The sequence below is a fragment of the Odocoileus virginianus genome, chromosome 18, assembly GCF_023699985.2.
Source record: "Odocoileus virginianus isolate 20LAN1187 ecotype Illinois chromosome 18, Ovbor_1.2, whole genome shotgun sequence".
Classification (NCBI taxonomy): Eukaryota; Metazoa; Chordata; class Mammalia; order Artiodactyla; family Cervidae; genus Odocoileus; species Odocoileus virginianus.
Genome location: NC_069691.1, coordinates 27,633,192 through 27,921,549, shown reverse-complemented (window position 1 = coordinate 27,921,549; position 288,358 = coordinate 27,633,192). Strand labels below are relative to the sequence as shown.

Below are 288,358 nucleotides of genomic sequence, written 5' to 3'. Positions count from 1 at the left end.
AGATTGTTCCACATATATTAATTAGTGTACTCTGAGAAAGTGAAAGTGAAGTTGCTCAGTTGTGTCCGGCTCTTTGTGACCCCGTGGACTGTAGCCTACCAGGCTCCTCCATCCACGGGATTCTCCAGGCAGGAATACTGGAGTGGGTTACCATTTCCTTCTCCAGGGGATCTACCCGACCCAGGGATCGAACCTGGGTCTTCCGCATTGGAGGCAGATGGTTTAATCTCTGAGCCACCAGGGAAGCCCATACTCTGAGAACTCCACGTGCTTATTTCTATACAGTTGTATGTTGCTCTGGGAAAAGTAGAGTTCAATTATTCTTTGAGATGTTTTCTAATGATGATTATGACTTTTTGGGGTGTACACATAATAAAACTAACTTTGTAATAGAAGTAATATGAGTTAAAATATGAAATTCAGATGAATCAGAAGGTTATAAAGTGCATAGATTCTTCCTAACATCTAAACTTCTCCCACAATCCCCAGAAGTAATCTCTATTGACCTCACCTAATGTTTTACAAAAATGTTCTTCACATAGGCATGTGTTGTCATACTATCATGGAATATTCTCTTTCATTTAGCAGTCTGTGTGTGTGTGTGTATATATATATATATATATACATATATATATATATATATATATTAGGGAAGTTTTACTTCTGTTAGGATATATTAGAAAAGAAAGTGAAGTCGCTCAGTCATATCTGACTCTTTGTGACCCTATAGACTGTAGCCCACTAGGTTCCTCAGTCCATGGGACTTTCCAAGTGAGAATACTAGTGGGTTGCCATTTCCTTCTCCAGGGGATCTTTCCAACCCAGGGATTGAACCTGGGTTTCCCGCACTGTAGGCAGATGCTTTACCATCTAAGCCACAAGGTAAGTCTTGAGCTCATATTTTAACATATATAAATAATCTTATGACACAGATATGACATTTCATATTGAATCTATATTCTACTGGTGGATATTTATGTTCTAATTTGTACAAATAATAAGCCTTTCTGCATAGCATTTTTTTTTTTTACTTCTGACTGTGTTTTATACAACCTGTGATTATACAAAATAAATTCCTAATGGAACTGCTTCATCAAAAATAATGTAAATTTACTATATAGCATAAAGGCAAATAGGCTTTAAAAATTGTAACACTTTACAAAAATATCAATAGTATTATATTCATATTATCTTGACAAATTTATTATTGGTCATTTTAATACTTTCTAATTTAATTGATAATATAAATAATCTAGTAATTATTAATATCCTTAAATATGTGTGAAGTCCAAAATATTTTCATATGTATACCCATTTCTTTATTTTTCTGTGAACTGTCAGCTAATTTGTTTTTACAGTCTTTTTCCCTCCTCTAAGTTTGTCTTTTCATTTAATTATTTTTGAGAGATAATGGAATGTATCTATTTGTTTCTTATGAATTTTACAGCTCCATATTTTTACCTGATATTATCTAATATTTCTATAGCTTTACATATCCTGAATTAATTCCAAATTGTAATGTAGAATTATCTTTATAATAGTCTTCAAATAATTTGTGTATGATATCTGCGTCACTACTTATAGTCAATTTGGCTTCTGTTTATTTATTTTTAATTTTGTGCTGTGCTACATGGAACTTTGCATCCTAGTTTCAGCAAAAACAAGTGTTGAAGAAGAGATGGTGTGAACCAGAACAAAATAAACATCTGAAACAAGGGCTCCCTTACTGTTGAATCAATATGGGTGCCATTATAAGTCTACTCTGTGACTGAGTTTTCAATGCGCTATTACAACAGGTCCTGATAATTGTACACTTTGATTGACTGATTTTCATTATCTCCCTACTTCACAATACTTTCTAGGGTTCTCCTCATTTTCTGGGTCAATTCTTTCTCTAGTTCATTGTGCTTGCCTGACTGTGATCCAGACTTCTATCCCAGAAGAGTCTGAGTCTTTGTTGTTCTTGATCTTTGACAAGTAATGGCTCCAACAAGAACACACCTAGGAGTATCATGGAGCATGAGAACACCGAGATATTTCCCAGGTAAACCAGGTTTCTAAACATGCTGACAGGTCCTTTTGTGTGACACCATACCTGGCTCATAATAAAATGAATTCATTACCCATGCCAGTAGTATAGCCCATTTCTCTTCCTTCTAATACACCAGCTTATACTGCTCAATGTGATCAGAAAAGAATTCGTTACTTCAGATTTACTGTAATCTTATTGTATTCTTTAGAGGGAGGGTTCTACCTAGAAAGAAAGGTGTCTTATCCATCAGAACTCAGAGTACTAAGTCAATGTGAGTGAGAGTATAGCCAATCCTACTTCCATTTTACCCCTAAACATACCCATTCTAGATTAAACATTATATATGTGCATTGGACCAAGTTCATTTACTACAATTCTGGGGCTATTTCTCAAAATGTTTTCCCTGAGGTGGCAACTTACCTAAAACCTTCAGTAGGCCACCCTGTCATCCTTTTGGCCCATTGGCTTCTAATAGTGTGCTATATGGAAGGAATGATGTGCCATTTATGACACTCCCTTTGTCAAAAATAAGTATCTTGTTCTGAGACAATATCATGTTACTATGTCAGTAAATATAATTTCCTATAAGACTTGCCACTACTACTGCAAATATTTAGAGTTGGATGAGTTGTCAATTCTTGTGAGAACAAATCACTTCCTTTTCCAAGGTGGAAGGGATATAATTGAATTAAACTGAAATCAAGTAACTCTGGTCACTTGGAAGAATGGTACAAATGGAGAATTTGTGGAAATCTTTAAAAATGTATCTAAAGATGCCGTATAGGACAAAACTGCTAAAAATACCTCTTGACTAAGTTTACTGAGTTACATTTTGGGTCATTCTTTAAGCAGGGAGGACAGAGATGAAACGAAGACTATATAATAGGGACCACAAAACTCTTCATCATTAAAAGAGAATTGCACTGAAGATTTCAACAATTTTTCTCAAGACACAAAGTATCACTTATGATTTATTAAGTTGGAAGAAAAGGATAGGATTCCTATCAAGTTAGGAAGCCACCATGAGGACTCTTCTACCAGTATGTGTCCATTCTAATTATGCATTAAAGTGCAAGGTAAATAAACACAAATGGGATCTGTGTACCTACTGTATCAAATGGGAGATATTTATGTCAGAATTACATGTATTATCTCAACCCAAAAGTCTCCCTCCAATAAGGAGGCTATAACAGCAATTCAGGATCAGTGCTAGTGAGACTCTGTATATAACAGATGCACAATGCCTGATATTCCTCTTTTTCCAATGGTATCTTTGAGGAAGGATTAAAGAGTATTGGGACAATGTCTTCCTCAAGAACCCCCACCTCAGTCAATGTGCTCTGAGTCTGATAATAGGATTATATCTAAAAAGTGAATAAAAATTACAAGAGTATCTATCCTTGTAGCAGCTGACTAAGCTTTCTTTTTAGCTCCTCTTTCTTTTTTGTAATCACACAAATGAATCTGCATCCTAGATGACAGCCTGTTTTCTTTAGCACTTAAGCTATTATCTCACTCTTTATCCTCCTAAATAACTCTTGATTCACTTGTCTAATTTCCAATAAAAGTTTGAGATTGAATTCTACTTTTTGTCTACTTTCTCACCTAGTCTAGCCCCAAATATTTCATCACGTAATCTTTCTTAGGTACTTCTAAAATAATTAAGGTAAAGATCCCAAATAAACAAACTGAAAAATTGTCATTGGCACCTTTTACTTGCTTCCAAATTCTTGCAGCTTTATCTTACTGTATCTTTACTATTCTGCTTGAAGATAAAGTTCATACTAAGGTTTCACAGTTATATTCCAATAGAGCATTCAACTGGGAGTCCCTGGTGGCTCAGATGGTAAAGAATCTGCCCGTAATGCAGGAGACCTGGGTTCAATCCCTGGGTCGGTACCTTCCTCTGGAGAAGGAAATGGAAACTCATTCCAATATTCTTGCCTGGAGAATTCCATGGACAGATAAGCCTGGAGGGCCATAGTCCATGGGGTCACAAATAGTTGGACATGACAGTGGCTAAGCGTGACCAGAGCATTCAACTAAAAATATATAAAATATATATGACATCAAATAATCATTTAAAGAATTTTCTTATTTTACTCTTACAGGTGACATATAGGATAATCCAACTTGGAACTGGGCAAATTTCAAGAATTTTTTTCTTAAATATATCCAACAATAAATCACTTAAAATATACAACTATGATAAATCACCATGTATATACACAATTATAATGACAAGCAGGTAATTTAAACCACTTAATTTTTAAGATTTAAATTTTTAGTGAAATATACTAATGTGTAGTATAGATATTTAAATAATTCTCTTTACATATTACTGAAGAGGTCCACATCAATTCATATTTTTGGTCTTATTGAATAATGCTTTTTTATTTCCTACTACTTTAACAAGTTCTTTTCAAATGTTTACTCTTTGTGATTAATAAAATGTCATAAAAATATAAAATCTCATTTAAATTAAGTATTTTTATATTCTAAGCTAGAAATGCATTCTATATTAGCTACAGTCACTTGAGTTTTAATGAATACTTATAGAAATATGATCCATTTATTTTATATTACCTGCTGAAAATGAAAGCCATCCCAGGAGGTCTTCGGCTACCTGAAATGGATCAAATTTCACATGTTAAGGATAATCAGTGTGTAAAATCAGTCATCATTTTCTGCAAACTAAAGAAGCCATAGAAAGCACCTCTGGATATTAAAAAAAAAAAAAAATTGCTCACTTCCGTTCATGTTGTATCAGGGCCCAAATATATTAAAAATATATTGATTGTGTTTTGTTTCAATTCCTAAAGTAATCTGTAGGATGTCTTCTGGACTTGGGCAGTGGTTGTCTGTTTTACCTTCTTGTACATTTAAATCAGAAAACTAAAAGATTCAGAGCTGAGTATATTTTTTCATATAAGATGCTTCTTAGACATATGCAATGCACAAGAAATCAGCAGTAATATTTTAACATACTTAATCTTAAGTATCAAGCTGCAGCCTACTTTTCTCTAATACACTTAAAACCATATGGTTGTTTTTGTTTTCGGTGTCAATTTGGTTGGGTGGGCAATACTTAGGCACAACATAACACAATTTCATTGATTCTTAAAAGGTCTTTATTCACACTTGAGCTAAAGCAGCTGGTGGAGGGTTAGAGAGCACTCGAGTCACCAAATCTCTGGATATTGCTTTCTGCTGCACCATCTGTGCCCTGTTAAAAATTCTTGATTTTTGCCAAGTTTGGGCCAATTTATATGTTAAATCAGTTACTGGAATCAGGATCCAGGAAGCTTTCGGGAGGAAAAAAAATGATATTAAACTGTGCAACCCTTATACATTAATCATTAGTATTGGAATGGGAAGTTCAAGTACTGCCACTCAAAAGATTGTTGTGAGAAATCAGGCTTCCTAAATATGGGAGGACTGTGAATGTGAATTATTTTTCAAAAGCATTCACCCCAGAGACATGTACCCCATCCTAATCTTTCAAGATAGTGAGTGAATTTTGTATAGGTTGCTACAGGGCAGCTGCAGATTCAATTCTGTTCACAAATGCTTTTTAATCTTCTATGCACCATAGCCTAGCAAAACCTAATACGGTGGCTAATTACTTTGGTAGTCTAACAATTTACTGTTTTGTACTTGACAACAACTTCAAGTAACACAAATTAGCCAGTATGTAACTTCTCACTTTAAGAAGTGTAACATTCTAAATTCCACATGGAACAAGCGCTCAGATTATGAACTCTACAGCTTTTAAGATACTGATTTTCAACAGTGAACAAGATTGTATTTCAAAATTCAAAGAAAATTTTAGGACATAAAAGTCAAATTGTATTACACTTTTAGATGTCTTTGACTGAATTAGATATAAAGTCTCACTGAGACTAGTGGCCAAAAATGGAAAACACTAAAAATTGACTGAAAATTTTAGGGCAAATAAAGGAAAAGAAAAAGACTAATGGATAATTAAGAAATAGCAGGATTAAAAAAGCATATAGACACAATGCCCCAAAATATTTAACAAAGCTATATACATGAAACAATAATTAATCTAATTAGAAATTTGTTTAGTGAAAGATCAACATGTTGTAATATAACTAATGAGACTCATGTTAGTTAGTTAATATTTGCCAATTATTTTCTCCATGCTCAGTACTCTGCTGCTGAAGGCATTGATTCATTTTCTCATTCAATCTACTCAAACCATATAAGTGTGTGCACTCCAAGTATACATTGAAAACTATGTAAGACTGTTCAGTGTCTTATACAAATGAGGTAGTAAAGAAATATTTATTAACATCAAAACTATATCAAATTCACTCACTGTCAAAAGTGCCTGTTAAATCATATACAAATGTCTTCAACAATTGTCTCATATTAACTGAGACAACAACCTTTGACATCCCATATTACAAAGAGCTGAAACTATACCTTATTTTTTTCTTTAAGAAAAATAGTAACATATTTTGCAAAGAGTTAGTATTCACTACATCACACCCCAAAAGAAACAAAGAGAAAAACAATGGTCCACTGCAAAAATTCAAACTGGCCAAGCATATTTTTAGAATTACTTGAAGATTTGTCAAGTTTTGATATTTACATTTAAAACAACAATATTCTTTAGGATGAAATGTTGAGTTTTGTTTGCCACAAGTAAAGCTAGGTATCACTTAGAACGTATTGGGATGTTAAAGCATTCTGTCATGATTGTCAAAGTTCAAATAATTCTACCAAGCTTTGAAGTATTTTAAGAAACAGGGAGATTGTGTTAAAAAAAACCTAAAGAGGTCAAAGAGATTGGGTTCTTTAAAATTGTTTTTAAATTCCAGAAAAAGAAACAGAGGCACTTTCTTAGAGAAGGTTAATGTAACTTCACAAAATTCAACATGATTTAAAAGTTCCTGAGAATCTACTGTAGAAAATGTTAAAATTGAGAAATTTGTCTGAGTTTAAGTAATTTCTTCAGGATAGAATACTAAATTATGATACACCTTTTAGGGAACAAGTATTCCACACATTATTTTTATATAGATGCAGAATTTTTCCAGTTTACTTTATCTCTGATAAGGAGGATGATACCTATAGAATTACCTTTTATACCAGAATTAGTCAATAGACACCATGTTCTTCAAACAGTAAAGCATGATATAAATGAATAACAATGGTACTTCATCAATAAGAATCAACCATATAAACTAAAGATTAAGATGGGGAAGTAAGAGGACAAGGAGCTTACCTCTCCCATGAAAATTCATTGACATGTGGAATAATTCTCACTGTTAAGTAATAGGAAACTGGCAGAAGGACTCTTGTATTACCAAGGCTATTACAAGCATAATTGGGTAGGATCAGAAGAAGAACAATTGTGTCAGAACCTATGCCCCTGGAAGTGAAACTCAGAAGAAAAAGGAAGTTGCATGAGTGGAAATACACCCTGAGGAATGAGCAATTTCAGTCACAGACTGGATGCTCATATCCTGGGGTCATATGTGTGAGAGATAAACCCCCTTATCTTCTTGGAGGATCGTGAGAACAGACAGAAAGGCTGTGGGAAGCCTAGATTCTGCTAATGAAGAATAAGCACATGCTGGCTACCACCCATTCAGGGGAGACAGAGATTTACCGTAGTGATGTCTGGATTTACTATGAAAGCCTTGATGCATACCTCAGCCTGATCTGAATGAAAATGCTGAGCCTGATTACTCCATATCTCAGTTCAGCAGTGGATCTAGGGCATGTTTGAGGAAAAGATTCAGTCATGAGCCACAGGTGACCAAGTCATGGGGCAGAGCCTGAATGAAGCAGTGGTAGCTACTGTTGGTTCTTACTCAAGTGGCATCTCAGAAGCATCTCCATCACATCTCACCTCCTGATACACTCTGAGAGTCTACACAGGTCTAGCCCTGCTAAGTGATTCCCCAACAGGGTAGGGGCAGTGGAGGCTGGGGTAGTTACCAGTTATGAGAGACTTGTGCTTAACTGAGGTTGGGCCTGAGCGGAGGTGTGGGCACATACACAGATAGCCCACTGAACTTCTGCTTATGTAAGAGACCCACTTGCCTCAGTACTCCCCTCCTCTGGGGTAGACTTCTCAGTGAGGAGAAAGGAAAAAAACAAACCCTTGAAAAGAGTAGATTCAGCTTGGACCTGACCCTTGAGCTTCTGCTTCAGCAATTTGAAAGCAGGTCGTCCATCCCTAGTAGGGCAGTGATGGATGCCAAATCAAGAGGTTGTACTGCCTCACACCTGTTGCCTCCAATTGCAGCGCCACTCCTGATCAAGATGTAAGTTGCCAGCACATCTTGAGGAAAGATATGACTTTCATCCACCTCAAATCCAGCTCTCTCACCAAAGGCAATGGACACATGCAATGGGCATAAGTATGCTCCCTTATCAAAATACCCTTTCAAGACCGAAACAGGTAACTCCTTCACTTAAATTCATAAAGGCACAGAAAGAACATACATGAAACATCAAGGAAACTACTTTCAAATTAGAGAGTAATGGAATACCCAGGGAAAAAATAATGACATCGAAACTAAAAATTAATCAGATAAAGAATTCAAAAGATTGGTACTTGGTAATAAAAATGTTAACTGAATTAGTGAAAGGAAACACTGTAAACAGTGACTGTTTTAACAAAAAGATAGAAAATATAAAAATGAATCAATAAAAAATGACTAATTAAAAAAAAAAGACTAATTCAATGGCTGAACTTAAAAAAAAAAATGCACATGCTGGCAGGACCCATTCAGGGGAGAGAGAGATCTGCTTTAGTGGTATCTGCATTTATTATGAAACTCTTGCTTCATTTCTTAGCAAGAAATGAATACCAGATTAAGTGATACAGAAGAATGAATAAATGAACTGGAAGATAAAATAATGGAAATAACTCAATCAGAACAGAAAAAAGAAAAGCAGATTTTAAAAATGAGAACATTTTTTAAAGATCTCTGGCACAATATTAAGTGTATGAACATACTCATCATAGGGGTCACAGAAGGAAAACAGAGAGAGAAGGGGATCAAAAATGCAGTTGAGGAAATGATGGTTGAAAACTTCCCAAACCTGAAGAAGGAAACAGATTTCCAGACATAGGAAGCATAGAAAGTTGAAAAAAAAAAAAAAAGGGGGGACTCACTCCAAGATATGATATAATTAAAATGTCAAAAAATAAAGAGAGAATCCTAAAGGCAGCAAGAGAAAAGCAGAGTCATATAGAAGATTATCCTCATAAGATTATCAGGTGATTTAACTGCAGAAACTTTGGAGGCCAGAAGAGGGTGTCATGATATATATTGAAAGTCTTGAAAGGGGAAAGCCTTTATCCTAGGACACTTTACCTTGCAAGATCATCATTTAGAATAGAAGGAGAAATACAGAACTTCTAAGACAACCAAAAACTAAATGAGTTTATTGATACTTAACCTACCCTAAAAGAAATGTTAAAGTCTTCTCTAAGTGGCAATCTATGTAATTAAATATGAAAATCTAAGTGGATTCCACAGGAAAAGGAAAACACCACTAGAAAAGGCAAATATAGACTGAGGATATACCACTTAAATGCACCACTATGAAGATTAAAAGACAAGAAAAATACAAAAAGCAATTATAAATACAATAAACAGATAAGGGATGAGCATGAAGATGTAAAAATAGGATATCAGAAACATGAAATGTGGAGATTTTATCTAGATATATTAGCATGTGTTTGAGCAAGGTTACTACTTGTTTATAAAAAATAGATATGGGGCTTACAAGGTGGTGCTAGTGGTAAAGAATTTACCTGCCAATGCAAGAGAGATAAGAGATGCAGGTTTGATCCCTGGGTCAGGAAGATCCCCTGGAAGAGGGCATGGCCACTCCAGTATTCTTGCCTGGAGAATCCCACGCACAGAGGAGCCTGGCAGGCTACAGTCCACAGGGTCTCAAAGAGTGGATACGAATCAAGCAACTTAGCATGCACACACACTCACAGTATAATTATAGGTCAATATATATGAACGCCACTGTAAGCTCAAATCAAAAATATGTAATAGATACACAAAAACTAAAAAGAAAGGAACACAAGCAAACTAATAAAGAAAATCATGAAACCACAAGGGAAGAAGCAAAAAGAAGAAATTAATAGTGAAGAACAACAAAAATAACCAGAAAACAATAAAATGACAGTAAGTACTACCTATCAAAAAGTACTTTATTAATGGACTAAATGCCAATCAAAAGATGTAGGGTGGCTGAGAGAGGAAAAAAAAAGACCCCTCAATATGCTGCCTACAAAACTCAATTCAAGGCTAAAGACACACAAGGACTGGAAATGAGATGATGAAATATATTTCCAGTGGAGAGAGGAAAGCAGGGAGGATCATGATAGGAACATGGGATTAAGAGATACAAACCACTGTGTACAATGTAGATAAGCTACGAGATATATTGTATTGCACTTGTAGTAACTTTTAATGGAGTATAATCTATAAAAATACTGAATCACTATGCTGTATAACTGGAACCTGGCAAAAATATAATATTTTAAATATTTTATACTTCAATAAAATAATATTTTTAATTTTAAAAGAACCTTAAAAAATAAATAGATAAAGAAAACAAATCAAGGTGGGTATATCAAAGCCATAATGTGGTGATTATTTTCCATAATATACTATCAATTATTAAAGATTGATGAACCATTATTTTTATAATTCACATCAAAATTCCAATATTAATAATTATATTATTTGACATTATTAAAGAATAATTAATGGAATTTCTGTAATACTTACTGATACTTCATAAATACAAAAGGACTTCATTTTTGGTTCTACTTCAGAATATAGTCAGCAATTAAATTTAATATAAAGAAACTGCCGCTAACACTTCATAAAGACCCTACATTTCTATATATTAGTTATAAAAATGCCAATAAATAACTCAAAACTTACTCCATTTTGACAAGTTGTGGTTTTCAAAATTTAGATATTGAAATCCAGCCCAATAAAGAATTTCCATTGTGCTGGGGCAAAGCCCAACCAGCTCAGAGTGTCTGCCCCATCCCTTGGGGTATGGCCTCACCCAAGATATGTCAGCAAATGCTGTCAGGCTTGGGATAAACCCTGGCTCAAACTGGGCTCCAGCCATAGACCCTCTGACTCAGGCCCTCCTTTGCATCATGCAGTGGCTACCTGTGTATTACAGGAGAAGAATTGTCATCTGCTCTCTTCGGATCCAACTCTCTTACCAAAGCCACTTGGACACATGCAAACTGCATAGGCATGCTCCCACCCAATGACATGCTTTCAAGACTAGGGTAGGTAATAATCTCATCTAATTTTTAATAGAGACAAACTGAGGAAGTCAAACAAAATGAGAAGACAAAGGCATATATTTCAAACAAAAGAAAATGACAAAACTCAAAGTGGGGAATCCTGTAAAACAGATATTTACCTGATAAAGAGTTCGAAGTAACAGTGAAAAAAAAAAATTACTGAACTCAGTAAAAGGTCAACAAAGAACTAGAAAATATGAAAAAAGAACCGTAGTTGAAAATAACAATAATTGAAATGAAAAATGCACTAGAAAGAAGTAACAGATTAGATAATAGAGAAGAATGCACAAGCAAACTGGAAGAGACAAGATGGATTACCCAGTCAGAAGAGAGAGAGAAAAAAAAAATCAAATGAGGATAGGGGACCTCTAGGACAACATCAAGAACACTAACAGTCATATTTTAAGAGTCCTAGAAAGAGAAGAGAGAAATGAGTAGAAAATGTACTTGATGAAATTATGGCTGAAAACTTCCCTAACCTGAAGAAGAAACATTTTTAAAACATTATAAGTATAATATTTTCAAGATTAATGGTCACACTGTCCCAAAAGAATATTTTGAAAGCAGGAGGTGAATTGGTGAATTCCATAACTTAATAATAATGTTGTGCATTATGAAGCATTATTTTCTAAAGAGATCATAATTATCTTTTTGAATTCACAAGAAAGAGAAAGTTAGCTCAACTCCATGGTAATTTCCATATAGGTTATATAGGTTATACATAGTGATTAAGGTGGTGAGGTGCAATGGAATATGTTCAACAGAAGATCAACAAGAAAAGAAGGCAATAGTTCAAAATAAAACTTTTGACCACTTCAAAACTGTGTTTCTTAAAAATAACTGACTTAGGAAGAACAGTAAAGTGACGCTGTCCATTCTAAATGACCTTCAAATGCATAGTCTCACTTTTCCTAAATATAAATAAACATGAGCAGGTAAAATCCTTTTCTAAACTTTTCTAAAAAAATCAAACTGTGTCTCTGCAACTAATGTTTATGAATATATAACAACAAAAAAGGAAGCTCACTTTAGGATACATATTTATGTTGTACTAAATCAGGTGCTAGAAAGAAAAATGAAAAAAAAAAAAAAAACCTCACAGATCTTTCTTCTAGATAATTAGAAGGGTAGTGTAAGTTAGGTAAAATTGAGTTTTTTGCCTAACTCTATCTGAGTTAGGTAAACCTGTATATAAGCAGTTTTTCCTGACAGAACATGAGTGTGACTATTATAAGGAAATGGAGATTTAGATTCAAAGAGTAGAATTGGTATCGGGATTTAACAGAAATCAGAGTTAGTGTCTGAAGGCAAAGCAGTGATGAGAAAAGAAATGAACTAAAAGTTTCAAAACAATGAAATTTAGCTATTTCCTTTTCTTATATTTCCTTTTTCTACATTTAAACTATGAACAGGAATAACCTACCTGCTCCAACTTATTTTACAGAAAACTAAAGACCCTAATGTTGGGAAAGATTGAAGGAAAAATGAGAAAAGGATGGCAAATGATGAGATGGTTAGATAACATCACTGACTCAATGCACATGAATTTGAGCAAACTCCAGGAGAGAGCAAAGGTCAATCTGGTGTGCTGAAGTTCATGGGGTCACAGAGAGTTGAACACGACTTAGTGACTGAACAACAAGGCAGTGAACTCAGTATCTAAAGCTCATACAGATGGGAAGAGCAAATCAGTGTTTAAGTCTCTCAGGCCTTGGCTGTTTATAACACATTGTTACACTAGGAATTGTTAAAAAGGAGGAAAAGTATCAGGGTAAAATATTGTTATTGAAATGGTTCAATAAACATTACTCAAATGAATTAAAAGAGCAAAGAAGTGATAATTTAGAGTGACTACTGTACAGACTGGATAAAAATATCCAGATTCTATTATTGTTGTTGTTTAAGTTTCTAAAATATGTCTGACCTTTTGCAATCCCATGGACTGTAGCACAACAGGCACCTCTGTCCTTCACTATCTCTCACAGTTTGCTCAAATTCATGTCGATTGAGTCGGTGATGCTATCCAACCATTTCATCTTCTGCCACCTCCTTCTTCTTTTGCCTTCAATCTTTCCCAGAGTAAGGGTCATTTCCAATGAGTTAGCTCTTCACAATAGGTGGCCAGAGTACTGGAGTCCCAGCTTTCTAGCCTCAATCCTTCCAACGAATAGTCAGAGTTGATTTCCTTTAGGATTGACTGGTTTGATATCCTTGCAGTCCAACTGACTCTCAAGAGTCTTATCCAGAGCCACAATTCAAAAATTCTTCAGTGCTCAGTCTTCTTTATGGTCCAACCTCCACATCTGTACATGACTACTGGAAACACCATAGCTTTGACTATACGGATCATTGTTGGCAAAGTGATGTCTCTACTTTTTAACACACTGCCTAGATCTGTCATAACTTTCCTACCAAGGAACAAGTGTCTTTTCATTTCATGGCTGCAGTCACAAACCACAGTGATTTTGGAGCCAGAAAATAAAATCTGTCACTGCTTCCACTTTTCCCCATCTATTTGCCATGAAATGATGGGACTGGATACCATGATCTTAGTTTTTTGAATGTTGAGTTTTAAGCCAGCTTTTTCACTCTCTTCTTTCACCCTCATCAAGTGGCTCTTTAGTTCCTCTTTGCTCTCTGCTATTAAAGTGATATCATCTGTGTATCTGAGGTTGTTGATATTTCTCCTGGCAATATTGATTCCAGCCTGTGAGTCAATCAGCTTGGCATTTTGTGTGATATATTCTGCATTTAAATTAAATAAGCAGCATGATAATATACAGTGTTGTCTTACTCCTTTCTCAATTTTGAAACAGTCAATTGTTCCAGGTCTGGTTCTGTTGCTTCTTGAACTTCATACAGGTTTCTCAGGAAGCAGGTAAGGTCATCTGATATTGGCATCTCTTTAAGAATTTTCCACATTTTGTTTCAATCCACACACTAAAAGGCTATCGTGTAGTTAATGAGCAGATGTTTTTCTGGAATTCCCATGCTTTCTCCAGAATCCAGCGAATGTTGGAAATTTGATCTCTGGTTCTTCTGACTCTTTGAAACCTAGCTTGTACATCTGGAAATTCTTAGTTCACATACTGCTGAAGCCTAGATTGTAGGATTTTAAGCATAACTTTACTACTTATGTGAAATGAGCATGAGGGTACAGTAGTTTGAAGATTCTTTGGCATTGTCCTTCTTTGGGATTGGAATGAAAAATGACCTTTTCCAGTCCTGTGGCCACTGCTGAGTTCTCCAAATTTGCTGAAATATTGAATGCAGCACTTTAACAGCATCATCTTTTGGGATTTTAAATAGCTCAGCTATGATTCCATCACCTTCACTACCTTTGTTTGTAGTGATGCTTTCTAAGGCTCACTTGACTTCATACTCTAGGATGTCTGGCTGTAGGTGAGTGATCTACCATTATGATTATCTGGGTCATTAAGCCCTCTTTTATACAGTTCTTCTGTGTGTTCTTGCTACCTCTTTAATCTGTTTTATTTCTGTTAGGTCCTTACTGTTTCTGTCCTTTATCATGTCTGTCCTTGCACAAAATGCTTCCATGATATCTCCAATTTAATTGAAGAGATCACTGATCTTTCCCATTTTATTGTTTTCCTCTATTTCTTTACATTATTCAGTTACGAAGGCCTTATCTCTCCTTGCTATTCTCTGGGACTCTGCCTTCAGTTGGGTGTATCTTTCCCTTTCTCTGCCTTCTCCTCTTCTTTTCTCAGGTATTTGGATGGCCTTCTTAGATTTGCCTTCTTGCATTTCATTTTCTTTGGGATGATTTTGGTCACCACCTTCTGTACAAGTTTACAAACCTCCATCCATAGTTCTTCAAGTGCTCTGTCTACCACACTAACCCTTGAATCTATATGTAACCTCCACTGTATAATAATAAATAATTTGATTAGGTCATACCTGAATAGCCTCATGGTTTTCCCTACTTTCTTCAATTTAAGTCTGAATTTTTCAGTAAGGAGCTCATGATCTAAGCCTCAGTCAGTTCTGGGTGTTGTTTTTGATGACTATATAGAATATGCAAAGAATTTTCTTCAAATAATATAATCAATCTGATTTCAGTATTGACTACTTGGTGATGTCCAGGCATACACTTCTATGTTGTGTTGTTGGCAAAGGGTGTTTGTTATGAATAGTGTGTTATTTTGACAAAACACTCTTAGCCTTTGCCCTGCTTCATTTTGTACTCCAGGGCCAAACTTGCCTGTTACTTCAGGTATCTTTTGACTTCTGTGCATTCCAATCCCCTAAAATGAAAAGGACATCTCTTTTTGGTGTTAGTTCTAGAATGTCTTGTTGGTCTTCATAGAACCGGCCAACTTCAGCTTCTTCAATATCAGTGATTGGAGCATAGATTTAGATTACTGTGATGTTGAATGGTTTGCCTTGAAAACAGACTGAGATCATTCTGACATTTTTGAGACTGTATCCAAGTACTGTATTTCAGACTCTTTTGTTGACTATGAAGGCTATTCCATTTCTTCTAAGGGATTCTTGCCTATAGTAGTAGATATAATGGTTCTGAATTAAATTTGCCTATTCCCATCCATTTCAGTTCACTGATTCCTAAGATGTTGATTTTCACTCTTGCCATCTCCTGCTTGGCCACATGCAATTTACCTTGATTCATGGACCTAACATTGCAGGTTCCTGTGCAGTATTGTTCTTTACAGCATCGGACTTTACTTTCACCACCAGACACACCCACGACATAGCACTGTTTCTGCTTTGGCCCAGCTGCGTTAATCTTTCTGGAGCTATTAGTAGTTGCCCTCCACTCTTTCTCAGTAGCATATTGGACACCTTCCAAACTGGGGGGCTCATCTTTTGGTGTCATATCTTTTTAACTTTTCATGTTGTTCATGGGGTTCTCACAGCAAGAATACTGGGATGGTTTGTCATTCCCTCCTCCAGGGAACCATATTTTGTCAGAACTCTCCATTATTACCCATCAGTCTTGGCTGACCCTACATAGCATGGCTCATATCTTCATTGAATTACACAAGCCCCTTCCCTGCAAGAAAGTTGTGATCCATGAAGGGGCCAGATTCTGCAAATGTTATGAATTTAGGGAGATTGGAAAGTCATCAACATATATCTGAACAGCATTTATAAATTAAAGCATATATGTGTGTGTGTTTATATATATATATATATATATATATATATATATGTTCATAAAATAAATGAAAAGCTGGTTAATATTTTGGAATGAGCAAATGGAGGTTTAATACAGCTACAGCTGATGGCTTTTTTGTCTAGTCAGATTATGACAGAAATTTTCAACCAGGTTATTACAGAACACTCGGTCTTTAAACAGCCATGGAAGATGCAAAGTCTTGTCTCCAAGTCCAGACATAAAACCCCTTTTTGAGGTTCAATATTTATCTTTACCTAAGTTATTTTGGCGAGTTCTGTAGCAGAGGAGTTTAATTTACTTATGTCCTTAGAAAGATACCTTGAAAACAAGAAATAATTTTTATTCTTTTTAGTTACTAGCTTTTTAATACAATATTGTTATTTCATAGTGTGCTAGTGATGTCAAGAACTATATGCAAGATCAGAGTTTGACACTGATGGTTTGCCTGTCTGCATAAAGTAGAAAATGTATTTGCTTCAATGTATGCTGCATCTGAAGCATTCAGGCTCCTACTCCATTTCTGTCTCCTGTGCTTTGGAAATATCAATATAAATTAGGATGTGTAGAAATGTTCTTACATGATTCACTAGCTTGACAATGGGTAATAAAAAACATGATGGAAATGTCTTATTAGGCAGTGGAAGTTGAGTAACTTAGAAGCTAAGTTAGAAGAAGAAAAGTAAGCTCCATTAACTTATTTAATATGTTGTTATTTAGTCACCCAGTTGTGTGACCCCATGGACTGCAGCAAGCCAGGTCTCCCTGTCCCTTATGATCTCCTGCTCGAAGTTTGCCCAAGTTCATGTCCATTGCATTGGTGATACCATCCAGCCATCTCATCCTCTGATGCTCTCTTCTCCTTCTGTTGTCAATCTTTCTAAGCATCAAGGACTTTTCCAATTAGTCAGCTGTTTGCATCAGATGACTAAAACACTGGAGCTTTAGCTTCAGCATCAGTTCTTCCAGTGATAATTCAGGGTTGATATCCCTTAAGATTGACTGGTTTGATCTCCTTGCTGTCCAAGGGATTTTGAGGAGTCTTCTCCAGTGCCACAGTTCAAAGGCATCAATTCTTTGGTGCTCCACCTTGTTTATGGTCCAGCTCTCACAACCTTATGTGACCACTGGGAAGATCATAGCCTTGACAATATGGACCTTTGTCAGCAGAGTGATGTCTCTGTTTTTCAACACATGTCCAGGTTTATCATAGCATCTCTGCCAAGAAGCAACTGTCTTCTGATTTCATGGCTACAGTTGCCATCCACAGTGATTTTAAAAGCCAAGAAGAGGAAATCTGTCACTATTTTCACATTTTCCTCTTCTTGTTGCCATGAAGTAATGGGGCCAGTTGCCATGATCTTAGCTTTTTAATATTTAGTATTAAGCTGGCTCTTTCACTCTCCTCCTTCACCCTCATCAAGAGCCCCTTTGTTCCTTGTCATTTTCTGCCACTAGAGTGGCATCATCAGCATATCTGAGGTTGTTGATGTTTCTCCCACCTATCTTGATTCCAGTTTGTAACTCATTCAGGTCTTCATATTTAATATATTGGTGCATATTTGCAGAATAGTGAGATGGAAAGAGAAAAAGATTGCTTTGAAGGAGCAATGAAGACACAGCTAAATTTCAACATTTGTGTAAATTCAGTGAATACAAAACAAATTTTTATTGTGCAGTCACAGTATAAAAAAAAATTCTGCAAAGACAACAAGAACAAGAGAATCAAGATATTCTAAAATAAAGAAGAAAAACCTTAAAAATTACTAACAATTAAGGGGAAAATAAGCTCTTTAGTTTTTATACATAATCAGAAGCTGAGATTAAAAAAAAAATTCAAGAAAAAAGACATTCTGAATGTATACCAAAAGACCTAGAAGTCTTATAAATGCACATAATTTAAAAACTCATAAAAGCCTTTTTTGAATTATGAGTCAGAGTCTCAATTAAGGTAATATCAAAATATGCTTTAAGAGAGGCCAAGGACTCTTAGCATAATAAAATAAAATTACTGAAAACCACAAAGATCAGCACAAAACCTGGACCTTCTCCAAAACAACTTGGCATGACAAAGTAGATCAACTTATAAGCTGCATCTACTCTGCTAGAACACCAGCCAATTAAATAATATTTTCTTGGATATACACTTTAGTTTTAGCAAAGAAAAAAATGTGAAGCATTTGTTATCAAGCTAGTTGAGAAACTTTTATTGAAAATGATTACTAAAATTGCATTTTAAGGATTTCTAATGTTTAAGATGTTGTGACTCATAGGAGTTAGATACAGTTATTCTCCTCCCCTTACTCTATAATTATCAATGTATCATGTGCATGTATGCATGTGCTCACTTGTGTCCAATTCTGTGACCTCATGGACTGTACCCTGCCAGGCTTCTTTGTCCGTGGAATTTTCCAAGCAAGAATATTGGAGTGGGCTGCCATTTCCTATTCCAGAGGATCTTCCCAGGGCTTCCATGGTAGCTCAGATGGTAAAGAATCTGCCTGCAATGCAGGAGACCCCAGTTTGATTCCTGAGTCAGAAAGATCCCCTAGAGAAGCCATAGGCTACTCACTCCAGTGTTCTTGGACTTCCCAGATGGCTCAGAGGGTAAAAATTCTGCCTGCAATGTGGGAGACCTGGGTCCAATCTCTGGGTTGGGAAGATCCCCTGGAGGAAGGCATGGCAACCCATCCCGGCCAACTCAACCCAACTTACCTGAAGAATCCCCATGGAGAGAGGAGCCTGGTGGGCTACTGTCCATGGGTTCACAAAGAGTCAGACACAACTGAGTGACTAAGCACAGATCTTCCCAACTCAGTGACTGAACCCCAGTCTCTTGCATCTCCCGCATTGGCAGGTGGTTTCTTTACCACTGCTCCACCCTTAGTTTACTCTTATTCAAATATATTTTCATATCAGCATATTGGAAATTAGCATTTTATCAAATATTAAACTTTGGTATAAAATAGTCAATTACTAACTTTGATAAAAATGAAACACATTAAGAAAAGCTCACAAACATATTAAATATAACCAAACTAAAGACAAAGATCACTTATGAAACCATTTGCTATTTCCATTCAATTTAATTATTTATTGAGGACCTTCTGTGTGTCAGGAGCAAAAAAGATTGTGATGATGAATAAGAGAATATTTACTGTATAGAAGTGAGTCGCACAATTTGTTAGCAAATGGAAGTGAAGTTTGCCCACTTTTCACTTTTTACTCTGTCCAAATTAATTCTAAGGAATTAACTTTCTTTTGAACTCTATATTTTACAGTCTTATTATGAAAATTTTTAAAGTACAGAACACATTAAAATAATACAATGATAGCATAACTAATTAATATTTTTCATATTTGATTTAATAGCTATATCTATCATTATAATCTAGTGTATCTATTTATTCATCTATCTTTGCTTTTTTTAAATTTCTTTATTGAACCTTGCAACTAAGTAACCATATTCAGATATGTTGAACAGCTCTTCACTCAAAACTCACATATCAAATCTCTTTGTATTATTTAAATGATTATTTAATTTTTTATAAGATCAGGATAGTTGCTTTACAGACTATACTGATGTCTGGACTTGACTGCTTTTCTCTTTGCTATATTATTCAAATTTTTTTCCTTCATATACTGTATTCTTAATGTACTGGAACACAGGTCTAAAGACAAATAAGACACAGGTTACACAATTTGTTTTAAAAAATATATCATAGTTGATTGGCTAGTTAACTGAATCTCACAAGGATGTACATACTGTCAAACTGTCCTGCTCATTTCAATGAATGCTTATAATCATGAATGAGCATGAATGCTCATAATTATGCTCATTTGAATCATTTCATTTCTTTGGAGACAATGAGATCCTCTCAGTGTAAAGGTACATTTTTAAACTCTGATAATAGTAACATTTATGAATGATGCCTAACCCATTAATAATGTGCACCTGAATAATTATTGTTTTGAGGTTAGATCATATAAATTTTATTAGTTCATCTTGTTTCTTATTCTTCTATTTGTTAACTGGTGTTCTTTACAAAGGACTAGAGCTAATCTCATGGATTTATATCATCAAATGTGATAAACTACAATACTTCCTTTGATAGTAAGATAGTGTGATTCTTTTTCTTTACCTTTTCTTTGGTAAGAATTTGTATGAGTCATTTATTTTCATTTTATTTCTTTATAGGCATTCATATGTACTTCAGTTCAGTTGCTCAGTTATATCCAACTCTTTGTGACCCCATGGACTGCAGCACACCAGGCCTACCTGTCCATCACCAACTCCTGGAGGTTGCTCAAATTCATGTCCATTGAGTTGGTAATGCCATCCAACTATCTTCTCCTCTATCATTCCCTTCTCCTCCTGCCTTCAATCTTTCCCAGCATCAGGATTTTTTCCAATGAGTCAGTTCTTCACATTAGGTGGCCAAAGTATTGGAGCTTCAGCTTCAGCATCAGTCCATCCAATGAATATTCAAGACTGATTTCCTTTAGGACTGACTGGTTTGATCTCCTTGCAGTCCAATGGACTCTCAAGAGTCTTCTCCAACACCACAGTTCAGCATCAATGCTTTAGCACTCAGCTTTCTCTATGGTGCAACTCTCACATCCAGACATGACTACTGGAAAAACCATAGTTTGACTTAAGTAAAGTAAGGTCTCTGCTTTTTAATATGCTGTCTAGGTTTGTCAAAGCAGTAAATTAAACAAATACAAGCAAAAGTAAATTTTATCAAAAGAGATAAAATAGAAAATAATAATACATAGTAATTAAAAGGAATGGACAATGATATTGTTTGTATGCGGGTGAGTTCAGAAGTTGATTTCCTGGACTAACAATGATGTTCTATATTTTGGACAGAATTTGTCATAGGTGTATGTATGGATTTGTTAAAACTTAATACATGTACATGAAAGGTTTATAAATGTTATTGTACTTTATGTATAAATATAAACATTTTATATATAAAGAAAATAACTAAGCAAATACCTAACTGTAGATAATAAGCATTTAGAAAGAAAAAAAAAATTAAACATTCTTTACTATAGAGCTAATTGATCTGTACTGATAAAGTGTGACCTTCTGTAGTCTCTACTAAATTTACTATGTTTTTCCCTACTAGGGCAGATTAAAATTCAAATATCACCCACCATCATAGGAGCTCTGCTAATTATTGACCTTACACCTTAGTTTTTTCCTGTTCGTTTTGCTGTTGTTGTGCATGAATATGTGTGTGTGTGTGTGTGTGTGTGCATACTCTTGAAATAGTATGTTATAGCTTTTTAATGTCTGACCTCATAAAGTCTCACCACACACAGCCAAACATTTAGACTGAAATTCACTTAAAAATGCATATTTCTGGAGTCCCTTATCTATAATTTCCTTCTCTCTGTTACTCAGCCACATAAATGTTCATTGTTCTGGTCCTCCCAAATATTAACCTCATTCTCACCAACTTAGACCAAAGGCCAGCTTGCATTTCAAAGACACCCTTCTCTAGACAGATCCAGATGGGGCATATGGGCATAAAGCCAGGGAAATCATGATTGTCTCATTCATTTCTTATCTCTAAGGGTAAAAAAGTTGTATTTTGCCTGTTGTTCAATATCTGTAACTGTTATTCTTATCTTTTGCTCAGTTTTTTTATTGTTTATTTTGCAATGTGAGTCCAATATCAGATTTTTCATAGATAATGGTGAAAATCCTTCACATTTATTTCTCATATGCTTGATAGATAATACTAGTTCAGTGAGGCACACATCTGAGTGTTTTAACAAGGATTTTATTAAATATGTAAACTAATTTAGATTGAATTGTTATCATTAAAATATTGAGGGCTCTTACGCAAAAAATAAGAGCTTTCCCTTTGTTCAAGTCTATTTTTGTGTCTTTCATCTCTGTTTTAAACTTTCCTCAAATTTGTGCAATTTTTTAAAAATTATCACTATTTTATATTTTGTTTGCTATTATAAATAATTCCAAGATTATTAATAATAGCAAACAAAAAAATTGTCTCATAATATTTGATAATTTGTTATTTGTTGAGAATATGGACTATTTGGTGCATACTAAATTCATGTCCTATATTTTAAAATTAATTTTTCATTGATTTTATCAATCATTCTTGGATTTTCCAGTTTATTATATCATTTGCAAACAGATAAGATTTTATTACTTCTTTAAAATTTGCATCCCTTCATTTATTTTCTTTCTTATTTAACTGTATTGTCTAGTAATTCCAATAAAATTTTAAAAGCACAGAAGTCCATGGTCAACTCGGCTCTTTTCCATTAGATGATGGAAATACTTCAATTTTCCCCATTAAGAAAGATGTTAGCTCAGAATAAAGTATAAGTTCTTTGTCAGAGTAATAAAGATAGCATCATTTAACATATTACCCCATGTTTTAACCAGAAATGGGTATTGAAATTTGAAGGAAGCCTTTTCAGCATTTATGAAAATAATCATATTTTTCTTTAGGTCTATTAATATGAAAATATTAATATTCAATACTTTAAATCTCTATTGCCTCTTGTAAAACACTGTAATTATGTAACTAGGTATTTCTTTAAACAAAAGCTTTTGGGGCAAAGGACAAATAAATACCCATATCACTCTTATAAATATAAATAATAAATCCTGTGTAATTAATAAACTGTGATATTTGTGTTTAAAATAAGATATATCAATTTTAACCTTATTTTTAAGTCATATGAACTTTCTGAATAAAATATCAGATCAGTTTCCATTTGTATGTAACAGATATGGAGCAAACAACATCAATTTTATATTACTAAGAAGCTATTCTCTTTTATTTAACTATTGTTCTATACTTCAGACTTCTCATTCTCAGTTCAAAAATTTCCATTTACTCCTAAAAAGTGTAAGTAAAATCAGCCAAACATATCACAGAATAATATATATCAGCTAAATATAAGACAAGCTATAAGTACAAAAATATTATAAGTATATACCTTTTACCTCAGCAAGTCTACTTGAAAAGTTATAAAAATAATACTATAAATGCACAAAAATATATGACAATAATATTCATTATAAATTGTTCTGCAAGTATCAAAAATTGGAAAGAATCAGTACGTTCATCCTGGAGGACTTATGTAAATTATAGTGTTTATATACAATGAAATATTCTTAAACTGTTAAAAAGAAAGTGAAAATGAGTATATGTTAACATGGAAGGATAAAAAAATATGGTAAAAATGAGAGCAATTTAAAACTATGTTTAATATGATCTCATCTGAAAATTAATATGTGCCCAGAGAATTTCTGAGAAAGAATATACCAAAAAAAGAAAAAAAGTGCCTTAAAAGAGAACTTATGTAATGGGAAGGTCTTTATTTACTTTGGAATATTAAAAATGTTCACATATTGCTTTTCAATAAGCAGTCTAAGCTTAAAAAGTATTGAATGTATCTAAATGCAAATTATGCATAGAAAATCCAGAAATGACTTTTTATACTCAAACTAAAATTTTGTTATTTTGCCCTAACAATTAGATTCAAGCACAATATTCCAGATTAAATAACCTTTAGAAAATTTGGCCTCAAATAGCCACTTCACTTTTTTTTTCTCTCTCTTTTGACTCTTATTCCTTAGAACCAGAGAACTCAAAGCTAAATATATTTGGTAATTTGGGATTGCACCATGTAGGGGTGAACCTATCTTTATCTTCCATTACTCTTGTTTCTGTATGAAATGAATTGTTCTAGGAGGCTAAGCAATAAATGCTAAGGAGCTCTAGATAAGGTCCTCTACATATTACAGGTACATAGTAATTGGAGATGTCATTGAAATACTACTGGGCAGAAAATTATAGATTCTGTACCCAAATAACTAGACTTTTCCAGCACATATCAGAATGATTGCTTACCAAAGAGCCAAATTAGGCTATGAGAAGCCAACCCAGAATTCAGAGGCAGCATATATGCATTTAGAAAGTGCTGAATCCCAAAATAACCGCATCACAGATCCCAAAAGAGAAATGAAGTTAAAAAAAAAAAAAAAAAAAAGTCTTCTGGCGGTTGACTTTCATTAGCTTCTCTGGCTTTCAAGCTTTTAAAAAAATGAGTCTTTTGCTCTCTCCTTTCCACCCAGTGCAGAAGTATTTAACCAAATAGTTTTCTTTTTTTTTTCCTGAAAATTAAAGCTGATCTCTTAAATGCCCTTCAGTGTTTATTGGACACACACACACACACACACACACACACACACACACACACACATATGGAATCAATTTTTATATTTTTTAGTCCAAGGTGGGTGAAACAAAAACATGTTATGTAGGTTCCAAAATGAGATGAGCCCTTGGGGAAATAAATAACCTAAATAGAGGCAAGTTTGCCTAACTGGATAGTAGTGGAGAATAAAAAATAACTTGGTTACATATCTAAGAATTAATATATCTTGGGCCTTAGTAGTGGTACATTTCAGCACCACAGTGTATCATAAAATTGTAAGCTCTTAGGAAATTGGCTTTAGAGGTCCTAGAGAGCTAAGCTAGTCCAACTTTATTTCAAAGTATCACTTATCTGTGGAACATGATGAGGAAAAATGAGAATTTATTTTGAACATGAATATTTTCAGTGAGAACTTGACCATTTATGGGATTGGCATAATGATTAGAAACACCTTCTCTAAATTCTACTTCCTTGTGTCCCTACCCAATAGTCTTTGATTTTCCCCTCAAAACAAAATAGAACCAAGTCTCCCAACTTCACAGTACAAATCATAGATGAATATTTCTACTGTAACTCCACTTCTGTACTACAGGTTAACAGTCTTCTGTACCTAAAATCACTCTCCCTTGACCATGAAAACCAAACAGTTCAATGCTTAAGTGCAGTGTATAACTGGTCTTTTAGACATCCTTTTCTTCTGTTTTTCAAACTCCTAGCCATTCTTAAGAATCAAGATAGCATATACTACTTGTTGCTCTAACAACCAGTTTAAAATAACACTTTTTTCCACTTTAGTATCACACAAATTTCAAAACATCAAGAACTCTGTATCTAATTTAAAGTTCATGCTTCATGTGAGGTTTTACTTCACTTTCAAACAAATATTCTACAACAGTTGTTCTCAGTTCAGTTTATAGACCAATGGGCTTCCCTAAGCTACTTTTCAGAGACTTGCAATTTCAAAAGTATTTTAAAAATACTGAGATGTTATTTTTTCTTCATGGCATTGATATTTGCAGTTCTAATACAAAAGTAATGGTAGATAAATATGCTGACTCCATTTAGTGAATCATGGTAGTGGTAGTAATTTTATTTTTAACACCATGCCCAAATACTGGAGTGGGTTGCCATGCCCTCCTCCAGGAGATCTTCTCAACCCAGGGATTGAACCCAGCTCTCCCCCATTACATGCAGATTCTTTATCGTCTGAGCCACCAGGAAAGCCCAAAAAGAAAAACACTGTTCACTTAATATTAGCCTTATGAATGAGCAAAAATTGTTACTTTATTAAATATAAAATCTCATTATTCTATATAGTGAAATGGAAAAAGTATATAACACAGAAATGATAAAAAAATAACAAATATGATCAATTACAAGGTGTGACCAGAGAGGAAGAGATAAAATTGAGAAAATAATAATTGAAAGTGAGTAGTTCAAGAGACTGAGAAGCCAGTGTTTGTGGATTCCAAAATGGGTGATGATATCGTTGGGGTGGTAATACCTGAGATGGAGGAGAAAAAAGTGATGCAGAATACAAAAAATACTCTTCAGGGATTAAAAAGAGTGACACAGACCTAAAAGCACTAGTAAATGACAAATTAGGAGAGCTAATTATTTTTTCAATAGTGAATGGCACAAGTTTCAAATAAGCTGACATTTTGAAGGAATAGCTTAGACAAATGATTTTCATTTTAGAGTGGAATACAGGAAAAACACATACTATCCCTGATGCCTAGTTATAAGAGGTAAAAGGGATAAAACATCTTCCACTAGAGAAGCCTACAAAGAAAATTGATTATTCAATGAGCAAGAGAAATCCAGTTCTCACTAAGAGTGGGGAGATTAAAGAAGTATCAAGAGAAGGTGTTTAGGTTAGAAAGACTTTAAAAAATCACATGTCTAAGGTGTGGAGGAAGAAAGGGGTAGGGCATTAGATCTACGAGAAGGTGAGTGGTATGGTGATGGATGTTCTCTGGATAATTGATGGCCTGAGATGAACAGGAATAAAAGGATTAAAGATATAAGCCCTCATCAATTTCCTGCTTTAAAGTAAGCAGTTTAGTCAGTTCAAACTGTGATCCTAAACATTTAGCATGGGGAGGTCTTTTCAATTTCTCCCTCTAGAAGCCACTAAAGATATGCCTGCTGAGGGCAGAAGAATGAAAGAGGTCTTTTATTGAGGGCAGAAGGAAAGCTTTGTTCTTTTCTGTATTCTGTATCTCACCTTCCGTGCTAGTGAAATACTTCAAGGTGACAACTGTTCCCATTGCTGTTCCTGATGGGTACAAGGCCTTTGATGTGATGTAACAGAGTGGCTGACAAGGAGAGAAGAGAGCAGGATTCTTGGCTCAGATCAGGATGATAAATGAACAGAGTTGGAAAAATAGGGCCCAGATGTGCTTCATTGGGGGACTGAAACTTGGTGTTACTATGCTGTGGCTTGCTTGAGAGATGTTGACTAAGAAGGATGAAGTTGAAAGCAACGAAGTGATATTTAACAACCATGGAGCATGACTCAATGAGGAGTAGAAATTGATGAAGCAGGAACAGACTCTTCTTGAAAACAAATGAGGCTAAAATGGACCAACTCCCAGCCCTTTTCAGGATCCTTTTTCTGTTTGCAACTAAGTCAGCCAAGCTGAGTTCTAGTCATATTTCTTCCTGCTCTGAATTGCCTATATTTATGTCCAGTTATGGACATGAAAAATAGCCTACTAGAAGCATAATTGCCCATCCTCCTTACTCCTCAGCCGAAATTGCTGTTTATACTGCACTAGTTCTAACTCACAATGTGCTTAAATGTCATCACTCAGTCAGCGTCCAGATTAAACCAAATGCATCATCTCATTTCTCTTTTCAGAATATTGGGTTTGGAGTAAACAAGGACATTAGAGAGGATGTTGAGCTAATGAACAGGGGTAGAATTCACACAAAAATATCAGGATCCAAAGGAAATATTCAGACCAAAAGTCATGTTGTGTTCCTAGGGACAGGTTTGCAATTGCATGAGTCTCTGAGAATAATATTTTCAGTTTGATTTAGAGTTAGGAACTATCTTTTAAAATAGTTGAAAAGCATGAGATGAGTTCACTGTTTTGTAACAAATATTCAGATAAGGATATGTGGAGAAGTTAGTGTCTTAAAAATATCTATTGAATTCATAAGAGGGCAAGGATAACTCATTCTGATTCTGGATAAAGGTAAGTTCACATTACCTCTATGGTTTTCAAGGCATTCTATGATCCACTGCCTGTTTCCTCACCAGATTTATTTATTCTCACTAAAGGCAATGGTAATATAGAGATAATGCACCCTCTCTTCTGCAACTTTTTCTAATGTTGTTCTCAACATGCAATGCAAAGTTCAAGTGCTCAGGAGCCAATGCTCAGAAAACCTTACTCTCCAAAGCCAATTATTACCTTTCTGTTTTCCAGTCCTTCCAAGATCATAAATCACTGGGGGAAAAAGCCTGAGGTATTTTTCCCCCCTCTACATTGGGTCTAGCACAGTCTTGTGAGGTAATACATATTGAGTTTGAACTTTGAGATGACATGAGATGTGGCAAAAAAAAAAAAAAAAAATTCTTGGGTTGTGGACTTTGAGACATAGATCTAATATTTAAGTCTGTTTCTACCAACTACCAACACTAACACTTCAGAAAAATGTATATTCCCTGTGTCTATAATAATGATAGAAGATAAAATTAAATATAGCATATAAAGGTGTTCAGCACAATATGACAATAAATGATTGACTAATTTTAACTCATTTTCTTTTCTGGCTTAAAATAATGTCTCAAATAAAGTAAAAGAAAAAATTCTGAATTTCAAAAGTAGATATCAAGTTTGGTCAAGCTTTGAAACAAAGTTGCAGAGATAGTGTACTTCAGAAAATACAGGTATTTCTTCAGTCAGTTCAGTTCAGTCACACAGTCGTGTCTGACTCTTTGAGACCCCATGGACTACAGCATGCCAGGTTTCCCTGTCCATCACCAACTCCCGGAGCTTCCTCAAACTCATGCCCATTGAGTCAGTGATGCCATCCAACCATCTCATCCTCTGTCGTCCCCTTCTCCTCCTGCCTTCAGTCTTTCCCAGCATCAGAGTCTTTTCAAATGAGTCAGTTCTTCACATCAAGGTGGCCAAAGTACTGAAGTTTGAGCTTCAGCATCAGTCCTTCCAATGAATACTCAGGACTGATTCCTTAGGATGGACTGGTTGGATCTCCTTCCAGTCCAAGGGACTCTCAAGAATCTTCTTTAACACCACAGTTCAAAAGCATCCACTCTTCGGTGCTCAGCTTTCTTTGTAGTCCAACTCTCACATCCATACATAACTACTGGAAAAACCATAGCTTTGACTAGATGGACTTTTATTGGCCAAGTAATGTCTCTGCTTTTTAATATGCTGTCTAGTTTGGTCATAGCTTTTCTTCCAAGGAGTAAGCATCTTTTAATTTCATGACTGCAGTCAGCATCTGCAGTGATTTTGGAGCCCAAAATAATAAAGTCTGTCACTGTTTCCATTATTTCCCCATCTGTTTGTCATGAAGTGATGGGTATTTCTCACTTTTTCCAAAATTGTTTTTCTTCTAGGATTCCAATAAGAAAAAGAAAATCTATTTTCTATTGATTTTTTAAAAAATATATAGATCTATGTTATACATACAACTTTCTGCAAAGACCTAGGCCTTAGTTTTAACTTTGCCATGGATTATTTCTTCTTTATTCATAGGTCTCCAGATCAAATAAAACCACATCTAGAAATCTAGAACCAGTTTAGGACCACTTCATAGCACCCCAACTGAAGGACTGCCATGAACTATCAGAGATTCTTAGATGTAAATAAAATGACAGGACTTGTGGATTTCTCCCTTGAAAAGGGAGTATGTTTGGGTCTTGGACAAAGAAGCTGAATATCTGGTAACTAGTAGGCCAATTGGGATTCCCTTTTGGCTCTGTGGTAAAGAATCTGCTGCAAGTGCAGGAGACTCAGCTTTGATCCCTGGGTTCGGAAGATCCCCTGGAGAAGGAAATGGCAACCCACTCCAGTATTCTTGCCTGGGAAATCCCATGGACAGAGGAACCTGGCAGGCTACAGTCCATTGGGTCTCAAGAGTCAACATGACTTAGTGACTAAACCACTACCACCTGAAGGCATATCATGGTAGTCACTTGTGTGCTTACATTACTTCCAGTTCTCCTTTGTGTTGTTTAGCATGTAATTATAATTAGCTGAAAGTATGGCATCTGCCTTGAAACAAATGAATAGAAACTGTTGTGTCAATTTCAGGTTGAAGACATTAAGAGCAATTTACCATCTTTCTTTTCTCTTATTCAGCAATTGGTGACATCTAGATGGTGGAGGTATGGTTAGGCTGTGTACCTAGAAGAGGTGAATATGGAGCAGAACCATAACTAAATTATAATACCCATATATCATATAAATAATAAGTGAACCTGGGGTTGTTTATTGCTACAATATATCTTAACCTGTTCTAACTAAATTTTGAACATTTAAAAGAACTATTTCTTTTAAGTCACTTCAAATTACTTCTGATATACAGATGATAGGGTTAAAAAAAAAAAAAAAAAGATAGACATACCCCTCCATTCACTATCTGAAAATACCAGAAATCAGAAAAGAAACTCAGGTAACATTCAATATACTTTTGCTTTAATCCTCAGTCTTCTATTCTATAATTGTAGATAAGTTGAACAAATTATTTTACACTGTCCCCTTCTTTGTAAAATAAAAAGATGTCTACCAAATTTAATCCCAAGGTTCCATGATTTTTAAATGTAAATTTAAAGAAGTTTAATGCTTTTCAATGCAACTGATTTAAATTTAGCAATAGATTGTAACTATAATTACCTATGGTATATACATATTATTTAGCATTTATTTAGAAATCGGGATAGTATACTATAAATTTTGAGGAAAATGTTATTCATAATTTTTAAGATCCCTCTTCCTTTAGCCTTCCCCACTGTCATTAGTGGGTTTCACACTCATTTTAGCTTTCCAAAACTCAGGGTCTCAGTACTGTTATCTGCCTTGAGATTACCCAGATTTTTATGACATTTGCCAAAATAAATCCCAGATTCCCAGGGCCCCTCTCATCTTCTACATTAAAATTTCAATAAGGATATATATGTTCTTATTTTATTCCAGTATCACTGTCTCTCCCAAGTCCTGAAAGTCTCTTACTTATCATTTTAGAAATCATGGTCAAAACATCAACAAACTCTTTTAAATCTGTAACTCCTTGCATTAGTCAAAGTTCTCCAGAGAAATAGAACTACTAACAGGATGGACGGATGGATAGAGAGATAAAAAAAGAGAAAAGGAGACTTATTATAGGAATTGGTTAATGTGACTATAGAAACTGGAAAGCCCCATGCTCTGTCATTCACAAATCTGCAAGCTGAAGACAGGGAAGCTGACAGTGCAATCCAACCCAAGTCAAAAGACATGACAATTGGGCGAAGAGAAGTGGTGGTTTGATAGTGTAAGTCCTGGTCCAAATTGGAAAACACAAGAATCAGGAACATTGATATCCAAGGGCAAGAAAGGATGGATGTCTCAGCTTAAGCATAGAGAGTAAATTTGCTCTTTCTTGACCTTAAGGTTCTGCTCTGGCCTTCGACAGTGACAGTGATCAGTCTACTGATACAAATGCTAATCTCTTCCAGAGACAACCTCACAGACACAACCAGAAATAATGTTTTACTGGTATCTTAGTATCACTTACCTGAGTCAAATTTACTCATAAACTCATCATACCCCTTGTTCTATATTCTCTAAATGTCTTTATCAATAATACCTTTCTAGATCTGCCCAAGGAAATAGCTTTCTCTGCATTCTCTCCAATAGTCCTTATATCACTGGTCTCAGGCGTAAAATAGGTATCAATTATCCTCACTGTGGTTCCTAGAGAAATAATTCTCATTATTTTTGGATAATACAGTTTCTGTATCTCTGTAAGTCTTTCTAAAATTCCTTGTCTTAATGTTTAACAAATTCAAATACATGTTCTGATAGAACAACAATTTAAAAGTGGTGAATTTAGACTAGATATCTTCTGATTTGTTTTTAAATGATTTCCCTCAGATAGTATATTGTCAGTTGACATTCAAAGGAGTTGTTAGGAAAAGTGACAAGTCATTAAATATCATAGTAATGATAAAATACAGAGTAGAATATTTACTATATCATATCATATAGATTTATTTTAAGGCCATGCTTTCCCAAACAACTGGTTTGCTTGGTCACACTACCTGGGGCTCTTAATTTCCCAAACAGGGATCAAACCAATGCCCTCTGCTTAACCACTGCACAACCAGGGAAGTCCCTTGAGTAATTTTTACAAAGGTTTATGATCACCTCTCTGTCTTTCTAACAAGTCCAAAGTCTATCTGGAATCTATCTTTAGCAATTATACTTTGTTACATGAAGTTTTTGTTTCAATTTATTTTTATCGCAAAGTTTTTCTTCTACTCTAGTTTATTCTTCTATTTATGTGCTTTATTTTATAGTGGTGTAGCTTTTTTCTTTGTAATGACTTTTTTGTGTGTTTCCTTTAGTTAGAGTCCTAATGTTAAGGCTTCAGAACTTATTTATAAATTCATAAGGAGATTATTCTAGAAATTAAGCGGATTTTACTCTATGTCTGTTCAGTTTCACAAGCAAGACAGCACAATGCACACGTCACATATTCCAACATGACTTCAAATGCATAATTTAATTGTATGTTCAGCAAGTCTAAGACATTTGCCATGATATATGTTGAAGACTGAGACTATTTGTATCTACAAAGCTTAATTATTGTGACTAAGAAGAAAAACTACTTCTTTCAACATTAGTTGACTATTTAATTCCAAAATTATTCCTCAGGCAGAGAAGGCTGTAAACCAACAAATAATTTCATTATTTGGTTTTGGAAAATCTTACAAATCAATTCACCCAGACAAAAATTTGCTCACATGGGCAAAAAATTTGTTTTGTAAAATGCTTTACTTATCAAGCCCCTTGGCCTCTCCTTATTGTGTCTAAGAATTCTACATTATGTTATTAAATTTGCCCAGTTAATACCCAGTAATATGATAAATTGTCTCCCCTCATAAAAAAATCACCTTAAGTTGCCTGAGTCCAGATCTGAAAGCCTACAGATAGACTTTTCTGACCCTCCCTTCCTAGGCACTACTGAAGTTTTCTTCAAGATTATATTCTTCACTTCAACTTTTTCAATGAACTTAGCTTTTCTTCAGTATCATTTTTCCTTGTGATCATTGGTGGGAGGCAGACAGCAGACAATGTAAGCCAGAAAGCATTGTATCCTTGTATATTTGCCAGAATACATTATTTGCAATTTCATGACTAAACCTGGAAAAAAAAACAGCCAGAAATGAACTGACTTTGGAATACAACCGGCTTGGTTTAAAGCCTGTATTGTCCACTAAGTACCTATCATATCATATCCATGATATATGCAACATATATAATTACTGTGTATACTGCTGACATGTAAATTCAAAAGTTTGAGTTAACTAGGAGAAAAGGTTTTAATGAGGAGAATGAAACGAAGTTAAAATTAGGCACCAAGAGGATTTTGGTTGTGACAGGCAACAAAAGTAACTGTCTAGGGAATCAAGTAGAAGAAAGAATTTAATCAAATTGACAGTAGACCTCAAAACCCACCATCAGGAAAAAGTAGTAATAGCTGTAAGTAGGATTGGTGGCAACAATCACCTAAAGCTAAGTCATTTAACTTCTTAGAAGAGGAGTTTTGTAATTGCCTTATGGAGAGATACACAGGTGATATCAAACTTGCTATAGATAACTACACATATTCTAAACAGGAGTTCGGGAACAGAAAGCCAGGTAGGTTCTTGGAAATATTCTTATAACATCTAGCTAAATATCAGACCAAATGAGTCCTCTTAGTTAGCATCATCTAATTTTACATAGATGTGGAAAAGGAAATGCGACTGAGAATGTGTATGATTTCCTTCCTTCTTTTCATTTTATCAACTTGCATGATAAGGAGGAAAGCTTTACAGCTTTTCTAGGTAATCTTTAATTCTTTTAAGAGGGGATTCCAGGTAGATTGTTTGCTTTTTTAGTTCTTGTTCAGACAAGTTAAATATTTCACATGACTTACATATCTGACAGACATTACATCAATTGAGAAGGTACTTTTCCAAAAGCATTATTGTGAATTTCCATTATACCAGCTATTATTTGAAATACAATATCTTTTCTTCCTTCAACTCAGCTGTCAAGCTTTTTACTTTTATTCCATTTCCACAAAGGTAATGGCTATCACTGACAATTTCCATTTGGAATGCTGAATATGAGACATAAGTGATTCTTCCCTGAGAAGTGTTAAGGCTGTGGAATTTATGTTTCATCTTATCACCTTTTGTCAATGTCTTGAGATAATTTTTATCTGGAGAAAGTTGTCCATTTCTCAGAAGAAACACTAACTGTAAAGCTATTCCTGCTTGTTTTATGTATGGAGAGATAAACAATGAAATTTAATTGTCAATAGTACGCTGTTATGTGAGAGAAAAGCAAAAGGGAGGAGCATCTATATCAGTTAAAATAATTCAAATTAGGCTTTCAATACATTACAGGAGATGATTTATTAAATTTTAAGTAGCAACTAGCCAGTCTGAAAAAGACTGCAGAACATAGAGAAAGTGATGGGTAGAACAAAATATTTCAGATATAAGATTCAAATTAGACAGCAGTTAGGCATGCCCTGGGACTTTTACCTCAGTTATTTTTCTCTACCAGGAGTACTAATCTCTTAGATGGACAAACAGTTGATTTTTTTACATTCTTGAAGTTTTTATGCAATTTACCTCAGTAAGTCTTTTTGGTCAGCCTAATTAAAATCACAATTTTGCAGCTCTCTCAATAACCTTTGCCCTCCTCTGTTATTAACATTTTAAAAATTCTATTTATTTATTAATTTTATGAAGTTATATATCTATGACTTACTTTTATTCATTAGACACTTTGTCACTAATTTTCATACAGTTTGTAATATAAAGTTATTTTGACTCATTTTCACTGTTAAATATGATTCCATATATACCAGTTTATTTATTTATTTTTTCATTTTACTTTCATGGATGGGTCTTTGCATTGCTTCTAGGTTTGTGCTATTACAAACAGAAATGTTACTTATCTTTGTTTTGGATCTTTTTGTGTACATGCACAAAAGTAAATTTTTCAGATTCCAGGAATACAATTGTTGAGTTATAGGGTAGAAGGAAGCACTGCCTTTTAAAAATGATGCCAAATTGTTTAACCAAGTGTGTATAACAGTTCACACATCCATCAGTTACGTATACAATCTTTATTTCTGTTCTCAGTCTTCAAGTCATTTTTTCAGCCTAAATCAAGGACATAATCTTGGAGACATGTTCGATCCAAATATATACCACTATTTCACATGTTTTGGTAGGATATTGGTGAGGCTTAACTTCTGACAGTGTCAGATTTCCTTGAACTTCTTTAATGGTCATTTATCAAATAATGTGATGTTACTGAAAAATGTATAACATTTGAGACTCGAAATTACAAGTGCTGCAATACAAATGAAAATTAAGAGAGATTATGGTCATAGTTGGCGATTCACTTTTAAGTTGGGATCAAATAAAAGTTAGAGTCTAGATCTTATTTCCAAATTAAAACCTTCAGGACTGTTAGAAAGCTGAGAAAATAAAGAATAAGGGCACAAAGATTAAACCTGATAATATGTGGTTCTGAATTTTGTTCCACTGGATTAAGGAAGAAACTACTCACATACTGGTATTCACTGGATCTGGAAATACTAGATCTAAAGGGTCTTTCATAGAAACTGTCTTTTCCTGAAAATCATCTGACACTTTCAGTTTGAGGTCTCTGGCTAGAATATTTCTAATACTCCATGAATTCCTGAAAAACATGCATGTGAGAGTCATTGTCTTAGAATTTTATTGCTGGGTTTGCTTTTATGTTGATTTTGTTCAGCTGCCCAGTCATGTCTGACTCTTTGCAACCACATGGACTGCAGCATGCCAGGTCTCCCTATTCCTCACCGTTTCTTGAAGTTTGCCCAAGTTCATGTCCATTGTTATCGGTGATGCCATCCAGCCATCTCATCCTCTCATGCCCTCTTTTTCTTCTGTCCTCAATCTTTCCCAGTATCAGAGACTTTTCCAATGAGTCGGCTGTGTGCATCAGATGACCAAAATTCTGGAGCTTCAGCTTCAGCATCAGTCCTTCCAATGTGTATTCAGGGTTGATTTCCCTTAAGATTGACTGGTTTGATCTCCTTGCTGACGAAAGGACTTTAAGAAGACTTCTCCAGCACCACAGTTTGAAGGCCTCAATTCTTTGCTGTTCTGCCTTCTTTATGGTCCAGGTCTCACAACATTATGTGCCCACTGGGAAGATCATAGCCTTAACCATAAGAACCTTTGTCAGCAGAGTGATGTCTTGGCTTTTCAACACACTGTCTAGATTTATCATAGCTTTCCTGTCAAGAAGAAATCATTTGATTTCAGAGCTGCAGTTGCCATCCATAGTGATTATTTAGAGCCCAAGAAAAGGAAATTTGTCACTACTTCCACATTTAACTCTTCTCTTTGCCATAGAATGTGGGGCCAGATGCCATGATCTTTTTTTTTTTCATTATTCATATTTATTTTTAAACTGGCTATTTTACACTCCTCCTTCATCCTCATCAAGAGGCTCTTTAGTTCTTCTTTGCTTTCTACCATAAGAGTGGTATGGCTTTCCTAGATTAAGGGTGTGGGTATATGGAAATGAAGTCCTCTTGGCTAGCACTTTGTGAGATACCAGGCATAGGCCTTAGGAAGCATCACTATGAACAAAGCTAGTGGAGGTAATGGAATACCAGCTGAGCTACTTCAAATCCTAAAAGATGATGCTGTGAAAGTGTTACACTCAATATGTCAACAAATTTAGAAAACTCAGCAGTGGCTACAGGACTGGAAAATGTCAGTTTTCATTCTAGTCCCGAAGAAGGGAAATGCCAAAGAATGTTCAAACTACCTCATAATTACACTCATTTCATATGCCAGCAATGTAATACTCAAAATTCTCCAAGCTAGGCTTCAATAGTACATGAACCAAGAACTCCCGGATGTTAAAGCTGGATTTAGGATAGGCAGAGGAATCAGAGTTCAAGTTGTCAACATCTGTTGGATCATCAAAAAAGCAAGAGAGTTCCAGAAAAAATCTAATTCTGCTTCATTGACTACACTAAAGCATTTGACTGTGTGGATCACAACAAACTGTGGAATATTCTTAAAGAGATGGGAATACCAGACCACCTGACCTGCCTCCTGGAAAACCTGTATGCAGGTCATGAAGCAACAGTTAGAACCAGACATGGAAAAACAGACTGGTTCCAAATTGGGAAAAGAGTACATCAAGGCTGTATACTGTCATCCTGCTTATTTAACTTATATGCAGAGTACTTCATGTGAAATGATGGGCTGGAGGAAGCACAAGATGGAATCAATAATGCCAGGAGAAATATCAATAACCTCAGATATTCAGATGACACGACCCTTATGGTAGAAAGTGAAGAGGAACAAAAGAGCCCCTTGATGAAGGTGAAAGAAGAGAGTGAAAAAGCTGGCTTAAAATTCAACATTCAAAAAAAAAAAAAACTCATGGCATCCAGTTCCATCACTTCATGGCAAATAGATGGGGAAACAATGAAAACAGTGACAGACTATTTTCTTGTGCTCCAAAATCACTGCAGATGGTGATTGCAGCCATGAAATTAAAAGACACTTGCTCCTTGGAAGAAAAGCTATGACAAACCTAGGCAGCATATTAAAAAGCAGAGAGATTACTCTGCCAACAAAGGTCCATATAGTCAAAAATATAGTTTTTCCAGTAATCATGTATGGATGTGAGAGTTGGACCATAAAGAAGACTGAGCACTAAAGAATTGATGTTTTTGAACTGTGGTGTTGTAGAAGACTCTTGAGGATCCCTTGGACAGAAAGGAGATCAAAGCAGTCAACCCTAAAGAAAATAAATTATGAATATTCATTGGAAGGACTGACGTTGAAGCAGAAGCTCCAATAATTTGGCCACCTGATGTGAAGAGTCGAGCTATTAGAAAAGACCCTGATACTGGGAAAGTTTGAAGGCAGGAGGAGAGGGGGACAATAGAGGGTGAGATGGTTGAATGGCATCACTGAGTCAATGGACATGAGTTTGAGCAAGCTCTACGAGATGGTGAAGGACAGGCAAGCCTAACGTGCTGCAGTGCATGGTGTTGCAAGAGTCGGGCATGACTGAGCTTTTTAACAAGAGGGCATGCCAAAGCGTCCAAAAACAATACAATAGTTACTTAAGCAAACCAAGACTACCATATTTACTACAAGTGAAAATGCCACCATTAAAGAGTCCTGTTGTGCCAAGATTATTTTCTAATATTTCTGAAAATGTATCCTCCCTTTAAAAAAATCTGTTTTCACTGCCCCTTCAAAATATTACAATCATTAATTATGACTGCATATTCAGCTGCTTCAGTCATGTCATACTCTTTGCAACCCCATGGACAAAGGCCCACCAGTCTTTTCTGCTGCTGCTGCTGCTGCTGCTGCTGCTGCTTTTTATTTACTTCAGTCGTGTCCAACGCTGTGTGATATTGTGAACTACAGCTTGCCAGTCTCCTCTGTCCATGGGATTCTCTAGGCAAGAATACTAGAGTGGGTTGCCATGACCTCATTCATGGTCTCTTCCTGACCCAGGGATTGCACCCAGGTCTCCTGCATTGCAGGCAGATTTTTTTTACTTCTGAACCACCAGGGAAGTCCAGGCACCTCTGTCCATGGGATTTTCTTGGCAAGAATACTGGAGTGGGTTGCCATGCCCTCCTCCGGGAGATCTTCCCAACCCAGGGGTTGAACCCATGTCTACTTCATCTCCTGCACTGCAGGTTGAATCTTTACCCTGAGGCCCTGGGGAAGCCCATCACTATTGCTAACATAGTAAATAATAATAAACTAACATGAATAACAGTACCAATATAGCTGTTATTAACTGATTGTCGAATATGTGTTGAGGAACATGAAAAATGTTTTATTGTATGTGGGTTTTTCTTGCATTTCTTATAAAGCCCTATGATATAAGAGTAGTACAGACAAATAACTGAGCTAGACATCAAGTTCCTAAAAACATTACACCAAAAATTGGAATTAAATAAAATTTCTGTTAGATAAAAGTCACTGTTCTAAGCACTAGGGATTTAGAAAGATAAAAATGCCTACACTTGGGCAGCTTATATTCTACTAAACAGAGACAGACAATACAAAATATAAGCAAAATATAACAGCTGGAAGGTTATAGTCAAAATGGTGAGTGATATAGTAGCAAAAAGATAAAGTGGTGAAGACAGAGGAAGTAAATATGATGATCAGTTCAGTTCAGTTCAGTCACTCAGTCATTTCTGACTCTTTGAGGCCCCATGAACTGTAGCACGCCAGGCCTCCCTGTCCATCACTAACTCCCAGAGTTCACCCAAACCCATGTTCATTGAGTCAGTGATGCCATCCAACCATCTCATCCTCTGTCGTCCCCTTCTCCTCCTGCCCTCAATCTTTCGAAGCATCAGGGTCTTTTCAAGTGAGTCAGTTCTTTGCATAAGGTGGCCAAAGTACTGGAGTTTCAGCTTCAACATCAGACCTTCCAATGAACACCCAGGGCTGATTTCCTTTAGGATGGACTGGTTGGATCTCCTTGCAGTCCAAGGGACTCTCAAGAGTCTTCTCCAACACCACAGTTCAAAAGCATCAATTCTTTGGTGCTCAGCTTTCTTTATAGTCCAACTCTCACATCCATACATGATTACTGGAAAAATCATAGCTTTGACTGGATAGACCTTTGTTGGCAAAGTACTGTCTCTGCTTTTCAATATTCTGTCTAGGTTGATCATAACTTTCCTTCCAAGGAGTAAGTGTCTTTTAATTTCATGGCTGCAATCACCATCTGCAGTGATTTTGGAGGCCAGAAAAATAAAGTCAGCCACTCTTTCCACTGTTTCCCCATCTATTGCCCATGAAGTGATGGGACTGGATGCCATGATCTTAGTTTTCTGAATGTTGAACTTAAGCCAACTCTTTCACTCTCCTCTTTCAGTTTCATCAAGAGGCTCTTTAGTTCTTCTTCACTTTCTGCCATAAGGGTGGTGTCATCTGCATATCTGAGGTTATTGATATTTCTCCTGGCACTCTTGATTCCAGCTTGCGCTTCCTCCAGCCCAGCGTTTCTCATGATGTACTCTGCATATAAGTTAAATAAGCAGGGTGACAATATACAGCCTTGCCACACCCATTTTCCTATTTCGAACCAGTCTGTTGTTCCATGTCCAGTTCTAACTGTTGCTTCCTGACTGGCATACAGGTTTCTCAAGAGGCAGGTTTGGTGGTCTGGTATCCCCATCTCTTGAAGAATTTTCCACAGTTTATTGTGATCCACACAGTGAAAGGCTTTGACAGTTAATAAAGCAGAAATAGATGTTTTTCTGGAACACTCTTGCTTTTTCAATGATCCAGCAGATATTGGCAATTTGATCTCTGGTTCCTCTGCCTTTTCTAAAACCGGCTTGAACATCTGGAAGTTCACGGTTCACATATTGCTGAAGCCTGGCTTGGAGAATTTTAAGCATTGCTTTACTAGTGTGTGAGATGAGTGCAATTGTGTGGTAGTTTGAGCATTCTTTGGGATTGCCTTTCTTTGGGATTGGAATGAAAACTGACCTCTTCCAGTCCTGTGGCCACTGCTGAGTTTTCCAAATTTGCTGGCATATTGAGGGCAGCACTTTCATAGCATCATCTTTCAGGATTTGAAATAGAGAAGGCTTATCGAGAGAGGAATCTGAGTAAAGATAGGGGTGAGCAGAAAAAGTAAGCTTTCAGAATGCTGAGAAAGTTGAACAACACATAGAAATATCCCAAGAGAGGGCATTCCTGACTCATTCCAGAAATAGCACTGAGATCAAACTAGATTTACAAGAAAGAAGACAATGAAGAAATGGGAGGTCAGATTATAAGGTTCATGGAAGTCATTTCACTTATTTACTTTTCTATTGAAACATAGTTGTTTTACAATATTATCAAATATATTAATTTTAGATTTACAGTGTAGTGATTGAATATTTTTATAGATTATAATTCATTTAAAGTTATTACAAGATGATTGATATAATTTGCTATACTATATAATAATATAGTATATAATATGCTATATATTATATACTATATAATATTATATCCTTGTTACTTATTTATGCATAGTAGTTTATACCTTTTAATCCTGTATTCCAAACTTGCCCTTCCATCCTTTATTCACCCTACAGATACCCACTAGTTTTCTCTATCTGTAAGTCTGTTTCTCTTTTGTTATGTACATTCACTTGTTTTATATTTTTAGATTCTACATATAAGTGACAATGTACATTATTTTTCTTTCTCAGTTTGAATGATTACACTAAACATAATATTCCCCTAAGTCCACCCATATTATTACAAATGGTGTAATTTTTTCCTTTTTTATGGCTGATTAATATTCCAGTGTGTATGTGTATTTATGTGTTTATCACTTCTTTATCCATTCATCTCTTCACGGACATACAGGTTGCTGACATGTCTTGGTTATAACTATTGCTGCTGTGAACATCATGGTGTAAGCATCTTTTTCAATTGGTATTTACATTTTTTTTAACAGATATGTACCTAGGAATGGAAATGCTAGATCATAATGCAGTTCTAGCTTTAGTTTTTTCAGGACACTCCATACTGTTTTTCATGGTAGTTGTACCAGTGTACTTTCCTACCAATAGTATAAAAGGCTTCCTTCTCTCTATATCCTTAGAAACATTTATTTGAAGACTGTTCATTGATAGCCATTCTGATAGATGAAAGGTGATAAATACTTTGCTGTTACCATTTGCATTTCCATTTGCATTACTTAGGCAAGAATACAAGAGTGGGTTGCCATGACCTCATTCAGGGTCTCTTCAGGATCCTGAGCCTCATTTCATGTTACTGTCAGCCATTTGTGTGAGTTCATTGTTTATTTTTTGACATTGAGTTGTATGAACTATTTATATATGCCAGAAATTAATGCCTTGTCTGTCATATCATTTGCAAATATTTTCTCCCATTAAGTCTTTTTGTTATGCTAACAGTTTCATTTGCTGTGAAATGAAACATTATGCTAAAAATTTCAATTAGGTTCTATTTGTTTATTTTTAATTTTCTTTCTTTTGTCTTAGGAGACTGATCCAAAAATGTGTTACTAAGATACATGTCTAAGAGTGTTTTATTAATATCCTCTTCTAGGAATTTTATGGTTACAGGTCTTGCATTTAGGTCTTCCCCTCACTTTTAGTTTATTTTTGTATACACCATGAGGAAATGTTCTAATTTAATTGTTTTACATGCATATTTTCATTTTTCTCCAGCACTACTTATTAAACATACTATATTTTCTCCACTGTATATTTTTGCCTACTTTGTTGTAGATTAATTGGTCATAAATGCATAGGTTTATTTCTGGAAAATCTGTTCTGTTCAATTGATCTTTGTGTCTGTTTTTGTGACAGTACTATTCTGTTTTGATTATTGTAGCTTTGTGCTACAGTCTGAAGTCAGAGAATGTCAAACCTCCATCTTTGTTCTTTTTTCTCAAGATTTCTTTTGCAACTCATGGTCTTTTGTGATTCCATTTAAATATTATAATTACTTGTTTCAGTTCTGTGAAAAATGTCATACGTCTTTTGATAAGGATTGATTAAATCTGTAGATTGGTTTGGGTAATACAAACATTTTAACAATATTAATTCTTCCACCCCAAGAACATGAGATATTTTTCCATTTTTTGTATAATCTTCATTTTCCTTTATCACTGTTTTATAGTTTTCAGAATATAGTTCTTTCACCTCTTTGGTTAATTTTATTTTCAATATTTTATTCTATTTGTTGTGATTTTAAAACAGATTTTTGCATTCTCTTTCTGACATTTCATACCAGTGTATAAAGAAATAATAGATTTTTGCATTTAAACTTAGGCCTCAGTTTTATTGAATTCATTTATTAGTTCTAATTGTTTTTGGTGAAGACTTAGAATTTTCAATATATAGTATTATGTCATCTACAGATAGTGACAGTTTTACTTCTTCCCTTCAATTTGGATGCTTTTGTTTCTTTTCCTGTCTGATTGCTATTGCTAGGATTTTCAATACTATGTTAAACAAAAGTGTTGACAGCGGGGATTCTTGTCTTGTGCCTGATTTTAGAGAAAGGTTTTCAGCTTTTAACTATTGAGTATAATGATAGCTGTGAGTTTGTCAGAAAGGCCTTTATTATGCTAACATGCATTCCCTCTATATCCACTTTGATAAGGGCTTTATCATGAATGTATGTTGAATTCTGTAAATGCATTTAAGATGAAATGTTATCTTTATTTTTTATTCTCATATCACAGTGATTGATTTTTCAATATTGAATCATCCTTGAAATTCTGGAATAAATCCAGCTTTATAGTGTATGATGCTTTTTATATGTTGTTGGGATCAGTTCACTCATTTATTGTTGAGCATTTCTGCATTTATATTCATAAAAAGTATTGGCTTGGATTTTTCTTTCTCTGGTTTTGATATCAAGGTAATGATGGCCCTCTTGAGTGAATTTGGAAGTTAGCAATGAATCGGGTTTTTTTTTTTTTAATACTTTGAGAAGAACAGATATTAGCTCCTCTTTGTTATGTACATAGAATCTCACTGTGAGGCCATTTGGTCCTAGACATTTGTTTGCTGGGAGGTTTTTTGTTTTTTATTTTTTTAGTTATAAATTCTGTTTAACTACTACTGATCAATTGTTCAAATTGTCTGTTTCTTCTTGACTTAGTCCTCACAAATTGCTTAAATTTTTCCATTTCTTCTAAGTTGTCCTAATTATAGGCAGATGACTATGTGTAGTCTTCTTGTGATTTGTGTGTGTGTGTCTGTGGTATTGCTGTTTCTCTTCTTTTATTACTTGTTTTGTTTATTTAACATCTTCTTCTTGAAGAGTCATGCTAAAATGTTGTTTATTTTGCTTGTCTCAAAAAAACAAACAAACAAAAAACAGTGCTTGGTTTCACCGATATTTTCTATTGACTTTTCAGTATCTTTTATTTCCTCTATGATTTTTATTATTTTTTTCCTTTTGCTGATGCTACTTTGTTCTTTTTTTTCTAATTCCTCTATAAGGTATACTAGGTTGTTTATTTGAGAATTTTCTTGTTACATGAGAATTTTCTTGTTACTGCTTCACTACCTACTTACCACTTGAAAGTGCTTTTGTTGCTCACATGGGTTTTGGAAAGCTGTTTTTTCTATTTTCTTTTGTCTCAAGATATTCTCTGATTTCCTCTTTGATTTCTTCATTGCCCCGTTAGTTTTTTGTAGCTTGTTGACTAGTCTCTGCGTGTTTTTTATTTTCTCCTTTTACTTTCTGTATTTGATTTCTAGTTTCATACTATTGTGGTTAGAAAAAAATGCTTGATATATTGTCTAGCCTCTAAAATTACTGAGGCTTGTTTTGTGACACAGGGTGTGGTCTCTACTGGAAAATGTTCCATGGATATTCTGCTGCTTTTGAGTGGAATGTGTTATACATATCTATCAAGATTAATTGGTCTATTGTGTCATTCAAGATTACTGTTTCTTTATAAATTTTCTTTATGGATCTTCTGTACACTGGTGGAAGTGGAGTATTAAAGCACCTTCCTATTATTATATTATAAAATTCTCCCTTTATATCTGCTAATGCTTGCTCCATATATTTTGGTGTTCTATATTAGGTGCATATGTTAACAAGTGTAACACTCTCTTCTTGTACTAATTCCTTTATCATTATATAATGTCCTTCTTTGTCTTTTGTTATAGCTTTTATATTAAAGTATAATAATGTACTTATAATGATATAAGTATCATTAGCTCTTATTTCTTGTTCTTTTTGCTTGCATGAAATATCTTTTTCCATCCTCTCACTTTCAGTTCGTGTGTGTCTTCAGTTCTGAAGTGAGTGTCTTGCAAGCATTGTATACATGGATCTTTTTATTTTATTTTTTTAGATTTTGTGTATTTTTTTTTTAAATACCATCAGATTCCTACATGTTGTCCTGTAACTGTGTACTTGCTTTAAACTGGTAGTCACTTGTAGTCCCAATGGGTTTCCAAGCAGCCAAAGGAGTTCATCTTCCTTGTGCTGGCCTCAGGACTGGAGCACCAAATATGTCTCAGACTACTCATTCTCCAGGGAGGATCTTCACACCTGTAACCTTCCTTTTCTCCTGAGTCCCTTCCCAAGGGTATAGGTCTTAACCCGATTGCTTCTTTCCTTTTTCTTCTTCATTCTATGTAAATATTTCTTAGAGCCTTGGTTGTATAGACGATTTCCTGCCAGTTTCCAGTTAATTTTCAATGAAAATTGTTCTATTTGTTGTTGTTCAGTTGCTCAGTCTTATCCAACACTTTGCAACCCCATGAACTGCAGCACGCCAGGCTTCCCTGTCCTTCACCATCTCCTGGAGCTTGCTCAAACTCATGTCCATTGAGTTGGTGATGCCATCCAACCATGTCATCCTCTGTTGTCCCCCTCTCCTCTCTCCTTCAATCTTTCCCAGCATCGGGGTCTTTTCAAATGAGTCAGTTCTTCACATTAGGTGGTCAATGTATAGGAGCTTCAGCTTCAGCATCAGTCCTTCCAATGAATATTCAGGATTTATTTCCTTTAAGGTTGACTGGTTTGATTTCCTTTCTGCCCAAGGGACTCTCAAGAGTCTTCTACAACACCACAGTTCAAATGCATCAATTCTTTAGTGCTCAGCCTTCTAAGGTCCGACATTCACATCCATACATAATTACTGGAAAAACCATACCTTTGACTAGACAGATCTTTGTCAACAAAGTAATGTCTCTGCTTTTTAATACACTGTCTAGATTTGTCCTTTTCTTCCAAGAAGCAAGTGTCTTTTAACTTCATGGCTGCAGTCAATATCTGCAGTGATTTTGGAGCCCAAGAGAATGAAGTTTATTGTTATTTACATTGTTTCCCCATGTATTTGCCATAAAGTGAGGGGCCCGGATGCCATGATCTTAGTTTTTTGAATGTTGAATCTTAGTTTTTCAATGTTGCTCTTAGTTTCTGAATGCTTTGTGTGTTTGAGGAGGAAGAGCTGAGTTCCACATCCTCCTACTTTGCCATCTCGACTAGTTTCCTAAGTCTTTTATTTTAAATACTCTCTTATCCTGAGAGACCTTGAGGGACACTAAAGGGTAGTGATATAATTGGACTTCCATTTTGATAATCTCTTTTTGGCAGCTGTCTTCAGTATCATTTATAGGAGCTCAAGAATGAAGCAAGGAGACTGTACATGAGGAGTGATGACTATTAGACTATTTTCTCTCTTCTTAAATCTATTCCACATTATCCCTTATGATCTGGAGTAGTACTCTCTAAACCTGCTAACTTCCAATTAGTTGTGTCAATAGAGATGATAGTGATTCCCTGGAAACTGAAGGAGAAAGGAATGGCTCTATCCTTCCCCTTTGTTTCTTGTCCCTTCAGTTGGACCTCAGCAGTTCACTAATAATTCCAGAGGCAGTAATCAAGCCCAGTTTGTAGTTTCTTCAAAGCTCCATTAACCAATGTTTTTCTGCCTTCTGAGTCTCAGGCCCATAAGTCTCATCCTTGAGTTTCCAATCTTTTAATTTATTTGTCTATATCACCATTTACAGCTTAAGGAGCACATATATGACACTAAAACTGTAAAGAAAAGCAAGGGAGTGACTACTATAAATGTCAGGATAGTGTTTACTCTAAAATGAACAGGGGGATCTAGAAGGAGAATGTTGGGGAGATAGAGACTTCTGTTGTGACTGAAACTATTTATCAGATGATTGTTTTGTGACAATTTATTGTATAATCATTAACTATGCTGTATATTTCTGTTTTATACACTTTCTGTGAATGTTTTATTTCACAATAAAAATCACAGATAAATTTAATGTAAAGTGTGATGTTATTCTGTCAATATGTAAACAATATCTATAAATTGCTTAATAGATCTCTAAGTTGTTGAAACAAAAGCAACCTGGAAAAAATTACCAAATTATTGAGTAAGCAAGGCTTTTTCTTCAATCCAAATTTGTATGAAATGTTTTGATAGATGTGTTTTGATTTTTTTCCAAATTTTTTTCTCTGTTATTGTGATATACATTGCTTTTTTTCCTTTTGTTGTTGTAATGAAGTATATTTATAGAACTGCAGTATTAAATACATCTTTCCTTTTTGGATTAAACATAATTTTCCATTGACTTCAGAAATTTAAATTGAAGGAAGATTTAAAAGACAAAATGTTATTTGAATGTTTACAGGATTACTCAGACAACAGCTTTTCATAATTCTGTTGGTAATTATCATTTTTTAACATTTAATTTCATTTATATTACAATGGATAATAACTGTTTATCTGTGCATTCTTTATCAATCTCAAAGTTATTTTTAGATATTATTCTGTTAAAGATAAATTTTGCCTTTGCTAATTCTTTATATCTTATAGTGTAGTTTTTCCATTCTTCCTGCTTTCATTCTGTTATTCTAAGTTACCTCTGTGCTTAAAATGTAAGCTTCTCTTTCTCTTCTACATATATATCATTCTTCAAAATACTACATTAGAAACTCATGTTTTTATATGTAATGATTTTAGTCTCCTTGCATTGCCAATCAATTATAAATTTCCAGTTTTTGGATATTCATATTTCTAAGTGTATGAAATTTTAGGTTGGTTTTTGCTTCCTTTTTAGCATAATTATATTTTATAGGCTACCTATATGTTACTGGAGAAGGAAATGGCAAACCATTCCAGTATTTCTGCCTGGAGAAAATCCCATGGACAGAGGAGCCTGGTGAGCTACAATCCATGGGGTCTGGGATCACAAAGAGTTGGACACTGGACTGAGTGACCAACACACACACACCTATATGTTACAGCTATTTGAAAGTTGTTTTTTTTTTCCAGAACCTAATGTATTATGATTTTTTTTTTTTTTGCAAATGTTTGTCAAGTGTTGTTGAAAAGAATGTGCATTGTTTGTGGCAGGATTTTATATGTGTGCTTTTTAACTGTACACTTAAAAACATATCATAACTTAACTACCTATAGTTGGGGTATTTGTCTTGACAGCTCCCACAAAGTAAATATCTGTTTTCTTTGAACTTCTCAATTTTTTAAAATATATTTGCCAAGGCTCTCTTATTACATGAAAACAAGTATAAAATTGTTCATACTTTTTGAGTGACTTAGTTCATCATTACACAGTGATTTCTACTTGATGAGAAAAAAAAAAGCTATGCTGTATTAAATTAGCATAGCTTTATTCAGATTAGCATTTTATGAGGATCTCCACCCATAAGTTGTCTTTTAGGCATTCAACGTTTGAACATTTTGGTACTTCTCTCATAAAAAAAGCTGTAGTTTGATTTTGCATTTTCATACACACTGACCATTATTATTTTTGTTTTTAATCTACCATGTTTAATTTGCATATCATAGTGTTACCAATTATTTTGCATTTAGTTATATATATATTGTGTACATCCAAATCGCCTCCATTTTTTAAACCCTTCTTTTGTCCTTTTGCCACTGTCAGTGGAGTGTATAATTTCCTTGGTTCTGTCTCATTGCAACAAAAATTTGAAGCGATGGATGTTAAAGCCCTCAGTGTGTCATAGTTCTTGGACAGATCAGTGTTACAGCTCAGTGTTACAGCTCAGTTTTATTTAGAAAATAAAGGTAAATACATCCTCGAGGCATGAGGGCATGCTGACCCAAAAGATGCAAAGTGAAAAGAGAGAGAGAGACAGAGCGAGAGAGTAAGAGAGAGACTTCCAGCCCTTTGGCTCCTCTTTATATTTTTTTTCTCCTCCCCTGGGCCTGCCCTAAGTAAATTGGGCTAGCCAGGAGTGCTGTTTGTTCTACCTGAGGTCCTCGCTCCCGTCCTCGAACCTTCTTTTGTTCTATTTTCATGGGCTTTTCCTTCCCTTTTCTTTTAGCCACCACCATTCTGGACTCCTTTTTCCTAATTACCTTTTCTAATTACCTAACATTATAAACAGATTAAAGTCCATTACATATGGACTGATTAAGGTTACCCTTTTCCATGCCACATTTCTTGCTATAATTTGGATGTATTTAACTTTAAAATAAAACTATTTTAGTTGATACTTTAATATTTTTTACCTAGAATATTTATTTTTAAATTCTAGAATACATTCACATAGTAATCTTCTCAAATAATAATAGATTTTAAAACATTTTAACACATCTCCTCATCCAAAATTACAAGATTTTAGTTCTATTTTGTCTTTTTACTGTCAATATATGTGATATATTCTGTATTCTTAAAGTTTATTGCATATTTATCACATTAACAATCAGATAAAAATTAGATATTTTAGAAATTTCCGGATATTTTGTTTAGTGTTTGATTAGAAACTATCCTAAAATTTATTTTATATTTGAAAGATAACTTCTTGTGAATTATATACCTTTTCATGGGATGCATCAATATGTTTCTCAAACCTTATTTCCCCTTAGAATTATCTTGGAGTATTTTAGATAACAGCATTCAAAGTCTTTAACTTAATGAAACCTGAGCATCTATACTTCTTATAGACAACCTCCCATCCACTTTCAGGTGATTACAATAGCAGTTATCTTTAAAACAACTGGTTCACCTGAACTGTGGGCTCTTTGAAATCTGAAAATAAAATATTTTTTGCTATTTTTTTCTATTTCTAGCACTTTACACAATACATCAGATATGGTGGTTGCATGCTAGACAAATAAGTGAATAACCATATGCCATAATGACATTCAAAGCTCATAGATATCAAAATGTGGCATGTTAACAACAAAGTAAAAAATTAAAAACAAAAGTAAACAAAACAATGTCCATTCACTTTTCTCATGAAGTGTCTTTTATGTGATTTCAACGATTTCATTTACTTTTTGAGAATTATGTGCATCACCATAATTTTCCATCTCCCTATTTTAATCCATCATTGGAAACTGTTAGTCATTGTTAGTATTTCACAATGCACTTGTTTAACTTCATTATATAAAATCAGACTTATTTTCTTATTATAACTGAAAAAGTTTAAAGTTAGCAATAGTTTTAAATGCAAGCAGCAGTTCTGACTTGTAGCTTATTCCACAAGGCAGCTGTGAACTAAAGTTTTTTAGAACTGCTAGATGTCTGGTGAGATAGGTAGGCTTAATTAATGCCAAATGATGCTCACACCAGGAAAGAGATTTCTTGCAGTGAGGGAGGAAGCAGCACATTTAACTTGTTATTACTAAAGGAAATGTGATACTGGGGCTGGATGTTGTTGAAGGCACAAAGGCCTATCTAACAATCTGTCAAATTAGGCTCATTTGCATTCAATATAAAGCTATATTTAAATAAATACCAATACAAGCTATATTTATTTTGGATTGATTTGTCTTAATTTTGGTTTCCAGCAGTTTGTTGAAAGTTAAATTCAATGTGGAGAGTTAAGGGGGAAATGGCATTCAGTCACATTTTACCATTACTATAGATTATTCTGAATCCTGACTACCAGCTTAAATAGTGATCTTTCTATTTAACCATTAATTCATATTCCTGGTTGAACATATATAATAAACACAGTGTACATATATTTGTGTTTATAATCCTCATATATGTTTTTAATTTCTCTAGACATTATTTTCTAACATATCTACCTAATTTGAAATGATGTTTACAGAAGTCTGTTAATAAGACTGAAATTGTTATCAAGGTTTCATTGTAATTTTAAACTTAAAAAACATATTTCATTGATTTGTTATTTGATACAATACATACATACAATTGTATAACTATTGTGTTTTCTCTATAAATTTTGAATTTTATCGTTACTCAATGTCATTTTATAGTCTTTAATGATTTGCATTTTAAAGTACATATTTTAATTTTAATGTGTGTGACTATTGTTATGTACTATTCCCTAGAATAAAATTTTTACAGAGAAGTTGAGGAGATACTGTTGTATACATCTTTTAGCATGTTTTATAATTGTTGTTTTGAAATTTTTGTATGATAAGTCCAAAATCAATGTCATTTCAGATGGTATTTGCTTTTGATAATTAATCCCATTTTTCTTATTTTCCATATGTTGACTTATTCTTGATTGTATCTTGGACATTGCAAGTATTCTATTGTAGAGTCTCTGTACTGTTATGTGTTTGAGGTTATTAATGCTATTGTTATGACAAACACCTGATTTTGTTGCGTTCAGACTGCAGTTCACTGAGATTTACTTCTGGTTCTGGGAGTAAATTATTTTTAAAACCTAGGAATCCTTAGGTGGAAAGGAGCTAGGTGGTCTCTATTTCTCTGAACTAGGCATGAAGAGGAAGGCTTCCTGTGGAACTTCTGTTGATGGTTTATAAAGAAAAGTTCCTTGCTGTCCAGGATCCCTACACTCTCTGAGGTAGGTAAGACTCAGTATACATAGGTAGCTTCTTTTTGCTTTTAGAATTCAGTGTGTATCTCAACTCCATGAATTAAAAAAAGGTAATTTCTACAATGATCCCTATAACCACAGATCTCTGAAAGCCAAACTCTGCTACATTATTCAAATCTATACTCTAACACACTTCTCTTGATATTTTAACAGGTAATAAGGGAGAAAGCTATGTCTTGTCTACCAGTTTTATCTGCCAGAATCATGAGTGCCCCAGTTCATTATACAATGCTGCTGTGTAGACACCAGAAAATTTTTGACTTAGAAAAGGCAAATAACTTGAGGCTGGGCATGTTAAAGATCAAATCATATTCAGATCAGCATGATTTTGTCTATATTCTTTACACTGAGACTGAATCAAATACATATTAGTATATTGTTAAGTGAGTATCTGTGATTCTATGATTTTCATGTTTTCATTTTTCTGGCACACCTTGGTTAAATGCCCTGCTTCTTTAGTTGACTAGTTTCTGCTTACACAGACCAGACTGTACCCTAGTTTTGGTGCCAACACACCAAGACTTATCCCACTGTCTGATAATTATGTTCCTTAATAAGTATAAATGAAACATTTCATTTACTTAAAATATAAAAGAATCTACCCTTCTGGTCTATTATATACAGAGAAAAACTATAAGGATTTTATAATGTAGCTGAGATGCAGATGTGGCAACACTTTTTAACTGTAAAAATTAGTAACAGATTTCAATTTTTTAAAAAGAATAATATTCATTATTCAAAGGATGTGCCTATAGCTTTTCATGTCTTCCAACAAATTATTACTCAAAAATATAGTCCACTGATCAGAGCCATTCTATGAACTAGTCTGGCACATGGTAAGTGGAGACATCAAGAGTGTTTTTAATACATTTCCATAGAAATTGTTTTGAAGAAATTCTTATCTGAGGAATGTAAAAACAATTGACATGATGTTGCATTTTATGTCTTTATTTCTCTATTGTATAGTAGTTTCCTTTTTATTATACTTTATGGTGTTATCTGTTTGCAATTGATTGGAAATCAAATATATATATATATATGTATATGTGTATATATATATATATATATATATATATGTGTATATATATATATATACATACATTTCTTTTAACCAAAAACAAAGTATCTTTATCACTGCTATAGCAACTACGGTGTGGCTGGAAGTACAAGTGTATTGATACAAGCATGCCTGTACCTGTTGGTGAATAATTTAAGAACTTCACTCAAGAAAAGCATTTGAGACTGCAGAGTTTAAGAGAATCATTGCAGTGTCAAAGTGAAGGATGCATAAAAGACAAGAAAATATACTTTAAAATTTAGTATACGATGCAGAAACTGAGGACCAGGTTCAGGAAGATAGTGGGGTAGGAAGAATAAAAATAAGACAAAGGATCTTGATAAAAATAACAGTAGGCCTCGATTCATTTTCTCATTTACTGCTAAGTGAAACCAATGATACCAGCGATTTTCCTGTGGGATGTAATGAACTTTGTAATTGTTTTGGAGTTGCAAGCAGTGAGTAAAACAAATAAAATTATATATGTATGTCTAAAGAAAAATAATCTCAAGAGTATAAAATTTTGTTCTTGTTCAGTTGTTAAGTCATGTCCAACTCTTTGTGAACACATGAAGTGCAGTACACCAGGCTTCCCAGTCTTTCACTGTCTCCCAGACTTTGCTCAAACTCATATCCATTGAGTTGATGATGCCATTAAACCAACTCATCTTCTGTTGCCTCCTTCTTCTTCTGTCCTCAATCTTTGCCAGAATCAGTCTTTCTCCTAGGAGTCAGCTGTCTGCATTAGGTGGCCAAAGTATTAGAACTCCAGCTTCATCATTAGTCCTTCCGATGACTATTTAGGGTTGATTTCCTTTAGGATTGACTGGTGTGATATCCTTGCTGTCCAAGGGACTTTTAAGAGTCTTCTCCAGTACCAGAGTTCGAAAGCATCCAATACTTTGGTGCTGTCTTCTTTATGGTCCAACTCTCACATCTCTACATGACTACTGGAGAAACTATAGCTTTGACTATACGGACCTTTGTCAGCAAAGTGATGTCTCTGCTTTTGAATACTCTGTCTAGGTTTGTAATAGCTTTTCTTAAAAGGAGCAAGCGTCTTTCATTTTGTGGCTGCAGTTAACATTTGCAGTGATTTTGGAGCCCAAGAAAATAAAATCTGTCACTGTTTCCACTTTTTCCCCATCTATTTGCCATGAAGTGATGGGACCGGATTCCATGATCTTAGTTTTTTGAATGTTGAGTTTTAAGCCAACTTTTTCACTCTCCTTTTCACTCTAATCAAGAGGTTCTTTAGCTCCTCTGTGCTTTCTGCCATTAGAGTGGTATCATCTGCATATCTGAGGTTGTTGATAATTCTCCCAGCAATCTTGATTCCAGTTTGTGAGTCATCCAGCCTGGCACTTTACAGAATGTATTCTGCATACAAGTTAAATAAGCAGGGTGACAATATACAACCTTGATGTACTTCTTTCCCAATTTTGAACCAGTCCATTGTTCCATGTCTGGATCTAATTATTGCTTCTTGTCTTGCATACAGATTTCTCAGGAGGCAGGTAAGGTGATCTGGTATTTCCACCTCTTTTAGAATTTTCCACAGTTTCTTGTGAACCACACAGTCAAAGGCTTTAGCATAATCAATGAAGCAGATGTGTGGTTCCTTTTTTTTTTTTTAATTCCCTTGCTTTCTCTATGACTCAGCAGTTGTTGGCAATTTAATCTCTGGTTCCTCTGCCTTTTCTAAATCCAGCTTGTAGATATGGAAGTTCTGGGTTCATGTACTGTTGGAGCCTAGCTTGAAGGATTTTGAGCATATTCTGTGAAATGAGTACAACTGAATGGTAATTTGAACAATCTTTGACATTGCCTTTCTCTTGGATTGGAATGAAAATGGACATTTTCAGCCCTGTGGCCACTGCTGAGTTTTCCAAATTTGCTGGCATATTGAGTTCAGCAGTTTAACAGCATCATCTTTTAGAATTTGAAATAGCTCAGTTGGAATTCCATCTCCTCCACTAACTTTGTTCATAGCAATGCTTCCTAAGGCCCACTGACTACACACTCTAGGATGTCTGGCTCTAGGTGAGCGACCACACCATAGTGGTTACCTGGGTCATTACAACCTTTTTTGTACAGTTATTCTTGCCACATCTTAATACACAGTTATTCTGTGTATTCTAGGCATCTCTTAATCTCTTTTGCTTCTGTCCCTTAACACGCCCATCTTTGCATGAAATGTTCCCTTGGTATCTCCAATTTTCTTGAAGAGATCTCTAGTTTTTCCTATTTTATTGACATACTCTATTTCTTTGCATTGTTCACTTAGGAAGGCTATCTTTTCTCCATTCTATTCTCTGGAACTCTGCATTCAGTTGGGCATATCTTTCCCTTCTGCTTCTCTTCTTTTCTCAATTGTTTGTAAGGCCTCCTCAGACAACCACTTTGAGTTTTTCGTCTTTTTCCCTCCTTGGGGGTGGTTTTAGTCACCATCTCTTGTGTATTGTTATGAACCTCTGTTCACAGTTCTTGATTAGATCTGTTTACCAGATCTAATCCCTTGAGTCTATTGGTCACCTCTACCGTATAATCAATCATAAGGGCTTTGATTTAGGTCATACCTGAATAGCCTAGCAGTTTTCCCTACTGTCTTCAATTTGAGCCTGAATTTTGCAATAAGGAGCTCATGGTCAGAGCCAAACTCAGCTTCAGGTCTTGATTTTGCTGACTGTATAGAGATTCGCCAACTTTGGCTCAAAGAGTATAATCAATGATTTTGTTATTGACCCTCTGTTGATGTCCATATGTAAAGTCATCTTATCTGTTCTTGGAAGAGGGTGTTTGTTATGACCAGTGTATTTTCTTGACAAAACTCTGTTAGCCTTTGCCCCACTTCATTTATGTACTCCAAGCGCAAACTTGTCTGTTACTCCTTGTACCTCCAGACTTCCTACTTTTGCATTCCAGTCCCCTATGGATGAAAAGGACATCTGTTTCTTTTTTATTCTTAAACTGTACATTTTTTTCATATTATGAAGTTTTCCCTGGGAAAAATTTTGAGTACATATTTAATTAGACATTTCTAGCTTAAGTATCATTTTGAGAGAAAGAACAGTAACTGAAGAAAAATATTTATGTTTAATGAAAAATTTTGTTGGAGGGAAGATTATACAAAAAAGTCAATTTCAGTCTTTACTTTCTTTTATTTCTAACAATCCACAAATAATTAAAAAAGCTATGAGACATTTTAGGAACATATTCTTATATACTTAATCAAACTGATTTTTAATGTAAAAGCAACTAAAACATTTACCAACAGTGACTGTCTTCCCCATAGTCTGTCAGTACAAGTTGAGCACTAATAAATTCCAAAGATGATAATGTTCAGAACAAATAAATATCTCAAAATCTATATTAATGCAAGTTTTCCAATATAGTAAGATAATATGAAATGATTATTCTTACAAGTAGTATTAATTAATTTATTTATTTGAGAATCTCTTCAAGTTTTTAAGATAAAAATCAGTTAAGTAAAATTTTTCAATGGATATCTTGGAAGTCAGAATAAACTGCATCATTTATTTCTTCATTTTACAAAGAATGAAAAATGAGTGGGACTTAATTAAGCTAAATAGAAATATATCATAGTGGTTTCAGACATTTACATAAATTTATTATTGAATAATTTAATTCCTACATAAAATAGTTATTTTAAGATTAAAAAGACTATTCTTAAAAAACAGATATGGAACAAATGATGACAAGAGATACATCATTTGAATTATACATATAACTCTTTGGATTCATTTTTTACAAAGGTCATTTTAATTTCTGACTTTTATATAGTCTTACATATTAACATTGATTATTTGGAATTATGCCAGATTTAATTAAATGGCTATTCTATTACCGCTTGAGTATGTGCTTGTGTTTAATATCTTTTTTTTTTTTTTTAATGCATACTGGGCATGTCAGCAAATTTCCTGGATACCTTAAACCCAGTTTGGATAACATGCTTTTAATGAATAACATAGTTAAGAGTCAGTTCTCATAATTTGACCCCTAACAAAAAATGAATAAATAAAAGAGCAAGCTTCAGTGATTCATTTAAACTCATTTCTTCTTGTAAACTAATCTATCTACATAATGTTTAAATATAGTTGGTGCCTAAATGTCTGTTCTATCAATTTTAAAGCCCCCTGCTATCTTTTACTGCCCAGTTTCTTCAGTAAACATCATTTCCATCCATTTGAAAGTTCTAGAAATACTGAGTGCCTGAAGGGAACTGGCCAGTCTTTATTCTCCCAGGAAACTCCTTACTCCTCCACTAATTTACACAAAAGTAACTGCATGGAAAGAGTTTTGAGAGAGATTATCTTTGAAAGGGTGCATACAGCTATTTGTGAAATTTTCCACCCTTAAAACAATGTATATTATGTTTCTTAAATTTGCATGACTTACAGGAGCCTGTAATTGGTTCTACTTCAAAGAAGCTGCCTGAGTGTCTAGACCTCTACATGTAAAATATATTTATAAGTTGCTGGAAATCCAAAAGAAGAGTATTTTTAGTGAATAAATGAAATATAAAACTTTAATTTCCCTCTTATCAGAACACCGAGCTACATCTTACTTTTCCACAGACTCAAATTTAGAAGAACGGGCTTAAGATTCAAATATCAATTACACACATTTCAGATTATTATTTTTGGTTTTATGTTTGATCTATCTTTTCATTCTGATGATGGAAAAAGACTCTCATCAATGAAAAGCCCTATATATTTAGGAAGGTGTATAGGGGTTGCCTAGATAGCATATTAAAAAGTAGAGACATTACCTTGCCGACAAAGGTCCATCTGGTCAAGGCTATGGTTTTTCCAGTGGTCATGTATGGATGTGAGAGTTGGACTATAAAGAAAGCTGAGTGCCAAAGAATTGATGCTTTTGAACTGTGGTGTTGGAGAAGACTCTTGAGAGTCCCTTGGACCGCAAGGAGATCCAACCAGTCTGTCCTAAAGCAGATCAGTCCTGGGTGCTCATTGGAAAGACTGATGCTGAAGCTGAAACTCCAGTACTTTGGCCACCTCATGTGAAGAGTTGACTCATTGGAAAAGACCCTGATGCTGGGGGGGATTGGGTGCAGGATGAGAAGGGGACGACAGAGGATGAGATGGCTGGATGGCATCCCGACTCCATGGGCATGGGTTTGAGTAAACTCCGGGAGTTAGTGATGGACAGGGAGGCCTGGCGTGCTGCGATTCATGGAGTCACAAAGAGTCAGACACGACTGATCGACTGAACTGAACTGAACTGAACTGATAGGGGTTGGGGACGGGGGATACGAGTAAAAGAAACCTATACAGGTAAGTTTAGATCATTCAATATATTTGACTTTAGTCTTTATACTGGTGTGATTTGCTTGTGGTAGAGCAGTTTCTGACACAGTACCTCTAAAATGATTAGGCTACTGCCAACAAGCTTCTATATTCTTTTATCTGTGTAATACCTAAGCCATTTGTGTATGCTGCTCTATAGAGGAAAGGAAGTTAACACCAATAGCATCTATTCTGTAAATAAGTCCCTGCCCAAAAATGAAAAAAAAAAAAAAAAGGCAAAAAACATTAAGGACTCATCGTGTGATATCTATATGGTCACCAAACTGCATAAAAGCAACAAAGAAGCAAACCTAAAATCACCAAAAGCAAAAAAAAGTAAACTTCTATGAGTTTTTACATTAATTGCTAACACAATAATGTTAAAGAACCACTGTCGTGGGCACAAGTAACAATGTCCTTTGTTCTCAGCATAATGTGAAATTTTGCTATTTATGCAATACTTGAATAAACAGATTGCTAGCCTTCACAAAATTACACTTGGGACAAGCTTTGAACCAAATATTTTTACTTTTCTTTTTCTTTTTTTAATAGCAACTATCCTAGCAATTTTTATATTAATTCATTTATTTGGTCCCTGTCTAGAGATATGTGTGGTTTATTTTGCTTATCTTAGCTTGGCAACCTTCTTGTTATTATGACAATTTGTCTTATTTGCCATAAACAGATAATTATTAATTTTTCCTCAGGTATTATGTTCTTCAAACATAACTTTGGGCCTTGTTTTGGTTCTATTACTTAAGACATTCACACTCTTCACAGTTGAATGTTTTGCAGTAGTGGCTGATACAATTTTTTCAGTAAAAGAAAAAACTTTCTGAACTTCTTTCTTAGTACTTGGGCATTAACAACCTCTCCAAGACCATATGGTGCAGATGGCCATCCCATTTCATCTGGCACTTTTCCAAATTCAGTTCAAATTTAACTCCCAATTATTCAAAGTCAACTTATAGAAAGAAGTTAATCTGCCTTCTCTTTAGTAACAACTGGTGTGTGGCTACAAATTTAGAAATGAGATTATTAAGTGGACTGAAATATGCCTACATTTGTTTTCTCTGAAGTAATATTTTCTGAAACTTCGTGTGTGAAAGCTATTATAATGTCAAGGTGCTTGTTCTTCCTTTTTATGAAATAACATTTATTATCAAAACTAAAACCATTGGGCTTTACATCAAATGCAGATATCTAAAATATTTAATAAAAATATATAAAATAATGTTGGATAAAGCCCACAGTAAAAAATGGCTTGTAAAATATTTTAATACTAGAAAAATACATGAAGGATGAAATGCTAAGAAAAAATAAAGCATAGTCTGTTTCCATTTAAATTTTGACAAACTGACATCAATAAATTATTAGTAAAAAATAAATACTTTTGTAGGATTAAATTCCTAAATAGTTAAAGAAATTTGAATATTTGAGAGCTATTGACTAAACAGCTAGGGTGTTCCAAGAATTACACCAGATTTGGAAACAAATGAGAGCAAAATTTTTTTTCATCTTCAATAAATACAATTTAATGAAGAACAGAGCTGAATAAATGAATACTGACAATAAAATCTGGTAGGTTGAGTATCATAACAAGAGATGTTAACAATATGTTTGAGATTTAGAGAGAAACAGCTTGTTTGTTTTCTCAGAGAGTGAGGGAATGTCTGACAATAGGAAAGATAGCTCATTTTCTTTAAATCCAAATATTCTGTCAAGAACATTAAATGGAGAGGAAAAGGTACAAAGAAAGATATGAATGCCCAGCACACACATTAACCAGACTGCAGTAGAAATAATGTTGGTAGATGTTATAAGAATTTAGCTAAGCTACTCCATGGTATTGCTACCTCCTTGACCTCCATTTTTTTGCCCAAACAGCCTGCAGAGGTACCTTAAACCTTAAACTGCAAGAGCATGATCTACATAATAGCCCTCAAAGTGGCAAGTAAATGTAAGTTCCTGATATGACTTCATCAATGGCCCTTGTGATAAAGAGTCTCCCTTGCTTCCCAGGACCTATGCCTTCCCCCATTCACATCCATTATATAAGACACTGCAGAGTTTACCAAAACCCTTTTATTTTTGGTTTTAATTGACCAATCTGGTTTTAACCTGGGAATCCCTAAGAATTCCACTGACAGAGCCCAATAAAGACATGAGTCCCAGATCCTGTGCCTCTCTCTCTCTCTGTTACTGCACCCTTCCTTGACCTTCCCTAGTAGTCTCTGTAGGTATACCTTGCATTTCATCCAGGACCTAAGAGTAACAAATTACTCCACTTCAACTCCCCTGTGGTCATTTGTAAAACCTGGGTTCATCACTCAACACCCTGAGTTCTACTTAACAGGTGTTAATTTAAATAAGTCACAACACAGAAAATGAAGATTAGGACATTTTATGAAAGAGCTTTATCTCATAGTAGAGGGTGTATGTTTTGTGTTTAAAAACATGCATCGAGTGAAGGTGCTCAAGCATAAACATGACATGATAGAACTGTATTTTCAGTAAGGAAAATTTGGCATTTCTGAGGAAGAGGGAGAGAAGTCAGAAGAGACACTTAGTAGGACAAAGTAAGATACTAGTGTAGTAGAGAAGGCTAATGAAGTAGAGAAATGATGCAAAACTGGAAACAAAGATGAAAGTGTATTCAAATGGTCCCTACCTCACCTTTATTAAAGAATACTTGATGTTTATTGCATTTGGAAAGAGAGAAATAGAAAATATCTATAACATCCACGTTGGAGGTGATTAGTGATGGAATAGATACTGAGGACATCCAGACTTTTTTTAAACACCTTACTAGGTAAATTATACTTTCTCCTACATTTTGTTCCCATTGAAATAATGGTAAGCCAAACCTTGATTTTCCATCAAACTTCTGTTGTCACTGTCAGAGAGCTAGCTTTTCAGTACCTTAGCTTCTATCATATATCTGATGAGGAGTTAACTTTCCAATTATATAAGAAACTCCTACAACTCAATAGCAAAATGACAAAAAATGTAAATAGACATTTCTTCAAAGAAGACAACAAATGGCCAAGAGGTACATGGAAAGATAAACAACATCAATAATCATCATCAGTACGTGCATGTTAAGTCACTTCAGTCATGTCCGACTCTTTGGGACCCCATGGACCATAGCCCACCAGGCTCTTCTGTCCATGGGATTCTCCAGGCAAGAATATTGGAGTGGATTGCCAAGCCTTCCTCCATGGGAATTTCCTAACCCACAGTTTGAACCTGTTGTCTCTTATGTCTCCTCCATTGGCAGATGGGTTCTTTACTACTAGCACCACCTGGGAAGCCACAATAATCACCAGGGAAAAATGCAAAGCAAAATCACACCCATTAGGATGGCTGTTATCAAAAATATTTAAAAAAAAAGATAAAACAAAAATATGGTAAATGTCAGTGACAATATGAATAAATTGGGAACTCTGGATACTTTTGGTGGAAATGTAAATAGTATTATATTTTTTACTTTTTATTATTTTTTTGGGTTGAGTTCTTTCATTATTTTAGTTGTAATGTATGAATATGGAATCTCTCTCTTCCTCTCCTCTCTCTTCCTATATTGTCCCTAATATCCAAAGATAAATCTGTTAGTACAGTGCAAATTAGTAAACAATATTGATTTGGCTTTATTTATTCTAACTATTGGCCATCACCTAAACTACTATTACATGTGGCGATAATTCTGGCATCCATCATTACCAAGAAGGAAATCCAAATAGGAGAAAATAAATCCATTTAATTTTGACTCAAATTAACTTGTCTTCTACTTTCAATTGAAATTCTGTTTGAAAGAGAAACAGAAAATAGGAAAGAAGGAGGAAGATAAGAAGACAGGGAGGGAGAGAGAGGGAGCCAGAGAAAGAGAAAGCTATAATATATATTTTCCCACACTAATGTACTATTTTTAAAAGTATTATTACTTTTATTAACTCCACACTGATTATTAATGCAGAAATGTCTTTTGTTGTTTGTTTTTCCTTCTTAAAGTCAGGAAAGCTTATTGTGAAACAAAATAACTTTTAAAGTCAGAGTAAAAATTCAATAATTTTGGTAATATAGACCTGCTGTAAAGTTTAAATGTAGAAATATTAAATGTTGTAAATAGTATTGATTTCATAAGATTACAGATGCTTACAGCAAACAACAATGATTTGGGTTTTTTTTTTTTGGTACATTTTTTAATTAAATATATATACATATATATAATACCTAGATCCCTTAGGCACCATTCCTACTCAAATAGATTTTAAAATTGAAAGTCATTTCGTGCCACAGCAGCAGTGTTACTGCATCAGAAACAGCACAACTAAGAGTTGTTCCTAAAAACAAACTTGGGGTCAATATTTATTCTCCTTGTGTAAGCACTATGTAAGTTGAATGACTCAACCTCTGTTTTCACTAATTTATATCTGACCAGATATGAAATATGCCATTGTTCATATACAGATGACAGGTTCTTTGATTCTTCTCATTATTGTGTTTTGGGGTACAAGTTTTATTTCCTCAATGGATTTTTAATTTCATTTAAATTCACTAGCATTATAACAAAATAAAGGACTTGCTTTGTAGTTTAGCCTGTAAACAATCTGCCTACAATGTAGGAGACCAGGGTTCAATCCCTGGGTTGGGAAGATTCCCTGAAGAGGGAAATGGCAACCCACTCCAGTATTCTTGCCTGGAGAGTCCCATGGACAGAGGAGTCTGGCAGGCTACAGTACATTGGATCACAAGAGTCAGACACAACTTAGCGACTAAACCACCACCATAACAAAATAAGACAACTATAAAGGCAATATCATCAATACCCAACTTGTTCAAAATAAGAAAAATCAATGAACAGTAAAAGAAAATAAATACAAACTGTATTTGTGGTTAACTCCATCTTTATACTTTAGTTTTAGCTACATCAAGTGAATATGTTATTAAGAAAGTCAGTGGTCTTTTATTTGATTTGTGCTAACTTTGAAAATTTTTTTGTTTATTCACAAAGCAAACAAACCCCAAGATAAAACATGTTCTATAAGCTATACATGAACTACCAAATAAAGCTTATTTAGCTTTACATCCTGTATATTTAAGGTGTACTATAAGAAATTAAATTATGTAAATAAATATACAAGACTATCTTTCTATTAATAGGAAGGGCAATGTTTATTTTTGTAAAAATATTTTTTTAATGGCTGGTGTTATCAAGGGTATAGCATATAGTTTTCTTTTTTTCTTACTGTCCTAGCTTGATACTCCCAAGGATTCAATTATAATCTGTATGACCTGCCTATATTATCTGTTATGTATTAAGAATATTGAGTCATGTTATAATGAAACTATATTGAGAAACCACATTTCAACCTTTCTGTGCAATGTCTGCACTTTCAGTGTGATTTATAACGTATTGTTGCTGTTGTACTTGGGCGCTCAGTTATGTCCGAATCTTCACATCCCCATCTACTGTGACCCTGCAGGCTCCTCTGTCCATGGGGATTCCCCAGGCAAGAATACTGGGATGGGTTGCCATGCCATCCTCCAGGGGATCTTGCTGACCCAGTAATTGAACTGGTGTCTCCTGCATTGCAGGCAGATTCTTAACCAGCTGAACTACCCAGGCAGTATTATTAATGCATATGTTTATACACAGACACACACACACACGTGTGTGTGTGTGTGTAAATCCCAGGGTAGATTTAATTAATTGTTGTATTAAGTTAATCTAAAATTCTAACATACATTCTTTTGGAGAACTTTTTATGTAAGGAACTTTTTACATTGATAAATGTAGTATATGAAAATTAGTGATAATAATAGTCACCATTTAATCTGAGTCAAAAGCTGTGCTACTTTCCATATGTTACTTCATTTGATTCTAAAATCTTTTAAGTACACATTTTTAAATAAATGAAGCAGGAATTTCTGCCATGGTTAGTAAATTTAACTACAAAACTAAAGCTTTTCTCTATCACATTCTGTTAGCATCCTTGGAAAGCTCAGTATTGAGAGAGTCAGGAACCCATAATAAGACTTGTCTGGCAGGGTGAAAAAATTCTGCTCTTATGGGATGAACTGTGGTTCAGGATATTTCTGAATACATGTGCTGAGAATTCTGTCTAGTAGTTCAAAGTATAACTGTGAATGATAGCCACTCAGACAAGTCCAACTCTTTGCGATTCCAGGCAATGTCACCTCCCAGGTTCTTCTATCCTTGGAATTCTCCAGGCAAGAATACTGGAGTGGGTTGCCATTCTCTTTTCTGACTTTCCCGACCTGCGATCGAACCTGGGTCTCCCGCATTGCAGCTGGAAAAGCCTTATAACTCTGTGTGTGTGTGTGTGTGTGTGTGTGTGTGTGTGTGTGTATTTATAGATTTGTTAGTGCATGTACCATGAACTGTACTCTGATTAGAGTCAGTATCGAAATCATGCAAAGTAAAGTCGCTCAGTCGTGTCCGACTCTTTGCAACCCTGTGGACTGTAGCCCGCCAGTCTCTTCCATCCATGGGATTCTCCAGGCAAGAATACTGGAGTGGGTTGCCATTTCATTAAATATGAACATTCCAAGTGGTGGGACTATATATCAGTAGGAAGGGCAATAAGAAATTCAGAGAATATTCAAACCATGAGTACTCAGGAAGTCTTTCAGTAAGTAACATCAGTTCAGTTCAGTTCAGTTCAGTCACTCAGTTGTGTCCAACTCTTTGTAAACCCATGGACTGCAGCAAGCCAGGCCGACTTGTCCATCACCAACTCCCAGAGTTTACTCAAACTCATGTCTATGAGTCAGTGATGCCATCCAACCATCTCATCATCTGTTGTCCCATTCTGCTCCTATCTTCAATCTTTCCCAAATCAGGGTTTGTTTTTTTTTTTTTTTTTTTCAAATAAGTCAGTTCTTCACATCAGGTGCCCAAAGTATTGGAGTTTCAGCTTCAGCATCAGGCCTTCTGAAGAATATTCAGGACAGATTTCCTTTAGGATGGACTGGCTGGATCTCCTTCCAGTCCAAGGGACTCTCAAGAGTCTTCTCTAACAGCACTGTTCAAAAGCATCAATTCTTCAGTGCTCTACTCTCTTTATACTCCAACACTCACACCCATACATGACTACTGGAAAAAACATCGTTTTGGCTAGATGAACCTTTATTGACAAAGTAATGTCTCTGCTTTTTAATATGCTGTCTATGTTGGTCATAACTTTTCTTCCAATGATAAGCATCTTTTAATTTCATGGCTGCAGTCACCATCTGCAGTGATTTTGGAGTCCAGAAAAATAAAGTCAGCCACTGTACCACTGTTTCCCCATCTATTTTGCCATGGACCTTATTTTTCTGAAAGTGGAGTTTTAAGCCAACTTTTTCACTCTCCTCTTCCACTTTCATCAAGAGGCTCTCTAGTTCATCTTCACTTTCTGCCATAAGAGTGGTGTCATTTGCATGTCTGAAGTTATTGCTATTTCTCCTGGTAATCTTGGTTCCAGCTTGTGCTCCCTCCAGCCCAGTGTTTCTCATGATGTGCTCTGCATATAAGTTAAATAAGCAGGGTGACAATATACAGCCTAGATGTACTCTTTTCCCAATTTGGAACCAGTCTGTTGTTCCATGTCCAGTTATAACTGCTGCTTCTTGACCTGCATACAGATTTGTCAGGAGGCAGGTCAGGTGGTCTTGTATTCCCATCTCTTTCAGAATTTTCCTCAGTTTGCTGTGATCCACACAGTCAAATACTTTGACATAGTCAATAAAGCAGAAGTAGATATTTTTATGGAACTCTCTTGCTTTTTCAATGATCCAACAGACATTGGCAATTCGACCGCTGGTTCCTCTGCCTCTTCTAAAACCAGCTTGAACATCTGGAAGTTCACAGTTCATGGCTTCACTGTTGAAGCCTGGTTTGAAGAATTTTGAGCATTACTTTGCTAGTGTGTGAGATGAGTGCAATTCTGTGGTAGTTTGAGCATTCCTTGTCATTGCCTTTCTTTGGGATTGGAATGAAAACAAACGTGTTCCAGTCCGGTGGCCACTGTTGAATTTTCCAAATTTGCTGGCATACTGAGTGCAGCACTTTCACAGCATCATCTTTAGGATTTGAAACAGCTCAACTGGAATTCCATCACCTCCACTAGCTTTGTTTGTAGTGATGCTTCCTAAGGCCCACTTGACTTCACATTCCAGGATGTCTGGCTCTAGGTGAGTGATCACACCATCATGATCATCTGGGTCATGAAGATCTTTCTTGTATAGTTCTTCTGTGTATTCTTGCCACCTCTTCTTAATATCTTCTGCTTCTGTTAGGTCCATACCATTTCAGTCCTTTATTGTGCCCATCTTTGCATGAAATATTCCCTTGGTATCTAATTTTCTTGAAGATATCTATAGTCTTTCCCATTTTGTTGTTTTCCTCTATTTCTTTTTATTGATCACTGAGGAAGGCTTTCTTATCTCTCCTTGCTATTCTTTAGAACTCTGCATTCATTTGGGTATATCTTTTCTTTTCTTTTACCTTTGGCTTATCTTCTTTTCTCAGCTATTTGCAAGGCCTCCTCAGACAACCATTTTCCCTTTTTGCATTTCTTTTTCTTGGGGATGGTCTTGATTACTGCCTCCTGTACAATGTCATGAATTTCTGTCCATAGTTCTTCAGGCACTCTATCAGATCTAATCCCAAGAATCTATTTGTCACTTCCATTGTAAAATCATAGGGGAAATTATTTAGGTCATACCGGAATGATCTAGTGGTTTTCCCTACTTTTTTCAATTTAAGTCTGAATTTGTCAATAAGGAGTTCATGATCTGAGCCACAGTCAGCTCCTGGTCTTGTTTTTGCTGACTGTGTAGAGCTTCTCCATCTTTGGCTGCAAAGAATATAATCAATCTGATTTCGGTATTGACCATCTGCTGATGTCCATGTGTAGAATCTTCTCTTGTGTTGTTGGAAGAGGGTGTTTGCTATGGTCAGTGCCTTCTCTTGGCAAAACTCTGTTAACCTTTGACCTGCTTCATTCTGTACTCCAAGGCCAAATTTGTCTGTTACTTCAGGTATTTCTTGACTTTCTACTTTTCCTTCCAGTCCCCTATAGTGAAGAGGACATCTTTTTGGGGTGTTAGTTCTAGAAGGTCTTGTAGGCCTTCATAGAACCATTCAACTTCAGCTTATTCAGCATTACTGGTTGGGGCATAGACTTTGATTACCGTGATATTTATTTATTTTTTTATTTTATTTATTTTTTTTTTTGTTGCCAGAGGGAGGCCTGTCCCTCCCCTGGGGCATACACCTACCCAAAACACACACACACACACACACACACACACCCTGCAGAGATTCTGTCACCTGAGTAATTTCCTCACAGAACAATCATTTTCCTCCACTCTGGATTTTTAGTAATACTTATTACAAAAGTTCACAGTAGTAACTGTAAAAAAGAGAAATTTTTAAAGTTACCATAATCTCACAACCCACAAATAATTTGCAATATATTTCTTCCAGCCTTTCATAGCTGTTTGTGTTAGATTTATACATATGTTTGGATGTATATGTATGTATGAGTGATTTTTTTTTTTTTTCTTGTATATTCTATTTTTTTTTTTTTTTAATTTTTATTAGTTGGAGGCTAATTACTTTACATCATTACAGTAGTTTTTGTTATACATTGATATGAATTAGCCATGGATTTACATGTATTCCCCATCCCAGTCCCCCCTCCCACCTCCCTCTCCACCCGATCCCTCTGGGTCTTCCCAGTGCACCAGGCCCGAGCACTTGTCTCATGTTACCGTGATATTTAATGGTTTGTTTTGGAAATGAACAGAGATCATTCTGTCATTTTTTGTGATTGCATCCGAGTACTTCATTTCAAACTCTTGTTGACTACTCCATTTCTTCTAAGGGTTTCTTGCCCACAGTCATAGAAATAATGGTCCTCTGAGTTAAATTCACCCATTCTAGTCCATTTTGGTTCACTGATTCCTAAAATTTCAATGTTCACTCTTCCTATCTCCTGTTTGACCACTTCCAATTTGCATTGACTCATGGACCTAACATTCCAGGTTCCTATGCAATATTGCTCTTTACAACATTGGACTTGACTTCCATCACCAGTCACATCCAGAACTGGGTACTGAAGTGGTTTGCCATTCCCTTCTCCAGTGGACCTCATTTTGTCAGAACTCTTCACCATAACTGTCCATCTTCTGTGGTCCTACATAGCATTGCTCATAGTTTCATTGAGTTACACAAGGCTGTGGTCCATGTGAACAGAGTGGTTAGTTTTCTATGATTATGGCTTTCAGTCTGTCTGCCCTCTGATGGAGAAGGATAAAAGGCTTATGGAAGCTTCCTGATGGGAGAGACTGACTGAGGGGGAGACTGGATCTTGTTCTGATGGGTGGGGTCATGCTCAGTAAATCTTTAATCCAGTTTTCTGATAATGGGTGGTTCTGTGTTCCCTCCCTGTTATTTGATTCGAGGCCAAACTAGGGTGGGGAGGTAATGAAGATAATGGTGACCTCCTTCAAAAGGCCCCATGCATGCACTGCTACATTGAGGGCCCTGACCCTATGGCAGGCTACTGTCAATGCACACCTGTCAAAGACTCCTGGACACTCCCAGGCAAGTCTGGGTCAGTCTCTTGTGGGGTCACTGCTCCTTTCTCCTGGGTCCTCGTGCATACAAGTTTCTGTTTCTGCCCTCCAAGAGTCTGTTTCCCCAGTCCTGTGTAAGTTCTGGTGGCTCTATGGTGGGGTTAATGAGACTTCCTTCAAAAGGGCTTATGCCAACCCAGGTCTACTGCACCCAGAGCCTATGTTCCTGCAGCAGTCCACTACTGACCCGTACCTCCTCAGGAGACACTCAAACACAGCTCTGTCTTGGTCTCTTTGGGGTCTCTGGGACCTGGTATGCACAAGGTACGTAACACAGCACCATCCAAAAGCACCCAACTTCCAGAGAAGACAGTTGGAAATGATGAGCTCTACTTTAGAGAGAACAAAGTCATGTACTAATCTAAGACTTTGAACCTAGTGGCAAAAATCTCTTTATCAAAAATCAACTTGTGCTAAGTGAAATAATGCAGGCGGAAAAAGACATATACTGCATTGTGTCACTTATATGTGGAATCTCAAAAGAAAAATAAAGAGGTCAAACTCAAAAGAACAAGTAGAAAAGTGGTTTGCAGGAGCCAGGTGAGTGGGGGAATAGAGAAAGGTTGGTTAAAGGGTATAAGTCAGCTACAGGATGAATAAAGTCTGAGATCTAATGTATAACATGGTTACCACTGTGTATTCGAAACTTGCTAACAGAGTATAATATAAATGTTCTCACCACACCCCCAAGTAAATGAACAGACAAACAAAAACATACCAAAAACAAAAGGTAAACATGTGAGGTGATGGATAAGTTAAGTCCATGTAGGAGGATCCTTTCAAATGTATAGATATATTAAATCATCATCTTGTACACTTTAAATATTTTATGGTTTTATTTGCCAATTATACATAAATAGAGCTAGGAAAAATGAAGCTGGACTGGATTATTATAAAATGATACAAACTGGAAGTAGCTATCTATTGCTTCATAAACAAAATGTTACTCAAAATTTAGTGGACCACACAACAATTACTAGCTCACAGTTTCCTTGGGTCAGGAATCCAGGCATATATTACCTGGGTCTTGTCATTTAGGGTTTCTCATATGCTACAACTAAGTGATCAGCTAAAATGTAATTCTCTCAACTGGGAATTATGCTGTTTTTAAGCTTAATTTCTGCTCAGCTTTCGGTATCTATCTGTATGCTGACAACCTGCAAGTTTTTGCAGTCATCAAGAGAGAATAGTTTGTCTAATAGTTTAATCAGAAAATGTTCATAGAAAATGCATTTACTGAGTTGTTTTATCTTCATTATAGTTTGTGCTTTTTGTTTGAATGTCAGTTTGGTTTTATAAGAAACATTTTTTTTTTTTTTCTTGAGTGTCCTATGTTAATTATTGTTTACTGATCAAAAGCGTATTTGTTGAAAAGTTTGATTCTTTCATATGTTTTTCTAAATAATTTTAGAAAACAATCTTAAAGTTTAGGTGAAAGAGTACTAAAGTGATAACTTTTAAAAAGAGAGAATAGAAAATTAATGGAGTCTAATACTATGACTATACATATATTTTGTTTTATCTTTATTGTGATAACATGAGATCTACTTTCAATAGATTTTTAAGTGCACAAAAATTGTATGTCTTGAGGTTGTAATAATTGAAACCCACGGGCAGCATAAAATAACTAAAAACACATAACTATCTAACATTATGCCTATAAATTGCAAATAAGACTTCAAAAATAATGGGAAAATGTCTTATTAATTATTATTGGATAAGGAATATTTGGGAAGTGTTGAAAGTAAAAACATTTTTTATGATAGTACATTGAATTCATTTTTAGGTTAAATATGAATTTTATTATAAAGAGATGTTTACCAATGCTTAAATAAAATGGAAATGTAATATGAAATTCTGATACATGAAAATAAAATTTTTATGTGTCAAATGTAACTTTTAGGATCTAAGAAAATTAAAAGCATCATTACATTTTAAATTTGGAGGGATAGTTAAATATACAGTGGTCCAGTATAATGTATTTTTTAAAGTAAATACCTTTTACTCAATATCTAATTTGCTCTACTCCCTAATTTCAGAGATGGTATCTTAATCTCTGCAAGCTTTTAAGTTAATAAAACTTAAAACGCTAGCATTATGTTTCTGGAGTTAGAGTGAAAATCAAATGCAGCTATTGGTTATTATTGATGTTAGTGTGGTCACTGTAATAAATTATACAAGACAATCAGAATCATATACATGTAATTTACTGTATATACATACATGTGTGGATATTTAAAACTGAAGGAAATTCATCAAAATTAAAATAACTCTAGTGCTCTGTCAAATTTTTAAATTTCAAAGATACATATATGATGTGTCATATTCATTTAAATTACCTGTTTATTGCATATAATTTAATTTAGTCATGTTATAAATAGTCATTTGATTCACATGTAATTTGCTTAAGTGATATGTGTCATATTCTAATATGTATCACGTAACATAAGAATATTTTAACATTAATAAAAGAGGCTTTCCTCTTTGTAGACAAGCACTTGTCTCACCCCAGTCCCTGCCAATCACAGATTTCAGTTCTGTGCCTCTTGTTTTACCCTTGCCAGAATGTCATATAAATGGATTATGCACTTGAAATCATTTACAGTCTAGCTTCATTTTCTTAAAATAATGCATTTATGATTCATTAATGCTTTATGTGTCATGAGTTTGTGCCTTTCATTTATATGCACAAGTTTTTCTTTTCTCTATTTGAGGGTGAGTTGCTTATAACAAATAAAGATGTAAATAGAATTTGTATTCAAGAATTTGTATAAACAGAAATTTTTTATTTCAGTTGGGAAATGCCTAGATAAGAAATTGCAAAGTAATCTGGTAAATGCTTAACTTCATAAGAAACTGGCAAATTTTTCCGAGTGCCTATACCCATTGTGTGTGAGATGAGTGCAATCGTGCGGTAGTTTGAGCATTCTTTGTCATTGCCTTTCTTTGGGATTGGAATGAAAACTGACGCGTTCCAGTCCTGTGGCCACTGCTGAGTTTTCCAAATTTGCTGGCATATTGAGTGCAGCACTTTCACAACATCATCTTTCAGGATTTGAAAGAGCTCAATTGGAATTCCATCACCTCCACTAGCTTCATTCTTAGTGATGCTTTCTAAGGCCCACTTGACTTCACATTCCAGGATGTCTGGCTCTAGGTGAGTGATAACACCATCGTGATTATCTGGGTCATGAAGATCTTTTTTGTACAGTTCTTCTGTGTATTCTTGCCACCTCTTCTTAATATCTTCTGTTTCTGTTAGGTCCATACCATTTCTGTCCTTTATTGAGCCCATCTTTGCATGAAATGTTCCCTTCCTAGCTCTAATTTTCTTGAAGAGATCTCTAGTCTTTACCATTTTGTTGTTTTCCTCTATTTCTTTGCATTGATCACTGAAGAAGGCTTTCTTATCTCTCCTTGCTATTCTTTGGAACTTTGCATTTAAATGGGAATATATTTCCTTTTATCCTTTGCTTTTTGCTTCTCTTCTTTTCACAGCTATTTGTAAGGTCTCCTCAGACAACCATTTTGCCTTTTTGCATTTCTTTTCCATGGGGATGGTCTTGCTCCCTGTCTCCTGCACAATGTCATGAACCTCCATCCATAGTTCATAAGACACTCTATCAGATCTAGTCTCTTAAATCTATTTCTCACTTCCACTGTATAGCCATAAGGGATTTGACTTAGGTCATACATGAATGGTCTAGTGGTTTTGCCTACTTTCTTCAGTTTAATTCTGAATTTGGCAATAAGGAGTTCATGATCTGAACTACAGATCTGAACTCAAACTACCGCATGATTGCACTCATCTCACACGCTAGTAAAATAATGCTAAAAATTCTCCAAGCCAGGCTTCAGCAATACATGAACCGTGAACTTCCAGATGTTCAAGCTGGTTTGAGAAAAGGTAGAGGAACCAGAGATCAAATTGCCAACATCTGCTGGATCATCAAAAAAGCAAGAGAGTTCCAGAAAAACATCTATTTCTGCTTTATTGACTGCCAAAGCCTTTGACTGTGTGGATCACGATAAACTGTGGAAAATTCTTCAAGAGATGGGAATACCAGACCACCTGACCTGCCTCTTGAGAAACCTGTATGCAGGTCAGGAAGCAACAGTTAGAACTGGACATGGAACAACAGACTTGTTCCAAATAGGAAAAGGAGTATGGCAAGGCTGTATGTTGTTACCCTGCTTATTTAACTTATATGCAGAGTACATCATGAGAAACGCTGGGCTGGAAGAAGCACAAGCTGGAATCAAGAGTGCCGGGAGAAATATCAATAACCTCAGATATGCAGATGACACCACCCTTATGGCAGAAAGTGAAGAGAAACTAAAATGCCTCTTGATGAAAGTGAAAGAGGAGAGTGAAAAAGTTGGCTTAAAGCTTAACATTCAGAAAACTAAGATCTCGGCATCTGGTCCCATCACTTCATGGCTAATAGATGGGGAAACAGTGGAAACAGTGTCAGATTTTATTTTTTGGGGGTTCCAAAATCACTGCGGATTGTGATTGCAGCCATAAAATTAAAAGACACTTACTTCTTGGAAGGAAAGTTATGACCAACCTAGATAGCATATTAAAAAGCAGAGACATTACTTTGCCAACAAAGGTCCGTCTAGTCAAGGCTATGGTTTTTCCAGTGGTCATGTATGGATGTGAGAGTTGGACTGTGAAGAAAGCTGAGTGCTGAAAAATTGATGCCTTTGAACTGTGGTGTTGGAAAGCCTCTTGAGAGTCCCTTGGACTGGAAGAAGATCCAACCAGTTCATCCTAAATGAGATCAGTCCTGGGTGCTCATTGTAAGGACTGATGCTGAAGCTGAAACTCCAATACTTTGGCCACTGCATGTGAAGAGTTGACTCATTGGAAAAGACCCTGATGCTGGGAGGGATTGGGGGCAGGAGGAGAAGGGGATGACAGAGGATGAGATGGCTAGATGGCATCACCGACTCGATGGACATGAGTTTGAGAAAACTCCGGGAGTTTGTGATGGATAGGGAGGCCTGGCGTGCTGCAATTCATGGGGTCACAAAGAGTCAGACACGACTGAGTGACTGAACTGAACTGAACTGAACTGAACTCAGTCGTCTTGATGAACTGATCTTTTCATCAAATATCCTTCTCTGTGTTTAGTAATAATTGTTGTCTTAAGAGTCATTTTTTTTTCTGATATCAACATAGCCTCTGCTACACTCTTATGGTTAATGTCAGATAGCATATTCTTTTTTACCCTTTTACTATAAACTATTTGCATCTTTAAATCTAAGTTATGACTCAAAGCAGACACAGAGTTCCATCATGTGTTTTTTACCCTTTTGCCAATCTCTGCTATTTCTTGAAGTGTTAATCCAACTACCTTTAATAACCAAAAAGGTGTGAGTTGTGCTTGCATATTGCTATCATTTTCTATATATTATTTATTTTTTAGTCTATCCTCCTATCATTTTCTACTTTCATATTAAAAGAAGTATTTTCTAGTTCATTGATTACTTCCTCTATTCCCTCCAATCTAGTGATGAACCCATTTACTGATCTTTCTAAAATTTCTAGTTTATACACTTTTTAGGTGCAAAATGTTAATTTGATTCTTCCTTATCCTCTATAATTGCTTTATAATTTCTATTTGTTTTCTGAGACTTACCATTTTGCATTTGCTATAAATTTTTCATACTTAAATGAAAAATTTTTATTGTAGCTGCTTTAAAATCTTTTTGTCAAGTAATTCTAATATATTTCTTATGCCTAAGTTGGGACCTAGTGATTACTTTTTTCTAACAGCTTGAGATTTTCTAAGATCTTAGTGTAATGATTGACTTTCAGTTGAAACAGGGCATTTTCATATCATGTTGTGATACTGTTGAAACTTTTAAAACTTTTTTTAAAAAAACTTAAGCTGGCTACCTGTTACATTACTCCAACAAGGGAAGGGGAGAGAGACACTGTCTTGTACATTTCAATTAAAGGCAAAAGTATAGGCTTTTGATTCAGCCTCCACTGACACTTGAGTGAGTTGCACATCTAGGTAAAGGTAGCAGTTCCATATCTACTGATAGAGTGGTGTGGTGGTAACTCCTGAAAGTGGTGACACTCCATAAAGTCTCCTCTGAGAGCTCCACAGTGGAGATGGGTAGGAGTTCCTCCTTAATGCTTAGTGCCAGTGAAACTTTAGGCTTTCCTTCAGTCTCCACTGAAATCATGATGAGTGGAGGTTTTGCTACTACTGGTGGAGTTGAATGGGTCTCTTTACTTGGCTTTCTCTGACAGTAACCTGGTGAAGATTCTGAAGAATCTCATTACAGCCTCATGAGTGTGGCAGCTCAGGCTCCTCACTATCATTTTGCTGTAGGTAAGTATATAGATGTGATATTTTCTGTGGCACTTCATTGGAGTAGAGTGGGTATTGTCTAAAGATTTTTGTCTGGCTAGATTCTCCCTTTTTCCTGGTCATTTGGCTAGAGAGAAAAGGCTTTCATTCGAGATTTACTTCCGACTGCAGCCATAGTCATTTCTATTTTTTCTGTTTCTTCATCTCCAACTGTGACAGATGTGAGGCAAAAAACAAAAACAACAAAACAGGAACTCAATGTACTTTGCCCCTTGTTCCTAGATTCTTAGTTTATCTACCTTCTTTCTACCTCTTAGTTTTCCTATATTTGTTCTGTATATGTGATGTTTTTGAAGTTAGCTGTACTTAGGAGGAGAATGGAAAAAAGTATATATATCGATCTTCCCAAATGTAAAAGAAGCTCTTTTTCACATTTGAAAGATAAATTTCCTGTATATAGAATTATTAGATAACATTCTTTTCTTTATTTAAGCACTATGAATATCATCCTTTTCAAGATTCTCTCTTTGGATTCTCACAGTTCAGCTATGATATGGCTAGGTGTGGATATCTTCAGGTTTATGTTCTCTGGGTTTGTTGAATTTATAGCATATGCAGATTAATTTTTCATCAAAATTTATGTTTTGACTATTATTTCTACAAATAATTGTTCTGCTCCTTTATTGATACTTTCTACTTGCCAAGATACTGTTTCCATATTTTTAATTTCTTAGACATGGTTTCCTTTTGTTCTTTAAATGCATTCTTAACAGTTGTTTTCAAGTCTTTGTATAATAGTTGAATGTCTGTACATTTTTAGGAAGAGTTTTTATTACTTTTTCCCCTTCTTGTTTCTTCACATGATTTGTAATTTGTTGTTGAAAACTGGGCATTTTAAACAATAAAATGCAACAGTTCTGGAAATCAGATCTCTTTCACTCCTCAGGAATTATTGTGGTTGTTTTAGTAACTACTATTTACTTGTGATTTTCCTCAATTAATTCTGTAACATTTGTATTATTTGTTGTATATGATCATTGTGGTATCTGCTTGATTATATTAAAAGTAAGCTAATGACTGGACATGGGATCCCCAGATGACACAGTGGTAAAGAATCTGCTGCCTACCAATGCAGGGAACCCAAGAGACGTGAGTTCAATTCCTCGGTTGACAAGATTCTCCGGAGTAGGAAAATGGCAACGGGCTCCCTTATTCTTGCCAGGAAAATTATTCTTTCCTGGAAAATTCCATGGACAGAGGGGCTTGGAGGGCTACAGTCCATGGGGTGACACAGTCACACACAAATAAGCAACTGAGCACGCAGTACACACAATGGTTGGACATACATTTTTCCTTAAGTGTCTCTGAGCCTTTGCCAATAGGTTTTATGAGTACCTTGGGGACACTTTAAACTCTTTTGCAATTTAAAATTCTGCCTTATTTACTGCTGTCACTTATCAAAAAGTTCAACCTAATATTACATACTGAGTGGGATTGTGTATAGATCTCACATGCATCTGGCTTTTTAGACTCCCAGGAATAGACTGGAGCTTTGCAAAAGTCACTATGACATCTCATTCCCACCATTTCATTTCATGGTCAGCTTCTTGTTTATACAAACTGTTATTGCTGCCTCAGAAAGTTATGATGATAAATATTTGTCACTAATTGTTTTTGATAAGGCTTCCAGGGAAAAGGCTGTTAAAACTGAGTTCTTAGCTCAAGTAAAAACAAGCAATGACAGTGGCTATTTCAACAGAATTGCAAGACACACCAAAAATAAAAATTATCTGATGTTGTGACTTTGTGGGAAGGTTGAAACATATTATATTTTGAAGGCTGCTGGCCTCCATGATGTCATAACTAGTATGATTGTGAGGTTATTGGTTTTCAAAGTTAATGTGGATAGGAGTGATGGGAATGGAGTAGGGGAAACTAAAATGCCACTAATCTCACCATCAGAATCAGCCATTTTTCTTAGATAAATATTTTTCAGAATGTTGCAAGTCTTTAGTTAATTACCTGAATTTGAAAACATGGATTTAGACAGTGTTTGCTAACATTCTTGTACATTTATGGAGCTCCAGACTTACAGAGGTTTCTACTTCATCACTGCAGATATGTTCCTCAATATAACTTTCCAAAAGTTTGGTTGAATTTGCTAGGGAAATTTTCTGGGCCAGGAATATTTTTTCTCTACATATTTTTATTATGCAATTTCTTTAATCCATACAGGATTACTCATGTTATCTATTTCCTCTTAAGTATATATGTGTAAGTTTTTTTTTTTTTAATTGTCATATTCTCTCATTATATATGAAAAGTCTTTATGATCTGTAATAAGGTTTTCTCTTTCAGTCTTGACATTTGTGACTTATGTGTCCACTATCACTCTCTTCTTTCCTCCCCGGTCAGTCTAACTGGAGGGTTTCCATTTTGTTGATATTTAAAAATAATAAAATAATTTTCATTATTTTCTCTATTGTTTTCTTGCTTTAAATTTTTTGACTATGTTCTTATCTTGTTATTATTATCTTGTTTCTGCTCTTTTGGATGGTATTTAGTATTTTATTTTCTAGTTTCTTATAAGGATAATTTACACCTTAAATTTCCATAGAGCATTACTTTAGCCGCTTTCCTCAAATTCTGGTATGCATACAGTATTCATTTTCATTCAATTCCTTATATATTCTAGGTTCCTTTTCAATTCTTCTTTGATCCCATGCATTACTCAAAAGGACATTGTTTAATCTTCAAATATGTGTGAATAGTCTGATATGTTAATTATCAAAATATATTAAAAGTTATTAATAACTATATTAAATATGTTAAAATGTAAGCAGATTAATAAGATGTATGAAAAGAATGAGATCCAAATTCTAAAGGTAATGACTGAAAAATATATACTGGATGAGATTAATGGGATGCTGATATTGCAGAAAAGTCTAGTAATCTAGACAAGATAGCAATAAAAAGTATGCAAAATGAAACACAAAAGAAAATACATCAAATGCAATGTCTATAGCATCAGTGAGATGTATGACAACATCAGGTGGCCTAATGTATGTGCAATTGGAATACTGAGTGAAGAGGCGAGAGATGGGATTAGAGAAAAAATAAATCTTTGAAAAAATAATAGCTGGATATTTTTTAAATCAGTAATTCTTTTTTCCTGTAATATCATCTCCATAAAATTCTAACATACTGAAAACAGTTTGATAACTGTTTTAATGTTTTGGGGAGGTAATTCAAGCATCTGCTTTAGACTGGAACTATACTGATGAATTGATTTTTCATTTCATTGTGGGTAATATTTCCCTGCTTCTTTGGACACCTGATAATTTTTTATTGGCTCCACATATTGCAAATTTTACCTTGGTGAGTGATGAATATTTTTGTATTCTTATATTTGAGATCTGTTCCAAGACATGTATAAGTAACATGGAAACAGTTTGATCTTTCAGGTCTTGTTTTTAAAATTTGTTAGTCTGTACTAGACAGAAAAATGTTTGAAGTTAAGTGTTCCCCATTTTTGAGGCAACACTCTTGTGGATACTCTATCCAATGCTTCATAGTTGTGAGTTTTCCAATTTATTTGGCAGGAACAGGGACAATCCCAAGCTCTACATAAGAGCCACATACTCTCTTTTATCACTTCAGGTGGTTCTATTCTCACTCCCAGGTCATTTCCTTCCATGCCTGCACTTGTGCATATTAGCCTGAATACTCTACTGCGAGTCTCTGCAGATCTCTGTGGTCCTTTCTTGATGCAGCTCTATTACACTCTTGCCTACAAACTCTAGCCACTTATTTTTCCAGACTCATAGCTCCCACTTCTCAAATCAGGTAGTAGGCCGAACTCTGTTTGGGCTTCCTCTTTCTCTGTGCTGTAGGATAAGAGCTTTCTCAAGGAACTATAGAAACTTATCCCTTTTATTTTCTGTCTTGCAGCAATTATTGTCCTCCTTTGTCATTGTGTCTTTCTCTCCATGTTCCTTTCTTTCAAGCCTCTCGCAAGAGAGGGTTTCTCCAACCTCTCTGCCACTCTGCTCCCAATCCTGCTTGCGTATGTTCAAAGAAGAAAAGAGGGAAAAGAGACTTCGAACAGGCGTGAAGTCTATCTGTGGCTAAAAGGGTTCCATGATATCCTGTTATCACATACTTGGCCTTCAGCAACTGGTTAAGATCAGTAACCAAATTCTCCTATCTGACATGTATTAGGGCTGGCCTCTTTCAGATAAACAAGTTCTGACACCACATTTCTTCTTACAGGTGACTGCTTTTCCTTATATTTCAACTTAGTTGACCTGTGCATATTTAGCTCTGAAAGGCTCAAGAAAACTTGCAATTTTGTTTTCCTGCAATAAGTTTGAGGGAGACATCTTCAAGTTTTCTCCCTCTCAGGTGAAAGCTTATGCTTAACTTTTAAACATTTTTCTTGTAGGGATGGGAGTTATGAATGGTGACAAGAAATGGACAAGATCAATGCCTTATAAGCTTACATTTTGTCTTTAATATTTGCATGACTTTGTAAGGTGCCATAACCAAACACTGTAGAAACAGTGGCTTAAATAATAGAAGTTTTTTTGTTTTTTTTTCCCTCACTATCCTGGAGTCTAGCAGTCCAAGATCAAGGTTCAAAGCAAATCTGGTTCATTCTGAGGATTCTCCCCTTGCTTGTAGATGGCCATTTTCTTCCTGTCCTCTCATGTGGTCTTCCTGCCACTTGTCTTTTCTGTCCTAGTCCCCTCTGCTTATAAGGACACCGTTCATACTCGATTAGGACTCTGCCCCTCTATGACCTCATTTTATCTTAGTTACCTCCTTAAGGCCCCATCTCCAAAGAAAGTCACATTTTGAGGTTCAAATTTCAACACATGAAAGGGGGAGGACACTTCAGGCCATAAGCATATTCAAAGCAGCAATCTTGCAAATGAGAGTTAATTTTTTTTAGTATTGTATATTGGGCTGCCGTCTATGGGGTCACACAGAGTCAGACAAGAATGAAGCGCCTTAGCAGCAGCAGCAGTAAGTTAAAAAGCACTTGTTAAAATATTTTAACTTGAAAGAGAGGAGGTTATTTTTAGACGTTTAAGAGTCACTTCTCATATACAAGTGAAAACCAGAAGAATATCAAGGAAAGTGAAAACCAGAAGAATATCAAGGAAATAAATTATAATTGTGAAACAAATATGAGCTTTTTAAGTATATTATTCCCTTAGCTACTACTTCAGCACATAACACAGTTTTGAGACAAACTAAACAATATTTCAGCTCCATAATTCCAGTCAGCTGTTACCTTTATATTGGAAGATGAGATTCCTTTAAATTAGAATGCTTTTTAATAATTTTAAAGATAATAAAATTTACCTATTCAATATTTGTAACTATGGAGAGCATATACTTAACCAAAAAAAAAAAAAAAAAAAAATTCTGTAGATCAGCAGAATCATATAAATTAGAACTATAAAAACCTAAGACCTTGGAGGTAATTTAGATCTCCTAGTGATGTTTTCTTTCTTATATTACTGTCAATGGTATTTGCTTCAAATTAAAATGCAACACAGCTGTTCCTTGCAAAGTAGCTCAAAATGTTTGTTTCTTTGTAGCATATTATTACTCCAGTTATTTCACTTAAATTTATTCAACTGCTTTTCTTATTTGACTTTTACCTGTATTAGTTGTTAGTTTACATAGTTGTATGTGTACACACATATACAACACATATCTGTTGTAAGTGTATGTGTGCATATATACACATTCTCCTTTAGTTATCTCAGTCTCTTTTAGTTATCTCATAAATGTGTTCTCTGAAATGTTCTTCCCTTTATGAGCAGAGATTTGAAGCAGAGAAGACATTCCCATATAGCATCCCAGTCCTTAATGCCATAGTGAAATTCACCACAGTTCATAGCTTCTTCATGCTCATATTAAGTCAGTCTTCTAATACCACACTCCGAATTTATACATTTCCTATGCGCTTTCTCCCTCATAGATGTTTCAATACTTTTCCAAGGCTCAGACAATGATAGCTACTTAACTTACAAACAAAACAAAATTTTCAGGAAATCTCTCCAACCCTTTAACTTCTGAATCTATTTCTCTCCCACTTGTAGCACCACTCTTAATAAGCAGGTTGGGGAAAGGAAGTTAAATTGTAGTTAAAAAATTATATCCAGCCAAGAGAGCCTTTCCACTATTTGAAAGTAAAAATAAACAATATTTTTCTTTCCACTGCACAAATTTTGCCTCTGTTCCATCAATCATTGAACTTGAATAATTCACACACTTGTACAATTTTCCAGCAAGTAATAAGCTTTTTTTTTTTTTTTTGCTTTTTTGGCAATATTGGTTCAAGATCAAGCACACAAGTAAACCAAATATCAATAGAAACCACTTATATTGACTGGTAAATAGCTTAACTTTGCATTCTTTCTCAAACAACTGATTACAATATATCTAAATACATAATACTGAAACCATATGTAAAGAAATAAAAATGTGACAAATTTTCAAACTTGTTTGCCTTAAATGTGAACACCAGAAGTCTTAAGTTTTCCCCAAACCAAAGGATTTAATCTTATTGATTCAGATTTGAAGTAGTCTTCTAGGTCAATCAGATATACATTCTTGTATTCATATGGAAGTCAGCAAGATATATTTAAGAGTGACCTGGATAAATGTTAGAATATATTTTAATATTTGAGAGAATCAAATTACTTATAACTCAAGCTTTCACAACCAAATATAGGGGAGTGATAAATATAGAGGAGTTAAGGCAATAACATACAAAAATAATAAAAAAGCATCTGTACTTTGAAATGAAAGCTAAGCAACAAACAAGTGACTATCTTTTCTATGGCAACTACTGTTAATTAGCTGATAGCCACTAAAAGGCCTTTACTCTGGATGTTTTCTTGCCCTCAAAAGTCATTAGGTAAATAGTGACCCATAAATAATTGTTTCCCTTGTTTTTCTTTACATGATTGTAATATGTGGCCCTGCTTTTAAGGAACATTCACACTAGCTGTGGAAGCAACACACACACACACACACACACACACACAAATGAAATAATCAAATAACAACAGAAAGCGGTTTATGGATAGGAGACTGTGTGAAAGGTTTGGACAAAAATCACTACTGAATTCAGTATACTGAAAAAGAGAATGACAATTATGAGTGTTAGGACTAACATAAATGCCTCTGTATTTCCTCAAAGTACTGAGCTCACTCAGGCTTTCAGAGTTAATGTTAGAATTGATGGGAATGTTAATGGAAACCAAGTTTATAGGAGAAAGGTATGGCAGGTAAATCTGGAGTTGGGCAGAGGCAGCTTATTGACAGTAAAACCAGGAGACCAGGAACTGAGCTGTCTCCTAAGCAGCTTTAAGACCCTAGATGTGAATTTCATCTCTCAAGGTCTTACACTCATAGGGTGTTAGGCGGAGGACTCAGTGCAGGTCTCGTCTCCTGACCCTGCTAACCACAGTAAAGAAGGACTACTGTCCTGTCATGTGTGTCAAAATATGCATCTATCTAGGCATCAAAATGTAATTATGTCTGAAAAATTATATTAAATTTTTTGAGAATCACTGGCTTCCAGCTATGATGTTTTGCTGAACTATTCTTTAAAAACAAACAAACAAACAAATCCCATTGATCAAGGCAGGAGTGTATTCTTTACACCAGCAGAAAATTCAACAGACAAATTAACTGTAGATTCACATTAATAGTTTATACCCATGAATGAAGTCCAAGTAATACTCTCACACCTATCGGCCATCAGCAACCATGGCCATAAATGCTGTAACCAAGAAAGATAAATGAATTTAGCTGAAACTTTTGAAAGGAATAAAAGCACCTATCTCTCTCTCTCTTGACCTCTTTGCCTCACTCTTTCCTCACAGTTTTAAAGCCTCTATTCATTAGCAATGTAGGTATTTTTAACTGTTTTTGTATCCTTTCTTTTTACTGTGACTTCTCTGGAGTGTGATTCTCAGGCCTGACAACCCTCCTTACTCTCTGTTGCCAACAATCCTTTGTAAGTATGCCCATGTTTCTCTTGATTTTCAAAAGCATTTTCTCACCAGGTTAAACACCTTTTAAACCCTAAGTACCTGGAGAAGGAAATGGCATGGATGGAAAAGCCTGAGAAGCTATACTGTCAATGCAGTGGGCAAAGAGTCAGACACGACTGAGCAGCTTCACTTTCACTTTCACTTTTCAAGCCCTAAGTTAAGGCAGACTTGCACTGTGTTAAAACTTCTATTTAATTATTTATTATTCAAAAAATTGTCACAAGAGTCTTCAATGCTAGGTAAGATGATAATACAGATGCTCATACATGGTCTAATACGTAAATATTTTTTTTCTTCACTGAGTGTTAAATCTTAAGAAAATTTATTGTCAATATACTGTAGTAGAAACAGTAGACTACATACCTAAAAAATTCTGTTCATACTCTAATTTTTAATTTTCTAACTATAACCTTAGGGAAATTAGTGAATGACTTACAATGGCCTCATGTGTAAAATGGTGACTTAATTTTGTTTCACAAGATGGTGTGAGAACTAATTACCTAGTGAGATTCTGGGAACATGGCAGGAAAAACAAATTGAAATTTCCCCCAATTCTTCTCCTGCAAGCATATTAATTTTGAGTTTAAGATGACCTGTTTATGCCTCCAATATGTCTGCTCAAGGTACAATCTGATAATTGTGTAATCCCACAGGCCCAAGGTGATACTGTACAGATTTCTGTGGCAAGCATAGGAATACCCTCTTTGACATCCTGACTATGCTTTTATTCATGTGTTAGGGCCTGACTTACAATATCTCTCAAGTAAATACATGACCTTTTCATACACAGATTTCATTATATTTCCAGAATATGTCTTGAAGTTTTGAATGCCATCCTGCTCCTACTGGAATAAATACTATTTCCGATTGTCTGCAGCAGACTTCTTAGGCTGCTATTGTAAGCATCCCTAACACAGCTATAAACCTACACCAGAAATACATGAAACTTGGCCCTGGTTTTTCAAAGTGAACTGAGAATTGCCTAGCTATTATTTCTTCCAATAAACATTTGTGTAGTATTTCTTACCTGCCTGGGGCTATTCTAAGCTCTTGGGATATAATGTTGAAAAAGGCAGGCAAGGTAGCTCTTATCAAAATGGGGATCCTGAGGATAAACAGCTTAATAAAGTAAATTAGGGCTTTACACAGATGAACACTGCTCAAGGGTTAAAGGTGATTAGGAAAGGGATTCCTGAGATGGGATACTTAGATTGAAAACTACATGGTAGAAAAGAGGTGACTCAGCAAAGACGTAAAAGGTTGTTATGTAGAACTAGATTGAAGTTCTAAAACAGCTTCACTAGCTTGACAGGCAGACCTATTGCCCTTTAGCAACTTAGAGATTTTTATATAAAAAAAAAATTCATTACTATTTTATGTCTCTATGATATTTTTTTTTTTTTTCTACTGAATCTTGGAAACATGCAGTGAATCAATGTTACTTTTTGGTTCTGCTCCTAATACCACTGTTGTACACCATATATTCCACTGAATCACCAAGCTACTGAATGCACTATACTGCAGGGAGGTAGAAAAGACTTGATGTGATTGGCTTCTCTTTGCCATTTCAATTCAACTGTGATAGTCTATGAAACTAAATGTGAAAACTAAGTTTGGAAAAATAAAATAATAATTTAAAGAAATCTATGGGGCTTCTGTGGTGGCTCAATGGTAAAGAATCCGCCTGCCAATGTAGGAGACTGGGGTTCAATCCCTGGGTCAGGAAGATCCCCTGGAGAAGAAAATGGCAGCCCACTTGAGTATTCTTTTTTTTTTTTTTTTTTCCACAGTGGGAATCCAGCATTTATTTATGTTTTACTTATAAAAGAACTGAGCAAGGCTGTTGGTTTCATTTTAAGGAACATATATTTGTGGTTCAATGTTAAATATATTACCTAATTTTACATTTATTTTTAATATATTCAGCATTGTAATTTTTAAGAAAATCACGAGTAAAATCATAAACAGCTTATTTACTATGGTTTTCTCATCTTATACTTTTCTAATATCCCCATATATTTGAATATAAAATCTATGTAAGTTGGAGTAAATTATTTCCCCAAGAAAAAATACATTCTTTGCTTATTTAATTTATATTGTCCTATACGGAATGTCCATTTAAAACTGTTGTTTCAACTTTTCAACAATGGTATATCTATCAATATGCTACTGCAAAAAATTAAGTAATTAAAGTCAAGCGGTTTATAATTTGTTGGTATAACTGATTTTTCTCCAAAGGCTTAGGCATCTGAAGTCAAGTACACTTTCCTAGAACTGTAAAGTACCTAAAGTTCTTGTTTCTATGGTAGCTCTTCATTAGTAAATGCTGGAATGTTTAGTAACTGAATAGTATGTAAGCAACACAAGGCAGGAGGATTTAAGTTCTCTTAGATTTGTATAGGGTCTAATGGGGAGCAAATTTTTCCGTTTAAACTACTTTTGTTGTTTTTTATTTTGATTTACTTTATCTGAAGTAACAGATATGGAAAAAATATGACTTTTTCATAATACTAAGCTCTATTGTTACAAAGAAAGATGCCACTATCAAAATGACAAAAATTAGAAACACTGTTACAAACAATTTGGCTACAATCTAACTCTACTAGGTCTAGAAGATCATTTCTCAATTTGTGAACTATCAAACCCTTGGAGGTTCCTGAGACGCTTTGCAGGGGACGGTGAGTTCTGATTTAAGGGCTTCCCAGGTGGTACTAGTGGTAAAGAATCCACCTGCCAGTGCAGCAGAAGCAAGAGACCCAGGTTCGATCCCTGAGTTTCGAAGATTCTCTGGAGAAGGAAATGGCAACCCACTCCAGTATTCATGCCTAGAAAATTCCCACAGAGAGAAGAGTCTGGCGTGTTATAGTCCATGGGGTGGCAAGGGGTCAGGCATGACTGAGCCCTTGTCAGCATCAGCATTAAAAATTACCACAAATTGTGCAGCTTGAAAACAAAGCAAATTAACAGTGCTATAGATCACAAGCCTTAACACAGGTCTCACCAGATTTAAGTGAAAAGATCAGCATGGCTGTGATTCTTTCTGGGTGGTCTATGAGAAAACCTGTTCCCTTATTAACTCAGGTGGTTAGAAGATTAATTCTTGGCAGTTGTAGGACTGAGGTTTCATTTTCTTGCTGGTTGTCGCCTAAGGAACATTTTCAGTTTCCAAAAATTATGCACATTTCTAGGCCCATGGCTCTCTCAATCTTCAAAGTCAGTGACAGTGAGTTAAATGTCTCTCACAATGCAAATCTCTGTCCCCACATCCTTTCTCTCTTTCACTGTAACTGGGTAAAGTTCCCACTTTTAAGGGATCAGGTGACTATATTGGGTCAAATAAGCAACCTAGAAATATCTCGCAAACATGAGGTCAGTAACTTAATGAAATCTGCAAAGTCCCTGTTATATAAGCCACATGTTCACAGGTTCTGAGTATTAGAATATTTTGATATGGACATGTCCTATGATTCAGTTCAGTTCAGTTCAGCCGCTCAGTCATGTCTGATTCTTTACGACCCCATGAACTGCATCATGCCAGGCCTCCCTGTCCATCACCAACTCCCGGAGGCCACCCAAACCCATGTCTATTGTGTCGGTGATGCCATCCAAACATCTCATCCTCTGTTGTCCCCTTCTCCTCCTGTCCTCAATCTTTCCCAGCATCAGGGTCTTTTTAAAAGAGTCAGCTCTTCGCATCAGGTGGCCAGAGTATTGGAGTTTCAGCTTCAACATCAATCCTTCCAATGAACACCCAGGACTGGTCTCCTTTAGGATGGACTGGTTGGATCTTCTTGCAGTCCAAGGGACTCTCAAGAGTCTTCTCCAACACCACAGTTCAAAAACATCAATTCTTCAGCGCTCAGCTTTCTTTATAGTCCAACTCTCATATCCATACACAACTAATGGAAAAACCATAGCCTTGCCTAGATGGACCCATTTGAATGCAGAGTTCCAAAGAATAGCAAGGAGAGATAAGAAAGCCTTCCTCAGCGATCAGTGCAAAGAAATAGAGGAAAACAATAGAATGGGAAAGACTAGAGATCTCTTCAAGAAAATTAGAGATACCAAGGGCATAATTCATGCAAAGATGGGTTCAATAAAGGACAGAAATGGTATGAACCTAACAGAAGCAGACGATATTAAGAAGAGGTGGCAAGAATACATGGAAAAACTGTACAAAAAAGATCTTCATCACCCAGATAATCATGAAGGTGTGATCACTCACACTCATCTAGAGCTGGACATCCTGGAATGTGAAGTCAGGGGGTGCTTAGGAAGCATCACTATGAACAAAGCTAGTGGAGGTGATGGAATTCCAGTTGAGCTATTTCAAATCCTGAAAGATCATGCTGTGAAAGTGCTGCACTCAATATGTCAGCAGATTTGGAAAACTCAGCAGTGGTCACAGGGCTGGAAAAGGTCAGTTTGCATTCAAATCCCAAAGAAAGGCAATGTCAAAGAATGCTCAAACTACAACACAATTGCACTCATCTCACATGCTAGTAAAGTAATGCTCAAAATTCTCCAAGCCAGGCTTCAGCAATACTTGACCCACGAACTTCCAGATGTTCAAGCTGGTTTTAGGAAAGGCAGAGGAACCAAAGATCAACCTGCTAACATCTGCTGGATCATTGAAAAGGAGAGTCCCAGAAAAACATCTATTTCTGCTTTATTGACTATGCCAAAGCCTTTGACTGTGTGGATCACAATAAACTGTGGAAGATTCTGAAAGAGATGGGAATACCAGACCACCTGACCTGCCTCTTGAGAAACCTGTATGCAGGTCAGGAAGCAACAGTTAGAACTGGACATGGAACAACTGGCTGGTTCCAAATAGGAAAAGGAGTATGGCAAGGCTGTATATTGTCACCCTGCTTATTTAACTTATATGCAAAGTACATCATGAGAAATACTGGGCTGGAGGCAGCACAAGCTGGAATCAAGAGTGCCAGGAGAAATAGCAATAACCTCAGATATGCAAATGAAACCACCCTTTTGGCAGAACGTGAAGAAGAACTAAACAGCCTCTTGATGAAAGTGAAAGAGGAGAGTGAAAAAGTTGACTTAAAGCTCAACATTCAGAAAACTAAGATCATGGCATCTGGTCCCATAGTTCATGGCAAATAGATGGGGAAACAGTGGAAACAGTGGCTGACTTTATTTTGGGGGGCTCCAAAATCACTGCAGATGGTGATTGCAGCCATGAAATTAAAAGATGCTTACTCCTTGGAAGGAAAGTTATGACCAACCTAGACAGCATATTAAAAAGCAGACACATTACTTTGCCAACAAAGGTCCATCTAATCCTATGATTAGGACAAGAGATATCTTTGAGAGATGTTATTCTGCCTACCATACTGGCTTTGCCTTTGTAACTTTGTTGGCATTTGAATTAAGGGTGCAAAGGCAGTAACACTTAAACTGTTTGTGTTTTATCCAATTAATTCATTGGTATCAAAGTGTATTTGAAGCTACAGTATTTTCACCTCCATATGTTCACAGTTAGATAAAAATTAAAGCACATAAAGAGTGTCCTTGGGCTTCCTTGGTGGCTCAGTAATAAAGAATCCGCTTGCCAGTGCAGGAGACATGAGTTCAATCCCTGATCTGAGAAGATCCCAAATACCTCAGAGCAACTAAGCCCGTGTACCACAACTACTGAGCCAGTTCTCTAGAGCCTGGGAGCTACAGCTACTGAGCCCAATGCCACAACTACTGAAGCCTGTGTGCCCTACAGCCTGTGCTCCACAAGAGAAGACACCGCAACAGAAGTTCATGTTGCAATTAGGAAGTAGCCTCACAGCAATGAAGACCCAGCAGAACTAAAAATAAATAAATAAATGAAGTCCTTGATGAAGCAGTAAATTATTAATTTTAATAACTGTTAGTCCTTAAGTACACCTGTTTTTAATATTCTATGTCATGAAGAGATAAGTGTTCCTAAATATTTCTGTTGTGTTCTGAAGTATGATAACTTAAATAAAAAAAGCTGTGCAACTTTTTGACCTAAACACATAACTAAGCTTTTATCAAGAAACTACATTTATGCCTGAATGAACAGCAAATTATGATTATTTAGATTTGTGTATTTGTCTGGAAAGTACAGTGCACATTATACTTCAAGAAACCAACTCTTACTGTTGCAAAAAATAAAAATAAAACTTTAAGCCAAAATACAACTTTGGAAAATTGTTATTTGCCACCATGAAGTCGATAATTAGCTTCAGGGGTGACAATAATGTTTGCTAAGTTCAAAAATACATTTTAATGAAATATGGCACCACTTAGAATATCTGCATAATTCAATGAACCAGTATCTTTCAAATCACAAAGTAGGTAAATATGTGAAGGCTTTATTACTATCATTTATAAATGAATTAAGTATTTTTAAAAAATATCTCATTTTTAATGTCAGTATAGTAGATATAGATAAATTATATCCATTTACCAGAAGTTCTTTGGGTTTACCATAATTTTATAAATATGAACTAATCCTGATATCAAAAATTTTAAGGAAGGTAGACTTAATTGATATTACAATGTTTCATTTTAGTAAGTGCTAAGTGTTACTAATGACATTGTTAGATATTAAGGATAAAAAGGCAAATCTATATTGTTACACGGCTTAAAAATCTTACAAGTATACCTCAGAGATATTGTGGATTCACTTCCAGACCACCATAATAAAGCAAATATTGCCATAAAGAGAAACACATTTTTTTGGCTTCCAAGTGCATACAAGTTACATTCAGCCTATTAAGTGTACAATGCATTATGTCTAAAAAGCAATATACATATCTTAATTAAAAAATATGTAATTGTTAAAAAATGCTAACCAAAATCTGACAATGCAGGATTGCCATAAACCTTAAATCTGTATAAAATGCAACATCTGTGGAACACAAATTGAGGTATGGCTGTATATAATATTAATAATAAATGACTAACAGGTATTGGTTGATTTGTAAAAGTATAATTGTATTTTTTATATATTAGGAAATATTTTTACTTTGTTAGTAAAAATATAATAGATGCAGCTTAGAGATTTAAGAGTACATATCTCTCTTAAAGTTGTATCAGTTTCTTCCTCAAATATTTTGTAGCTCTGTGTATTGTTAAATGTATATATATTGGGAATTGTTAGTTTCTTGGAGGGTTAACTCTTTGTCATTATATAATGGACCTCTTTGTCACTGAAAATCTTCTTTGTTTAGACTTTGCTTTGAATGAAATTAATACTGCTCTTTCAGCTTTCTTTTGATTATCATGTAACTTTTAACCTGTCTCATTATACTTAGAGTCTGTTCCTTGTAAACAATATACATCAAGAGTTGCTTCTTTTTATCACTACCAATGGCCCTGGTGTGCTAAACCTATTGATATATTTAAAGTGATTACTGAGATAGCTAGAATAATATTTTGCCCATTTTATAATACTGTATGTTATATATATAATTGTCTCCATATATATGTGTTCAGTTCAATTCAGTCCCTCAGTCATGTCCGATTCTTTGTGACCCCATGGACTGCAGCATGCCAGACTTCCCTGTTCATCACCAACACCCGGACCTTGCTCAAAGCCATGTCCATTGAGTCAGTGATGTCGTCCAACCACCTCATCCTCTGTCATTCTCTTCTCCTCCTGCCTTCAAACCTGCCTGAATCAGGGTTTCTTCTAATGAGTCAGATCTTTGCATTAGGTGGCCAAAGTATTGGAGCTTTAGCTTCAGCATCAGTCCATCCAATGATTATTCAGAACTGATTTCCTTTAGGAATGACTGGTTTGATCTCCTTGCAGTCCAAGGGACTCAAGAGGCTTCTCCAACACCTCAGATCAAAGCATCAGTTCTTTGGCACTCAGCTTTCTTTATGATCCAACTCTCATATCCATACATGACTAATGGAAAAACCATAGCTTTGACTATACGAACCTTTGTTGGCAAAGCATTGTCTCTGCTTTTTAATATGCTGTCTAGGTTGGCCATAGGTTTTCTTCCAAGGAGCAAGTGTCTTTTAATTTCATGGCTGCAGTCACCATTTGCATTGATTTTGGAGCCTAAGAAAATCAAGTCTGTCATGGTTTCCATTGTTTCCCCATCTATTTGCCATGAAGTGATGAGACAGGATGCCATGATCTTCATTTTTGAATGCTGAGTGCTGAGTCAGCTTTTTCACTCTCTTCTTTCACTTTCATCAAGAGGCTGTTCAATTCTTCTTTGCTTTCTTCCACAAGGGTGGTGTCATCTGCTTATCTGAGGTTATTGATACTTTTCCCGGCAATCTTGATTCCAGCTTGTGCTTCCTCCAGCCAGGTATTTCACATGATGTACTCTGGATATAAGTTAAATAAGCAGGGTGATAATATATAGCCTTGATGTACTCCTTTCCCAATTTGGAACCAGTCTGTTGTTCCATGTCTGGTTCTAACTATTGCTTCTTGATATGCATACAGATTTCTCTCACATATATATTAAAGATTCAATGGAAAGACAAATCTACCTCTATTAGATCATGAATAGGAATATTAAAATTGGTTTTAGGACCTATTCAATGGATCAAATTATCTTGCATAGCCATTAAATAGTTATAATAAAAATTCTAATATCTGGTTATTATTTTATTTAATAATATTTATCTATCAAGACATATTAAATTTTTTCTTATTCAGATATATGATCTCTGAATAATTAAGCCCTGATTCTTATCTTTGCTCAAAGATCCATTATCTGAATTTCATATTTTAATTGGAGCTTTGTCATAGTAAGTAACAAATTTTCTATAGCAAGAAATGAAAACCACTGTGGTATGAAAAATCTGGTTGATATGTCTTTATAATAATTACATATGCTTAATATGATCATTGTTATTTGATTTGAAAATGTGCCTTAAACTAGGTTTATAAAGGAACAAGGCAAATTGTCCTCTGTTTTTTCTGGCATTTGGATTTCTTTTTAACAGAGTATTAGATACAGCTGTGACACATTCTGAACTAATGAAAACATACTTAATATGAACATATTTAAAAGAATTAAGAGTACTGTAATTTTAGATTCATCTTAAAAAACTTGTGGTCTAATTTAGGTGGTTTACTTTCTTTCATTATTAAAGAGAACTTGTATTAGAAGTTTAATATTGGTATGACTAAAACAATCAAGAGGCATTATAACTTTATCACTTTGTATTTCTTAAATAAAACAAAAGTAATTATCCCAATTGTTTCAAAATATGGCTGTTAACATAACTGTGTTTGAAAAGTTCATAAAGAAAATCAAATGACCAAAGTTAGGGAAAAAATAATTAAAAGCAATCTTACACAGGCAGTGGTATGAGAGTGCCCTAGAAAAAACACTTTTATCAAATTCAAGTTATTGCCATCTTATTTTTTAAAACAGATAAGTTTTTTTTCTCTTGGTGCAAAAATATCTTTCATCAAAGCAATTATTTGGTAAGTAAATGCCTATTGTTACTGGGCTGAGAAAGTTTATTTGTATTTCATTGAGGTTCTTCTTTCAGATGGCTTTATTCTAAGTTTTCTAAGAGACTGTTAAAAGTCAACTTTTAAGTTCAAATCAATGATTTAGTTTGAATCTGATTTCTAGAAATTGCTAATCCTTAATTTATTGTTCAACCTTCCCATACACTGGTTTTAAGAACTTAAATGGCTGTGAGTCCCACTGAATAGTATACAGTGCAGACAGTAGGATTCTATCTTTAATGAAATCTATTTTGGGATGACTTAATCATTACATCGTGTGAGTTGAGTTTCTCCTCTTTTTCTCTCTTGCTCAAACCCACAGACCAAATACTATTTTTCAGTCATTTTTCTTTGTCATCTTATAAAACATGCACTGTTTTAAGAAAAAGAGAAATCATTTTCAAGAAAGTAGGTAACAATTACTGAATAGATACAAGGTATTATAATTAAAGTTTCATTAGAAAGGGTTTAATGAAAAGACATAAATAAATACCCCTATCAAACCATGAACAGGAATACAGAAACATGGTTTTATGGGCCCTAAACAATGGAAAGTAATTACTGTTGTTAACTACAGCAATGGAAAGCCATTAATATAGTTATAATACAAAATTTGAATTTTTGACCATTATTAATTTTGGTTATGAATATTTAAGTCTATATCAGGACTGTATGTCAGCAAAAAACTGTCCCTACATGAAAAACAAAAGATTATTCATGTTAATAGGGATTCTTTCTCTGCTATTGCATGACAAAATTGAAATACTAAGTTTATGCCTATAGTTGTTTATGACTTTGTTGGAAGCAACTCAACTTACTTTTTTTTTTAAACTTCTGATGTCAACAGGAATAGAGATAGCATCAGATTGTAAAAAGAAATTTATTTGGTTCTTCATTTCAAAGAAGCATGAATGTCTATTGAATTTTGAACTGAGCTGCTTGTTTTTCAGGCTAGAGAGAGAGAGACATCTCAGGAGTTTTATTCAACTCTGTGCCATTAGTACTAAAAGGAAAATACTTTTTTTAATGAAAGGCCATATTTTTAACACAAAATATTCAGCAAACTATTCTTACCAGTGACTGTCATGTAGTTATTTCATCAACAGTATGTAGAGACCTCTCTGTCCATATCATGAACAGTGTGTGTATGTGCTTAGTCGCTCAGTTGTGTCCGACTCTGCAACCCTAGGGACTGTAGCCCACAAGGCTTCTCTGTCCATGGGGATTCTCCAGGAAAGAATATTGGAGTGGGCTGCCATCTCTCCTCCAGGGGATCTTCCCAATCTATGGATCAAACCCAGGACTCTCGCATTGCAGGCGGATTCTTTACTGACTAAACCACCAGGGAAGCCATGAATACTGGAGTGGATAGCCTATGCCTTCTCCAGGGGATCTTCCTGACCCAGGAATCAAACTGGGGTCTCCTGCAATGCAGGCTGATTTTTTACCAGCTGAGGTACCAGAGAAGCCCCTATATATGAACCCCACCCCACCCCCGGAACAGAGACACAGTGGATAGAATTTCTTCTCAATCATATATATAAGTTACAAATATTTTCTATCAGATACTTATTGATTATGCTTTTTGATTGGCATAGATGTTTGGAATTTTTATAAATTCCAATTAACAATGTTTCATTTCATAGTTCATACATTCTCTGTCCTCTCTAAGAAATCTAGTCTATATACTCCTTGCTTTCTTCTATTGTCTTACTGATTTTAAGTTTAGGCCTAATGGTTCATCACAAATTGATTTTTGTGTAACCCATGATAAGAGCCAAGAGTGGCAGCAAGTGCTGCTGCTTTTTCTTTTTCCTTTTCCCCTTCTACCTCCTCCTCCTCCACCTCCCTTTCCTCCACCACTATGAAAAACCTACACTTAAGAATTGGTGAGTTATGATTCCTTCTCCTGAGGATAAAGTATCTACATGAATTACTTGAAGTTCTCCATGGGAGATTTGCTTATTCTCCTCCATTTTAAAATTAATGCAGTCATTTATTTATCACTATGGACTCATAGTTATTTTATATATTTGTTTATAATCCTATACTACTTGATTTATTTTGTTATTCATATTGTTTTAACTAATGAGAGAAGAGGGCAAAATATTTGACAATTCTGTGTTTCAAAGTCTTTAAGGGTTAACTTTTAAACTCACAATAAAATATAGAGAAGAAAATAAAATTTTTTTAAAAAAGATAAACAATTTACTAGATTGCCAAAAAAAATAGTAACAATGGATTTAAATGAAACAGAGAATTCTGTGTAAACGATTAAATCTAAAAATGTATTAATACAGCACTTAGCATCTAGGGGCTAAGTTCAATCATGCCTCTTTATGTAATAATCAGAATTTGTTTAAGCATAAATTCTTCAGATAAATATTATATATAAAAATAACATACTTGAAATGAGGAAGAAAAATAACTGCCTCTGCTTTCAGAATCTAAATTCTTACATTCAAAATCAAGTTCAAAACATCAGACTTAAATTAAGGTCTTAACTCCTTGAACTAAGAATATTTAATTCAACATAGACTTTTATGAATGGTTGATGGAAACACCAACAAGGAAAAAGCAACATATCATTAATATAATAGCTAAAGCAAAAAATATTTCATTCTGTGGGACAATAAAACATGAGACACAATAAAAACATGTTTGTTTTTATATTCTAAAAATTCTATTGTTTACATTGAATTGTGGACACAATGCAGATAAACTAATTTAAGTTGTATGTAAAAGTCTGGGCTGCTTAAAAGGTCTAAAAGTAAATCAACAGAAGATGTGTGCTATGTGCTAAGTTGCTTCAGTCATGTCTGACTCTTTGAGACCCTACGGACTGTAGCCCTCCAGGCTCCTCTGTCCATAGGATTCTCCAGGCAAGAATACTTGAGTGGGCTGCCACTTCCTTCTCTGATGGATCTTTCCAACCAAGGGATCAAACCTAGGCTTCTTATGTCTGCTACATTGGCCGGTGAGTTTTTTACCACAAGCTCCACCTTTCATAAGTGTTCTAAGACATTTTATGTGACATGAATGGATGTGTGAGGTACTGTGTTAAAATGAAAAACTTATTCACTTAAAAGTGCTTTAGATTATATGCAAGAAGTTATGATAAATAACCCCTTTGTTCAATGAGAAGCTCACAATATAAAGCAGAAATATTTAGGAGAAAAAATAGCATTACATTTAGCAGTAAGTTGAGTAAAGCCAAGTTTTTGTGCATTGTTTGCTTTTTATACATTGTCAGAACACAAACTTTAAATGTAACTTTGAATTTGAAGAACCACTATACTATTGCTACGGAATTCAATCACCCACAGAGATATAACATAACATATGACATACAGAAACAGCATTATTAGGGTAATTTTTGACTTAGGAATTTCTAAATCAGAGTCTTGTTCTTTTTCTTATATCTGGGGAAAAAGCTGTTAAAATTAGCCACATGGATTATTTCATTTTATAGGTTAAAATGTTAATGCTCAAAAAATTTTAATGATCTCTCCAGCTTTTCATAATAGCAGAAGCAGAAGAAAAACTCAAGACCTTTCCGTTACTCACATTGTCATTTTTCTATTCAAATGTAAGATAGATATTATAAAGAACTAGATCATTTATATATTTTAAAAACATGATGGTAACAAAAGTATTCTAAAGTTATCACAAGTATTCATAATCACTATGTATGGGAGGTGTCCACATTTTCCACTAGTTATTACAGAAAAAATAATAGCTTTTATTCCCATGCATATATACATGCACACAAAATATAAATAATTTGGTGATGCAGTCATATTAGGAGGAAATAGTGCTTCATGAAATTTATTAAAAATTATCTCAAAATATAGTTTTTAATGATATTTTAAAAATTCAGTTAACCTGCTTGTATAAGCTTAAGTACACAAACTTAAGGCAAAAGAACTAGAGATCAAGTTGGCAACATCTGTTGTATCATAGAAAAAGCGAGGGAATTTTAAAAAAAAAATGTACTTCTGCTTCATTAGGACTATGCTAAGACCTTTGATTGTGTGGATCACAATAAGCTGTGGGAAATTATTAAAGAGATGGGAATACTAGACCAACTTAACTGTCTCCTGAGAAACCTTTATGCAACACAAGAAGCAGCAGTTAGAGCTGGACATGGAAAAATGGACTGGCTCAAAATTAGGAAATGAATATGTCAAGGGTGTATATTGTGAGTCCACTTATTTAACTTATATGCAGAGTACATCATGCAAAATGCTGGGCTATATGAAGCACAATCTGGAATCAAGATTGTTGGGAGAAATATCAATAACCTCAGATATGCAGATTGATACCATTCTAATGGCAGAAAGCAAGAGGAACTAAAGAATTTCTTGATTAAAGTGAAAGAGGAGAGTGAAAAACTGGCTTAAAACTCAACATTCAAAACGCTAATATCATGGCATCCAGTCCCAGCACTTCATGGTCAATAGAAGGGGAAGAAAAGGAAACAGTGACAGATTTTATTTTATTTGGCTTGACAGTAACTGTGGATGGTGACTGCAGTCACAAAATTAAAAGACATTTGTTCCTTGGAAGAAAGAGATGACAGACCTACAAACTGTATTAAAAAGTAGAGACATCACTTTGCTAACAAAGTTAGTCATATAGTCAAAAGTCAAAGTCATATAGTTAAAGCTGTGGTTTTTTTGGTAGTCATGTACAGATGTGAGAGATAGACCACAAAGAAGGATGAGCACTGAAGAATTGATGCTTTCAAATTACAGTGCTGGAGAAGACTCTTGAGAGTCCCTTGAACAGCAAGGAGATCAAACCAGTCAATCCTAAAGGACACCAACCCTGAATATTCATTGGAAGGACTGATGCTGAAGCTAAAGCTCCAATACTTTGGCCACCTGATATGAAGAGCTGACTCATTTGGAAAGACCCTGATTCTGGGAAAGATTGAGGGCAGGAGCAAAAGGGAGCAACAGAGGATGAGATGGTTGGGTGGCATCACCAATTCAATGAACATGAACTTGTGCAAACTCTGGGAGATAGTAAAGGACAGGGAAGCCTGGCGTGCTGCAGTCCACAGGGTCATAAAGAGTTGGACACATCCTAGTGACTGAAAAACAACAATAAGCTTGAGTAAGATTCCTTGAAAGTATATTAATAAAATATTAGATAGAACCATTAAACTTGTGTAATAGAGTCTATTCTGTATTCTGGACTTATACAATTTTAGAATGTAACAAGAAGTTATAAAAATCTTAAATATAGATTCTACACATTTTTGAAAGGGCATTCAATAACTCTCTATTAACGGCACACTGTCTTCAGTGTGACATACTTAAAAAATATTATCTAATAAGGCACTTATATAAGTTCATTTCAGATGAATTTGTAGACATCTGTAAAAGATTATAGATAGATGCTCTTAATTCTTGAACACAGAAACTTTCTTAAACTCAAAGGACATACAAATCCTTAAAAATAAGAAAGTCATGACTTATAAAAATGAGTTATTCAAAATTATATACTATATTAAGTTCAGAGGAAATGATATCAGTTATTTCTATTAATATATATTAATAAATATCTGTCTTCCTCTTTTAATCATGTTTTCTTTCGTACATCTCTGGTCTCTTTCACTTCTTCAAAAGAAAAATGTAAAACAATGCACACTGACAGATCTAATAGTTTAATCAAATTTTATAAAAGCTTGGGGAATATTTAGAATTTTACATGAGTTTGATTTTAAAGAGGTGTTTTGCATTTGCAGTCTAAGGAGTTCTGGATTTCTCTCTAATACATCAAGGCAGAAGAACAAACATCTGTCATCTAACTGCGTAAGATGAACAGAAGTATCTTGCAACATCACTCATAGGAACTACTAGAGGTACAATACAATGATCAAGTTGAAAATATATGGAATTTACTTTCCTGAAAAGGAAATGCCTTTCATTATATGCAAAATATCAGCTTGATAAATGATGCTGGTTATTTTAATAAAACATTTTCATATACCAGAGGGAAGAAAACCAAAGCTCAGTTGTTAAATTATTTATATTATGGTCAGAATGCAAGTTGGTTGGCTTATAAATATCTTTAAAATCAAATGAAAGAACAAGAAATCATCCTTACCACCAATTTGACTTGTCCAGGTCTTGTAAAATGCCCTGGGAGGGGTGTGTGTGTGTGTAACTAATTTTGTTTTTTCATTGATTTTTCTTCAATTTGTCATCTTCTTGATCCTGAAACTGACTTTACTTATTCGGGGTTGTGGCCCTCAGCCTACCCACTTCTGTGTATCTTTTAGTATCTCAGAATAAAGGAAGGAATAAAAAACAACTTATCAAACTATTTTCAGCTAGCATACTGATTCAACAATGTGATACTGAAGCACAGGGCTTCCCTGGTGGCTCAGGTGTAAAGAAATCTGCCTGCTAATGCAAGAGATGCAGATGCAATCCCTGGGTCAGGAAGATCCCTTGGTGAAGGAAATGGAAACCCACTCCAATATTCTTGCCAAGGAAATCCTACGAACAGAGAAGCCTGGTGGGCTATAGTCCGTGGGGTCTCAAAGAGTCAGACATGACTTAGCAACTAAAACCACCAGCCCCACTGAAGCATAAGGCATCCAATAGTTATTGGTGGTGATAATGAATAAGGTTACAGAAATGAGTAGGTAGCTAGATTCTGAGGTACAGTGTTCAAGAGACAGCAGCACAGTGGTTACAAATAGTGTCTGTTGTCTTTATTTTTATTAGTTACCAGTTCTGTGGGTGTGAAAGTTAACTATAAGGATACCAGCAATGAGAAGAGCACCAGTAACTTTTATCTCTCATTATTCATTACAGCATTAGGTCTTGAAATATGTTGTTTAGTTTTTAACTTCACTTACTTCCAATTCTCCCTCTTCCCAAGATTTTCAGCACATGATTTCATCTATTAGTATATTTTTCAGTTAAAAATGACTGGTGCTAAACTATGACAAATTACATCAATAAACCTGGATAGTATAAATGAGTCTTTATAAGACTAAATCTAAAGTAAGTCTCTCCCAACATACTTTTTGCTACAAAGAAACACACCATTGAAATTCTCATTGGATCATTACAATAAAAAATAAAGCAATTATCCTATTATCTTCAAATTATAATTAGGAAATATTCTAACTCATATTGGGCTTCCTTGGTGGCTCAGACTGTAAGGATTTGCCTGCAACGCAGAAGACCCGGATTCCATCCCTGGTCAGGAAGATCCTCTTGAGAAGGGCATGGCAACACACTCCAGTATCCTTGACTGTAGAATTTCATGGACAGAGGAGTCTGGCAGGCTTTGCACAATCAGACAAAACTGAGTGACTAACACTTTCACTTCCTAACCCATTATGTTATAGAACTTCATATGTTATGAATTTTCTATTTCATAACCTTTGAGCCAAGTTTGGTTTTACAAAATCAGAAGTATTAAAAAAAAACTCCATCCCCTTTATCCCTTGGGACCTACAATTAAGAAATGGAAAGAAAAAAAAAAACAAAACACTAATTTCTCAACCATCCTTGAGAGTTAGATAGCCCTGTGAGTTTTAATGAATGAAGTACAAGGACAAATCAGCAAATTTTCTAGGAAACTTATGTGAAATTTATTACTGATTAAAAAAAAAAACTACAATGGAATATCTCACTGGCAGTTCCTTTCCTATTCTTTCTTCATTGAATGGTAACATGACGTATAGAACTGTTAAAGTCACATTTTATCCATAGGCAACAAGCACAATAAACTAAAGCCAAAACACAAAGTGAAAAGACAGAAAGAGAACACAAACTTAATAATATCAATGAACTACTGAAACAATCTTTCAACTTCCTATCTTCAGATTTTTCATTAAATAATGGGTCATCTTGTGGTTTAGGACACTGATTATCAAAGTCTTCTGTTGAGATGGCTTAATGTATCACTTTCTAGTTTTGTGAACTCAGGCCTTAAAATTGAGATGTAGTTCCAAAGATGTGCTGGTTTACATTTAAGTAAAACTGAAATTATACAAAGAGAATATCACATTAAGCAAATAAAACTTTTAGACTCAATTTTTCAAAATAGCTAAGTTCCTTATGTGTTTATACAATTTTGAGGCCAGAAATAGCATTTATTTTTGTCTTTCTAGATTTGCAGATAAACATTGGAAGAAGGCCCCTGACCTTAATAATTGAAAAGGATTTGTGAAATTAATCATGATGAGTGTCATAAACTATACCAGAACATTATATGGAAAAAATACCACTTCAATAACTTTAAAGAACTAAAGCCTACCTTACAGGCTATGTTGAATTCTTAATGTCAATGTCCAGGAATTCTAATTATTCACCCAGTTCCATCTTGTATCTAATTACACAAAATTTCTTCAGCATTATGTTGCTGGATTAACTACTATTCAAACATTCAAGCAAAAATTATTTCTTCTTAAGTAGGAAAAGTATGTGAAGGTTAATAAACTAGTTGAAGCTTTTTTCCTAAAATACAAATATAAAAAAGTTTAAAATTTTTGAATATTTCAACTTTGGGTACTGTTTTGTAAGAGATTCTTAAATGACTGACAACTGCTGTCAGTCTTAAGGCACTTGTGATAGCTTAAGTGCTTCACTTGGCCAAGATGATTGAGGCTTTTTAACTTGAAATATTGAGACTCACTAAATAAAGCAAACATTTTGATTGTAACATTTAACATGAGCATAACTATATTTTTATGGTTGTGCTTACCTACAGTCTATCCACCCATCTTGCATATATTGTTATAAAATACATATTTTTGGCTCTAATCCTATTTTCCTGGGACTCAACTAGGTTCTAGCCACTCAGTATATAATAGCAGACAGAAATACAGGTCTAGTTCACATGGGATTATTCTAAATGAATCATTTAATTGCTTCAAGGTTGCTATAGTAATTACAGTAATAGCTTGATCACTCTCTTCAATATACCAACATTTTCTTCTTGGAATTTTGGTTATTTTGTTATTTTTAAATTTACTGCTACTTTTATCTTTTTATTTTGATATTTCCTTCCTAAGTTAAATAACAATAAAATTAGCTAAAATTAACACTTTTTTTCTGGGCCTATTCTTCCAGTGAAAGGCATTTTTAGAAATTATCTTTCTAAGTGGGAATCATTTTACCTGTCTGGTTGAATGGTGATTGGTAGCCAAACACTCTCTTATCTATGGCTTTCTTACAATCAAAATCTTCCTATAACCATGAGGATACTCTAAATTATGAGGGCCCTATTTTAATATAGAACAACAACAACAAACAATAAATAATTAACAGAAACAAAAAAGACCATAATGAGCAAACAATATGCAGGAAGCAAAAATATTTTTTTATGTTGCTAGAAGACGCTCTTTCTATAAGACTCGTGAACAGAAAGCAGATTTAAATAATGAGTCCCTGTACTATTGGGAAGGAACATTAAGGTTTGATGTTGAGTCCTTCACAAGAGGGCTCTTGATACAATCCTACAAACTGGCAAAAATTACTTTGATGATTATTCAAGTTTTGTTTGTTTGCTTGCTTGCTTGTTTGATGAAGAGCACTATTCATTATGTCTGAAATCCCTTATACCATCCTAAACTATCTGAAGAATAGAGGCAAAAACGGTAAGGTTTGAAGCCTATTGGAACAGCAGCATATTGTATCAAGCCATCCTGGAACACAAGGTGCTGACAATATTCCTCTGGCCTGCTTCTAATCTTAAGCTACTGACCAAAACCTAGGAAGAATAAGCAGACTCACTTTTTCATTTCTAAGAGACAAAATGCAAAAAGCAACATATGTTCCTGTTCACAGTAACACAATAGTCTCATTTAGGTTATTAATATTGAAAATACTCAGAGTAAGTTAAACCATTAATTACTGTGACAGCATTTATTCTCCCAGTGGCTTATATATGATTAATTGTAACATATGTTACATTGTTTACATAAAAAAAAAGCAAAGGAAGAAATCAGTGAAGAAGACAGCAATTTTTCTGGAGATATGATGAAAAGCACACCTGTACTATTTCCATTTGTCTCTTTTTACTCTAGCTTCTTTCTTATGTCTTAATTTATGTATCAGGAAGGTTTAAAAAGATTTTCAACTGCTTCTGCTTTGAAACATAACTTACATTTTAGCTAGTAAAATTTTGACATCTGCATGCCAAAAATGCAGAAAAAAACATGTTGAATGCAGGGGTCAGTTCAAATCTCAAAGGCAGCACATTCATCTAAAAAATCAATTAAGGGGCAACATTTTGCTTTAAACACAAAGCTTTGTTCAAAGGCTTTAATGGATGATAATTTGTGTGCACCCTTTTAAATAACACTACAGAGTGTATTTAGCACATGATTTAGTTTTTTAAAGCCTATCTATGAATCATTATTTATAGGAAAATATTAGGATAAGGTGCAAGTTGAGGAAATAGAAAAAGCATATGCATATCAATCTACAAGCTGTATAATAATATCAATATCCTGCATTTATCCAACTACTAGCTTTTAAAGGAAACTTCAGACTTTTGTAAGTTGTACATGGAAAGTGAAAGTGAAGTCGCTCAGTCTTGTCCGACTCTTTGCCACCCCATGGACTATAGCCTACCAAGCTCCTCTGTCCATGGAATTTTCCAGGCAAGAGTACTGAAGTGGGTTGCCATTTCCTTCTCCAGAGGATCTTCCCGACCCAGGGATAGAACACGGGTCTGCCTAATTGCAGGCAAACGCTTTACCATTTGAGCCACCTCTCAATTGAAAATGGCTCCTCTTTTCATTGAGATCTATTTTACATGTGATGTTTACAAAATAAGGAGCTATGGCAAAACTTACGGGTGAAGGAGTGCTTTTGTATAATTTTCATAGGACTTTTGTGTCTCTAAACACATATCCTGTGATTAAACTAATGGGCAAACAATGAGGTTACTGACCTATTTTGGCAGATTTTAAGTTGCTTCCTTCTGACTGCTAATTGCATCTGGTGAATACTGGAAAAGAAACTGCAGGGCTGGAAGGCATTGCTGTCATCCAGCCAATCAGGTGCACATACAGCCAATGGGAGTCCTCTTCCCACAGCCTACAGCCCTGAGGTGGTTCCAAGCAGCTGGTGCCCTATCAGAGCCATGTGTCACGTGGCTCTGTACATCAGCGATTTCCTACAGTAAGCAAGGGCTTCCCTGCAGCTTTCTTATTTCTGTGCAAAATATCCCCTTCTTGTTGAAAAGTGTTTTCTCTTATTGAGAAAGTACTGCTAAATGTTTATGATTTCAAAGCTTTAGAGAACTGAGGGAGCAGAGAAAAATTGCCCTTAGTTCCTGGTACCCTGAACTTTGACCAATGTTAACGGGAGTTATGTGAGCACAAAAGAAATGCAAGGGCAGCAGGACTGCACCCTCAGTGGTTTGCTGAGCTGCAAGACACATTAAAAGTTAGCTGAGCAGTATCCGAGGCTATTTCAGAGCTGAATACATTTACCATGTTGTCTTCACTTACACCAGCTGTCTCGAAAGTAGTTCTACTACTATGAACTGAAAGGGTTTTTGTTATTCAAAATAGCTACTCTTCACTCAAAGATGAGTCTTAAATTATGATAAGCATTTGTTCTTTCTAGATTATTGTGCCATGATGAAAAGAGTGTATTTCCTGCTGATAATAATATATATATAGTATAGTATACCCACACACACATATTTTTCCCCCCAAAGAGAGAAAGGCAGTATGCTGCAGTAGACTGCATGACAATTGGAACCGAAGGGTCTGACGTTTGTTGATAATGTTTTTTGAAAAAAAATCACTTAATCTTTCTAAACCTATTTCCTCATCTTTAAACATGAGTTAATACCATATAACTTTGTACAATTATTTTAAGATCTTAAAAAACAAGTGAGATATTTTGTAACTAGTAAAATGTCATCTATTATTACCATGATCGTCACTTTCAAACCACCCTTAGCAACAGCAAACACATAGTGAGATACTATGTTGTTGGGAAATTTGCTTATGCTTATCTTGTACATTCAGCATAACGCCTAAGGTGGTGATTACTGTAAAGTTTGGTTTCGTCTAGGTTTTTCAATTGTTTCTTAACACAAAACGGATTCTTGTAAACAAAAAATTTCTCAAGTAAACACAAAGATTATAAAGAAAAAAAGGGAAATCAGCATCCTCCTTTATAAATCTGTTTACTATGGTAAAACCACACATAGAGCAAACTATGAAAGCTTCCAGAACTCTAAGAGTGGCCCTGGTGCTTACAAGCAGTCTTCCCACACGAATGCATTGTGAAAAGAATGGATGGTCGAGGTTCCACTCAGGTTTCACGCTCTCTTTAACTGGTCTGTCTGAGTTCTGCCGTGCAGCGTGAGTTTCTAATATTTCACACAGAGCTAAACATCACTCCCTCTTCGGAGGGTCATTATACTTACCAAAAAGGCTCGAAAAGTGGCCAGTTGATCCAAGTTCAGTCTGTAAGTTATCTCCTCAGCACCGCGAATTTCAAACTTTTTACCATTCCTCCTAGCTCCTTCTCTTTCTACAATACTTACTACTAGAAAACCTAAGTACATCTATATAGTTGGAAGCCACTGACCTCCTTAACGACAAGTCGTCTCTGAAAATACTTTCTACCAATTGCCTCAAATAAAACGCCTCCCTGACACGCCCCTAGACAACATTTTTTACGTCAGTATAACTACATAGGTGGAGCTATGGAGGTAGAGGAGGTGCCAGGCGTGACGAGAGGTGATGTAGACGTAAACAGACGTAAACAGACGTGAAGTGCGGTAACCTTGAAGAAGACGTGATTTGAGGTGACATAGATAGGCGTGACGTGAGGTACGCCTGTGGTAGACGTGATATGACGTGACGTGACGTAGACGTAGGTATTCCGGGCTTGTTAATATTTGCTCCGCGAGTGACTTCCTCTTCTCCTCAGTTCTTCACCACTTTTGGAGAACTGTCTCCTCGCAGGATATTTTATATAATAATCTGATTAGGCAGCGTCACAGGCATGAGTTACTGCCAACCCTTATCCTGTCCAGCTTTGTGAATTTGGGTAAGTTACTTAAATTTCCTGAGCCTCATTTCTCTGAGCATTGAGAGCATGATTGTAAATAATTGAAGATTTTATTTAAGCATCACATGGCACCACCTTCAAGTGTAATTGTAGTAATTGTTTTTGTAACATTCCTTCTTTTAAAATAATGCCTTAAAAAAAGAAAAAGCCTCCAATGGAGCATCTGGGGTTAACTTCTGCCTTATTGGTATTTTGCTCTTTTACTGCTTAGTGCACATACTTTACTGATGGGTATGTATCTTCTCAGAAAGGCACTTTATGAAAGTCTAATACTTTTAAGTCCGAGTCTGATGGTTATAACACTCAACTTCTAAACTCTCGATTTTATAGTCTGCATTATAGGTTTTATTGTCAAAATGATATGTTTAAAAAGCAAACATGATATTGTTAAAATAGGTACTAGACTTGCATTGTTTAGATTTTTGATAAATAGTAAATGGCATAATGTCAAGGTTAGTGTTTGATTAATGTTAAGCTAAATTTGGAATGTAAGAGATGTTAATTTCTCCAGCAACTTCAAGGTTCTGCTTGAATCTTCCTTCGCAGAAGTGCACAGGTTAGTAAACATCGATAATAGATGATACTCGTAGAGTATGGATGTTTGATTTTTCACCCAAATATATTTGTATTTCCATATTAGGTTTTCTCCTTCTCATCTGTTTCTTCTTGCTCCTCCTCTCTCTCATGGAACAATTTTGATGAAATTGTGTTCCTTCATTTTCACTCCTCCTCCTATGTTGTTAATGTATTAAATAGTAAGTGATGCATGACTGGGCTTCCCTGGTAGCTAAGCAGGTAAAGAATCTGCCTGCAGTGCAGGAGACCGTGGTTCAATTCCTGGATCAGGACGGTTCCCCTGGAGAAGGGAAAGGCTACCCACTCCAGTATTTTTGGGCTTCGTGGTGGCTCAGTCAGTAAAGAATCTGTCCACAATGTGGGAGACCTAAGTCCATCCCAGGGTTGGGAAAATCCCCAGGAAGAGGGCATGGCAACCCACTCCAATATTCTTGCCTGAAGACTCCCCAAGGACAGAGGAACCAAGTGGGCTACTGTCCATGGGGTCACAAAGAGTCAGACACAACTGAAGCAACTAAACAGTACACAGCTAGCATAAATGAGATTCTGACTTTTCTGGGCTAGTCACATGACAACTGAGTAGAAGCTAATTATGTATCATCTTCACAAATGTGACATATTGTTGTCACTGTTGTTTTTGAATTTACTAACCTGCCATTTTCCCTGCTTCTTATCAGGCTACGAGAGCTCCAAATGGGGATTTACTGTAAAAGTTAACAGAAATTCCAACTATGATATGTCCATAAAAATATATCTCTAAAGGAAGCTTTAGAGATACTCTTCATATGTAGTATACATACACTTCCTATTTAGTATAGCGATTACACTTTAATATTGTTTGTTACCAGTTGAGGTTTCTAGTAGCAGAGATTGAGATGGAGTTTGGTATGCAAGATATTTATTAAAGGTCAATGCTCTAGCCTGTAATTATGTTGCAGGATAACCCAGTAAGGATCTTGGGAGTATAATGACTCATCAGAGTGCCCAAAGTGAGTTTTACAGAATTCTCTGATGAAAGTGCCAAATGTTGAGGACTGGACCTGCATAGACAGAATTGTAGGGGCCTAGGTATCCAGGTATTCTTCCTATTAGAAAAACAGTAGTATGTGTATATACTGATTCAGTATATATACTACATCCTAAAGATGGTACCTAATCCTTTGGTAATAACATCTTCAAACTGATCCTTCAACTGAATATTCAGGAGACCATACCCTTCTCTATCAGGCTGGGGAAAAAAAAAAAAAAAACGGGTGGTAGGGTGGTATGGTATTTGATACACACAGTAGATATCGTGTAACTTGGCTTACTCTCATATCTCCTTTGCTATGCATTGACTGTCCTGGTCTGGTACAATATTGCATGGGATTTCATGCCAGTGAATCAGTCCTCAGATCATGGCAATAGCTGGGTTAGCACAGCAATAGGGAAAATGTATATCCTCAGTATTTATCTCTTTCTAGTAGAGCAAATATGTGGATTTCCAAATTAAAAGGACTATATAATTTTTCACCAATTGGTTAGTTGGTCTCCTTGAGAAATATGTTATACTGGGAACTAAGCATTAGTCTCTGTTGTTAACAGGTTGAACATTCAGTATCACAAGTACATAAATGCCCCTCATTGAATGGGAGCTCATATTGTTGGTCCCATGAATAGTCTCATCTTTTCCAATGTGACCACTCTCTTTTGTATATAACACACCAGCAGGAGTATAATTGATGACTTAGGCTCCCTAACATCAATGAACTGAGTGTTCCACTTGTTAATTAGTCTCCTGTGGTACATGCTCTATGATGTGCATCCATACAAAGGTCTTCACACTTTGTTCCTGATCCCTTATGTCTGCCATAGGTTCATACCATGGACCCACTCCATACTTTCATTGCCCAGGGTTGTGAACAGCTAGGCTATTTGCCACTGCTCATCATACCATATAAATTCTAATATCAGGCCACTTTTCTTTTTTTTAACAACAAAATGGATGGTCATATGGACAGCATGAAGCTGTCCATTGGGACATATTTCATTCATCATTAACTTTCAAGTCCACTCTTGAGGAAGACTTTTTAGTGAAGACATTGCTTATATTTGGCACATCCATAAAGTATCAGTTTTTACTTTATTGCTGTTCAAACAAGATTCTTTATATATCAGACTTGTGGCCTGCAAGAGCAGCACTGGTCCAACAGTGGTGAATGATATGCAGATCTGAGCTGTTTGGTCACACAGCTGTTTATAACCTCTAGCTCTAATTGTATTTGATCACAGAGGTACAACTTTAATATGATGGATTAATACTTAATGTTCCTGAAAATCTTAAAACCTGGTGCATCTGACAGAATCCATCTCATGGGGATAATTCAGTCTCATAGCTTTTTGCTGTTTCATCAGTCACTTCACCTAAAACATGCCAGGACTTTTTTCTCAAGAGGCTTGTATATTGTAGATGGCATAGGCTTGCTCTAGAGCCCCAGAGATCTTTATTATGATTCCTCACTAGTACTATCTGTAACTTCCATGTGACATTTTTTCCCCCTACCACCACTATAATCCCTAAGAAAGGTAATGCCAAAGAATGCTTAAACTACAACACAATGGCACTCATCTCAACGCTAGTAAAGTAATGCTCAAAACTCTCCAATCAGGCTTCAGCAATATGTGAACCATGAACTTCCAGATATTCAAGCTGGTTTTAGAAAAGGCAGAGGAACCACAGAACAAATTGTCAACATCTGCTGGATCATCGAAAAAGCAAGAGAGTTCTAGAAAAACATTTATTCTGATTTATTGACTATGCCAAAGCCTTTGACTGTGTGGATCACGATAAACTGTGGAAAATTCTTCAAGAGATGGGAATACCAGACCACCTGACCTGCCTCTTGAGAAATCTGTAAGCAGGTTAAGAAGCAACAGTTAGAACTGGACATAGAACAACAGACTGGTTCCAAATAGGAAAAGGAGTATGTCAAGGCTGTATATTGTCACCCTGCTTGTTTAACTTATATGCAGAGTACATCATGAGAAACGCTGGGCTGGAAGAAGCACAAGCTGGAATCAAGTGTGCTGGGAGAAATATCAATAACCTCAGATGTGCAGATGACACCACCCTTATGGCAGAAAGTGAAGAAAACTAAAGAGCCTCTTGATGAAACTGAAAAAGGAGAGTGAAAAAGTTGACTTAAAGCTCAACATTCAGAAAACTAAGATCATGGCATCTGGTCCCATTGCTTCATGGCAAATAGATGGGGAAACAGTGCCTGACTTTATTTTTTGGGGCTCCAAAATCACTGCAGATGGTGACTGCAGCCATGAAATTAAAAGATGCTTACTCCTTGGAAGGAAAGTTGTGACCAACCTAGACAGCATATTAAAAAGCAGAGACATTACTTTGTCAACAAAGGTCCATCTAGTCAAGGCTATGATTTTTCCATTGGTCATGTATGGATGTGAGAGTTGGACTGTGAAGAAAGCTGAGTGCTGAAGAATTGATGCTTTTGAACTGTGGTGTTGGAGAAGACTCTTGAGAGTCCCTTGGACTGCAAGGAGATCCAACCAGTCCATTCTAAAGGAAATCAGTCCTGAATATTCATTGGAAGGACTGATGCTGAAGCTGAAACTCCAGTACTTTGGCCACCTGATGTGAAGAACTGACTCACTGGAAAAAACCGTGATGCTGGGAAAGATTGAAGGCAGGAGGAGAAGGAAACAACAGAGGATGAGATGGTTGGTTGGCATCACCGACTGAATGGACATGAGTTTGGGTGATGGACAGGGAAGCCTGGCATGCTGCAGTTCATGGGGTCACAATAAGTCGGACACGACTGAGTGACTTAACTAAATTGAACTGAGCCACCACTACTATCTCTTACACCATTAGGTCTGTCAGAATGCATGACAGCTTACACTGCAAACTGGATCTGCTGTAGAGCTCTTTCCTGTTTGGGGCCATGCTCAGAGCTGGTAGCATTGTATTACATGGTATATGGGCCTAGACAGTATGCACAGATGTGGAGTGTACTCCTCTAAAGAAGCTTATCAGGCTGTATATGTGTGTGTGTGTGTGTGTGTGTGTGTGTTTGTGTGTGTGTGTGTAGTTTAATTTCATTATGGTTGGAGGTACATGCTGCAATTGATGATCTTTTACTTTGGAACATATGACATGTCATGCCAGTTCAGTTCAGTCGCTCAGTTATGTCCAACTCTTTGTGACCCCATGAATCACAGCACACCAGGCCTCCCTGTCCATCACCAACTCCCAACTCCTGGAGTCTACTCAAACCCACGCCCATCGAGTTTGTGATGCCATCCAGCCATCTCATCCTCTGTCTCCCCTTCTCCTCCTGCCCCCAATCCCTCCCAGCATCAGGGTCTTTTCCAATGAGTCAACTCTTCGCATGAGGTGGCCAAAGTATTGGAGTTTCAGCTTTAGCATCAGTCCTTCCAATGAATACCCAGGACTGATCTCCTTTAGGATGGACTGGTTGGATCTCCTTGCAGTCCAAGGGACTCTCAAGAGTCTTCTCCAACACCACAGTTCAAAAGCATCAATTCTTCTGTTCTCAGCTTTCTTTGTAGTCCAACTCTCACATCCATATGTGACTACTGGAAAAACCATAGCTTTGACTAGATGGGCCTTCTACATAAAAAATCTGGCCTTCTACATAAAACCTATTAATATATGGCCTAGGCTCAGTGTTTGGCTTGCACAAACTATTGTGTATGCAATTCAAATTATATAGTTGGGGGACATGAAAATTAAAATCAGATATGTGTTTGGATTCACTGGAACCAAAATAATCTGGATCTTAACCAGAGCTTTATATTTTACATGAACACGTCCCATGCTCGTACTCTCATACCAAGGCAGGGAGGAGTAAGGAGAGAGCATCATGATACATCACATTATTGTAAGAATCTTTGGGGAAGGGCTTATAGAGTTTTTATAAAATTACTTTTATAATGTTGCAGGGTCCTTCTTCCAGTGGGCACAGTGGAATCATCAGGAAGTGGGTTCTGTGCCTGAAAACTGGCAAGAGTTTATGACCTTTTATCTGGTGGAGGGTCAGGGGAAGTTTAACTCCCACTAGCTACTTGGTAGTCCAGCCATGATATTTTTGTTGTTGTTGTTATTGTATAAGCTGTGTTGTCCTTATTGGCTGTCCATTTATAATTACTGTTTTCCCTAGGACACTAAGTTCTTTTAACCACTTTCACAATTTTCTGTGAGTCATTACTCCTGAATCTGCAGTTTAAGGCTATTACTGATTATGAAATTTTACTCGACTTCTAGCGGTTAAGCATAGAACCTTGCCTTTATTGCTTTAGGATTCTGTTGTGTCAGTTTTTATCAGCTAGTCCAATTCTATAATGACTTTTCCCACAAAATGAGGAGAGCCATTATTGACTTTTTAATTATGCCAGTGCCCCTTTCACCAGCATATTCTTTAAGGTCTTAGTAAACGGTACACATAGGCTATCTCATGAATGTAATTCTGTGATGTGTCTTACACTGAACCTTTTAATCCTTTCCTAAATCATCAGCCATGGAAATTGTGGCTTTTTAATTCCACATCGAATGTGTCAGCCCTTCATCCACATTTCTGAGAACATTTTAGGGGTACTTTCAAGGATTCCAAGTTAAATCCTATAACTTGGAATAATGCTCCCAAATCAGTAACCTGTCCCTTGTCTCCACTTTTGTGCTGACTGCCTTGATCAAGCATTCTCGTAATCCAGTCTGTACATGCTCCTTAACTTTAGCTGGTATATCCTAGTTCAGACTTGCAGCTCTGTTGGAATATAGCCCTATTCCTTTCTTATGAGGCCCAGCATGCCCCTAACTGAGTTATGATGCAACTTAATGTGAGTTATAGGTCCAGTAGCCAGACGCAGAGTTGAAGAGAAGTCTTAAAGGAACACATGTCTTATAGGGGGAAGTTCTCTGTGTAGTTTTCTCTCTTCTTGAAGTGCTTGCTCTTAATTAGCAGATTCATAGTCAACAGAGAAGTCAGATGTTTGAAAATGTTGTGAGGAATTCTCCATGTATCTTCTTAATAAATTCCAAGATTTCTGTTTGTCCTAACTGGGGGTCTAATTCTGCTATAATAGACAATGCCTTGGTTGTATATCTACCCTTCTTGGGTGTTCACCCTTTGTGACTATTATGTCCTTTGCCCAGTCCTTAGTTTTCTTTGCCGTTGAATTACAGAAGTCTCTTCATAGTTTGCCAGGGTGGTCTTTTGGTTTTCAGAGTTGACTTTTAATTGCCTGTGATGTCACAGGCATCACCAACTCAAAGGACATGAGTTTGAGCAAGCTTTGGGAGTTGGTGATGGACAGGGAAGCCTGGTGTGCTACAGTCCATAGGGTTGCGAAGAGGCAGACATGACTGAGCAACTGAACTGAACTTTAATTGCCTGTGAATGTCTAGCAGCTTTCTGTTACATTTTTGTAAAGTATCGGTGACATTTAGCTATCCAGTTCCATTGTCCTTACAGCTATTATTTCTCTGTACTTCTCAAACATCTGACAAGTGGCACCTACTAATACAGGTCCTTCTATGTGTTCACTATCACAGTTTTTCACTGGTGAGGATTTTAATAATTCAACTCATGCTGGGAGGTTTCTAAAGTTCACCTATTTTTAGTGATAGGGCCCTCATATCCTACCAGGTAACAAATGATTCACTTTCAGAACCCCATCTTATAGTCTGCTTTCTCAGACCTCTTCTGGTAACATCTGTCACACTTAGTTTTCCATAAGAAAAAGATAAATTGGAATTTAGCATACAGGCTATTAACTAAGAATCAACACCTGGGATTTTGAGGAGCTGGAAGGAGAAGATGGGAGTATTGAGTAGATTGAAAAGCCCTAAAGCACTTTAGGACCAAGAATCTTGAGCTATCACTGTGGAGGAATGTACATGGTCCATCAAGTGTCCTACATTAGGCATAGTAGCAAGGTCTTTATACCAGTGGTGTCATGAGTCATTAGATAAAAGCTGCACACAAAAGCTAACTCCCTTGAGTGTGGTGACTCATTGTGAAGGAAAACTCTGAAGGAGGTTAGCTGGTTTATTTACACCTGAGCAAAAGTTACTTTCATGATTTCTGTGTCCATCACACTACACAGAAATCAATCAACAAACACCAAGTGTGTTTGGTTTTTTTGTTGTTGTCATTGTTGAGTAGCTGTGTACAACTCTTTGCAACCTCATGGACTGTAGCCTGCCAGGCTCTTCTGTCCATGGGATTTCCCAGGCAAGAATACTGGAGTGGCTTGCCATTTCCTTTTTCAGGGGATTTTCCTGACCCAGGAATTGAACTTGTGTCTCCTGCATTAGCAAGTGAATTATTTACCACTGAGTCACCAGGGAAGCCCTGACGAGTATGTACTGGATATCATTTACTGAACCAAACACAGGGACTACAAAAAAGGAGGAAGAAAACAGATGCAGGTCATACTTCCAAAGATCATAAAAGTTAATATGGGAGGTTGATAGATAAACCAGTGCTTAAAGCAGTATTTAAAGGTATCAATGAAAGAGATATGCCTTGACAGCCTGAGAATGTTAAGAATGAGCAGCTCACTCAGACCACGAAGAACAGTGAAAGGAAACTGAGTATTTGAAATAAATGGAAATAGATATTGAAGTAGGTATTAATGTAGGTAAAAATTAGAGCATTCAAAGGAAATGTATAACCATAAAGAAATGGAAAAATTTTGTTATTTGAGGAAATATTTCAGCATAATTTGGGCATAATATGACAATATGAAAGTTGTAAGGGTAAAATGAAAAGGTAGGCAGGTTTGGATGATGGAGGACAATGCATGATATGCAAGGGAGTACAGTCTGCACAAAATAGAGATTCCCCATAAAGGTTTATTCTAGGCAATAAAATGATCAGAATTCCATTTTAGGATATTTACTCTGGCCGCAGTATGTAGAATGAATTGTAGTAAAGTGAGCCAAGGTACAACTTATTCTGGTAAATAAATGAGAAAAAATAGAGACTTAAAACAATGGCATTTTTTGTTCCACAGTAGACTGGTACTTTTAAAATTTTCTATTTTAAGATTAACTGGTGTTAATTAATATGTTATTGATTTAATATCATTAAATGTAGGTTCTTTGCATATTCCCCCAAATATATAGTGCCTCAGGGAAGGTTGCTACAGATACTGACTATAGGTAGAAAGTAATATCATGATTGTGGTGAATGAAGATGAGAAGGAGAAGGAAGCTGGTTTTGTTTAGGTTACTAGTGTCAAGTCTGTCTCCTGTGTATCTAAGTAGTTTTATAAATATGGCTCAAAGAGTCCATAGGAAAACTCCTTTCTTCCCAGTATGTATTCAGGTCAGGAGAATTTTGTATCCTCTGCATACACATTATTTTGAAGTTCTTTCAAAAGATAACTCTTCCTTATCCTTTTTTAACTCTTCTCATCATTTCACCTACTCTGTAAAATATCAGATGGTTCCTTTTTTAGTCCAAGTGTTCAGGTTCATCTGAAATCACTGGTTTTCACAAACAACATATGCTTATTTTGTTCACTGCTTGTGGAATCATTTGTTATCTTATCTTTGTGTATCTTGAGTCATCAGTATGTAAGTGTGTCCTTCTTGTTTTAAGTCAGTCACTTTAGAGGTCACTAGATGAAAGGGCCTTTTGGATAAATGTTTTAAAAAAATCTCTATACTGCATTTGAAGCAAATACTTGACTGAAAATGCTCTTTTTTTCAAGTACAGTGGTGTTAGAGTTGTTAAACTTTTTCCCATTTATTGCTACTGAATTCACATATGTATCTTCAATATACTATGTTGTAGTATTCTCAATAGTTAGCACATTAATCATGCTTTATTTTTAGTAGGAACCTTTAGATCTTTGTAAAGTGTATGTGAGCCATTTGGATTTAAGTTGCACCTCATGCACTTTTCCCATTGGGCATGCATAAAGAATAGGTTAGAACAGATTCTCTAGTCCATTTTGTAATGGTGTGACTTCATGACTATATTCAAATCAATGAAAGTGATCTGTAACAATTACTGTACCTACCCTGGGAGAAAGGCAATCCCAAAGAATGCTCAAACTACTGCACAATTGCACTCATCTCACATGCTAGTAAAGTAATGCTCAAAATTCTCCAAGCAAGGCTTCAGCAATACGTGAACCGTGAACTTCCAGATGTTCAAGCTGGTTTTAGAAAAGGCAGAGGAACCAGAGATCAAATTGTCAACATTCCCTGGATCATCGAAAAAGGAAGAGAGTTCCAGAAAACAGTGATTTCTGCTTTATTGACTATGCCAAAGCCTTTGACTGTATGGATCACGATAAACTGTGGAAAACTCTGAAAGAGATGGGAATACCAGACCACCTGACCTGCCTCTTGAGAAACCTGTATGCAGGTCAGGAAGCAACAGTTAGAACTGGACATGGAACAACAGATTGGTTCCAAATAGGAAAAGGAGTACATCAAGGCTGTATATTGTCACCCTGCTTGTTTAACTTATATGCAGAGTACATCATGAGAAACACTGGGCTGGAAGAAGCACAAGCTGGAATCAAGTGTGCTGGGAGAAATATCAATAACCTCAGATGTGCAGGTGACACCACCCTTATGGCAGAAAGTGAAGAGGAACTAAAAAGACTCTGGATGAAAGTGAAAGATGAGAGTGAAAAAGTTGGCTTAAAGATCAACATTCAGTAAACTAAGATCATGGCATCTGGTCCTATCACTTTATGACAAATAAATGGGGAAACAGTGTCAGACTTTATTTTTGGGGTCTCCAAAATCACTACAGATGGTGACTGCAGCCATGAAATTAAAAGACGCTTACTCCTTGGAAGGAAAGTTATGACCCACCTAGATAGCATATTAAAAAACAGAGACATTACATTGCCCACACAGACCCATCTAGTCAAGGCTACGGTTTTTCCAGTGGTCATATATGGATGTGAGAGTTGGACTGTGAAGAAAGTTGAGCGCCGAAAAATGGATGCTTTTGAACTGTGATGTTGAAGAAGACTCTTGAGAGTCCCTTGGACTGCAAGGAGATCCAACCAGTCCATCCTAAAGGAGATCAGTCCTGGGTGTTCATTGGAAGGACTGATGCTGAAGCTGAAACTCCAATACTTTGGTCACCTCATGCGAAGAGTTGACTCATTGGAAAAGACCCCAATGCTAGGAGGGATTAGGGGCAGGAGGAGAAGGGGACGACAGGGAATGGCATGACTGACTCGATGGACATGAGTTTGAGTTAACTCCGGGAGCTGGTGATGGACAGGGAGGCCTGGTATGCTGTGATTCATGGGGTCGCAAAGAGTTGGACATGACTGAGCGACTGAACTGAACTGACCCTGGGAGTGTAGTTGTGTCTCCTCGTACTCTCTTTTCTGCACCAGCTGAATGAAGAAAAGAACAGGACTTCAGAAGAAGATAGAGTGCCAAGACAGACAGAACCTAAGCCTCTACATGATAGTTTGGAGGAGAGCTGCCTTGCTGACCTAAACTCTCATTAGGACATGTTAGATGAGCAAGAAATAAATTATGGAGCTTTGAGCCACTGAATTTTTGAGGATTATTTACTCCTTTGTCTTAATTGATTAATATAATTTTCAGGCACACTTTTGGCCTAAACATACTTTTGTAATGCATCATGCCCATCTTTACTACTTAAAACTTAAGTGGTCTAAGAATATTGCCCAGACTTCCCAGCCTGATCCTCAAAGACCTAAATTAAGTGGTTTCAGCCTCTATTTCCAACGTCATCTTTCACTATTCCCTCCTGATATTTAATTATTGTCTACTTCCTAGAAGTGTCATGGTCCTACAGATTTCTTAGCTCTTGGCACATATTGTTTCCTCTGAATTTTTCTTCTCTACATTCTTAGTAAATTTTGACTTCTCTTCAAGACTTTGTGTAATGTAAATGGTTTGTTGACATCTCAGTTAAGCATTAGTTGCTCTTCTCTAGGTGTTTTCAACTACGATGTGTCCATCATTACTGAAACACTTAGAACTTTATTGTAATCATTTGCATACATATATATTGCTTAATCTGTACAATGAATTGTTCACGAATGGGAACCTTTCCATATTTGTCTTTATATCCAATGTATATTGAAAAGAAAAATCAGCAGTGTCTGTTTAAAGAATGGATAACTTACAGATTAATCATTTACATTTTCTTTAATGTGACTGCTTAATTTGATTGACCTGAAATTACTTTTATTTACACTTTACCTCTGAATGCCCTTTTTAGGACACCTACTTAAAATTTTAGGGAGTGGCAGAGAAACTTATTTTCTATAATTTCACCTACTGAACTTGTGAAATATGGTTTTCATTTTAACCATTTCAAAAATTGTTAAAAAGAAAATACTTCTAAGGTGGGTATTACAGATGTAACATTATCTCCTCGATAACCCCAAACTCTCCAGCTCCTTCATCCCATCCAGTAATTTAAGGTTGAGAAAATTGACCTCATTTCCCATATAGTAGAAAACATAGCAGTCTTGTCAGTAAGTCTAAGGGATACCTTGGGCAGTAGATGCAAAGCAGTGCTTCCCTTAAAGAGTTTTGTCTCAAAGTTGATGATAAGATCCTAAAAATCCATTTTCCTTTTTAACTCAGATATATTCTTTCTCTTTTTTGCATCATGACCACCTGTTGATACCACTCTGATTCCTTCTCTCCTTGAAATATAACTCACATCAAGGATAGCTTTAAAGATTTCAATGAGAAGCATATGATATTGCTACATAAGACTTAAATCTGAAAATTAAATACACTGTTTTTAATATTTACCTAATCATTCCTTCACATACAATTAAATTTGGTCTCTTTTCTTATAAAGATTTTAGCCCTCCAATGTATTCCTGGGCCATACCCTTCCTCTTTGACTTTCTTTTTCTGTCTAGATTTTTGCCCTTATACACCCAATCCCTGGCTTTTTATTTTAACTTTTTCCATGGAAGTAATATTTACTGTTCCATAAAACATAATTAAAAGTTTCAGTCAGTTCGGTCACTCAGTCATGTCTGACTCTTTGCGACCCATGGACTGCAGCATGCCAGGCTTCCCTGTCCATCACCAGCTCCCGGAGACTACTCAAACTCATATCCATCACGTCGGTGATGCCATCCAACCATTTCATCCTCTGTCATCCCCTTTTCCTCCCATCTTCAATCTTTCCCAGCATCAGGATCTTTTTCAATGAGTCAGTTCTTCACATCAGATGGCCAAAAGTACTGGAGTTTCAGCTTCAGCATCAGTCCTTCCAATGAATATTCAGGACTAATTTCCTTTAGGATGGACTGGTTGGATCTCCTTGCAGTCCAAGGGACTCTCAAGAGTCTTCTCTTGAGAAGTTCAAAATCATCAATTCTCTGGCACTCAGTTTTCATTATAGTCCAACTCTCACATCTGTACATGACTACTGGATAAACCATAGCTTTGACTAGATCGAACTTTGTTGGTAAAGTAATGTCTCTGCTTTTTAATATGGTGTCTAGGTTGGTCATAGCTTTTCTTCCAAGAAGCAGTCATCTTTTAATTTCATGGCTGCAATTACCATCTGCAGTGATTTTGGAGCCCCCCAAAATAAAGTGTCTTACTGTTTCTATTGTTTCCACATCTATTTGCCATGAAGTGATGGGAGTGGATGCCATGATCTTCATTTTCTGAATGTTGAGTTTTAAGCCAGCCTTTTCACTCTCCTGTTTAACTTACATCAAGTGGCTCTTTAGTTCTTCTTTACTTTCTGCCATAAAAGTGGTGTCATCTGTGTTTCTGAGGCTATTGATGCATTATATCTTGTGTCTGTCATATTAGCATGAAATCTGGTAACTCATACTTAAAGATGATTAACTCTCTACAAAATGCTTAAGAAATCATATTTCGCTTGAACCAAAGGGTTCACGGTTCAGTTTACTTTTGAAGATCATTGTGGAGCAAATGAAAGGATATTCAATTTGTGCTGTAGCTATTTCTTGAAACCATGTAAATTTACTACTTAAGCTTAGTCCTAGGCAGTCAGTAGACAATTCTTCACTCAGGATCCTATCAGACCCAAATCTATGTAAAGGCCCAAAGGTAACCCTGGAAGGACTTGTGGCTGGAATGACTGATGCTCCAATACTTTGACCACCTGATGTGAAGAACTGACTATTGGAAAAGACCCTGATGCTGGGAAAGATTGAAGGCAGGAGGAGAAGGGAACAACAGAGGATGAGGTGATTGGATGTCATCACCCACTTGATAAACATGAGTTTGAACAAGCTCCAGGAGTTGGTGATGGACAGGGAAGCCTGGTGTGCTGCAGTCTGTGGGGTCACAAAAAAATTAGACATGACTGAGCGACTGACCTGAACTGAAAGGTAACACATGCCTAGGTTCAAAGAATATATCACATGTATATGTACGTATCACTTTACTCTATTTTGAAACCTTTTGCTCTGTGATTCCTGAAGTAAAATCTCAAACAGAAGTATGGAGGATATGACTAAAAATGTGTGCCTTTATCAATCACATTTGGGTAATACTTCAAGATTTTCATTATTTGCATTATATATCCTCATTAAGAACTATCTTAATAATTAGTGTCAATTTTGATTCTTATATTAAAGTTTGTTCATTTGAAGACCATCTGTGGACTACAATTATCTTAAAATGTTTACAGACTCTTTTTTTTTTTTAATGAGGAAAAGTGCATGTGTTCATAAGGTATATGACTAAGTTTAGTTTGAATACATTGTTCTCTTGTAAAGATTTTCTGGGAATAATAAGTCACAGCACAGGTTCCTCTAACATCAGAGAAGATGAGTGTTCGGTTTCACAAGGTTCAGCAAGCAAGCATTTTATCAAATATTTTGTCACCTCTAACCATGGTTTACTTATTTTTCAGGCTGGTGTTATGGGATACACACTATCTAGGTCCTTACCTCTCCTGTCATATAAGTCACATTTTAGGTTCTGTTACTTGCAGTATCCACTTCTGTTGGCTTTTTTTTTTTTCTGTTGGCATTTTATATTCTGCAGATAGCATAAAATCCTACTGTAGTGACTTGAAGATATAAAAATATCTTGGGTTTGCACCATAAGTTATCCAAGGGTAAGCAATCCAGTATTACAAAGGGACAAAGTTTCTTCTTCTGGTCATTCATTCCTAGTATGTAGAGTTTTCTCTTAACATTTGCTGTATTACAATCACATAGTGTAAGTTTTGCCTTTCCTACTTTTATTTTATTCCTGAGAGAAAGAACAGCGAGTACAATAAAGAGGGTCAGTTAGTAAAAAGTAAATGGTAAAAAAAAAAAATAAATAAAGATTTTTTTTTCTTTTAGTAATGACTTTTGCCCAAGGTTGGCCCAGTAATGAGAGAAAAATGATCATGAGAAGAGGCTGTGGCTATTGTTGAGTGGGAATTTGCTTAGCCAGCTGAAACTATTTGCTTCATGAGTGAAATTTCAAATTTTGTGATTTTATCCAAGAGATTTGTTTCAAAGCAAACAAGTTCTAGGGTATATAAGGTGATTTTAAATAAGTTATCACTTAAACATTGAGTAGTACTTTAAAAAAAGCAAACAAGTTCTAGGGTATATAAGGGTATATAAGGTGATTTTAAATAAATTATCACTTAAACATTGAGTAGTACTTTAAAAAATAATAAATTTCCCTGGTGGCTCAGTCAGTAAAGAATCTGCCTGCAATGTAGGAGACCTAGGTTTGATGCCTGGGTCAGGAAGATCCCCTGTAGGAGGAAATGTCAACACACTCCAGAATTCTTGCCTAGAGAATTCCATTGACAGAGGAGCCTGGCAGGCTACAGTCCATGGGGTAGCAAAGAGTCGGAGATGACTGAGCGGCTAGCGCTTTCACTTTCACTAAGCATTGAGTGATGCTTTACAAAATAATAAGCAAAATTTACATACATCATGATAAAGTTAATTACACTGCTATCTAAATTTATGAGAATCACATGGTATCAAGAACCTGCTGATAGCCCAGCTTTGTGCATGTCACCAAAGAATGAGTTAAATTTTTCAGAAAATAGTGAAACTCTCTTTAGTCTATAGTATAGTGGAGAATGGTAAATCATGAGAAGTTGGAGTTATTTTCTGAGAAGGAGAGCTCAGATCCAAGAGAAGGTCACTCACGTATTTGAGTTCCACCTAATACTGGGTTGAGAAATCAACTTTGTGGGCCTGAAGTAGAATAAGCAACTCCTTCATTACATAACATGAGACAATTTTGAGAGAGAAATAAGATGCTATTAATAATGTTTGTCAGTAGATGTAAACCAGAATTTTTCTGAGAAAAGCAATATTTATGGTCACTCTGTAATGACCATTATGTTAAAATGAGACAGAAAATAATAGAATATATATTATTAAAGGTTATCCCATAGTAAAGACATTGTTTCATTGTTTTCTTTTTTCTTTCATATATATATATATATATATATATATATATATATATATATTTAGTATCTACTGAATATACTGTGGAAATTATAAACAAAATTTTTCAGAGCCCCTAGACCAAAGTAGAACCACAAGAACATGCAAAAATAATTTCAGAGAAAAAAATAATAAAGACTTCCTAGTGGCCTAGTCACCATAAGGCTCTTATTTTTCTCTAATAAAAAATTATTGGCTATGATTGACTCTTAAGTCATTTAGAAGAGATGGTTGAGAGTGTTAGCAGGACCTCATTATCCAGGTTTTGTTGTTGTTGTTAAGTTGACAGATCCATCACATTGCATATTTATCTTTTTTCTTTTTTTTGATAAGAACATTTAAGTTCTACTTTCTAAGCAAAAACAACTAGTGGGTCAAAGAAGAACTCAAAAGAGAAATCAGGATTTTTGAATATCCTCTAAAAGTTTGAAGAAAAGATAACAGCAAAAGTAATAAATCTAAATGACATCAATATAATAAATAAATAAATGACATCAATACATACACTCAAGCAAGATTGTGCAATCTTGAAGATCAAGCCCATCTAGAATCTGTGTAAGTAAAGAAAAGAAAGTCACGTCACTTAGTCACATCCAACTCTTTGGGACCCCATGAACTATAGCCTACCAAGCTTCTCCGTCCGTGGGATTTTCCAGGCAAGAATACTGGAGTGGGTTGCCATTTCCTTCTCCGGGAGATCTTCCCGACCCAGGAATTGAACCCGGGTCTCCCGCATTGTAGGTAGACGCTTTACCATCTAAGCCACCAGGGAATTACAGAATCTGTGTAGGCAGGACCAATTTTAGTGTTATTCATTGAGCTACCAAAAGTAACATCTTTTTCAACTGCTAAAGATATTGAAGAAAAAGGTGGAAAAAAATGTGATTGCTCTTGCACTATGAGCAAGGAAAGTCAGATAGAAAAGGAAGAATTTCAATTACACAGTCATAGTACTAATGGAGAATGTAGAAGAGGACTTTCATAAACTTAAAACCTTTTCCTGCTGGAGTAGCTGAGACTTAATTTAGCCTGACCTTTTTCACCTTGAAGTCAGATCTAAATGCTGAAGGGTTAACATGGCACAGAGGCATGTGTGTGGTTTGTACCAATCTCTGGTTGTTTAATATCCATGTTTGCTTATGGTGAACCTTCCATCACTTGCTTCATGATCTTAAGCATTGATCAATGAAAACCACTCTGGATTTGGCATCTTCACTGACACTTCTGTGTGATATTGGAGGGAAGTGAAAGAATCAGTCTTCTTTCTTTAAATTGCTCTGAGTTGTGAAATCTCTCTTCCTAGACACTCTTTCTCCATGGAGCTGGGGAAAGAATACAAAGCACAGAAACTCTGGGACATTTCCCTGTGTCTATATTCTCAGCATTCCCTGGGAGTTCTCCTCCATTCTCTAAACCTGAGAAAACCTTTACTAGCTTTGAGAGATGGGAAGGAAAGGAAAATCTTTCCCTCTTAAAACCCCAAGTATTTTGCCTAAATGAAAGAGCCCTATTACATTTTACTTTGTACTATTTTACTTTGTAAAATGTAAAGTGAAAGTCTGAAATCATGATAATTACCTTCTTTCTATGTATACTACCATATCACTCCTTTGAGGTGATGAGAAGAAAGGTGACTTAAAAAAGGAAAGATGACTAAGAAGGAAAATAGGAAGTATCAGTTTATATTTCAGTCTATAATATATATATGCTTATATTATATAGAGTAAAATTGTATATTATATACTGTATATTTTATAAGCAGATTTTAAAAATAAGATGAAATATAATATCCTATATTTATAAACATATTTATAAAATAAGACTATAAAATATAACTACCTTTCAAATTTTTAATTTAACAGAATTTCATAGTTTTCTATAGGAAATATAAATATAAAATTATAGAAATAGTGCTCACTTGAATAATATAAAATACTTTATTTTCTAAATGCCCCAGTTAAGTTGCTCAGTAGTGTCCAACGCTTTGTGACCCCATGGACTGCAGCACGCCAGGATTCCCTGTCTAGGCTTCCCTGTACAAGCTTCCCTGTACAACTCCTGGAGCTTGCTCAAACTCTTGTCCATTGAGACGGTGATGCCATCCAACAATCTCATCCTCTGCCATCCCCTTTTCCTCCTATGTTCAATCTTTCCCAGCATCACCGTCTTTTCCAATGAGTTAGTTCTTCTCATCAGATGGCCATAGTATTGGAGTGTCAGATTCAGCATCAGTCCTTCCAAAGAATATTCAGGACTTACTTTCTTCAGTATTGACTGGTTTGATATCCTTGTGGTCCAAGGGACCCTCAAGAGTTTTCTGCAACACCACAATTCAAAAGTATCAATTCTTCAGTGTTCAGCTTTTCTTATGGTCTCGCTGTTACATCCATATATGATAGTGGAAAAACCATAGCTTTGACTATAGGGACCTTTGTCAGTAAAGTAATGTCTCTACTTTTTAATATGCTATCTAGATTTGTCATAGCTTTTCCTCCAAGGAGAAAGTGTCTTTTAATTTCATGGCTGCAGTCACCATCTGCAGTGATTTTGGAGCCCAAGAAAATAAAGTCTGTCACTGTTTCCATTGTTTCCCCATTTGCCATGAAGTGATGGGATGAGATGCCATGATCTTTATTTTTTGAATGTTGTGTTTTAAGTCAGCTTTTTCATTCTCTTCTTTCACTTTCTTCAAAAGGCTCTTTAGTTTCTCTTCTCTTTTGGCCATAAGAGGGGTATCATGTCTGAGGTTATTGACATTTCTCTTAGCAATCTTGATTCCAGCTTGTGCATCATCCAGTCTGGCATTTTGCATGATGTACTCTGCGTATAAGTTAAATAAACAGGGTGACAATATATAGCTTTAATGTTCTCCTTTCCCAATTTGGAACCAGTCTTTTGTTCCATGTCTGTTTCTAACTGTTGCTTCTTGACCTGCATATAGATTTCTCAGGAGGTAGGTAAGATGGTCTGGTATTCCTATCTCTCTATAAATTTTCCACAGTTTGTTGTGATCACAGTCAAAGGCTTCAGCATAGTCAATGAAGCAGAAGTAGATATTTTCTGGAACTCTCTTGCTTTTTCTATGATCCAGCAGATGTTGGCAGTTTGACCTCTGGTTCCTCTGCCTATTCGAAACCCAGCTTGGACATCTGGAATTTCTCGGTTCACATACTGTTGAAGTCTAGCTTAGAGAAGTTAGAGCATTTTACTCTGCTAGCATGTGAGATGAATGCAATTGTGTGGTAGTTTGAGCATTCTTTGGCACTGCCTTTCTTTGGGATTGGAATGAAAGCTGACCTTTTCCAGTCCTGTGGCCACTGAACTAAATGCCTACTTTTTCTCAATAAAATGTAGTTTCTCAATAAATATTTGTTAAAACAATTAATGCCTACTTGATGGACTTTTGATTGGATTTCTAAATTAAAATTACAAACTTGACTACTGCCAAAGTTATGTTTTACCATTTCCTCTTTCAACATCACTTTATAATAGTTGACCTAAATATTGAAGTTAGGAACTTAATTTTTATTTGAATTTCCTCTGCACTTTATGAAGAAGAATAGTCTGAAACATAATGCATTCCTCATTAAATAATTGCCAGATATCTATTTTAAAAAACCTGCTGTGTTTTTGTTTTAATTATTCCAAGTTTTCATTAAAATATTTTATTAGTTATTGTTTAATGTGTTTGTGATTCAAAATTAAAATAGATTATATTTATAATTTCAAAAAGTTTGTCTTCTTTATGGAAGATTAATTGAGAAATAATTACATTGCGGCACAATATATGACAGCAGGGTTTGTGAGAAGTCTTACAGTCTAAGGACTGATTTCTCTTCAAAATGCTACTGTGGCTTTGCAACTGTTTTCAATAGCCTGCTATTTAATGCTTATTCCTATCCCTGATTCCTGGGTAGCTGTGATGGTTATAGGTCATGTCACCTTCTAGTCTTTTTTTTTTTTTTTTTTTTTTACTTTATGCGTGGCTTCTTAAAGATGATCCTGTTGCATTTTGTTTTCTCGGCAGAAGTCTCGCAGCTGTACTGAAGCTGCCAAATTTGGTGCCTCATTCCTAATATTTAAGTTTTATAATATAACTTGTGTTAGTTAAGTTCAGTCTCCGACTGTGTCATATGATCTACCTTGCCTCTGAACTTTCTTTTTTACAGATGGTTGAGAGTCATGGTGGTGGTAGAAAGGGGTGGGGAGGGTCTATACAGAAAATGGACAAAGATATGTAATGGAATTTATCTTAACTCCTCTTTTCCTTATGGTGTCATAGAGGATAATAGGACAGAGACATCTCAGTGACTTAAAAGTGCAGGTAAAGTGGGTGATCACCTTAACAGAAAGAATTTATCATCTTGGATGTACCTCTGATAGGAAAATGTCAGTTCTCATATAGACATTTAAAATGGTTCCCATCCTAATAGAACACCGCAAATTGCTATGGTACAAACAAGAAACGGATGGCTGTGTTGTGCTGTCAGTGAAGGTTTATCAGAGCTGGGTTTGAAGGAATGAACAGCAATTCACCATTTTTAACCTTGGAAATAATTGTACACGAAGAGAGAACAATGTACACACACAAGTATATGGGATTTTGGAAGTGCATAAAGTGTTACTTGGTTCTGAGTGGGTGACATGGTAAAAGTAGTGGAAGAAGAAAAGAAAGCTGGTAAGAAATCAATCTGAGTAGTAGACTGGCTATAGATTTTGAAGGACTCTATCTCTAGTGCTAAAGTTTTAAGGCTTGATTCTAACCATAGTGTTAATAACTTAGTAATTGTTAAGTTTCCTCTCTCTAATTTCAGTGAAAACAGCATAAAAATACATTTTCAAATGATACATTTGCAATCCTCTGTGATTGCTTCTAATTTAAACCCTAGCAGTGTTTCTAGAATAATTTCTATTTATATCACTATTCAGCAGTTCTCACAACTGAGTTTATTTCAGAGTAAGCCTTCAGGATGCATCTTCAGAGAGTTATGTCAAGAGTTGTACCATTCGGATGTATTCCTTGTTTAACGTTGATGTAAATCTATGGAAATAAGGATATAGATTATTGAGAATTTTCATTATGATCAATAAGATTCTGTTACACTGCCCGTCCTTATTTAATATGTACATCTTTTAGGACACAAAGGAAATAACCTTGCTATTCCTCTTATTTTCTTCAGTACAATTTTTTGTTACGTTTTACATTTTCAGCAAGTATTAGAAATGGATTAAATTCTGATGTGTGATCAAACTATAGTTTTAGTATAGCTCCTTTTAATTTACCTGTGTTTCATTACACTTCCTAACACCTTAGCATAGTTTCAGTATCAGGGTATTAAATGTTTCACTGCTCTTAACAAGACATTTTATATTGAGCTACCTACCAAATCTAACCATGAACTGTGTTGCCAAGGAAGATAATTTTCATAGAATTTAAATTTGAGTCATTTTCCAGTTTGCAAATTGAGCTCTAAAGATAATGGTATTATGATTTTTACCCATACAAATACCGTGCCATAGTCAATACCTAAATACCCAATGTGGCTGTAAAGCTGGAAAAAGATAATGCATTAATGAAAGTCTTCCTAGGACAGGAGCCACACTTCTACCTTCCTTATGGTGATGATGTTCCTGAAAATAGCCTGTCAAAAATGAGACAAAGAGTTGGTAAAACTTCATGGCAAATTTAACTGAGAAATAACTGTTTTTGCCATCAAGAGAATTGCCTGATAAATGTTTTGCAGAATTTAAAAGTCATTCCAAAATTAGTTTCAAAGAACTGATTGCAAATGACAGTCCCCAAATGTATTTTTTTTTTCCTTCTTCTTTTTCTCCCTGTCATTGCCAACTCAGAGCATTAAGGAAATCTAACACTGAAAAAGGACTACTCCTGTGAGATGTGAAAATAATTATATGTTCTGCTTGAACTGATAGGCAGAGAAACATTTTGTCTCAGATTCTGCAAAGCATGTCAATTTTGAGTTTGCATGTTTTCTGTTTCTACTACCCACCAGTCGGAGAAGCAGTGATTGGAAAACAAAAGCATTATCCTTATAGCAAGAAACCTTGAAAATTGGATAGATGACATACTTTTCAGCTTTTAGTGTAAAATGAATGAGAAGTATGTTATTTCTTGCTGTAGGCTTTGGGAGAGATAAAAGAAATGGTTTTACAAAATAGAGCCTCACTTTTAATATAGCTAGTTCCGTTGCATTAAAAATAGAGTATTAAAATATGTATTAATGGAGTCAATGTGATTTAGAAAAATGTTTCTCAGAATGACATTTCATAAAATGAATCTGGTTTTTCATTTACTTCAATTTTTAAATCCAAGTTTATTTCCTATTTAAAAGAAATTCCCAATAAAGCAAATTATAAACATTTGAAAATGAATCAGCTTTTTTTAGATTGTTGGATACTATAATCCTCGTAGTGATTTTGCCAAAATTGAATGCTATAATACTTTTAGTGATTTTGCAAATTTCCATTATTTGCAACATCCCAGCAACTCATTCTCTGCTGTTGATAGTTTCCAGGTCCCATTCTGACTTTTGCCATATCTTGGTAGATCAAACATTTGTTTTGTTGACCTGAAATAAACTCTTTTCCAATTTTTTTTAAGGTCTTGGACAACTTAAGTAACACTGATGCACCCTGGCATCCCACCATAGGACTGAATATTCTCTCTCTCTCCTTCTTCTCTTCTCTACTTTCTAGTCCTCTGCCCTTTCACTTTCTCTTCCATTTTATTTCTTATCACCCACCATGTTATTTCTCTCTGGCTGGGTCTGTCAGTTTGAATACCTCCCATTTTACTATGCAAGACAATTGAAGAATATCCATAAGCCATTTATGAACAAGAGTCCTTGTCTTTCGTAATTAACAGGCCCATCAGAGTCCATTAAAGTATTTTTTTTTATGTTTTGAAAGATCTATTTATTCTACCAGAGAGATTATTGCTATCTAGAAGACATAAATAGCCAGAGTCAGCTATTTATTTAATATTTTATACTTATTTAATAACATTTATTTTCATAGCATAGATAAGGAAAATTATTTTATCAACACAAAGAGAAATGATAAAATCTCAGATTACTTCCTTAAAACAAATTAGTATATGGAAATTCTTGTATCAAAATAAAGAGGAGATCTATACATCAAGGTATTTCATCAGAAATTGTTATATTTGTATTTATTACCATTGAGATATAAATTGATATGGAAGATGTCATAGAATATTAAGATTATTATTTTTTCTGCAAGAATGGAAGCTCTATTATGCCAGACACCTGCCACAGGTGCTATAGCTGGACCATTACTCTACATGGCAGCTACTAAAATTTGTTCACATTTTCAAATGTAGTCCATACATAAAGGTAGTGATCCTTCTTTGAACACATAACTTTTCTGATAATTGAACACCTTTTAACGATAACTATAGGTTTGAAATTTTGGACAGATCTCAATCTGCTTAAGCTTCACTCCTGGAGTATCTCTTAAACATCGCCGTGATGACCAACAATTTTTCTAGTGCCAATAACTGGTAGTAATATTGGAGAGTGAACTTAGGAAAATGGTACTCTTCAGTCATAGAATTGACCTCCAGCTAACACCACCTATAGGTCTGTGATATTTTTCACTTTCTGGAGCTCCTGACCACACCCTCAATTAGTATGGAAAGGACCTTGAAATCTCCATTTACTTTCCACCTCCTAAGAATACCTAAAAAAGTGTATCAAGTGGATAGTAAGGAAATATATTTGTTGCAAAATCTCCTGTAATAAATCCTTTTAAACTATTTTCTATCCTTATCCACATGGAACACCTCTCTCCCTTTCAGAACAACTATGTTGTGTAAACAGAAGTTTCATGTTAATCTTGATCATGCTGGTATTCTGGCAGCCAATAGTAATCCAGGGTTACAGACCCCTGAGAGAACATCCAGGACACTGTTTCATATATATAAATCACCAGTGTAAGAAAAGTGACAGCTAGTGGTAAGAACCACAGGAAATTATACTCAAGTAGGAAATGTAGTTTTACTTGAGTAAATAATCAAGTTCCAACATATCAATCTCATATACAGGAATACATAAGAATTACTACTTGGGCTCCTTCACAGTGATGGCATCATGAGCCTGTAACTATTTTCTTTCTTCACCCTGTCTCATCACTTCTAGTAACTACAAGCCTGCACTTCTCCATGTGCTTTTTTCCTATTTCCTAGTGTTTTTGTTGTGGTCAGTCTATGTAGTGGCTTCCTACTGAGAGTGGCCTGCCTAACAACAATGTGTTTTAAGTGTGGTGTAATAGAGCTTTCATATTTTTCATGTGATAACTTAGTATTTGAGAGGGATATGAACCAGGAGAATAACCACTGCATTATACATAGCATGTTAAGAAAGCTGTGAGGGTGGGATGTTTCAAGAGAATAGCATCAAAACATGTATATTATCTATGGTGAAACAGATCACAAGCCCAGGTTGGATGCATGAGACAAGTGCTCGGGCCTGGTGCACTGGGAAGACCCAGAGGGATCGGGTAGAGAGGGAGGTGGGAGGGGGGATCGGGATGGGGAATACATGTAACTCCATGGCTGATTCATGTCAATGTATGACAAAACCCACTACAATATTGTAAAGCAATTAGCCTCCAACTAATAAAAATAAATGAAAAAAAAAGAAAGAAAGCTGTGGAACACACCTGAGCCATATAAAAAGAATATATAAGCCCAAATCCCACTACAGTAATCCTGGTTTGGGGTAGAATCTTTTCTTCTCTCTTAGAATAGAGCATTTATTTTAAAAAGTAGATGTGTTAAATTATTAATTTGTCTTTGGAGGTCAAATATTCCATATCACACTCTCTTTTTCTCCTCTATTCTATCATTCTGCCTCTTCTTGATTCTAAGCACATCTTAAATATACTATTAAGTCTCAAACAAGAAGTTAGTGAATAAAAATTATACTTCTCCAATTCCATGAACTGAAAATATGACTAAGAAGCTCTTTGACAAGAGAAGGAGATTAAGCAGGTTTAACTGACACTGAAGGTTGGAGTTAGATGGGCAGGCAGTAACAGGAGGCCTGACCATATCCTAGCAGGACTGTGATTACCAGGCTGGGATTCAAAGCAGATATCCAGACACTAGTAAAAAGAAATGCAATAGCAGGTAACTGTAATTATTGAAAACCAAGAGAAATAACTTCCATTGTCATTTAAGGAGAAAGACTATGTATGCAGGGATAAAATAAAAGGAAACTTTTCTACCATTATTTTTTCCCTTTTAGAAAGACTGTATGATCAGTGCAGAGACAAAGGATACATGTTATTATATATAATGATATCATTACAGTCTATTTTACTTTTGTTTTTCTGTCTTTTTAATCTTCTCATAATATATTTAGACAGTTAATGCCCTCTTGTTAAAATTGAAAAAAAAAATCTTCAGACACAAAGGAGTAAACTCCTTTCACAATTATAAATTCTGGGTATCATTATTGGATTTTGAACTCAGATTTTCTGGCTCCAGAAACACAGAAAACAGAAACAGAAACAGAAAAAAATGTTTGAGATATGGTTCTGGAACATTTGCTTAGATTTTACATGTATTGAAGATAAGGGCTACATCACACTTCCTTGTTCATAAGATCTGAATATTATATAACAACTTGTTTATAAATATTCAGTTTATCCTGAGTGATTTAAATTAGGGCAGAGAAGAGTTTAATTAAAACAGGTATATAAAGTTATAGAAGTATAACCCAGCATGATTAATTAATACATCACAGGGAAATTTGAAAACTATACAATGTCTATAGGTGATTGTCAAACAAAAATTGACATACACTTTTTGAGTATGAAAAAACTGGTTTGGGTTATTTATCCATCTAAATTTATAATTGCAAACAATAGTACAGTCTATTTTAGAAATTAGAACTATATATTTATCTCTACTATACACACACAGACACACACACACACACACACACACACATATATATATATATATATATATATATTACCTTGCCTAAACTGAAACATATTAGTGTTTGGATTCTTAAAATTCATGATATAAGGATTGGGTTGCATATCATAAACTTTAGTCTAGATAAATGATTTCAGTGTAATTAGTTGTCTCTCCATCATTGCCCTAGTATTCACTTTTTACTATTTTTGTGTAAAAATAGGAAGCTGTCAGTGTTTTCCTGGTACTACTTTTCTGGGCTTCTGTTCCATTTCCTAAATTTATTTCATGGGCATTATGCTACTCGATCTTTCAGAGTCAAATATCTTTAATTTTACTCCCTCCCCCCACCCAATTATGGTCCTACAAGTTTCAGACTTTACTCATTCACTCTATTTTGTTTTCTTAAAATAAATGTTTTAAGGCTTCCCTGTCTCTTTTTCCCTATTGTCCAAAATTTATAATATTTTCCTTGTTTTACTTGACTTAACTTGTGATTCTTATAGTACATTTTTTTTTTCCATTTATTTTTATTAGTTGGAGGCTAATTACTTTACAACATTGCAGTGGTTTTTGTCATACATTGAAATGAATTAGCCATGGATTTACATGTATTCCCCAACCCGGTCCCCCCTCCCACCTCCCTCTCCACCCCATCCCTCTGGGTCTTCCCAGTGCACCAGGCCCGAGCACTTGTCTCATGCATCCAACCTGGGCTGGTGATCTGTTTCACCCTAGATATACATGTTTCGATGCTGTTCTCTTGAAACATCCCACCCTCGCCTTCTCCCACAGAGTCCACAAGTCTGTTCTATACATCTGAGTCTCTTTCATTACACGCCAGTCAGGATGGCTGCTATCCAAAAGTCTACAAGCAATAAATGCTGGAGAGGGTGTGGAGAAAAGGGAACCCTCTTACACTGTTGGTGGGAATGCAAATTAGTACAGCCACTATGGAAAACAGTGTGGAGATTCCTTAAAAAGCTGGAAATAGATCTGCCATATGACCCAGCAATACCACTTCTAGGCATACACACTGAGGAAACCAGATCCGAAAGAGACACATGCACCTCAATGTTCATCGCAGCACTGTTTATAATTGCCAGGACATGGAAGCAACCTAGATGCCCATCAGCAGACGAATGGATGAGGAAGCTGTGGTACATATACACCATGGAATATTACTCAGCCATTAAAAAGAATTCATTTGAATCAGTTCTAATGAGATGGATGAAACTGGAGCCCATTATACAGAGCGAAGTAAGCCAGAAAGATAAAAGACCATTACAGTATACTAACACATATATATGGAATTTAGAAAGATGGTAACGATAACCTTATAGTACATTTAAACTGTCTTTTTCTCTTGCTAAAATTAAGTTTGTAAGTAAAGATGAAAACTGGTATATGCACTCTAAAAATCAACCTGTAAATTCTGGTCATAGGAAAAAGCGAAGCAAACACAGTTATAATTTTGGGAAACAAAACATTTGAAGAAAGTTTGAGGCCATGAATTGATTTCCCTCTGCATTTCATCCAGGGCTTAAGAAAACTTGATGTGCTTGTGCTATTGATCCAGACCTGTAGTCCCCATAAGCTCATGATCTGAAAGAAAACAAAAAAAAAGTTATTCAAATGTAGTGTACCAGAAAGGTTTTTTCTCTTAAAAAATAACCCCCCAAACCCCTAAAAACTTAAGAAAAGGTTTGATATTTTCTCTTGAAGAAGGAAAACAAAGTCAATATTGTTATGGGGGAGTCAGAAGTTGTTTTTCATTGGTAAGTTTAGAAAGAGGAGAGATTCCAAGGATATACTCCATAGCACCCTATTTAAAACTGTTTCCAAGGATGTAAATTCCTGTTTATTGAAGTCATTGTGAAAAATGGAGGTCAGAAGCTGTGATTCCATTTTTCTAGGCAAAATTATAGATTTTTTAAAAAGTATTCATATTTATAAATACACTCTTCAAAGTGTGGCTTAAAGGAAAAAATAAACATATAAATCAGTAAAGTAAGCTTAAACAATTTATAAAGATGAAAGAGGAGAGTCAAAAAGCTGGCTTAAAATCCAACATCAGAAAACAAATATTGTGGCATCCGGTCCCATCACCTCATGGCAAATAGAAGGGGAAAAGGTGGAAACAGTTACAGATTTTATATTCTTGTGCTCCAAAATCACTTCAGTCACTGGTGACTGCAGCCACAAAATTAAAAGACGCTTGCTCCTTGGAAGAAAATCAATGTCAAATCTAGACAGTGTATTAAAAAACCTGAGACATTATTTTGCTGACAAAGGTCCATATAGTCAAGGCTATGGTTTTTCCAGTAGTCATGTGTGGATGTGAGAGTTGGACGATAAAGAAGACTGAGTACTGAAGAACTGATGCTTTTGAATTGTGGTGCTGGAGAAGACTTTTAAGAGTCCCTTGGACAGCAAGGAGATCAAACCAATCAATCCTAAGGAAAATAAACCTTGAATATTCATTGCAAGGAGTGATGTTGAAGCTGAAACTCCAATACTTCAGCCACCTGATATGAAATGTCAATTCTTTGGAAAAGTCCCTGATGTTGGGAAAGATTGAGGGCAACAGGAGAAGGGAGTGACAGAGGATGAGATGGTTGGATGGAATCACTGCCTTAATGGACATGAGCTTGAGCAAATTCCAGAAGATAGTGAAGGACAGGGAAGCCTGTTATTCTGTAGTCCATGGCATGTCAAAGAGTCCAACATGACTGAACAACAATAATGATGACAAGCAATTGTGATATTATCTTTACTCTTAAACTAGATTTTAACTCATCAGCAATAAAAAAGACAAAAGACCTAGGCAGATAAATTACTTCAATAACAAACCTTATTAGTTTTGAATTGTATTTCTTATCAAGTCTTGTTAATTTCCTCTGCCAAACTAACTCCTTTTCCTTCAGAATTACTGTTTTCCTCCTGTCCTTCAGATTAGAAGTTAACTGTCTTAGTTTCTATCTTGTTGCTTTCTTCAGCCTTTTTATTCGTCCTTTGAAAAATATGGGCAGTTTTATGTTAAACATACACCTCTAAATCATCCTTTTCTTCCTAGCATAGTTTGTCATTACTCTTTCCAGGCTTATTACCGTCCCAGGAATGAGTTCTGAGTGTGAATTAATACCTCATCTAAGCCATCCCTCACATTACTTCCAGTCAGATCTTCTAAAGACACTGTTTAACACATGCTGCTCCCTTCTATGTGACTTTCTAGTCAGTTTTTTGTCTGGTGCACCATATCAAGTACATATTTCCCTTCCTTCGGATTTTCCCCAGGACATTATGCATGCTGTGTGTCGAGAACTATGCAGAGTAGGAAAGACAAGACACAGTCCCTGCAATTTTTGATTTTACAGTCTAGTAAAGAAGATAGTCACTGAACAAGTAATTAGAAGGACATTGAATATTATAAAGGAAAAGCGCAGCAAGCTGTGTGAGCATTCTAAGGGGGTCTTAATATTTTTATTCCACTTAATGTGCTGTTCTTCCCATTACACTTTTCTCTAGCATGGACATTCCTTTGCAGTCAAGCATACTAAACAATTTAACATTCACTAAACACACCAGACTATCTTAGTAACTGTGTGGTACTTTCCACCATCTGCTGTGTAAGATCCATGCAAACCTAGGGAGAACAGCACCCCAGATGTAACACCTTCTTCCGTGGCTCTTGTGTGTCCTCTGCATGCTTGTATGATGACACTTAGCACGTTACATGTCTTTACAGTCTTATGTGACTGCCGTCTCTCGTTAGTATCCCAAGGGCATCTTTAGAGTTTTATGTGACTGCCGTCTCTTGTTAGTATCCTGAGGGCAGGAAATGTATTTTACACATGTTTGTAATATCCCAGCATTTAACATGAAGTTGGGGCTTCCCTGGTGGCTCAGATGGTAAAGCATCTGCCTGCAATGCAGGAGACCCGGGTTCGATCCCTGGGTCAGGAAGATCCCCTGGAGAAGGAAATGGCACCCCACTCCAGTACTCTTGCCTGGAAAATTCCATGAACTGAGGAGCCTGGTAGGCTACAGTTCATGGGGTCTCCAAGAGTCGGACATGACTGAGTGGCTTCACTCACTCACTTGTCATTTTTAAACCCAATTAATATGGGATGTGTTGGATAGCATTGTTTTTATAGATTAGTTATTTTCTATTCTCTTCCAAATATATTAGCAGTTAGTTAAATTAAAAAAAGAAAGGATTTTAACTCATGTTTTCTATGATTCTACCCTAGTTAACATGACATGCATCCATGCATAACATATTTCTCACCTTCACTGAAGTCCCTTTATCTTGCCAAGCGCTTTTGCTTTCATGGCCTTGTTCTTACCATTTACTTCCTGTTTTGTGCTTCTCAAACTGTTATATATCTCTCTGTTAATTTTGGAAGTAGAAGGCTCTGTAACAGAATAAGCATAGTCAAACATCTGGGAGCATCAGTCTATCTCTGATATTTGAAGAAAAATAAGCAATTTAACATATAAATAATTTTGAATGATTTTAAAACAATCACTGATATATCATATTGTTGTTCAGTCACCCAATTGTGTCTGACTCTTTGCGACTCCTTGGACTGCAGTGATCCCTTCACAAATCATTGCCTTGTTGTGATTGAGGGGCTTGTCTATCTCTAGAAACTATGAGCCATGCCGTGCCCCCCAAGATGGACAGGTCATAGTGGAGAGTTCTGACAAAACATGATCCACTGGAGGAGGGAAGGGGAAACCACCCCAGTATACTTGTCATGAGAACCTAATGAGCTGTATAAAAAGACTAAAAATACACACACACAAAAAGAGATAGCATATAGTATAATGCAAAATGTAAACCATATCCAAGGTGATTTATAGAAATCTTTAATTCCAGGGTGACTTCCAGAAAACTTTAAACTTACAGGGAGTTGTTGGACCTAAACTTTGACAATATACAAAGGTACTTTGGTAGCAGAGTATAAAGAGCTCTGAATTAGAATGGAATGAGAATGGGCTTTGAAGGTATCCAGGACTTCATAGTAGCTGTGAATCCTCAAAAAATCTATTTGCCTCATTGAACTTTAGTTTTTTCACCCACTGGTGATATCACTTTAACAGGATACTCTCAGTAGCAAAGGAGATGATGAATGCAAAGTTTCTGGTACATATTAGGTGAAGTATGACTGAGTCTCAGTAATTGAGAATATCAAAGTATTAGTGTCTGGAGAAAGTTTATCAGAGATATCCTGTCATCAGTAATATTATTTCTAACATAGAACTTTCATAGTCATAGGTTTTCTTTGGGCACAATGTTAAGAAAATTAGTAAAGGAGAACCCTGTGTCATAAGGAAGTGTACAATGGAATACTTCACATTTAAGTATAAGTTTCAGCTCAGTTCAGTTCAGTTGCTCAGTCGTGTCCGACTCTATGACCCCATGGACTGCAGCATGCCAGGCCTCCCTGTCCATCACCAACTCCCGGAGTTTACTCAAACTCATGTCCATTGAATCAGTGATGCCATCCAACCACAGCATCCTCTGTCGTTCCTTTCTCCTCCTACCTTCAATCTTTCCCAGCATCAGGGTCTTTTCAAATGAGTCCTTTCTTCGCATCAGTTGGCCAAAGTGTTGGAGTTTCAGCTTCAACATTAGTCCTTCCAATGAACACTCAGGACTTATCTCCTTTAGGATGGACTGGTTGGATCTCCTTCTCTAACACCACAGTTCAAAAGCATCAATTCTTCGGTGCTCAGCTTTCTTTATAGTCCAACTCTCACATCCATATAAGACTACTGGAAAAAGCATAGCCTTGACTAGATGGACCTTTGTTGGCAAAGTGATATCTCTGCTTTTTAGTATGCTGTATAGGTTGGTCATAACGTTCCTTTCAAGGAATAAGTGTTTTTTAATTTCATGGCTGCAATCACCGTCTGCAGTGATTTTGGAGCCCCCCAAAATAAAGTCAGCCATTGTTTCCACTGTTTCCCCATCTATTTGCCATGAAGTGATGGGACTGGATGCCATGATCTTAGTTTTTTGAACGTTGAGCTGTAAGCCAGCTTTTTTTCACTCTCCCCTTTTGCTTTCATCAAGAGGTGTAACTCAGTTTTAACTGAAAGAACTACCATCTGGTCAGTGTCCAAGGTCTCTTAGAAATGGATTGGATGTTTCATCTGAATGCTTAAGGGCTATTCATCTGAATAGCCATAATAGGATAAACCAGAGGCTACTATCAGATTTAACACTCTTGTCAAATGCTCCAGTGGAAAGGCCAAGGTTCAAGTGGCACAGAGCAAAACTCTTCTCACATTAAGTGCTTGTCTCTTAAGCAGACTTTGACAGCATTTCAGTCCCTCAGGAAGTAGTATTACAAATCTTTCCACAGTTATCATGGGAGCAAACAGGAAAGTCAGGTGATCAAATGGGTAACAAACAATAAAATTGGATGGCTAAAGGCAAATAGATGCTGTCCTGCCTTACCATCTCAGACAAAATTAATAGTGTTCTTATCAATCCTCCTCCCTTCTCAGAGAAAAAAAGCTGGAAAGGATGCCAAAATATGTATGAAAATGTAATGTCTTTTTTAATGTAAAAATTTTTCCAAAAACACTTAAAATAGAAACCATAGTAGTTTCAATTTATTAGTTGTTTCTTAATTTACTTCTCCTGCCTTCTCTTTTAAAATTGGCAGGATTCCAGATAGGCAATTATACATCCATTTGAAACTTTTAATTAATCCTCCTATCATTGCTTTTCAGAGAACCTAGAGAAACCATTGTTTTTGCAGCTTGATGGTAGGAACTGTAAGAAAATCACTGGAAGCACAGCAACATGATATGAAATAAAATTGTTCTTTGAGTGGATTTATTTCTTGAACGTGCATTTTTAGTGGAGAATTCACTGTGTATAATGGTAACATTTACTGGTGATATGGAGTAAATTGATTTCCCCGAAGTCATTTAACCAACTTAACTATAATTGCAAGTGTAATCAATTAACTGCAAGGGCTCAAATTTCTTGTTTTGTCATGCTTTCCACAAGGAATATGTGTGAAATTGTCTTACTAAACCACTGTTTATATATATATATATATATGTATTTTTTAGGCCAGGTATAAGAATTCTCTATTCTAATATTAGAGGCCTACCCTGAACCAGATTTTATGGAACTGTAATTGAGGAAATAATACTACTGGGTAGAATATGTGACAGTATTATTTTAAGCACAGTGAAGCTAGAAGTATGTCTGTTCTTTCAAGGATAATGAGATACTTTGTCACATTACATGCTTTAGAAACTGTACAAATAAATAAACTATGGTACATCCAGGAAATAGAATATTATTCAATACTAAAAAGAAATGAGATACTCAGCCATAAAAAGACATGGAAGAACCTTATATGAATATTGCTAAAGAAGGCAATCTGAAAATACCATACACTATATGACTCCACAAATATGACATTATGGAAAAGGCAAAACTATATCAAGAGTAAAAGCATCCTCAGTTGCCAGGGGTTGAAGTAGGAGAAGAATGGATAAATAGAATACACAGGATTTTAAGGGCAGTGAAAATACTGTGTGTCACCTCACACCAGTCAGAATAACCATCATCAAAATATTTACAAGCAATAAATGCTGGAGAGGATGTGGGAAAAAGGAAACCCTCCTACACTGTTGGTGAGAATGTAAGTTGTTACATCTATTATGGAGAACAGTAGGAAGATGCCTTAAAAAGTAGGAATAAATCTACCATATGACCCAGAAACCCCACTACTGGGCTTATACCCTGAGAAAACCATAACTGAAAAAGACACACGTACCCAAGTATTCATTGCAGCACTGTTTACAGTAGCCAGGACATGGAAGCAACCTGTATGTCCATCGACTGATACATGTATAAAGAAGATGTGGTACATATATACAATGGAATATTACTCAGCCACAAAAAAAAATGAATTTAAGTCAGTTCTAGTGAGGTATATGAACCTAGAGCCTGTTATGTGGAGTAAAATAAGTCAGAAAGAGAAAAGCATACTATATTAATGTGTGTATATATATATACATATATATAAAACCTAGAAAAATGATATATTGGTGAACCTATTTGCAGGGAAGGAATGGAGACACAGGTTCAGAGGATGGACCCAGTGTGGAAGGGAGAGAGTGGAATGAATGGAGATGGTAACATCAACATATATACACTATCAAGTATAAGGTGGATAGCTTATGAGAAGTTGTTGTGTAGAACAGGGAGCCCAGTCTGGTGCTCAGTGATGACCTGGAAGAATCGGATAGGGGTAGGGGAGGGAGACTGGGGAGGGAGAGGATGTGTGTATAATTATGGCTGATTTGTATTGCTGTATGGCAGAAACCAACAAACATTGTAGAAACTTAAAAAAAATATGTGAAATATATAAAAAAGAAAATATTATGTCTGATACTATAATGGTGATATATATGTTGTACATTTGTTAAATCTCATTGAGTGTATAGAATGATAAGTGAATCATAATGTGAACTATAGATTTTGGGTAATTATGATGTGTCATTGTAGGTTCATCAGTTGTAACGAATGTTCCACTTTGGTGGGGAATGTTGATAATCCAGGACCCTATGCATGTGTGGTTGTATGGGAAGTTTCTGTACCTTCCCCCTAGTTTTGCTGTGAACCTCAGACTACTCTAAAGTAAAACTTAATAAATTTAAACCCAAATATAGAAACATATTTTTAAATTAAAAGAAAATTCTACATATATGTATTTACACAGCAGTTTTGTAACGATACCCCATGTTTTATAGCCCCAGAAATGGTTATTATATGGGCTTTGGAGAGTGTCCTAAAATTTTCATCAAAAGTAGCTACCTTCATAAAGTCTAGATGTATTTTAGATTTTTCTCATATTTTTATACCTTCATTATTGCTAAATCTCAAATGATATGTTTATTTTGCCACCAAATTCTGATTTTTTAAATTAAAATCAAGGTAAAAATTAGATTCTTTGGTCACTGAATTCTTTTACCTTTCTGTCTTTGAAATTATTTATTCATATGGAACGTTATTCATTTAATAAATGCTTTTGACAGAATGAGCCTTCAAAAAAAATGCTGAGCTAATTGTAGCTACCTTTTCTAGAACTTGGTCCTTAGTCACTTTCACAATAAGAATAAGAAAATATTTTCCATATTCTCTTAATTATATATTCTGAAAAGCACTTCAATTAGTTTATGATTTATTCCCCTTTACTGTATTCCACTTACTCTTGGCTGTATTTTTATTTCATGTTTATGGATAAATGTAAGTGATGACCTAATGTTCTAAGATATCCTCATTATAATACTTTCTCTTATTTTTTTGAAGTGGATATATCAGTTCAGTTCAGTTCAGTTCTATTGCTCAGTTGTGTCTTACTCTTTGCGACCCCATGGACTGCATCACAACAGGTTCCCTGTCCATCAACAACTCCCAGAGCATGCTCAAACCCATGTCTGTCGAGTCGGTGATGCTATCCAACCATCTCATCCTCTGTTTTTTCCTTCTCCTCCTGCCTTCAATCCTTCCCAGCATCAGAGTCTTTTCCAATGAGTCAGTTCTTTGTATCAGGTGCCAAAGTATTGCAGTTTCAGCTTCAACATCAGTCCTTCCAATGAATATTCAGGACTGATTTCCTTTCGGATGGACTGGTTTGCTCTCCTTGCAGTCCAAGAGACTCTCAGAAGTCTTCTCCAACACCACAGTCCAAAAGCATCAATTCTTCAGTGCTCAGCTTTCTTTATAGTCCAGTTCTTATATCCATACATGACTTGGAAAAACCATAGCTTTAACTAGACGGACCTTTGTCAGCAAAGTAACAAAGGAGTCTGCTTCCATTACTATGTTGTGATCATAATTCTTACGTATATGTATTCTGCTGTTGTTGATTGAAGTGTTCTATAACTTTCAATTAGGTCGGAGTGATTGATAGTGTTTTTCATATTATCTATATCCTATCTGATTTTCTCTGTATATTTTATGTTAATTCCTAATTGAAAAGCATTGGGGATTAAACTATAATTTTAAATTTGCCTATTTTCATCAATTCAGTAGTCATTGTTTTGCTTCATGTATTTGGAAACTCTCTTGTTATTACCTAAGCATTCAGGATTGTTAAAAATCTTCTTAGTGAATTTTTCCCTTTATGATTATTCAGAATCTCTCTATCCCCTATAATAATCTTGTTCTGATACTAATACAAACATTCCAGCATTCTTTTATTAGTATTTGCAGTCTCTATATTTCCACCATTTTATAGGCTTACACTTATCTCTGTTTTACATTAAAATGAATTTATAATAGACAGTGTATTTTGGGGTTCCAATGTTTTTAATTCAGTCTGGTAACCTCTGACATTTAATTCAAATTTAATACAATTATTGCTGTTGGCAAATTGAAATCCTACAAGACACTTGCCCCTTGGAAGAAAAGCTATGAAAAACCTAGACAGCATATTAAAAAGCAGAGACATCACTTTGCTAACAAAAGTCCTATATAGTCAAAGCTATGGTTTTTTCAGTAGCATGTACAGTTGTGAGAGTTGGACCATAACGAAAGCTGAGCACTGAAGAATTGAAACTTTTGGAGTGTGATGCTGTAAAGACTTGAAAGTTCCTTGGACAGCACAGAGATTAAACCAGTCAACCCTAAAGGGATTCAACCCTGAATATTAACTAGAAGGACTGTTGCTGAAGCTTAAGCTTCAGTACTTTGGCCACCTGATGCAAAGAGCCAACTCATTGGAAAAGACTCTGATCTGGCAGATACTGAAGGCAGGAGGAAAGGGGGTGACAGAGGATGAGATGATTGGATGGCATCACTGACTCAATGAACATGAATGATGTGGGCAAAGTGATATCTCTGCTTTTTAATATGCTGTCTAGATTTATTATAACTTTTCTTCCAAGGAGCAAGCATCTTTTAATTTCATTGCTGCAGTCACTGTCCACAGTGATTTTGGAACCCAAGAAAATGAAGTTTGTCACTGTGTCCATTTTTTCCCCATCTGTTTGCCATGAAGTGATGGGACCAAATACTCTGATCTTAGTTTTTTGAATGTTGAGTTTTAAGTCAGACTTTCACTCTCCTCTTTTCACCTTCATCAAGAGGTTCTTTAGTTCCTCTTCACTTTTTGCCATTAGAGTGGTATCATCTGCATATCTGAGGTTATTATTATTTCTCCCAGTGATCTTGATTCCAGCTTGTGATTGATCCATCAAGGCATTTCTCATGATGTATTCTGCATTGAAGTTAAAAAGCAAGGTAACAATATACAGTCTTGACTCCTTTCTCAATTTTGAACCAGTCTATTTCTTCATGTCTGGTTCTAACTGTTGCTCTTGACCTGATTATACTCTCACTCACTTCTTCTTTAACTTCACGTATCTATACCACACCATTTGATATTGTTCAAGTCTTATTAATTGTATTTTGTTTTTTCTCATTTTGTTCATATATTTCCTTTGCCCTCAGCAAGTGCTTCAGCTGGTCATGGTTTCTTACCTGATGGGATCACCTACACTTCATTCCTGAAGGGTCTGGGCCATTAACTTCCCTGAAGGATTTGAATTGCAATTTTCCATTGACCTCATAGACTTGGTAACACTAAGATACCCAAAGGGATCTCTTGTGTTCCATACACATTCTTCCTTACCTCAGTTGTGTAGTAGCATTCTAAATCCCCTCGGTAATCAGGGGTGGTCACCCTATTCAATATAATAACTCTTTTCCTTGCCAGTTGATCCAGATACATGAAAGGCTCGAAGTATACAGAAGGCATTCGAATTCTAGTTTAATGAAATCCATTGCTGTGTGTCTTAATGGAAGTGTTTCTTCCTTTGGGACTAAGACACCTATGCCAGAAGAATATATGATCACAAGGATGAGAAGTACAAATTTTTTCAGTGGATTAATAAGGATAATAGTGATTACCCCCATTATTCCTGGATCCAAGAGAATACTGGGAATGAAAGAAATAGCTCCATATATTAGACATAGATTTAGAGCATGTATAGTCTTTGAGGATCTTGCCCCGTCTATACAAGATATTTTCAGCTGACTAGCACTGTATTTGAGTTTTTAAAAGCTTATTCCACAATTCTATCAAGCGATCTGTTTCAGGATGATGAAAAACATAGTAAGGGAAGTGCCACTGGAGGAGAGCATGGCATCCTACTCCAGTATTCTTACCTGGAGAATCCCCATGAACAGAGGAGCCTAGTGGGCTAAAGTCCATGGGGTCACAAAGACTAAGACTTGACTGAGCGACTACACACATCAGTGGAATCCTTGGGAGGTTGGGAATTCAATTTGTGTTATATTTTAATCACTTTTAGGATGAAACCCTGGATTTGGTTCTCAAAAATCTTGGCCTTCTGGCTACAGGTTTCTTTGAGGGCATGTATAGACACGTGGTGCATTTCAGTCTATGGGATCACAAAGAGTTGGACATGACTGAGTGACTAACCACATGTGTAAACACTTGAATTTCTAGCCCCAAATTCATCTTTTTCTTTCTGCATATTTTCCAGTGCAGTTAGGAGCAGCTGATATATTCCCTAGTTTGACTAAAATATTCTAAGATATCAAAAACATGGTCGTGCAAAATTTTATCTTGTATAAGTATTTGATTGGAATTACCTGGTAATGACATTCTGAGTATCTCTGTTGTCACATCATGCCATGAGCTACCATGTCCTCTTACCACTGTAAATAAGAATCTTTAATGCTTTTAAATCTAATCAGTTTAGAGAACCAATTCCAGGGTCAGGAGTGGTGTGGAAACAAAACCAAATCAGAATATTCATCCTCAAGTTCCTGTTCCTCTAGAAAACCTCTCAATACCAAAATCTATATTAGGGTTTTACTAGAGAAAAAAACAGAACCGGTAAGAAGTGTCTGAGTATGTAGAGAGATATTGAAAGCTATTGAATTAAGTGACTGTGTGGAGAGAGGAGGAAGTCTGAAAAGTTGGAACTGAGGCTTGCAGACTGGAAACTTGGGCAGGAGGTAAGTCTGTGATCTGTCAGCAGATTTTTTTTCTTTTTTCAGGATACCTCAGTTTTTTTTTTGAAGCTTTTCATCTGATAAACTGAATCTGAATCAACTCAGATTATTGAAAGTTGTCTTCTGTACTTAAAGTTACATGTGATTGTAGATGCCACTCAAATATACAAAACCTTCACATCAACATATAAACAACTAGGTTAGTTTGAACTGGGTGGATAGCCTAACCAAGTTGACATATAAAGTATCAATCACTATATTTTATTACTGAGAAGACTTGCTGTTTCTCACCAAGGAATTTCCTTGTGCTTAGTCACTCAGTCGTGTCCCACTCTTTGCAACTCTATGGACTGTATCCCCCTAGTCTCCTCTGTCCATGGAATTTTCCAGGCAAGAACACTGGAGCATGTTGACATGCCCTCCTTCAGGGGATCTTCCTGACTCAGAGATTGAACCCTGAACTCTTTGTCTTCTGCATTGGCAGGTGGATTCATTAACTCTTTACCACTAAGGCCACCTGGGAAGCCCCATCAAGGAATAGAAGAGTTACATTACACTCTTCTCCCAACTGCCCTGAGAGGAGAAGAAAGGAATTTATAAGTTTTGCTCCCCCTCTTTCACTTGCTGAAGACTTTTGCCTTCTGGGAGACAAGGATCCAGTGAAAGTGGCAGGAATAGGCACCTGTCTTCACACAGATGATTATCTTTTTTGAGAGAATTTGTGTCACTTTCCCTGCATTTTAAAGCCTTTTCCTTTGAAAGAAAGACTACAGGAAGTATGTAGTCCTTGTCTCTGCTCCCCACAAGTAGTTAATCACCTTCTGTCACCTAAATCAGTCATCATGCTCTTTCTGATATCTTATCTTGCTCTACATTCCACATTTCTCAAGAGTATCTGGTGGGGGCCCAGAGAAAAGATCTTTATGAGCAGGGACAAAATCCACTTGTGAGTGCAGTCCCAAAATATTCCAGACTGACCTACCAGTCCATCCTTAACCTTTCAGTTCATTTCATTATGGTTTTAGCAGATTTCTTTTTATCTTCTTGTGTGGGTGCTTCCTCCTAATCTGTGTCACAAGTGAGATGTCAGGGTGTCCCTTTTCTCCTTAAAGAGTCCTGTCTCTCTTTAGAAATCCAGCTATGTGGTTATCTTATGACCACTGCTTAGTAATGGCTAAAGAAAAGCTATGCTTTTATAGTTTATATGGCATTTTGTCATTTTGACATTAAGGTGGCCCTTTTGAAGCTTTCTACATAAGAAGTAGAAGTAAATGTATATTCTCTTATTAAAATTATATTCATGATATATATAAAAGTAATGGCCTGCTCTTATCACTCAGTTTGAAATCATAGACATTTCCTTAATTTTCACAGTCATTCATTTTGAAAAGAAATAAAAATTTAATATGGTTTTAAATTTGTGAGCTCAAGCTTATTATTAAAGTCCAAATTACAGTAGACAAAAAGTAAAGTCAGTTGTTATTAATAATATGGCAGAAAATCATGAGAAAATTTAGGCAAGAATTAGAGTATGGATTAGTTGTCTTTTTGGATCAATACATGTAACTCATTGGTTATTACAAATGTTCATTTTGATCATGTATGAGTTATTGATTTTTATATGGCATTGCTATTGTAAAAGATGTGAAACTGTGTATTAATCTAGATGAAAAACTATTGTAAAAAGACCTTGATCAAGGATTATGAGCATAGGCTTTATAGAGTGGACTAATCCCAGCTGGTGTAGATTGACCTCACAGTTAGATCCTGGTCTTCCTGGAGTATGATGGTGAATCTTGATTAACTCTGTGGATTATATACTCAAAAATAATTGATTTTCTATTTTTAACTTTGGTAAGTTGTTTGGGATACCAGAACGGTATCCTATTCTGGATTTTGTAGTCAATAATTACGTCTGGTTTTAGAATCCTAATGGAGTTTGACTTTAGCACAGTTCAGGTAACTGGAAAGTGTTTAAATGACAAACTTATTATAAGAAACCTCCACCTTGAGATGACTTTGGATTTCATGGTGCCTAGATGCTTCAAATATGCATCAATGGTAGTTAAGATCTGGAAGCAAAATGCATCCCATGTGATCCCTGAAGTTTTCTATGTGTTACCTAGAGGTAAGTTCATCTTATATGCATTACTTTGAAACTTGACTTTTTAGTTAAATGTTATTTCTTTCCCATATCTATACATAAGGAACTATCTCATTCTTTCCAATAAATAAGTAGCATTCTATATTAAATAAACATTTAAATATCTGATTCTTATTAAACATTGTGTGAAAATTGCCATCTCTTTAAATATATAAATTTTTAATCTTTTTGTGAAGTCTAAACTTGGAATAAAAAGGGCATGATCAGCAAAAAATTTTAATGATGTGACTCACTTAATCGTGGAGAATTAAATCATGTAGTTCTTTTCAGCCATCTAAATTTAAAGATAAAACATAAGATATGCACATTATTATAGCAAAAAAATCAATGAGAAATACAAGGAAAATACAGTGTAATCTTAAATATAACTAGCAAGGTGGCCACAGTTAGGGTTTGGGTGCATAGTAGAAATTTGTTATTCACTAGAGATATATTCTAGGACATTTTGAAATTCATAATTGTGTAAAACTATAGCATATGATTAGGACTTCCCTGGTGGCTCAGTCAGGAAAGTGTCTGTCTACAATGCGGGAGACCTGGGTTTGATCCCTGGGTCGGGAAGATTCCCTGGAGAAGGAAACGGCAACACACTCCAGTATTCTTGCCTAGAAAATCGCATAGACGGAGGAGCTTGGTGCAGGCTACTGTCATGGGGTCGCAAAGAGTCGGGCACGACTGAGTGACTTCCCTTTCTGTTTCCTTATGGCATATGATTTATTACTTGTAAGATCTGTGGCTCTGAAGATTAAATGTGCTTATATTTTAATTGAGAAACAAACCAAATTGTGATGTGTGTGCTAGGTGGTTGTATGGAAAAGATTAAGTTCTGACTATATTTTTAGAGTGAAGATTCAAAGTAAAATTCAGTTAAAAACAGTTTTTCTTCTTAAATTATGCAAATTTGTAGAAATATATTAATGCTTAACTTCATCTTAAAGATAAAGAATATGGAATTTATTTTCATTATTTTAGAAATGTTAGGTAAGCATCAGTGTTTTATATATAATGCACCTATCATATTTTATATATAACATACTACTATATATAACACATATATGACTATATTTGTTTATATAAAATCAGTGTTATGAATATGATTACAATTTCTATGTCTGTTTTATATGAACTGCATTTCTTTTTTTAATGAATGGATTGCAGTCTGGTAAATTTTCTCATTACTTCTGTGTTTTTCTCCATTGATGTTCGATGTTCAGTCGCAGTCATTCCTGAGTCTTTGAGACCCCATAAACTGCAGCACGCCAAGCTTCTTTTCCCTTCACTATCTCTCGGGTTTGTTCAAATTCATGTGATACCATCCAACCATCTTTTCTTCTGTGGCCCCCTTCTTCTCCTGCCCTCAATCTTTCCCAGCATTAGGGTCTTTTCTAATGAGTCTGTCTTTCACATCAGGTGGCCAAAGTTTTGGAGCTTCAGCAAGGAGCTCTCAAGAGTCTTCTCCAGCACCACAGTTCTAAAGCATCAATTCTTTAGCACTTACTTTCTCAGTGACTCAACTCTCACATCTGTACATGATTACTAGAACAAACATAGCTTTGACTCTATGAACCACTATTGGCAAAGTGATGTCTCTCCTTTTTAATACCTTGTCTAGGCTTGTCATAGCTTTCTTTGCAGGAAAGAAGCATCTTTTACTTTCATGGCTACAGTCAACAGCCACAGTGATTTTGAACTTAGAGGTGATGGGACCAGTTGCCACAGTTTTAATTTTTTGAATGTTTAGTTTCAAGTCAGCTTTTTCATCATCATCAAGAGGCTCTCTAGTTCTTCACTTTCTGCCATGAAAGTGGTATCATCTGAATATCTAAGGTTTTTTATATTCCTTATGGCAGTCTTGGCCAGCTTGTGATTAATCCAGCCCAACATTTTTCATGATGTATTCTGAATATAACTTAAATAAACAGGGTTGCAGTATACAGCTTGATGCACTCCTTTCCTAAATTTAAACCAGTCAGTTGTTTCATGTCCAGTTCTAACTCTTGCTTCTTGTCCTACATACAGGTTTCTCAAGGGACAAGTGAGGTGGTCTGGTATTCCCATCTCTAAGAATTTTCCCACAGTTTGGTGTGATCCACACAGTCAAAGGCCTTAGCATGGTTAATGAAGAAGTAAATTTTTTTTGTATTTCCCTTGCTTTTTCTATGATCCCACGGATGTTGACAATTTGATTTCTGGTTCCTCTACCTTTTTTTAAATCTAGCTTGTACATCTGGAAGTCCTTGGTTCACATACTGTTGGAGGGTAGCTTAAAGGATTTTAAGCATTACCTTGCTAGCAGGTGAAATGAGCACAATTATACAATAATTTGGACATTCTGTGGCATTGCATTTATTTAGAATTGGAATAAATACTGACCTTTTCCAATCCTGTGATTACTGCTGACTTCTCAAATTTCCTGACATATTGAGGGCAGCACTTTAACAGCATCATCTTTTAGGATTAGAAGTGGATCAGCTGGAATTTCTTCACCTCCACTAGCTTTGTAGTAATTCTTCCTAAGGCCAATTTGACTTCACATTCTAGGATGTCTGGCCCTAGAGGAGTGACCACACCATTGTGTTTATCCAGATCACTAAGATCTTTTTGTATAGTTCTTCTGTGTATTCTTGCCACCTCTTCTTAATCTCTGCTGCTTCTGTTAGGTCCTTGCCATTTCTGTCCTTTATTATGACCATTTTGCATAAAATGTTTCCTTGGTATTTCCAATTTTCTTGAAGTGATCACTAGTTTTTCCCATCTCATTTTTTTGCTCTATTTTTTGCATTGCTCACTTAAGAAGGCTTTCTTTTCTCTCCTTGCTATTCTCTGGAATTCTGCATTCAGTTGAGTATATCTTTCCCGTTGTCCTTTGCCTTTCACTTCTCTTCTTTTCTCAGCTGTTTGTAAGGCCTCCTCAGACAAGCACTTTGCCTTCTTGCATATTTTTCCCTCTTTGGGGAGGTTTTGGTCACCACCTACAGTGGAATGGCACAAACCTTTGTCCCAAGTTCTTGAGGTATTCTGTCTATCAGATCTCATCCCTTGAATCTATTTGTCACTTTCACTGTATAATTGTATGAGATTTGAGTTAGGTCGTACCTGAAAGGCCTAGTGATTTTGCCTACTTTCTTCAATTTAAGTCTGAATTTTGCAATAAGGAGCTGATAATCTGAGCCATAGTCAGCTCCCTGTCTTATTTTTGCTGACTGTGTAAAGCATCGCCATCAGTTCATTTCAGTCGCTTAGTGTGTCCAGCTCTTTGTAATGGTATGGACTACAGCACACCAGGCTTCGATGTCCGTCACAAACTCCCGGAGCTTGCTCAAACTCATGTCCACTGGTCGGTGGTGCAATTCAACCATCTCATCCTCTGTCATCCCCTTCTCCTCCTGCCTTCAGTCTTTCCCAGCATCAGGGTCTTTTCCAGCGAGTCAGTTCTTCGTGTCAAGTGGCCAAAGAACTGGAGCTTCAGCTTCAGCATCAGTCCTTCCAGTGAATATTAGGACTGATTTCCTTTAAGATTGACTGGTTTTGTCTCCTTGCAGTCCAGGGAACTCCCAAGAGTCTTCTCCAACACCACAGCTCAAAAGCATCAACTCTTTGGTGCCCAGTTTTATTTATGGCCCAACTCTCATATCCATACATGACTACTGGAAAAACCATGTCTTTGACTAGATGAACCTTTGCTGGCAAAGTAATGTCTCTGCTTTTCAATATGCTGTCTATGTTGGTCATAGCTTTTCTTCCAAGGAACAAGTGTCTTTTAATTTTATTACTGCAGTCACCATTTGCAGCTATTTTGTAGCCCAAGAAAATAAAGTTTCACACTGTTTCCATTGTTTCCCCTTCTATTTACTATGAAGTTATGGGACCCAATTCCATGATTTTAGTTTTTTGACTGTTGAGTTTGTAGTCAGCTTTTTCACTATCACATTAATCAAGAGCTTCTTTAGTTCCTCATTGCTTTCTGCCATAAGAGTGGTGTGATCTATATATCTTATGTCATTGATATCTCTCCGGGCAGTCTTAATTCCTATTTGTGCTTCATCCAGCCCGGCATTTTGCATGATGTACTCTGCATATAAGTTAAATAAGCAGGGTGACAATGTACAGCCTTGATGTATTCCTTTTCCAATTTGGATCCAGTCTGTTGTTCTATGTCCAGTTCTAACTGTTGCTTCTTGGCCTGCTTACAGGTTTCAGAGGTGGCGAGTAAGGTGGTCTGGTATTCCGATCACTTTAAGGATTTTCCAGTTTGTTGTGATCCACACAGTGAAAGGTGTTAGTGAAGTCCATGAAGCAGAAGTAAACATTTTTATGGAATTCTCTTACTTTTTCTATGATCCAGCAGATGTTGGCCATTTGATCTCTGGTTCCTCTGCATTTCTAAAATCCAGCTTGAACATCTGAAGTTCTTGGTTCACATACTGTTGAAGCCTGCCTTTGAGAATTTTAAACATTACTTTGCAAGCATGTGAAATAAGTGCAATTATGCAGAAGTTTGAACATCCTTTGGCATTACCTTTCTTTGGGATTAGAATGAAAACTGACCTTTTCCAGTCCTGTGGCCACTGTTGAGTTTCCGAATTTGCTGGTATATTCAGTGCAGCACTTTCTCAGCATCATCTTTTAGGATTTGAAATGGCTCACCTGGAATGCCATCATTAGCTTTGTTCATAATGATACTTCCTAAGGCCCACTTGACTTTGGACTCCAGGATGTCTGGCTCTGGATCACACCATCATGGTTATCTGGGTCATAAGATCTTTTTTGCATAGTTCTGTGTATTCTTGCCGCCTCTTCTTAATATCTTCTGCTTCTATTAGCTCCATATTATTTCTGTCCTTTATTGTTGCTATCTTTGCATGAAATGGTCCCTTGGTTTATCACTAATTTTCTTGAAGTGATCTCTAGTCTTTCTCATTCAATTGTTATCCTCTATTTCTTTGTATTGCTCACTTAAGAAGGATTTCTTATCGCTCCTTGCTAGTCTTTAGAACTCTGCGTTCAGATGGGTATCCTTTCCTTCTTTGCCTTTAGCTTCTCTTTTTTTATCAGCTAATTGAAAGACCTCCTCAGACAACCATTTTGCTTGTTTGCATTTCTTTTTCTTGGGGATGGTCTTGGTCACTGCCTTCTATACAGTGTCACAAACCTCTGCCCATATTTCTTCAAGCACTCTATCAGATCTAATCCCTTGAATCTATTTCTCACTTCCACTGTATAATTGTAAGGAATTTGATTTATGTCATACCTGAATGTTCTAGTGATTTTCCCCACTTTCTTCATTTTAAGTCTGAATTTGTCAATAAGGAGTTCATGATCTGAGCCACAGTCAGCTCCCAGTCTTGTTTTGCTGACTGTATAGAGCTTCTCCATCTTTGGCTGCAAAGAGTATGATCTGATTTCATTGTTGATCATCTGGTGATGTCCTTGTGTAGAGTCTTCTCTTGTGTTGTTGGAAGAGCATGTTTGCTGTGACCAGTGTTTTCTCTTGGCAAAAAATTTCTCTTTCTAAAATTCTGTTAGCCTTTGCCCTGCCAACATTTTGTACTCCAAGGCCAAATTTGTCTGTTATTCCAGGTATCTCTTGACTTCCTACTTTTGCATTCCAGTTCCCTATGATGTAGAGGGCATCCTTTTTTTTTTTGGTGTTAGTTCTAGAAGGTATTGTAGGTCATCCTAGAACTATTCAACTTCAGCTTATTCAGCATTAGTGGTTGGGACATAGACCTGGATTACTGTGATATTGAATAGTTTGCCTTGAAAACAAAGAGATCATTCTTTCATTCTTGAGATTGCCCCCAAGTACTGTATTTTGGACTCTTTTGTTGACTGTAAGGGATACTCCATTTCTTCTAAGGGATTCTTGCCCACAGTAGTAGATATAGTGGTCATCTGAATTAAATTCACTCATTCTGGTCCATTTTAGTTCCCTGATTCCTAAAATGTCAATGATCACTCTTGCAATCTCCTGTTTGATCACTCCAGTTTATCTTGAATCATGGAACTAACATTGCCGGTTCCAATGCAGTATTGTTCTTTACCACATAGAACTTTACTTCCTTCACCAGTCACATCTCAGTGGGAGACAGAGCCAGACTTGCCCATGAATGTCCAGGAGTCTCCAGTAGAGGCTTGGGTTGAGAGATTGGCCTCAGGCCAAACAACAGGAAGGGAACACAGCCCCACTCATCCTCAGAAAATTGGATTGAAGTTTTACTGAACCTGTCTCCACCCATCAGAACAAGACCCAGTCAAAACAAGACATCAGGAAACTCCCATAAGCCTCTTATCCTTATCCATCAGAGGGCAGACAGAATGAAAACCACAATCATAGAAAACTAACCAAACTGTTCACATGGACCACAGCCATGTCTAACTCAGTGATACTATGAGCCATGCCACGTAGGGCCATCCAAGACAGATGGGTCATGTTGGAGAGTTCAGATAACACATGGTCCACTGGAGAAGGGAATGGCAAACCACTTTTGTATTCTTGCCTTGAGAACCCCATGAACAGTAGGAACAAAGGATGTGACACTGAAAGATGAACTTCCCAGGTTGGTCATTGATATATACATACATATGTGTATGAATCTTAACATTGTTTTTCTGTTTTATAAAAAATGCCATACATAGTGTTTTGAGAGCTACTGAATTGAATCTGTGAGTGGCTTGTGGTACTATGGATTTTTTTTTATGTACAAACAGCTTTATTCATAACATTTTCAAAGGGAAATAACCCCAAATGGATAAATACTGATCCATTATCACAATAAAATACTACTGAATAAAAAAGAATGAACAACTGACATATATGGCACAAATGAATTCCATTCGTGTTGAGTGAAAGAAGTTATATACAAAGGGATACATATTGTTGGATTTTGTTTATATCAAGTTCAAGGATGAGCAAAGAACTCTGTGGTTACCACTGTGCAAGGAAATAATAGCAGGCAAAGTAAAATTACAGGCAAAGATGGACATTTTAATAAGAATAATTCTTCCCAGTTATGCACATGAAATATGTTCCATTTATTTGAGACTTAATTACTTTCATCAAAGACAGTTTTCAGTGGACAGATCTTTTACCTCCTTGATTAATTTATTCCTAATTATTTCATTCTATTTTGATGTTATTGGAAATGAGTCTTCTTTTTCAATTAATATATAGAAATAGATTTGATTTCTATATGTTCATTTTGTATCTTGCAGTTTTACTGAATTTGTTTATTAGCTCTAACAGGTTTTCTGTGGAGTCTTTAAGATTTTTTATATATAAGATCATATCAGCAAACAAATGATTTTACTTCTTCTGTTCCAATTTGGATCCCTTTTATTTCTCTTTCTTCCCTAATTATTCTAGTTAGGACCTCCAGGGCTATGTTGAGTAGGAGTGGTGTAAATGGGCACAGTTTTCTTGTTCCTGGTCATTGAGGAGAAATTTTCAGCCTTTTATACCTGAGTATGTGGTAGAAGAAATGGAGTAGCCATCATAGTCAACAAAAGAGTCCAAAATGCAGTACTTCTGTGCAGTCTTAAAAATGACAGAATGATCTCTGTTTGTTTTCAAGGCAAACTATTCAGTATCACAATAATACAAGTCTATGCCCCAACCACTAATGCTGAATAAGCTAACGTTGTATGGTTCTATGATGACCTACAAGATCTTCTAGAGCTAACATACAAAAAATACGTCCTTTTCATTATAAGAGACTGGAATGCAAAAGTAGGAAGTCAAGAGATACCTGGAGTAACAAATTTGGCCTTGGAGTAAAAAATGAGGCGGGGCAAAGGCTAACAGAGTTTTGCCGAGAGAAGACAGTGGTCATAGCAAACACACTCTTCCAACAACGCAAGAGAAAACTCTACACATGGACATCGCCAGATGGTCAATACCAAAATCAGACTAATTATATTCTTTGCAGCCAAAGATAGGGAGCTATACAGTCAGCAAAAATAAGACTGGGAGATTTCTGTGGCTCAGATCATGAACTCCTTATTGCCAAATTCAGACTTAAATTGAAGAAAATAGGGAAAACCACTAGATCATTCAGGTATGACCTAAATCAAATAACTTACAATTATACAGTGGAAGTAACAAAGAGATTCAAGGGATTAGATCTGATAGAGCGCCTGAAGAGCTATGGGTGGAGGTTTGTGATATTGTACAAGAGGCAGTGATCAACACCATCCCCAAGAAAAATGCAAAACAGCAAAATGGTTGTCTGAGGAGGCCTTACAAATAGCTGAGAAAAGAAGAGAAGCCAAAGGTAAAGGAGAAAAGGAAAGATATACCCACCTGACTGCAGTTCCAAATAGCAAGGAGAGATAAGAAAGCCTTCTTAACTGAACAATGCAAAGAAATAGAGGAAAACAGTAGAATGGGAAAGACTAGAGATCTCTTCAAGAAATTAGTGATACCAAGGGAACATTTCATGCAAAGATGAGCATAATAAAGGACAGAAATGCTATAGACCTACAGAAGCAGAAGATATTAAGAAGAGGTGGCAAAAATACACAGAAACTATACAAAAAAAGATCTTTATGACCCAGATAACTAAGATGGTGTGATCACTCTCCTAGATCCAGACAATGGAGTCCAAAGTCAAGTGGGCCTTAGGAAGCATCACTACGAACAAGGCTAGAGAAGGTAATGGAATTCCAGGTAAGCTACTTCAAATCCTAAAAGATGATGCTGTGAAAGTGCTGCACTCAATATGTCAGCATATTTGAAAAACTCAACAGTGGGCACAGGACTGGAAAAGTTCAGTTTTCACTCCAATACCAAAGTAAGGCAATGCCAAGGAGTGTTCAAACTACCACACAATTGACTCATCTCATACACTATCAAATTAATGCTCAAAATTCTCCAAGCCAGGCTTCAATATTACATGAATTATGAAATCCCAAATGTTTGAGCTTGATTTAGAAAAGGCAGAGGAACCAGAGATCAAATGGCCACCATCCATTGGATCATTGAAAAAACAAGAGAGTTCCAGAAAAAAGACATCTACTTCTGCTTTATTGACTACACCGAAGCCTTTAACTGTGTAGATTACAAAAACTGTGGAAAATTCTGAGAGAGATGGGAATACCAGACCACCTGACCTGCCTCTTGAGAAACCTGTATGCAGGTCAGGAAGCAACAGTTAGAACTGGACACAGAACAACAGACTGGTTCCAAATTGGGAAAAGGAGTATGTCAAGGCTATATATTGTCACCCTGCTTATTTAACTTATATGCAGAGTATATCATGCAAAATGCTGGGCTGGATGAAGCACAAGCTGGAATCAAGATTGCTGTGAGAGATATCAATAACCTCAGATATGCAGATGACACCACCCTTATGGCATAAAGCAGAGAATAACTAAAGGGCCTCTTGATGAACGTGAAAGAAGAGTGAAAAATTTGGCTTAAACTCAGCATTCAGAAAACTAAGATCATGGCATCCTGTACCATCACTTCATGGCAAATAGATGGAGAAAAAATGGAAAGTGACAGACTTTATTTTTGGGTGCTCCAAAATAACTACAGATGGTTACTGCAGCCATGAAATTAAAAGATGTTTGCTCCTTGGAAGAAAAGCTGTAATCAACTTAGCACATTAAAATGCAGAGACATTACTTTGCCAACAAAGGTCCATCTAGTCAAAGCTATGGTTTTTCTAGGAGTCATGTATGGGTGTGAGAATTTAACTCTAAAGATAGCTGAGGACCTAAGACTTGTTGCTTTTGAACTGTGGTTTTGAAAAAGACTCTTGAGAGTCCTTTGGACTGCAAGGAGATTCAGCCAGTCAATCCTGAAGGATGTCAGTCCTGAACATTCATTGGAAGGACTGATGCTGATGCTGAAACTTCAAACTTTTGGCCACCGATGCAAAGTACTGACTCATTGGAAAAATATACTGATGCTGGGGTAGATTGAGGCCAAAGGAGAAGGGGACGACAGAGGATGAGATGGTTGGATGGCATCACCAAATTAACAGACATGAGTTTGCGTAAGCTCTGGGAGTTGATGATGGACAAGAAGTCAGGCATGCTGCGGTCCATGGGTTTGAAAATTGTCAGACATGACTGAGTGACTGAACTGAACTTACAATGTTAGCTATGAGTTTGGCATATATGCTATTTATCATGTTGTTGAAGTCTGTTTCTTTGGTGCTCAATTTTTTAAGAGTTTTAAGATGAAATGGTGTTGAGTTTTGTCAAGGGCTTCCCTGATAGGTCAGCTGTTGAAAGAATCTGCCTGGACTGCAGGAACCCTGGTTTGATTCCTGGGTCAGCAAGATCTGCTGGAGAAGATATAGGCCACCCACTCCAGTATTCTTGGGCTTCCCTTGTGGCTTATCTGGTAAAGAATCTGCCCGCAATGTGGAAGTCCTCAGTTTGATCCCTGGGTTGGCAAGGTCCCCTGAAGAAGGGAAAGACTACCCACTCCAGTATTCTGGCCTGGGGAATTCAATGGACTGTATAGCCTATGGGGTCACAAAGAGTCAAACAAGACTGATCAACTTTCACTTTCACTTTGTCAAGTGCATTTTCTGCATCTACTGATATGATCATGATTTTTATTTTTCATTCTATCAGTGTTGTGTAGCACATACTGATTTGCATATGTTAAACCACTTTTGAAGCACAAGTTGGAATCAAGATTGCTGGGAGAAATATCAATAACCTCAGATATGCAGATTACACCACCTTTATGGCAGAAAGTGAAGAAGAACTAAAGAGCCTCTTGATGAAAGTGAAAGAGGAGAGTGAAAAAGTTGGCTTAAAGCTCAACACTCAGAAAACTAAGATCATGGCATCTGGTCCCGTCACTTCATGGCAAGTAGATGGGGAAACAGTGAAAACAGTGACAGACTTTATTTTCTTGTGCTCCAAAATCACTGTAGATGGTGACTGCAGCCATGAAATTAAAAGACACTTATCATTGGAAGAAAAGTTATGACCAACCTAGATGGCATATTAAAAAGCAGAGACATTATTTTGTCCACAAATGTCCATCTAGTCAAGGCTATGGTTTTTCCAGTAGTTATGTATGGACGTGAGAGTTGGACTAGAAAAGAAGCTGAGCACCAAAGAATTGATTCTTTTGAACTGTGGTGTTGGAGAAGACTCTTGAGAGTCCCTTGGACTGCAAGGAGATTCAGCCAGTCCATCCTAAAGGAAATCAGTCCTGAATATTCATTGGAAGGACTGTTGTTGAAGCTGAAACTGCAATACTTTGGCCATGCGAAGAGCTGACTCATTTGAAAATACCCTGATGTTGGGAAAGATTGAAGGTGGCAGGAGAAGAGGATGACAGATGATGAAATGGTTGAATGGCATTACCGACTTGATGGACATGAGTTTGTGTAGACTCTGGGAGTTGGTGATGGACAGGGAGGCCTGGTGTGCTGCAGTCCTTGGGGTCGCAAAGAGTCGGATGCGACTGAGTGACTGAACTTAACTGACCCAAATTGAAACACCTTTACATTCTAGGTATATATCACACTTGATCATGCTATATCTAGTGTGTGAGCATAAATTTCAGTAGTTTAAATCATTCAGTGTTATTTTGTTGTCACAGGCTTTTAATTTTATAATTGTATTCCTTTATTTTATTCATTTATCCAAGGACTTATGAAAACAAGTCCTTGTCTTCTACTTCTTCAAAGGATCAAACATGTTATTACACTATTTTATTGAATGGAATCTTTTTTTTTTTTTTTTAAGTAGAGAAATCCATAGTTCAGGATTTAGGTATGAGATTAACACTGATTAACACTTATAATAATATTTTGACTAGTCTATTAAACCAAACCTACCTGTAATCTTGTTTCCCAATTTTCCTCACATCTTTTATGCAGATCTTCTAGTATGAGTTTGCTGTCCAACAATAATGAGAGCCATCCTTAAAAATGTCTTTTCATGGCGATTCTGGAATAATAATGTCATGCAGTGTTATGGCAGCTTTATCAAGGTGTTTTTATTTTATTTTATTTTTTTGGTTAGTCTAAATAACTTAACTGTAGGTAAGTGTTATGTTTCAGAGTCAAAATATGTCCTGTATGGAGATATTTATATGCAACAAGTTTTTCTTTTCTTTATTAGTTTTGCACAATGCAATCGAATCTGTGTCATTCCTGAATATCTAATGTGAAAATTGTCCATTGCTTACCCTTTTTTGGTTGTTACCATAGAAGAAATATTTCCTTACAGAAATCAGAGAGTACACATTTTATAAATTTTTTATTTCTTTTTTATTTAAATCTATTTTGGAAATTCCTGCATACTCTCTGAATAGAGGATCTTTTCTATGACATCCAGAATATGCTTATAGGCTTCCTTTCTAAATTTTATCTAAATTCATTTTTAAAAATAACTGATTCTCATTGCCTTGCATTTATTGACTGTAAATTAAAAAACTAGTATATAGGTGAAAATGTGTAGAGTGATGAAATTTAAAAACACTTATTGATTCTGTAAACAATAAGTGTCTTTTAGAAGCAATTTATGAGCTTTTATATAAAAAGATACAGAGCTTTAAAAAGATGACCTTAGATATTGCTTTTCTTTTTCCTGTATGTGGAGGAATAATTCTATATCCCTGATTTTTTATTCTGATTGATTTATAAAAATATCCCTGTAACATTTTAATAAGAACTTGTGTTGATTTCATATTTCATTCATAGTAATTTAAAGATGTATCATTCAGCATATGCCTAAACCATACATAGTTCAGAGAAGAAAATGGTTGTTTTGAAAGGAAGTTGCTTTTGATTTAAAGCTCTAAGAATTCTAATCTAAATTTAGTAGGACTTTTAACTTCAAAATGACAGTTTACAGCCAACTCTCCCCTCAAAGACTTACTATTTCATTCTCTCTCTTTTTCATCTGCAATAAATAAATAATCAAAATCTGTCAGATGACACATGTAACAACTTCAAGTTCTGGGAAATTCAGCACTTTGCACTGGATGAGTCCACAGAAATGCTTTTGGCTAGAAATAGCGATGGGATTTCTTCCGAGAGATCTAGAGACAGTTCCTGGGGGCAGACACTCTGCATTTGTATCCCACAGGCAGAAGTCAAAAGGTTGTGTTTTCATGGTTTTGAGGAGTAAAGAAAGAGTTGTCTTCATATGTTTTAAATGGAAAGTGTATGTATAACAAAATTTAAAGATAAAAATGTAAGTGTAAAAAAAAGTTCAAAAGTGAGTAAGTTGGGATTTAAACTTTTACCTTTTTTCTCACTTTTATGCCAAGAGTTAAAAATAGCAATGGCAGTAACTTGTAGCATGCTGTGTTGATTGTCATGGAGAAATTCTTAAGGAGAACTGGATACTGTGTGAGGAGTTATGTTGATTTTGAATGCTTCCTCCTTCATTCACTTTAGTCACCACTCAACCCAGTTTTCCCATCAATATTCTGACCTTTGTCCATGAACTGAATTATTTGGTAAATCGTCTATGATTCTGTTTCTCACCTACCATCTTTGGACCTTTTTTATTTAGAAAACACACCAAAATTCTAAATAGATACATTAACTCCTTCTCTCTCATAAATATGACGAAAATTTTGTCCAGTTTATAATCTAGGGGGAAAAAAAAACCAAAATCAAAGCAATGACAGTGATAACAATGATAATATATAAATCTGAAAGTTAGAGGTAGGGGAAGAAATGATGAAAATTAGAAAGAAAACAAACCATGCATAATAGTATTTTAATCAGTAGCTTGGATTCAGGAAAAAAATGAAGAATGAATCAAACCAGTCAATCCTGAAGGAAATCTACCCTGAATATGCACTGGATGGCCTGTTGCTGATGCTGAAGCTCCAGTACTTTGTCTACCTGATGTGAAAATCCTACTCATTGAAAAGACCTTGATGCTGGGAAAGACTGAAGGCAAAAGGAGAAGGGGGTAGCAGGGTATAAGATGGTTAGATAGCATTACCAACTCAAAGGACATGAATTTGAGTAAACACTGGGAGACAGTGGAGGACAGAGGAGCCTGGTCCATGAGGTCATAAAGAGTTGGACACTACTTAGCAGCTGAACAACAACAACAATGAAGAATAAAAGGTATTGACAAATGTGGAGGTAATATTCCAAGTCTGGAACAATCATAAAAGTGGGAAATAATGACCAATTCAACCCAACAGCTCACCCACTCTGCTCTCTGTAGTTTTAAAAAGTCTTTAATGGGAAAATGTTAAATGATAAATATATTATAAATTTAGGAACATGTTTTTGATGGGATAGTAGAATAGTCAAAACTGTTTTAGACAAAACTGGAAAATATAGAATATCGAAATATATGATATTGGAACAAAAACCAGAGTTTAACCATAGAGGTACAAAAGGTTAGTATTTTATTTTATAAATATATTCTTTCACAAACAATTCTATATGATTTATATGTATAAGCTCATTAATTCTATTCAAGAAACTTTTGAAGTAAATATTAATTTTGTTCTTAATTTATGAATGAAGAAACTAAGATAAAATATTTAGAGAATGACAAAGTATTTTAGGCTTCAGTATACAAACCCAGTGTTAAAAGAAAATATGATTTTCATATAAAAAAGTAGGATTAAAAGGAACATTAAAATATTCTAGTTTATGCAGCACTTCTGATTCATGTTCTCATTTAATCAGACATCATATATAGTTCTTATGTTTTAATCCAATTGCAAATTTTTGTATCATATTGTTGCATTTTCCATTCTTTTCACCAGCACTGTTTTATGTAGAATTCCTCAGCACAGGAAGTGCTGTGATTTTTTTGGGGTATTTGCTATCTGTTTCTCTTGCCTTCCCCTCCATTCATTCCTCATCAGCAGCTTCTCTCACACAGACACATGTAACACATATTCATTCCCTCACACACTCATACCTTGACCTAGCTCTTTACCTGAGATATCTATTCATCACAAAGCTGTTCACATGGAAAATGCAGGGATCTCTTCTCTGTTGTATTGCTTCCTTCTATTTTGTGATCTTCTGGACAGAGAGAGAGTTTGGGCACATTTGTGATACTCCATTTATGTTTATATATTTTTATCATTCGCTTTTTGTTCTCCCAATTAACACTGATTTATAATTACAACTCAAAAATTAGATCAGTGACCCTTTGAACAAGAAATGTTAAGCAAAATGTAATAATTTTGATTAATTAATAATTAGTACGTAGCTCAAATATTTTCCCACAAATATCTAAGTCTGGAAAAGGGTTTTTTTTTTAATCTTTTTGTTTTCTTGTCCAATTCTTACAGTCCTGGCCAATTTCTGATTCTTCTTTTTAAAGGATCAATACTATTATCTAATGGATTATTTTTGTGTTAATGGGTATGTATGTGTGTGTGTGTATACACACACTATTTCTTTCATCTTGTATGCTCAAAAAGGGATCATTTTCTTTCTTTTTTTATTTTGTTTGTGTTTCTGTGTCATTTCCAAGGCAGTGTGGACCTATCTAGAATGTTTTCAAATTTGAAAATCACTCAGGTATTGTGATTTATTAGTATTTTGTTGCTACAAATGAGAAATGCCCACCATAGAGTAATGTGTGTGGTGATGTTCAGTCAAGAAAATATAGGGTAATGGAGCAGATACTTATTTCTATATGTCAGATAAAGAACTTCTAAAATCTTTTTAAAAGATTTTTTATAAACAAATTGGCTTTATGATTATTAAATTTTTGAGTTTAAATCCCAGACAATTCTCTTTTTTACGTGAAATAATACTAAATTTATATTTACATTGCTTTCATTTTCTTCTTCTGCAGAATTTGCCTCTTGCAAGTGTTGTAAAAGGCCAGTTAAAATGAGGGTATTTGTTGAAGCATTTTTGGATGCTAAAAGCTAGGAAATGGTTTAAATATTTATCAGTAGCAGTTTTTAAACAAAATAACATTGGTTAATACTAATGTTAAAAGGATGAGCTACGTCTTGAGGTATCAATGTGGATAGCTTTCCAAAACAGAAAGTAGGTGAAGAGAAGATGCTGATTGATTGCAAAAGAATAATATAGTTTATATTAAAAACATATAAAGCAATTATATATTGTTTATGAAAATCATATCTGTTTATAAACATAGAAATATTGGGATGGAGAGATATGCATGACACTTTTCATAATGTCTTTCTTTCTTTTTGAGAGGAGAGGTAAGAAGAGTAAGTGAATAGAATTTCAACTCAATTGGTTATAATTTTGTTTTCATTTTTTTATTTTCAAAATGACTGGGAGTAATATAACCAAATGTTTAAGATAAACCTGCAGTATTGAGACCACTGCTCTCTGTTATTTGTTCTTTCTAGTCATCTCCATCTTTAACATTTCTCCTTTAGAAAGGTGGACTATTCATTCTTTGCAGAAAACAGAAGCTTCTACTTTTTAAGCTGTTTTAAGAAATTGTCCTGAATGTTATCATATAGAAAATCCATAAATTTGCTTGATCACATTAATAACATCAGACATGTTGATGGATAGTTTAAAATGAATCTGATTATTTTTTAAAATAAGGTCAAGACCCAGTGGGTTTAAAATGTGTATACAATTTCTCATAACCAATGTTTGCTAAACATTTCTACTGAAGAAGTGGATTTGGGTTTGGATTTGGGTTCTGTAGTACACTAGCATTTTGTCAAGGTTTATTATGAGACAATTGAAATTTGAAAGCTATTCAAGATTATAATTAGTAAATTACTGAAATGTCAGGGGACGTTCAAATTTAAGGGATCCAGTATGTTGTTTTCTTCCTTTGTGTGCCTTTTCTCAAGGACTCTCTGTTCCTCATCAATTCCTGGAAAACAGGAACAAGCAGAGCTGTGTGCAGTTCTCAGGACTGAGATCATGGGAAAGAGCACCTGCTTGGATTCCCTCCAGTGACCCTTTTCAGTGACTTCCTCCAGTGACCTTTTACTTAAAGGACTATCCATTTTGTTGCAACTAGTGGAATTTCATTCTTTTTAATGGCTGAGTAATCATTTTATTGAAGATATATAAGCATGCGTTTCTGCAAATAAAGTCCCTTGTTTCACTCTAGACTTGGGTCCCCTGCATCCTTCTTCTCGTCGACTCCAGTCCCCAGGTCCCAGTCTATGAAGACCCTGACACTAAAATAAGACAAAAAACCTTTTAGGGTAATTACTTTTACAGAGAGCCTGCTCTGCTCTACTATCAGACTACTCCCCAGGAAGCTTTCTCTGGGTTTGGATTAAATTCATAATCCAAACAAGGTGTTACTAAATGTGATGCTACTTGCCTTGGGTAATTTGCTTTAGCAAGAGAAAATCTGATCATGATATCAAACTTATGAAACACTGGAAAAATAGATATGCTTTATTAGAACAAAGAAAGTACACTACAGAAATACCAGTGTTTCTGAAAAGGTCCTTCTGGATAAAAGCTCATCTTTAATGTTCCTGGGACAAGCGCTTGGCTCCTGTGACACATTGGCAATCTGCTTCTCAGCCCATAAGAGGATAGAACTTATTTAAAATTTGCCAGCAACATATTACTTGGACTATATTACTTCTTGCCCTTCAGGGATGGGTGTCACAACATAAAGTAATATTTATTTCAAATACCACACTGAATATTTTTGTGGTTTTAAAATTGATTTTTTTGAGTAATTCCTGTCTTATAGACCCATCAGAATGACTTTTAGGTTAAAGAGTGACCTGAGAGTCAAGACAGACTAAGGATCTCAGTGAAACAACATGATTTCAGAGGAGAACACTTAAAATAACAAATCGACTGCAATAAGGACAGTGAAAGAACTGCCTAAGACTCACAAGAGAAAACTGAGCCTGTGGTAATGAAACTACTTTGTCAGTTGCTCTAAAGCTGTTCACTGAAATCCTCAGATCTCACTGCCCTTATTGTCTATAATAGGGTCAGAGAATGCCTGCTATAAAGAGTAAGTAATTTCATACTATGTTTTTTATCAAATATGTATATATATATATATATATATATATACACACACATATACATACATATATATGTGTGTGTATGTATATATAAGGAACAGTATGGAGACAACATGTTCAATAAACATTATAAACTTTATAAAATATATGAAATTGAAGTGTTTATGTTAAAATATAACAAAAGCTTATCTAGGATATGCTCTTAGTTAGAACAGGATTCTCTGGTGGCTCAGACAGTAAAGATGCAATGCAGGAGAACCAGGTTCAATCCCTGGGTCAGGAATATCCCCGGAAAAGGGAGTGGCCACCCCCTCCAGTGTTTTTCCCTGGAAAATTCCATGGACAGAGGAGCCTGGCAGACTATAATCTATGGGATCTCAAAGAGTTGGACATGACTAAGCAACTAACTTAATTAGAACTCTAGCTGTGTAAATCCCAGCTGAGTTTCTTATGTTTCCAAGTTGAGCTTTGGATGAAAATATTTATTTCCCTTCTTATTAGAGTAATCTCTATAGACACACTATTCCAAATATTCTAACAAATTCAGTAACAGTAATAATGGCTTTTAAAAATTGTCACGTGTGCCTAGTTTACTGTATTGTAGGTGTGCATATTTACAAGAAGTATTCAAATCTAACTTTTAAAAGAAAGTTCCATTTGATTTTCCCACAGGAGTTGTTTTATTAATGATCTAATGTGTGTAAAGTGCTTTCCACACGCAAAAAACAGTAATTATCAAAAAAACATTATTGCTGAGAAAAAGAATTGCTAAGTTTCTAAAGGTATATTAACCATGGCAAACCCTCGGGGTATCATTTACTATGCTGGGAAACAGTTTAATTGTTGAAAGATGCTCTAATGGATGAAAATAGTAATTCACTTAAAAATATGTGCACTGATTTCCTTCTCAGCTATTGAAACCCCAGTAGGTTTCCCGGTGACTTTGTATGCCTTCATCTCCAATGCTTTCATGTTGAACTCACACCTTAACTGAAAATTCTTTTGCTTTATTTAAAACAGTCACAACTTACACATCATTAACTTTTATTTTCAGCTTTTATAAAAGTAATATTTTGGATCTCATGCTCTATTTTACTATTCTCAGTATAATACAGTTTAATGAAAACTTCCTATTTTAAAAATGTTTTTATTTTCCTTTCAGGAATTTATTTCAATAAAATTTGTTTAGAAACTTATTAATTCTCTTCATCTGGTTACACTTTAATTTCTTCTGCAGCAACAATGAAATTTGACATTATTAAGCATAATTTTAATATATCTTTTTTCAACTTTAAGATCTTTATCTAACTCATTCAATGATTTTTTATTTTCAGTCAAGTTATTTTTAACTCTGATTTCCATGTTCTTATTTAATATAATTATTATATATATGATAAAGTTGTAAATATATAAAAAAAGATGAAAATATGTAGAGATATGGAATAATATAACTTTACTCATTTCTTAAGGATAAGACACAGTTTCTTGGTCATTTATTGTGAATAAAATTTTGTCATCTTACTTGAAATACACATTAGCTTTAAGTATTACATATCTATTTTCTTTAAGTGGATGTTATAATTTTTTTAGGAATTACTCACTCAAAGACTGCTTTCATTGTCATCTTTCATTTTTCCTCTCTTTTAAGATATGGATGACATGAAAATTGCATAAGTTTAAACCCGTATGCAGGTCAGGATTAACAGTTAGAACCCATGAAACAATTGATTCAGAATTGAGAAAGGAGTACATAAGCTATATATTGTCACCCTGCTTATTTAACTTATATGCAGAGTACATCATGCAAAATGCCAGACTGGATGAAGCACAAGCTGAAATCAAGATGTTGGGTGAAATATCAATAACCTCAGATACACAGATTACACCACCCTTATGGCAGAAAGCAAAGAGGAATTAAAGAACCTCTTAATGAAGATGAAAGAGGAGAGTGAAAATGTTGGCTTAAAACTCAACATTGAAAAACTAAGATCATGGCATCTGGTCCCATCACTTCATGGAAAATAGATGGGGAAATAATGGAAACAGTGACAGGCTTTATTTCTGTGGGTTCCAGAATCACTGCAGACAGTGCCTGCAACCATGAAATTAAAAGACACTTGCTCCTTGGAAGAAAAGTTATGACAGCCCTAGACAGTGTATTAAAAAGCAGAGACATTACTTTGCCCACAAAGGTTTGTCGAGTCAAAGCTATGGTTTTTCTAGTTAAAGCTATGGTTTTTCTAGTAGTTAGTTATGGATGTGAGAGTTAGACCATAAAGAAAGCTGAGCGCTGAAGAATTGAAACTTTTGAACTGTGGTGTTGGAGAAGACTCTTGAGAGTCCCTTGAACAACAAGGAGACCAAACATTCAATCCTAAAGGAAATCAGTCCTGAATATTCAGTGGGAGGACTGATGCTGAAGCTCCAGTACTTTGGCCACCTAAAAAGAAGAGCTGATGCTTTGGAAAAGACCCTGATGCTGGGAAAGATAGAAGGCAGGAGGGGAAGGGGAAGGCAGAGATTGAGATGATTGGATGGCATCACCAACTCAATGGACATGAGTTTGAGCAAACTCCAAGAGATGATGAAGGACAGGGAAGCCTGGCATGCTGCAGTCCATGGGGTCGCAAAGAGTCAGACAGGACCGAGCACCTGAACACCAACAAAAGTGTATAATTTTTGAGTGTGTATATATTGTGAAGTGATTACCCTAATAATTGCAGTTAGTTTTCATCACCTCACATTTTTTTTCCTGTGATGACATTTAAGATCTAATTTCTTAGCATCTTTCAATTATGCATTATAGTATTAACTATAATCAACATGCTGCATATTATATGAGTTGTCAGTCATTCAGTTGTGTCCAACTCTTGCGATCCCATAGTCTGTAGCTTACCAGGCTCCTCTGTCCATTGAATTCTCCAGGCAAGAACACTGGAGTGGGTTTCCATGCCCTCCTCTGGGGGATCTTTCCAATGCAGGGATGTAACCTATTTCTCTTATGTTTCCTGTGTTGGCAGTCAGATCCTTACCACTGACACCTCCTGAGAAGCCCTAAATATTATGTATTCAGAACTTATCTGTTTTATAACTGGAAGTTTATATCATTTGACCTGCTCCTCCATATTAACCACCCAGCCCAAACTTTGACAATCACTAAGCTGTTTGGTTTCTGTTACTTTGGTTATTTTCAATTCTAAATTTAGGAGGGCACATAGTATTTGTCTTTCACAGTATGTGTGACATTTCATTTAGCATACTGTCCTCAAGGACCATCCAGTGTTACTACAAATGGCAGAATTTCCTTCTTTTTCTGGGTGAACAATATATCATTGTGTGTATATGTGTGTGTATGATATAGTTATTTTCTTTATTCATTCATCCACTGATGGAATTTCAGCTGATTCCATGTCTTGGCTATTATGTTTAAGTAAACATAGAAGTTCAGGTATCTTCAAGAGAGTAGTTTCATTTCCTTATGGATATATCCCCAGGAATGGGTTTAGTGGTTGATAGTTCTATTTTTAATTTTTTGAGGATCCTCCATATTGTTTTTCATTGCAACTGTACTAATTGATATTTCAACAATCTACAAAAGTTCCCTTTTTTCTACTTCCTTGCTGACACTTGTCATCTATTGTAATTTTGATAATAGTTATTCTAACATGTGTCAGACAATATACATCTTTGTGGTTTTGATTCTAAGTTCCCTGAAGATTAGTGCTATTGATCACCTTTTTCATGTGTTTGTTGGTCATTTGTGTGTCTTCTTTGGTAAAACATCTATTTAGTTCCTCTGACCATTTTTTAATAAAGTTGTTTTTTTCCATTGAGTTGTATGAATTCTTTATATATTTTAGATGCAAACCTCTCATCAGATATATGGTTTACAAATATCTTCTATCATTCTGCAGGTTGTCTTTTCATTTTTTTTATGGTTCCCTTTGAAGCTTTTTAGTTTGGTGTAGTCCCACTTCTTCCCTTTTGTTTTGTTGCCTGTTGTTGTTGTTGTTTTGGTGTCAAAACTTAAAAATTGTTGCCAACACCGGTGTCAATGAGATAAGTCCCTGTATTTTCTTCTAGGAATTTTATATTTTCCAGTCTTAGATTCAGGTCTTTAATTCATTTTGAGTTATTTTTTGTATGCAGTGTAAATAGGGGTCTAGTATCATACTTTTGTATTTGTCCAATTTATTTTGTATTTGTTTGTCCAATTTATTCCCAGTTTATTGATGGTAGAGCCTCTTTCCCATGTATATTATTGGCTTCTTTATTATAATATTTATTTATTTGTGCTGGATCTTTTCTGTAGCACATAGAATCTTTAACTGAGGCATGCAGACTCTCAGTTGTGGCATGTGGGATTTAATTCCCTGACTAGGAATCAAACCCAGGCCCCTGCATTGTGAGCACAGAAACTTAGCCACTGGACCACCAGGGAAGTCCCTTGGCATCTAGGTTATAAATAGATTGAGCATTGAAATGGAAGTTCTATTTCTGGACTCTCTTCTATTCCATTGATCTATGTGTCTGTTTTTATGGCAGTCTCATAAGGTTTTGATTGCTTTCATTTCATAATGTAGTTTGAAGATAGGAAACATGATGCTTCTGGTTCTGATTTTCCTTCTCAAGATCACTTTGACTATTTGGGATCTTTGTGGTTCTATATGAATTTTAAGATTGTTTTTTCTATTTCTCTGAAAACTACCATTGTAATTTTGATAGGAATTGCATCAGATCTGTAGTACATAGTAGTATGGCTGTTTGGAGAAATATACCATGTTCATGGATTGGAAGAATCAATATTGTCAAAATGGCTATACTACCTAAAGTAATCTATAGATTCAATGCAATCCCTATCAAACTACCAACGGTATTTTTCACAGAACTAGAACAAATAATTTCACAATTTGTATGGAAATACAAAAAAACCTCGAATAGCCAAAGTAATCCTGAGAAAGAAGAATGGAACTGGAGGAATCAATCTGCCTGACTTCAGACTCTACTACAAAGCCACAGTCATCAAGACAGTATGGTACTGTTTTAACAGTTTTTATTCCTCCAGCCCATGAGCCTGGAATATCTTTCAATTTGCTTGTGTTTTCTTTAATATATCTCATCAGTGTCTTATATTTTTCAATGTACAGATATTTCACTTTCTTGCTTAAATTTATTCCTAGATTTTTTTTTCTTTTGTATGCAGTTGTAAATTTTCTTAATTTCTCTTTCTCAAAGTTCATGGTTAGTGTATGGGAAACACAGTTATTTTTTTAATATCGTTTGTATCCTGAAACTTTGCTGAATTTGTCTATTTGTTTTAACAGTTTTATGGTGGAGTTTTTAGGGCTTTCTATGATACTATCGTGTCACCTGCAAAAAGAGACATTTTTACTTCTTCCATTTTGATTTAGATGCCTTACTTTCATTTGTCTTCTTAATTGTAACATTCTTCAAATCCCACTCCAATTTGGAATTATGAAAAATGATTTAAAGAAAAACAAACTAAAATTGAGAGCACTTTTTCTATCCAAAATAAATCTTTAACCGTTTTGTTTTGGGGAAGAATCATCTTCTTTAGTTTGATTGAACAATCAAAATAGCATTTTCTCTACAGTTTATTCCCCTTAAAATAGATTATATGATTTACTTTACATGAAAAATTTAATTAATTTTATACTTTAGCCCTGTAGGAAAGTGAGAATATTAGTCACTCAGTTATGTCCGACTCTTTGTGACCCCATGGACTGTAGCCCTGTAGGAGGAGATGTTCAAATTTAACATGGGTTTAATTTCAACTTGAGTAAGATATCAGTGAGTATCTAGTTCATATGCTGTAATTGCACAGTTAACATAAATATGCACAAAATTATTGACATTTCTGAATAACTGTAAAGATGTTACCTCTTTATGTGTGTGCTTTCAAGTATTAAAGTCTTTCATATTAAATATGTTAATATCATTCATTTTCATTTGATTATGCATTCAGTCATAAGCAGCATTTATTTAAATTAGTATCCTGGTAATAATATCTTGCAAGATGTTTTTTTGTGTTAGCTATATGTACAGCCAATTCTGATATTTAAGTGAGCTCCACTGATTTTCTCTTTGATATTGTATTTTAAATCAAGTAGAGTATTAAAGACATGAACCCTAAGCATAGAGGCTAAAATAATTTTGCTTAGAAACTTTGCCTCAATCCTGTTAGAGTTATTCAATAGCTCTATACCATTGTCTGTTTGAATGAGAATGTTAGGAATGAAACAGTATATCTGTGCTTCATGATTTAGTTGGAAAATGTTGTATTAAATAAATATTAAACACCAAAGTCTAGACATGTATCTGATAGCAATTCTGTTTTTTTTTTCTTTTTAATGTTTAGTTTAATATCAATTAAGCAATCTTGAAAGTATATGTAGGGCAATAACTTTTAGGCAGTCAAATCAATGTGAATTTTGTAGTAATGGGGAAATTAGAATAATTCAGTCAAGGCATCCTGTTATTCTATCATAGCAATAAGATATCACATATATTTTTAAATCCCTCTGCCTAGGACAGCACCTGGAATATGGTGTGTGTTCAATAAATGTTACTTACAATAAGTTAATAAATTCTTCTCTGCCATGGAGGAAGATATTAAAAGGAAATTTCTTTTAACTATACTTTCACTGTGTACTCACAGGAAGTCTTTAGGCATAAATGTCCCTTTATAAACACACATTGCTTTTCCTTAATAAAGTGGCTCTGAATTCATGCCACATTTTTTTTTTCCCTCTTGCTTAGGATACTTAGCCAAAATTCCTGATAACTCTGATTAGTTTTCTTGTGTTATAGCTCTAGTATATTCACCAGTGTTCATCCTTATACTGACATTAAGAGCTCTAAATTGTGGAAGATTATGATGTTTGCCGATCACTGAGGAAGGCTTTCTTATCTCTTCTTGCTATCCTTTGGAAATCTGCTTTCAAATGTGTGTATCTTTTCTTTTCTCCTTTGCTTTTCACTTCTCTTCTTTTGTCAGCTATTTGTAAGGCCTTCTCAGACAGCCATTTTGCTTTTTTGCATTTCTTTTTCTTGAGGATGGTTTTGACCCCTGTCTCCTGTACAATGTCACAAACCTCTGTCATAGTTCTTCAGGCACTCTATCAGATTTAACCCCTTGAGTCTATTTCTCACTTCCACTGTATAATCGTAAGGGATTTGATTTAGGTCATACCTGAATGGTCTAGTGGTTGTCCCTACTTTCTTTAATTTAAGTCTGAATTTGGCAATAAAGAGTTCATGATCTGAGCCACAGTCAGCTCCTGGTCTTGTTTGTGCTGACTGTATAGAGCTTCTCCATCTTTGGCTGCAAAGAATATAATTAATCTGATTTTGGTATTGACCATCTAGTGATGCCCAAGTGTAGAGTCTTCCATTGTTTTGTTGGAAGAGGGTGCTTTGTATGACCAGTGCATTCTATTGGCAAAACTCTATTAGCCTTTGCCCTGCTTCATTCTGTACTCCAAGGCCAAAATTGTCTGTTACTGCAAGTGTTTCTTGACTTTCTACTTTTGCATTCCAGTTCCCTATAATGAAAAGGACATCTTTTTTGGATGTTAGTTCTAGAAGGTCTTGTAGGTCTTCAAAGAACCATTCAACTTCAGCTTCTTCAGCATTACTGTTCAGGGCATAGACTTGGATTACCATAATATTGAATAGTTTGGCTTGGAAATGAACAGAGATCATTCTGTCATTTTTGAGATTGCATCCAAATACTGCATTTTAGACTCTTGTTGACTGTGATGGCTACTGTATTTGTTCTAAGGGATTCTTGCCCACAGTAGTAAATATAATGGTCATCTGAGTTAAATTCACCCATTCCAGGCCATTCCAGGCCTGGACATTCCAGGACATTCCTGAAATATCGATCTTCACTCTTGCCATCTCCTGTTTGGCCACTTCCAATTTGCCTTGATTCATGGACCTAACATTCCAGATTCCTATGCAATGTTGCTCTTTACAGCATCAGACTTTGCTTGTATCACCAGTCACATCCACAACTGAGTGTTGTTTTTGCTTTGGCTCCGTCTCTTCATTCTTTCTGGAGTTATTTCTCCACTGATCTTCAGTGGCATGTTGGACACCTACCAACCTGGGGAGTTCATCTTTCAGTGTTCTTTTTGCCTTTTCATACCATTCATGGGGTTCTCAAGGCAAGAATACTGAAGTGGATTGCCATTCCTTTCTCCAGTAGACCACATTTTAAGTCAGAACTCTCCACCATGACCCATCTATCTTTTGGCCCTACAGTTTCATGGCTCATAGTCTCTTTGAGTTAGACAAGGCTGTGGTACATGTGATCAGATTAGTTAGTTTTCTGTGATTGTGATTTTCATTCTGTCTGCCCTCTGATGGAGAAGGATAAGAGGCTTATGGAAGTGTCCTGATGGGAGAGACTGACTGAGGGGGAAACTGGATCTTGTTCTGATGGGCAGGGCCATGCTCAGTAAATCTTTAATCCAATTTTCTCATGAAGGGTGAAGCTTTGTTCCTTCCTTGTTATTTACCTGGGAGCAAACTATGGTGGAGGTAATGAAGATAATGGAGACCTCCTTTAAATGTCCCATGCATGTACTGCCACACTCAGTGCCCCCAACCCTGCAGCAGGCCACCACCAACCCATGCCTCTGCTAGAGACTCCAGGACACTCCCAGGCAAGTCTGGCTCAGTCTGTTCTGGGGTCACTGCTCCTTTCTCCTGGGTCCTGGTGCACACAAAGTTTCTGTTTGTGATCTCCAAGAGTCTGTTTACCAGTCCTGTGTAAGTTCTGGCAGCTCTGTCCTAGGGTTAATGGCGATCTCCTCGAAGAGGGCTTATGCCATACCCAAGTTTGCTGCACCCAGAGCCCCTGCCCCTGCGGCAGTCCACTGCTGACCCGTATCTCCACAGGAGATGCTCAAACACAGTTCTGTCTCAGTCTCTGTGTGGTCTCTGGGTCCTGGTGCAAGATTTGTTTGAGTCCTCTGAGTGTCTCTAGTGGGAATGGGGTTTGATTCTAAACACGAATTCGCCCCTCCTCCCTTGTTGCTGGGGCTTGTCCTTTGCCCTTGGACGGGGTGTATCTTGGAGGGGTGTATCTCTTCAAAGTTGCTCCAGCGCTATGCAGGCGCCACTCCAGCGGAGAGAAAGGGAAGATATGCCCATTTGAATGCAGAGTTCCAAAGAATAGCAAGGAGACATAGGAAAGTCTTCCTCAGTGATCAGTGCAAAGAAATAGAGGAAAAAAATAGAATGAAAAGGGCTAGAGATCTCTTCAAGAAAATTAGAGATACCAAGGGAACATTTCATGCAAAGATGGGCACAATAAAGGACAGAAATGGTATGGACCTAGCAGAAGCAGAAGATATTAAGAAGAGGTGGCAAGAATACACAGAAGAACTGTACAAAAAATGATCTTCACAACCCAGATAATCACAATGGTGTGATCACTCACCTCGAGCCAGACATCCTGGAATGTGAAGTGAAGTTGGCCTTAGGAAGCATCACTACGAACAAAGCTAGTGGAGGTGATGGACTCCTAGTTGAGCTTTTTCAAATCCTAAAAGATGATGCTGTGAAAGTGTTGCATTCAAAATGCCAGCAAGTTTGGAAAACTCAACAGTGGTCACAGGGCTGGAAAAGGTCAGTATTCATTCCAATCCCAAAGAAAGGCAATGCCAAAAAATCCTCAAACTACCACACAATTGCACTCATCTCACATGGTAGGACAATTGATATACTAATACATATTTAGTATGAATATAAGGGTATTTTTAAAGTGTAATCTTGAGATTCAGTAATGTCATTTTACTCATTTATTGCCATATGCAGATATATGGCATTTTATCAATTTTAACACATTTTCCCACTTACTAACGTCTCTGAATGAAAATGGATTTTGTCTTACAATCAGTAGCAGCTCATAGCTTAGTTGGCAGTAATTTTCCTTAACTAAGAAATACAATACCTTAAAAAGGATAAATTATGGTATTTTAAAAATAATGGCATTTTTTACCATTATTAACGGCTAAACCATTATAAATTATAAAATTTAGCCAATTTCCAAAGAATGTATGTCAGACACAAATATTTTAAGATCCTGCAAATGATGCAGTGACCATCCAATGATCTCAGATCTGCATGCTTAACCTACAGGTTTATAGGACACATTCATAATCTGGGGTAATCAGAGACAAACTTTTACTCAGGAACACATAAATGCATTTTTCTCTGTAAGGGGAAGTGACTTGGAGGACATTCTCTTGCATTTCTGTTACACAATATGTATTTTATACTGTGTTTATATCCACATAAATGACGTATGCTATATATCATGAGATGAACATATAATTTATTTCCTGTGTTGAGGCATTTTTAAGAGTAGAAATCACCTTACAAGCATTATGATTATTTAACAGATAAATTAACAAGTGATATACTGAATATTGTTATTATTTGCATTTTAAGTACATTGAAATTTGCACTTATGGTGCAAAAGCAATGGAAGAAAAATTAATTCCCACCACCTTACCATAAATTAAGTAATGCACTAAACTTTATTAGTAGTTATCATACTCTATATTGTCATGAACTACAAAAAAAAAAAAAAAACAAGTTTCAACTAAAGGGCTCTTGATGAATATGATGAAATACGATGGTTCTCAGAGGAAAAAAGTATCAGCTTATTGAGTTCATAAGCCAAAATAGCCTCTATTTTTTATAGCACCATTTTACTTGAAATAAACTATGTGACTTGGTATTTGGCAGATATTTTCTGGAAAAAGAACAAATTGGGTATACCACTTCAAATAAACTGGTAATATTATTTAGAGAGAAATTTTGAGTTGTCAAAATGAAATAGAATTTTGGAAAACTTTTTTCCTACCATCTAAACTTGGTAGCTTCCCAGTACTGAAAGTCTATGATAGGAATAGTGGAGATGCTAACAAATGTGACTTTTTGATTCCCACCACCTGGAGTACATACATCTCTCCCCTTGAGTGTGGGTAGAACTTGTGAATACAAGTGATATCTTCTAGTGATTATGTTCTATGACATGGAAAAAGGAAATTTACCCCTGTGAGATAGGTTCAATCATTCTTTGATATACCAAGAAAGAGATTATATGGATGGCTCTGACCCAATCTTACAAACCCTTTAAATCTGTTCCAGAAGTTACAAAACAAACATAGTCAGAGATTCAGAGTTGCAGAGATACTCTTTTTCTGGCTTTGAAGGAACAAACTACATTTCTGTGGAGAGGGCTTTGAGGCAGGGAGTGATGGACATTTTCTAGGAGCTGAGAATAAGTCGCTGATTAAACTGTGAATTTCTGTAGGGCAGCTGTGTCTTTTTCATGCCCAAGCTAACGAAATATTGATAGTTGACATCTTAACCTAAAGAAGTCAGTCAGATAAATTCAGATTGGTTTAAATTTAACATCATATGCACAGATAGAATTTATTATCTAATGACAAATGTTTAAAAAGTAACTGAAAGAAGTTCCACTTAAAGATTAGTAAATTCATAGTAAATTATGAAAAAGAATTTGCTTGGGATATTATCTTTAAAATATAGCTTAATTTATAAAAAAATGTTTGCATGTGTTGAGCAAAAGTTTTGATTTCTAACTGTATATATGACCTAATGATTAGGACAATAATGATTATTCATTCATGAATAATAAAGAATAAAGTTAGTGATTAAATTTGTTTTCTGAAAGTATTGTATAATGCTGTGATAAAGCATCTCTTACTTCATCTTCAGTTCTGAAGCAAGTTCAGGAAATTGTTATTTAGAAAAATATTTCAGGATCTTTAACACCTTTTCTAAGGTCTTGGATCTTTTGATTCTCAAACTGTTTTCTTTTGAAGTGTCATCATTGTTGTCAAACTAAATTAAACTGTTTACCCATTTTTATCCTTAAAAAGACTCCTTTGTCAATGTCTTCTAGGTGATTTGGGTGATTCAGCAACAATTTCATCAACCTCAAGGAATCTTGCATCTTTGTTAAGATCTACAATGTAAAAAAAAAAAAATATATATATATATATATGTATATATACAATATAAAATTCATTTTTTTCTATATTTGTACTATACTTTCAGATGTTTGTGCATCTGAGATTCAGTAAAAATTGATAGGCAACATCCATCTGAAATAAATTTTAATGTTAAGGGCTAAGTATTTACTTGGAGACATTTTTAAGTAGTCAATTCATTGGTAAATATTTGCCTAATGAGGCAGTTTATCTTCTTAATGAACCTTATGATTCTAGAGACTTGGCTGCTGCATGGTTAGCTAATGAGAACAAGTCTTTATTTGGAAGCTCTAGTTTTTATTCAGTGACAATAAAATTGATGTATATAGTTCAGAATATTTTCCTTGGAAAAGTGGAATGCATTGTGTTATCTGTGTGTTTATGTATGTGTTAGGTATATATTTTTGCAAATCACACACACACACACACACCAGAGTCACATACTCAAGTTCTGCCCAGTTGTCAAAAATCAGTTAAGTAGCTAACCAGACTTCTACGTATCACATTTTTAACATGGCAATGCATGCATCGAGTGAAATATGATCCTTAGCTATTTGGATTCTAAGGAATTCTAGAATTTATTAATCTAATCCTAGCTTTAATGAATTCCAGCATTAATCCCATGTGACTCATCTGTCAGGAAGTGTGAGAATCAAAACTGTTCCTTTTGTTGCCTTTCACTCAATGTGAAAACAGGGCAAAGAACAGTTCTTTGGCACATTCATCAAAACTGTGATCAGGCTGATTAAAATGCAGATATATTGGGGCTTATCTCTTATCTGCAGCCCAACAGTGATATCTGATTTATTTGAATCTCATTAACACCTTTCCCATGCTTTTACTATTGTTTGCTGCTGTTACTGTCATCTAATTAAACAAGCACAACTGTAAATTTTATATGCACATTTGCTCTCTACATTTCTCTGATATCATCTGAAAGCTGTCTTCCTACTAGTAATACTCCTCAGGCATAGCATGAGGGCAGAATGGTAATTTAGGGTTGTTCTACACTGTATTGCTTTTTTGTGTGGAAGCAAGGATCTTATAAATTTTTAAATTGAACAGTACCATCTATTTGTGATTTGCTTCCATTTCTTTTTAAGAGTTTGCTACTTGGTGTGAAAGCTTCTGATGTCTGAATGACAAAGCCTATGTTTCACGGGATATTTATTTACTATTTTTCTGATTTTTCCAGCAATACACATTGTGGTTTCATTTTTTTGTTTTTTCAGACATCTTCACTAGTGGCTTCTATATAGTCACTTTTCTAAAAACCCCATATAGATTTTCCAAGATCCAGGGAAAATCAGGTCTATTAAGTGTCCTCTTTTAAAGCCCCATTCATTTAACATCACTTCAGATTTCTCAATTATTTTACTAGGTTGTGTTTTCTAGCCACTTCTCTTTTACTGTTTCTGAAAGAACCACTTAATTCCCCAACCCCACAAGTAAAGAGACAAAAAGTAGAAGAGGAAAATAGAAATATATCAAGAAATATAAAGTTATTTTCAATCAAGATCAGCTTCTTCATTCATGTTAAATTTTTTAACAGAATTCCAAATGAGAACCTTTGAGAGTTAATGTCCTTTATATTAGTTTCATATTGGTGTGGTACTTGGTTTGTTACCCTGAAGAGCAGAGGATACATTATTCATATCTGTGGTTGTGTCCCCCCTACTCATGTTAACCAAAATAAGTAAATTCAGGCCTTATTAATTGTGAAAGCAATTTGGATATAATCATATTTCAGTTTTCGTGATCTTGTACCTCCAAATTATACCATATGATGCTTCTAGAGCATCAGTATGAACAAAATAGGAATGTTTATACCAAATGTCTTTTTAAAAATTTAAAAGGAAAAACAATTATTGTTTGCTTTTTGATAAGAAGTTATGTATATGTCAAACACACATTGAGAGATAGATAACAGCATATCCCACCTGTTAGCAACTTTACTCATTGAACTTTATATTTAAATTATTTTCCTTATACTTTTTTTTTTATTTTATGCATACCCTGTGTGTATGTATCTGATCAAGCCGAGTTATTTACTATCACTATTTACTATTTACTTAATTAATTGCATTCTGAAAGTGAAGACCTAAGATTTGGTGGTAGAACAATGAAGGATAGACATTCATATATATTAATTATATGGCTATAACTTGGATCTACCATCTTAGTAGGAAAATTTTAGTATGAACTATGCTTGTTCATGGGAAGATAATAATACTTATAGGATTCTAGCATTAATACATAAAGACATATTTATCTATGTGTCTGCCTAGGTATCATTTATTACATAATAAATGTAACATAATGATAGCAAAATATTGGCAACAGTTTAAATGACTGTGGCAAATGACTCTAAATATAGTAGAAAAATAGAAAACGAAGGAGCATTCCAAAGTATGATAATTTATGTCTATAATTACTGGATTAGGGATCTATTCATGATATTTTGGGAAATAAAAAATTAAGTTGTTAAATGGTATGTGTCATAATATTCTATTTTATAAAAGCATTATGTATTGGTATATATGTTTTTATATGGAGAGGTATTTGTATCACCTGGGTGAGAGAAGGCACCAAACTACTAACTGTGGGCGCCTCTGGGATGCATTCTTTTTTTTTTTTTTAATGTTTATTTCTTTTTTTTTTTCATTTATTTTTATTAGTTGGAGGACAGTGGGATGCATTCTTGAAGGAATAAGCAGAAGAGATTTTTTTTTTCCTAATTTATATGTTAAAAAGAAAATGAAGGGTTTTAGGTGATTTTAACTATTTAACAATTTTTAGACATTCCAAAAAGGTGATGCAAACATCACAATCAGTGACACATCTGGTTATGTTTTATTAGTGTTAGTTGGTGGTACAGACGTTTTAGCCTGCATGTGAATATCACCTATTTATGTTGGTAATTAACAGTTCAGTACAGTTCAGTCACTCAGTCATGTCCAACTCTTTGCGACTCCACAGACTGCAGTACACCAGGCTTCCCAGGCCATCACCAACTCCCAGAGCTTACTCAAACTCATGTCCATCGAGTCAGTGATGACATCCAACAATCTCGTCCCCTGTCATCCCCTACTCCTACTATGTTCAATCTTTCCCAGCAACAGGGCATTTTCCAATGAGTCAGTTCTTCACGTTACGTGGCCAAAGTATTGGAGTTTCAGCTTCAGCATCAGTGCTTTCAATGAACACCCAGGACTGATTTCCTTTAGGATGGACTGATTGGATCTCCTTGCAGTTCAAGGGGCTCTCAAGAGTCTTCTCTCAACACCACAGTTCAAAAGCATTAGTTCTTTGGCACTCAGCTTCTTTTCTAGTCAAACTCTCACATCCATACATAACTACTGGAAAAACCTTAGCCTTGACTAGACGGACCTTTGTTGGCAAAATAATGTCTCTGCATTTTAATATGCTGTCTAGGTTGGTCATAGCCTTTCTCCCAAGGAGCAAGTGTCTTTTAATTTCATGCCTGCAGTCACCATCTGCAGGGATTTTGGAGTGCCCCCCCCCAATAAAGTCTGTCACTGTTTCCATCTATCTGCCATGAAGTAATGGGACCAGACGCCATGATCTTAGTTCTCTGAATGCTTTTTAAGCTAACTTTTTCACTCTTCTTTCACTTTCATCAAGAGGCTGTTTAGTTCTTCTTCACTTTCTGTCATAAGGGTGGTATCATCTGAATATCTGAGGTTAGTGATATTTCTCCCAGCTGTCTTGATTCCAGCTTGTGCTTCATCCAGCCCAGCATTTTGCATGATGTACTCTGCATATAAGTTAAATAAGCAGGATGACAATATACAGCCTTGACGTACTCCTTTCCCAATTTAGAACCGGTCTGTTGTTCTATGTCCAGTTTGAACTATTGCTTCTTGGCCTGCATACAGATTTGTCAGGAGGCAGGACAGGTGTTCTGGTATTCCCATCACTTGAAGAATTTTCAAGTTTATTGTGATCTACTTCTCTGGTGGCTCAGATGGTAAAGTGTCTGTCTACAATGCAGGAGACCTGGGTTTGATCCCTGGGTCAGGAGGATTCCCTGGAGAAGGAAATGGCAACCCGCCTCCAGTACTTTTGCCTGGAAAATTCCATGGACAGAGGAGCCTGGTGCCCTTGGGTCGCAAAGAGTCAGACAGGACTGAGCGACTTCACTTTCACTTTCACACAGTCAAAGGCTTTGGAGTAGTCAATAAAAGAGAAGTAGATGTTTTTTCTGGAACTCTCTTGCTTTTTCAATGATCCAATGGATGTTGGCAGTTTGATCTCTGGTTTCTCTGGCTTTTCTTTTCTTCTTTTTTTTTTTTTTAAAAAAAAAATAAAATTTATGTATAAAAAAATTAAATTAAAAAAAGCTACTTGGCTTTTCTTTTCTAAATCCAGCTTAAACATCTGGAAGTTCACGGTTTACGTACTGTTGAAGCCTGGCTTGGAGAATTTTGAGCATTACATTGCTAGCATGTGAGATGAGCACAATTGTGTGGTAGTTTGAACATTCTTTGGCATTGCCTTTCTTTAGGATTGGAATGAAATCTGACCTTTTCCCAGTGTGGCCACTGTTGAGTTATCCAAATTTGCTAGCACACCGAGTGCAGCACTTTCACAGCATCATCTTTTAGGATTCGAAACAGCTCAACTGGAATTCCATCACCTCCATTAGCTTTGTTCATAGCGATGCTTTCTAAGGCCCATTTGATGTCGCATTACAGGATATCTGTCTCTAGTTGAGTGATCACACCATCATGGTTATCTAGGTCATGAAGATCTTTTTTGTATAATTCTTCCGTATATTCTTGCCACCTCTTCTTAATACCTTCTGCTTCTGTTAGGTCCATACCATTTCTGTCCTTTATTGTGCCCATCTTTGCATGAAATGTTCCCTTGGTATCTTTAATTTTCTTGAAGAGATCTCTAATCTTTCCTATTCTATTGTTTTCCTCTATTTCATTGCATGGATCTTGGAGGAAGACTTTCTTATCTCTCCTTGCTATTGTTTGGAAATCTGCATTCAAATGGGTATATCTTTCCTTTTCTTTCTTTCTTTTCTTTTTTTTTTTCTTTTTGCCTTTAGCTTCTCTTCTTTTCTCAGCTATTTGTAAGGCCTCCTCAGACAACCATTTTTCCTTTTTGCATTTCTTTTTCTTGGGGATGATCTTGGTCACTGTTACCTGTACAATGTCACTAACCTCCATTCACAGTTCTTCAGGCACTCTATCAAACCTAATCCCTTAAATCTGTTTGTCACTTCCACTGTATAGTAATACGGGGTTTGATTTAGGTCATACCTGAATGGTCTAGTGGTTTTCCCTACTTTCTTCAATTTAAGTTTGAATTTGGCAATAAGGAGTTCATGATCTGAGCCACAGTCAGCTCCCAGTCTTGCTTTTGCTGACTGTTTAGATCTTCTCCTTCTTTGGCTGAAAAGAATATAATCAATTGGATTTCGGTATTGACCATCTGGTGGTGTCCATGTGTAGAGTCTTCTCTTATGTTGTTGAAAGAGCTATGACTGTTGCTATGACCAGAGTGTTCTCTTCACAGAACTCTGTTAGCCTTTGACCTGCTTCATTTTTTACTCCAAGGCCAAATTTGCCTGTTTCTCTAGGTATCTCTTGACTACTTACTTTTGCATTCCAGTTCCTTATAATGAAAAGGACATCTTTTTTGGTTATTAGTTCTAAAAGGGCTTGTAGTTCTTCCTAGAATCATTCAACTTCAGCTTCCTCAGCATTACTGGTAGGGTCATAAACTTGGATTACTGTGATATTGAATGGTTTGCCTTGGAAATGAACAGAGATTATTATTATTTTTGAGATTGCATCCAAGTACTGCATTTTGGATTCTTTTGTTGACTATGAGGTGAGGGCTACTCCTTTTGTTCTAAAGGATTCTTGCCCATAATAATAGATATAATGGTCATCTGAGTTAAATCTAGTAGATATAATGGTTATCTGAGTTGTGGAACAGTGACCACACAAAAGACTAACCCAGATTTGCCCATGAGTGTGCAGGAGTCTCTGGCGGAGATGTGGGTCAATGGTCAGGGGACCTTTTGAAGGAGGTAGCCATTATCTTCATATTCCACCACAGTTTCGCCTCAGGTCAAACAACAGGGAGGGACCCAGCCCCACCAATCAATGGAAAATTGGATTAAAGATTTACTGAGCATGGCCCTGCCCATCAGAACAAGACCCAGTTTCCTCCTCAGTCAGTCTTTTCCATTAGGAAGCTTCCATAAGTCTCTTATCCTTATCCATCAGAGGACAGACAGAATGAAAACCACAGTCACAGATAACTAATCAAACTGATCACATGTACCACAGCCTTGTCTAACTCAATGAAACTATGAGCCATGCCATGTAGGGCCACACAAGTCAGACAGGTCATGGTGGAGAGTTCTGACAAAACGTGGTCCACTGGAGAAGGGAATGGCAAAACACTTCAGTATTCTTGCTTTGAGAACCCAATGAACAGTATGAAAAGGCAAAAAGATAGGACACTGAAAGATGAACTCCCCAGGTCAGTAGGTGCCCAATATGCTACTGGAGAGCAATGGTGAAATATCTCCAGAAAGAATGAAGAGATGGAGCTGAAGCAAAAACAGCACTCAGTTGTGGATGTGACTGGTGATGGAAGTAAAGTCCAATGCTGTAAGAACAATTTTGCATAGGAACCTGGAATGTTAGGTACATGAATCAAGGCAAATTGGAAGTGGTCAAACAGGAGATGGCAAGAGTGAAGATCAACATTTTAGGAATCAGTGAACTAAAATGGCCTGGAATGGGTGAATTTAATTCAGATGACCATTATATCTACTTCTGTGGTCATTGACAAAGCAAATACATTTCATACATGTCCCCTTGGAGTTCTGATGTGGTTCAGAATAATGCAGTGGCTTAGGTAAGATAGATTATTATTTTCCCTCCTTCTATCAGAATCTGACAAATCTATGCTACCAAGGCAGTGCTGTTAGATGAGATCGTTAATGGACCCACACATCTTCTTTCATAGCCAAGATTAAAGTCCAAAATGCAGTTCTTGGGTGCAGCCTCAAAAATAATAGAATAATCTTAGTTTCATTTCCAAGGCAAGCCATTCAACTATCAGAATAATCCAAGTCTGTTCCCCAACCACTGATGCCAAAGAAGCTAAAGTCAAATGGTTCTATGAAGACCTGAATCATCTTATAGAACTGACACCTAAAAACAGATGTCCATTTCATCACAGAAGATTGGAATGCAAAAGTAGGAAGTCAAGAGATACCTGGAATAGCAGGCGAGTTTGGCCTTGAGAGTACAAAACGAAGAAAGGAAAAGGCTAACAGTTTTGTCAAGAGGACATGCTGGTCCTAGCAAACAGCCTTTTCCAACAACCCAAAAGATGACTCTATACGTGGATATCACCAGATGGTCAGTACTGAAATCATATTTATTATATTCCTGATAGCTGAAGGTGGAGAAGCTCTATTCAGTCAGTAAAAACAAGTCCTGGACCTGACTGTGGCTCAAATCATCAAATTCAGGCTTAAATAGAAGAAAGTAGGGGAAATCATTAGTCCATTTGGGTATGACCAAAATCAAATCCCTTATAGAGTGAAGGTGACAAATTGATTCAAAGGATCACATCTGGTAGACAGAGTGCCTGAAGAGCTATGGACAGAGGTTCATAATATTATACAGGAGGCAGTGACCAAAACCATCCCAAAGAAAAGTAAATGCAGAGGGGCAAAGTGGTTATCTGAGGTTTACAAGGAAAGAAGAAGATATGAAAGGCAAGGGAGAAGGGAAAAATATACCCAACTGAATGAAGAGTTCCAGAGAATAGCATAAAGAGATATAAAGGCCTTCTTAAAGGAACATTGCAAAGATAGAGGAAAATAACAGAATGGGAAAGGGTAGAGATCTATCTCTTCAAGAATACTTTAGATATCAAGGGAACATTTCATACAAACATGGACACGATAAAGGACAGAAATAGTAAAGACCTCACAGAAGCAGAAGAGATTAAGAAGAGGTGGCAAGAATACACAGATATATACAAAAAAGGTCTTAATGACCCGGATAACTATGATGCTGTAGTAACTCACCTGGAGCTGGACATAATGGAGTGTGAAGACAAATAGGCCTTAGAAAACATTACTAACAAAGCATTGTAAACTTTGTTATAAACTAGAGATGATGGAATTCCAGCTGAGCTGTTTAATATACTAAAAGATAATGCTGTTAAAATGCTGCAGTCAGTATATCAGCAAATTTGGAAAACTCAGCAGAGGCCACAGGAGTGGAAAAGGTCAGTTTTCATTCCAGTCCTAAAGAAGGGTAGTGCCTAAGAATGTTCAAACTACCATGCAATTGTACTCATTTCACAATGCTAGCAAAGTTATGCTCAAAATCATTCAAGCTAGGCTTCATTTCATGTAAAGATAGGCACAATAAAGGACAGAAATGGTATGGACCTAACAGAAGCAGAAGATATTAAGAAGAGGTGGCAAGAATACACAGAAGAATTACACAAAAAATATCTTCATGACATTGATAATCATGAAGGTGTGATCACTCACCTAGAGCCAGATGTCCTAGAATGTGAGGTCAAGTGGGCCTTAGGAAGAATCACTATGAACAAAGCTAGTGGAGGTGATAGAATTCCAGTTGAGCTATTTCAAATCCTAAAAGATGATGCTGTGAAAGTGCTACACTCAATATGCCAGCAAATTTGGAAAACTCAGCAGTGGTCACAGGGCTGGAAAAGGTCAGTTTTCATTCCAATCCCAAAGAAAGGCAATGCCAAAGAATGCTCAAACTACTGCACAATTGCACTCATCTCACACGCTAGTAAAGTAATGCTCAAAATTCTCCAAGCCAGGCTTCAACAGCACATGAACTGTGAACTTCCAGATGTTCAAGCTGGATTTAGAAAATGCAGAGGAACCAGAGATCAAATTGCCAACATCCATTGGATCATTGAAAAAGCAAGAGAGTTCTAGAAAAACATCTACTTCTGATTTATTGACTACTCCAAAGCCTTTGACTGTGTGGATCACAACAAACTCTGGAAAATTCTTAAAGAGATGGGAATATCAGACCACCTTACCTGCCTCCTGAGAAATCTGTATGCAGGTGAAGAAGCAACAATTAGACCTAGACTTGGAACAATGGACTGGTTCCAAATCAGGAAAGGAGTACAGGCTGTATATTGTCACCCTGCTTATTTAACTTATATGCAGAGTATATCTTGTGAAATCCCGGGGCTGGATGAGGCACAAGCTGGAATCAAAATTGCCAGGAGAAATATCACTAACCTCAGATATGCAGATGTCACCACCCTTTTGGCAGAAAGTGAAGAAGAACTAAAGAGCCTATTGATGAAAGTGAAAGAGTGGAAAAGTTGGTTTAAAATTCAACATTCAGAAAACTAAGATCATGGCATCTGGCCCCATCATCTCATGGTAAATAGTTAGGGAAACAATGGAAACAGTGACAGATTTTATTTTGGGGGACTTGAAAATCACTGCAGATGAGGACTGCAGGTATGAAATTAAAAAACACTTGCTCCTTGGGAAAAAAAAGCTATGACCAACCTAGATAGCATATTAAAAAGCAGAGACATTACTTTTCTAACAAAGGTCCATCAAGTCAAAGCTTTGGTTTTCCAGTAGTCATGTATGGATGTGAGAATTGGCTTATAAGAAAAACTGAGCACCAAAGAATTGATCCTTTTGAACTATGGTGTTGGAGAAGACTCTTGAGAGTCCTTTGGATAGCAAGGAGATCCAACCAGTCCATCCTAAAGGAAATCAGTCCTGAATATTCATTGGAAGGACTGATGTTGAAGCTGAAACTCCAATACTTTGGCCACCTGATGTGAAGAACTGACTCATTGAAAAGACCCTGATGCTGGGAATGATTGAAGGTGGGAGAAGAAGGGGACAATAGAGGATAAGATTGTTAGATGGCATCACCGTCTCAATGGACATGAGATTTAGTAAGCTCCGCGAATCGGTGATGGACAGGGAATCCTGGTGTACTGCAGTCCATGGCATTGGAAAGGGTTGGACACAACTCAGCAACTGAACTGAACTGAATTCAGGCTTCAGCAGTATGCCAGAAATTCCAGATGTACAGCTGGGTTTCCAAGAGGCAGAGGAAACAGATCAAATTATCAACAATCACTGGATCATGGAGAAAGCAAAGGAATTCTAGAAAAAAAAAAAAAGGTCTACTTCTGCTTCATTGACTACACTATAGCCTTTGGTTGTGTGGATCACAACAAACTTTGCAAAATTTTGAAGAGATGGGAATACCAGACCACCTTATCTGCTTCCTGAGAAACCTGTATGCAGGTCAAGAAGCAACAGTTAAAACTGAATATGTAACAAGTGACGGGTTCCAATTAGGAAAGGATTACAACAAGGTTGTCACCATGCTTTTTAAACTTGTATGCAGAGTACATTGTGCAAAATGCCAAACTCAATGAATCATAAGCTGGAGTCAAGAGTGCTAGGAGAAATATCAACAACTTCAGATATGTTGATAATACCACTCTAATGGCAGAAAGTGAAGATGAACTAAAGAGCCTCTTGATGAAGGTGAAAGAGTGCAAAAGCTGGCTTGAAACTCAACATAAAAAAAAAAAAGTAAGATCATGGTATACAGTCACATTACTGCATGGCAAATAGCAGGGGAAACTGTGGAAGCTGTTACAGACTTTATTTTCTTGGGCTCCAAAATCACTGCAGACAGTGACTGCAGCCATGAAATTAAAAGACACTTGCTCCTTGGAAGGAAATCTGTGTCAAGCCTAGACAGCATATTAAAAACCAGAAACGTCACTTTGCCAACAAAGGTTCATATATGCAAAGCTTTAGTTTTTCCAGTAGTCATGCATGGATGTGAGAGTTGGACCAGAAAGAAGACTGAACACCAAAGAATTAATTCCTTCAAATTGTGGTGCTATAGAAGACTCTTGAGAGTCCCTTGTATTCCAAGGAGATCAAACTAGTCAATCCTAAAGGAAGTCAACCCTGAATATTTTGTGAAGGGACTATTGCCTAAGCTCCAATTCTTTGGCCACCTGTTTGGAAGAACCCACTCATTGGGAAAGACCCTGATGCCAATAAAGATTGAGGACAGGAAGAGAAGGGAGTGATAGAAGATTAGATGGTTAGATAGCATCACTGATTCAATGGATATGAATTTGAGCAAACACTGGGAGACAATGAAGGACAGAGGAGCCTGGTGTGGCTATAGCTCATGGGGTCATAAAGTGTTGGACATGACTTAGTGACTGAACAACAACTTCTTTCATATTGTTGTTCTGGTCTCCCCAGGATAATTGTATTCTTTAGCATATTTGGAATTGGGTGACCTCATATCTGGAAAAATAGAAGACCCAAAGAAATAATTTCCTATAAGGAGGAGAGGCCATCATGTGAGTGCAAATTTCATTTATACTCTCATAGCTTTGGTGATAATGTGGTCATATGACCACACCTGGACAAAGGGTGTGTGTGTGTATGTGTGTGTTTGTGTGTGTGTGTATGTATGCTTTTCCCCTACCCTGCCCCTGGAGAACCATTTAATGTGCTTTTTGTATATGTTTATATTTGAATATTGTCTTAAACTATATTATTTGTGTCAAAAATGTCTTTTAGTATATTAGAGTACATGACTCTCTGCTTTAATTAAAGACTAACTACCACAGCATGAAGAAGTACTTATCTTCTGTGCATTAGGAAAATGAAGTTATAAATATTAAGATATAATAAGCTCTCCTTACATCTTTAAGGGCTGTGTCAATTGAAATATTTCAAAACATACCACAGTCCTATCTTGTATTCTAATAGTTTAGTTCTTTTGAAGTTCAACTGATGCTGTCAAATTAATTAAAATCTTCAATCAAAATATCTATTTTACAGATCTCCTCACTAGTGCCCAACAGTGGCTCTTAGCTAGATATGCTGTGACTGATGTTACTATGGTATAGCATAATCTTTTGTAAAGTTACTAATGTCCTAGAATTAAAAAAATAAAATCAAGTCTCTCCCATTTCCTTTTAAATTTTAAAAGCCATCATCCTCAGTTTTTTTATAAGAATATGTGTATATTTTCAGATTCTTATAAATTATATATCTATATTGGGGCTTCCCTAGTGACTCCGATGGTAAAAAAAATCTGCCTTCAGTGCAGGAGACCTGGGTTCAGTCCCTGGGTTGGGAAGGTTCCCTGGAAGAGGCATGGCAACGCATTCCAGTATTCTAGACTAGAGAATCCCCTTAGAAAGAGGAGCCTGGCAGGCTACAATCCATGGGGTCGTGAAGAGTTGAACATGGCTGAGCAGCTAAGCACAGCACACAGCATGTATCTATATCAGGAAGCGGCACCGTATGTCTTATAGATACTAATCTGTCTTTAAAAAACAGGTATTTTTTCTACAAGATTCGTATGATTCTTTTTTATTTCTCTCTAGTATTTTGAGATTTCACTTTCTTTAATCTCATGTATGTAATTACTTTTAACAAGAGCTATCTAATTTAGGTCATTTCCTAGTGATGCATCAGTGAGCATAAATTGCTATTCAATTGTGTCAGTTTTCATCTCTGAGTCAATGACCCATAGAACCACTTATACCACAAATGTGAAATGATTCTGTTAGCAAGCAGCAGTTTTCTAGTTTCCCTAATCATTAAAAAAAAAAAAAAAAAAGGACATTTAATGTAAGATGTTCTTCATTCTACTCCAGTAACCTATCAAGCTAAACTATCTCTTTATTTCAGTGCTAAATTTCTTGTCATTTTCTACACTCTCTACTGCCCAATCACATCTCAGTTCCTTGTGACTGAGCTTCTGTCCTGGTAAATATTCACGAACTGGTCTTTAGATCACTGTTTAGTTAACAAATACTTTCGGCCCTTTTTCATTCTCAGTCTTATCTTACAGTCATTATTGAAGGTAATGCAGTTTAGTGATTAAACCACACTCACATAAGTCTAAAATTAAAATTCAGCTTAACTAATTTCCATACAGAAACCTTTAGATAAGTTAAAGTGCCTGAGGCTTTTTACTCATGTGGCTGATGATAACCTTTTAAAGAGATTCTGTCATTTTAAGTGAGATAAGGTATATAAAGCAGTTAGTACAGGACTTGGTACATGTTAACGATACTTTTAATACTAGGCATGGTTTCTATTCTCAGTATTCTTTTAGTTTTTTTTTTAATTGAAGGCTTTCTCTTTCTGACATACTTGTATAACAGGTTCTAGGTTCATTCATCTTATTTCAATTGACTCAGATTTGTTCCTTTTTTTATGGCTGAGTAATATCCAATGTATATATGCCCCACAACATCTATCCATTCATTAGTCAATGAACATATAGATTGCCTCCATGTCCTGGTGATTGTAAATAGCGCTTCTAGGAAAATAGTGCTGATAAACCTATTTACAGGGGAGGAATAGAGATGCAAATATAGAGGAAGGTCCTGTGGTCATACCAGGGGAAGGAGAGGGTGGGATGAATTGAGAGAGTACCACGAATAAAGTAGCTGATGGGAAGCTGTGATATAACACAGGATGTCCAACATGGTGCTCTGTGACAACCTAGAGGGATGGCAGGACAACCTCTTGAGAGGGTGGTTCAAGAGGGTGAGGATGTATACACACATATACGTATGGCTAATGTGTGTTGTAAGGCAGAATCCGATACAATGTTGTAAAGCTATTCTCCAATTTAAAAAAAAAAAATTGGATGCTAGTTGATTTAGAATATTAGTTTCAGATTTATAGCACAGTGATTCACTATTTTTATAGATTATATTCCATAAGAAAATGTTACAATTGAAAAATAAGGGCTACAATTCTCTGTGGTGTATATTCTATGCTTGTCATTTATTTTATGCATAGTAGTTTGTGTCTCTTAATCCCATATCACTATCTTGCCCTTCCTTTTTTATCTCTCTCCCCTGGGAATCATTAGCTTGTTTTCTGTGTTTCTTTTTTGCCATATGCCTCCATTTGTGTTATTTTTTTGTATTCTACATAAGTGATATCATGCAGAATTTATCTTTCTCTGTCTGACTTATTTCACTAGCATAATATTCTCTAGATCCCTCCATGTTGTTGAAAATGGAAGAATTTCATGTTTTATGGCTTAAAACTATTGCATTATGTAATTATATACCACATATTCTTTATCCATTGATGAACATTTGTTTTGCTTCCATATCTCGAGTCTTGCAAATAGTGCTGCTATGATCATTGAGATGCATATATCTTTTGAAATTAGTATTTTTTCCCCAAATATATACCCAGAAGCGGAACTACTTAATCATATGGTGGTTCTATTTTCAGTTTTTTGAGTAACCTCCATATAATTTTCCTAAAATCAGTGCACCAGTTTACATTTCCACTGACAGTGTACAAAGGTTCCCTTTTCTCCTCATCCTTGCTAACATGTATTATTTGTAGAGTTTTTGATTATGCCTTTCTGACAGGAGGGAGGTGTTATCTCATTGTTGTTTTCATTTGCATTTCTTTAATGCTTAGCATCATTGAACATCTTTTTATGTGCCTAATAGTCATCTATATATATCTGGTCAAATGTCTATTCAGGGCTTCAGCCTATATTTTGATGGATTGTTTATTTTTTTAATATTGAATTGTATGAGCTGTGTGTATATGTTGAATATCAACCCCATGTCTGTCATATTATTTGCAAATATTTCTTCTCATTCAATAGATTGTCTTTTTATTTTGTTGATGGTTTCTTTTGCTGTGCAGAAGGATTTTACATTTAATTAGTTTCCACTGGTTTATTTTTGCCTTTGTTTCTTTTCCCTCAGGGGACAGATCCAAAAAAATATTGCTATGATATATATCAAAGAGTGTTCTACTTATGTTCTTTTCTAGAAGTTTTATGGTTTCTGACTACATTTAGGTCTCTAATCCATTTTGAGTTTATTTTTATAAATTGTGTGAGAAAATGTTGTAATCTCAATCCTTTAGATGTATTTGTCCAGTTGTCCCAGCTCCAATTTTTGAAGAGATTGTCTTTTTGTCATTTGTCATTCTTTCCTCTTACTGTGGATTCATTGAGGATTGGTGCATGAGTTTATTTCTGGGCTTTCTGCTTTGTTCCATTGATCTATGTGTCTGTTTTTGTGCCAGTACCAGGCTGTTTTGATTACTATATCTTCATAGTATAGTCTGAAGTCTGAAATTTGGGAAGGTGACACCTCCAGCTTGGTTTTTTCTCAAAGATTTATTTGGTAATTTGGAGCCTTCTGTGGTTCCATATGAATTTTCAGATTATTCTTTCTAGTTCTGTGAAAAATGTCATGGCAATTTTGATAGGAATTGAATGAAATCTATAGATTGCTTTGAATAGTATGACCATTTTAGCAACATTAACTCTTTAAATCAAAAAGCATAGAGTATCTTTTCATTTCTTTTTTCTATTTCTTCTATTGATGTTTTATAGTTTTCAGAATAGGAATAAAATTAACTTTCTTAACTTAAGCTAATAAAAATGTATTTTATTATTTTTGAAGAGATTTTAAACAGGATTTTTTTTTTCCTTGATAGTTCACTATTAGTGTGTAGAAAAGCAGCTTCTATTACTGCTGCCACCCCACCCAGTCTTCAGAAACAGAATGCCTTTCTTCTAGAGTACAGTTTTCTCCTCCATTGTGCCAGCTCTAGATCCAGTGCCACACTATTACCTTGACTAATGCTGGAGCATTCACTTGGCTGGGCCTAGGGCACAAATCAAGGTGGTGGCAGAAAAACAGCAGCCACTGTAGCAGTCCTTTAGGGGCAAACCAGTGTAGGCTTGCTCTTCCTGAGTGGAATTCAGGCTACTCACTGCCCAGTGATCCCACAACCACTCAAGCATCGCTTTCTTTCTCTCTTTTGTAGGTTTCCAGGACTGGAATACCCTGTATGTATACCCTCTCATAGCATGCTTCTCAGGGCAGATCTCTACCCATTATTCTCCCCTTTCTTCTGAGTCCCACTCCAGGGGCACAGGTCCAGAACTGATTGCTTTTATTTGCTTCTTACTCAAGTAGCTGTGGGTTTTTCTTAGTCTTGGTTGTTCAGAAGTCTTTCTGCTAATTTCCAGCTATTTTTCGGTGAGAATTGTTCCACTTGTATGTGGAACAATTCTGTGTCTGTGTTTGATTTGACACACAAAAAATTGATGTGCTTATTGGGATAGGGGATTGAGTTCCATGTCCTCTATTCTGTCATCTTGATAAATCTCCTCCATCTCAGTATTCTTGATCTGTCATTTTCTGTGAATTTTATATCAGGCTCATCATACTTCTCTGATTATTTATTAGTCTCTTCAGTTGGTATTCCTTCCTCCCATGTGTTATATTTACATATTCCTCAACATTTTTACCAGTCCACAGGTTGCCCTTGATAATGGTATCCTCTCTTTGTTATAGACTGCATATTTACTACATTCCATTCATATATTAAAACTTTACTCCCCAAGTGACAATGTTTGGAGATAGAGCCTTTGGGAGGTAATTAAGTCATGAGGTTCTAGCCCTCATGATAGAGTCAGTGCCTTTATAAAAAGCCCTATAAAATTCTGTGCTTCTTTCTCTGCTTTCTGCCATAAGAGGATACAGTGGAAAGACTGTCCTCTACAAACCAGGTAGCAACCTCTCACAAGACACTGAGTCTATCCTCACTTTGATCTTGAACTTCCCAGGCTCCAGAACTGTTAGAAATAAGGTCTCATTGTTTCAGCCTCTCAATGATGGCGTTTTGTTATGCCAACCTGAACTGACAAAATGACTCTTGGAATCAAAAATCACTTTTCAATTCTAATAATTTGAATTCTGGAATATCAACCTCTAGGCATACCTACTCTGAAGGTCACCTTTTAAATTCCATATTTCCTTCAGGATATTTCTGAGTATCTTTCTGATATCTCAGTTTCCACATTCTTCAATCTGAATTCATCTTCCTAAACCTGATCTAATTATCCTCAAATTTCAGTTAGTGCTAGTTCTATATTCATAGCCACCCTAACCTGATTCTGTCATAATCTTTTTCCACAGTTAACAATTTGTCTAATAACATGACTTCTATTGTATCTTCAGTATAACTCTAGTCATTCCTGTATTTTCACTCTGTCACATTGTCATCATGCCCTTAATATTATCTTCTGACTTTCAATATCCTCTACATCCTTTTGCAGTCTTCCTATTGGCTCACTGGTAAAGAATGCTTCTGCCAATGCAGGAGATGCAGGAGACACAGGCTCAATTCCTGGATTGAGAAGATCCCCCAGAGGAGGGGATGGCAACCTACCCCAGTATTCTTGCCTGGAAAATCTCATGGACAAAAGGAGCCTTACAGGCTACAGAACATGGTGTTGCAGAGAGTCAGACAAGACTTCATGATTGAGCAAACATATACTTCCTTTTGCACTGATGCCAGATAAAACCTCTGTATCTAAAGTCCAAAGATGCAGTTGATTTTCCAATCATAATTAGCAAACAAGGATAGCTATAATTCAGTCTTACCTATCTTATCATCAATAACTGATCCTCAATATTTATGACTGGAAATAAATTTAAAAGTAGAAAAATTAAATTATTTCAGATGAAAGGATCAGAATGATGAATCATCTAAAAATAAATTTATATGAAATCCTTAAGAATATTTTACCTAGATAGGAAAGTCATAGGTAATATAAAAAATTTTTTTTACAGAGAGCACATAAAGTATACATCTAGGAAAGTGGTGTTGGTCAGACAATTCTACTTTAAAAATAATATTTCTACAAAAATCATAGAAGAATAGCTCTTGAAATAAGTATAGACTTTTTAAATGAACAAAAGTTTATCAGACTCCAAAGTTATGATATTCCCTTTCCTGCAAGTAGTTAATTAGGACATACATGGATACTATTAAGAGTATTGATAAAATACTTATCTTGAGGATTTATGGAATTTTTATTGTATTCAGGAATCACTAAAATTTTATTCATATGGGTGGAGGCTGAGAATCCTATGGTCAGTCATACTTTGATTTAATATATCAACTAAAATTACTGATAGTCATTTTAATGGTTGAAAGCATTGACTGAAAGAAATAAATGCAGTGATAATCTATACTTATGATAATATGTAATGTATAATTATTGTAATTAAAACTATAGGTATAATGTGGTCCACACATCTATTTGCTGTTTTATCTTGTATGTCATTGATAAATAGTACAGACGTTGGAAGGGGTAGATAATGGAACTGATTGATTTAGATATAAATAAATATGATGTTTCATTCTAATTTCATGAACAGAAATGTTTTCAGAATAAAGGAAAACATATTAAGACTGAGCATTGAAAATGAAAAGGACAAAACAAGGATTTTGTTTTTCAAAGTCCCTTATTTGCATATAAATTCACTAAGGGGGCTGATGCCTTAAACTTTGTCAGCTAACACGTTAGTTCAGATATCATCTTAATTATCAGCTAACACTTCAGCAGAAAACAGCAGCCGTGTGTAACCTGCTCTTGGGAGTCCAGGAAGGAAAAGTGAGATGTCAGGGGAGGCAAATGAAGTAGAGTCTAAAGAGAAGAGGTGCCAAAGATTATGAAACCTACTGCATCATTTGCTGATGGCCAGCTTGCCACCTGGAATACTCTACTCTTCCAAGAACAAAAATTATCCCTGAGATGTCTAAAGTTAAGCACAGCTATCTGAAGTTAAGCTCATCAGGAAAGGGTTTGAGTTCTTCTGCAGTACACTGTCATCACCTTCACTTCTCATCCTTCAGAGAGAAGTTTTCTTTGGTAAGCCAGTTACACATTTGTTATTTAGTTTACTAAGTTCTATCTGACTCGTTTGTGACCACATGGACTGTAACCAGCTAGGCTCTTGACTAAAAATGTAAAAATACACACACACAAGCACTGAGTCACAGAGTAGGAGTTTAATTTTATGAAAAGAATTTTATACTAGTTTCTGAAGTGTTTATATCATTGTACACATTTGCCAATAATGTATGAGTTTCAGTTGCTCCAAATCAGTCTTTTTAAACGTGGTATTCCATTGAGTGTTAAGTAGTATCTCATTTTTGCTTTGCTTTATATTTTTCTTATGACTAGTAATAGCGAACACTCTTCCATGAGTTTGTTGACCATATTTTCTTCTGCAAAGAAAATTTTCAAATCATTTGCCAGTTTTTGTTTTCATTTTATTAGTAAGTTATAGAAATGCTTTATAGATCTTCATCTGATGTATTTATTTTAGCATTTTCTCACCATTGGTGTCTTACCTGTTAGTTTTGTTAAAGGTATCTTTTGATGAGCAGTATGTTTTATTTTGCTGAAGTTTGTTGTGTCAATTTTTATTTTATGGGTAGCATTTTCTGGGTAACATCTTTGCTTTTCCATACACAATGAAACTTGCCTGCAAAGATAGGAAAGATTTCATCATATCTTTCCTCTATAATATTTATAATTTTAATATTTGCATTTATATTTACCCTTTAATTAGTTTTTTATATATGATGTAAGGAAATGATAACTTTTTGTTTTGTTTTGTTTTGTTTTGTCTGTGGAGAGCAGTCTTTGTTTAAAAGTATCTCCTCTCCACATTAAAAGTCTTTGATACCTTTGATGATAGATCAATTGGTTGTATACAAGTAGGACTACTTCTGGGTAGTCTGTTATATCTCATGGAATAATTTGTTTATTTCTATACCAAGATTGCACTCTCTTATTTACTATAACAGTAGAGTAAATCTTGAGATAAAGAAATATAGGTTTTCCAGCATTGTTCTTTTTTTAGGATTGCATTGGCTAGTTTAAATATCTTGCATTATCATATAAATTTTAGAAATAGCTGGTATTTTTCTTCAAAAAGGCCTGCTTCTACTTTCTTTCATATTGCATTGGGTATAAAAATCTCTTTTGGAAGTATGGATATATAAATAATAGATTTTTTTATTTGATGAGCATTTAATTACCTAGGTCCTTTTTCATTTATCTCAGCAATCTTCTGTAAGTTTTAGTGCAGTTATTATTAATAAGTATTTTTAAATCTTTGTTGAACTTATACCTGAGGACTTTTGCTTTACTTTCTGGTACCTTAGATTGACTGTTATAATTTTCCTTGATTTTTAAAATATTGACTTTATATTCTCTAAATTTGCTAACTGTCTTTGTTAGCTTTAACATTTTTGTAGGTTAGGTAGAATAATCCATGTGCATTTTTAGGCTATCTGATACTAGATTTCTACTTTCCTTCTAACTCTTGTGCCTTCTATTATTTTTCTTATTACCCTGAATTTTACATTCAAATTGAATCTCTTTTTCTGTCCAGAGTCACAGCTATCTATGTATTTTATGTACTATTGTTTTCAAATATTTTTTCATTTGACTTTAATCTCCCCATTGGAACCACTCTTTTTTGCAAAAGTTTCTTTGTTTTTGATGAGCAACAGAAACTTTGATTTCTGCTTACTATGAATACTGAGTTTTTGTGCATTGTTGTAAATGATTTGGTTCTGAATTATGAAAAAAAATTATAAAAATATATTAGGCCCATTCTTGTTATTAGTGTGTGGTGGCTTTTAAAAGGATGATGATGATGGAGATTGATAGATAAAATATTGAACTTTTTAAATGGATCAATATGGGGAGATAAAGATCAGAAATGCACTCTGTGACATTGTTTAAGAACATTTAGGACAACCTAGGGACATATAAATTGAAAGATGGCTTTGTAAGTCTGGAGATTATGAAAACAATTTTGTAATGCTCATTGTTTATGTTGTTTTCAAGTAAATATTTTGTATAAATTGTTATAAAATGATATTTAATATTATATCCTGAAGAGTTATATTTATCCATATTATAGTTCTCCATAGCTTTATAATTTTGTACTTTTTATAGCAAATGGGTGTTACACTGAAATTAGGAAATCTCTCAGATTCAAGACTTTTTTATTTAATATTTGCAACTATTTGGAAATGCCATATTACCTTGAAATAGCAACCTGTAAGCAATGAAATATTTCTCTGACCCTTATGGCAGAGAGTGAAGAGGAACTAAAAAGCCTCTTGATGAAAGTGAAAGAGGAGAGTGAAAAAGTTCACTTAAAGCTCAACGTTCAGAAAACTAAGATCATGGTATCTGGTCCCATCACCTCATAGGAAATAGATGGGGAGACAGTGGAAACAGTAACAGACTTTATTTTTTTGGGCTCCAAAATCACTGCAAATGGTGACTGCAGCCATGAAATTAAAAGACACTTACTCCTTGGAAGGAAAGTTATGACCAACCTAGACAGCATATTAAAAGGCAGAGACATTACTTTGCCAACAAAGGTCCGTCTAGTCAAGGCTACGGTTTTTCCAGTGGTCATGTATGGATGTGAGAGTTGGACTGTGAAGAAAGCTGAGCGCCGAAAAATTGATGCTTTTGAACTGTGGTGTTGGAGAAGACTCTTGAGAGTCCCTTGGACTGCAAGGAGATCCAACCAGTCCATCCTAAAGGAGATCAGTCTTGGGTGTTCATTGGAAGGACTGATGCTGAAGCTGAAACTCCAATACTTTGGCCACCTCATGCGAAGAGTTGACTCATTGGAAAAGACCCTGATGCTGGGAGGGAGTGGGGGCAGGAGGAGAAGGGGACGACAGAGGATGAGATGGCTGGATGGCATCACTGACTCGATGGGCATTAGTTTGAGTCAACTCTGGGAGTTGGTGATGGACAGGGAGGCCTGGTGTGCTGCAATTCATGGGGTCGCAAAGAGTCGGACACAACTGAGTGACTGAACTGAACTGAACTGAAGATGTTTTAATGACTTTAGAATTTTTATCATGTTGTACTACTCAAAATTAAGAAATAAATAACATCCAGTTAAGGTGTTAAACTCTTGAGAGAGAGCCTGGGATTCAATCCTGGATTTTTCACATCAAAAAGCAACCATAGGTAATTTCTTAATGACTTATTACCCAGTTTCTTTACCTAGTTCAAAGGGTTACTATGAACATTAAGTGAGTTAATATTTTCAAGTACTTAAAATAGTGTCTGGTATAGCAGAAGCAATATTTTTATTTGATAAAATAAATTAATATTATTTGTGGATTTCACTATTCACTATATGGTTAGAAAATAGCAATAGTTGCTTCTAGAAATGACATTAATTTTTATTATTTCATAAAATTTTAATATCATTTTAGAAACTGCTGCAGCTTACCATATTCTTTTATTGAGTCTCACCATTTACTAGGCTGAAAAGTAAATTAAAAAAATAATAATGCTGGCATTTGTTAGGCATCTTCTATGAACTCATGTTTCTCAACAATCCAATGAGATGAATTTTAGGACTCCCCTGTTGTATGTGAAGTAACTGAAGTCTTCAAAAGACAAATTACTTTGCCAAGGTTGCATAGTCATAGTGTCAAAAGTGAATTCAGGCCATATGACTCCAAATCCTAAGCTGTGCACACGGACTTCCTGAGTGTCATATTCAGGCAACTATTATTCAAACTCTTAACAGTAACTTGTAAATAATGTTAGTAAAGTGAAAAAAGAAAAGAAAGAGTTCAAAAATGTTAATTTACTCAGATCTTGTGTACTCCAAAATTCAAAGAACTAATCTTTAGAACCATAAATATACAACCAAGAAGATAAGAGAAGTTAGAAAGTATCATCTGATTCTCTGATTCTTATTAACAAAAACTGTAGAAGCAATCAGTAGCCTTTCCCTTCTCCAGCAAATCTTCCCCACCCAGGGATCGAACCCAGGTCTCCCACATTGCAGGCGGATCCTTTACCATCTGAGCCACCAGGAAAGTCCAATCATTTAATATATATTATGAAATGTATGAGTAACTGATAAATGTAAAACCCTATGAAATTTTTTTTCTATATTTTATTAGGATCTTGGTTTCAACTATACTATGCATATATAACAAATGCTTTTTATTCACAAAATTTTTACCAGAACCTGTGAATTTCAAAAATAAAATGTAAAACTAGTTTGGTTTACTACAAAACCATTTTTTCCAGTCTGATTTTTTTTATTTTTTATTTTTATTAGTTGGAGGCTAATTACTTTACAATATTGTAGTGGGTTTTGCCATACATTGACATGAATCAGCCATGGATTTACATGTGTTCCCCATCCTGAACCCCCCTCCCATCTCCCTCCCCATCCTATCCCTCTGGGTCATCCCAGTGCACCAGCCCCAAGCACTTGTCTCATGCATCCAACCTGGATTGGCAATCTGTTTCACACTTGATAATATACATGTTTCAATGCTAAATTCCTAGCAGGAAGTAGATACGGACACTTGATAACTGTTTCCCAGATTACTGAAAAATTAAATCAAAGAAACACTTTCTCTGGTGGTACCATACAGGTCTGATGCTCCTTATCCTCGTTACTACAGCACTGTATACATGTTTATAATAAATCACTTGTCATCTTGAATCACAACTTTTTAATTGATACAGCACTAAGTTTAGAGCTTCCTAGGTGGTGCTATTGGTAAAGAACCTACCTGCCAGTGCAGGAGACATGAGAGACAGGGGTGTGATCCCTGGGTCGGAAAGATCCCTTGGAGGAGGGCATGGCAACTCATTCCAGTATCCTTGCCTGGAGAATCTCGTGGACAGAAGCACCTTGTGGTCTATAATCCATAGGGTCATAAAGAGTCAGACATCAGTGTACACATGCATGCACTTTATATAAGCTTAAGGTGTCAGCATAATGATTTGTTTTGCATGCATTATGAAATGATTAAATTTAGTGAATATCCTTTATCTAATATAGATATACAATTAGATAAATAAATTTTCTTTATGTGAAAGCTCTTAGGATTTGTTCTGTTAATAACTTTCTAATGTAACATACAGCAGTGTTAGATTTACTATGTTGTTTTTTACACCCTTCTCACTTGTTTATTTTATTACTGGGATTTTGTACCTTTTAACTGCCCCACTGTCTGGTTACTGTCAATCTGATCTCTTTTTCTATGAGTTTGCTTGTTTGTTTGTTTTTGAACTATAATTTACCTACAGCACTGTTAGTTCATGTTGCACAACATAGTGATTTGATATTTCTATACATTTCAAAATGATCACCACAGTAAGTCTAGTTAGGGTATGTTACCATATAAAGATATGGTATAATTATTGAATATATTACCCATACTGTACATTTCATACCTGTGACTCATTCATTTTGCACCTGGAAGTTTGTTCCGCTTCATCTCTCTCATCTGTTTCTTTCTTCCGCCTCTCCATCTCCCTTCTGGCAACCATTTGTTCTCCAAATCTGTAACTCTTCTTGTTTTACTCTTTGTTTTGATTTTAGGTTCCGCATATAAGTGATATCATGTAGTATATTTATTTCTCTGACTTATTTCACTAAGCATAATATCCTCCTAGTTCCATCTGTGTTGTCACAGATAGTAAGATTTCATTCTTTTTTATGGCTGAGTAATACCTGTATATACCACATCTTTATTCATTCATCTATTGATGGACACGTCCATATCTTGGTTATTGTAAATAATGTTGTAATGAACATAGTGATGCATGTACCTTCTCTAGTTAGTGCTTTTGTTTTCTCTGGAATTGAATTGCTGGATCATATGGTAATTCTGTTTTTAATTTTTTGAGGTATCTTCATACTGTTTTTCATAGTTTCTGCACCAATTTATATTCCCACCAGATGTACACAAGGATTCCCTTTTGCTTTTTTCTATACCCTACCAGCACTTGTTATTTGTTGTCTTTTTATAATAGCCATTCTGACAGGTATGGGGTTATATCTCATTGTGGTTTTGATTTGAATTTCCCTGATAATTAGTGATGTTGAGCATGTATCAGTGTGCCTTTTGGCCATCTATTTATCCTCTTGGGAAGAATTGCCTATTCACATCCTTTGCCTATTTTTCAGTTTGGTTGTTTGTTGAGTTGTATAACTTTTTTTGTGTACTTTGGATATCAGCTTGGATACCACTTATCAGATATCTCATTGGTAACACCGTTTCTTATTCAGTAGGTAGCGTTTTTATTTGTTGCTAGTTTCCTTCACTATGCAAAAGCTTATTTTTAAAATTAACTTATTTTTTATTGAAGGATAATTGCTTTACAGAATTTTGCTGTGTGCAAAACCTTTTTCGTTTGATTTACTTCCATTTGTTTATTTTTGCTTTTGTTTCCGTTTTCTGAGGAGATAAAAAGTATTACTAAGACCGATGTAAAAGAGTACACTGTGTATGTTACCCTCTAGAAGCTTTATGGGTTCAGGTCTTACATTTAAATTTTCATCCATTTTTGAATTTATTTTTGAGCATACTATGAGAGAGTAGTTCAGTTTGATTCAATCACAACTTTTTGCTTACATATTTTGATTGCCTCACTTTTTATGCAATCTTCTCAAGACTTTTTCTTTTTTATTTTTATTTAGAATAGTAGATGCACAATTCATATTTTATGAATAATTGCTACTACCCCAAATTTTTATATTATTTTTCATTAAAAATCTGTTATTTTATTAAATAGAAAATATAGTTTATTAATAATGTGATCTTTTTAAATGTTTCTGTTTTGTTAGCAAATATAATTAACTTCTGTATTTTATATGGTAATAATTCTTAATTTTTCTTCTTTTTTGTAGTATTCTATAGTCTTTTTGTTTTACTTCAAGAATAAAAATCTAAAATATATGTTTTGTTCTCAAATTTAATGCCTTCTATCAGATAATTTTACTGTAGAATCACAGATAATCCTCTTATTTTACTCTTCAGTGCTTGTGTTTTCCATGATTAAGGGTTTTTCTTATAACTATCAAAACTGGAAAATTAGCATTGAAGTCATGTTATCCTCTAATTTGAAAACTTTAGATTTTGGCAGTTGGTCAAATAATGTCTTTTATACCAAAAAACTTCATAATTATAAATTGTATTCCATTTTTTGGCCTGTATCTTTAGACTTCTTTAGAAGAATTCCTTAATTTTTCATTTTATTTCATAAAATTACAAGTTTTGAACAATATAAAGCTACACATTTTGTAAAACGTCTTTTAATTTGGTGTGCTTTATATTTTCTCATTATGAATATGAGTTGCTCAGTTTTGGCAGGAACACAAAATATGTGATGCTGAGTTTGTCTTGGGGCATCATATTGATTACTCCCATTATTAGCAAGGTTTATTTATTTTTTTTTCAAATTGCAACTAATCAGCTTTATTAAGATCTTAAATATTTTGATATATTTACTTAAGTTAAACCCCAATACTGTATACTAATGCATATATATGGAATTTAGAAAGATGGTAACAATAACCCTATATGCAAGACAGAAAAAGACACGCAGATGTATAGAACAGACTTTTGGACTCTATGGGAAAAGGCGAGGGTGGGATGATCTGAGAGAACAGCATCGAAACATGTATATTATCAAGTGTGAAACAGATCGTCAGTCCAGGTTGGACGCATGAGACAAGTGCTCGGGGCTGGTGCACTGGGAAGACCCAGAGGGATGGGATGGGGAGGGAGGCAGGAGGGAGTTTCAGGATGGGGAACACATGTAAATCCATGGCTGATTCATGTCAATGTATGGCAAAAACCACTACAATATTGTAAAGTAATTAGCCTCCAACTAATAAAAATAATTGGGAGAAAAAATAAAAATACATTTTAAAAAGAGAGAATACGGATATTTTCAGAACAGAAATAATACTCAGCCACATAGAGTCAACTATGTCATTCATTCCTTTGGGAGATGAGATTGGAGATATCAAGTGTGTCATTATATATGTCATTTGTGGCTCACTGTTTTCTATTTGTGCATATTAGTAAATTAACTTCCAAAAAAAAATATTGGCAAGGTTTAATAGTCATCATTTGTTTAAGGTAGTGAGTGGTAGGTTTCTTCACTGTGCTTATATCACCAGTTTACCCTTTAAAATAATAAATATCTTGTGGACAAATCATTTTAAGACTTACTTAAGTATTTTCTAATATTCAAGCATTCACTCACTAGAATCCATTGGATTTTAGAATCCATTAATAATTCCTAACAGAATCAAAATAATTGCTGTTATTACCAAACAGTAGTTTCCTAATTCAATCATTCCTTCTCCTTGGGTGTCATACCGTGAGGAGTAATTTTCCTTTTCTATATTGTTTATTTGTTTGCTTCCTTACTTTATTTTTTTGCAATAGTATGATTCTTACTTACTAATTCTTCCAATTGGCTGCAATCCTTTACTTTTATATTTTGCTTTGTTTTGATGCACAGATTTTCTTGGTTTGTCTAGTAGATGAAATTTTACCAGATTTGATTCTTTTAAGCCACTTTTTTGAGATATTTTTGACATGTCCTTTCTGTACACCTCTCAATTTTTGAGAAATTATTTTTTGGGGGAAACTAGGGAATATCTCAGGCTGAACTTATTCTTTCTTATATTCCACACTCATCAATTGCCTATATCTCCAAGAATCCCTAGCTCCCATTAGAGAGGAAAAGTATTCAATAGCCAAAATGTGGGTGCTAGTTTTCCTTTCTACTAAGGGGTCATCACATCCAAACCCTCTAAACTGATAGACTTAGGATATAAAATATAACTTTTTATTCACATACATATCAAATGTGTGTATGTATAGACATACAAGCATACCCAGGACCAGGTAGTTTAGTTAACTTAAGAATGTGCAAATTGACAGCTTAAATCTGTTCAAACCAGAACAACCAGAGTTGGCTAAAAAACAAATGGAGCATAACCCCTCCCCCTCAAAGCTATTTTCCTGGAATCTACTGAAATAAATAGTCCATCCAAAATGTGGTGATTCATAATCTCAAAGTAAAACCCCTCTTTTGAGAGCTTATTTCTAGATAATTTATTATTTATTTCTAGTCTGCATATTAATGCTCTGTAGAGTTATCCAAGTTGTGTAATTTTTGCAGCATGTATTTACCCACCTGTATCTATGTCGATTTTTGTATTTTGCTATCCAAAACTGCATAGACAAATGCATCAGATTATGTTGATAACTCCAATCTCAATGAAAAGTCACAGTCTTTCTATCCTTGGTCCTTTCCGTATTTTTAAGTCCCTATCCTTTATCCAAGATACGTGCAGCTCTTTGCTGAAATTTTGACTATACAAAATGTGATTTCAGAAGTGCTATTGCCTCTGGAAAAACAAACCTACTATTTAGAGTTCAATATCTGTTGGGACTTCATTTTTGCCTTTAGTATAAGGATATTTGATTCTAATTTGGTGTTTAAAAGTTACTTGGTTTAATTATTTTTTATTCCCTTTAGTGTGATTATGTTTTTTATTTGATATATGGTTAGATTCACTTGAATATATGTTAAATTTTATAGGTTTTTACCTCTTCTTTATGAATTGTGTTTATTTAACTGTTTATTTATGAGTATGTGAAACATTGAAATGGTTTGAAATGACAGGACGTTTGCAAAAAGAAGAAGTGTTTTATTTCCTTCATTCCTTATATCCTTTCCATTCCCTTTCTATCCATCCCTTATAGGTAGCCAATTTCATTAATCTCTCAACTACCTTTCTTGTGTCTTTTTGTTCAAAGCTACAGATACATAAGTATTTTCATATTTCTCCTTTTATTCCTTATACAAAATAGCATAGTATAAATCTTGGGTCACCAGCATTTTCAAGGGTATAATATGGATGCTTCTGTAACAAGAAAGAAAAAAATTCACAAATTTTAATTGACAGATTTAAAAATTAAAATTTAATACAAAATTTTTATAATACTGGAAAGAATGGAATTGTTTGAAAGGATAGTTCTCTTAATTCGCATTCAGTTAGTGCTTACCATTAGCAGAATTAATTGCAAAGCTTCATCTGTTAATGCTAATCTGTAGTCAGAGTTTATATAAGTCATCTTTGAGTTTATCTTTTCTCCTTAAATAGATACTGCTATATTCTATTATCTATCTGTGAGTGTGTGGTTTTAATTGAATGTTTTATCACTTGAAAGGCATTTGTAGAATTGTTTAAATTCTTCTTTTGGTATGTACCTTTTAGCATGTCATCACATTGCAGATCAATCACTTCCAAATTAAAGTTAGGTGGAAGCTCCTCAATTACACAGTTAAATGGATTGTGAAATACAAAAATTTCCTTCATACTTGTATCAAGGTCTGAAAAATGCTATTGATGTGTAATTTGAACTTTAAAAATATATTTGCAGCAAATTTTTGCAGAATTACAGATCTTTCTGTTTGTTTTAACTTTTGGACAGCATGAAAACTGTTTTAAGGAACTTGACATTACTTGTGATTCACTCTCAAAATGACTGCCACAATGTAAGTTTCAATGTAATCACTGTTTTACCTGAATTTACTAAGAAATATTTTCAAATATATTGCAAAAGTGAATTTCCAAAGCCATTTAGTGCTCAATAATAGTGGCTGACAGTGGTTCTTGCAATTCAAAAGAACTTCAATCTTGGCCTTGAGCTCAATAAATTGAAATAGAACCTCACCATTGCTAACACATAAAATGGCTGTGTTGTAGGATAGAACAGGATACTAAGCTTTTGATGTGATAAAAACTCACAGCATTAACCATGATCAGGTTCACAGTGTGAATGACATACACCATTGTACTGATTTAATTATAAAGCTAGGCATTTACTTTTCTCTTCAAAATGTCTGTTGATAAATATTACAATGAAGAGTATAGGCTTTAAACAAATTATTTACAATTTTTGTAAATTTATAGAAAGAAGCATTTTTTTTCCTATTCTACACATATTTTTCTACGATGAATTTTAATACTTTTTAGCAGATTCCACTTGAAGTTATACTAAATTAGTGTTTTCTCAGTTTCTTCTAAAAGGTACTTGCCTATAATCATGGAAACTCTTAGTAGAAGGTAGCACTCTAATTTTTAAATCTCTTCGTATTGGCATTGATTCCTTGAATAAACAACTAAGCAGAATCAGTTATAACTTTGTACTCTTCAAAATTCAGTACAAATAAATCAAAATCAATTGCCTTATTTATCAGAAATTGTTCACAAATATTTAGTAACTTATGTAAAAGATCTCATTGTATATAGGATAGTTTATTTTCTATATAAGAACTATTTTATATTAATTCAGATGATTTGATAAATATGAAAATATTATATTTGGTGGTTTGCTCCTAATCAACTATTGATGGTGTTCCCAGTGTTCTCAACTCTTCAAGAAATTATTCTTGTTTATTTTCTCTAGAAACATTTACTTGATGGCTGCAATCAAATAGTAATTAATTAACTATCCATCACTGAATGTCTTTCCTGTGTGGCTAGAAAATGAATCACTGAAACCTTACTTTCATCACAGCTTCACACACACACACACACACACACACAAAACCTGCTATTTTTATGAAGTAATTCTGCTGTTATAAGCTGTTTTACTATACATAATTTTATTCCTCTAGCCGTTGGTTTCCTGTGACTTGAAAATATTGTGATGAATGCTTACAATTCAAATAAAAACCACTGACAGTCCAGTTGAGAAGTGGGCAAAGGAATTGGATAAATATTTTTCCAAAGAAAATATGCAAATGGTCAATAAGCATATGAGATAATACCTGGCATTGTTAGCCACTAAGGAAATGTGAATCAAAACCACACTGAGATGCCACTTCACACCCATTAAGATAGATCTTGTTTAAAAAAAACAAAAATAATAATTGTTGGCAAGGATGAAAAACTGGAACACTTGAACATTGCTAGTAGGAATGTAAAATAATATCAGTTTGGAAAACAGTTTGAGTTTTTTTTTCTTTTAAGTTCAGTCTAATTTTGCCAAATTATTCAACAATTCCACAGTTAAGTATTTATGCAAAAGAAATGAAAATTTATATGAAAACTTGCACACAATCTTAGAAGCTTTTTTTGTGTATGTGTGTGAGTCAAAAGTTGGCTCATCTCTAACTCTGTTATCTGGAGAACAAAATAACCCTTTGCTCTGTTAGTCATAATGGGATCTGTATAGCACAGGTCATGTAAGAAATCTTGGCACCAGTCTGACTCACAGTGAATCCAATGGCATTAATCTATCTCACGGTGAATACAGTGCAGTCATCCTATAGATTTTTCCCCAGTCTCTCAAATTGTTGTGGAAATAGTTATACATAAAAACTGAAAGAATCCCTAGTAGGTTTCCTAATTTTTTTAGTTGGGTCTATTGCGGTGCAAAGGATCAAGTGAAAATCCCTTTACTGCATTTTGCCAAGAAAATAAGGCAATAGCAGGGTTGATGATTTTTATCATATCATTACTAGATTGATGTTTTGACCAGTTAAAAAATCAGGTGGATAATAATTGTAAATTGTTGGGTATGTAGTCTCCTTTCTATGCCAATTTCAGCTGTGGATCCCATTCTACTGTTTTGCTCTATCTCTTTGCATTGATCACTGAGGAAGGCTTTCTTATCTATCCTTGCTATTCTTTAGAACTCTGCATTCAAATGGGTATATCTTTCCTTTTCTCCTTTGCCTTTCATTTCTCTTCTTCTCACAACTATTTGTTAGGCCTCCTCAGACAGCCATTTTTCTTTTTTGCATTTCTTTTTCTTGGGGATGGTCTTGATCACTGCCTCCTATACAATGTCATGAACCTCCGTCCATAGTTTTTCAGGCATTCTATCAGATCTAATCCCTTGAATCTATTTCTCACTTCCACTGTATAAACATAATGGAGTTAATTTAGGTCATACCTGAATGGTCTAGTAGTTTTCCCTACTTTCTTCAATTATAAGTCTGAATTTGGCGGTAAGGAGTTCATGGCCTGAGCCACAGTTAGCTCCTGGACTTGTTTTTGCTGACTGTATAGAGCTTATTCATCTTTGGCTGCAAAGAATATAATCAATCTGATTTCAGTATTGACCATCTGGTGATGTCCATGTGTAGAGTCTTCTCTTGTGTTCTTGGAAAAGCATGTTTGCTATGACCAGTGTGTTCTCTTGGTAAAACTCTATTAGCCTTTGCCCTGCTTCATTCTGTACTCCTAAGGCCAAGTTTGCCTGTTATTCCAGGTGTTTCTTAACTTCCTACTTTTGTATTCCAGTCCCCTATAATGAAAAAGACATCTTTTTTTGGTGTTAGCTCTAGAAGGTCTTGTAGATCTTCACAGAACTGTTCAACTTCTTCAGCATTACTGGTTGGGGCATAGACTTGGATTACTGTGATATTGAGTGGTTTGCCTTGGAAACAAATAGAGATCATTCTGTCATTTTTGAGATTGCATCCAAGTACTGCATTTCAGACTCTTTCATTGACTATAATGGCTACTTCACTTGTTCTAAGGGATTCTTGCCCACAGTAGTAGATATAATGGTCATCTGAGTTAAATTCATCCATTCCAGTCCATTTTAGTTTTCTAATTCCTAAAATGTCAGTGTTTACTCTTGCCATCTGGACATGGAACAACAGACTGGTGCCAAATCAGGAAAGGAGTACGTCAAGTATGTATATTGTCACCCTGCTTATTTAACTTATATGCAGAGTACATCATGTGAAATGTCGGGCTGGATGAAGCACAAACTGGAATCAAGAATGCTGGGAAAAATATTAATAACCTCAGATATGCAGATGACACCACATTTATGGCAGAAAGCAAAGAAGAACTAAAGAGCCTCTTGAGGAAAGTGAAAGAGGAAAGTGAAAAAGTTGGATTAAAACTCAACATTCAGAAAACTAAGATCATGGCATCCAGTCCCATCACTTCATGGCAAATAGATGGGAAAACAATAGAAACAGTGACAGACTATATTTTTGGGGGGCTCCAAAGTCACTGCAGATGTTGACTGCAGCCCTGAAGTTAGAAGACGCTTGCTCTTTGGAAGAAAAGTTATAACCAACAAAGACAGTATATTAAAAAGCGGAGACATTACTTTGCCAACAAAGGTCCATCGAGTCAAAGCTATGGTTTTTCAGTGGTCATATATAGCTGTGAGAGTTGGACTATAAAGAGGCTGAGCACCAAACAATTGATGCTTTTGAACTGTGGTGTTGGAGAAGACTCTCGAGACAGCACTCCAAAACTCTCCTTGAACAGCAAGGAGATCAAACCAGTCCATCCTAAAGGAAATCAGTCCTGAATATTCATTGGAAGGACTGATGCTGAAGCTGAAGCTCCAATACTTTGACCACCTCATGCGAAGAACTGACTCATTTGAAAGTTTCCTGATGCTGGGAAAGATTGTGGGCAAGAGGAGAAGGGGATGACAGAGGATAAGATGGTTGGATGGCATCACCAGCTCAATGGATGTGAATTTTAGTAAGCCCCTGGGAGTTGGTGATGGACAGGGAATCCTGGTTTATTGCAGTCCATGGGGTTGCAAAGAGTTGGACACGACTGAGCCACTGAACTGAACTGAACTGAACAACTGTGGATCCAGATGAAGAAACTGTTGACTGAAAAAAAGTGGCCTAAAATTTGAGAGGTTTCTTTGGTGGAAATCCTGAAGACCTGAGGTAAGGTCTTTGATAAGGTGGAGAGAGGAGCCAGACTATATGAAATTTGCAGCAAGGGGCAGGTAATCTGAATATTAAAAGATTATGGTTAATTAAGGGAAACCAGACCTCTTGCATTAAGGAATTTGATGTATGGGAAGATGCAAGCATCCAGGCTTACTGAAATCATTTCTTTTATATGCATCTCATCTATCCAGGGCCATATATTTTCTGACCCTGTCATCCTTAATTCCTCTACCATAAAGGGTGGCAGATGTAGCTAATGGCTGCCTGAAGTCTGGTATTGTTTCACCTGGGCTCAGAAATTTGCATTTGAAAGACTGAAATGAAATCCTTGATGGCTGTGACATGGCTTGTTTATGGTATAGCAGAAAATATTTCATTTCACAGAAATATTTCATTTCACATGTCTTTAACAAATTAATGAAACTCTTGGCACTTTAGTATACAGCTCTTTGCAGGTATTAACCTAAATAATCCTTTCATTTCTATTCATATCTGAAAGATAATCAGATACAGGCTGATGCCTCCATTGTCTTAACTAGGACTTAAGGTAAATCTCTTTGTCATATATCATTTGGGGAGTCCTTAATCATCTTTCAGTTCAGTTCAGTTCAGTCGCTCAGTCGTGTCTGACTCTTTGCAACCCCATGAACCACAGCACACCAGCCCTCCCTGTCCATCACCAACTCCCAGAGTCCACCCAAACCCATGTCCATTGAGTCAGTGATGCCATTCAATCATTTCATCCTCTGTCGTCCTCTTCTCCTCCTGCCCTCAATCTTTGCCAGCATCAGGGTCTTTTCCAATGAGTCAGCTCTTCACATCAGGTGGCAAAGATATTGGAGTTTCAGCCTCAACCTCAGTCCTTCCAATGAACACCCAGAACTGATCTCCTTTAGGATAGACTGGTTGGATCTCCTTACAGTCCAAGGGACTCTCAAGAGTCCTCTCCAACACCACAGTTCAAAGGCATCAATTCTTCTGAGCTCAGCTTTCTTTATAGTCCAACTCTCACATCCATACATGACCACTGGAAAAACCATAGTCTTGACTAGATGGACCTTTGTTGGCAAAGTAATGTCTCTGCTTTTTAATATGCTGTCTAGGTTGGTCATAGCTTTCCTTCCAAGGAGTAAGCGTCTTTTAATTTCATGGCTACAATCACCATCTGCAGTGATTTTGGAGCCCCCCAAAATAAAGTCTGCCACTGTTTCCACTGTTTCCACATCTATTTGCCATGAAGTGATGGGACTGGATGCCATGATCTTAGTTTTCTGAATGTTGAGCTTTAAGCCAACTTTTTCACTCTCCTCTTTCACTTTCATCAACATACTACAAAATTCAAGATATACATTAATTGTATTCTGTGCTTCCCTGGTGGCTCAGTGGTAAAGAATTTGCCTCCTAATGCAGAGATGCATGTTCAATCCCTGGGTCAGAAAGAATCCCCAGGAGAAGGAAATGGCAACCTCTTCCAGTGTTCTTGCCTGGGAAATCCCATGGACAGAGGAACTTGACAGGCTACAGTCCATGGGGTTTCATTGTGAAATAGTTAGACATGACTTAATGACTAAAAACTAAGTGATTTGACTAGACACAGCAAATGATTGCTCTTGATGAGCTGGAAGTATCAAGCAATCTGCATGCCTTGGTAAAACACTTGCATGCCAGAGAGAAGAAGATACATCCTAGAAGATTTTTGGTCTTCTATTTTGATGAACATTCCAGGAATCTAATGATTTTGGGAATATTGATGTATTTGTCTAAACTAAAGTAAAATTTACTGAAGTGTATACCATATGCCACAAAGAAGCCAAATCTTTGAGGATGTACCCCTTGAATATTGGAGTTACCATATACCATAACAAAGCATGTTGTTCAGATGCAGTTATTATGCATACTAAAAGGCTTCCAATCTTTAAAATATCAAAGGTAAGCACAAAAGCAAAGGTTTTACAGCAGATCTAGGTTTCCAGATAAACTCTTCTCCCACTTGGACCATTTGATACAGCAAACTCAATACTATCAGCTTCTTTTTTTTTTTTTTAATCAAACATGTGCTAGATACAGCCTTTGCTCAACTGCAATAGAAAACTCACATAATTCACAGAATTTTTGGAAGAAGACATATTGATTTTTAATAATAATTAACTCTCAGTTTAAACAGTACCTCCTGACTATTACTAAATCCAAATAGACACTAAATACCTAATTATCAGAAACCAAGGTGCCTATCATGAGTTGTATCTTATCTCATCAAATAAATCATGAGACTAAAGATTGGGGGATGAATACTTTTATGAAATCAAAATGGCATAAGACCAGGTGCAGTCAGGTCCAAAAGCCAAAAGAAGCATACAAAATGCTGACAAACTCCCTTGCTCTTTTCCTACTGTATCACTGCTTCTCAGCCCATATTTAACAAGATAATGAGGAGGATATGAAGGTTAATGCAAAATGAAAAGTTAGGGTTTCAGAAATTATTACTGGACAAATTGGAATTCAAGGTGAAATGTATTAATTAAAATAAAAAGACATTTTAATGATTAAATTATAATCCATAGGAAAGATCTAAATATAATGAGTCATTTGGATAGTTTTGAAATCCATTAAATATAACCTAAAATGTTTATGGAAAAGTAGTATAAACATGGTATGTTATGGGATTTAAAATCACCTCATTCTGTGGAATATCATGTGGGAAAGAATAAGCATACAAAGGACTTAATTTGAAGTTAATGTAATTGATATATGTTAAATTATGAAAATAGTGAATGTGTCTACTTTTTAAGTCCTTACAAAGCAGACATTTATCAAACCATGAAAAAAATATTTAATAAAAAGATACTTGTAAATAGTTAAAATTTCTATATAGTTAATAATTTTGAGCAAATATATAATGTATAAAATTGCAAGTAATGTAAAAGAATGAAGCAGACCAAAAATACTTAGTTACTTTCTATAGTTAGTTTAAAAATGTTTTTGATTTAAAGTTGTAGTTTATAAATAAAGTTCAAAAATATGTGAAATGGATATATGATAATATTAAAGAGTGAAATTAACATCTTAAAATATTAGTTGCTACTTAGTTCCTATATATAAATATATAATATGAAATCTTCATTTCATTGATAGAAGTTAGAAATATGTTCTGAATGTGTTAGTTTTATGTTGTTTCTCTAACAAATTACCAAAAATTTAGTGACTTAAATAATACTCATTTATCATCTCATATTTTTTAATGTCAGAAGTCCACATGGGCTCAGGCATATATGCTGCAGAACATCTTAAACCAGTTCTAAACCAAGGTTTAGAAGCTTGGGCTCTTACCTGGAGTACTTGAGAGCTTTTTCCATGGTCATTCAGTTTGTTGGCAGAACTCACTCTCCTGTGAAAGTAAGATTTACTGGCTTTTAGCTGGGATTCCTTCTCAACTTCTAAGTGCTGTCTGCATTCCTGTCTCATGTTGCCTTCCATTTTGATAGTCAGCTTATCTTTTGGCTTCAGTATCTCCAAATCCCTCTTCTGCTCACCTCTATGACTTTCTAGTCTGCCTTCAGCTAAGAGATGATTCTACTTTAAAGGGCTCATCTGACAGCATTGGGCCACCAGATAATTCCAGATAATATCCCAAATTTAATGCCAACTCTTAATTACATCTGAAAATATGCCTTTAGTCATGTAACATATTTAGGAATGTGGCACTAGAAGACAGGGATGAAGTTTTTAGGGACAAAATTCTGCCTACCACACTGGACAAGGCATTTTGTTGTGTTTTGTTTGCTCCAAAAGCTAGGCAGAAGTAGATAAAATACTAACTGACCCAATAAAGAATACCTTAGTTTAGGAAGCATGATGTTAGTTATGGAAAATGAAAACAATTTTAATAATGCATATAGAAAAACTCTCTCTCTTAATGACAAAAATGCTAAATTCTAAAAATGATAAAGGGAAATGAATGTAAAGAGTCAAAATAATTATTATATTGAAAAGTATGTAAAACTGTAAAATAAATTAAAAATTTTAATAAATGGTGATGTTATTTACAAAGTAAATGAATTGTGAACAAGTAAGTAGGCAAAATTAGATAACTTATGTCTCTCTAAAATCTATGATATGAATAGCAGCCATAATAGTAGAAAACAGTTCTGAGGAAATAATGTAAAATATAGTGTTTTCTTCCAGCTTTGTAATATAACTGAGACAATAAGCTGTAATATATTTATTTTTTATTTTTTATTTTAGCTGTAACATATTTAAAGTGTACCACATGATAATTAATATTATGTACTCATTGTGGAAACATTCTAACCATTGAGTTAATGGATATCCATTATCTCACATATTTCCCTTTCATTTTGTTTGTTTGTTTGCATATGTATGAAAACAGTTAAGTTCTATTCTCTCAGCAAATTGTAGGTAGAAAACAAAAGCATAATGTAAAATATTTACCCTGAAGTTTCCTTCTTAAAGTTTTACTGTTTGGGGTCTTAATATTAAGTTGGTGAGTTGACGTTCACATATGGTGAAAGTCTCCCATTTGAATGCAGAGTTCTAAAGAATAGCAAGGAGAGATAAGAAAGCCTTCCTCAATAATCAATAAAAAGAAATAGAGGAAAGGAATAGAATGGGAAACTCTAGAGATCTCTTCAAGAAAATTAGAGATTTTCTTGGGAATATTTCATGCAAAGAATGGCTCAATAAAGGACAGAAAAGGTAGGGACTTAACAGAAGTAGAAGATATTGAGAAGAGGTGGCAAGAATACACAGAAGACCTGTACAAAAATGCTCTTCACAAACCAGATAATCTAGGTGATCACTCACCTAGAGTCAGACATCCTGGAATGTGAAGTCAAGTGGGCCTTAAAAGCATCACTATAAACAAAGCTAGTGGAGGTGATGGAATTCCAGTTGAGCTATTTCAAATCCTAAAAAAGGATGCTGTGAAAGTGCTGCACTCAATATGTCAGCAAATTTGGAAAACTCAGCAGTGGCCACAGGACTGGAAATGATCAGTTTTCATTCCAATCCCAAGGAAAGTAAATGCCAAAGAATGCTCAAACTACTGCACAATTGCACTCCTCTCACATGCTAGTAAAGTAATGCTCAAAATTCTCCAACAAGGCTTCAGCAATACGTGAACTGTGAACTTCCAGATGTTCAAGCTGGTTTTAGAAAAGGCAGAGGAACCAGAGATCAAATTGCCAACATCCGCTGGATCATCAAAAAAGCAAGAGAGTTCCAGAAAAACATCTATTTCTGCTTTATTGACTATGCCAAAGTCTTTGACTGTGTGGATCACAATAAACTGTGGAAAATTCTGAAAGATATGGGAATACCAGACCACCTGACCTGCCTCTTGAGAAACCTGTATGCAGGTCAGGAAGCAACATTTAGAACTGGATATGGAACAACATACTGGTTCCAAATAGGATGAGTATGTCAAGGCTGGATGGTGTCACCTTGCTTATTTAACTTACATGCAGAATACATCATGAGAAACGCTGGACTAGAAGAAGCACAAGCTGGAATCAAGATTGCCGGGAGAAATATCAATAAGCTCAGATATGCAGATGACACCACACTTATGTCAGAAAGGGAAGAACTAAAGAGCCTCTTGAGGAAAGTGAAAGAGGAAAGTGAAAAATTATCTGAAAACTCAACATTCAGAAAACTAAGATCATTGCATCCGGTCCCATCACTTCATGGCAAATAGATGGGGAAACTGTGGAAACAGTGTCAGACTTTATTTTTTTGTATGTCCCAAAATCACTGCAGATGGTGGTTGCAGCCATGAAATTAAAAGACGCTTACTCCTTGGAAGGAAAGTTATGACCAACCTAGACAGCATATTAAAAAGCAGAGACATTACTTTGCCAACAAAGTTCTAGTTAAGTCAAGTGTCTAGTCAAGGCTATAGTTTTTCCAGTAGTCATGTATGGATGAGACAGTTTGGACTTTAAAGAAAGCTGAGCACCGAATAATTAATGCTTTTGAACTGTGGTATTGGAGAAGATTCTTGAGAGTCTCTTGGTTGCAAGGAGATCCAACCAGTCCATCCTAAAGGAGATCAGTCCTGGGTGTTCATTGGAAGGACTGATTTTGAAGCTGAAACTCCAATACTTTGGCCACCTGATGTGAAGAGCTGACTCATTGGAAAAGACCCTGATGCTGGCAAAGATTGAGGGCAGCTGGTGAAGGGGTCAACAGAGGATGAGATGGTTGAATGGCATCACCGTTTCAATGGACATGAGTTTGTGTGAACTCCGGGATTTGGTGATGGACAGGGAGGGCTGGCGTGCTATGGTCATGGGGTCACAGAGTCGGACACGACTGAGCAACTGAACTGAACTGAACTGAATATTTTTTAATGTGCCTCTTGACCGTTTGACTGTCTTCTCTGGAGAAATGTCTATTTAGGTCTTCTGCCTATTTTTTTGTTTTTTTGTGTTGACCCACATGAGTTGTTTGTATATTTTGAAGATTAACCCTTTATTGGTCATATTGTTTGCAAATATTTTGTGGGTTGCTTTTTTCATTTTGTTTATGGTTTCATTTGCTCTGCAAAAGCTTTTTGAGTTTAATTAGGTTCTATTTTTTTTTTTTTTTTTATGTTTTAATTCCATTACTCCAGGAGATGAACTGAGAAAGATACTGCTTTGGTTTATGTAAAAGAGTGTTCTGCCTATATTTTCCTCTAAGAGTTTTATTGTATCTAGTTTTATATTTAGGTCTTTAATCTATTTTGAGTTTATTTTTGTATATAGTGTTAGAAAAAAATGAACATATTTACAAAGCAGAAACAGATTCACAGGCATAGTAAATGAACTTTTGGTTACCAAAGGTAAACTTGAAAGAAAAGGATAAATTGGGAGTTCGGGATTGATGTATACACACTGTGCAGGTACTGTGTGCTCAGTCGCTTCAATCGTATCCGACTCTTTGTAAGCTGACCAGGCTTCTCTGTCCATGTGATTCTCCAGGCAAGAATACTGGAGCAGGTTGCCTTGCCCTCCTACTGGGGATCTTCCGGACCCAGGGATCACACCCACATCTGCATTTCCTGCATTGCAGGCTGATTCTTTACCACAGAGCCACCAGGAAACCCCATATACAAACTGCTATGTTTAAAATAAACAAACAGGGACCTACTTTATAGTGCAGGGAACTCAGCTCAATATTCTGTAACAACCTAGATGGGGGAAAAAATGAAATAGATATATGTGTATGGTATAACTCTATTGTGCTCCTGAAACTAATACAATCTTGTAAATCAGCTATGCCTGCATATGTGTGCTAAGTCGCTTCAGTCGTCTCTGACTCTTTGTGACTCCATGGACTGTAACCCTCCAGGTTCCTTTGTCCAGGCAATAATATTGGAATGGGTTGCCATTTCCTTCTCCAAGGGATCTTCCCAACCCAAGGATCAAACCTGTGTCTCCTACACTGGCAGGCAGATACTTTACCACTAGCGCCACCTGGGAAGCCCAGATCAGCTATAGTCCAATATAAAATATTTTTTTCTAAATATGAAAATAAAAGAAAAATATGTACCTTGAAGTTACACCTCCAGTATTTTAATTATTAACATAACAATATACAGTAGGTTTGATAAAACAAAGGGATAGATGAGAAAACTGAAGATTAAAAAATTATTGATGACATTCCAAATTTTAAAATGTAAGCAACAGTAAATCATGGTGTCTGGCAATGTAATATTGGGTGGTAAAATTAAAGTCAAGGAAGTAATTCCTATAAAAATCAAGTAGTGATTTAGGAAAGAAAGTTTAAGACAGTTTAGCTGGAGGGCTTTCTAAAGTGATGGACATGATTCTGTTTACTGATCTGGGTGATCTCATTAAGCTATGTATGTATTTGTTGGTATTTTCTATAACTGTGTTCTATTTTATAATAAAAAGGTTAAAAATAATATACAGCAGGATAAAAAGTGATTTTATATTTTTAGTTAATTATGACAGTGATGGACATGACTTTAACTCCATATATAAAATTTAAAAAACTATGTGTAGAAAAAAAATGGTAGATATAAAGTGGAACAGCACACACATATAAATCAGAACTTACATAATTATATTTGTAAGCAACATAAAATTTAAAAATGTGAACAGAATGCTGACCGATTAAGATGAGAAAACAACCATACCTCCAAATCAGTTAGCTTTGCCATGTAGTAATGTTATGTGAAATTACAGTGAAATAAAACAATAAGCACTTGTTTCTCAGATGTGAATTAGCTGGGAATGAGCTGATTCAGGCTAGATTTGGTTTGGCAGCTCTTCTACAAGCTACAGTAACAGCTGGGCTTGTATTCTACAGATGAGTATACAGACCCTGGTTTTTCTCCACATGTGATCATTCTATTATAATTGCCGCAGCTATCTGGGAGAAGTATCACTCATGAAGATGGCAAAGGAGTAAAGAGCAAGCTGAGTCATGCAAGCTCCTATTTACACAACATTTGGTAGTACCACATCGTTTAAAGCCAGTCAAGTGAGTGAAGAGTCAGGAAAGTCCACTGTGCCCCTATGGGAGCACCTGCAAAGTTACACAACCATGATGGGAATAGGGAAGGCCACTTAATTGGAAGCCTCTGTCTAAGCCCATGGGCTTTCCAGGTGGCTTAAGGGTAAAGAATACACCTTCCATTGCAGGAGACAGAGGGGACACTGGTTCGATCCCTGAGTCATGAAGATCCCCTGGTTAAGGAAATGGCAACTCACTCCAGTATTCTTGCCTAGAAAATCCTATCAATAGAGGAGACTGGCAGGCTACAGTTCATGAATTGGCAAAGAGTCAGACATTACTGAGCAACTGGATATGTACACATCTAAATCCATAGACTGATGAGTTCATACCAGAGGTAAAGTTGTTTAGAAAACCACAGTTAACAAACAGGATCTAATGGGATCTATAAAACTCTCCAACAAACAAATATAAATAGTGCATTATTTTTTAAATTTGCAAAGATATTTTGAGAAGTGCATTATTAATTAAGACATATAGAACTTAAGTGTTAAATGATTAGAACCTTACAGGCCACATTCACAAATCACAAATAAATTAAAGAACAATAAACAGAAACTTTAAAAGCCACAAGAAGAGAGCTTTAAGAAATTAAAAGCTGATTTTCTTAAAATCCAACAAAAGATACATACTGCTAGTAGAACTTGTAAAGAAAAATGTACAAAATGTTAAGAAATAAAAGAAGCAAAAACTATAGTAATATATATTTTATGAATTATATTAAACTGAATTAGTTTATTCCATTGGCTATCTAAAAACTAAGCAAAATTAATTTTTTCTGGACACATGAAAATTACCAAAATAGATTTGAAAACATATAGAAAATATGAGTAATAAATAAAAACACTATTAAAAAGAAATCTGTGTCCTCATCATTTAACTGAGGATAATACAATTACCAACTTACTTTTCATGGTAATATTGAAGATGCAAGAAGACAATTCACATAAACTCTTAACACACTATTGGCACAGAAGTGCCTTTTTCTTTTGGTTTTATGTCTTAATGTCATCTTACTATTCATTGACATACTAAAGTAGGCCCTGGACATTTTGCATTTAAAAAATCTTTTTTTATTCTTTTTTCCTGAGTCTTTCCTTCCCAGGCCAAGGGTCAGCCTAAAGAGATTCTTTCTTTTTTTTTTTTTTTTTTGTAAGAGATTCTTTAAGTCTCAAACCTCTAGGTCTTATGTTCCAACCCAATCTAGCAAAGTCCACAGAGTTAACCGTATTATTTTTTGGAGCTAGATCAAAATAGTATCCCTTGGTTTCTTTTTCATTTGTCCCATACATATTTTTATAGGGCTTCTCTGATAGCTCAGTTGGTAAAGAATCCTCCTGCAATACAGGAGACCTCGGTTCGATTTCTGGGTCGGGAAGATCCGCTGGAGAAGGGATAGACTACCCACTCCAGAATTCTTGGTCTTCCCTTGTGGCTCACCTGGCAAGCTGTACTGTCAACTCAGTATGGTAAATGTCCATGAACCAAACCAAGCTTAAGTCCTCATCCTTATCTAGGGATGAGACTAACCTATTTGGTTTTAAATTACAAAATATGAGTCGCCATTTTAATGAAGTTAACCATTTGATTCCATTCACTTCCTGCTTTAGTTTAAAGCTGTAACCAGTAGAGAGTTTGTTTGAGACATCTAAAATGTGCTTTGCTGATTGAGGAAAGCTAAGTTCAAAAGCATATGACTGATAAAACACATTAAGTAGACATATACTTCCTAAGAAAAAAGAATAAGTGTGGCTAAACTACAGTGAAGGAAGGTTTTTGAAAGTTACCCTTGGCAGCTCTAAAAAAACTTTTTTTAGTTATAATACAAATACACTGTCAGGTATACTTGACTCATGTTGTTCTATGATCATTTTTATCATTGTATTTTTACTAAGCATATCTATGAGTAGCAGGCAATATGTTTGTCTCTTCAGTGTCATATAAATATGTCATTTTGATTTTGGAAAATGGGACAAAAAACCTTAGAAGACTTTTGACTCAGGTAGTATAAACTCTTTAATTCATGTTATCACACTTTCCCACAGAAAAGATAGGAAGTTCAAAGTCTTGATACCAGAATTTTCAAACATGAAAAATCAATATAGGACTTGTTGGCATGTCTAGTGAACATTTATTGAATTATCATTTACAGTTGGAAAACAACAATCCAAAGAGCAGATGTGCTAGACAGTTCTGATGCTATTTCCGATCAGTTTTCTTAGTAACATAACGTGCCATTTTCTTTGAATCAAGAAAGGTCCAATGAGCCAGCACACAAATTTATATTACTGTCTACATTTAGCATCTGCAAAGCATGGAACTGTAAAAGACAATTTATGTACCACTACCAGTAAAAAAGAGCATATAGCAGTGGCTGTTCAAGCACATTTTTGTAGTTGTTCAGTCACCAAGTTGTGTCCTACTCTTTGTGACCCAGTGGACTACAGCATGCCAGGCATCCTTGTCCCTCACCATCTCTCAGAATTTGCCCAAGTTCATACATAGGTATATTGATATTTGATGACAAACCTTTTCCCCAATGTGGGTGTTTAATGAAACTATCAAATCATGTATAATAGCATACTATTCATTGTTCTTTGGGTAGTACAGCTAAAATGCTGTTAATTATTCTTAACATCTGCAAAAGGAAAAAAAGACACTCACTTTAAACTGTTGATAAGAATGTGTCTATTGTCCCTATATTACTAGCATGATATACTGACATTCTAAAACAATCTGTTTCTACCAAACATGCTTTTCAGTGTTCAGTAAGTAATGTGTAATTTGTTTTTCAAATTTAACAATGTCAAGCACCAAATTTCTCAGTCACTTGTTATATATTGTGCATCAAATAAGAGACATTATTTCCTGTTGTAAAGGTAATTTTGAAGAGAGATAGGTAAGAAACATATACAAAAGCATTGTTTGTCTAAAAACAACAGATGTTAGATAATCCTTATTTCCTGAATCAATGATTTATAGTATTGAGAGTCATTTTTGAACCATATTTTGTGTGTTTCACAAAATCATGTCAGAAGTCCATAGTTAGGTATCTGATCGTAGAGTCAGTTGGTTTTCTATTCATGATCTTGGGAGCTACAAATATACATTTGTTATGCCCTGTTTTTCAGTTGTGTAAATTCATGGTTGAAATGTGATTATAGAGTTATTAGATCTCAGCATAGAAAACTAAGAGCTAAATTCCTAACAAGGAAATATTTCAGTGTCCCTTTGAAGTTTAGCTGCTGTAAGAAGTGGCCTTGGACAATGCTCCAGTGACTATTGTAATAACATGAGATGACAGATGTAATGCTACAGTATATCAGAGGAGGACTGAGTTAGTTCAGAAAACTTTTAGAGAATGGTAAAGAGTATATTACAGGCACTGGAGATAATTTTCATATAGAGCCCTACAAAAGATTATTCTTTAATAAGTGTAATAAATGTTTGTTGTTGTTTTCAGCCACCAATTTTTATCAGTTGTCTTGATAAGTGCATCACACAATTGACCCAAATCGATTTGATTTGTTTCATGCTTCTTGGACAAGATTAAATTCAGCTTCTTTTAAAATGCAAGCTATGATCCTTTATGTCCATTTCATTCAGTGTAGTTTTATGCATTTCAACATTTTCTTGTCATAAAATGACAATAAAGTCATTCTATTCATGATTTATTGAATGAATACAGAACAATTGCATGATTAAGTAATAGAACTGTAAGTATCCTTGTGTTATTCATTCCATATTCCCATGGTTCTAGACTCTAAAGTCTATAAAGTATTCTCAATAGATAGTGATCTGCCTAGCTTTTAAGGAGCAGTAGTGTTGGAAATTCTGCTATCTGCTTATGCCATAAAATTGACTATTTATTTTCTTAACTGACATGACTGCTTCATTGTTAGATAGAAAGAAATTCTGTTTTCTCATGATACTTTTTCAGAGTTTGAATTTTTCCAGTCTAATGTTATTTGCTTCAAATTCTTTAAGCACTGCATCTGTATTGGTGTAGGGTTCTTAACCATTGAACTTTTATTTATTTATGTATACATCTCCTTTTCAAAATTGTAAGCCTTTCAAAGGTAGCATCCATGGTCTCATTTATTATGTCATACTCATGACTGCCTTACAGCATCCTGAGAAATGTTAAAGGAAGAAGGAGAGACATTTTCTTACACATTTATGAATATATGGAAGTCTTTCTACATTCAGTTTCATTGCAGTGAAAACGTTTGACTACAGAGGAGATGCACGATATTATCACAGTTGTACACAGGATAATCCCTTACTTGTGTGTGTGTGTGTGTATGTGTGCATGCTTCATCGCTCAGTCATGTCTGACTTTTTGCAACCCCATGGACTGCAGTCCACCATGTTCTTCTGTCCATGAGGATTCTCCAGGCAAGAATACTGGAATAGTTTGCTGTTAATCCCTGAGAGAGACAAAGAACAGTCATTATTTTCCAATACAGTTAAATATTGCTTTGCCTTTTACATTTAGTCTACACTTACCTTATTTCAAAGATATTTGTTGGGGAAAAAAAGTCAGAGTGTAGTCAGTTTGAAAAATAATAGTACCCATGTTTAGCTGAGTATAGAAAAACTCTAAAAAATAAGTATCTTCTTTTGCATAAATAGTAATATTTCTAAGGACAGATACTGGAATGAGGTCATTTAGCACTTTTCACATTTTCTTATGTATTTAGATTGATTTATAATGGATAACTCTGTACTCTTGAGCTGAATCTCACTTTAGAGAGCAAAAGTAATTATGCTTCTCCATATTTTAGCAGATGAAGCAGGTTATATTATTCTTTTCTCTTAAGCTAAAAGAGTTGAACCACTATAATATAATGAATACTTTTATTCAAGGCTATTTAAAAGATCCTCTCAGTATACAAAAAGGGAATTACCAATGCAGACAAGTTTCTGGAAAATTCTATTTAGAGAGAGGGTAGCACCTGTTTCTTTCTCATTTCTCTGTAGTCACAATAACAAAAGCATAGCTAAAAGAGATGTAGACTTTATTGTAAGAAATGTATCCACTAGGATGGAAAAAAATGAAAGAAGTCAGTTTGTGCAAATGTGAATGAGGTCTAGAAGAATAGATACCAACCAATCTGTGCTTCATAAAAAATTAAATGTTTCTGCAAAAAATAAAAAAGAAATTAGATTCTGAAGCCACAAATTTTTATTGCCAAGCAGGACTGCTTTGCAGAAGCCTGCATCTGTTATAAACAGACCAGACGGATATATACAAAAATAGAAAGCTTCAAAGAAAGGGTGTGATTCACATGCCTTGCTTTAATAGCAATATCAAGCTTTCTTTTGAAGTAGATTGGTCTTCGAAGAAGGTGTCCTAAAGGTGCCATCATACGCCGAAAGTCAGCCAGTGTTTGAAAGCTTGCCAGCTTGAAGGCCATTCATTGACAAGCCCTGACAGTCCAGCATCACAGGGAAGGAAATTACACAAAGAGGTGAACCTCAATTTCTCGCACCTCACCCAGAGAAACAGCAGAGGGAGCTGCCAATCTTTTCAAAACCAAAGTATATAACGTGCAGCTTCGAAATGATGGATCTCTAAATAAGAATTTAACTGGGCAGAAATCACTATAATGTCTTTAATTACCTTCTAGTAGTTTGATTTTATGTAATTTCCTCAAAACACCAATCTGGAATTAATTTGGATAAAAAATAAATAAGAACAGGAAAAAAAAAAAAATATATATATATATACACATATAGCTTCGTGCTGATAGTTGCTGGTTTCTAAAATTTGTATGGTGGCAAAATGATGTGACACTGTGGTTCTCTGATTAGGGCAAGAGGCAAAGATAAGCTCATTCTAACCACAGATATTTGCAGGGATATTCAAATTCCTTCTTATCTATAAGGATTATCTTGTGTGTCTAAATATGTTGAAATTTCTCCTTGTCCCTTTCTAAGACTCTACCTGAAGAGTGCAGCAAGATTTGAAAGTGGGCCCACTGAGACTTTGTGAAGATTCTGTTATAGATTTTTTTTTAAAAGTACAAAATGATTATACAGCACCAGAAATACTTATTGTGTCAGCCGTGACTTGACATGGGAGGCCCCTCATTTCCGTCTCTTCACTTGACTGCTAATTGCCTCGGGCAATCCCTTTGAAAATACAACAGAGTGATAAACTACAGAACTGCAGAATACCTGACAATGCTAAACAGTCAGAGAGCCTCATAAGAATTCAAAACTGGTTATTAGGAAATATATTCTGTCTACTACAGAAATAGTTGGGGCTTCCCAGGTGGCGTTAGTGGTAAAGAACCCATCTGCCAATGCAGGAGACATAAGAGAAGTGGCTTTGATCCCTGGGTCGGGAAGATCCACTGGAGGAGGGCATGGCAACCCACGCCACTGTTTTTGCCTGGAGAATCCCATGGATAGAGGCCATGGCCCGCTACAGTCCACAGGGTCTCAGAGTCAGACATGACTGAATTGATGTAGCATGAATGCACAGAAACAGTTAAACTTGGTGCCTTGACATACAGGAGTGTCTAATTGCACTTACTGAGCACGAGATGATCCTTGTAGACAGTGGCCTCATTGCTTTGAATTATATTATATACACAGTTGCAAACTTAACAGGCATACCTGAGAAAGATATTTGGAAAAATGGTCATTTCTACTTCCCAAGACCAGTGTCTTGGATTTTGTTTAAAAAATGTGGTCTCTCTCTTTCCTGCTGTATTGCAGTAGGACCAGGAAAGGTAAAGACATGAGATTATTTACATTTACATTCACATATATATAAAAGAGAATACTTAATAATCCCTTTAAAGATGTCAAAATCTGAAAGCCTGCTTTAAGGCATTTAATCAAGAGGTGTACCTACTAGCCTGCACATGTGATAGATGCTTTTGCAACACTTGGGATAATGGTGTCATTGCTTGAAGACAAATAAATATTCCTTATTAATAGATTTCAAGGTAACCTGTTTTTTCAACTTCTGTACAGTTTATAATAAAGCAACTTCAAACTTAATTATGTTCAAGTCATAATTTAAGATTTTTTTTTCAAATGAAGCTTACCTACAAAGTGTTTTGGAACATGGGACATTGTAAAATCATAATTTATGATTAAATGTACTTTAATAACTCTGTTGCAAATAGTATCTTTTTAACTTTATATTTTGAATTGAATTTGGATTTAAAGTCACAAAGATAGGACAGAGGCTATCTATATCCCTTTCACCCAGATTCTCCAGATATTAACATTTAAATAACCATGGTGCCTTTATCAGATCTGAAATATTAGCATAGATTCAATGCTATTAATTAACTAAACTACAGGTGTCAAGTATATGAGTTTAAAAATACATGCATATATTTCCCCATTTTTCCCTCTTTCTCTTCTGGGACACAATTTAGGATATCATGTTGCCTTTAGTTGTCATGTCACCCTAGCCTTCTCTCATCTAACAGTTTCTCAGTGTTTAAGTTTTGTGAATCTGACATTTTGGAAAATTGGTGCTAAGTTAATTTCATGAATATAGGTATTTTTTCATGATTACAATGAGATTATGAGTCATAAGAAAGAATAAATTGACATTATGTGTGTTTCTCTCATATCAAGGAATGAATATCAAAATTACTACTTACTGGTGATGTTAACTTTGATCATTTGGGTGAGGTAGCATCTACCAGGTTTCCCTATTTTTTCCATTTTCATATTTTGTTAATTAGAAATGAGTTTATAAATCTAGGTACACTCAAAGAAAGAGGAACGAATTTCTGTCTATTGGAGAGAGAAGTATCATGGAATTTATGAACATACATTAAAATAACTAAGGTAGTTATTAAGTATTTGGCTGAAATATTTTAAGGCTATGTAAATATTTTGTTTCTTTAGAGTGTGTGTGTGCATTTCTTAATTGCATTTCTGTAGTTGTGTCACTTTTTTATGCAGTCTGACAATCTCTACATTTCACGTAGATTATTTATTACTACTTTTTCACTTAAAATGATATGTTTATGCTTAAATTTAGCAAATTTCTACTTCTTTTTCATTTGTCCTAATTTTTACAATTTTTCTTTTTTTATAATTTCTACATAATTATTTTTATGATTACATTTTCCTCGGTTGATTTATTGAGTATGACACCTAATTTTATTATTTAATGGATGCTTTGTGGTTCATCTTAGGCATCTTTAAATTATCACCACATAAATTTAAGTGGTCAAGAAGCAACAGTTAGAACTGGACATGGAACAACAGACTGGTTCCAAATTGGGAAAGGAGTACGTCAAGGCTGTATGTTGTCAGCCTGTTTATTTAACTTATATGCCAAGTACATCATGCGACATGCTGCGCTGGATGAATCACAAACTGGAATCAAGATTGCCAGGAGAAATATCAATAACCTCAGATATGCAGATGACATAACCCTTATGGCAGAAAGCAAAGAACTATTGAACCTCTTGATGAAAGTGAAAGAGGAGAGTGAAAAAGTTGGCTTGAAACTCAACATTCAAAAAGCAAAAATCATGACATCCAGTCCTCTCACTTCATGGCAAATAGATGGGGAAACAATGGAAACAGGGAGAGGCTTTATTTTGGGGGACTCCAAAATAACTGCAGATGGTGACTGCAGGCATGAAATTAAAAGACACTTGCTCCTTGGAAGAAAAACTATGACCAACCTAGACAGCATCTTAAAAAGCACAGACATTACTTTGTTGACAAAGGTCAATTGAGTCAAAGCTATGGTTTTTCCAGTAGTCATGTATCGGTGTGAGAGTTGGACCATTAAGAGAGCTGAGCACAAAAGAATTGATGCTTTTGAGCTGTGGTGTTGGAAAAGATTCTTGAGAGTCCCTTGGCCTGCAAGGAGATCATTGGAGGGATAGATGCTAAAGCCCCAATACTTTGGCCACCTAATGTGAAAAACCGATTCATTTTGAAAAGACCCTGTTGCTGGGAAAGATTGAAAGCAGGAGAAGGAGATGATGGAGGATGAGATGGTGGGATGGCACCACTGATTCAATGGACATGTGTTTGAGCAAGCTCTTGGAGATAGTGAAGAACAGGGAAGCCTGGTGTGCTGTAGTCTGTATAGTCGCAAGGAGTCGGACATGACTGAGTGACTGCACAGAACAGCAGCAAATAAGTGGTTATATAAAGGCTTCAAAATAACATGATTTCATTTTTCCCTTCCTATTCTTTGGGTTACTGAGGTTGTCCATTTTCCTTTTGAATATATTTTAGGCCTTATTTCATATTTAGTCAACTATCTTTTAAAAAGTTGTTTATATCATGTTGTACACCTTAACCTTACACTATGTTGTATGTCAATTTATATCTCAAATAAATTGGGGGAAAAAAATCAGTGCTTTCCAGAGGTGAGAGGGGAGAAATGAATGTGCAGAATATAGAGGGATTTGAGAAGAGTGAAAATACTCTATATATTAATACAGCATTGGATATATATCTTTATACATTTGTCCAAAACTGTAGAATGTAGAACACCGAGTGAACCCTAAGAGGAACTATGGAGTATAGATGATTAAAATGGGTCAAAGTAGATTCATCTTTGATAAAGATGATGATGAGTGATCATTATGATGACTGCTGTTAATAATGCAGGATGTCATGCATGTTTGAAGGAAGGGTAACATATGAGAAACCTCAGTCTTCCTGTCAGTTTTGTTGTAAACCTAAAACTGATGCCAAAAAATAGTCTTAAAAGTATATATTTTGAAAATGATTTATATAAAATGACAATATATTTTGTGTTTTACTCATGTAGTTATCATTTACAATGCTCTTTATTCCTTTATTTATTATTTCTGATAGGTATATATAGTTTCACATATCCATCTGGTATCATTTACCTTGTATCTGAATGTCTGAAAGTCTTCCTTTGACACTTCTAGTGTGGCTCTGTCCTAGATTAATTATTTTAATGTTGTATCTACAAAACACTTTACTTTACTTTTGCTTTTGATAGATAATTTTCCTAAGCATCAATTTCTGGAATAGCATTATGTTTCATACATTAAAGACAGCTTTGCTGTCTCTTCACTTGGCAGTGTTTCAGAAAAGAAATGTGCTGCCTTATTTTTTTTCCTCTTTTTTTTTTTTTCCTACATAATATGTCTTCTTTCTCTGGCTGCTTTTAAGATTTTCTCTTTCATAGCAGTTTTAATCAATTAGATTAAAATGCATCTTGGTATAACTTCTTTACTATTCTTATGCTTGTGTTCTTTGCATATCTTGCATCTGAAAAAGTTTTAGTCATTACCTTGTCAAGAGTTTTTCTTTCCCCCCTCTCCAATTTGAGGACTTCAGTATACCTAGATTAGATTGAGTTGTTTTATTGATTATTTTATATGTGTCTGTACTTTATTATATAAATTTATATAATAAATCATATACTTATATTTAAAGATAATTTATTTTCTCTTTGTTTTAGATACCTTATATTTCTGTGATTTCAAGCTCTGTAATATTTTATTTTATAATATTTAGTCTGCTATTAATATATATTGTATTGAAGTAGAGTTGACATATAGTGTTTCAGCTGCACAGTATGGTGATTCAGTTATACAAATATACATGTTATTTTTGAAATTATTTTCCATCATAGTTCAATACAAGATATTGACCATAGTTCACTATGCTATACAGTAAACCTTTGTTGCTAGTTACATACCTATTTTTTAATAAGAAATCTAGCATTCTATTCATATTAAGTCAAACAAGTACAATCAAAATGTCATAAAGTTTTTAGTTAGGCAAAATTTCATAAGTTTTCTAAAATATATATAATACATATTTTTATATATGTATACAAAAACTTTTTTCTACTACACTTGATAAAGACTTGAGAAAGAACATCCAAAAAAAAAAAAAGAAAGAAAGAAAAATATCTCCAAAAATTGGAGAGCATAAACTAAATGAAATGTGAGCACTGAATATGAAATAGAAAAAGTGAAACAAACTAGATAAAAGATCATCATAATATAGTCCAATTGTTTTTAAACATGACTACTCATTAGAAGTACTATATCAACAACCTCAGATATGAAGATGATAGCACTCTTAATGGCAGAAAGTGAAGAGGAACTAAAGAGCTTCTACATGAGGGTGAAGGAGCAGCCTGAAAGAACCAGCTTAAGACTAAATATTAAACTAAGATCATGACATCTGGCCCCGTTGCTGCATGGCAAATAGAAGGGAAAAATGTGGACATAGTGACTGATTTACTCTTCTTGGGCTCCAAAATCACTGCGGACAGTGACTGCAGCCATGAAATCAGAAGGCAATTGCTTCTTGGCTGGAAAGCAATGACAAACCTAGACAGTGTATTGAAAAGCAGAGACATTGCTCTGCCATCAAAGGTCTGTACAGTCAAGGCTGTAGTCTTCCCAGTGGTCATTTACAATTGTGAGAGCTGGACTGTACAGAAGGCAGCACCAAAGAATTGATGCCTTTGACCTGTGGTGCTGCAGAAAACTTCTGAAAGTCCCTTGGACAGCAAGATCAAACCAGTCAATCTTAAGGGAGATCAACCCTGAATATTCACTGGAAGGACTGATGCTGAAGCTGAAGCTCCAGTATTTTTGTCTCTGAAGCAAGCAGATGACTCATTGGAAAAGTCCCTGATCCTGGAAAAGATTGAGGGTAGAAGGAGAAGAGGGTGTCAGAGGATGAGATGGCTGGACCTCATTACCAGTGCAGTTAACATGACCTTGGGCAAACTCCAGGAGATGGTGAGAGACAGGGAGGCTTGGAGTGCTGCAATCCCTGGGGTCACAAAGTGTCAGACACGACTGGGAGACTGAACAACAACAGCAACAACACTCATTAGAAACATATCTGCAGCTCTGGAGAAAAAAGCAATGCCTCAGCATTTGTGTTTTTCAAAAAATTTCAAGGTAATTCTGATATGCGTCTAGATTTTAAAAGTGATTACAGGTTTTTCTATTAGATCCTAGTTTTGGTGATACAGAGTTCTATTATTTTTCTGTTAACCAATCACAATGCAATGGTATTGTGTAATAGTTACATAATCACAATGGTAAAAGATGTCTATCAGTTTTCACAATCAATAGCCAGACAAATAAAAGATAATTACAATTGCAAGTCAAAATAATTAATACAATTCAGGGGGAGTCAAGCAGAGTGATGTGGTAAGTGGAAGTGCATAAATGAACATGTTTTCATCTACCCAGTCAGTCTAGTCTTTTGGTTGATACATTTAATCCATTTGCATTTAAGTTAATTATCAATATATATGATCCTATTACTGTTTTCTTAATTATTTGCATTTTTTGCATTTATTTTCTGTAGTTTCTTTTCTCATATTTTATTTTCTGTTTATTTTCTGTATGTCTTTTATTTCTCTTGTGTTTCCTGCTTAGAGAAGTTCCTTTAGCGTTTGTTGTAATGCTGGTTTGGTGGTGCTGAATTCTCTTAACTTTTGCTGTTCTGGAAAGCTTTTGATTTCTCCATCAAATCTGAAGGATAGTCTTTCTGGGTAGAGTATTCTTGGTTATAGGTTCTTCCCTTTCATCACTTTAAATTTATCATGCCATTCCCTTCTGGCTTTTAGAGTTTATGTTGAGAAGTCAGCTGATAGCCTGGTGGGAGTTCACTTGTATGTTTATTTGTCATTTACCCTTGTTGCTTCCTAATAGTTTATCTCTGTCTTTAATTTTTTTCAGTTTGAATACTGTATGTCTTGGTGTGTTCCTTCTTGGGTTTATCCTGCCTGGGACTCTCTGTGCTTCCTGGACTTGGTTGACTGTTTGCTTTCCCATGTTCAGGAAGTTGTCAGCTATTATCTCTTCAAATATTTTCTCAGGTCATTTCTCCCTCTCTTCTCCTGGGACTCCTATAAGGCAAATGTTGGTGTGTTTAATGTTATGCTAATGGTCTCTTAGGCTGTCCTCGTTTCTTTTCACTCTTTTCTATATTCTGTTCTGTGACAGTGATTTCCAGCAATGTCCTCCAGGTCATTTATCTGTGCTTCAGCCTCAGTTATTCTTCTATGGATTCCTTCTAGTGTATTATTCATTTCTGCTTGTTCTTTAGTTCTTCTAGGTCTTTGGTAAACTTTTCTTGCATCTTCTCAATCTTCGCCTCCATCATTTTTCCAAGATCTTGAATCATCTTCACTATCTTTATTCTGAATTATTTTTCTGGAAAGTTGCCTATCTCCACTTCATTTAGTTGTTTTCTGGGGATTTATCTTGTCCCTTCATTTGGGACATAACTTTCTGCTTTTCATCATGATTAACTTCTTGTAATATGGTTTTTGTTTTATCCGCTGTGAGACTGTGCTTCTTGCTTCTTCTGTCTACCCTCTGATGGATGAGGCAAAGAGGTTTGTGAAAGCTTCTTGATGGGAGGAACTGGCAATGGGAAAAATTAGGTCTTGCTCTGGTGGGCAGGGCCTTGCTCAGTAAAGCTTTAATCCAATTATCTGATGATGGGTGGATTGCACTCCCTCCCTGGTAGTTGTTTGGCCTGAGGCAACCCAGCCTTGGAGTCTACAGCTCTATGTTAGGGTTATGCCAAAGGGGACCTTCCAGTGCCCCAGGCCCTGTGGTGAGTCGAGTCCCTGCAACCCGGAGACCCTCCAACACTAGCAGATAGTTTTGATTCAGTCTCCTGTGGGATCACTGCTCCTCTCCTCTGGGTCTTGGTGCATGCAAAATTTTGTTTGTGCCCTCCAAGACTGGAGTCTCTCTTTTCCACAGTCCTCTTGAAGTCCTATAATTAAGTCCTGCTGGTCTTCATGACCACATTCCCTGGGGATTACCAGTCTCTTTGTCGGGTCCCCAGGCTGGGAAGTCTGATGTGGGGTTCCACACCTTTACAACAGTGTGAGAACTTCTTTGGTATTTTTGTTCTCCAGTCTGTGAGTCACCCACCCAGAGGGTATAGGATTTGATTTTATCATGATTGTGCCCCTCCTACTATCTTGTTAAAGCTTTTTCTTTGTCTCTGGACATGGGGTATCTTTTTTTGGTGGGTTACAGCATCCCCTGTCAATGGTTGTTCAACAGCTAGTTGCAGTTTTGTTGCTCTTGCAGGAGGAAATGAGCACATGTCCTTCTACTCCACCATCTTGAACTGGAATTTCTAGCTTATTTTTTTCTCAGATACTGTACTTTTCATTCCTAGGTGTTTGCTTATATTTATAAGTTGTAACAGCTCTTTTAATATCCTTATTAGCCAATTCCAATATCTTTGTCAATGATGAGAAGGTATTTATTGATTGAGTTTTCTTGCAATAATGGATCATATAATCTTGCTTTTTTGCACACTTGGTACTTTTTTATTGGGTGCCAAATGTAATTTTATCTTTTTGAATGTGGAATAGTTTTATATTTATATTTCTATACTTATTCTGAACTTTGGAATAAGTTTGGAACAACTTTGGAATATTATATCCTAGGATGTAGTTCTATTGCTGTGAATAATTTTGACCCTATAGGGTCTTGCTTGAAAGATTCTTCAGGCAGCACAAGAGCTACATTTAGTTTAGAGCTAATTATTCCCTTCTAACTACTCTTCCAAGGGTCTTGTGAATTATGAAGTTTTCCAGCATGGTTAGTAGAGATAAACAAATAGAAATAAAAGAGATAAAATGAAGATTAAAAAAAAGTTTAAATAAAAGGTTATTGTTCCCTCTTGTCCTTTTATTTATTTATTTATTTTTTAATATTCTCCCTGGTCTCAGATAGTTCCTTTATCAGCACCTGCTGATTAGCAATAATCTAAGGGAACTTTCAGTATCTCTCCAAAGTTCCCTTTTACTGTGAAGCTGCCTTTCCATTAGTCTGTCCATCAAATCTATCCATATTTTATTTGTAGGTTCTCAGATATCTCTCCCTATTCAAGGTATCTGCTTGAAGTGTCCAGGTTCTCATTCATTGCATTGTCACTTGAAAACACTTTCAAGGCTGTGAACTGTGATAGTCATAGGATTCTTCTCATTTGTGTCCCATACCTGAGGATCACAGTATTTTCTTTCACAATTTCTGATGTCTTAAGAACAACTTTTAATTTTTTTCACCTTTTGAAATATTTTTTAAAGTGATGACCTTTCTATTTTACTTTGGGAATGTTTTTCTATCACAGTTTTATTTAAATATTTTGAATTTTGTGTTTTGTCAAATCTCATATCCCACTTATGTGGTGAAATTACTTAGTTCCAATTACTGAATTGGTAGAATAGATTTATATTTGTCATAGTCTTATTTCAGTAATCTCAATTCATTGAATATTAAACAGTTTAATGAAGCAGACATAAGTGGTTTAAAATCAGTTTATCTGGTTTTAAATTCAGATCTGTCACCAAGCAAGGTGAAGTTGAAAGCTACTGAACCTTACTAAGATTCAGTTTCTTTTTCCATCTAATAGGAACATCAATAACTGCTTCTTAGGTTTACTTTCAGGAGGAATAATGACAACAGTTGTACAAGTATAAGTGTCATCATTATCAAGATGTTTGATGATATTGATATAATTTTGTGTTTACTATTATATTATAAAATGTCATAAAATGCTATATATTAACAAATATATATATGAAATCTAGAAAAATAGTACAGGTAATCCTATTTGCAGGGCAGGGATAGAGATGCAGATGTAGAAAACGGCCTTTTGGACACAATGGGAAGGAGAGGGTGTGATGAAAGAGTAGCATTGACATAAACATACTACCATGTGTAAAATAGCTAGCTAGTGGGAGGCCAATGTATAGCACAGAGAGCTCAACACGGTGCTCAGTTATGACCCAGAGGGGTGGGATGAGGAGTGGTGGGAGGGAAGTTCAACAGGGAGAGGATGTATGTATGCATACAGCTGATTCACTCTGTTGCACAGCAGAAATGAACACACCATCGTAAAGCAATTATACTCCAATTAAAAATAAATTCAAAAGAAAACATAAAAAATAGTTACATCACCTCCTTATTGTAGGAAAACATGTATAGGAATTTGTAGTATAACAAGGATTCTTCTTAAGTCTAAGAGTAACTAGTAAGTTATTCATTCTTTTAAATCATTTGTTCTTGGTATCAGGCTCTCTTTCTTACCCAGTTGACTCAAAAAACTAACTGATGATGACAGATTATGAGAGTAACAGATCATATTGGAAAACATATGTCACTAACTAACTAGTGAGTCTTCCCCAAAAAACTCTTCAACAAATCCCAGGTATATTTCTTACTTTTCCTCTAGTGATTGAGCTCACCATATATCTGCTAAATTAACAGCACCTAATAGAGTTTCAGACTGTTCCTAGGTGAGTGGTAATAACTTACAATGCCGTGTCTCTGTTTTCACCCTGATCTGAAGGCAACACAGATCTTATTAAGATCAGAAGTACCAGCAGAGAAAAAATAATCAGGCTCTAGGACAAAATATATTTATCTGCCTTTTTAATCTCTTGTGTTTTCTTTTGGCTTTATACATTCAACCTCATTTTGCCTTTGGCATTGACTTAAGTTTCATTATAGTGCTGACCTCCAGCTAAAATATTTTTGGTAAAGTTCTTTAAAAAAAAAAAACTGTTTGCCTGTGTAAAACATCTTAAAATTATCATCAGAAAAAAAATATTTACTGACATCGGTGACCATATTAAATATACTTCTTATGCTTATCTTTTGAGTAAATTGTTTACTTGTTCAACGATAAATGTTTTCAGAAGTAATACATCACTTTCCTGAACAGTTTTAACTTTCATATAGTGAAATAGAAAAAATATGTAGGCATTTGACTTTGTATTCTGGGAACATATTCAGTATGTTCTCTTTATATGAAATTCAAAAGAGTTTATTTCAAATATGTCTAAGTAACATGGTGTAGTATTAAGACTAACTTCTTCATATTATGCTACAAATGAGGGCCTCCCTGGTTGCTCAGGTGGTAAAGAATCTGCCTGAGATACAGGAGACCCGGTTTCAATACCTGGGTTGGGAAGATCCCCTGGAGAAGGAAATGGCAACCAACTCCAGTATTCCTGCCTGGGAAATCCTGTGAATAGAAGAGCCTGGTGGGCTACAGTTCATAGTGTTGCAGAGTCAGACACAACTGAGCAACTAACACAACAGTAACACAAATGTGTGCAGTTGTAAAAATAAATGCTATTTTTATGACTTCCATTATTGGATAAACCATGTTGGAGTCTATATCATAACATCAAAATGTTATTAGAATTTGGTAAATTTGTAATATTTTGCTTGGTTTTCTTAATATATGCAATTGATATGCATGTAGATCATTAGGTGCATTCACATACTTGTGTGCACACACACACACACACACAAAAACCCTCACACACATCAGCTTTCAGTCATTTCTTGCTGTATAACAAACCATCTCAAAATACAGAGAGTTAAAAGCAATGGCCATTTATTTGCTCATGATTTCCTTCACTGATATTTGAATTAGGCTCACCTGATCCATTCTGCTACAGATCTCAACTGTGGTCCTTCACAAGTTTGTAGTCATTAAACTAGGTGTTCCAGGATTATCTCATGTACTGCATGTAGATTGTTCTGGTGGTAGGCTTTGCCATCTTTTCATAAAATCTCTCATCTTTGGAAAAGCTAATCTGAGTTTCCCTACATCTCAATTTCTAAATATCAAGATGAGTAGAGTAGAAGCTGCAATAGCTTTTGGACACTGCACAGTGTCACACCTGCCATATCTTATTGGTCAAAGCAAACCAGGCACACTGCCAGCCCAGATCCAGGGGATGGAGAAGTAGGCTTCACCTGTTAATTGCCATACCAGTGTAGTCACATTGCAAAGATGCATCTGTACAAGGATGGGACACATTATAACAGCTACACTTGCATTCAATCTGCCATATCTGCTGCAAATGTTCTACTTGTTCAGTCATTGGCATGGAAGCCACCAAGGTGAGTGAGTGAGGTCATAAACATGCACAGCTTTTCTTCCTAGGTAACTGCTTAAATATTGTGCTTCTCTAGTTGTCACTGTCAAAATGGGTGATAATCAGGTATTTATACTGTGTCTGCACCTTTTATTTGCAACCCTCATCAATATTCTGTTAGAACATATATTAAGAAATTGAAAGGAGGAAGAATGATCAGTGCCCAGGTGTGCCTAACTCATGTGTATGACACTATATTTTCAGTATCAAGAAATCTGATGCCCTTACAGTCTGAGACTTTTGACTTGAAATAAGAGAAGTAATACTTTTTGTGCTTTCATGATTTTCATAAAGCTTTTTAGATATATAACAATCAAGTATGAATCACTTATTTTTGGAATTATCACTGTAAAATACTTAGATGGTTCTATTATAAATATCTTTCTGGACTTCAATTTTACTAGGCTCAATTAAGTTTTACATAGTCATGGCATAATGTTATAGAAGTGTTCTTGTCCTCTTAATGTCAGTGTTAAGATGTGCATTTCAGTCTGTGACCAAAATTTAATACAATTCTAACAGACTATATTCTTCATCAAATAATTTTCAATATCATTTTTATGTTTTATTAAACTTGTTCATAGTGGTATATTCACAAGACTAATTAATTAAATAACAAAAATGAAAATGGAACTTTTATCTCAAATTTGAGTTAGATGAATAATTAACTTTATTGTCAGATATTAAAATATCATCACTTACCAGAACCATGAGTTTCATTCCCTTTTCTAGACATACTCTACACTATGTTTAGGAACAAGTTATGTTCCTAACATATTTGTTGTTTAAAAATGGAAATACACTTCAAAAGAAAAGCCAAGATGTAAAATCTGACTTGGATTTTTGACAACTTCACAAAAAGTCACATTTTAACAATATATGGCTTAAGTCTAGTTTAAGAATTAATTAATTTATTCATTATCTTATTCAGTAGATCCTAGCTAAACAACTAAAGTGTGCTCAAAACTATCCTTACTTTTAAACGTAAAACTGAGGAAGGGATAGGTAAGATGGTAACAAGGGTCTCAGCAGTGGATTGGAGTAATAAGGTGAAATTCTGTGATGATGACCATATAAAATTTACAAGCTTTTTTAGTGATACAGAGGCCTAAGTCAAATGATAGGGTGGTTTTACAGGCTTACTGGTAATGAAAAGATATCAATTTTGAATGTGTTAATGTAAATTTAAATATAGTTATCATTTAGAAGTGTAGTATACTTTTGTAATTTTTCCTAAAGACATGTGGAACTTTATATTTAAGAAAATATTCAGACATCATTTCATATAGTTCTTACTATCCAGATAAAGACAGCAAAGCCAAAAGGGGCAGTTTCTACAAAGTAAGCTCTAGAAGCCTAAATTCTAATTTCCTGTTTAGTATTATTTTCAAGATACTGTGGGAACAGTTATTAACTCATGGGCATAGCTATTAACCCATGGATATATAGTATGTGCCACATCCTCTGCTCATTTGTTATGTTTATCATTTTAATTATTACAGCAGTCATATGGTTGAGTAGCATTATCCTGAATTTATACATGAGAAAAACTAGATTCAGTAAATTTAATTACACAGTCAATATAAAAACTCTTTAGAGTGACAAAACAGGAATTTCTTATGCCACAGTTCAAGACCTTATCCACTTTAATACCCTGCTTGATATACCACTTAGCTTAATTCTCTGAAAGAGAGAAAAAGAGAAAATAGTTTAAATTTAGTGAAACTGAAAACAGTTTTAATTTCATGAAACTGACTTTAGAGTACCTGTCCTAGAATTTAAGATTCAACTATCACATTTTTTTACTTATTCAGTTTTATTTTCAGAAATCCTCAATGTATATCTCTATATCTTTTGTCTCATAATGTTGGTCAATATTTTCCCCTAGATATGTGTGTGTGTATATATATATACATATATATATATATATATATATATATAGTTGATTTAGATTATACCTAGAATTTGTGTCCCACCTTTTTTTTTTGGCAATGCAAACCCCACAGTTCATTGAAAATATCACATTTTTTTTTTTAATTATAAGCTTTACTCTAGCATTTAGGTATCTTTCAAAAACATGTCACTCTGAAATTCTTCATTTCAAAGAATAAAAATCTCATTTCCCTAGTCATTTTGTAGTATGATCCAGATTTTATATAAAAAAGGATCTGAGTTTTAAATATGAATTATAAGTCTTTAACTATTTTAAATGCCAACCCATTTCCAGTTAAATGTCCTTTCATATTTGTGACGCAAGTGCTGCAAACTGTGGATGGTTAGAAAAAGCTGTGTGTCATTTAGAGTCCAAATCAGAAAGGGTGGGGACTGCCCATAGGAGTAATCCACTATAATAGTTGTCTTTGGCTTTGGAGCATTCCGAAAGTCATGTTGCAAAAGGTTATTTAGTTGCTAAGTCATGTCTGATTCTTTGCAACCCCATGGACTGCAGCATGCCAGGCTTCCCTGTCCTTCACTCTCTCCTGGAGTTTGTTCAGACTCATATCCATTTAGTCAGTGATGCCATCCAACAATCTCATCCTCTGTTGAAGAAAGGAGTCTCCAAAAAGTGTTTGCTGCTAAGGAGGCTGGATAAACATACACTCATGTAGGAAGCTACTGCCCCACATCCCTTCTGAAAAAAATGGAGTACTTGATATTTGGTCTGGAATTGGGTTGGGTTCTTTAGCCATAGACACAACTCTATGTGCCCAGGGGACTATGAAGTAAACTGGAATAAGAATAATACCTCTATGGGACTCTTGAAACTGGATAATGAAAACAAAAATAGATGAAATATTGTTTAGGAATAAATTGAATGGGGAATGAGAATGAGTTAGTAATTGGTAGTGGGAGCAGTGAGTAAATGTCATATGTAGAAAGGACAACATCTAGAAGCTCTATGTAAGCAGAAATCTAGAGTCCACAGCAGGCATCATAGAATATCTCAGAGTGGCTGAATCGTGCACTAGAGGAGGGAACAACTTCTATCTACTGCTGGACCAACAAATAGACAAGGTGTGCACTAAAGCTGCTGTGAGTTTTGTATTCCTACTTACCTACAAGTTGGATCCTTAGGCAGTTGCAACTGCTTTCCTTTTTATATTTTTCAATTCACTAAACCCTTATCATAAATACAGGAAGTTGCCATCTGTGCAAACTAAAAGTGCCTGCTTAGCATCAGAGTCAATAAAGACTAGATTAGGTGTCAAGGGTAAAGAGTGAATATTAACACTGCAAAATGTTAAAGTGAAAGTATTAGTCTCAGTTGTGTCCAACTCTTTGCATCCCCATAGACCGTAGATCGCCTGAGTCCTCTATCCATGGAATATTCAGGCAAGAATACTGGCATGTGTTGCCATGCTGCTCTCCAGAATATCTTCCCAACTCAGAGATCGAGCCCAGATCTCCTACATTGCAGGCAGATTCTTTTCTGTCTGAGCCGCCAGAGAAGTCCTTAACGCTACCAGTTCTGTGGTTAAAGGAGTTTGAGAGAGGGCCTTTAAACATGTTTCTTTAAAACAAGTATACAAACCATCAATCCAACAAAACTGAAAACAAAATACTAACTTTTCTGAGCCTACTGTAGCCTCTCAAGAGGGTAGTGCAGTTAGTTATTAATAAGCATTCCAAAATTCTGGACAATCACTAGCTTGAGCACTGATCAATGATAGTTAAACTATGGCTTAAATTTTCTTACCCATTGTAATTTTAATAAAATTTGATATACTAATATTCATTTGAAAAATGTAAAATATGATTTTCAAATGTAGTTATGTTAATCTGATAATCATACCTATATTCAAAATAGTGTGTTTATTTATTGCAATTTACTTATTTATTTATTTTTGGCTATGCTGGATTTTTGTTGCTGTGCACAAGCTTTCTCCAATTGAGGTGAGTGGTGACTACTCTCTAGTTGTGGTGTGCGGACTTCTCATTGCCATGGCTCCTCTTGTTGCAGAGCACGGGCTTGAGGGTAAGTGGGCTTCAGCAGTTCTGGTATGTGAGATCAGTAGTTGAAGTTTCTGGCCTTAGAGCACAGATTCAGTAGTTGTGGCACACAGGCTCAGTTGCTCTGAGGCATGTGGTATGTTCCTGGACTAGGGAAAGCCAGCATGTCTCCTGCATCGGCAGGCGGATTCTTTACCACAGAGCCAACAGGGAAGCCCCAGAATACTGGATTTAAATTCAGAAGTATTCTAAATGCATATTAAATGATACATAGCATGCAGTGCCAAGTGTCTACTCTAGTAAATAGAAGTCTTTCCTCATTATGCTTAATTTTAAGATGTGTAAAATAAAATGCTGATTTAAGAAACAAAACAATTAAAATCATTTTAAATTACTATTTGAACTGTCATGTAAAGTTTGTGAAATAATATTATCTACTTCATTTATAATTTGGTAGAAAAAGTAATTACATTTTTGGAAAGGACTTTTTTTTTATATATTCATAACATGAAAGACTATGGAAAAAACTGACAGATGAACATGTAAATTTCAGTATTATCCACATGTGAGTATCTCTAAAATGAGGAATAAATGCTATTGAGGCACTGATGTAAGAACTCTATGAATCATCTTCTTTGTTTTAGATCTTGTTGCTTTATGGATTTATCAGAGAAACTAGTTTGAACCAGGGCCTCCTGCATCACAGGCGGATTCTTTACCAACTGAACTACCAGGGAAGCCCTAGTTTTCAATGTTGTTTAGAAATCTGCAAATACTGGCATATTCTTTCTTCCCCTTATCTTTGATTTTTATGTATTAATTGGTTTGTAATTTTACCAAATGATTCAGAAAACTATTTTTATATAGGTGACCAAATAAATATATACATTAAATCAAGCTCAATAGAATAAGAATAATAGAACAAAGGAAATACATTTTTTCCAGAAACTCAGCAATAAAAATATATTAAAGACTGAACTGTAGCCCTACGTATTTCACAGATATCTTCATTTAACATTAGCCCAGCATTTAATATATACTTAATATTAAGTGCTTACTATCTAAGATTTTGGAAGAATACTGTCGTAGATTTACTACAGTAGTCTTTGACCTTATGGAATGGAAAGTCTGATCTTTGTCAAACCAGTAGAACAAGATCATTTTTTCAAGTGACATTATCTTCTATCCCTTGCAATAACACCTATTTTCTACAATAATGTGGTGTTATACAATCTATTCTTAATTAAGACTGCAACGGTATCAGCCACAGATGTCAGGAAAAATGAAAACATGAGTTAACATATTTAGGCAGGAACAAAGATTAAATTTTAACTCTTTAATTTAGTCATGTGTTTATTCTGAACAAAATGACAGAAGGCAATAATTCTCCTTAGTGGGAAATAGTATGTTTATTCCTATTCTAATAAGTCTCAGTAAACCAATACTGATGCATTCTTATTGAGAATCAGTTGAATGCATGACGGTTAACATATCTGCTCCTATTATTTCTCCTTAAAACCTTTACCTGAGAATGGTGTAAAAGTGCAGGGTGTTATTACATTGTATTAATTTAACATATAATTATTGAGCACTATTTGTCAATATGTTGCTAAATACTAATTTAGGAAGTTTGGAATTAACTGTGCCTTCAGAAATAATAAGAGTTTTTGGTGACAAACGCCCACCTTCCTTAGCTTTAAACCATGGACATTTCTGCTCTTCTAGAAATCTCACTGGCTTAATATTTTACAAATTAGGAGGCATTTCTCCTATAACTCAAAGTTTTCTGAATGAATATAGATCCCAAGATTCAGAGAGAGAGAGAGAGACAAATATTCAATAAGAGAGGTATGTATTAATTTTTTTTTTGATACAGAATATACCTTCAAACTAGGTAAAGGGAAAAGTGTAGACTACATAAAGACCTAGAGTTACAGAAAAATATGCCTTTTAAATGATTATGATAAATGATTATGTGCAGCTAAAGTTAGGAGAAAAGAAACTCTGTATACTTTTGGTGGAAAAGTACAGCCACTATGGGAAATATCATGGAGATTATTCAAAAAACAATCCACTCCTTATCATGTATCTGAAGAAAGTGAAGTCACTCTCTTAAAGAGACCTCTGCACCAACATGTTCATTGCAGTATCATTTACAGTAGCTAGGACATGGTAATGACCTATATGTCCTCCAGTGGATTGATGAAGTATATGTAGTCAATGGTATATTATTTAACCATGAAAAAGAAAGAAGTCCTACCATTTGTGACAACAAAGATGAATTTTGATGGCATTATACTAAGTGAAATAAATTACATAAAGAAATTATGGTATGATTTCACTTACATGTGGAATAAAAAAACAAAACAAGCAAACAAAAAACCTCATAGAAACAGAGATTAGTGGCTGCCAGAGATGAGAAGCCAGGGGAAAGGGGGTCAGGGCAAATTTGGGTGAAGGTTGTTAAAAGGCAGATCCTTTCAGTTAAAGGGTAAGATCACACGATGTAATGTACAGCCTAGGGACCGTAAAGAACACTGTATTGTGTATCTGAAAGTTACTAAGATAATAGGTCTTAAAAGGTCTCAGTGCAACAGCATCAAAATATGTCTATGTGAGGTGATGCAGTAACTAAATTAATTGTGATAGTCATTGTTTAATACATGTATAAATCATTGTTGTACAGACAAAATTTTTGCCTGTCATGCCTCAGTAAATCCAGAAAAATAAAATGAATTGTACATGTTCATCTCCCACATGTTCATAGAAGAGAATGGAAAAATAAAATATTTGATAGACAAATATCAATTTCTAAAATACACTTCTGTATCATTCAGTTCAGTTCAGTTCAGTTGCTCAGTCTTGTCCAACTCTTTGCTGACCCCATGAACAACAGCACACCAGGTCTCCCTGTTCATCACCAACTCCCGGAATCTACCCAAACCCATGTCCATTGAGTCAGTGATGCCATCCAACCATCTCACCCTCTGTCATCCCCTTCTCCTCCTGCCTTCAATCTTTCCCAGCATCAGGGTCATTTCAAATGAGTCAGCTCTTCACATCAGGTAGCCAGAGTATTGGAGTTTTAGCTTCAACATCAGTCCTTCCAATGAACACCCAGGACTGATCTCCTTTAGGATGGACTGGTTTGATCTCCTTGCAGTCCAAGGGACTGTCAAGAATCTTCTCCAACATCACAGTTCAAAAGCATCAGTACTTTGGTGCTCAGCTTTCTTCACAGTCCAACTCTCACATCCATACATGACTACTGGAAAAACCATAGCCTTGACTAGATGGACCTTTGTTGGCAAAGTAATGCTTTTTAATATGCTGTCTAGGTTGGTCATAACTTTCCTTCCAAGGAGTAAGTGTATCTGTATCATTAAATGCAAGTAAAACATTGAGTCCAGTCTTAATGACTATACAGCAACATTCTACTTAGCATTCCAGTCTTTTATCTGAAAGCACTTTCTTCACCTAGTTAGTACCTCTTTGAGTAACTGTCTATGATCTGCCTTGACTCTAGTCCTTTGCTCATTTTTCTTTCTTTATGAAATCTCAACCATATAGCAACTTCATTCTTTATACTTCCAGTATAGACTTCACTTCTCAACAACCTATATATCCAACTACCTCTTCAATATTTCCATTTTTTCCCCACATGAATCACCATATACCCAACATATAGAAAATTGAATTTATCCTTATCTTTCAAAGACTATAGCTTGCTTCTTACTGGAATAGGTATTGAAAAACAGACATCCTTAGCTGACAAAGGTCCATATAGTTAAAGCTATGGTTTTTCCAGTAGTCGTGTATGGTTGTGAGAGTTGGACCACAAAGAAGACTAAACACCAAAGAACTGATGCTTTCAAATTGTAGTGCTGAGGAAGACTCTTGAGAGTCCCTTGGACTGCAAAAAAATCAAACCAGTCAATCCTAATGGAAATAATCCCTGAATATTCAATGAAAGGACTGATGCTGAAACTGAAGTTCTAGTACTTTAGCAGCCTGATTCAAAGAGCCAACTCATTGGAAAAACCCTGATTCTGGGAAAGATGGAGGGCAGAAGGAGAAGGGGGCACCAGAAGATGAGATGGTTAGATAACATCACTGACTCAATGGACATGAACTTGAACAAACTCTGGGAGACACTGAAGGACAGAGAAGCTTGGCATGCTACAGTCCATGGGGTCTCAAAGAGTCAGACACATCTTAGTGACTGAACAATAACAACAGTGCTTATGAATGAAATGTAGAATGGTGGTTGGCTTCCCACGTGGCACTATTGCTGACAAACCCATCTGCCAATGCATGAGACATGAAACATGGATTTGATGCATGGGTTGGGAAGATCCCCAGGAGGAGGCATGGCAACCTACTCCAGTAATCTTACCTGGAGAATACCATGGACAGAGGAACCTGGAAGACTACAGTCCTTAGGGTCTGAAAGAGTTGGACATGACTGAAGCATGCACACTCTCCTGCAGAGTGGGCATTATTGGTGAATGATAGATGGGGAAAATGAGAAAAGGTTGGTCAAGTGTTGAAAAACTACAGTTAAAATATAAGTTTTAAGCATCTAATGCAGAGCATTGTGATTATAGTTAACAATTCTGTTACATACTTGAAAGTTGTTAAGAGTATAAATGTTCTTGCTACAAAAAAAAAAAGAGAAATGTTAATTATATGATATCATGAAAGTGTTAGTTAAAACATTGTGGTAATAATTTTGCAATGTATAATTGTATCAAGTCAACAAGGTGTACACTTTAAACTTAAAATTCTTAAGTTTAATTATTAAAATTATTGAGAAATATATTTGACATATAAATCAGGTTAAACTTTGACTTGTATGTCAAATATAGCCAATAAAGCTGGAAGAATTTTTTTTTCTTTTTGCCATTCTGATGATTTCTCCTTGGGTCAATAAATAATTTTGAAAATTAAAAATAAAGAGAGTCCTAGTACTTGAAGAAGACTTGTTGTTTCTTTACTGAGGATCCATAGATGTATTATTAAACTATGAAGGAAAAAAGACAAAGAAAAAAGAAAAGTAGAGTTCTTTGATACAATTATAAATACATTCAATTATTTATTAGCCATCTGCTATTATTATCACATTGCTATAATAGAGGAGGGATATATTACATAACTTAATATTTAATGAAATAATTTATGTATGCTCCATAAATACATATTTTGTACTTATTGTATGAAAGGTGCTACATGAGATAGACAATTTAAAAAAGTTCAGACACACACATTGCCTCTGAAGACTTTCAGTGGCATAGGTTTTTGAAGTAAATGCAACTGGAGAAACTAAAAAAGAAAACTTACTAGTTGATTTCTGATTCCATGGTGCTAGAAAATGTCCTCCCTGATATGATCTCCATTGACCCATTGTCTTAATGAGTTTAGTCAGTGTAGAAAACTAGCTAACACTACACCTTAGAGGTGAGCAAAATTATCCAAGGTTAATTCATAATAAGATTAAACCTTATGTAAATTATTCAGGAGTTATTACATTTCTGATGAAAGATAATATGAAATGGTTTTATTTCATAGAATGTAACCTATGACTACAATCCCTCTCTATAAAGAAGACCACGTTACTCTTTTACTTCCCCCTTTTATGTTATTAATGTCACAGTTTACCTATTTTTATATTGTGTATTCCTTAAATTATAGTAGTTACAGTTATTTTTATTGCCCTTTTCCTTTAATCTTTATACTGCAGTTAAGTGGTTGACAAGCTATTTAATGGGAAAAGTAATGTCTGTTCAAAAAATAGTAGTGGGAGAAGTTAATGTAGACAAGCAGAAGAATGAAGTTTGAACTCTATCTTAATCATATACATACAAATAATAATAATTCCCAACATTCACATAACTAAGTTTAAGAGCTAAAGCTATAAAACTCTTAGAAGAAAACATAGGAGCAAATATTCACAATCTCGTGTTTGGCAGTGATATCTTAAATACAACCCCAAGAGCACAAACGGCAAATCAAAACAGATAAATTGAACACAATGAAAATTAAACAGTGGGTAATGATGTCCCTAAATTAAGGTTACACAATGTAAATTCTTATAAATTTTAGTTAAACAGAATCCTTACATACTAACCATTTAGATGGTACCTTTTTCCTATAATATATTGAATATTATCTGTTTTAATGTTTGTGTTTTTTATTTGAAAAATATGTACAATTCTTCAGGATCATTCTAGATTTAGACAAGCAATCCGACATGCTTTCCCCCAGATCTTACACTTACGTGTGTCTAAAAGTTTGTTCCCTTTAATGTTGATGTGTGTTCTAGATGGCACAAAGTGAACCTGACTGCCTCTGTTGCAGTCTGCATCATTCTATTGTTTAAAGCATTTCTGTGATTCCTTGAGAGATTCTGCCTATATACAGTGACGAACACTTAAAATCCCTTTTCTGTGCAATACTCGAAAATGATAATTATTCTATTATTAGTAAGCTGAGAAGAGCTTGGGGTATTAAAGATGATTATTTTAATACTTTTTGCCAGTGTTCACTGCTCCTTTACTTCAATATTAGCCAGTGACAGATTTAACAAGGGTTATAAAATGAACACATTGCTTCTTAGGATGTGGTGAATGACAAATGGATGCTTTCAGAACTATACAAAATAATCTCTACATGAATTTCATGCTTGAAAAAATGGAAAGTCTGAGGGAGATCCATAGCTATTAACTGAATTTCTTAAAAATTAGAAGCATAATCTGTAGAGGAATTAGAACAAGTCATTTAGAAAGGGTGCTTGGCAGTTACGAATATATGTGGAACACACAATACCTTGGCACTGTTTGAAAGTAGATTCCTAACTTGGCATCCAGGCCTTCTGTTGTCAGGCATGCTTGATATTGTAAATCCCTACTTGTGAGAATGGCTATTCAAAGAGGCTGAAACATAAAAATGACTTGCAAATCACCATTTGGGGTCTACATTGCAAAATAATTAAAATTATAAACATGGCCAAATTAGTATTTTCTGTCTGATTGTTTAGGTTTTGAAACAAAATATGCTTAATGTGGACATGTAGGCAATATATAAAAGATTAAGCTATGAACTTATCCTTATTACATATACTTTTAAATAAAGTATCACCGTACTTGTGTTGCTCTGAGAACTATTAAAATTTTCTGTTGGATATTAATTTGCAAATCACTGGGACACATTAAAATTGTATAGTGAGGTGATCTTCAGGATCACTTCTGTACTAATAGCAATGGATATCAGTCAGGGACAGAGGAGAAAGAGGGAGGAAGGGAGGAAGGGAGGGAGGGAGGAACAGGGAGACATTTAAGGATATGAACCCAGTATAATCATCCCACCCATCATTTAGGAAACAAATTCTGTGAATTCTGGCCATTTAGTCCCAGTAGTTCGTAGATTATCTTGTTTTACTTCATTAATTGGTTCATTGACATTTGCTACTTCCATTATATATGATGCTGTTATGTAAAACAGTATTCATCTAATGCCTTACTTTAATTATGCTTATTCTGATATGAGATCAAATAGACAGGTATGAGGCTTCCCCCATGGCTCAGTGGGTAAAGAACCCTCCTGCAATGCAGGAGACGGGAGATGCAGGTTCCATCCCTGGATTGGGACGATCTCCCTCTGGAGTAGGAAATGGCAACCCACTCCAGTATTCTTGCCTGGGGAAAACTGATGGACAGAGGAGCCCAGCAGGCTACAGTCCACAAGATCGCAAAGAGACAGACAGGACTGAGTGACTTGAGTACAAGCAAGACAGGTATGAGGCCTCCACTTAATATCTTTCTTGTTGAATCAAATACAGTAATTTTGATTATAAATGGGAGATTGACAAACTAGTCACTGCTTGTAAAAAACTGTTTATTATGTTGTCTAAAAATACCTCATACCCTATTATTTTTGAAGGCCTCATTTACACAGTAAGCCCTTTCATATATTAAGTAATATGATAGGCACATTGCTGCATAGCTCCAAATGACACATCTACACATGCATATGTTGTAAATTGGAGGGAAGAGGATAGAGCTAAAAGTTTGCTTGGTTTGTTTTCCCCTCTCTTATAAGAGACTATATATATATATACTATAGTATCAGTCTTTTTTACTGGAGGGAATGTCATCTGAAAAAATACTTTTCTTTTGACTCAATGGTCAGAATGAATCCTATCACTGGCAAAATATGTCTGGCTTAGGGAGAAGGCAGGAGTGTATATAACTCTTATTTCCTGGAGAATATTTAGGAATTCTAGCATGCCATTTATCTATCATTCCAATATTTCACACAATTGTAATATCCAATAGAGAGAACTTGAATTCTTCAAATTTAGAGCTATGTTTTATTCATTGTTTTATCTCTAGCACCTGACATAGTTCCACCTTATAAACTATAAGCATAAATTTGTATGTTTGTATGTGTATACATAATACAAAATAAACATAAACAAGTATATTTATTTGCATGCATGCATGCTCAGTCACGTCCAACTCTGTGACCCAATGGACTGTAGCCTGCCAGGCTCCTTTTGTCCGTGAGATTTTCCAGGCAAGAATACTGGAGTGGGTTGCCATTTCCTCCTCCAGGTGATCTTCCCAACCCAGGAATTAAACCCATCTCCTGCATTTCAGGCAGATTATTAACCTGCCGAGCTATTGGGGAAGCTATAATATGTATGTGCACACATGCTGTTGAAGAATAATTATAGCAACCTTGAAGCATCCTAAATAAACCTTCAGATTAGGTTAGTTTATTTTACAGTTAGTATATTTACCATAATTATTTTGTATCTGTTTTCCCCCTTTATTTACAACAGTTTTAGGTTCATAGCAAGATTGAGGGAATGGTACACAGCTCTCTGTATATACCCTGCTTCTATACATGCATAGCTTCCCCCACTATAAACACCCCCACCAGAGTGGTACATTTGTTATAACTGATGAACCGACATTGATGTATCATTATCACCCAATGCCTGTCGTTTACATTACAGTTCACTCTTGGTGTCATGCATTTTATCAGTATTGCAGTTTGATAGACTCTCCACAGCACTGGAGAGTAATAAAAAGTTGGAACAAAGGACTCAGCAACCTAAAAACAGGTGCATTAAAGACTAAACAAATGAAAAGGGCAGTTAAATAAGTTTTAACTGTAGGAAATTAAAATTTTGTACAAGAAATGTAATCATACTATACTGCTTCTCTCAGCAGTGAAATTTTATTTACATAAGCAAAACATGAATACTTACTAGCAAATAAAGAAAATTGTCATATAATTAATGTTAAAAATGTTAAGGTCATGAGGAAATTGAGGTGGGGAATGAGGAGTTAAATTCTCAACTGTGGTAATAGAACACAGGATGCAGAAATGTGACACAGGGATTGAGCAACTGCAGTTTTTTCAAGCATTTCTAGCCTTAGATTTAAATAGTAGTGTTTAAAAGATCTATAATAAATGAATAAAAAGCTTTCAGTAGTATGAGTCACTTCAAGATTGCAGAATCCTTTTCCAGCAGTCTCATATGCTTCTAGGATTCTACCCAGAGGTAAGTCAGTGAGCACACAGAGTGACATATAGAGTTCAGAAGTGGCTTGAACACTCCCTTCATTTTCAAACAAGGACAGGGAATATTTTCTGATGTTGACTCAACCAATCACTGTATCTGAATTTTCACCTGTAATGTAGAAGTATTATGTTAATACAAAAATAAATTGAAATTGCATGTAATCCTTTTTTTCATGAACTAGCATACATTATATCGGTAAACACATTTTTTTAGAATAAGAAACTATCTTAGAGTTTGGGGGCTTCCTTTGTGTCTCAGCTGGTAAAGAATTTGCCCGCAATGCGGGAGACATGGGTTGGGAAGATACCCTGGAGAAGGGAAAGGCTATCCATTCAGAATTCCATGGACTGTATAGCACAAAGGTTGCAAAGAGACAGACACAACTGAGTGACTTTCACTTTCACTTTTTAGAGTTTTTAACTACAGGAAAAGTATTAATAAAATTCAAAGAAAACTGTAATTATAAATGGAAAAATAATAAAAACTACAAAATAAACACTTCTGTCTATCACATAGTGGGAAAGCCTTGCTTTTAAAAAGTTTATACCTTATTAAAACAAGTTAACCTTATTATAATTAATAAAGCACAATTAACAAAATGCATAAAATATATGTTGTGGATATGCATACTAAAATACTATAAACTAGTTCCTCATAATGATAGCTCTATATTTAGTAAAATTTCATTGGTCTGTATATGTGTCAGCTAAATAATTTGCATACTTAACATTCCCTGAGTACTCATAAACATGATCAATTGCAATGCCTGAAATTATTCTAAAAGCAAAACCATATTAAGAGAACATTATAAACCCAGTCCAAAGCCCATAAGAGGAGCTCTGTACTATAATATTACAGAGCCTCATCTTTCAAGAAGTTTGCAATCTCAACTTAGAAATAAAATCATTGTTTATTTAAAACTAGGCTTATTAAACAAGGATTTCAGCATGCAGAGATGGTGGGTTGCTCACATTTTAACACAATTCCATGTGTTACAGAGGATGAAGGAGCGAAGGAAGGAAAGCAAAGAGATGTGTCAAATTTTCTCACAAATGTTTGCAATAAAGATTTCTTTATCATCCCATAGGTAGAGATTAATATGTAATTTTAAATTTGAATGAATTTCCAGGACTTGGGAATAAAATAGTAATGTTTAAAATGTTTAAGCATTTGTGCTTCTTTAGAACAGAAGACTATAGAAAATCACTAAACCAAGACTGTTTACAATAATTTGTGCTTAACATTTCTTCAAATTTTTACAAAGTCATTAGTAATTCATTGCTCTATAATAGGTAACTTGGAATTGAATGGATAGTTTAAAAATAACACATTGGAGACAATTGGATGACTTTCACTTTCACAACAGTTATTAAGCATTTACTATATGTCCAGAGTGGTTAAGGACACTTTGATTAGGGTGGTGAGCAAAATCAGAACCATACCTGACCTAATAGAACTTGCAGTCTCTCAGGCAACAAACTTGTAGTCTATTAGGCGATAAGTCTACAGTGTTCAAAAACCAGTGGTTTACATGCACAGAAAGAGTAATTGGTCTATGGCTGTACCACTCTGAATGTGCCTTATCTTGTCTGATCTCAGAAGCTAAGGGTCTGATTAGTACTTGGATGGGAGAAACAGTAATCAGTAGTAAGTATTTTGAGGCTAAATCAAAACTTGGAGGCAACACAAGTTGCCTATTCTTAGTCAGAATTTCTAAATGCCTATCCAAGTTACCTGAATTGACTGGTAGGTTGATAGGAAATATTAATGCCTTGTTTTACATGAATTTTAATGTTAACTATGTGATGCTTAATCAATTTTCTTAACTACTCTTGGGAAAACTGTAAATACCCTTTGTGTCCTTATTAAAACAATGAGATTTATGTAACTGATCATATTCATAGTTTACGCTTTCATTGTTATCCTATATGCTCAGAAATAAATGTATTTGGTTTCAGAAGACATAACAGACAAGAGTCTAATTCTCTTCCCACTGCCAATTTTTATAATTACTGACACAAAACTGGATAAGGAAACAAAAGAAATACAATTATAGGTCAATTCAAAGATTACTGAATGCAATTACATTTAAATGGAACAAAGATAAAAATGAATTTGAACAACACTTTAAGTAGTTTATTTTTCCAAACATTTTCCAATCACTAATCACAACAGAAGTTTATTTACTTAAACGATACTCCTAAGGTAGTGGTTCTTTTTTTGTTTTTAATTGTAAATGTAATTTATTTAAACTGAGTTAAAAATCATCTTTTCATAGACATAAAGGAAAGGATAAAAATTCTGCCAGCATATCACTGCTTGTGTTTGGATGTTAACACTAAGGGTGCATTAATATTTTTTTAGTTAATTAATTAATTTTAATTGGAAGGTAATTCCTTGATGATATAGGGATGTCTCTTGGCATATATCAACATGAATCGGCCGTGGGTACACATGTGTCCCCACATTCTGAGTACTTCCCCTGCCGCCTCCCTCCCTACCCCATCCCTCCGGGTTGTCTCAGAGCCCTGGCTTTGGGTGTCCTGCTTCATGCATTGAACTTTCATTGGTCATCTCTTTTACATATGGTAATATACATTTTTCAATGCTATACTCTCAAATCATCCCACCCTCACCTTCTCCCACAGAGTCCAAATGTCTGTTCTTTACATCTATGTCTCATTTGCTGCCCTGCATAAAGGACAGTCATTGCCACTCTTCTAAATTCCATATATATGCATTAATATATATTTTTGTGTTTCTCTTTCTGACTTACTTTACTCTGTATAATAGGCTAAGTTTCATCTACCTGATTAGAACACATTCAAATGAGTTCATTTTTATAGCTGAGTAATATTCCATTGTGTATATGTACCACAACTTTCTTATCCATTCATCTGCTGATGGATATCTAGATTGCTTCCATGTCCTAGCTATTGTGAATAGTGCTGGAATGAACACTGGGGTACTCGTGTCTCTTTCAATTCTGATTTCCTCAGTGTGTATGGCCCAGCAGTGGGATTGCTAGGTTTTATGGCAGTTCTATTGCCAGTTTTTTTAAGGAATCTCCACACCATTCTCCATAGTGGCTGTTCCAGTTTGCATTCCCACCAACAGTGTAAAAAGGTCCCCTTTTCTCCTCACACTCTCCAGCATTTATTGTTTGTAGACTTTTTGGCGGTGTCCATTCTAACCAGCCTGAGATGATACTTCCTTGTGGTTTTGATTTGCATACCTCTAATAAGTGATGTTCAAAAGCATCAATTTTTCAGTGCTCAGCTTTCTCCACAGTCCAACTTTCACATCCATACATGACCACTGGAAAAACCATAGCCTTGACCAGACAGACCTTTGTTAGCAAAGTAATGTTTCTGCTTTTTAATATGCTGTCTAGGTTGGTCATAAATTTCCTTCCAAGGAGTAAGCGTCTTTTAATTTCATGGCTGTAGTCACCATCTGCAGGGATTTTGGAGCCCCCAAAAATAAAGTCTGACACTGTTTCCACTGTCTCCCCATCTATTTCCCATGAGGTGATGGGACAAGATGCCATGATCTTAGTTTTCTGAATGTTGAGCTTTAAGCCAACTTTTTCACTCTCCTCTTTCACTTTCATCAAGAGGATTTTTAATTCCTCTTCTCTTTCTGCCATAGGGTGGTGTCATCTGCATATCTGAGGTGATTGATATTTCTCCCGGCAATCTTGATTCCAGCTTGGGCTTCCTCCAGCCCAGTGTTTCTCATGATGTTCTCTGCATATAAGTTAAATAAGCAGGGTGACAATATACAGCCTTGACATACTCCTTTTCTGATTTGGAACCAGTCTGTTGTTCCATGTCCAGTTCTAACTGTTGCTTCCTGATCTGCATACAGGTTTCTCAAGAGGCAGGTCAGGTGGTCTGCTAGTTCCATCTCTCTCAGAATTTTCCACAGTTTATTGTGATCCACACAGTCAAAGGCTTTGGCATAGTCAATAAAGCAAAAATAGATGTTTTTCTGGAACTCTCTTGCTTTTTCAATGATCCAGCAGATATTGGCAATTTGATCTCTGGTTCCTCTGCCTTTTCTAAAACCAGCTTGAATATCTGGATGTTCTCCATTCACGTATTGCTGAAGCCTGGCTTGGAGATGCTTTTGAACTGTGGTGTTGGAGAAGACTCTTGAGAGTCCCTTGGACTGCAAGGAGATTGAGCCAGTCCATCCTAAAGGAGATCAGCCCTGGGTGTTCATTGGAAGGACTGATGCTGGAGCTGAAACTCCAGTACTTTGGCCACCCCACCTAATGCGAAGAGTTGACTCATTAGAAAATACCCTGATGCTGGGAGAGATTGGGGGCAGGAGGAGAAGGGGACAACAGAGGATGAGATGCCTGGATGGCATCACCGACTCAATGGGCATGAGTTTGAGTAAACTCTGGGAGTTTATGATGGACAGGGAGGCCTGGCGAGCTTTGATTCATGGGGTCACAAAGAGTCAGACATGACTGAGCTACTGAACTGAATGAGTGATGTTGAACATCTTTTCATGTGTTTATTAGCCATATGTATGTCTTCTTTGGAGAAATATCTGTTTAGTTCTTTGGCCCACTTTTTGTCTGGATTATTCACTTTTCTGGTATTAAGCTGCATGAGCTTCTTGTATATTTTGGAGATTAATTTTTTGTCAGTTGTGTCATTTGTAATTTTTTTCTCCCATTCTGAAGGCTGTTTTTTTTCACCTTGCTTATAGTTTCATTTGTTGTGCAAAAGCTTGTAAGTTTCATTATGCCCCATTTGTTTATTTTTACTTTTATTTCTGTTACTCTGGGAGGTGGGTCATAGAGGATCTTGCTGTGATTTTTGTCAGAAAGTGCTCTGCCTATGTTTTCCTCTAAGAGTTTTGTAGTTTCTGGTCTTACGTTTACATTTTTAATCGATTTTGAGTTTATTTTTGTGTATGGTGGTAGAAAGTGTTCTAGTTTCCTTCTTTTACAAGTGGCTGACCAGTTTTCCCAACACCACTTGTTAAAGAGACTGTCTTCTCCATTGTGTATTTTTGCCTCCTTTGTCGAAGATAAGGTATCCATAAGTGTGTGAATTTTCTCTGTACTTTCTATTTATTTCCATTGATCTCTGTTTCTGCTTTTGTGCCAGTACCATACTGTCTTGATGACGGCAGCTTTGTAGTACAGTCTGAAGTCAGGAAGGCTGATTTCTCTAGTTCCATTCTTTTTCAAGACTGCTTTGGCTATTTTAGATTTTTTTGGGTTTCCACACAAATTGTGAAATTATTTATTGCAGTTCTGTGGAAAATGTTGGTAGCTAGATAGGTATTGCATTGAATCTATAGATTGTTTTGGGTAGTATACTCATTTTCATTGTATTGATTCTTCCAATCTATGAACATGTTATATTTCTCCATCTATTTGTGACATCTTTGATTTCTTTCATCATTTTTTATGGTTTTCTATGTATAGGTCTTTTGTTCCTTTAGGTAAATTTATTAATAAATATTTTATTATTTCATTGCAATGCTGAATGGGGTTGTTTCCTTAATTTCTCTTTCTGTTTTTTCATTGTTGGTGTATAGGCATGCAAGGGATTTCTGCATTTTAATTTTATATCCTTCAGGCTCACACTTTACTGTATTCATTGAATAGTTCTAGAAATTTTCTAGTGGTATGTTTAGGGTTTTCTATGTAGAAGATCATGTCATCTGCAAACAGTGAGAGTACTACTTCTTCTTTTCCAATCTGGATTCCTTTTATTTCCTTTCTTCTCTGATTACTATGACTAGGACTTCCAAAACTATAAGAAATAGTAGTGGTGAGAGTGGGCACCCTTGTCTTGATCCTGATTTTAGAGGAAATGCTTTCAATTTTTCACCATTAGTTAAATAATGTCTGCTGTGGTTTTGTCATGCATGACTTTTATTATGGTGAGGTAAAATCCTTATGCCTGTGCACTGGAGTTTTTATCATAAATGGGTGCTGAATTTTGTCAAAGGCTTTCTCTGCATCTCGAGATAATCATATGCTTTTTTGTCTTTAATAATATGGTGTAGCACATTGATTGATTTGCAAATATTGAAGAATCCTTGAATCCCTGGAATAAAGCCCACTTGGTCATGATGTATGATCTCTTTAATATGCTTTTGGATTCTGTTTGCTAGAATTTTATTTAGGATTTTTGTGTCTATGTTAATCAATGATATTGGCCTGTAGTTTTCTTTTTTTGTGACATCTTCATCTGGTTTTCGTATCAGGGCAATGGTGGCCTCATAGAATGAGTTTGGAAGTTTTACTTCCTCTGAAAGTTTCTGGAAGAGTTTGAGTAGGACTAATGTTAGCTCTTCTCTAAATTCTGAGTAGATTTCACCTGTGAAACCATCTGGACCTGGCCTTTTTTTGTTGGAAGGTTTTTGATTAGAGTTTCAATTTCTGTGCTTGTGATTGGTCTGTTCAGATTTTCTGTTTCTTCCTAGTTCAGTTTTGGAAGGTTATACTTTTCTAAGAATATTGTCTATTTCCTCCAAGTTGTTCATTTTATTGTCATATAGTTGCTCATAGTAGTCTCTTATGATCTTCTGTATTTCTGTATTGTCTGTTGTGATTTCTCAGTTTCATTTCTCATTTTATTGATTTAATTTTTCTCCCTTTTTTTGATGAGTCTGGCTAATAGTTTCTCTATCTTGTTTATCTTCTCAAAGAACCATCTTTTTGTTTATCTTTGCAATAATCTCAGGAGTCATCTCTCTGGAGGCATTTGGCATTCACTGGAGAAGTTTTGTTTACTGCAGCAGGGATAGGAGGGGAGATGTTACTGGTTTCTAGTCTGCAGAGGATAAAGATGCTACTGTATCTTGCAATACACAGGATAGTTCCCTGAACAAATAATTATCAGGCTCAAAATGTCAACAGTGTCATGACTGAGAAAACCTGCATTAAATTCACAAAAATTTTTAAACTGGCAATTTTATTTAAATTTTAAATAGTAACTAACTGATACAGAAACTGTAGAGATTAGCATTCTCTCACTTTCTTATACTCTTCAATTTATTTTTGCATCTTATAATTAATTGTAACATATAACTCAATTTTAATTATAAAAGTTTTTCCAAATTTGTTTAACCTAAGCTCTAAATTTAAATGAATGCTGTAACCATTGCTGATTTTTTAAAATTTGAATCCTTTTAATAGTCCTTTTAATAATTTAAATTAATCCTTTTAATAATCCTTTTAAAATCCTCTATTTTTTAATAGTTTTTTGGGGTAGTTTTAGGTTCACAAAAAGAACAGAGATTTCACATACTCACAAAAAGAACAGAGATTTCACATACTCCCTTATGCCATTCACTCAGAGCCAGCCCCACTATCATCTTCCCCAGGAGATAGACTATTTGTTACAGCCGATGAACCTATATTGACCAAAGTTCATAGTTTACATTGCAGTTCACTCTTGCTGTTGCACAGTCTACAGTTTTAGATAAAAGCACAGTGGCAGGTATCCATCATTATGATCACACAGAATAGCTTCACTGACCTAAATATCTTCTGTGCTGCACCTGTTCATTCATCCCAACTCCCACCCCTGACAACCACTTATCCTTTTACTGTCTCCAGAGTTGTGCCTTGTCTAGAATGGCATAAAATGAAATTGTACCCTTTTTAGCTTTTTCATATTGACTTCTTTCATTTAATAATACATATTTAAAGTTCCTCCATGTCTGTTCATGGTGTTATAATGCATTTTTTTAGTGCCAAGTTATAGTCCATGGTCTATATGTGCCACAGTTTATTTATCCATTCACCTAAAGAAGGACATCTTGGCTGTTTCCAAGTTTTGACATTGTAAATAAAGCTTCTATAAGCATCTATAAACAAATGATGCAGGTTTTTATGCATACATAAGTTTTCAACTCTTTTGTGTATACTCCCAAAGCATGATTTCCACATAATGTGGTAAGAGTATTTTTAGTTTTTTGTTTGTTTGTTTGTTTTCTTTTACTAGATTTCACAATCAAGGTTTTCATTCAACCCCTAGGAGGACCTCAAATACATTTTATTGAAGGGTATTAATCAATAATTTTGTTATAAAATAATGCTATATTTCTGTCTTCCACACCTTTAACTGCTCTCTAATTGCTTTGCCCTCTCTGATATTTTCCTCTGTACTCATTACAATTATATTTGGTCTTTCTTTTTTAGTAGCAGTTTAACTTTCCATCTTGTCAATTTTTCTCTTTTAATTTGCAAATTATTTTCTTACAATGTGGTTTTCATTTCCAATTTATTTAGCTCTGTAATGTATATTTCATATAATTTGACCTTTTTATTACTTGCTTTTTCTTTTTATTAAGGTCAATATGTATATTTTTAATATATAGTATATAATCTATTAGTTATTTCTTCCCACTCCCAAATCTTGCCTAATGCTCAGTGCTGTGCATCCTTTTAAAATATATTACTCTTGCTAGAGTAGAGCTGCATACTTGCAAAGCCATCTTAGAGTGTATTTGCTTAGACGAGAGCAGCTCTGCTCTGATTTTATGTCAGAGATCAGTGCTTCTCAAACTAATTGTGTTTTAGACAGCTTTCTTTTTCCCATATTTTGTTTCATTTCTAATTCATCCTAGGCTGATACCTGATATCTAGGTACATGACTCCTTGTGTCATGTACCCAGGTTCAATATCATTTAAGTCAATATATGCACTGTTAAGGGAGAGTAGTCCAGTGATACTTTTAATCTCAAGTTGACATATTTCTATTAAAGTTCCTAAATTCTTCCTCTCAACTTACATATCTTTCCCAGTGTGAGCCAATGGCAGACATTTCATGGAACGCCATCAGCTCACAGACCACACTCTAAGTAAGAGTGTGTGATTATTTCTTAACTTCTTTCCTACTCTGTGTCAGATTGGTTTATTTTTAGCTCTGGCTACAACAGGTTTGTGTCTACATATTTACTGTCTATCAACCTTTATGTAGCAAACTTGAGTGAGATTTTTGGAGATCATTTGACAATAAGTGTAGCCTTGGTTTGTTCTGTATTTTGTGATTAGGTAATATAATTTACATGAAAATTTGTTCAATTTAGTTACTGGGGTTGCAGTATAATGGGGCTACTGATCCAGTTTCAATCCAGTCTGATGATGTTCAAACTCCAATTCATTTGTAAGTGATCCCCAAATATCAGTATTTCTAAACCATTGCCCTAGAGTTACTCAATTTCTTCAAAGAATTATGCTTAAATCTGCTACTTCCATTTTACAGTTGTTACCCATAGAATTTTTCAGCAGATAGTGGTAGGATCTCACCACTCTATTGGAGACTTTGAATTTATCTTTCTTTTTACCTAATTTCTACTCTACCAAATGACTCGCTGTTTTCTGACTTTCCCCTTCTATGATACAGACATTGATGATCTTTGATTCCTTCCAGGGATAGATAAATGAAAGTTGCAGGTCTGTACAAAATAGGGAGATAAGTTTTCTGTCTTTTACTAGTTAGGTGACAAATTCAAATTAATGGATAAAAATTTTCCAATTGCAAAATTTTTTCACATGTTTTGTATAAAAAATGAAATTCACTGTAATAATTTATTTAAATTTAGTTGAATGCTATATCAAAAATTTATTTATAGGTTTATATTAAGATTTCATAGTATTCTGGATTTCTTTTGAGAAAGTCCATATATAGAAAATATGTTTAAGCACAAAAGATACATATTTTAAGTGAAAGAAATCTGAATATCTGAAAATACAGAAATGGTTAATTATAATTTGGCATCTTTACCAGGTGGAAGTAAATGTTCTTGAGTTAGTAAGGGTGCTGATTTTAAAATATCTGTGTCACCAGTGCAATCTTGCATATTTCAAAATAACTATTAAACAAATTATAACAAGTAATTCCATTATTGGCCTATGCTGCCGCTTAGTTGCTTCAGTCATATCTAACTCTGTGAGACCCTATGGACTGTAGCCCACCAGGCCCCTCTGTCAATGGGATTCTCCAGGCAAGGGTATTACAGTGGGTTGCCATGACTTCCTCCATGGGATCTTCCCAAGCCAGTGATCTAACCCCTGTCTCCTGAATTGCAGGCAGATTCTTTACCAGTGAGCCACCAGGGAGCCCGTGAAAGTGAAAGTCACCTATAAAACTTTGGCCTATTAAAACGTTTTAAACTTTCTAATGTACTTTGGGGGGAAAAAAAAAGTATTAATCATGATCTAACTGGTCCTTTTAAGGCCAGGTGACTGACTGACAGAGTAGGAGAGCCCACCCCCAAAAAAGAATGCATACAAAAATAAGTGTATACTGCTGCAAATCTTGTTATAAATAATTTCAGACATAGTATTCATCCAAGGAACATTGTCTTTTATTACAGATTAAGTATTTAGGCAAGTACATAATAAGGTTATTAACTGAAAAATGCCTTGATCTAATACATTGAATTATTTTTTTTTAAAAGAAAAGGTGTTAATATATTGTGTTTTGGAGACATATTTAAAAGACTTACCAGTTTTTTTGCATGATTCCATCCACTTTAGTTCCCTTGATTAAAAGTTAATCTCATTGTTGATCCTGGAGAAGGCAATGGCAACCCATTACAGTATTCTTGCCTGGAAAATCCGGTGGACAGTGGAACCTGGTAGGCTGCAGTCCATGGGGTCGCTAGGAGTCGAACATGATAGAGTGACTTCACTTTCACTTTTCACTTTCATGCATTGGAGAAGGAAATGGCAACCCACTCCAGTGTTCTTGCCTGCAGAATCCCAGGGATAGGGGAGTCTCGTGTGCTGCCGTCTATAGGGTCGCACAGAGTTGGACAGGACTGAAGCAACTTAGCAGCAGCAGCAGCATTGTTGATCCAGAATATCTGTTTACAGGAAAAAAAAAAAAAAAAGCAGAGGGGCAAACATATAACAGAAGAAAATGTGGCTGTAAAGGCAAAACAATTGCATTTTTGAGAATCAATTTCACTCTCCTTGAAACTAATTTCCAGTATTTATTTAACATGTAGGTATTATTAGCTTTAGTTTTTACTTTGGTGTAAGTTTCATTTCTGTCACTTTTCAGCTCTGTGACTCTGAATCTTAATTTCTTCATTTTTAAAATAAAATTTTTTGTGCTTATTCCTTCTTATATTACAAAATGTAGTGATTTTTAAAATAAGTGAACTAGAAAGTGCAAGAAATTATATAAAATGAAGATATAAGGATGAATTGTATCCTTTTCTTTTGGATATTGTTCAAGAATAAAAATCTCTAAAGCTTTTAAAAATAATTAATACATAAAAATGCATTGCAGTTAAGAACTGGAATTTTAATTATAAATAATAGTTTCTCTTTGACAATATCATCTCTTTTGTGGCATAATTCCATACTTTTCATGAATAATTCCTCAAAGCTTTAAAGAGTTTAGTTTTTACTTGTAACAGTTTATATACCAAAGAGAAAAAAATGTATTATATTTTTATTTAATGAAAAGATTATCATTGTATGAAACTGTATAGTATGTCAGAAATGGTAAAAAAATATTTTAATCTACAAATATACTAATCTAGAAGGCATAACAGACAGAGGGGTTGTAAACAGAAGCAACATTTTTTAAACCAAGGGCCTTTTTACTTGCCCTCAGAAGTAAGCACATTTCTTAGCAATCTGCTTTCATCTGCAAGAGAAAAATTTTCCAGAGGCTTTAAAGATAATGTAATTCAATTCTTTTGTTTTAGAAATGAAGAAGCTAAGGGAGAGGAAATAAGTGATTATTCCATTGTCATGCCGTGAATTTCTGGAGTAATTTCAATGAGAGAGCAAGAGATATGACCAACTAAGTCTTTCCATTGCATTCAAAACTGCAATGTTGTGGAGTAAAAGATGTACCCATGGATATTTAGGAGTAGGGTTTGGCTCAGAATGATTAAAGTGTATGTGAATGTGTATTTTAATAAATTTCAGTCTTCCAAGTCAGAAAATTAGCTAATAATTTTGAGTAAAGTTTGCAAGCCCTTACCTCATATTTAAGACTTTCTTTTAAGTTTTTCAGATATTGCCAATAAATTTTCACAAAATGTGGTGTTCTGACATAAAATAATGATATTTTTGATACCAGCTTATATCATGCAATTGAAAACATAAATCCCAGAAGGCAGAATAAGTTAGCCATTCTTGTAAGTCAACCCTGTCCATGGGCCTGCTGCTAAATATGTAGCATTTCTCTTACAAATTAAAGTTATATTCACTAGTTCATATTCCTCTATTAAATGATTTCCATTTGCCCCAGATATCAATAGCCAAGCGTTTGTCACACTCAAACATGTGTAGGAACAAACACACTTCACAGAGGTTTGTCCAATTTTACATGGCTTTGTGACTGCAGCCATGAAATTAAAAGATGCTTACTCCTTGGAAGGAAAGTTATGACCAACCTAGACAGCATATTAAAAAGCAGAGACGTTACCTTGCCAATAAAGGTCCATCTAGTCAAGACTATGGTTTTTCCAGTAGTTATGTATGGATGTGAGAGTTGGACTGTGAAGAAAGCTGAGCACCAAAGAATTGATGCTTTTGAACTGTGGTGTTGGAGAAGACTCTTGAGAGTCCCTTGGACTGCAAGGAGATCCAACCAGTCCATCCTAAAGGAGATCAGTCCTGAGTGGTCATTGGAAGGACTGATGTTGAAGCTGAAACTTCAATACTTTGGCCACCTGATGCGAAGAGCTAACTCATTGGAAGAGACCCTGATGCTGGGAAAGATTGAGGGCAGGAGGAGAAGGGGATGACAGAGGATGAGATGGTTGGATGGCATCACTGACTCAATGGATATGAGTTTGGGTAATCTCCAGGAGTTGGTGATGGACAGGGAGGCCTGGCGTGCTGCAGTCCATGGGGTCACAAAGAGTCGAACACAACTGAGCAACTGAACTGAGCTGAACTGAACAAGCTTTACAGTGTCACTTGTCCTTATATAGCCCTTGACGATAACAGGAGAGTGAAAAGAAATTAGTCCAGTATTTTTTGTATTTTCCACTCCCCATATGATCTCACTCCTGTGCTGCTTCTTCCGGTAAGGTATAAAAAACTCTAAGGCTGTTATCAGACAGTGATTTGCATATCCAGTTTATTACTAGTGATTAAGCATTCATTTGGGAATAATGTCAAGGAAATCACTGCTAGATCATATGGTTGGATTTATATGAATGACATTTGATATAACTCTGATTTTGTTTTCCAAGCATGCTCAGAGAGAGAAAATAATAACCGCAAAACTGATCTATTGAATTTATTAAATCTCCCTAATAACTTAATACGTAATTAGTTATTGTGATGCTTATCTCTAATCTTCACAAAATTGTGAGGAATAAAATGTATTAATTGGCAACATCATTAGCATCCTTCTTTAACTAAGGAAACTGAAACACAAGATCACATGTAATATAAAGAGCAGAGCTGGGATTCATCTCCATGTGTTTCAGACTGCAATGCCTGCACTTTTCTACTGTAACACTCATAGGAACAAAAGCTATAGAGTCAGCCTTTATCAGATATCTGTTAAACATCTAAATTATTCTATTTTTAAATCTCTAGAGAAAAAAATCAGTTTACCAACAATATAGCTAGAATTCACAATGTCAGCAGTCTTTTAGTCATGAGGCAATAATATCTATCAGTAAATATTTTCAGGAAGATTTTTTTTTTTGGCTTCTGTGTAAGACAAATACTTTGTAATCTAACTAAGTCCATAGTTTTGTATATGTACACACACACATACACAAAATGCATATTTGTATTTGTTTTTTAATCTCAAACAATATATGTTTGTGTTTATATATGTAAATTATAGGTTATTATGCAAGTATATAATATATATTAGTATATATATAGAGAGAGTATATAGAGTATTAGTATCAAGCATATATTAATAATATGACCTTTCATTGTAAATTGATTTCCCATATTTTTTGTCTACAGCATAAGTAATTCAAATCAATTTCTTCTTCCTACAAAGATTTAATTTGTAACATCTTAGTTATGCCCTAATGAGTACTCTACTTTTGTCTCTCTTCCATTTTCCAATTTGTTACAGAAATTAAATTACTCAATAATAATGCATTTTCCACAAATCAGTAATGACAGCTATACTCAAATGACAATTATACTTATTCACATCTGGATTCTGTTTTTTAAGATCAATATATTGTCTGGGTATATAAACTAAGATTGCTGGCTGACAGTGTTTATTTTTCTGCACTCATTCATGGAAGTTAAAAGACAGAATATCGGTTAACGGACAGAATATCCGTCCCCCTATTCTATTCTCAGTCATTTCATTAGTTTTTAATGATGTCTTTTGCAGAACTGGTTAGACAGACTAGAGGGCAGTGGGACCCAAAGTCTTCTGCAGTACTTTGTGGTTTAGAAATGTGAAGAGAGAAGCTTTTGCTGGCAAATATTTAGTGTTAGGTGATATTTTTCAGACTTTTTAGGGAAAATCTAGGATCAATACATTTGTAATGAGTAAAGGAATAATGGCCTTGCCTGGTGAAAAGAATCCACCTGCAATGCAGGGAACCCAGATTTGATCCCTGTGTTGGGAAGATCTTTGAGTCAGAGAAATGTGGCTTCACTTTAAGTCTGTGGTCTGTATATTTTAAAAGGTTATGTTCTTGGAATCCTTAAACATTCAGATTGTATAATTGTATTTTCTTCATACTTCATATTATTTAAAATTGAATTTTCTAAGTCCCAGAGTCTGGGAAGTGATTCCTGTTTTGCTACATAATTTTTTCCAAGAGAAAAATATTCTTTTAACGTGATATTTTTGCAGTTTTAAAATATATTTTATGAATTATTTAATCATTTTTATCTTTTTTTAATCATAAAATGGGCATATAGTTAGAAGAAATCAATTTTCAAATATATATAATTGATAAAGGAAAATATGCACCATAATTCACTAGTCATTTTGTATGTCTTTGGCTAAACTTAGATTTCCAATGACTTCCCTGGTGGCTTAGATGGTAAAGTCTGCCTACAATGCGGGAGACCTGGGTTCAATCCCTGGGCTGGGAAGATCTCCTGGAGAAGGAAATGGCAATCCACTCCAGTATTCTTGCCTGGAAAATCCCATGGACGGAGGACCATTTTTAATGAAATTTAGCACTTTTTAGTCAGAATATTGTGTTTAGGTCAGTTTTATAGAGTACTATAGATGACTTAATATAAAAAGTTATTTTGTTAATCTACTGTGTCATTAGTGAGTCCATTAACAACTGTTAGATTATTGACTTTTTCATTATTTATCATAGAAGCTGTATTTATTTTGTCTTTTAAAATTTATACTTTTGGAGAGAGGCATTTCAAAATAGGACAAAAAGCTAAGGATAAATCTCAATATACTAAAATCTACATGAGATATTTGGAGGAACTCTTTATTTGGTGTAAAATTTTAAATAATCTTTAAATTTGTATAATTATGTAGATAAGTAAATGGGGTCATAAATATGTGAAATCATATATACAAAATTCTTATTAGAATTTTAAATGAAGAGATTTTTATTAGTTTTTCCATAAATACATTTCCAGAGCCAACAACACTGTCAGGTAACTGGCAAGTGCTCTATAAATAATGATTAAATGAAATAACTTAAAAAATTCTCTAGTTGAAAAAAAAAAATTCTCTAGTTGAATGACTTGAATTTAAGATGAACTGCCTTTGGGATGAATAATACTAACTTATTAATGTATTGTTTAGGGTTAAGTCATGTGCTGTGCTGTGCTTTGTCATGTCTGACTCTTTGTGACCCCATGGACTGTAGCCCACCGGCGTCCTCTGTCTAGAGGGATTCTCAGAAAAGAACATTGGAGTGGGTTGCCATGCCCTCCTCCAGGGAATCTTCCCAACCCAGGGACTGAGGCCAGTTCTCCTGCATTGCAGTTGAATTCTTTACCATCTGAGCCACTAAGGAAGCCCAGGGCTAAGTTACAGGGAATAAAGTTTTTACTAGCTACTTTTTGTACAAAAGGATATCCTATTGAGTACTAATAACTTACAGAATTATTGGGAAGACTAAAGAAGGTGACTCTAGGTTAATCTTTCAAGAAATCATTCCAGATGCTATGCTGTAGAACGAAGCCACTAAGAAAGCCACTTCTATGAAAACCAGAATGTTCATAAAATCTCCACAACCACTTGATGGTAGTGATCAGAATACCACATCTACAGTGACATTTGCCAGCAGAAAAAAGCCAAAGTATGACCTCCATGTCAGTTCTGCCATGAAAATTTGTTAAAAGGATAGCAAAAGTAATGAAATTGAAATCTTCAGTATCTTGAAGTTTAGAAAATGTTATTTTTCTGCCTCTGCAAGATGATCATTTTGGGTTTGGAAAGAGAATATTAAACTTCATTTATCTGTTTATTTTTAAAATTATTTTTGTAATATCTATTTTTGCATAATGTATAATTTTCATCTCATACTAGCTAGTTACTGTGCTTATATAGTATAATAGTAGTAGTGTTAGTCACTCAGTTATGTCTAACTCTTCATGACCCATGGACTGTATCTCACCAGGCTCCTCTGTCCATGGGCTTCTCCTGGCAAGAATACTGGAGTGGCTTGCAATTCCCTTCTCCAGAGGGTCTTCCGGACCGAGGATTAAAACTGGGTCTCCTGTATTGCAGACAGATTCTTTACCATATGAGCTACAGGGATCAATAAATAACCTTATTGAAGTGCTTGCTAGAACTTTTTAACATGCAACATCAGGAGTTTGTGTATTGCCTGTCTAGAGAAAGGAGGAAAATAGCAAAATCTTGAGAGATCACTGTGTTCTCATAGGGCAGCTTACATAAGTTGAACACATAACGTTATCACACATATTTACTCCCATAGAATGTAAGTTCCTGCATGTAGAAGACATGTATGATTCAACTAATTCTGTCTAAGGGCCATAGTGCATACTCATTGTTTATTAATGAGTGAGTCCAAAGTTTGAAGATCTGTCATGGAGAAGGAATAAAATTGTTTTTCTTTGGACTTCCCTGGTGGCTCAGTGGATAAGAATCTGCCTCCCAATTCAGGGGACATGGATTCCACATCCAGTGGGACAACTGAGTCTGTGCACCACAACTACTGACCCCGTGCTCTAGAGCCCTCGAGCCGCAACTACTGAGCCCACACACCACAACTGTTTGGAGCCTGCACACTCTAGAGCCCATGGGCCACAACTTATGAGCCCCTGTCTCACAACTACTGAAGCCCATGTACCCTACAGTCAGAAAGTTATTACTGCTGAACCCATATGCTGCAACTGTTGAAGCTCATCCACCTAAATCCTGTGTTCTGCAACAAGAGAAGCAACCACAAGAAGCCTGTGCAGTGCAACTGGAGAGTAACCCCCACTCTCTGCAACTAGAGAAAGCCTGCATGCAGCAATGAAGACCCAGAACAGCCATAAATAAATAAAGCAGTGTGTGAAAAAATTATGTTTCTTTACTCCAACCTATAGTACTAGAAGGAGCAGTTCACAATTAGGGGATGAACATATGAACTGAAGTTTTCTAAGTATCAGAGTTTTCTAAAGTTGAATAGATTGCCATAATAGGCATCATTTCAGCAGAAAATGAGTGACCATCTACTAGGAATGCTGCAGAAAAGATTCTGTTTAGGTGGCTGAACTAGATGAATGAGTTTAAATTCTAAAGTCTCCTTAAATTTTCTGATCCTATGATTATAAAACTATTTTAGGGGAAAAGTCCAAGTATAAAAAAGGGAACTTTTCTTTTAATTCGAACGTCAGTTCAACAACTTTAGATAAAAATTAGAGTCAGGACTATGATACAATAGGCATAAAGAATGAAAATAAGGCTGAGATACATGCTGGCTCTAGATGGTAAGATTCTTGTAGGAATACACTGCTAAATTCTATGCTGGGGGACTTCCACATTTCAGTCTTTAAAAATTCAAAACCATGTATCACTACTATGCTTAAACCTCAGAATATTACATTCAAGATACATCTGTCTCCATCAAGTAAACTTTGGAGTGTATCCCACTTAAGAAAATATCAGAAACATAAAGGATGTGACTCATGTCTCCCTTCAAAATTACATGTGGATTGTTTATAGAAAGAAAGATTATGTATGTCTCAAGCTCTGAGACACTTTAAATTGGCAATTGTCATACTTTAAAACCTATTCAAATAACAAGACCCTGACATGGTACATAATCCATTTGTCTTTCCTCAAAGAGACAGAAAATAACTCAAAGTAACTTATCAAAGAATCCTGCCATGACAGTAGCAGACAGAGTAAACACACCTGTCTTCCTTATCTATCATTAACTGAGTTTGAGTTCATAGTAGACCCATCAACACTTGACAGATCTAGCCTGATTTTCACTAAGCACACAGGCCAGTTTATTTACCTTTTCTGTGCTATACACTTTGAATTTAGAAAATACAATCATTGTAAAAATATTAATTATATAATCTGAATAAGTTTATACTTCTTTCTAGATGAAATAATAAAATTCTGTTATATTACTTCAATAACTATATTCACAAACTTAGTAGGGTGAAAATAGTAGAAATTATTACTTTTATTACTTGTTCCATTCTGGTCAGATAATAAGATTAATGATTAAATAAATTAATTCCATTTCCACTACCTGTCATACTAAGGCTGAAGTCAGTGCACTCTTTTTCTTACTCTATTTTTTTTCTTGACATATATATATCTTTTTACATATTTTCTTGACACAAAATCAAATGCCCATTTTTTGAAGAGTGAAGACAGTCCTGGAAAGTGTCCCTGTTTTCAAAGGTTAAAAAAAAAAATCTCCTCTCTTTATAAATACCATTACTAACAGAAATTTGTAATTTTACTGAGAACTATGTGGGAGAGAAGACATTACTAATGTATTTTTCTACTTCTCTTTGTAGGATTGGCATAAAAGCAGTAGAAACGCGGCTTAATTGATAAAGATTATGCAGAAATGTGGCCTTGACATGGATTTCCCATTGTGGTGCCAAGATGCCCTAGGGAGAATATTTACTGGAGGTTGTAGAAGGTAAACATGTTTGAATATATAATTTAAATTATTTTAAAATGGAACAGAAAACCTATCCAGTTATACATAGATGGAGTGATAAAATTGCTCTGGAATCAAGTGTGAGAATATGCTAAGTAAGCAATTCAAGATGAAGGTTGTGAACCAAATATGTGTCAGTTCTCATTGATTGCTCTATGTTTAGTACTTTTTTAAGTGAGTAACTACAAGAACAGGGAAGATCTGTGTTTAATTTGGAATCATCTAAATTACTTAAAGTATAACGTTAAGAAACCAAATTTTACATGTAGAAGTTCTGTGGATCAATTTGAGCAATTAGAAAGAATACTTATTTCATTATATTTTATCAAACAATTTACATTTACTGACTTAATATGTCTACTTCACTTTTTCTTCAGTGAGGTCCTATTATTTATGTATAATACATCTATCTTTATCACTTATTGCATATTCTTTTTTCATTATCTATTATTATTATTATTTATCTATTTGAAGGCCCCAGCTCTTTTTGATAGTAGTTGTTACAGTTTTCCACCTAACAACTGATTCCTGATGGATCCTCAGTACTGTACTTCCAATGATTTAGCAGAATATAGAGAGATAAAGTATGTTGAGTACCTGCCATGTGCCAAAACTTAACTATGTTTTAATATATATACTAGTATGTATATATATATATATATATATATGTGTGTGTGTGTGTGTGTGTGTATATAATTTATATATCTATCTTGTTTAATTCCAACAGCAGTTGTGCAAGTCTAGCATCATTTTTTAGGACTTGCATTCCTTTGGTACAAGTCAGATTCTTTGGAATAAATTACAGTACAAGTAATTTTTTTCTTACATCTAAGAAAAACCTTAATAAATATGGCCCATATAACTCATTGTAGAGTATTATCCTTTTGAGGGAAGCACAGTCAAAACAGGAACTCCAGTCTTTATAGTCATCACTCAAAAAATTTTAAAGTAATCCAAGTGTGAAACTATAACCATTTTTTAAAATGTCTTGGAGGAAAGAGTATACAATAGAGAAAAGGTAGTATCTTCAGTAAGTGATGCTGAGGAAAGTGGACAGCTACATGTAAAAAGAATGAAATTAGAAAAGTCTCTAATACCTTACACAAAAATAAAATAGATCAAATGCCTAAATGTAACACTGGGTCCTATAAAACTCTGAGAGAAAAACATAGGTAAAACCTTATTTGACATAAATCACAGCAATATCTTTTTGGATTCACCTCCTAGCATAATAAAAATGAAAAAAAAAAAAAAGAATGGGACTTAATTAAACTTAAAAACTTTTTTCCTAGAAAAAAAAACCATAAACAAAATGAAAAGACCACCTACAGAATGAAAATGTTTGCAAACAGGGGAAAAACAAGGGAATAATTTCTAAAATATGCAAACAGTTTATGCCACTCAATACCAGAATAATAAACAGCCCAATCAAAAATGAACAGAAGATCTAAATAAACATTTCTCCAAAGAATACATACAGATGGGCAACAGGCACATGAACAAATTATTAGTATTGCTAATTATTGGAGAAATGCAAATCAAAACTACAATGCAGTATCACCTCACTCACCAGTCAGAATGGCAGTCATCAAAAAGTCTACAAACAGTAAATGCTGGAGAGAATATGGAGAAAAAAGAACACTCCCTACATGGTTGGTAGGAATGTAAAGTGGAATAGCTATTATGGAGAACAATATAAAGTGTCCTTTAACTTATAAAAATAGAACTACCATATGATTCTGCAGTCCCACTCCTGCATATATCCAAAGAAAAACATAATTCAAAAAGATAAATGTACCGCAATGTTCACTGAATAGCCATCAAGATATATATATAATTCAAAAAGATACATGTACCCAATGTTCACTGAATAACCATCAAGATATATATATATATATATATATATATATATATATATAAAATAGAATATTACTCAGCCATAAAGTGTGAATTAATGCCATTTGTAGCAACATGGATGGACCTAGAGATTATCATATTAAGTAAGATAAGTCAGAGAGAGACAAACATCATATGATATTGCTTATATGTACAAGTACAAGCAAACTTATTTACAAAACAGAAATATACCCACAAACATAAAAAGTAAATTTATGGTTACAAAGGGGAAAAGAATAAGGGATAAATTAAGAGTTAGTGATTAATGTATATACACTACTATGTAATAGATGAACAGCAAGGGCCTACTGTATAGCACAGGAAGTTATATTCAATATTTCATAATAAACTATAAGGGAAAATATTAAAACTATATACATAGTGTGCATATTATATAATATATAATGCATACAAATGAATCACTATACTGTACATCTAAAACTAACACAACATTGTAAATCAACTTTATTCCAATAAAAAATAATAAAATGAAATGTCTCATATTTTCCAGTTTTCTACTACAGTGTAATTCATTGCAGCTTTGCCTCTCATTCCTCAGAAGAACCTTGTCCGCATCTCTAGCCTTATAACACTACCACCAGTTCTCAATCAGTAATCCTTCGCTGGTCTACATGTTCAGGCCCTGTATCATCTTAATTTTAAAAACCGTGGGCTTCAGGAGTAATAAAGATATTTCCATACCACTGATCCACTGGACTATATTCACAATAACTCCCTCAAATGAGGTTTTGAGAATGATTCCTGACCTACTTCTAAACAGAAAAGATCTCTTAGACTAATTGTGTATATCTACTTTGGAAATTATAAGTGTTTAAATTTAGGTGGTAACTCAGTCATTTGTGTATATTGTAAGAAAATGGGTATATAGATACATAAATACATTGCTTTTTTATTCTAAAGGTTGCATTACAAAAACGATATTGGGCCTAATTAATGGTTAAATGGAATTTTCTAATGCATCTATTTCCAGACTTTCTAAATATGACTTTTTGAATATTATGTCTAAAATTATTCTTACATACCTTTAGCAGTGGCTTGTAGGTAGCTATAGACATGTAATTATGGACTTTAAATAAACTAGCTGTCAGCTGATTTCAACTAAGAAACTGTACTAACTACATTGACCTTTGGTTTATGTGTGTATCTGCTTTTATGTCTAAACTTAGCTTTGGTTGTCTACCAAACATATTAATTACAGAATTTTTGCTGTTCTGTTAGGTATTATTTCTGTGAGTTCTGTAAAATTATTAACTAAATTCTTAGTGTGAATTAGCTGTTTTTGCTTTTGTTATGCTGTTTGTCTACTTGTTAAAAATGCCTATTTCAAATTTTTCTTGAGTCCTTTATGGTTTTTTGGTGGCCTTTTAAGGGAAAATAAAATTAATTTATTCATAACAGAAAATAGATTCATGAAGAAAACTTATTTTTTATTTTAGTGAGAAAGTAACAGCAGGAAGGTAGAGTGTAGGAGTGAAACATAAGAAAATAATAAACCATCCTAACAATATATTCAAGTTACTTTATCTCACCTTTTCTATCTTTGTTCTTTCATCATTGTCAAAATTTCTTCTCTGTTTACAATTCAGACAGCAGAAATGTTTGAATTTTGTTTCTGTGATTATAATGTCTACATGTTTAATCAATGTCTGATTAATTGTATATATCATAGCATTGTTTTCACATGATTATATTTTACTTATCTTGTACATTATTACTGAAAGTCAAGCTATATTGATAAATAATTCTATTAGTCAGCTAAGGCTTCTATCGCAAAATGCCAGTCTTTTAATAGATGGGGCAGATTAAATAATATAAATTTATTTTCTCACAGTTCTCACAGAAGTCCAAGATCAAAGTGTTGGCAGGGATAATTTCTGGTGAGGTGTCTCTTCCTGACTTGTAGACAGCGAAATGCTGTCTTTTTTCTGTATTGAATCACTTTTGGTGTTCCTGATTCTTATGAAGACACAGGTTCTGTTGTATCAGGGCTTGTTGTAGACCGAATATTTTTCCTCTAAATTCATATGTTGAAGCCTAATTATCAGTGTGGTGGTATTTGAAGATTGTGATTAGGTCATGAGTGTTCGGTGTGAATAACATTATCATCCTTATAAAAGAGACATGCAGAACTCCTTTGCCCCTTACGGCCATCTTAGGACACAATGAGAAAAAAATCATCCATGAAGTATGAAGCAAAGATTCAATTCTCTAGCACCTTGATCTTGGACCTGATAGCTTCCATAATTCTGAGTAATAAATTTTGGTTGTTTTTAAATCACCCAGTGTTACTTGTGTTATAGCAAGCCAAACAGATTAAGGCAGGGCCACACATTTAGGATTCTCATTTAATGTTAATAGCCCATGAAAGGCCCTATCTCTAAATACAGTCAGGCTGAGGGTTAAGCTTCAACATGTGGATTTTTGGGGGGCCACAGTTCAGTCCAAAAGAGTACTATGTTCCTGAAATATTGCTATTGGAATATGTCCCTATTGCATTATACAATTATCATCACACTTTCCTTTCATCACTTCATGGCAAATAGATGGGAAAACTGGAAACAGTGGTAGGCTTTATTTTTGGGGCTCCAAAATCACTGCAGATGGTGATTGCAGCCATGAAATCAAAAGACACTTACTTCTAGAAAGGAAAGTTATGACCAACCTAGACAGCATATTAAAAAGCAGAGATATTACTTTGTCACCAAAGTCCATCTAGTCAAGGCTATGGTTTTTCCAGTGCTCATGTATGGATGTGAGAGTTGGACTACGAAGAAAGCTGAGTGCCAAAGAATTAATGTTTTTGAACTGTGGTGTTGGAGAAGGCTCTTGAGAGTCCCTTAGACTGCAAGGAGAACCAACCAGTCCATCCTTAAGGAGATCAGTCCTGAGTGTCCATTGGAAGGACTGATGTTGAAGCTGAAACTCCAATATTTTGGCCACCTGATGTGAAGAGCTGACTCACTGGAAAAGACCTTGATTCTGGGGAAGATTGAGGGCAGGAGAAGGGGATGACAGAGGATGAGATGGTTGGATGGCATCATCAACTCAATGGATATGAGTTTGGGTAAACTCTGGGAGTTGGTGATGGACAGGGAGGCCTGGCGTGCTGCGGTCCATGGGGTCACAAAGAGTCAGACACTACTGAGCAACTGAACTGAACTGAACTGGTTTCGTATATACTTTAACTTTGTATTTTATGAAAAATATTTTAATATATACCATTTTTAATACCTCAATGAGCTTTTAAAGAGGAACCCCTGGTCAGTTATATAATTGTTATTTTTCGATGGCATTTATAAAGAAATAATGCCCTTAAATCATTGTCACTAGATGACAGAACTGCCACTTGCTGAAGAGCAATGCCTGGTGATTTGATAATTACCCTCAATGTAATCAAATGACATATATATATATACACAATTCAATGAAATCAATTAATTGATATTTCACATAAAATATCCCAGGATTAAGCCATTAAGAGCCAGGACAATTCATTCAAGTGCCACGAAGACTATATAATTGTGTAACATTGCAGAGCATAAGGCCATAGAATGCCTTGGCATCTTTGTGTTCTTTGACTTCCATTGCATCACCCTTATATCTTGACATTGTGGTCTCGGTGTGTGTGTCTGTGTCCCGATTTCCATTTTTTATAAGGATACCAGTCATATCAAATTGATGGTATACCCCACTCCAGTGAGACTTCATCATAACTAATTATGTATGCAATGAACCTGCTTCCAAAATTTTTATTTCTTATGTCTGAGGACTTAAGACTGCAACATATGAATTTTGATGAAACACAGTTAACCAGAACACAAGGATATTATCAACCAAGATTCTCTGAAAGAATGACACTCCCACTTGCCACAGTGAGCTCTGCCCTTCAGGCAAGTTCATGTACTTTATTTCATTCATTATGTAGATTAATGAATAAATAAAACAAAGTTTAATTCCTTTCTTGATGTAATTAAGATAGTTCTTGAATTTCTACAACAAAGAACATTCAGAGATGGATTAAAATACTTTTGAAAATCTCTCCTTACCCCTTGGATTTGAAGATAGGTTATCAAAGTACAGATGTTCATATTGAAAAGCAGTATATCAGGGGTGAGAGTGGATATTACTCCCAGGTTTTTGCAAAATGATTCCCCGAAATAGAAGTAATATAGTAAAGACTTTTTACTCTATAGATAGTTAGGGGTGAGCTAGAAACAGAAACTCTTCGCCTATAGGAACACAGGGCATAGAAGCCTGAATAGCTGAATCTTGTGACTTTCAGGGTTTGAAACAGATCTTCTGGAATTTTTGAGAGAACTGATGCTAGATCTGGCCAAGAAAAATAATTGTTTAATTAATTAATATTTATTTATCTGGGGCTGTGCTGAGTCCCCATTGCTACACGCAGGCTTTCTCTAGTTGTGGCCAGCAGGGGCTACGCTTTGTTGTGCTGTGCAGGCTTCTTATTGCGATCTCTTCTCTTGTTGTGGAGCACAGGCTCTAGGCACACAGGTTTTAATAGTTGCAGCATGGGCTCTGTGGTTGTGCATATGAACTCTAGAGCATGGGCTTAGTAGTTGTGGCACACAGGCTTAGTTGCTCCACAGCATGTGAAATCTTCTCAGCTCAGGGGTTGAACTCATGTCCCCTGATTGACAAGTGGATAGCACTGTTCCACCCAGAAAGTTCGAAAAATGACCCCAGGGTGCACTACGTGAATTGTTGAGGCCAAGAGCATTCCAGAGGTTTGAAACTCACTGAAAAGAGGAAGAGGGGCTGGCCTAGGGGAAACATTGTGCTGGATAATCCTCCTGTATACAGTCCCTCATTCAGTACACTTCTGACTAAAACAAACAAACAAAATAGGCTCCCATAGGAGAGCCTTCATGCAAGAGCCTGCGGCCTCTCAGTTCCAGGAGAGTGTGCCCCAAACCCAAGCCCCTATATTTAACTCTCAAGAATAGCCTAATCAGAACCTTACTTTTTTGTTGTTGTTTTTTTTATTTTAGATTTGGTCTGTGGTGAGTAGCAGACAGCAATTGTCTGCACTGACCAGCTACCAAAGACAAGTAAGGATTGTCTTATGAAGGCTCTCAGGTGAAGAAGAGCTGATTCTGGGAATTTGTGGGCAAATGAAAGGAACCACTGGGGTCCATCCAGGGTCTCTGAGTGAATTCATGGGATAGGTATTGACTCGTGTGTACCTGGACTCAGTGTTTTCCACAGCTCAGGCCCAGCTTCCCTATTTCTGGCTTGAGTTGATTTTAAGTTGTCAGTGTTGGCATGCCTCAGAGTCAGGTGGTGAGTTTCAGAGATTTTGGTTTAGAATGTTCAGAATCAGTCCATATGGAGAAAATTTATTTTGACATTGCCACATGTGTGAGATTTAGCTTTTGATTTAGTTATTGGACAGTTTGATTAGGTTACTGGACATTATTGTCAATGTTCTGCACTTTAATTAGGTTTACCACTGCACAGTGAATTCATGGATAAAATATTTACAAAAAATCAACAGAACTTAAAAATTCACCTTTTACCTTGCTCAAACCTAAATCCCTCTTCTGAGTTAATTATTGCTTTATTATGTAGGTTTTCAAGATCTTTTCTAATACATTCACATTCTTCTGAATGTTTGAAATATTATTTTGTTTTATTGAGGTGGGTCGTTTCACATGTATGGACACTCTATGTATTTCTGGAAATTGTTGAAGACAGTTTTACTCTGTCCCAAATTGGATTTTAATCAGTGAAAAAAATGGAAATATTATAAAGAACAATGTTTGGAATACTGTATATTTTTATTTTTAATTGAATTTTTAATATGTGAAAGTGATCCCCCAAATCACTTCAAAATGCTAGTGCCATTTTCTACCAACATTCTGGTGGACAACTGGATTAATGTAATTGATGTCCAGATACTATAATTCTTAAAATCCTGGTTACTTTGGAAGTGTTTGGACTTTACTAAGTTGATGACAGGATAAACTGTTATTCACTGTGTATTATTACACAGGCATATTACTGACTTTATTACTCGGCTGTTAATAGTAGAATTGACATTTTTTACAATTAATATTATACAGATTCATGTCAAATTAAAAGAATTTTCTTCTGGAAGCAGGATTTGTGAAGCAGTTATGTTATAGAGAGAAATTTTATAAACCATTATATATTATCTTAGAAAGAGACTATTGAAGTGCTGAAAGATGATTATAAATCGTGTTGTAAATAAAGCTATTTGCTTTGTTTCTCTAATTTTGGCACATTTTCCCATATTATCATATAGTTATTTATTATTTCCTGTGTTGATGACATCTTAACAGTCTGTAGACTTCTTGAGAGAGGAATATTTATTTCTCTAGTATACCCAAGAGTTAATTCCAATCACTGCTTGTCCTACAATGGCTATAGAAAATGTAAAGTGATTTTTCTATGAAACATTTTTTATTTGTGAAGTACTTAACACTCAATCCTCAGTGGATCTGTTTGAATGCTACTTGTTGTGCCGTTTAGAAACCTTTCACACCAAATAATGGTAACATCTTATTCAAAGACTAATCTTTTTACACTTAGCACTTTCCAATTTATAAAAGATGTTCAAATACTATGTCATTGTTTAATATTCCATATTTCTTTTGTTAACTGACACCTGTTTATTTTTATTAGCAGTAGTTCATCTTAACCTCACCCTTATTGGTACCAGCCCTCTTTTTCCCACTACAATGCCACATATAATCCTTTTTCGGACAGGCATCCTGCCTCTGTTCAGAGTATTTAAAGTAGACCATCCCATTTGAGGGTAAAAGCTAGTGACTGTCCTCAGAATGGAGTATATTTTTACTTTTCAGTTTCTTGCTGACTTCTCTTATTATCTATGTTTAAGTCATCCAGCTTCTTAAGTGGAAATTATTGTTAAGAGCAAATATACAGTTAGACTGACACAGTGGAATGAGTCTTTCCTGATTAGTTTGATAATGAGGTAATGTTGTGCTTTTGGTAAAAGCAATAAGGTAACTCAGTCCAGAGAAATGTTTTTGAGGATGCTTTTTTTTTTCCCCCTAGGTGTAGTTTTGTATCTCTGGACATCGACCAAGTATTAGATAATGTTTGAACAAGAAAGAACCTTATTGTACATTGGGTGTAAGGAACCTGAGATTGCTGATGTTCAACAGATTTGCTAAAGTTAGCATACTTCAATGTTTTAGCTTTCTCTTATTTCTCATAAATGTCAAGGATTTTCTCCACGCCTACACAGTGATATATGTCACCCTTTCTAAGATTAATAATCTTTGCCAATATTGGAGTTGATTTATGCTCTGGCTCTGTTGGCAACAGCCTTCCCTACCCCAGCCCTCATCAGCTACATTGATTGGGCACCAGAGCCTCTCCCAGCCTGCTGGTTAAGCAGATGCTAATGGGCAAATGAGCACCAGCAGGGGGACATGCTGGGGTGATCTTCATTCATTAACAACTGTTCAAGCAGCAGGATGAGGGAATCTGCAGATGCTGAGAAAGACTCTAGGATGAACTTGACCTCAAAGGTACTTGTGAACAAAACTTGAATTTTACAAGAAGGTAAGGTTTTCCGTTTACCAAAACTCCAATATTCTTGCTTGGAAAACTCCATGGACAGAGGAGCTTGGCCCACCATTGTCCATGGGGTCCCAAAGGGTCTGACACAACTGAGTGACTAACACTGTCACACATTATCACACACAGAGGATCAAAGGCAGATTTATGTCACCTGTTAAATTATCAACTTGCCTTCTGAACGTTGGAAAGCTTATAGAATTGTGTTGATCCTTCTCCCATTTATCAGATGTTACTTTTTTTTTTCTGAAATGCTTACAATGCTGTCTTTGAATTTTCTCAGGAAACATTCTCTGTCCTCATCTCTGGCAAAGTTTGCATACATTAAGAGATTATTTTTATTGGATTATTTAGATTGTTATATACAATTATCCTTGATGTTTGAGATTACAGGTAGCTAATTAAAATTGCTATCAGATACCTCTCATTTAAAGCTGGGTCACTGTAATAATTTTCTAGGGCTGTAGTAACAAGTTCCCACAAACTCTATGGCTTGAACAACATAAATGTACTGTCTCACAGTCAGGAGGCCAAAAGTCTGCAATCAAGTTGTCACAGGGTTGCTTCCTTCTGGAGGATTTGAGGGAGAATCTGTTCAGTGCCTCACTCCTATCTTCTGGGGGTGCTGGCAGTCTTCCTTGGCTTGTCGATGTATCACTCCAATGTCTATCTCTGTCTTCACATGTCTTTCCTCCATGTGTCTCAGTCTTTCTCTCTTTTCTCTTATGAGGATATTTGTCATAGGATTTAAGGTTAAACCTAAATCTATGATGACCTTACCATCATTCAAATAAGTCCACATTCACAGGTATCTGGAGTTAGGACATGGACATATTATTTGGAAGGACCACTATTCGATCCACTAAAATCACTGAATTCTAATGATATACATCAAGAAACAACATGAATACATTATTTAACATAGATGGCTTATTCGTGTTTTTCAAGTCTTTTAAGGCAAGGCTAAAAAAAACATAGTATGTCTGTGCTTTTTTTAGAGTTTAAATGTTTCTCTAAAGACATTAACCATATTCACACCTGTATGTGATATATGAATGAATTATGAATTAAGTTAAAATTTTAGAATTGAAATAAATTTGTTATGCGCATTTCCTGTTAGAGGCATCTAATTATCATCTGAGTGACCCACTGTACTGAATTTTGATATTGTCCAGATATATTCATGTCCTGTCAATTTTTCAGAAATAAATATTATTAAATTTATTTTACGTGAACTTAGAGGGAAGTGTTTTGAGCAATATATTCAGTGTTTGTTCATACACATGTCAGCCTTTGCTATTCAGAGTACTCTTAACACCAGGAAAGTAATCTGATTCTTATTTCAGGAATGATAATGACTGTGTAAGTTGAGATGAATATACAACCAGAGATTTTATTTTTTGTTGCTAATTTTCTTTTTTAGCTAACCTACAATGAGCAGAAAATTCCCAGGAAACCATTAGTTTGTACTCACATTCATATTTTCTTCCTGTGTCTCCCTCTGTCTCTCGCTGTCTCTCAGAACTGTGTCCCTTGTGTGGCCTCTGTTTTTAAATTCTCAGTTGGTTCAGCTGCTACAGGGAGAAATAGGTCTGCAGCACACTCCTTACCAAACACTGGGAGTATAGGTTTCCCATTTTAAATTCGCAAAATGTAGTCCTTCTGGTCCCAGGAGGCTTTGGCTGCTTTACCTTGCTGCTGTAATGAGAATATACTGACACATTTTCATTATTAGATCAAAGGAGAAGGACATTACATGAAGTCACTTGCAAATGAAATATAAAAATTGGCTGGAGTGTACACTTTCATTCTAATCAAATACCATTCTCTTTTTCCAGAATCAATAGAGGAAACCAAAGAAAGGAGACATGCAGTCTGAAATTAATATAGCTGGTGAAATCAGACTTAAAGCGGGTCCATTTATTCACAGTTAACTTGAATAACTGAAACATGGATTTTATAATTAGAATGTCTTGGAAAATGCAACTTAATTTATAGAAGGGACACACAGAAAAGTTACATGTGAGTCTTATTAGTTTTAGTATCCATATATTCTTGATTTGATAATTCAAGGTGAAATGGTAAAACATTATTTCAAAAGATTATTTTATCCCCAAATATAATAGCATCTTTTTAAAATTACATATGCATTTAATCTAAGTACTAAGTTTTTAAAATATTGCTTTATCTTTAGTGACTGTAATTCAAGGTCAATTAAATTCTTATTCATTACTTCTGTCATTGGTTCATGACTAGTGTCACCAACTGTAACAAATCAACAAAATGTTTTATTACAGAAAGGCAACATTTGTGTTTGTTATATGTTCAGAGTTGATTAGAATATATCAGTCTTCTCAAATTTAAACGCCAGTCTTTGATACCTTTAGGGAAGTTTCTCTGAAAAAACTGCTTATATTGTGGCAAACTGAGAAGTCTACAATTTGCTCAAGTATTTTTTTTTAACCAAATTACAAAGCCTAAATGACCTTAGATTTGATTGCTTAGATGTATTTAAAAATAGTGTGTGGCATATGTGTTAGAAATATACTTATCCATTGACTTTCTTGGTAATACATTTTTTGCAAACTCATGTGTCTAAACATATGTATTATATATACTACTTAATATCTGAGCATAACAATTTTGCATTTACAGGTGCAAATAATCAAGTTGGTAAGACTCAATAATTTTATGGTCGTAGTTGTCCTGTTGCTTAACTCAAATGAGTATTGTACATTTCTTCCTAGGATCTTTTTCTCTTAAACCTGACCTGGAGTCACCAATCTTCTCAGTTGAAAGTCAGTGAACAAATAATTATATTCAATAGTTATAGGTACTCTTCCATATCTATGGCCTTGCCAAGATATCTATATAGTCATTAGAATTATTCAAAATTATAAACAGTATCAAAAGGCTGGCAACCACAGCTTCTTTCTGTGTAATAACAGACTATATCAGAATTGTAGGGGTCCTAATGTAAAGCTCAAAATTCCTTTAATTTCAGAGAGGGATATTAAGGTATACTGTACTGTCATGAAGTCTATTTTCCTAACAAAGAAATTCTCCTTTAATTGAAAGTAAAGAAAGAAGTCAGAAGTAACACCCACTAGTTGGCCTGTGTATTTCCAGGCATCTTAGTAAAGTTTGAATTGTATTTAAAGTAGTTACTTTGGAGATTTGGGGTTGAATCAAGATCCTGTGATTTTTCATGGTTCCTGCTCAGCACTGAAAGGATAATAGTGTAACTGATATGAGAATATCAATAAATGGGAAATATATATGCAGGCTCCCTAAATCTACCTTTAGTAAAGAAAACGAACAGATATTAAGAATTAATTTTTTTTTAAAGTTCACAATCTTTGTATATATCATTGGAGGGAAAATAATCTAAGTTAATGAAAATGAGGACTCTGAAAATCCAATAAAATTTCAGTTCAGTTGTCTCCTCTGGAATTCTGCTTCTCATCAAATATTATTTTAGATTACTATGTCCCCAAAATAATATGGTAAAGACAGTTGTAAGTGGAATATTCTATTAGAGAACATTTACCCTAAGGCTAATTACTAAAACAGGGAATGATAATAGCTACTCAGTTACACTGGAATAACTTTTTCATAATGCAATCTTCATTGAAGTAATATTAAGGGGACTATTTTCAATGTGAATGAAGAGGTTTCACCATATGATTCATTTTATTCTTAAGTGTGATCACAAGGCTCTATAGGCAACATAAAGAAAATGTGCACCCAGGGTTTCACTATATTCTTAAAGCAAAAGTATTATGAACTGAGCCATTATTCTACTTTTTTTTTCCCTCATTTGGAGTAGACATTATGACTGTTTAATAATTATACGTCAGACACTTTTCACAATACATAAGAATTAAATGTTCCTGGGCTTCACTTCAGACACTCTGAAATTTATATTAGTTCTTTAAAAACCCTTTACCAATATGTATTTAATTCTATGTTGCAGACCCTTGAAATAGAACCAGACTGAAAACAAACCTTGCATGATTGACTGATCTGGTATTACTGTGAGATCACTTAACTGGAATATAAACCCTGAGTTATTTGGTTTGTTTGAGCTGATTGAGAATTTAGATAAGATCTGCTTGCTATTGGAGAAGCCAGGAAGATTTTAGATTTTGGTTCTTTCCTCTTAATTAATCAATTTTTATGGCACTTTACCTTCCAAGATTTACAATTATGGGATAATTCAGTTAGATTTGAACTTTAAAACAGTTTCCACAAAAGGAATAGACTGACTCGTTTCCCATGCTAGCTCTTCATGATCACCCTGGTCATCACTTCACATTCTGAAACAAAGTCGAAAAAGAAAAGAACAAAGTTGAAAGACTGTTACCTAGTTGTAAGACTTCTTATAAAGTTATAACAATCAAGACAATTTAATATTGGTCCAAAAATAGACTAATAGATAAAACAATAAATTTGACTTTATCCTCATTTAAAATGTCTGCTTTTCAAAAGGCAGATGGTGAGAAAACTAAAAGTCAAGTTGTATAATAGAAAATATTTGAAAATTGTAGAGCTTATAAAGGACTTATATCCAAAATTATAGGGTTTATATATAACTCAATAATAAGAAAACAAACCACCCAGTAAATAAATGAACAAAGATATGAATGGACACTTTACCAAAGAATATACGTGCTTTGAAATAGGCACATTAAAAGATTTTCACCATCCTTAGTTATTAGGAACTGCAAATTAGTACCACAGAAAGTTTCAACTGTACACCTATTGTACTGGCTAAAATGAAAAAAAAAAATCATGCCAAGTGTTGGCAAAGATGTGGAATGACGTCTAGTGGAAATATAAGATATCTAATCACTTTGAAAAGTTTTTCAGTTACTTAAAATGATTAATCTTTAACTGTCATATAATTTAGCAATTTTATTTATAGATAGAAACTGTCCACCAGTGAAAACATTAATACTTACACATACTTGTTTATAAATGTTTCTAGCAGTTGTAATAGTAATAGCCAAAAACTGTAAACAACCCATTTATCCAATGAACAGATGAATCAATAAACATCTGTGAATGGATAAATAGCTGAATCAGCAAATAGCTGTGTTGTATCCTTACAATAGAATACTACTCTGAAATAAAAAGGAATGAATTCTTGATATCTACATCAATATGAATGAATCTCAAAACATGTATAAATGAAGTCAGATTGAAAAGGTACACATTTTCTTGTTTCACTTACATAAAATTCTTGGAAATGAAAAATCATATACAGTGATAGAAAACAGGTTATCTGAAGTCTATGGGGTTGGGAATATGAGAAAACTTTAGGAAAGGTGTATATTCATTTTCTTGACACATTACTGGTTTCAAAGTATTACTCATGTTATAAATCTTAACTTGTACACTATGAATATATGCAACTTATTTTATGTCAATTACAATTAAAGCCATTAAAAATCATTTTTTATGGATGAAGGTGGGCAACAAAGTTTGCTGTAAATCTGAGATTAATAGAAGCCCCAGCACTTAATTTCCATATTGACATGAGACAGTTAAGAGGACTTCTTTCTTCATCTATAAAATAGAAAAATAATACCCATCTAAGAGAATTAGTCTAAGATTTAATTGTAATGATATGTAAAAGTATTTTGTATTACACCAAGTACATATTAGATTCTTAGTAAATACTGATTTCCTTCCCATAGTATTGATATTTGCTATCTCTGATGATCATATTTTGCCACAAGTAAAAAAAAAAATCACTGGGAAAAATGCTAAGTTAAGGATTTTATAAATCATATACATTTTTTAAAATTTTTCCCAGAAATGCCATAAACCACAAAGTGAATGACAGCAGCCATGTACATGACAGGCACCACTTACCAGGAGAGTTTGAAAAATTATCACTTTCATTTAAAATCATATCCTGAAGGAAAAAGAGGTGTCAGAAATAGCACCCAAATAAGAAACACCTACATGCCCAGATGAAAAGATACCGTCTAAAACAGGTAACAGATCCTGTCATGAATAAGAGGAATTAGGTTATGACTAGAGACAGTAATAGCCCTTCCCTCCATCCTAAGAGTTGAAAAAGTTTCAGCTTTCTAAAACTGAATGTGTGGCCAAAAGCATTAAAACAGCTGAGTCAGTTATTTTGGCAGATTTAATGACAGAACTAGATCAACTAAAAATTCAGTCTGACCTATTATATAAAGGTGGATCATTAAAATATCAGAAAGAAAAGTAACCAAACTTCTTGACCCTAAAACTGTGAATTTAATTAAATACATTGTGTAAAGATAATATTACCATTTATAATATATGCACAAGCATCTCTAGAACTAATCAATTGCCTTAGTTAGGAAATTCAGATTAACAGATTAAAAAGTATTTTCATTACATAAAGCTTTAAAATATATATCAAAAAATAGCTACATAATTATTCAGAGGTTATGAGGAAAGATCTTTCCTCATAGGAATAAATATAAGTTCCTGTATGACTTCATGTAAAGGATAAGTTTCTGTATTGGTTATGGCAGTTTCTCTTCAAAAGAGAGTAAGCTAGGTTTTAGTAATAAAGTGAAGTGTGAAAGTTGCTCAGTCGTGTCTGACTCTGTAATCCCATGGTCTACACAGTCCATGGAATTCTCCAGGCCAGAATACTAGAGTGGGTAGGCTTTCCCTTCTCCAAACCAGGGGTCGAACTCGGGTTTCCTGCACTGCAGGCATATTCTTTACCAGCTAAGCTATGGCTTCCCTGGTAGCTCAGCTGGTAAAGAATCCGCCTGCAATGCTGGAGACCCCAGTTTGATTCCTAGCTTGGGACGATCCCCTGGAGAAGGGATAGGCCACCCACTCTAGTATTCTTGAGCTCTCCTGCTGGCTCAGACGCCAAAGAATCTGCCTGCAATTCGGGAGACCCGGGTTAGATCCTTGGATTAGAAAGATCCGCTGGAGGAGGGCATGGCAACCCACTCCAGTATTCTTGCCTGGACAATCTCCATGGACAGAAGTGCCTGCCTGGGTTGCAAGGGTTGGACACGACTGAGCGACTAAGCACAGCACATTCTTCCAAAACAATCTAGGTAATCACCATTTGCTGGAATTCTATAATAAATCTTGTTTCTAATATGAACTTTTTTGTAAAGGACCTCTGAATTATCTTCTCTGTTGGAGCTTCCCTGGTAGTTTAGATGAAAGAATTTGCCTGTAATACAGGAGACCCAGGTTTGATCCCTGGGTTGGAAAGATTCCCCTGAAGAATGGAATGGCCACCCACTCCAGTATTCTTGCCTGGAGAATGCCATGGACTGAGGAGCCTGGCTGTCTACAGTCCATGGGGTTGCAGAGTCTGACATGACTGCCTGACTGACACTTTCAGACTTTATCTTCTATGTTAATCTATATATCTTATACAGCTTCTTATAATTCATACTATATTTTACAAATTGTAAACTCCTATCACTATAGTATCTCATTTAATCAATTTTGCTTTATGAAAGGTAAAATGTCCAAAATATTCAAAGAACTTTTAAAGCTCACAATAAAAATTAAACAACTGAATTAACAAATGGATCAAAGACCTAATCTGCTACTCTTATATTGGTCTGTCCATTGTTTCAGAGGATTTGCCTTGTGCATTCCTCCTTTGATGTTAGCCAATACCAGCATGGTGAGAACATTCTCTGGCTAAGGATATATGGTATGGCTAGTTTTGGGGTTTTGTTTGTTTTTTTTTTTTTCTAATCAAACCTAACTGAATAAAACAGTATTGATCCTGAAACTTTACCTCATTAACACACATTCTAAACAAGCAAATTAAGTGATTTTGATCAAGTAATTCAAAACAAAAACTGGAGTGGAAAAGGGGGCCTTTACATTTATGATTAGTGTACCCATACCTATTCCTAGGTCTATAACCAAGTATGTGAATACTAGTACAAAATAGAGAGAAGGATGTTCTCATATGTATTGATCACAAAAGAACTGATTCAGTGACTTCCACATACACTCACTCATATCAGTATTAATACTTTGAAAGAATTTCAAGTAAATTAATAGAGGACATCCCCGCCATTTGAAAGATGATGCATTTTAACCAACAATCTTCTCTGAATCTTTAGAAAAAATTTTAGTGAAAAACATTGGACTCTTCTGACATAGTTTGTATTCCTTTCATAATGACTATATTGTGTGTGTGTGTGTATATATATATACATATATATATACTCTTTTCACATATATATATGAATATATATATGAATTTGTCTGAAGTGCTGAATAAGGGTACAACCAGATAACCAAACTATATAAATATTTATATAAATTATATATTACTAAATAATTCTAGTTTGAAGTTCTTGTTAATTTCATATCTATGTTTTTTATTATCTCTGAAAATATATTAATTTACTAATTTAATCACTTTCTTCCTTCACTAGGCTGTGTAGTCTAGAAAAGCAAAACTTATTTCTTCATTTTTAATTGGAATATTCTAAGGGCTTAGGAATGACTTCCCTGGTGGTTCAGACGGTAAAGCATCTGCCTACAATGCGGGAGATCCAAGTGAATCCCTGGGTTGGGAAGATCCCCTGGAGAAGGAAATGGCAGCCCACTCCAGTAGTCTTGCCTAGAAAAATCCCATGGACAGAGGAGCGTGGTAGGCTACAGTCCATGGGGTTGCAAAGAGTTGGACACAACTGAACGACTTCTGTGTCTAGCACATATTGAATGAGCAAAAGATTAATATTCCATATACTTGCTCAAATACAATATGAAGAATAGATAACAGAACCTTTGGCCTCTTTATGTGAAAACAGGCTTTAGGCATTTCCTTCTCTATTTTTTCTCACTATTTTGGATGATTGCATAGATCAAGGAAAATGAAATTACTGTACATGTAGGAAGTGATTGAGTAAATTCTAAATTGGTAAACATTCCCCAAGATTGTGATTTAATGTAGTTACTGCCCTCCAGGTAGCTTTTAATGGTTTCCATTCTCTGTAATTATTAAAGATCATCACTTTGCTGTTTACATATTTCTTTCTAACTGCTTAAACTTAAGAGTTTCTACTTCCTATTCAAGGCATGTGTGTGTGTGTGTGTGTGTTTGTATACAAATATCTGTGTGTGAAATATAGACCTGACTTAGAAATATTTTTGCATTTAACAGGAAAATTATTCATATATATATATGTATATATATATATGTTGAATTAATTTAAGCTGAGTCCTTGTCCTTTGTTAGTTCTTCTGTTATGATATTTATTTTGTAATTCATTTTTTAAATCATCTAAAATGTTTTACTAAAATAAAATTGAACTGTGTTCCTTGAAAAAATATGGAGATTAAATATTTATACAAAGTATAAACAGTTTTTGTTAAATCTCATTGATTGTATAAGTTTAATTGTTTAAGTGTCCATGCCCTGTACATAAAGATTCTTATGTTGCTAGTTTGTTTAAATAATAAAAATAATTTTATGTAATGAAAAGACTATGCAGACTTCCCATGTTTATTTTATTTTAGCTATCTAAATAAAGATACATCATGGGCCTAATAATTTCTAGTATTTAATTTGTTGAAAAAAAGCTAATTTTAGTCCATAAAGTAGAAAAGCATAGACAGTACTGAAAATATTTTCCTCATTTAGCAATCTGACTTGTAA

General features: G+C 35.3%; 1 long non-coding RNA gene across 1 annotated transcript; it reads left to right on the top strand.

Moving 5' to 3' along the window:
- Positions 1–85,188: 85,188 nt before the first annotated feature.
- LOC110141994 (uncharacterized) lies at positions 85,189–269,143 on the top strand. The gene is made up of 3 exons (XR_002315201.2): positions 85,189–85,510; positions 98,063–98,179; positions 269,039–269,143. It is a non-coding gene; the product is annotated as an uncharacterized lncRNA (long non-coding RNA).
- The last annotated feature ends 19,215 nt before the right edge of the window (positions 269,144–288,358 follow it).